Here is a 278,447-nt window from a genome sequence, read left to right on the forward strand (position 1 = left end):
ACTTGCTAGAAAGAAAAGGAAAGAGCAGACATTAAGGAGATTACACTGGAGCACAGCTGGATACCTCTCCTGGCAATTTCTGTCTATGTTCTTCATAGTACTGAAACAGGTGAGTGTCATCCAGTAGCAGCAGCAGCAGTCTTGTTGAAGCTGATGGCACTAATACTAATGGAAGCAGCAGTAATGCCAATGAAAAACAGCTGCGTCCTTTTCCCTGCAGAACATCTCCTTGGTTTAAAGCACATATTGTATGCATACGTCGCCGAGGCATATGGACTCGAGGACGTGCACCTACACAACAAATGTGAAACGCGCAAACATACACTGTGTACATCTGACTTTACTTAGGATCGGCTTGCCAAGATCTTTTGGCTTCAGCCGCATAATCTTATATGTTGGACCAACAGGCAACCAATCATGCCATACATCTGGACTGTAAAATCACCTAGATCATAAAGCACGTCCTACAAATCATCTTCTCCATCTTCTCTCAGATCAGCTCCTCCTTCTTTATATTACCTTCATAACCGGCATCATACCTCAATACCTCGCCTCCATCTCTCCAGGTGAAGCTTTAATTGTTCACTTAAAATCCTGAGAAGTGCCAGAGCCACACAAAGCCAGTCGCACTTGTTTTTTTTCAGCTGCAGGCATTTTCACCTCCTTCCTTTCTATTTATTACATTCTAAAAGCAGCCACAAGCGACCTTGTGCCAATGCATATGACAGGCCTCAGCAGAAAGGATTTCAGCTTATTAAAGAGTTCCAGGCCATGTGGAGCTAATTTGGAGGTGTCAGGAAGATATAAACGCGTCATCTTAGCAGAGTGAAATATGGCATTGCATATCTTTGATCTGATGTGGGTCATCTCCAGAGCCCAGGCAGTACCAGAAGAGCGCCTACCAGGGTCTGCAGGGGGAAATGTGTATGGTATTATACCTGCCGTCACAAGCTCATGTTCTAAAGGGGCCGCGCTGAGCTGCTATAGCCATATGGAGTCTATCTGAAGCAGTGCGGCTGATTGGAGAGAATGCAAAGAGGCCTCACGTTTTTTTTTTTCAAGGGTAAGAGAGGAGATGATGTTTAACTTCATCGGATATGTGATTCTGTGTTGAGGTTTCTCCAAACGAGGGGATTCATTCACTTATTCATAAATATATATATATATATATATATATATATATATGCATATATTGCTGCTGTCAGAACGAAATGTTGTATCTCCAAAATGATAACTTCACAGGAGAAAGTAAAAACCTACTTTACTTGTAATGTAGGTCAATGGAACCAGACTTTTTTCCAAATAATTTTGGGTCATTTCTTTTGGTCCTTTTATAAGGAATTTTATACACATTGTAAAGGGCAACAGGCATTTTTAAATTATGACAAAAACTGAAAAATGACAAAAATGGAGATACAGGGTTTTGTTCCGACAGCAGCGATATACAGAGAGAGAGAGGTTAAAGACAGCATTAAGATTAATTTTATGGGCACAATATAATAAATTGACCTACCGATGTCACAATATGACAATATTACGTTTATGTATATACAAATGAAACATGCCTGCTGGGGATAATCTGAGGACACAAATCAAGTTCTTGTCGAGTGATAACCATCATGCTATAACCAGATAACCATGAGCTAATGATGGTGGTATCTCAGTCTATGGATGATCTCTATAATGCTCCAAAGAGTCTAACCACAGTATAATCGCTGCTTATGGAGATCTGGCTATATAAAGCAGCGCTATATAGCACAGATGAAGGCTGACGTGGTTTCTCTTACCCAGATTAGAGCTAGCTTTGAACTTGTACTGCCAGTGGTGATTCTCTGAAAATATGTGTATTGTGTCCAATTGTAATTCCTGAAAAACTTGCATTTTAAAATGTTATTTTAAATCTGTAATATATATACAAATCCTGAAGCCTCAAAGCCAGGCTGTACTACTGAATATCAAGGTAAGAAAGCAGAGCAATTAAAACTGAGAGATAGCAGAGCATAGTAGAGCAATTACAACTAAGGATTAATGAAAGTAAAACTGGCATACACATAGCTTTAAAAGGACTTCTTAAAGAGAGTTCCCCCCAGAATGCTTGCTAAAGTAAAGGATCCCTCCCATTATTTTCTATAGAACACGGAAGACAACAGCAAAATCACTATTAAAACTAATGTAGTGTTAATACAGCAGTGCTATATGCTCCAGCAGGTGCTTATCTAATGATGAATCTTGATAAAGAGCAGAAATTGTGATACATTTTACATCATAGCTTTCCACTGCAGTTGAGCATAATGATGTCAGTCCTCTATGTCTCCAGTGGCATAACACATGTAACCAAACATAACACAATCAATGAGTATATTAAGGTATTCACTCGTAATTGACACAGCAAGCTGAGGAAGTGATGCCAGTTTTATGATTGCACTTTTTTATGGATCCAAACCTGGAAGCAGTTGTATACCCTGTCAAAGTCTGTAGGAGGTCATTCTTGCACTTTTGAACCAAATATTACTTTAGAAACACATACTTTACAAAATGAAACACCAACATTGTTTCAAACACTGTAAAACTAGTTTTTCTGGGGGGGTGCAGTGCTGTGCAAGAGTCAGAGACCCTTCATTTGTGTAATTTCCAGTCAAAACCACTGTTAAGCACAAATTATTTATGTTTCAGCACCAGAGAAAAAGCACAAAACGTATATTTTAAAAAAACCTCACGACTAAATATAATATCTTTTTTAGTATTTGGTGTGTCCACTCTTTGACTTTATTACAGCGTCCATTCTTTTCAGGAGACTTGCTTTCAGTTTTCAAAGAAATTTGCAGGATGTTTTTTTTCCACAGCTCCAAAGTTCAGTCTTAGAAGTTCTGTTTTCTGCAGTCCAAGTAATCCCAAAACAGTCAGTGGTGTTGAGGTCTGGATTCCACAGTGGTCAGTCCATTGTTCTGAGAACACCAGCAGGTTCTTTGTTTAAAGCCTTTCTGCTTTTTATCTTTTCCCTTTTCTCAGTGAGGCTCCTTCACAGCTACACATGCTTTCAGACTCATAGCGCTGAGTTCTCTTCTCACAGTGGAAAGATGGACAGAAACACCTGTGGATTTTTTCAGATCTGAAGCAGCTTGATTTTCTCCTCTCTCTCAAAGATAAAAGCTAAGTGCTGTTTATCTAATGGAGGTAGTTTTGGTGGTCTACCAGGTCTTCCAGGTGGTTGTTAGGAGTCACACTTTCTCAAACTCTTTTAATAATTTTTTAAGCTCCAGTTTTGGAAACTCCTTGTTTTTGTTTTGTTTTTTTTTCCTCCACTTATATCTAATCTCCTCTGAATTATCCTCCTGAATTATCCTCCTGAAAATAGTTTGTACCAACTGGCCAATTCGAGTGGAAATTAAATACATTTAAACGTGGGAAGTGGTGTCTGACTTTTTCACAGTCCTGTACGTTGCACTCTTCATTTAACACTCTTTGTTCTTTGAAGGCCACTCTTCTCTCCGGCTACCTTTGAAGGCCAGAACAGATTCTGAGATCATTATGGCTTCGTCTGTTCGCTGTGACTGTTTTAGGGTCCTGCTCCGTTCACATGTGTATTACATATGCATAATTGGGGGAAAAAAATCAAAAGAAGATATGTTTCATAATTTAAAACCTAACGAAACTGACCAAACTTCATCCATATATAAAACATCCAACAGCCTGTTCTGGAGCACTGGACGCTGGTAAAAGAAATCTGACATGCATCATTATTGTCTTTTTCAAAGAGACAGTGCAGGCTCGCCATTCAAATGGCCGTAAGCGGGGAGAGCTTCTGAGGCCTTGCCAAGAAGTTCCGCACTGCAGGCCCGCTCGGACATGTGTTCGAGGTATTGTGAAAGCCTGGACAGTTTTCTGGAAAACAACAGGCAGAAGACTTTCATCGTGGCTGAGACGATAGATTCGGAGAAACCTGCCGAGAAGCGCACCTGAGCTTCTTCACGAGAACAGAGACGAGAACCGCTCTGAACACAGTCCACTGCGGACTGAGAGCTCATCAGCACAGGCCTGACCCTCGGTTTAAACTGGGCACCACGGTTTCTGAACAGAGGAGCGGTGAGACTGAAACAGGCTGAATTTAGCCTTTAGTGACCGATTAACAGCACCGAGAGCCACAGTGGAATCAGGACTAATGCAAACAAAAAGATCCCATAAAGGCCTAATAACAAAAGATGGACCGTTAAGAATATCGCATTCCTTTTATAAAACACTTTAAATATACAGTATAAATAACTCTGCGCCATAACGCAGTGAAAAGCTCTCTCACTTTGTGGACCACAGTCCAGCTATAACAAGAGCCACGTGCGCCGCGCGGGAAACATGTAGGACGCATGACGTCATACGTCAACACAAAAGCAGCTCGCGGGGCTCAGAGGATGAACCAGGAGCGCAGCGGCACTGAATGAGTTAACTGTAAAACACAGAACGAACCTCAATGATAGAAAAACTATCTATACTGCTTTTATTAATGTACTCATCTGTTTATTCAGTCTGTAAAGGAGAACAGAGCGCAGTTAATCCGCACTGTAATTTATACGGATTACTGTTGGGAGTAAATTGTGACTATTTGACATCTCTAATGCCTGTTACTATTGCGGTTGTCGTCGTTGTTAATACTAATTATAACTAAGATAATAAATATTACAGTATTTATAGTAACCATTATTGCACCAGAATATTATTCTCAATTTGAGCATTATTCTTATTTTTAAACATTTTGTTACTAATTATGTTTTATTTAGCTTTACATTATATTATTACCGATGTTGTTGTTGTTATTAAAAACAACAATAATAAAAGTAAAAATAATAATAATAATAATAATAAATTAATAATACGTATAATAATAATAATAATAATAATAATAATACAAAATAATAAATCAATACTGTACTATAATAATACTCAACAATGACCAGAAGTGATAAATAAATAAATAAATAAATAAATGATCAGTAATGATTGATCAAATATTTATTTGATCAATAAATGATCAAATGTATTGATTGATTTATATATTGATAGTTTTATTTGATTTATTTTATCCATAAATGATCAAATACATGATCAGTAATAAATAAACGATCATACATGATCAGTCTAAATATTATTATTATTATTACTATTATTATTATTATTGTTGTTGTTGGTGTTGTTGTTATATGATAATAATATTTATAATAATAATAATAATAATAATAATAATAATATAAAAATCAGCAAATCACTATTATACTATTATACTATACTATTATAATGGTCAGTAATGTTTGTTCAGAAGTGTCATATTTCATATTTATAGCATCAATAATGCCCTCAAACATTAATAAACCATATCACATCGAATGTTCACAACAATACTACTAATAATAATATTAATAGTAATAATCATATTAATATTATTATTAATAGTAATAATAATAATAATAATACACTCACACTGATACACAATATCAGATCGAATATTAACAACAACAACAACAACAACAACAATAATAATAATAATAATAATAGTAATAATAATAATAATGGAGGTATGAAGCTCTCTGTATTAGAGTACAGAAGTCTTTTCCCTGGCGCCCCTGTATGATCTGAGTGTAACTCAACACTGGTCCCTCCTGTTTATTAGCAGCCAATCAGAGCTCTGCGCTGCCTCCCCCTTCAGCTATTTACACCCCACGCCGGGACAGAGTCCCCCAAAAAAACAGAAGAGCAATCAGGGAGAAACTTCCTGGGGACGGAGACGGTGCCGGGCTGCAGAGTGAGCGGAGTGGAGGATACCTGAGACCCAGAGAGGCGCATCACACACACTCACACACACGGACGCGCGCGCGCAAACACACACTCACACACACATACGCACAAGAGCTGAAACTCTTTCGTTTCCCGTCTCGCGCGGATCTAACCTTCCAGCCACGGATCCGAAGGTGGAGAGCGTGTTTTCCCCTCCGCCCCTGCACTTCCTCAAGAGAGAGATGGAGGAGAGCTCGAGCTCGCCCGTGTCTCCGGTGGACAGCGTGGTGACCAGCGAGGAGGAGCTGGACAGGCAGCACAAGCGCGTGGGCAGGAAGAGGAGACCCAGCAAGAAGTCGAGCGACGAGGGCAGTCCGGGCTCCGCCAAGCGGGGCAAGAAGGCCAGCCCGAGCCGCGCACACTCCTACGAGGAGCTGCAAAACCAGCGCGTGCTGGCCAACGTGCGCGAGCGCCAGCGGACTCAGTCTCTGAACGAGGCGTTCGCGTCGCTGCGCAAGATCATCCCCACGCTGCCCTCGGACAAGCTCAGCAAGATCCAGACGCTCAAGCTCGCCTCGCGCTACATCGACTTCCTCTACCAGGTGCTGCAGAGCGACGAGATGGACAGTAAGATGTCCAGCTGCAGCTACGTGGCGCACGAGAGACTCAGCTACGCCTTCTCCGTGTGGAGGATGGAAGGCGCGTGGTCCATGTCCGCCTCGCACTAGCGGAGAGCTGCTGCTGCTGCTGCAGGGGTGGGTACCGGACACACTGCTGCTCAGCCTGCTGCTGCAGGACCCTCTGTCAGCTCACACAGGCTGGACAGAGGAAGCACTGCACAATTAATAATAATAACAATAATAGTAATAATAGGTTCAAGCATGCCAAAATAGAGCTTTTCTAAGATAATATGTTTAATCGTGCTAAAATAGCCCAATAATAAGTATAATAGGAATAAATATAATAGTAGTAATAATGATAATAATAGCTTTCCAACCATAGTAATAATTCCAAAGTATGTATGTCTGTCTGTCTATCTGTCTATATATACACGCTCTTATTTGTAGTGGTATTAATAAGAATAGTAGAAACAATAACATTAATAAGAATTAGTCTAGCAATAATAATAACAACAACAACAACAACAACAACAACAATAATAATAATAATAATAATAATAATAATAATTTCACAGCAGTCAATTGTCATTGGAATTATTTATTTAGGAGTATTCTAAATAAATTTGATGGTCTTTAAAGCTCAAAGTTTTATCTCTCCGCCCACTTTGCTATTTATTTACTTATTTACTTACTTACTTACTCCCTTCCTCCCTCCTGTCTCTTACTTTCTCGTGAGAATGAAAATGGGGAAAGCGATTTATCTAATAGTTCATAAATTTTATGACGGTGACCGTTTGACCACTGGAGGCTCAGTTTCGTTTAAAAACAGTTGAGTCTGCTGGGAGAAAGAAACCACAGTCATGTTCATGTGGGATTTGTGTTCAGCTATAGATACAGAGTCAGAAACCAGCATGAGGATCAGATGTCCTCTTCCTCACTCTGACTGTCCTCTTAGGCTACTTTGCTGAACATTAGAGCCGAGCTGAGGATGTTAGAGCCGGCAGAACGGCCATTAGAGGAACACTACAAGCAGAGTGTTTGGGTTTAATCTCCTGTAAATCAGCCCTTTCTGTTGAAACAATGCGAAACCTCGCTATTCTGAAACACTGTGGAAACGCTTTGGGCATCATATTTTAATGACTATTTTAATGACTATTTTAATTACTGTAAGCTTTTCTGTGAAGGATATTCAGAGGTTTTATTTTGCTGGGCTTTTTATATGTTTTACTCTGATACATATTTAATAATTTTACTGAGTTTCAGGTGATTATGTTTCAGGTCAAGCTAAGTGGCTCTCTAATAATAATAATAATAATAATAATAATAATAGTATCACTAGTAGGCTAGAATTACAGTAATTGCATGAGATCAAACATAGACGTAGTTAGTCTAATTAAATGTTACAAAGAATAGATGCAAGACTCGTTTTATCTTAACGTGAACAAAATCAAAGCGTGTAACAATCTATGTTATTAGCAGTGAGAGACACCAGCAGTCTGTGGATACGCTCGTGAAAAGTGATTCTAGAGTAAAAATCCCTCTGTTTTAAACGCCTGTGTTTGTGCTATTTACATGCCTTTAGTTAATGTGAGGGCAGGTGTGTTGAAGGCTTGTCCTAAAGCTCAGTGTCATTTTCACTGACTGAACTGTTAACTGCATGTTAAAAACAATCTGCATTTATAGGTCGTTAAGATGTAAACAAAGTCATTCAGGGTGGTTTGGTGTGAAATGCTCTGTTCTAGAAAAACTCAAGAGTCAGATTTGTTCTCGGTGGTGGTGAGAGCAACTAGACGTCTGAAGAGTTTAATGCTTCTAAAAGCTCCCTCACAGACAGTTAGTACATGAATATGCTTGCTGATGCTGAGACATTGCTTCATGACCGTTTTGTGATAATGTTTTGTCCTAAAAGGTATTTTTAAGGCAAAATAGTCCCTAAAGAAAAAAAAAACTCAGGAGATACGTGTTGGTTATATTTCTGTTCCTGTCACCAACATTGTGAGTCGGCAACATTTCACATCAAACCACTCTGCATGACGTTTACATCTCGACGACCGAATTATGGAGAAATTTTGAGAAACCGGTGGAATCCCCCTTTGAGTTCAAACCCAATGCAGGCCCAAACCACTCAGGCGTTAATATGATGGGGTTTTATGACTGTATGCTCACTGTGTGCTAAAGAAAACACTGAGTTTTATGAATCCTCGCGTGCGCAGTGTGAGGGGATGTGACAGCCTGTAGTTTTAATCAGTGTATCTCAGTCTGTGGTGGAAAATCCACACTAACAGTCTGTTCTTGATGCTTACTTCTCGTTCTCATCTTCCCCCTTTAGACTGTTTACTTCCACTAATTCTGAAGACACCAAAGGATTTCTTGAAGAACCTATGAACCTCAGTGACATGGCCAAGACACGTTCTGTGATTCCCAACAGCGGGCTGGAGCACTTGAAGTGCCTTCATGTACCATCAGAGAACGACATGAACTAGACAAGAGGAACTCATTTCACACCCATTACTAGACAAGAGGAACATTTTATCCCCTTTACCTAAACAAGAGGAACTCCTAACGCCCCCCGCCTCCTCCAGAGGATTTTACTTTTACACCTAGACAAAGAAAAGAACAGTGCTGGCCACCTCAGTGGGGCCAATTACACATTTACTTCTCCCACAAGTTATTCTTCAGTGTGGTACAGGACAGCCGTCTGTTATCTGTAATGAAACTATATTTCCTTTTTGTCTTTAAATAGAAGAGTTTATATATATATATAAATATATGAAAATGAAAGTTTCGATAAAGTAATGTACATAATGCTACCTGTGAGTATCGTCAGCTTTTTTAAAGGTGACCAATGCAATTTAGAGCAATAGCTACTTTCTTAAAGTACGCTGCATGGATTACTGCCTTCGTGTGTTTTTTTTTTCAGATTCCGTCCATTACATTGTGCTTATTTATTAAAAACTATTTTTTGAACAATTACGTTGAACTGTGAGCTATGATTCATACACAGAGACTAGACTAGGCTTGATCCACAGGTCTAACTATTATGGTCACCATACAGCCTTCTTATGAAATGTCTTTTAACATATACCTAACTTATTACAGTTAGATGGTTGTGCCAAATTATTACAAAAAAAAACCCTTTTCCCTGCTGACTCATCAGCTTTCTCTGTCCACAGTGGAAAGCAGTGCGGGTTCATTAGCTGGGGAGAGTGGGGTTCTGGCCTTCACTGAGACCTTCATGCTTTAAGGCTCTAGAGCTGCGGGGAGACTCTTTAACAAGCACTAACAGACCTATTCACTCAGCGCCCACTCAGACTCTCATTATCATTATTATTTTTCTCTCTCAAATCTACAGCCACACTTGCAAAGCATGAAATTGTTTACTTGCAATTTTCCTCAGACACAGCTCGATAAAAATCAGCGCAATGTAAAGTTCCTGTTCCAGTCTATGGCTTTCGCTAATTGTGGATGATGAAAGTCTGCAGATAGTTTTGTTCAGTGGAGACCCGCTTTCAGCCACGAGGGGAAGAATTCGAAAAGGCTCAAGCTGCTCTGCAGGCTGAGCGCTGAGGGTGCGAGAGTGAAGGCTGGGCTTTTCTGTTCTGTTCACCGTTCAGCTCAGAGGGAGACATTGATCCTAAATGTTTGAAGGTTTTAGAGAAGATCACTCGCTTTGGTCAGATGTGTGAGCGGACCCTCAGAGGAGGGTCTAAAACAGCAGTAATGATGGAGAAGAGGCTACACATGCATGGTGAACTGCTTGTTCAGATTCATGGAGAATGTGTATGGTTCTGTACAGAACCTTTTTGACAATGGTTCTTGATAGCACCAAAAACGGTCACAAGCTTGACATGATAACGATAGCAGAACCCTTTCTGGTGCTATATAGAACCAATTACAACCCATTGTCTATCAGTCTGAAGAAGCATTTCACTGTGCAAAGAAGCATGCAAACGGTTCTATATAGAACTCATGGTTCTGTACAGAACCATTCCCTTTACTAAAGAACACTTGAAGAACTATCTTTTTAAAATGTGTAGCGTGTTACTCCCCACACCTGCTCCAGGTCTGCTTCCTCCAGGGGACAAAGAAAGCAAGAAAGACAGAAAGAAAGACAGATAAAAGAAAAGAAAGAAAGACAGAAAAAGGTAAGAAAGAAAGAAAGAAAGAAAGAAAGAAAGAAAACGTGCCCAAAGTTAATTTTTCAGGTCAAAATAGGACAATCTGTGGGGAAAACTGTGAAAATCTGTATCCGAGTGAGGTGCACATAAATACGCCTTGGTCATGTTGTAGGAGTGTGTGTGAGTGTGTGTGTGTGTTTGTGTGTGAGTGTGTGTGTGTGCGGTTGATAATGTCTCATTACCCCGGGCGGGCAGGCAGCGATCAGAGGCTCATTTCTCCACACTGCGATCGCCCAGATGTTTCCCGTAAAATCAAACGGAAAAAGCAACAAAATTTTAATTTGCAGTAAAAGGAAAAAAGTAAAGGTTTACGCCGTGGGCGCCTCCAATAGGATTTCAGCTTCGCTCATGGTACAGTGGGGGGCATGCAGGGGGTGCTTTGTCTTTTTCTTGATTATTGTTTCTGCTCTTTTTCTTTGATGTTGCTTATTTTTATTTTCCTTTTATAATAAAAGTAGTGAATGTTAGCCACGTTGATTTCTGAAGGCCCCAAAACGTGTTAGCCCCACATTTATTGCCAGAGGATAGTTTTGAATTAGTTCTATGCAGTAAAAAGCTAAATTAACTATACTCCGTACTCCCTCTATATTCAGATTACATTACATGTCCAGATGCACATGTAGCTGATTCCCACATAGCTTTGTTTTTTTACTGCACAGGACCAATTTTCAGGACATGGATTAATCCTAGTCTTGGACTAAATTGCAGTGCCAGAGGTGACTCACCATTAGAAATGCATGATTAATCTGGGTCTGGGAAACAAGCCCTTAAAGTCAGTAATAATGCTGGCAATATCTGTACAGGGAGAAGATCTTTATTCTGAAGAACTTGGTTATGTAATGATCTCACTCAGCTCTAAACGTGTCTCAGCGGCCATCTGCTTCAACACAGTCTCATTAGTGTGGCTTCTAATGTCATACAAAACAATGGCATCTATGTGTCACGTCTACTGGATCCCTAAGCGTTTTGAACAGGTGCAGAGCATTTCCTCCTGCCACAGTGCTACAAAAGCCAAAAAGCCTTTTAGTCATAGCCAGCACATCCCAAAGAATTCCTGCAATGCTACTCAAAAATTCAGATAGGATCCAAAACCCTGAGCTTAAGTTTCCAAGGATGAAACTGAGTTGGCTCGGAACTTTGGACGTATCTCCAGTCCCCTGATTCAGGATCGCTAATTCTTTGATCCGTTACAGAGAACGACTCCCTTCAGGGTCTGAAAGGGCTGTGCCGTCCACAGGGCCACTCCACGTGTGCCGTGCCTGGCGGCCTGGCGACCCTGCTGGAAAGTCTCTGAGAATGAGGGAAGCAACTAAGTGACGTGGCAAAAAGACACGATCGGCGATAGCACATCAATTGTTCATCCTGACCCAGCCCATAGATTACCTAAAGGGAGACAAACACTATTGCAAACGAGGCCTGTGGTCTGGACTTCATACAGCCTTTAATCCCATAAGTTTGTAGACACCTGCTCATCCAACGTTTCTTCTAAAATAAAGGGTTATTAGCAGGGAGTTTTTCCCTCTTTGCTGCAGTAACAGGGTCTAGGAAGGTTCTGGGAAGGCTTTATAGTAGATGTTGGAACATTGCTGTGAGGATTTGATTGCATTCAGTCACAAGAGCATTAGTGAGGTCAGATGCTGATGTTAGATGATTAGTTCTGGATCACAAATGCCACTTCAACTCATCCCAGAGGTATAAGATGGGGCTCCATCACTCCAGAGAACACAGTTCCATTGCTCCACTGCCCAGTGTAGGGGAGCTTAATAGCCCTGTAGGTGAGGCTTGGCACTGGGCATGGTAATGTTAGGCTAATGTGTGGCTGCTCCAGAGCTTCCCATTCTACTGGCAATGCTTTTCCATGAAAACTGCCCAACCAGCAATGGGGGCACCTGAATTCACAAATTAGAAGGAGTGTCTTGATACTTTTGGTCATGCTGTATATATTAAAAGCAAATTCAACATCACCTCTTTCTTTGAGAAGGGCTTTTTTTTGTCTCTTTCCTGTTTGCATCTGTTCTATCAGAAATATGCCAGCGATTTGTTTTTGCAGATGTTCTTTAGACCTACCATTGGGTCTTTCTGAACTACCAGTCGGCATTAGTGTGCTTAAGACAGAGCACAAATATTAGCCAATACAACTTTATAAGTACTCTTCAGCATATAGCAACTGCCAGTGTATGCCCCTCTGCATAAGACCCTGTTACTGGAGGATCTATTGTCAGGTGGAAGGCCTGTGCTGGCACAGTACTGATTTAGACTGTTTTGCTCAAGCCATCTAGAAACCAGGTGCACATAACAGAGCATGCTTACATTATTGGTAAACAGATCTAAACTCCAGCGGGGGTCTGTAATGGAAAGAAAAGAAAATCACCTGCAGGATCTCCAACCTCCACATCCGAGGCTGAGCAACGAGTAAATAATAAGACAGTGAGGTGTGTGTGGTCTGGAGACAGTCCATGGAGCAAGTAGACCAGAGGTTATATGTACAAAGCCTTCCAGAACAAGTGTGCAGATCCCTTGATCTGCACTCTTTAAGGTTTTATGCATGTGGGGATTCCAGTAGAGTTAATGGGTCTCTGCCATCCAAGCCGTCCTTTTCCCAGCTACAGTATGGACTTCCAGTAACCTCGAGGGAATAGCAGTCTAACCTGCCAGTGACATCACCTTTCCTCCTGTCCCAGGGCAAGCCAAGAATTTTCTTATCCGGCCCCCACCAACCGCAGCAGAGACTTCCCCCCAGCTCTCTAAGGTGGAATCAAACTGGACAAGAAAATGAGTTAAGAACACTAAAGTGGTTGTAAAGGTGGCTGTGAATGCGGCTGGAGGAATGCATGTGCAGGCCAGGCAGGGGAAATTACAACTGCACTGAAGTGGCTTTCCAAGGCTGCAACGTGTTTGCTTTTCGCTGTTTTTTTTTTCCTTTCTTCTTGAATAGTTTTGCAATATCCTTCAGCCACCTCTGTTCTCTTCATTTCATTCCCGCCCAAGGCTTAAAGAGCTCCTCAGACGACTGCCCAGAGAATAGCGAATCTTTAGCAAAGCGAGCTCAGCAGAACAGGGCTCATAAAACACAAGATCAAGTTAGCAAACATCGGAAATTGCTTTTGAACCATCATACACGGAATATCAATTTTTAAAAGAAAGCTGTTAATGTTGAATACTTTTTTCCAGCTAGTGGCACAGTCAGGCTGGAGAACCCCACATTCCTGAGCTAAAAAGAGACAGTCTACTTGCAGTGATTTGTAGCAGTTAAATAAAGTGTTGATCCCACTATTGCAGTGTGCAGAAACCTGATCCACACAAACTGCGAACTCACACTGTGACACACACGCACCACCACTTTCCATTCATTAGCACAGAGGTCACGCAGGGTCAGCGGGGTCACGCTACCAGGAGCCGCCTCACTCTCTCTCACACATGCAAACCCTAGGACCCAGTCCGGAACTACAGCTCAGTGTTTTGTCCCAGTAAACACAAAGTGACCAAAGTTGATATGAAGGGAGCTTCAATCATCAAAGAACACAGGGGAGCTCATCTCACTGAAGAGGAGCTTCAATATCTGTTTGTCCTCCATCACCTACTCATTGCGCCAAAAGCCCTCTGCTGGTAAACACAATTGTGTGCAAAAGTTTGAACACCTCTGGTCAAACTGCACATTCTCTACAGGAAACAAACTTGAATATTTTTTTTCAGCTAATTTCTATTTCTGTTTCTATTTATTTGAGTTTAACATGTCGAAAAAAATTAAACTTACAATATAAAGTGTGCCATAACTGTTGCAAAGGCCACATTTTGTGTTTCATTTTTACCAAAATGGTAAATTCAGCTAGTAAACAGTACTTATGAATTAAAATGTTTTAACATAGAACATCAATAAAGCGTTATTTTACTAAGTGCCCCAAACTTTTGTATTCAGCTGTGTCTGAGACATCTAACATATGGAGAGAACAACTTATTGTATATCTACTTATTTAAAACAGCAATGGCTGACATCATTGCAAAGCATCATTGCCTGGCTTTCTGGAAATAAAGAGAAATTCCACAGATTTTCCAAAAGTACTAAACAAGTAAATCATTACCATGTAAACAAACACATTCAGAGTGTTTTGATGTGAAATGCTCGATTCGAGAAAAACGTACAGAGCCAGAATTATTCACAGTGGTGGTGATATGAACCAGACAGCTGAAGAGTTTAATGCTTCTAAAAGCTTTAAAAGTTATTACATGAAATAGTTCTGGATTCACTGCCTGATGTCTGAGAATTTACATAGCTGAGAAAGTTTTGAGGTAAAGTTTTGGTCTAAAACATCCATTATATATATAGTTCTCAATGAAAATAAAGAACATGTATTTTTCAGATAAACCAGTATTTTAAGATTATCAGTGCATCTCATGTAAATACACATGTAGGTTCACTAGTCATTTTGGATAGTAAATAAAGTGATAGTAAGTAAAGTACTTGCATTGTACACACTGTGACTTCTGGTTCCTCTCACCACCACTATAAATCAAAATTGGCAAGTTTTGCTACAGTTCACATTTCACAAGCTCTCTGAATGACTTTGATTACATCTCAACCATTGAATTATGCAGAAATAAAAAGGAGGAATTGTTTTTCAACATTTAAATTTCAGATAAATGAAAGACGATACATTTATAATTTATCTATCTACAGTATAGTAGTATGTGTTGTAATCAGAAAACCAACAGTTTTATTAAATAATAGCCTAACTTAATAAATAAGCTAAAGAATAAATAAGGAAGCAAGCAAAATGTTGACCAGTTTAAATATTTCTTTTTCATTCTTTAATAGTTTTTTTTTTTTTTACCTCTGCTCACTATGTGAAAAAATATGCTTTCACTGCTTTCATTGAACAGATGGAATAAAGCTGTAGAAAGACATGAGCTCTTTAGATACAATTTGCAAAAGCATAAACAAACAACCAATTGCTAACAATGAAATAACCAGCAATTTCCACTCATGTCATCAACAATAACATGAGAGCTTTGTTCATGGCATTTCATCCCTTAAATGTGAAAATTACTGAATGGAAAAATGTAAATAAAACTAAAGCTCAATCAGACAATAGTGTAGAACTGCACTGGAGGGTGTGTGCGTTTGTTGCTGTGGACGGGGCAGTAGCCCAGAGCAGATTACTGCACTGAGATGCATGTGGTAATGCGTTCCTCATGTGGAGTCTTTAGGATAAAACTGAGTCTCTTTTACAAGGTTAGTCCAGCCTGGGGGGACTGCGGAGCCAGTGCTGCGGACAGGGCTGAAATGAAAATAGCTCTGAGGGGGTTGAGCTTTTCCCTCCTAGCCTCCCTCTCTTTTTCATCTCGTACAGCAGGAAGGTGGCAGGTCACCTGTATAATGTGGGCTAGCACAACAGGCAGAAATTGATGCAGCTTTAATTTGCGGGTGCTTTCAGAAAGGTGTATGAGCAGTTAATTTGAAAAATATGGCTCAGCTCCCCCAAGGCCTGCCTTCCTCGAAGTGTGTGTGAGAATGTGTATGTGGGCTTCTTTTCGTATACTTTTCAGGACAAAATGTCCCGGCTTTGTGGGGAAAAACACAGAAAAACAGGGCTAATCAACAATGTCAAAAGCAACAAAAGGGTCCTGACTTTGTAAAGAGCTTTAACAAAAGAAAACACACATATCTGTATACAGAGTACCGTGTGAAAATCAGAGACCCCTCTTTATTTATTTTACCTCCAGTCAAATTGGCCAGTAAGTACATGTTTATCATTTTTCATTGTCAGGAAAAAAACAGAAAACATACATTTAACGGAAAATTACACAGAAGCCTCAACAACTAAATATAATATCAAATTTTTTCAGTATTTACTGTGTCCGCTCTTTGCCTTCAATACAGCTTCCAGTCTTTTTAAGAGACTTGCTCATCTCCAAAGTTCAGTCTTAGAAGTTGGTTGCATTTTCTGCTTCTCACAATCCAAGTAATCCCAAAAACATTCTGTGATGTTGAGTTCTGGACTTTTCGGTGGTCAGTCCATTGTTCTGGAAACACCAACAGCTTCTTTGCTTGCTCTAAAAATGTCTTTTTTGCTGTTTCCTTTTCTCAGTAAGGGTTTTAGACAGCTACACATCCCTTCAGGCCTATAGCATTGAGTTGTCTTCTCACAGTGGAAGGATGGACAGAAACAGTTGTGGATTTTTCTACCAGGTCGTTTTCTTGTATGTCTTAATTTTTTTTTCTACCTGAGTTTTGGAAAAACCTGTTTTTTTTTCACTTATTTTTCATTGACTTTTCTCTTCCTTATGCAAGTGGATTATCTTATACATAATCTAATATTAAACCTCCTCAAAAATGAATCCCATAGAAAAATAAAGATGAATAACTTTTACCTAATGGCCTTTTTGACTGGAAATCAAATAAATAAAGGGTGGTCTCTTTGTGTCTCTCATTTCCTTACACTGTACAAAAACAAACCTCTGTGTATGAGACTTGCTGACCAGAACAAAGCCTAGTGGACTGTTCTTTATGTACAAAGTGAGATCATGCGCTGGACAGCATTGTACGAAAGCTGATTATTTACTCTTTGGTCTCTACTGATGTGAAGAGCAGTGATCGTGTTTTAGCTGTTGTAATTTTTCCTACAGCTTGAACTTCAGCTCTGCTCCAGATTCCATCAGCAGAGTCTCACCTGAGAGCACACAGCGATGGGTCAGTGGACAAATATGCTCTGCCCATGCCTCTTCAGGCTGGGTGCCGCTCTCTAGACTAAACACACAGCAAGACAAGCAAACGCAGCCCAGCTTTCCAAACATAGCACGCGCAAGGCCGAGGCCCACGCTAGGCCTGACGGTCAGTCTATAGGCGCAGACACACTGCAGCTCACTGATAAAAGACCCAAACAGCTGTCTGGAATATCTGAGTATCAAGTCAAACAATAGCACAAAGGCCTCGCCACCTTGAGGTAGGGCAAAAATCAGGACGTGGTGAAGAAAGATGGAGAATTCAAGTTGTGGAACATGAACTGAGAACTTGAAAAAGTTGAAAATATCTATTTGCGAGAGGCGCGTGCCCTCTCACTGACACATGTCTTGTTTCTTATGTCATATCAAAACAGAGCTGCAAGCCTGATCTGTAATTTGGCTTGGAGATGCAGCTGCCCTAAGTCACCGCCATTCAGCACCACAATTAAAAACTAGAGCTGAGTGCTGAACGATGCTCGGAAAGGAGGCCCTTTTCTAATATAGGGACAGTAATGACAGAGTGAGCGGCCTATGGAAGAGGATGAGCAGAAGAAGCAAAGAAAAGGAGCATAAGAGAGAGAGCGAGAGAGAGAGAAGTGTGACCGCAGACGGGAATGTCATTGTGGTGAAGAAAATAGCTGGGGATCTTCTATGCCAAGATCCATTTCTTTGGTTTTATTGTGGGAAGATGCTCAATGAAGGCCGTGATCAGGAAAGCACACTGCGTCTTAAATCAAGTGCAGAGTCTGCCCTGAGTTTATCTAACCCTGTGCTACAGGGCAGGGGTTATAGGGGTTAGCCGGCCTGGTCAGCCAGTCGACTACTGAAGAGCAGTGTCTGGCAGTTTCACTGGCCTCGGCTCCTGAATGTCCTGAAATGTGGCTACATTCTTGAGCTTCATATCACCTTTGTCCCCTGTGTGAGGTTTGGAGGTGCTTGTTTGACACCCGGTACGACAGTAATTATTGTCTCTCGCGTCTCCGTTTGCCTTGCTGTGCTCCCAGCGTGCCTGACTCTGTTTGCCTTCTCCATTACAGCAATGAAGCTGCCAGATTTATGAACATTCAAACGCCTCGGGTTGTGACACAGGCCTGTGCTGTTTGCATGTTCCCAGCTTTAAGGCTCACACAGCTTAGACTAGCGTAAGCTTGGCAAATAAAGCAGAATTAGTTGCGCTACCCTTTTGTTTATTTGAATACAGCTTAGCAGGTCGGCCGCTGTGTTTGTTTGCTGTTCTCTTATCGGCCCTTGCTCTGTCTAGTATCTGTTTATTTGGACAGATATCTGACCCATATCTCCACTAGAATTGCTGGTAATCCCTGGCGTGACCACAGTGAGGCCTGGTCCTCCTTGTTGCCCTCCACTGTCCAGAGAAGGCACTGCAGCCTTTTATAGACTTCACAGTCCATATGTTCATTAATACATGTATCCTGTTGGTTTCCTCCTATAAGTGGTCTATGGAAAAGGTTGTGAAAGCTAGAACTCTGTAGCCAAGGCCTTTGCGGTTAGTCTTTAAATGGAACAAAGGCTGGATAAACGATAAAAAAAAACTTAGAAATTCATGGAAAGACAGAAGCAAAAAAGTACTAATGTGAACTGGTGGATTTAAAGTAATATATGAATAAACTGAACTAGTGTTGTCTAGTATGGGGTCATTTTGCTATTGCTTTTAATTGTATCTTTATTATATTTGCCTGTTTTATTATTTCATTTTTTTAATTAATTTTTCTCTGTTGCTTTTAACACCACACTCTTTACCTCTTTGAGCTTATTTTAAATGTATGAAGAGAGCAACCCAACACTGGGTAAAATGGAACATGGCTTTTTTTGTAGTTAACCATGTTCAAGTAGAGGGTCCCACCATCTTCTTGTGTTTCCATAGCATCACCATCTGCAAGATTTCTGAAGATTCACTTAAGTTTTTGCACCATAAAAGTGTTTTTTTATTACACATATTTTCATTTACCAAGTTGTGTGTATAAGTAACAGAATTCACACCTAGATAAGTTGAATCTCCCCCTGGGGTCCTGTAACAGCACCACTCTGAAGCACACAGCTGTGCAAAAGTCTAGGCACCCCTGGTCAGTTTATGTTTTTTTGTTTGTGAAAAGTGAAAATAAGGACACATCCTCTACTTCTGCACATTTGAATACACAGTCACTGTTTGTTTGCTGAATTTAACATACTGGAAAAACACCTGTGCAAAAGTTATGGCACATTTTTCTTCCAGTATGTTAAACTCAGAAAATAAACAGAAATTGTGCTCTAATATTTGCAGAAAAATGCTACATTTAAGTTTGTTCCCTGTAGAGGACGTGTTAAATTATTCTCACTTTGAAAATAAACAAAACATTTGACTACGGGCATCTAAAGATTTTCATACAACTGCATAAATAACTACAGATATCTAGTTTTCACATAGCAGGGTTGGGTTTAAAGCAAGATCAACCAGCAGCTTGTTGGGTTTAAACAACATAGAGTTGTATTGAATTAACTGTGTTTGTATCAAATTTCCAGACTTATAAGTCACTGTGTATATTTTCATTTGTAGCAGAGATGTTTAAGTATCACATGTTTAAAACAGTATTAATCTTATCTTAATCTAAAATACTTTTAAAATGATTTAGCAAATAAAATGTGCTCATGCTCTGCTCTCCCTTACACAATATTAGGCCACATGTTGGCCTTTCTGTATGCTGAGGTTCATCCATCCCTGTTAGCGAAACGGTAGAGAGCAACCTGCTCAGTTTCTGGACACTCTGGGCAAACCGATGGGAACCAGCACCTATGAAAACAAACCACAGCTCTCAAACAGTAAATCGCTGGACAGCCCTCTTCTTTCCACACCGATCCCCCTCCTTTCTCTACATATCTTTCAGCAGACACTGGTGCACTCTCTGCAGGGCAATACGTTTTAAAATAAAAGACCCCCATAATGCACTACAACACAAAGTTTAAAAAGAGAATCTGCTCTCAGGGTTAACACCACACACAGTATTAAACTCCTACAGGAAAACACACAGATTTAGATTTAATCTGAGAACAGATAGAACCCTAATCACACCAGCATAATAAACATGGCCTTCAGCTTCACGGATGAACTCCAATGAAATAAGATATCTAACCAACAAAAGACCAGCGTTCTTTATAGTCAAGCATTTATTGTTAGTCAAAAATAACTACAAAGGCTTCTTTGGGGAGACGTTAATGTGATGGGATGTAATAATAATGTGAATAATGTGAAGGGGGGAGGGGGGGGGTTGGGATTATAACAGTGCTGTTTCTAAGAACCACATGTGCAGCACATTTATGCTTTCCATCTCTAACACACCTGACTCTGAAACGTCTGGTAACTAGACAGAGTTGAGCTGGGTGTCCTAGAGCAGGAAGAGAAAATAAAAACAGGACTGAACATCGCTGTGCCACTGCAATGAAAAATCTTACATTTACTCTAATAACCTTGGTGTTCATTTTACTCCAATAATGTCAGGGTTTTTGCACATTTTCAGTGTGTGATAGATCTTCAATCTCAATGTTACAAAATATGAAAATAAGGAGTTAATAGGAAGTCAGCATGTGTCTAGAAATGGCAGCAGACAGAGCACTTCAATAGCATTAACTTCTGATTTTCACGAATTTTGCATGAACATACAATTCAAATCTCAGCCCTACATTAAAGAAGCACAACTGCCTCTAGAAGGATGGACTACGCGGTTTATTTGAGGGACAAGCTAAACGAACACCAACTGCAGAATCACATGGCCCTGAGATGAAAGGAAAGGCCAAAAGCCGAGAGTTGTAAGAACAAGAACTTCCAGAGTAGAATACAATGATTTAAACTGCGGTTATGGTTTTCATAAAACACAAACCCAGGATTTAATCAACTCAATGTATTTGCATGTGCAGTTAAAGTTGTAGGGGGTAGGACTCCATTTAAAAAGCATTACAGATCAAAACAGACTGGTTGGAACTATTACAAGTCGCTTAGTGACATTCATTTCCAGAGCTATTGTTGTTCTGAATGCAGCCATGAAGAGGTTTCTCCTGTAGCCAGACTCTTTACAACTTTGAGCAAATCCTCAAACTGTGACTGTAATAACACATTGATTAGTATTCGACCCCCTACATCTCTACGAACATTTCTGTAAATATTAAAGATTTTTAATATTATTTTTTTCTTTAAACCAAACTTGGTTCCTGTGGTTGCTGAAATAAAAACAAGACATTGCTGTTTTCCAAAACAAGATACTTTATAGTTGATGTCGAAGACAAATGTTAAAGTAAAGGTCCCAAGAAAAGTTCTACTGTAACAATGGAAAACAAAAATAATAAAAAAACAGAGTGACAAAAATAATATGCATTTCTTACGTCTGTAAACCTAGACCTGCTCTCGAGCCACAGTGGTCATAGATATATTACTGGCTGTAAAGGGAAGGACAGGCTGAGGATGATATACCTGTCAAACATCTGGGAAAAAGCCCTTTGATGACTCCAGATGCTCTCCACTCAACCCAAAAATACATCCAAAGGAAGAAGAAAAAAAAAGATATATCACACAGGCAGTCTAATATGTAGTGTGTAGTTCACCTAAAACAATGTTCTACATAAATACAATAAAATCTGTTGTCTGTATGTCACAAGTGCTATAGTTTTTTTGTTTTGTTTTGTAAAATATTCAAATGTTTTGAAATCGTTTTCTCTTTTCTGTTTTCATTTCTTTTTTTCTTTACAAGTAAAAAGCACATCTGTCGGACGCGAGGAGCATCGTTCTTTCCGCTGCTTCCTGACCACAGAAGAGAAGAGAAAGCAGTCGCGTTCCCGAGCGCTCTACAATGCTGGAAAAGTCTCGTCCTCCAGTGCTCATCGGTTGTGCAAATATGTTACAAGGACAGACAGGCATGCCGACACACAAACATGCAGAAAAAACGACAGGGGTGGAGCGAAGAGAACGGTACAGAAAAAATCCACCCAGGCCTTCAAATAAACAGAGCTAGGCCCGGGCTTAATGGCAAATTAGCAGGAATGACAGATGTTCAAATAAATGGGAATAAAATAAATGGAATGTTTGCCGTTTTTTTGTTTCTTTTTTTCATTTTTTTTTAAAACATGAAAGTGGCTATCTGGATCCGGGGTGGATAAACCAGATAGAGAAGTCCCTTTGAGGAAGAAAGAAAGTGAGAAACAGGCTGCCATTGTTCAGACTGTTACTGCAAAGTGATCTGTGAGCTCTGGTTGGCAAGTCAGTCGCTGCTGCACTGTTACCACTATGGCCTCCTTCTCCATAACACTGAGTACACTGTGCAATGCTTCAGCAACACTTTACATCACTGAAATATGCTTGGATTTACCAAAATGTACATTTACTTGCGCCCACCATTCAGTAGCACAACGGAAATTTGATAACTACTGTATGTTTTTTGTAATAATAAATTTAATAATAATAAAAATAAAATAATCATAACAATAATAATAATGATAATGTTTCTTTGTATAGCACCTTCCACACTTACAAATGCAGCTCACGGTGCTTCAGTAATAGTATTAACATGCTACAGTATGACAAGGTTAAAAAAATCAAACGTTTTTAAAAGTGCCGACTTGGTCTACATTCGGCTCCGTAGAGGGGAAAGGCAGCAAACACCTGCAACTGGCACTCATGAGAATTTGGACGTCTCAAATCGACAATTAACCATGTCAATCCATTTATTTGGTCTCTTCTAACAAACTTGCCTGCCAGCACAGTCACTGAGCAAGCCGGTAAAGTCGTGTTTTCAGTAGGTTTGCCTGTTGATACGACTGTACGATGAAGCGCCCGGTGAGCGTGTGATTTCAGAACCAGTGTAGTGCTACGGTTTGCGGCTCTAAACCAATGGCAGCCATGAGGAGAGAACAGAGACTTCAGCGAGCCCTGCACTAGACACAGCCAGAGCGGATATATGAGCATTTCATCACCTTGCACTTCCAAAGTTTTTTCAAATGTGATTGTAATCTTTTATAATATATATCTATAGATTTTTTTTCTCATATATAAATCTACTATGAACAGAACATATAGTAAATACACAATTGTTGGAATCATTATACAAAGTAGAAACATCTCAATTTCACCCTCCCAAGAAAACCACAGAACCCCAGAGTGTGTGTAAAAGGCTGCTCTCTAAGAGAAGAACTATGGTCTTAAGAACTTTAAGCATGTAAAACAACATTGTCAACTGTACAGAGTGTAACAGGGAAACAACCAAAATCAAAAACAGAAAAGAATCAGTATAAAAAGTTCAAGACAAAAGGAGAAAATAAGGAAAGTACAGAGAGGAAAATAACTGGCAAATAACTCAGAATGGAGTAGTCATGTGAGGCATGGGTATACCAGAAAAGACAGTAAGAACAATCGCAACAGCAACTCATGCCTAATTCCTTAATATGCACTTCTCCCATCTCACTTATGGTAATATACAAGAAATAATCAAAAGTTCGTGTCAACAATGTCAAAGGTAGTTGCCAAGAGGCTGAACATGAGTTGGGGTTTTCAAACAAGTAAGACCATCTAAGATCAGTCCACATCAGATCAGTGGCAAGGTGAATGACGCCATCAGCGAGCATGCTTGTGTATATACAGGTTAACGGGTCATTAAGATGCATACATGTGCTGCTCCAAAACCTACGTGCTCAGCTAGAGAGACTCGTGCAGATCGGTGGAGTGTCACAGCCTTCTCGGGGAGGTTTTTGCCATTATTGTCTGGGTGCAGGCTGGTGGTCCGATTATTTCCTGGACTGACACGCACACATACACACACGCAGTCACTCAAAAACACACAAAAATGCACGCACACAGAGACAGTAGCACCTGCCAGTAGTGAAAAAACGGTCCACTGCAGTGCTGCTAGTGCAGGGACTCAATGGCAGGAAACATGAAGCTGAACACCAGCACTGAATCTCACCTGCTGGCACATCAGAAGGCTCAATGGTATATTTTAAAACTGATTTCCAGCCCTTGTCTTCATATTTCAAAGATGCCATTAAAAAAAAAAAAACTGACCATATGCTGAGAAGGATATTATTGGTGATTAACTAGTGCCCTTAATAGTCACTTAATCTGAGCACTGACATTCATAACTATAAAAAGTCTAACAAGTGAGGTGAGATATACATGAAAATACATAAATAGTTCAATTATTCAATCACAAAGTTCTGCAAGAAGAAAACATCTGAACGGTCCTACCTTATTTGCCTGTGGCTAGTGGCACCGAACTACTGGTTAAATCTCATGCTTTCAGTGTTTATTTTTCTTCTACTACTACAGCATTCAAACTGGTCCAAGGAAAGGTGTCGAGTAACAGTGCATGCTAGCTAACGGAGGCGATAATGGAGATTTGGTCATAGAGTTTGAACAAGTAGCTACATTGGGCTGCACTTGCTCTCAAAAGCACTGCAGAATTCAACTGAAAACTGCTCCAACAATGTTTGCCTGTGTACAGCTGGCAACTACCTTACAAGTTATTTATAAGCGAAAGATCCTGAAGTTATGCAAAGTCCAAAGCAAGTATTGAAAAACTGAAAAGGAAACAACAAAATTAAAAAAATGACAATAAAATGATGATAATGTGTGCAAGACACACAGAAGTCTGCAGGGCATTCCTGGTAAACATGCAAAGGGCTTTCTGTCCTTCGGGCCTTCAACCATTCCACTCCCGGAAAAAAAGAAGGAGGGGGGCCGAGGGACCCGATGGCCTTCCCCTTATGTAACAAGTTTAAGGCAATGTTCTTCTCAAGTCATCACTTATCCACCAGCTCTTAAAAAAAAAAGGCACAATCTCTCGGTGTCTCTCTCTTGTGTGTTAGAGGGGTTCCAGAAGGGCTGCTTCACCAGCCATCTTGCACACGTCCTCCAAAAATTCCCTCACTCACTCCCTCCCACCCACCCTGGCCATGCCTCCAGCCTCAACTACCTCGCAAGCACGTAGCAGTAACTTTCCAAAACGTCGCAATTCGGAATGAAACAGCATCAGTCACTTTTTCCTCCCCCTCAAGAAAAAGACGAAACAAACAAACAAACAAACAAACAAATGAAGAGACAAAAAATAAAAGCAGAAAAAAAGGACACAGCCATGACGAAGTCCACAGCTGGAACCATGCGGACATTAGTGGCCATGAAAAGAAGAGTTTTTCTTTTAAAGCACCAGCTCTCACATCTACCAGTGGGACGTGAGTCCATGTCCCGTTTGAAAGCAGGTGTCCATGAAGGACAGACAAGCGGGAGACCTGGACATACCCCAAGCTGGACAGAGACGGACTAAAAACGGCGGAGGTGTTCCAGACTGGTGCACTCTGAGTGTTTTGGAGATGTCTTCGGTCCGTTTCGCTTCCCAAGCTGAAAACGCGCTCAGAGCCCCGCGAGTGGAGCTGCGAGGCCGTGGAGCCAGGCGCAGCCAAAAATGAAACGGATGGAGAGGGCAGAGTGAGGTCACACACCAGTGAGAGGCTGTGAGCCAAGGAGGTCACCGAGGTCATCGGACGACTGCTTCTACAACGGTGGCTCCTCCTCCATCGGCTCCTCTTCAGACCTGCGAGTCATGCACAGACACATATTTCCTTTCACAAGGGGACACTATGAAGTTGGAACCATGCAAGTGGGAGTAGCCCACCGATCTTAATATACCATCAGTGATGTAGTCTACTTCAGATACATTTTAAACAGTGTTATTTTTATTCTATTATATATTTAGCATCTGGATTGTGAAGAGGAGTATGTTCCTACACCGCCAGTGGAAACTACGCCTATGCCACCGTATCAACAAACAAATGGGTTTCTGAACACAGATTAAACAAAAAACACCCACAACATATACACCTACCTCTTCCCCATGTGTTTGGCAGCTACAGACAGAGAGGCCATGGCAGTCACAGTCTCTGCCTCCTCTGTCTCACACTTCTGAGCTTCAACGAGTGAGTAGCCCAGCGTTGAGGCACTGCGCTGCAGACAGCGCCAGTACTTACCTACAACACACACAGGTCACAGGACATCAGTCAAGTTTTTTATATAAACTTGAGACACAAGTTTAAGTTGTCACCAGACAGATCTAGATCCATATCCCTAGAAATAACATTCAAAGACTATACACTGACACATAGTAAGCCATTTAAGGAGATATGCCATAAATGCACACTTACTATGGGCTTCAATAACCTTCTCTATGGAGCGCACAGCATTGAGATTGGGTCTCTGCTGAAGAACCTCATCAGCAAGGGGCTCCAGCTGTGGATGAAAATACAGAAACAAGGTCATATCTAATGGTTTTTTGTGACTGTTCAACTGGGACATTTTCTAGTGCAGAGCCATACAATAGCCACCACAATGTTGCTGATGTCATTTAAATCCTTATAAAAACAATGGTCCATGTCTCATGACTATTGAGAGACAGACTGAAAACCATCCAGACCTTTGTGACTGCAGGCCCTGCCGGTGTCTGTGTGACAGGTCAGCTGCAGGAGGGTATGTTTAGCTGCAATTTTAATGGTTAGATGGCAGAGTTAACGACAATACTGGTGTTTGTGAGGCACGATTAGCTGGTAGATTTCATCGCAGCATTGACTGTTAGCTTGCAGGGTTCGCCGCAGTTTTAGTGGTTGGCTGGCAGGGTTAGTTGCAGTATTGGTAGTCAGTTAAATGGGTTAATTGCTGTACTGGTGGTTAGCTGCCAGGATTGGTTGTAACGCTGGTGGTTAGATGGCAGGGTTAGTTGCATTGCTGGCCGTAAGCTGACTGGGTTAACTGCATTATTAGCAGTTGGCTGGCAACGTTAGTTGCAATACTGGTTATTGGTTGTCAGAGTTAGTTGCAATACTTGTGGATGGCTGGCAGGGTTAATCACAATATTGGTCATTGGCTTGCAGGGTTTGTCACAATACTGACAGTTAGCCGGCAGGGTTACCTGCAATACTGGCTGTTAGCTGGCAGAGTTAGTTGCAGAACTATTAATTAGCTGGCAGGGTTAGTTTCAATACTGTCAGGTCGGTAGGTTTAGATGCAGTATTGGTAGTTAGCTAACTGGGTTGGTTGTAGTTCTGGTGGTTGGCTGGCAGGATTAGTTGTTTTAGTATTAAGCTGACTGGGGTTTTGGTATAGTATTAATAGTTAGCTGACTGGGTTATAGTTGTAGTGTTGGGGGTTAGCTTGTAGGGTTAGCTGCAGTATAAGCAGGTGGCTGGCAGGGTCAGTTTCAATGCCATCAGTTACTTGCAATATTGGTGGTTGTCTGGCACAGATCTTGGTTGTGTGGCTGTGAGCTCAGCGAGGTGTTTATATCCTGATGAGGACTCACAGATGTTCTGAACATTTCACTCAGTACAATCCTGGTCCAGCTCTCACACAGACCATAATGCACTGCTTTGTGCCTCGTCAAACTCCACGGGCACAAAAGGCCTGAGCTCACGACAGCTCGGGGACCAACGGGGCCGAAAGGGCCAACAGGGCCGGAGCCCAGAGCAAACAGCAGGGATGCAATAATGCATTCCTAATGTGGAATGATTCCATTTCCCTTAGGCTGTGGGCTGTATTGTTTCAACACCATACAAAAAAAAGTTATGAAAAAAAGTAGAACTTTTCATGTGAAAACAAGAGAAAGAAGAAAGGCATGCATCCCTTCTCTGCCCTACACAAACCATCTGCAGAGAGGGAAAGAGAGGGAGAAAAAGAGAGACATAGAAACTAGGCCTTTCCCTCCAGAAGCTTTGATTTAATTAAAACAAACAGGAGAAAGGACAGGACGCGGCTGGAGCAGAGAAATGATCTGGAGAGAGGGATACTTTAATCCTGCAGTGGCACGCCTCATAGACCCCTCAGCTCTCTTCACATGCAAATACATACACAGAGTTCTGTTAAGACTCGGAACTTTCCTCCCTCAATATCTTGTGAGAAGACTTCTGTACCCTCACAGTCAAAGATTACCACAGCAACACAGAACACACTGACTCTTCACCATCCACCTAAGAGAATAGAGTAGAACTGAAAAATTAAAGAGAAGGATGTGTGTGCGTGTAATTTGCTGGATCCATGGAGAACTGCCATGTACTTTCAGCACCTTGTGAGTTGGAAGCAGGAACACCAGAGTTAAGTGTAAGGTTGAAGTGGAGCCTGAGGACCGTGGCTGGCAGAGTGAGCTCTCATGCTGGACAATAGAGCTTCTTGTTGAGTCACTGGCACTCAACACACTGGGGTTCCTGCGAGTTTTAATGGATGCACCATTCCCACTGCGGCTGATAACACTCATACAGCCTCTCTAGTCTACTTCCACTCCACACACTGTGGCTGTGGAGCTGAAGCATCATTCACTTATAGCTTGGCATGGCATTTGCTATAGACTTCTGCTTCCGAACCCAGGCCCAACAGGGTCTGATAAAATATCAGGTTTGGGCTGATTTTTCATATACAATATTGGGCTTGGGTCATGCTTGGATTTGTTTTCTGATGAGTGATTCTTTTATGTAGTAGATTTGGAAAAAATGGGCCAACGCAAATTTAGCACACTTTCACATATTCTTGTTGCAGTGTACACCATGTACACTCTCTCTAGCACAGTTTATAGGTACAGTACTGTGCAAAAGTCAGAGCCCAACCTACATTTTATACATATAAAAATCTAAATCTAAAATATATAAAAATATAAAAACAATGTTTTCAGCATTTTTTTTGTGTCCACAGCCTTTATTACAGCTTCCAATCCCTTCAGGAGATTTGCTTTAATTTTTTTAAATAATTCTGCAGAAATTCCACACCTCCAAAGTTCAGTCTTTGAAGCTAGTTGCATTTTCTGCTGCTCAAGATCCAAGTAATCCCAAACACATTCAAATCTAGACTCTGGGGTGGCCAGTCAAGCGATCTGAGGACATCAACAGCTTATTTATTTGATTTGCAAATTTTCTTCTTAAAATTCTTAAACTAAATTCCAAAATTTTTAATTTCTTCTTAAAGATACAAGCTTTAAGTACTGTTAATCTGATGGTGGTTTTGGTGGTCTATGGTCTAAGTTGTTATGGTCACAGTTGTTAGAAGTCCAATTTGTACAAGTTGATTATCTTATAACAAACCTCTTCAGAAATGTCTCCTGAACAATGAATTGCAATTAATGGCTGTTATGACTGGAAATTAAATAAATTAAGTATAATCTAACTGATCACCATGAACGAAAAAACAGAACGTTTGCTAAAGGAGAACTGTTTAAATTCCAGATGGGTCTGGGACGTCATCACTAAAGAAACATTATAACCTGGTTGTTACATCAGATAAAAAGCACACAGTGTAGAGCTTGCCATAGTATTTTGAGCTATGAGAGCAGGGGTCCTCTATTTAGCGACACACTTATGTGGAAGTCAATGCTGTCAATGGCAAAAGCTCAATTTTCAGATGAGTGTTTTTAGTTTTTTTTCCATATTCAACTGAATCACTTAGCAATAAAGCAGAGCACAGTAAAATGGTGTAAACCAGCAGTCCATCTCCGTTGATGCGTGCGAGCAGGTTCTGTCTGGGTTTCAAATTCAGCAGTCTCATCGTTGCAGGTACGGGTCAGGTTTGAGCTTCAATTTCATGCCCAGCAGACCTCTGTTAACGATCAGTTGTGTCTATGTGTTAGGGCTGCAACTAATAACTATTTGCATTATAGATTTGTTCCATATCTCTTCAGTGTCTTATAACTTAAGACGTCTCTTTTCTACATCTTACCTTGCCATTTACCATTTTTTGTATTTGTTGAATACTAATTACACATATGTACTTTTTCCTACGTTGATTACATTTTTATTGATCTACGCTACTATGCTGAAGTGACCTATGGTCTAAGAAAAACACTCCGCAATTCACCCTTACAATTATTGATATTATTCTATTGTTTACAATTCAATTAATCATCCTATTGAGCCATTACATCTTCTATAATTTCCTCACAGTTTGCCCCATCACAGTGCTGCCATCATTCACATTTTAAGCAATTACTTTTTTTCCACTGTGCTAGAAAACAACAGAAGCCATTTTGCCCTCTATGCTTCCTGCAGTGTATTGTAACTACAGCAGTTTTGTTTTAAATAAATGCCATATGGACTTTTCCATAATCAATGTCGTTGACGACTAATCGACTTTGTTACCGCCTTTGTGTGTGTGTGTGTGTGTGTGCGCAAAGCCAGGTGGTCATCCACTCAGAGTGCCCTGCTGTGAGGCTTCCCTGTGGCTCCCTTCCAGTCTCCAATCAGCCCAGACATCTCCTAAATTTCCGTCTGAAATCCTTTACCCCAACTCCAGCTCCCACACCCCAAACCCACTCCGAAACTCTGTAGTCCCCCTCACTGCCCCTACCCTCCCCCTCAACCCTGCTGCGAGTGTGACCCTCTCCTGCCCTGGCACCGGCTTAGGGGGGCTGACCTGTCCGTCAGCTTGACAGACGGCTGTGCCGCGAGCCTATAAACTTTAATGGGTCTTGTCAGCGCGCTCCGAGCGGCTTGGCAGGTATGAAACACAAGGCGGCCGCCCGCATCCGCCATGACACGGAGAGTTTATTTGAGTTCCTGCTCTTCGCTGGCCTGAGCACGAGGGTCTCAGAAAGAGAAATTAAGGATGAGCGTGGTTATTCAAACACACTGACATTCACAGTGAACTTATTATTCAGAGACTTAATTAGTTATTTGAATAGGACGTGTAGTTTGGAATACAAACAAAAACTGTGCATTCTTGTGTCATTTTTAAATAGGTTTTTGACTGTGCGACAGAGCTGGAGAGAAAGGTGAGACACAAGCAGCTATACTGCGTCTCGTGAAATTCCTCATGACATCTAAGCAACATCTGTGAGAGTTCTCATTCTGTAGGTCAATAGGTACGTTAAATATATATGAGGCACAGAAGAACTGCATTAGGTTCCCTAAAAACGTTTCAGTGGATAGGTCTTTAGGGAACCATTTTTGTTTATGATAGGCATTTTTGCTATTTGAATATCCACATTTTAAGCAGAATGTATTTGAATGTGCATCTACTCCCCTTTACAAAACACTCCTCTTGTCTCTTCCTCCCTCATTACCTCCTAACCCCGCCATTCTCTCTATGTGCTTAGACCCCAGACTGTTCAGTTGAGTTAAACCCAAAAACTCTCGGGTTATTCTTCAGCTTAACCCTTTAAAGCCGACACAAAAAAGTAATTATTTCTGCTGTTTTATCTGTATCTGTTTTATCTTTATCAGTATCTGTTTGTAAAGGAGTGGGGAAAAGCTTTAAGTTTAATGAACCTCCACATAATGTAACAGTGGTAAAGAATGTTGATGTGTGAAGGTTCTTTAAGGCTTTGAATGGTTCTTCTTTCAAACATGAATCTTTGGGGAAACATACATTTTGCATAAAATGTGGATTTTCGAATAGAAAAAATGCTTATGATAAACAATCCCACAAGAAATGTTTTTGCTGGGATGGTAACAAAACTGCTCCCGCCTCAAGGAATATAGAACTGCTCAGTCTGAGCCTGTGGCACGGTCTTCAAATGAATGAGAAAAAGGAAGACCCAACTGAGGATACCGTGCGAAATGGAGGCTCTGAAGGAATGTGCTTCATAGCCTGTTAGAGACTGCGGGATGTAAACATTCAAGAAATTTAACCTGTGCAGTTTGTTCCACAGAACTGACTGTTATTGTTTTAGATGAATGTGCCAGAGTCAGTCTGCAAAAGCTGATTACTGTATGTTATGCTCATTTCACACAGCGACCTTGTATGAAATTATTTGTGACCTTGGGAACGGCACACATATTTCCACCAGGCAGAACGCAGAGCTGGGCCCAGGGGCCCACAGGTGAAAGCATGCATGTTTACAGTAACCACTGGGTAAACACGGGCATAACCTCATCAGCGAATGGTAACAATTAGCCTATTAGGCCATTTATCAAATAATTACCAACAAACACTATTTGGAGAACAACATCTGTTTGCGCACGTTCGCCAATTAGCCGTGGGTTCAGAGTTGACTAACGTCAGAGCCGATGCATCATTCATGAGGTATTTAACTAGTATCAGGCACTGAAGGGCTGAGGGAAAAAACATGGCAGTTGGGGTAATAGCAGGGGAGTTTATCGCCGGCCTTTTCTCCTGATCTGAACGGCTTTGAGAGGAAACGCAATCCTCATTATAGCAAAGTCTCCTCGTCTTTACATTCCAATAAAAAACAGGGAATATTTCTCACACTGGAGTCGGCAGTAAAACGCTCGATATAATGACCGCAGTCATGCAGGAGGCAGCCATGCTGGAAACCATCTCTCTGTCTCCTCTTTGGAGAACAGCATGGGCACCGCCGCTGTAGCAAAAAGGTGATGTTTGGTACTGTGAAGCTGCAGATTTGACACAGTACAGGGCTGTATTTGTTCATTATGTTGGTACTGTTTTCCTTATTTAGTATTCAGAAGCTTCGTCATTTGTTATATTTCTAGAACAATGGTTTTCAGAGTTAGAGGCATATTTATCACTGTTTTTAAACAAAATATTCATGTCATATCAAACACAGTCATACTCCTCCTTATGTTTTCTCAGTGTTACTCCTTTTCTTTGAAAGAGTGAATCATGGTACGTTTTTGAAAGACTAAAATGGAAACAATGTTTAAACAAAGGGAAGCCAAGTACACGTAAATCTGTTTGGCTGATTGTTGAAGTCATGAACAGCTGTAAATCTTCAAGAATTTGGTATAAAACATTAAAATAACTCAATCCTGAATGAGATTTATATTCCCCTATCGATTGCTATGCCTTCAGTGAACTAGCTAAACTGATTATGAAAACAAACAGACTAAGGGTGCACTCACACTAGGTGATCTGTACCGTGCCCAGGCACATTTGACCCCCAAAGTCCACTTTGTTTGACTAATATGATTGCTTCGAACCCCACCTCTTTAAGCAGGCCTGGGCACGGATCAGTTAAACTTTGGCATGGTACGCATCTAGCATGAGGGCTAACCATGCCCAAGCACAGAATTCAAAAGTTAATTGTAGTCGATGAGCGAAGCTACAAATTCCTCCCTCAACGTCAGCTGATATTTTTCTGTACGCTGCTATATTTTGTGCAACCCCAGTGCTGTTGCCTCAAAACATAAGTATAAAGCCCTATATTATTTTCAGCAAACTTGAATGGACACTCAAACATCAAAACTAGTCAGAATACACATCCTCAGTGGTACTGAGAATGAGTAAACAAGTACTCATTCAGAAACACCAATGAGTATTCAAAGCCTGTAAAGTCAGTTTGGGGCAGCTCTAACAGAGTGATCAAAATGTGCGGGTGAAAAACTGCATGAGCAAAACAAGTCAGGTTAGAGCTCAGGCTCGCTGATGCAGCTGTGCTCCCATGAGAATATTCAACACACTGTAGCGTGCGCACGTGTGTGTGTGTACACACACAGACACACACTCCCTCTTGTTCTATCTGCCTCATCACGAATCACTGGCCTGCATTCCAACTCTATTACACTGTAGCTTTGTAAAGATCATGATAAAACACTTGCTTCCTGCAATTCTGATTACAGGCTTTACCCTCCTTTTATTTGATCTCTTATCAAGTTGGAGCTTTTGTTTTCAAGGCCTGAGTGACTTGTTGCTCAGGTCATCAAATGAACGTATGGCAGATACGCACTCATTCCGCCGCTGAAAAGGGCCTCTACCGGGATTTTTTGAACTCGTGCCACAAAAAACACCAGTGTTACTTTATCGATCGAGTGTGTCTGAATTTGGCACGTGATGCGTGTGGTTATTTTGCATGGCGGTGAAACAGTCGGACTGGGCTAATGAGCTGAGCTCTCAAACTATTTGCGTTTTAGTGCGGAGTGTGCGGCTCTGCGTTTCAGGGCACTGCAGTGTTATTTTAGAGTCGGGGGCATCTGAGTGTGCGTGAGAGAAGCACATTTGATCTTGTGGAGGTTCTACAGAGAAATCCAACTCTCTCTGCTTTATGACAATAGCTTCCTTTCGACTTCAAATGATTCCCAATTTCCTTTGATTACTTCATCTCTGTCTCTCTCGCTCTCCGTTACTGACCCCGTCTGCATGAAGTGTGAGCCTAACAGCTTTCATATGTGCCGCAGGGACTCTGTTCTACTGAAGAGAGAGAGAGAGAGAGAGAGAGAGAGAGAGAGAAAGAGAGAGAAAGAGAGAGAGACGGCTCTACTTAATAGTACACTGAACACACACCCCCCAGCTGAGTGGGTCTCTGTAGGCGTCTGAAACAGATCCATACAGCAGCGCCAATGCACATTTGGAGGTCAGTGGCAGCTCTCCTCTTTACAAAACACTCCTACTCCTCTCCTCTCCTCCTCCCTCATCACCTCCTCACCTCATGCTCTCTATGTGCTACGATACCAGACTGTTCAGTTGAGTTAAACCTGAAAACTCTAGGTTTATTCTAACAAAAGTTTTTTTTTATTTGGTTTGTCACAAACTACCATTTTGAACAAGAAAACAAACAGCTAAACACAGTCATATACAAAAGTTTGAACACCGCTTGTCAAATGACATGCTTTGTTGATTTTCTAAGTGAAAACACTCTACAGTGTTAGAAAGAGCACACTTAAACATGGCATTTTAATGCAAATTTTACAGCATGATTTCTATTTATTTACTGAGTTTAACTTTTTGGAAAACAAACAAAAAAAAATCAAATGTGCCTTAACTTTTGAACAGGCCACATTATGTTTTCCAATATATTAAATTCAGCAAATAAACAGTATTTGTGCATCAAAATGTGCAGAAGTGTGTCCTCTGTAGATGTTGCGTTAACTTCAGCTTTAAAAAATCAATAAAACGTCATTTCACCAGGGGCGCTCAAACTTTTGCCTACGACTGAAGTTACACATCAGTCAGGTAACTCTGATTAAATAAATCAATAATAGGCACTACCCAATCTGACTTCTGTTCTGAATGTGTTCAGGTGCTTACTTAGCAAACAAGAAAAGAAGCCATGTGCAGATCTGGGTCAACCTGCTGAAATTAATAAGATGATTTTACTGTTGCCAAAGAGCACATGCATGTGAAGTAGACCCCCTGGTTGCAGATTTAAATGAGCTGCTTTCTTGTTTTTTGGTTTCATGCAGTTAAAGGGGACCTATTATGCTTTTCCAGTTTTTCCCTTTTCTTTAGTGTGTTGTTTAGCTTTTTGTGCATGTAAACGGTCTGCAAGGTTACAAAGCTCAAGGTACACGTCAGAGGGAGTAACTCTCTCCCACAAAACCACTTTTCTCAGCTGCCTGGAAGGCCTCGTCAGAATTTCAGCCTTTTTCCTTTGTTACAATATGATGCAATCTCATAACACAATCCTTATTGGCTGCCTGTAGGGGCAGAACATGTATCAGGATGCTGCCTTTAACCGCTCTGGCAGGTGACCATTCAGAACAGAGTGGGCGAGCTGACCAATCAGAGCACACTGGGCTCATTGGGAGGGTGAGAAAAATATGAGGGTGAGAACAGTACGAGAAAAATGTGTTTTTGGAACACTGAGGAATGTAAATCTATTGTAGTAGACTCCAAACATAAAACTATGAACACTGAAAATGAGCATAATAGGTCCCCTTTAAGAATTACACTCACTGGCCACTTTATTAGAAAAGTCAACCTTGCAGGTCCACCTTGCTTGTGTACAGTTAGACTGTAGCACATCTGTTAATGCACAGTTTGTGTTAGCTAAATTCTAACCCTTCATCAGTGGTCAGTGTTTGACCACAAAGCTGCTCTTGGCTGGACATTTTTGGGTGGCAGACTACTCTGGACCTAGCATGTGTAAAAACCTAAGCAACACTGCTTTGCCTACTATTAGCAGTATCACTACTGTGCTGAGAATGCACCACCGTCCAAATAATATCTCATTAACAGTGGTAATGTGGACACTGACCAATGATGAATGGGTGACAAATTGTTCATGACAACAGAAGGGTCAATGCGTAACTGTACACTGTGATCTCAAAATAGCCAGTACAAGGTATGTGTTTCCACTCAGGTGAATTGTGAGTATGTTATTCTGTAATTACTATAAAAAAAAAAGGTGGTAAAAAAGTGAAGGTCCCTTAAAATTTAAGGGGTTAACAGAAAATGGCAGAGACGGGCAGAGATGCCATGGCCGAGGATGCGACCCCTGAGTCAAGCTCCACGCCTGCCGCAGGTAAACTGATTAAGGTTATTGCATTAAGGCTGGCGGTTTGTGTAGCTCCCCTCTAAAGCAAACGTTGTTCCAGTTCAGAGCTGTTAAGATCTATTTTCCCTGACAGGTTGGAAGCGGTGGCTTTTTTCTTCCTCACCGGAGGCATGGGGGCCCCAGGCTGGAGGCCCAACAGCATGACCACCCTCCAGTCACCCTGCTGCGCTCACACAGGGCAGCTTCTTTACGAGCTCCAGCGGCCAGTCTTATTGTCCTGTTTATTTTTTTTTTTTCTCATCCACTGGAGTGGAACTGGCTCACTTTTTTATGGCTCCAGGACCATATTTACAGCCTTGTCTCGAGAGCTAGGCTAAAACACCAGGAACAAGGGCTGTCTTCTTATTCAGCTGAGGAAAGTGGCGCTCTGATCCCCGCGGCCAGCTAAACCGGCCTCTGGGAGCCTATATAACGATAGCGTGAGTGTCAGAGTTGGGCTTGATTCGTGCAGCTCCGCTTTGGGGACAGGATGCTATTAGCTGTGCTTTAAGGCCTCTCAGGGCCTGTGTAGATGGCTTCAGCAGGTTTTCTCTTCAGCCAATTAAAGTAAACACCAAGAGGGTGTGCGCCTGTGGGTCAATTCATGTCCCTCTCTGAAAATACACAGCGCCTGCGATTTCACTTCGCTTAGCGCTCACCTCTGTCAAGCACACCATCTGACGTAGCATGAGTGACTATTGCAGTATTTTTAGAAAGCCTGTTAATGATATGCTATGTGAGAGCAATCTGAATTTCTTTCAACAGGAGGGGAAACTTACACAGGCTTCATTGCATGTAAAACTTAGATATGCACAATAAAATCCCAAGAATATACTTGGTATTGCAACAGTGCTTTCCTTTCTAACCACAGACCACCGCCGATCCTGAACAATGATGGCATAGAGACACAAATGCCCAGGGCAAAAGTCATCTCCACCGCAGCCAAACACATACTCGATTCGAGCCATTAGCTTCAGAGGAAAGAAGGGTCTGCGTTTTTGTTTTATGTAATCTACTGTGTGCCATGAATTACACAGAATAGTTTGTTCAGTTCAGGCTATGGAGAACAAACTCCCACAATTAACCTCTGATTTTTCAACTTGACTATTGTTACTTCCTCTCTCTCCCCCTCTCTGCACTTGGTGCAAGCTGCCTCCCACACCCGGTGGCCTAGAGAAGCAGGGAGGGGGGGATGAAGAATGAAGAGAGGAAAAATATGATTGAGAGAAAAAGAGCATAAATGGAAAACTGCAGCAGGACAGATGAGGGAGAAAGAAAAAGAGAAGGTTGATTGCTATACCAAAATGACTGGTGACAAAATCAGAGGGCTAAAAAGAAAATAAAAGGAAAAAAGAAACCAAGAGTAAACCATGAGACAAACAGATGGATTTTTGAAGGCATCTTTTACTGGAACGTGGGTGGAGGCGGTTGAATTATAGCTTTAAATATTTCTGATTTCTACTGTTTTAAAAAAGTTGCTGTGTATAAAAAGGTGAAACAGGCAGACGCCAATTAGTATGACATGATTAATTTGGGGTTAACAATTTCTTAGCTATACTGACCAAATCATTAATTTAAATCTATATTTTCCATAACTCCTTGAAGACAATCCTTTTTGGTTACCTTTGAGGCACATTTTCTTTGTTTTAGGTTATTTAAAGCAGTTATGTCAGTGAATTTGAGGGGAATAACATGTCTCCAAATATTTCATTCAGCATCTGTGGAAGTGACACTTTATTGCAGCTGTTTCGATAAAGTGTAATCTTTGGCAGGGAAAGGCGAGAGCAATGAACACAGGAGTGCAGCAAGCAGTAAGGAGTGGGAGTGAAAATTAGGAGCTTCTCTGACACTGTATGACATACTGATGCGTATACAATAGTCAAGGTAATGTTGCATAGCTAAAAATAGTAGTAGTGAATGTGTTAAATCATGATTTCTGTCCATACATTGTTTTTAGACATGCAGAATTTGTACTATGCCAGCTGGTGGGTTATAATCTTCTATTACTTGTTAGTTATATAAGCCTTGTAGCTTCAGTACAAAACTAATCAAATCAAAGCTGTCTTGGCAGAATACATTTGGGACAAGGGTAAAATATGTAAATTATTATTTTTTTTGCTAAACTACTCCTTTAAATTATTGCTTTTCCTTTGATGTGGTTTCTCTGATAAACTTGTATACGAGGGGTTAAAGAACGTTGCCATTCAGAGGGTCCATTCACACCTCTGTAAATCCCTTCCACCCCTCTACCGCCACTCTGTCTTACTCCCCAGTCCTTTCTTACCTCGTTTCCTAGCAAAGCAGAAACACATGCTTCAGACGCATCGCAAATGGCAGTGAGGTCGTGACCCCCCTCCAGGGCGAGCACCAGGCGGCCGCCGGCCAGACCCATCAGCTGCTTGGTCAGGTAGCCAAAACCTGCCGGGGGGGAGAGAGAAAGCAAATGTGGGTAGGGGTTAGAGCTGGCCCCAGAGGCTTCGCTGCCTGGCCTTCGATCAAAGAAGCCGGAGTCAGAGCGAAGCAGGGAAAGAGGGAGGAAGGAAAGAAAGAAAGGGGTATTACATCATATTTTCTCTTTCACAAGGAAGGCACCTAGGATTTAGTGGGCCTAAACGCATAATACAAGGCAGGTTTAATTTTAATAAATGTGGCTCAGGATTTCGGCTCCAGGCTGCTTTTGATCTTTGTTTGAATATATGCATCCTGCTATACCCCTTTCAGGCCAGTCTCAGGGTCTGAATGCTCTGATATATTCCTCTAAATCTCTTGGGGCCCTTCAGATCTTGGCAAGTGATTGGTCAGGACAGCACAGCTCAGTGCATTCTGACCAGTACACTCACACACTGACCAAAAGGTTCACAAAGAGAACACTGAACATGAGTCTCAGTGGATTTATATTTGAGGTCAATGATTGTATTTGAGGTCAATGATTGTACAAAAACTTCAGTATTGTTCAGTACAGTTTGTTTGTGTAGTGTGATAAGTGTGATTGTATGCATCTACTGTTGCATTCCAGTGTTAAGATCCAGATAAGAGCACAGTGTAGTGCACAAGTATGTTTACATGTTCACCACTGTAAATGCTCCATAAAGGTCTAGATAAGTTTTTGTGTCTGGAGGGAAGTGGGTCCTGTCACAGGTCATCAGGCAGCTACAAGACTGCAAATACAGCCAAATACTTTTAATTTCTTTCACCTTCAGCTTGAATGGTTGCACTAACATTAAACCGGTCTGAACTGTCTTATGTTATACACACAGTATATATTAGTTATTATACACAATATAAACCAGTCTGCATGTTCTCAGCGATACTGAACCATCCTGAATAGTCTCACTGATATTAAGCCAGTCTTAATGATCGCACTACCATTAAACTTGTCTGAATGATCTCACTAACATTAAACCAAGCTGAATGGTCTCACTGACATTAAGCTGGTCTTAATGATCTCAATAAAATTATACCTGCCTGAATGATCTCGACAACAATAAACCAGTTTTCATTTTCAAACTCCAGGACCTTTAATGACTTATCCAGTATCAAAAAACTACAAAAAACTAACAAAATGATACAAACTTAAAAAAACTGCAATACATCAATGGTTTTAATTAATAACACCTAGAAAAGACCAACTGAGAAAGTGGCATCACTATAAAGCTATTAGGGCTGCTAGAAGATCATGTACTAACGTGCATTAACGTCACTGATAGTAATGCTGAAACCCTAGCAGTACCCAAGAGAAATTATAAGCTCTTGACTCCCATAGCACTACTGCTGAACAGTAGTAAAGCTGAACAGCTCGCTGGTGTGGTTAAGAGCTGCAATGTTCACGCAAATGGCTAGAAAAAAACTCTTAAATGACCTGAGTTCTACTCTTTTCTTCAGTTTACACTGTTTCGTATCGTAATGTGACTGTGACCGATACTGAATTTAAGCAACAAACTAAAGACCATCCAGGCTAAAGCTAATGACATGACGTACATGCTACCTGATCTCACAAACAGAAAAACGCAAGGTTACATGAAATACAAGGGTGATGTTATAGCCACTACAAAAATTTGTATATTTACACAATGAAATTAATAATTACAGAATATATATATATATATATATATATATATATATATATATATATATATATATATATTTTGTGGGGGGGGGCATTAAACCTGTCTGAATGGTCTCACTGACATTAAGCTGGTCTGAATATTCTCACTCACTTTATCTCAGTCTGGATAGTCTTGCTAACTTTGAAGTCAAACTCTTCACATGTGCCTGGGCATCCCCCTCCCCTAAATACTACAACGTTTCTACTTTACACTGCATGCATTCAATACACACAAGTATGGTTTTGCTGTTAGATGTAATCTATAAAGGGGCCTTTAAGATACGAGAATACCTTTCTAATAGTATAAAAGTAACCTCTTGGTCCCCTACATGTTTTCTAATCTCTTAAACTTAGATTAGGAATGAGATTGGAATGCCTTATGGGATGAAAACACTTGGTAAAAAGTATGAAAAAGAGAGAGAGTGCCTCTCTGCTGGGTTGAGCCATGCTGAACACCCAGGGGAATAAGGACTCTTTGTTTTTGTGGCATTGGGACGTTACAAATTCAACTAGAATAACAGCTTTTAGACAGGAAAAATAAACCTCTGCCTTCTGTCGAGCCGAGCAGAGGAGCAGTGTGTGGTGTGTGTGTGTGATTTTCCTCTTTTCTCTCTGGCCACACAGACAGGCCACAAAAAAGTGATAGAGAGAGGTATGGAGAGAGTGAGAGAGAAGGAGGGAGAAACAGAAAGAGAAAAAAAAGACAAGAGTGAGAGATCTATGTTTATGTATTATTTTTATATAAATGTTCATCTGGACATTTACAGTCATATTAATACTCCATGTGCAATGTGTGTAAAATATTGCCATAGTGTAAATACTTTTTGCTTTTTTAATTTATAATTGTTTATATTGTTAATTTTTGTGAATAGAGTTTAAGTGAAGGATAGAGTTTATATTTTTTAGCTTATATTTTTATCTTTGGTATTATATATATTGTCTATAAAGAAACAAGTAACAAACTGTAACCCTGTTAAGTAATTAACAAGGTTAATAACTTTGTTTATTCTCTTCTTGTTACTTATTTTCTTGAGTGCCTTGCTATTCCTTTGCTGCTGTAGCACTGTAAATTTCCTCGTTGTGGGGCTAATAAAGGACTAATATAAAATCTTATATAGACACACACACACACACGCATACACACACACACACACATATATATATATATACACATATATATATATACGTGTGTGTATATATATATATATATATATATATATATATAAAAGAGCATGTAATCCTAATCCACAGGGATTCAAAAAGATTTTCAGAGAGAGAGAGAGAGACTAAGAAAGCCTTCCAGAATAATGACTAATAGTTTTGTCATGTTGTACTGAAGGCTCAAGCGTAGGAGGAGGAAAGGGAAGGCGGTGTATTGTGGGGAAAATGTGTCTGAGTGAAAAGATCACCACTCCTTGAACACTCACACTTGGCCGTGAGTTTGTATCCCCCCAGTGGCGACGGATGGCCCTCCACAGCGTCAAATCCCGACGAAACCAACACTACGTCTGGAGCAAACTCATTAGCGATGGGCATCACCACTGTCCTGCAGAAAAGACAAAGGCAAACACAGAATCCATGAGCTGTCCGTTAGAGTGCTTTCTAAAATATTCATGACAAACCCAGAGGAACAATCTAGAGACAGTGACTCTGGCTCAATTGCACAGTCCATGAGACCTAAGCATTTAACAGCCTGTACTACACAAACTCACAGTACATTTTTTTTTGGCTAACAACAGATGCAGTAAGAGACGGACATAGTGAATGTGCACAGCGCCCTCTGTCCAGTCACGTTATCCGATTATAAAGGGTCAAAGGAGATGCCTCCGAGGCTCATTGAAATGACAGGCGTAAACGGCTATACGTTTCACTGTCCACTAGTGATCGGATCACTCAAAATACCAGGTATGAACAGGACCTGTGAGAGTCGTGTATTTTTACACCTCAGGTTGAGTTCTTTCTTACTAAGATCACTTGGGTGAATAGACACCAGTATACTGTTACATACAGGGAAGCTTACACACAGTCATGTTCGGAAGAAGGGGAAAAAAAAAATGAGTGTAAGCAACATGCCCAGATTGAATGTGTGATTCATAGAAGGACTGTGGGTTTAACGGCCCATTTTGTGGTGAGGCTATGATTCTCAGCCCAGAGCCGCTGTAGAGCACACAGCTCCACAACTCTTCCAGACTGACGTGCAGTACTGACCCAATGACAGTGCGAGTGGTATGAGGGTATGGTGTTAAAACAGACTCCAATCTGCCCTCTCTCGCCCCACCACTTCAACAACAAGCAATAAAACGTATACTCCTCACACAACAGAAGACATGCAGACAAAAACAAACACACACCCAAATGCAGGGTCAGAAGCGCGGTCAGCCTCATCAAGCTGTGTAAGGGTTATCAGAGCACATGTCAGCATGAGACATGCACATCGCTCGGGTGGGAGGATACTATGGCTGAGCTTATGGCTGTAAACTCTGGCTGGCCAATTCCAGCGTCACTGAAGCACACCCAGCTGGGAGGCTATATTAAGCTCCATTAAGGCGCTGAGTTGGAGTCGGAGCTGCAGCTGGGGAGGAACTGGATCTGGCTGGGCTTGGTGGGACTGCTGGGGCTGAAGTTGGAGTTTCTCTCTGAGGATCTGGCTGGAGGACAGCAGCTCCCCACTGCACTGTAGGTGTAGGCAGATTATAGGCTGGCTTTGTGTTGCTTTCCTTAAGATGTGGGCAGGTCCTCCACAGCTGAGGCCTGTCCGCACACCACAGCTGAGGTCAGGCTGCAAATATCCGCCACAGCCTCAGCATATTCTTGAATCATGACGTATCCCACACCTACAACATCGCCTCATCCCAATAGTGCTTAATAACGACTTCAGATGCATCAAATCTTTTTCCATGCATCAGCACAGACTGCAAACAAGTTTCACAACAGTCAGAGCTGACTGATTAAAAACTGCAACTACACTTCAATTCCACACTCTCATAACTTACACATTAGCTTCAGAGTAGTTATAGAATAATTTACAGCAGCTGCGGAATGAAAAGGTTAATTGTTTCTTGCAGCTCACTGAAACAGAGAAATTCTACTGGGAATGTGGGTTATAAACTTTTAATCAATATCACATTTGTGTACGCAAGTAGAAGAGGAGATATTGTACTATGATTTGAATTTGATAAAACGTTATGCTTGTGCGTACAGTCTTGTTAATGTAAATGAAACATTTATGTTGGATTTTTGTAATCTCTTGGCATCAAAATAAAAAGAAAAAAAGCCAAAGTTCAGACTCATACTCATAAAGCTCATAACTTACTATATAAATAAATAAGAAATTGGAAAAGTAGAGCAAAACTAGAGTGATTACCCTGAACCTCTAAGGGTCAAGACTTCTCCTTAAGAAATTTTTAACTTTGTGCAGCTTAACGGGTACATACTATCAATGTCAAGATCATGGGTCTAGGTCCCAGGGAGCGCACATGACGATTTAAATAAATACTACCAAAAGACACAAATTTTTTTTTCCCAGGACTCAAAAATGTAACAGTAATAAATGTAAAATTAATATCAATGCTGTCTGGTGTCCAATCAGTACCTCTTCAGTTTATTTGCTTTGGTTCAGTAATTCAGCTGTCTGGCTGTGGTGTTCTAGTGTGGGTATGTATATGCCTTTCTCTCAGGCATAGCTGTCGGTGTAGTGTGTTAGTGGCGGTGGCCAACGCTCCACGTTCTTCGGCAGCTGTTGGGAGGTGTACTTTGCTGACCTCAGGAACATGGCACTGTACTGTGGGTGGGCTGGGGGCCCGGGCCCGGGCCCGGGGCCTGAGATGGCAGCGGCTCAAGCCAGCCTCATTCTTTCCGTCCTGTCCTCCACCACTCCACCACAATTACAGGCTTTCTAGGTGCCCACACATCCCAGTAATCACCCAACACCTGCACTGCCATACCCAGATTCAGCACCCCAGGCTCAACTTCGTAATCAACATATGATCAGCGCAATATAAAACGCTGTTTGGCTCTGTATGCTGTATGGATGCCTTACTTGGTTCAAATAATGACTTATTTTCTTGAGATGTTGACTTTGCTGAAAAAGTGATCTGAGAAATCGTGATTATTTCGATATAAAGGATTATTTTGAGAAAATAAGATCTCATTTCGGCATCAGCAACTTAAGAATAATTACTTATTCTGACTGTTTCCAAACTCGTTCTTTTTCAGATGAAGGATGAGCTGAACTTGAGTTCTGTACTTGTGTGCATTTGAACAGGGCAATAGTGTAAAGTCCCTATTAATCCCTGTTAAAATCCCAACTGCAGACATTCTGGTTGTTTCAGAGCTGCATGATAGATGAGTGTAGCCTCTTAGCTATGTGTAGTGCATCAAAAGGCTGTGACATTTCTGCAACAGAAGTCACAGCATGCACACAAAGTAATAAAGTAACATACAGCTTTAGCAATGCAAGGAATGCACAGCCAAAAGAGTTGTGCTTTTAACAACTAACTGGAAAAGAAAGAACTAAAAATATTATTTAGGCAAAACTGTAAGCCTTTAGATTAACACCATTTTTAAGAAATAATAAAATATAGATTCAATTAGGTCTGTCAAAAATGTGACTTGTACATTAGGTAAAGATGGGCAGAGGGTGAAAGAGTGAGAGAACAAGCGTCACTCTTACCAGCAGTTATGCCTCTGTGACATCGCCGAGTGCAGTGGTGAGCAGGGAGTAGTTGTTTTCAGAAGTGTGGGACAGAGCACCACAGTCATTTATGTTGGAAGCATCCAAAACAAGCTAAAAATGCTCAATAATATTTTGACAATCAACACTGACTCTTGTTATTACATGTTGTGGTCTGCTGAAATGTGGCTAAACATAAGAGAGAACAGGATGAAGGAAAGTCCCTCAGCTGCTGCTCAGAGGAAAAAAGCGATGACTGCTCTCACTTTGAGTGAGGTTTAAGGTCAAGATTTTAGATCGAGGGTTTAAATAATGAGGAATGCTTATTCATTAGCACGGAGAGAAAGGCTGAGTCCTGCTCTCCCTCAGAGTCAGACTTTCCGCTGCAGGTGACGCCTCCCGACCTGCCAGCAACAGCGGTGGCCCGACCACAGCAAAGTCCGCCCGCGTCTCTCCTGCGTCTGATCCGGGACACATGAAAGCTCCGGCGCTTCACACGCAGCCCACAGGCACGCCGACGGCTGCCGCACACTCGGAGCTGAGGACTGGTGTGCGGCAACAGCGGGATGGGCACTAGGCCAGAACCGCCCCCCGCATACCCTGCAATACCCCTCCATGCCCCCCCCGCCTAGCTTTGATGTTCTTAGTGAGACACGCCATCGCCACGCGCGTCAAAACTGCTCACATCATCACATTCCTCGGTGGGGACCCCCCACCGAACCACCAAAGCATTCGGTTATCGGTGCTGCATGCAGAAAAACTGCATTAAAGGGCCCATATTCTACTTTCTTCCCCCCACCCCCACGAAGTCCACATGGATAAAATTTGCATGAATTTATGCACCTAAACCAGTTACAGGCTGATACTGTTACAATTTATTCTTACATTACTGTTGCTCAATCTCTGTTCTGTTGTTTTTGTAACTGTGCCTTTAAAGTTAATATATGTAAATAACCTTTGTTCTAACTGGCTGCCATGTATTGTGCCTCATTCAAGAAGCAGTCCGGGATGAAATATACAGAACTAACTGTTCAGTTTGGACTGAAACCCTTGGGGACGTCAGAAAAATAAACTTTCTGGAAGGCTGCAACGATACATTTGCCAAAAACAGCACACAATTTTTCCCCCACATCTTCCGCTACAAATTACTTTTAAGAATGCCTGCAGTAACAACACTCCCTGTCTTCGCAACATGGGCAGTCTAAAGTGTACGTCAGCCACTGGTTGTGACATCACAACAACAATGATGCTCAAAACAGTTGCAATTTAGTTTACACATAAGGACTGGATGGATTGTGGACCAAATGCTATGTCTTGAAACTTTCTCAGTGTTCACATAGTACATCAAAATCTTACTTCACAAGAGCAAGAAATTGGTTTTCCATGATATGTCTCCTTTCAAGCGCATGAATCAAGCTACGTCTAGGTTGGGACCAAGAAAAAAAGCTTTGCTAATTAGGTTACGGATGCCGAAATTTACGACCCACCGAGTGGAAGCCATCCAAACTCACGTCTCCACAGACTGTTGGCTTACGTTTGCTGTTTTACTGCCTCCTGCCTGTTGATGTTCGCCATCATTCCTGATTTCTAAGCAAATCTGAGCAGAGAAGGGATGATTCAGTGTCTGGACCACACAGATATGCAATGAATACAAATAAAAGCAGACTGTGACCCCTCTGGAGCCTCACGTGCTCCTCACACCTCACAGACTCAAAGCACCAATGGCCCTCTCATAACCCCTCTTCTCCACGCTCATCTCTGCAGGTCTTAACCTGGGCTGAGGCCTGTGTGTGATCTTTTCCATGGGAGCGAAGAAACAGACTCCAGCGAGATCCTTGGAGAGGAGGCCTGCCAGGACGTTGGTGGAATAAGGAGGGAGAGACCTTTTATCGGAATACTTAGCCTTCTAAAAATCCCCTTGATTTCAACACTGAGTGCAAAAACGCAAACCCATGCACATTGTGTGGAGCTGGTATCTGTGTAGGTCCATCTGGCTTTTCCTCTAAGCTCAAATCTTGAAGAACAGGCTCATAAAAGAGAAAGCATGCCTCGTAAAGCCAAAGAGAGCAGCCCTTAATAATCACTAAGCGTTCACCCAGACCCCCTCATCAGCCTGGAACACAATCCTCTGTCCTGCCCACCACTCAGCCAGGACCCTCACATGATCTTAAAAGGCACCTGCACAAGGAGTAAGAGTTTCACACCAGAAACTAAGGTGTGGGGCTGCTGGTTTAAATCTGGTGCAGCACCAGTGAATGTTAATTAAGAACAGGAAATTACAAGGTTTCTAAATTGTCCATTTATTGTTAAGAGCTGTTGCATCTCTGAATGAATACTATTCTGCAATAATGCCCAAACTTTGCTAACTGAAGCATAAGCCAAGAGGAAAAGACTGGAAATCCTCTCCGGTCTTTATTCAGCTCGTTTCTGGGCCAGGATTAATGGCAACTGTTAGTATCCCACTGTGTGTTTAGTGGTTATTGCAGGCCAGTACCCCGACAGCACTGCTGAAAGTACACACTGTGCTTCTCTCAGTGGGTTTCTCAGTGCCAGAGGAACAGACCGCTACAGTGCATGGGCTTTCGTCTCTCTCCCAAGAGCTTCTCAGAAAACTTTGAGACACCTCAACAGCCCCAACCCCCAGGGCGTCACTTCCCCTCCTCTCAGGAAAACAGTCGCCCTCAATGTTTCCCCAACAGCTTCTCAGAAATCCATGAGAAATCTTCCTTCCGGCCCTTCCTCAACTGCCCTAACTGGGGTAAAATCACCTGCCCACATTGGAAGTCAATTATCACCGCTTAATTCTATTTCTTAAGAGATTCTCAGCAAACCATGAATCACTAAGCCTGGCAAAAACCAACGAGGTTCCTGGTTGTTTTTCCTCCATGCATTGAGTCTAGTATTACCTCAAATGGGAGTCAACTCTCCAGACCTTTTTCAAGCAAACTGATCAATTTATTATGTAAAAAAGAGATGCTCTTGACATCAATTGATTTTTTAATTCTATGCTTATATTCAGGTACAGTTCACCAGTGTAGAATGCAAAGCCAAACCCACCCAGAGCATGAATCTTCATTTGATTCAGATGGTCCAACAAAGCTATAAATCATGGCCCACTCCCTCAAATCACCTAGGTCCCAAAAACGTCCTATCCTAGGGATAAAACAGCAATCATTTTCTCTACCTCTTCTCCTCCATGGGCGGCGGCAGGGCAGTCAAGACTAAGTCAGAGGAAGGGCGTGGAGCTGGAACATGGTTTGGCAGAAGCCACTTGTTGGAAGACAACAGACGGATTTGTATCTAGAGGAGCGATGCTACACCAGACAGAGGCCAGGCCTATTTGTGAACACAACTGTACTCTTTCAAATACACACACACTGGAATCAGGCCCACCTGAGACTGATCCCATCCCCCATATGTGATTGATCCAAACACACCTACTTTGAAAAGAAAGTTCTTTTTCTGTACATGACAATAAACATGCAACACTTTCCTCTGATTACATTCACTCCACCCAAAAAACCTGCATTCTAAATCCTCATTTAATGATCATGACCAAAGGTCTTGTTAAGAAAATGCCTCATGGAGGACTCAACACTGGCCGCTCTGCTGAAGAAGACACCAGCATCATGGGAGACAGTTGCCCAGGATTTATGGTCGGTAATTAGCAAAAGCCTGTACAGATTCTCTTGCAACAGACTGAGACAAATTGCGAAGGCTGCAAGCAGGACAGGGGACCACAAGCTGTCCAAAAGAAGATCCATCCTTGCAATTCCACCTAATTCCCGAGATGAGGCATGCCAACAGTGGTCTGAGGCAACAACAGGCCCTGCTTGTAAAACGAAGGGACCCACGAAGGGTTAATGCTATCCAGGGCTATCTGTCAGGCTCAAAGGCTTTTCCAATCTCTCTCCCTGCACAAAAAAAGGGTAAGAAAGAACGAAAAGGAAAAGAAGGGAGAAAAACACTTCAAAGCCTTGTCATCTGGCATTGCGGAGAGCTGGTTTGAATTAACTTCAATTCTCCTCTCTGTTTCCAAGTTCATGGCGAGAATGCCTGGGCTTCTGGTTTTCATTAGAGCCAATTTTCTTATCTTTTTTCTCCCTCTTTCTTCATCTCAGGCTTGATCCCCTGCAAATGCAACGTGGCACTGGCTGTGGCTGAATAAAAAGGTGCTGCCCGCAAGGCACGCATTGTCTCACATGGCCCGCAAAACATGGCTGAGAGGGAAACAAGGGAAATGGAGGGAAAAGGAGCGGGAGGGAGACAGAAAGAAAGAAAGAGAGACTATGATTTTTGTTTACACCAGAGGAGCTTTCTATTTATCTGATCCTCTCCTCTGTTTGGTTGACTACAGATTTTCCCCATTCAGACTTTTATCATTACATCAATACTGCACTATTTGCCATGGAGAGAGAAGAGAGAGAAAAGAGAGAGAGAGAGAGAGAGTGAGAGAGAGAGAGAGAGAGATGGGTAGGTGATGGAAAGAGAGGGAAAGGAAGGAGTGTGCTAGAGAGCAGGAAGAGACAGACAAAGGAGAGATATATGAACTGTTGTGCGCTCCCTCCCCAGTCTTTGGGGAAAGATAAATCAAGGCTGTGAGAATGGTGCGGTGCTGTATGATTGATCAGAGGGGCCAGGGAGAGTGAGAGAGCGAGCGAGAGAGAGAGAGAGAACAAGGGGATGGACAACTAAATAAGAAAGTGTTTGGGAGGGTGTTCTCTCACTGAGTTGAAACCAAACAGTGATTTAATGCATCAGCTAATTGTCAAGCCCTTCATGTATTGAATCAGGTGTGCCAGTGAAAGGAGAACACCAGTGCTGAGCTGCTGCGACCGTGGAATTAGAGGTTCTACTGACTTTATTCCAGTGTATTCTGGACAGAGAGAGAGAACAGGGATTTGCGCTGTTTGAACCCCACCTTCTGAAACTTATTCTAGGTTTTAATTGGATTACACTAATGGCTCATATCAGGTTGCTGTTGCTGACTGGAGCAAAGTGTTACTCTTCAGTGGTTTGGGACATTCTGACTAACACATGCAATATGGCAGAAATCTCTGCTGGGTCCACTGATGTGTCAAAAACAGTTAATACAGAGCTGCATGAACACACAACACCATCTGTGCTGTCTAATGCAAAATCTCTCCTGTATATGTTTTCAGTTGACTTTTATTACTTAGTTTTTTATATTTACCTATACCTAATTTTTAAAATAAGAACATTTTTAAATGCTTGTAATTTACTTCTACACACTGCTGTCTGAGACAGACATTCTTGATCAGAAGGCCTAGGAGTGACAGGTGGGATGCAGCAGAAGCGAGGAAAAGAAGAAGAGAAGAAAAGTAGACAGCATGTATGAAAACATAAAAAGTGAAGTGGACAAATGGAGAGGAGAGGGGATGAAAAGAGAGGAAAGAAAGGAAAGTAGACGACAGTAGAACAGCAGAGAGGAGAGGAGAGAGGAGGAGAAAGAGAGAAGAGAAGAAGAGAGGAGAGGTGAGGTGAGGACAGAAGAAGAGAGGAAAAGAGAGGAGACAGAATCAGGGAGTAGGGCAGCAGGGCTGGCTGTAGTGCACAGTGATCAGTATGAATGGGCTGGCTGTATGGGGCTCTGTGCCAGGCTCAGAGCAGCGGCTGGCAGCAGGGAGTGTGAGAGACTCACTCAGCTCAGTGAACTGGGACTGTGAGTGTGTGAGAGCTCACACAATCTTACCACACACCGCTGCCCAGCACACTAAGGCTCTAAGACTAACCCTGACTCACCTACAAACACCTCAACCATACTTCAAACAGTGACATTCATGATCGCTCAGATTACACTGAGTAACGCTGCTAATTGCACAGATTAAGTATACATCCACATCAGTGCTTAACTTCAGCTCAGTGCTCACTGGTTCCACTGAAGAGCTGAAGTTAACCACTGATGTGGATGTATACTCAATCTACAAAACTATAGATCTAAGTTGAGAGTGGCTGGCTTGCTGCTAAGGCAGTGATATACACAGTATTTTTGACGGTAGACAGAATCTCAACCTTGCCCTTGCCTTTGTACATAAAGAAGTGATATATATATATATATATATATATATATATATATATATATATACACACACACACACAATAATCGAGAGAGTAATCGAGAGAGTACTGCAGTAGGATGGTCTGGGGTCAGTGGGTGATGCAGGTCTGAAGCAGCTGGCATCACTTAGGCCCTGCGTGCGGAGCCTGTGCCGGACTGGGGCTGTGTTGTTTATCAGAGACGTGGGCAGATTTACAGCAGCGGACAGACGAGGAAGGGCTGATTGGGGCATGAAGAAGGAGGAGTGGAAGGAGGTGAAGAAAGGGATGAGCACGGATCATCTGGGTTTATCACCGACCCGCCATGGGCCGTTTGTCATCCGTCTACCTGAGGGATCAGACTGAACGCATTGGGCGCAGATTCCCCTCTTCAAAGCGCCTGGCCAGGGGCGTCTCGAATGGGCCATGCGCCCGCGCCCTGGGGGGAGAGGGTTATTAATAGGCCCAGACACCAGAGCTAATGGGGCTCAGCCCCACTGGCACGTCCTCAAAGACTCCCATCAGCCTCTGCGCACAGATAAAAGAGGCTGTCCAACAGATGAGAAGCGCTTAAACAAATTGTTACAAGACAGTGTTTTGGAACCTTTCTTCCTCCCACTTATTTCTATTTGCTCCTAGATGCTTAAAATCCCTGTGAAAATCGTGGGGACTGTGCAGAAGCTTGCTTGCCACATTCTCTTCAGCTGTCAGGCTAGAGTCAGTGCAGTGATTATACGAAGTGTGGCTCTTTAAATTTGTGCACAGTAGCACAACGCGTCTTCCACTTTGCCTTCTTTGAAATTCAGATTTACGATGTGCTGTTAGCTACCTGGAGGCTTTAACAGGCTTACAAAGAGCGTTGCCATCGATATTCTCTGGGTGTTAGAGGAGCAGGCAGCTCGGGGGTCAGCAGGGCGAGTGGATGTCTGGTTGATATTCTGCCTTAGGCTTACACACAGTAAAATGGGAAACAAATCATCCAGAGACGTGAGGTAGAGGCTGCGTGTATCTTCCAAAGGTGCTCTCTAGCTGGGAGCCTGCGCTTGTTGTCAATTACCAAAGCAACACTATGCTTTAAAAAATAATGGTGGGCAATATGGCAAGAATATAACATGATATTTGAAGCCATTTTCATTATATGTGTCATAACATCCAGCTTTTCTGACATTTGTAACAAATTGTAATGGATAAAATGGCAACATTGTATCATATTTAAAGGGTCCCTATCATGAAGCTTGATGTTATATCTAACTTACATATTATATTTAAACGCTGATAAAGTTTTATATCACAGCCATGCTGTCCATATAAATTGGCACTGAGATGCAAAAACATTTTGAATGAACTGTTTTATGAGGTCATGAAAACCAACTCATTTACATATATCCATCTATTCAACCCACAGCAGTTTATCTCTGGCTTTTTACATCAAAGTTATAAGGAGCGTTTCATCCTGGACTTCTTTTTGAAAGTGATCAAATATAAGTCAGCCAATCAGAACAGAGTTCATTTACATATATTAGTCTTAAAGGCACAGTAACAAAAACAGCCTGTTTGTTTCTAAGAGTTAAAGAAAGGTTGGAAAATGTCAACGTTAAATAATAACTGTTTTTGGTTCATAAACCCATAAAAATGTCACGATGGGGGGGGGGGTCTTTTAAAAACAAAATACGAATACCATTTTTTTAAAAACAAGTTTGCAAAAATATTTTTTATATATCAAAATGTATATATATAATTTTTAAAGAACAGGAAGGAAAAAAATCAATTAGTAAAAATTACTGCCCCATCTAAATCTCTTTATGATACTGCCATGCCGTTGTGCTCTTCAAGTGCTGATGATGCAATATACGCAGAAAAGAGTATTTTTAGGTAATTTATCCTTATAATACACAATAACAAATCCCCAGACTGCCCACCACTTGTGAACGTGCTAAAATGCACCACACGCGGTTCAGATGAATGTTCCGAGTGCTCAGCAGGTAGCGGCAGGAGTGAGCTCAGAGGAGGAATAGCAGTGAAGAAATAACACACATCACACCTAGTTAGCCACAAACCACTGAGAGTGGGGCTGTTACCTGAAGGCTGCCAGATATTCTGCATCACCCATGGGAGGATCCAGGCCACCGGTGAAGGCCATGTTCACATTGAAGCCCAAGCCAGGTCCCGAGCCCACCTGGTTCAGAGGACACAGACACACGCAGTGTGAGAAAGGCTGGAATTTTATACATTTTCCTGTGTTCTTATGTAGATTTTAGCTGTGGTCAGTCATCATTATTGCAATGAACTGCACTGTGAAGACAATAAACAGGGTGAGATATGCTCTCTCTTAAGCAGAGGCTGCTGAACATGAAACTAATTTAACTAGAGTGGCGAACAAGGCTATAAGGTGCGGTCTGGGTTACAACAATGTCACCTCTTTGAAGTAGCTAAAGTCTCTCATGAAACCTGTATATGTGGCCATCTCTGCAGAGAAGCTAAATTAAGCTTGGTGCCACAACACAACAGACACAGCAACCACAGCATGGCACTCGTATTTAGTGGCAATAAGTATTTTAACCTTGCAGGGATTCTTTTCGTTAGACTGGTTCTAACACATAATCTGCATAAAGAACACAGTTAAAGCAGATATTGTTTAACATAAATTCATATTCGCACCCACCTGAACTTGATTTCTCTACAGATAATCAGGAATAGGTTAGAAACAGATGTTCACAAGTCGACTTATGTGAGTCAGATTTGAGTTTCAGGTCTCTGGGGTCCGAGTCAGAGTTGACACTTGAGTCTCTGGGGTGTGAGCAAGATTTAAGTCTTGAATCATAAGGTGCTTAAGAGTTAAAACAAATTGCCTCTTTCCTTTAAACACTACATTTACTGCATGAAGTGCTTTGTTCTGTCTAGTAGACTAAAGGTTTTTCTATAGTGAAAGGCTCATTATTTCAAGCCATACTTAACCTAATGCCACTGTGAGCTGCAGGACGATGACACTGCAGTAACAATTATGTTTGACTGCAGCAAAACAGTCAGGTCAAGTCACAAATGTAAGAATAGAACTCAAACGTTTTATTCATTCATTGCATTAAGGTTGGCGGTCCTTATTTAATCAGTTTTCCTCAAGTTTTTTTCTCAGGCTGAACTTTCACGAGTCTCTAATTTTGAGTCTGAGATGAGTTGTGTGTCATTTAATAGCAAGTCTGAGCCGAATCTTGAATTAGTTAACATGCAACTTAAGTGTGACTCAAGTCCCCATCTCTATTTAGGAATTCACCAGAAAATCAATGCAAGCTATAATAAGTGACCTAGAAAACTGATGTGTTCTAAAGAAAAGGTGAATGTTAAAGAACACTTGAGTCTCTGTGGTGCTGTGTGTGTATATAGATGTTCATAGTGGAGGAAAACTAAAACCGTCTGCAGTCTCATTGCCCCACTCAGCGTGAGACATGATGACTCTGTGTCTCGGCAGCGCCTGTGGCTTCTGACCTCATCAGGAGCTCCACTGCCAGGGAAGAAGTTGCCGTCGTCATAGCGATGAAGAGAAAGGTATAAGATGTTGGGGTCGCTGTAGAAAGCCTGTTGGGTCCCGTTGCCATGGTGAACATCCTAGAGGACAACAGTGGTTTCAGCAGTTAGCATTTATCAGCATTTATCCAGCTGTCTGACTGTCAGTACAAATACAAATAGATACATGCACTCTTAGCTCATAGTCCAACTGCTGATGGAAAAAAAGCACACTGAACCGCACATGTACTGCAGGTGACTCACAGAAAGAACAAGAAAAATATGCATTCGTTAAGACAATGTTGAAATCAGATGTAGTGCTGGAAAACACATTTTTACACAAGCGCATATTTTTACCAAAATTAAAATGTGTAAAGATTCTATTCTGAGCTCACTGTAATGGAAGAGGAAGACTTAATAGCTTTTTTGTCTCATCCCTTCTCGTTTGATGTGAGGCCCTGTGTGTCGTGGCCTGTGTGACAGACAGGAGGAAATGAAGGGCATTTCAAAGGCATCCTGAGGCCCTAATGATCCCAGTAGTCTCGCCATCACGCCAGCAGGCTTCCTGTGCGCCAGGGCCCGTTTCATGCCACCACAGGCCAGGCTGGACAGGGACACGCACTGACCTACATACAGCAGCCCCTGGCTTCCTGTCACTGTCTATATGGACGGCTCTCCAAAGACAAGCCTTTCAGATTCTTTGCAGTTTTCAGGTCAGTGTATGGTTCTGCATGATACAATGCAGTAATTGCATATCTATTTAATTTAGTTAGAAATTTACACATACAATACTCTCAATACTCTTAGGCACATCAGAAAATTCAATAATAATATTTGACAAGCTATTTAATTAATTTGCTGAGAAAAACACTAAAATTACAATAAACACAAATAAATTTAATATGAGTAGTAATGTTAAGTGTCAATGTGTTCACCTAACCATTTCCAAACCTCTCCTCGAGGACGCCCAGTACTACTTGCAGTCTATTATTATTCCTAGTCTTATTTCAAGTTAATTCTTCAGTAAATTCTCAGGTGTGTTGGTGATAGATTTGAACAAATCTATGCAATGCTGCTGTTGAGGTCAAGTTCAAAACCAAATGTGTTCCAACTCACAAGATATCAATTACTTTTTTGAAAACAAGAAATTGTTCTCTTTTCTATTTCTTTCTTTTTTTTACTGTATTTATGTTTATTTGAATGCATTCAAATGTTATGTAGTGCGTTTACAAGCAAAATGCACATATTACTGAGATGGTAAATTGATATCTTTTAATTGTAATGTTAAATAAATTTTAATTTATATTTCCCTTTGTCTTCAGGAACTGTTCATCCATGACCTCTTGTTTCACTGGGGTATAAATATGGTGCCACAGATTCTAAATTCCCTTATTCATCAACATGGGAAGGTTTAGAGAATACACGAATAACCAAGAGCACCAATGATTAAAGGGGTTGACTGTATTTGTTGGTAATAAAATGTTCCCATATTTAATATATCTAAATTATACATTTTCCACATATTTAATTGATGTAAACATTTTATTTCTACATAAAACTATTTAGGTGGCACTAAAATGTAATGTTTCACTAGTAGTATGTGCTGGTCCTTCAGCTTACCATAAAATGGCAATATGAAGTGACCATCACAGTCAGTGTACTAGTTTTCTTCCCCAGAGATCACAGAGTCTTCATTTTTCATTATAATGTAACATTTCATACTTGCTACTGTTCATTTTCCATGCTCATGTCATTAAGGATGAATAAAAACCTCTATACTGACCACACCACCTCTTTAATAAGGCACTCACCCAGTCCACTATGAGGATCTTGCTGACGTTCAGTCGCTGCTGGAGGAGCTTGGCTGCAATGGCCACAGAGTTGAAATAGCAGAAGCCCCTGTTATATCAATGAATGGAAAAGGCCAGAAAAAACAGAAGAGAGAGGCAGTGAGTGAGTGTCAGAAGAGAGAGCGTGTCAGCTGGTGTGCCATGTAGTGTGGCGTGTATGGTGGTGTGTTAAGTGGACCCCCTGGTCTAGTGGATTCTACCATTTCACTAATGACACCATTCACCCACAGAGCTCTGGCTTCACTTCAGAGTGGGAGAGCAGAGCTTTGGCCCGGACCCCAACCCAAACAAAGAGAGAAAGCGAAACACACACACAGCCTCAGCTGGGCCTGGCTTTCACTCACCGCAGCATCGCAACAGCCATCTTATTTAACCTTTTTCCACAGGATCTGTGGAACAATCATTCCATTTAACCTTTATGTAATGAGGCCAGCTCAGGGGAAGGTGTTTCTACAAGAGAGAGGGAAGTGGTAATACGGATCACTTACTGTGCAGGTATTCAAAGCTCAAATGTTGAGCATTTAGTGAAGCTTAGTGAAGCTTTTTCTATTTCTCAGATGAAATTCAACCCCTGAAGTTATTACATCCTAAGGAGTATTACTCTCTAATTACACAAAACAATGCTTACTGGCTGAGGTACTCATTGTTCTTAAGATAGAGAAGTGAGAAAGCCTAGTGTTATTTAAGGGGATAAAGACCATTCCCATTTTTAGCCCACTCCTGAACTCGTCCACTGCTGTCATGACTGAAAGCTGGTTAATATTTTGGCCAGGATGTCCACCTTTGAGCTGGGATTCATTCATAATACAAGGTGCTTTTATGTATGTGTGTGTAAAGGGAATGAAGGGCATTATGCTGGATAAGAACACATTTGAACAAACCAATTAATTACGTGACCACCTTTTCACCAAATTCAAATTAAAATAAAGTATTTCTTCTTCTTGTTCTAACTCAAATATGGCATTAAATGAAATCTGCACTAGAGTTACAGCTACACAACTCAATAATAATACGTTCAATAACAATAAATAATATGTACATGTAATGATTTATTCTCTTTTCCTGTTCAAACATTGGATTATTAAGGGCTATTAATTGGCCATTAGGCTACAGTAGAGTGAATTCCTCACTGTTTCTGCTGCAGCTTTCCAAAAGTGCTTTCCTTAAGCTTAAAATACAACAGAACACCCCAGTCAACAGCAAACAAGCGTTTAAAAGCTGGCTAAGACAGAGTAGTGTATAGGTATATGATGTAGTTTTCTGCATTCGAGAGGAACTGAATTGGGGGGACTCACATGGGGGTGCTCTCCTCAGCATGGTGTCCTGGAGGCCGCACCACAGCAAAGCCGTTCTGTAACCACATATCAACACACAGCTGCATTAGCTGTAACATCACAAACCGAACAGAGACCAGCCTATATATATCTATCTATCTATCTATCTATCTATCTATAATATATATATTTATATCATATTTAACACAGTACAGGTGTGCGAATGGAACTGGCCAATTTTTGCTCCAAACAAGCAATCAGCAAATGGCCCTTTTATTGTTTTTATTTTGGCTGATCTGTGTTGCAATTTTCTGGCATAAATAACATGTATCAGGTAAGTGCACTCGCACTGTATTTGAATCACCTGTACCAAAATGGCAAAGCAAAATTATGCAAAGCTCATTGTGTTAAACAGCCAGTTGCCTTTTTTATGTAGCACTTCATTTGATTCATGTTATTTAAATAGGCAACTGATTTTTCATTAATGACTTTAAACAGCAAATAACAGTTTAGGAGATGGAAAGTTTTGTTCTGACAGCAGCGATATTCAAGTCATTTTCTTACATTCCAAACACACTGAAATAGTCTAAATAATCTGTAAATCTTTTCAGGTGCAGAAGAGCAGATTTCTTCTTCCCCTGTGGCCCAGTCTCTTTTAGGAATTACATGGAATGTTTTTTTTTTTTACTAGAACAGTAGAAAGTATTTTAATTTATGTAATTTATGTCTGATATCACAGATTTTTTTATAATTCAGATCACAGCACCATCTCACAATCTCATATTTAAAAACAAACAAACAAACATATATTTACTATTATTGTTTCTCTCACCCTAGTATGACCCTTCTGACTGTAAAAGCCATATGCACAGCTCTGAGTTAATCATTTTTCCATTTAGGATGAATGGGTCAGTGCACTGTCATATTGTGAATGCCACTTTAGCATATGCAGCGGTCCCTGGGGTCCACTCGCAGTACTGAGGCCTCTGAGTCACTGCTCGCAGATCAGTCCCCTCAGGAATACTGAAAAATGCTGAAGAGTGTTAGCCACTGCTAATGCCCTGACCCCAGGCTTATACTCTCCACTGACTCCCCAGCCTAATGATGTTGAAGCAGCTGCACTGCACTGTTTTCCTACCTCACTCCAGAGGATATCACTTTAGTCAGAGACAAAAAGGGAGGGAGTGGGGAAGACCGAGAGAGTGAGAGAGGGACTTAGACTACACATCGTTCTCAGAGGTGTCTTTAGTGCGCAGGGCTGGGCTGGAGGGTTGTGCTAAAGCATGGTGCTATGGAGATCTATTTTTGAGTGTGATGATTGGCAGGAGGCAGGATGTTATGCTGAGTGAGCGCTGAGACTCATACATTCCCTCAAGGTTGGGTTACATTCAGGAGTGTTTGTGTTTGATTGAGATTATGTTGCTGCTGGGCCCAGGGATTAGTAGAGTCACATGGTCTCTCTCTCACACACACATACACACTCTGATAAGGCAAATAACTCCTCTGAGATAAGAACAGCAAATACTAACCCTACATTAAAGCCCCAGGGAACCTAAAAGTGCATTTTCTTTTTAAGTATGTTAATCTTGCTTTTGTGGGCACACAAAATACATGTATAAAGTATGCCCTAAGAACAACGTACCAGTGTACAACAAAATAACCAATGTATTTAATAAAATTTCTCCTCCTTTGATTTCCTAATCTTGGGTACAGCTTGTGTAAGCAGTATACTCACTGATCACAAGGGTGATGTGACTCGTCCCACCCACACAGCTTTGACATAACTACAAGTTCCCCCTTGGTCTCTCTCGGTACGAGTCAGACATTTTCAGAGCGAAAGCTAACAACAAAGTGAAAGCTATCCCAGCAAGCATAACAGATCTAGCAAGCTAGCTCATCTGTTTGTTACGCGTTTGTCCGTTCACCTGGTCATGCTAACACACAGTGTGTGTACATTCCCTGGATGTACATCCAGCTGTAAAGTGAATGAGAACTTTACCTTCCATAAGGTGTCGCCACATAAAAGCTGGATGATTTATTCAGTGAGCCGTGGACACAGTGGGACCCACAACACAACCTGCTATGTAGTATGTTTCACTCATTTCTCCCTCTGCATGTTGTGTTTATTGTGTTTACCTCTGTTTCAGTGCTCCAAATTTCAATCAGTCACACTCATTTGAATATTAAGACCAAGCCCAGACAGTTCTGATAGGTCTGATCAGCAGTGTTTTATTATATTTCTATTTTTTTCACTCAAAACTGGCTGGATGTTTAATATAACACTATTTTGTATCATATAGACCAATTTAGCATTTTACTCTGTGTTTCTTGGGGCAGCTTTTTGGACAGTCAAAGAGACTGATCTCTAAACACTAGTGTTTCATAAATTAGTACAAATTCCACAGTGTCAGAAGTTGTACATGTGTGAGATAGACAGCATAAAGACTGAGTATAAAAAAGTATAAAAAAAAATAGAGTTGTATGAATATTTCACTGTTGGAATGTAACAGTAGACATCAAATATAAATTATGTAAAACTGTAAAAAGCTCTTTGGATGTACAACGGAGGATGAGGACGATCTTACCTTTAACTCTCCAGACGCCACTTTAAACACCAATTCCACCACAGAGCCAACAGCCAGGCGAGCCGCACTGGACGAGTGGACCTCGTTCCAGATAGTGTCACTGTCCACCTGTTCAAACACACTCAGAGTTAAATACATATGTATGCACATGGAGCAGAGTGTTTGAATACAAACAAAGTGAGTGGTTTCTTCGGTTAAGGGAGGTGTGAGAGATGCAAATCAGTGTGTGACATCTCTGACATCACTGACACATAGAGGAAAATCAAAACAGCTCTGCTGCTACTGAGACGTTGTGCCATTCATCGAATGTTCTGTGCCATTTGTCTCATTCACTGAGTGGTAAATGACCACAGCACAGTGAGCAAAGGTGTGATATTTGCCTGGGTTGACACCACAGTAAACGGTACTGACTACAGTATTTACACAACAGAAGCAGGAAGGTATTTCTAGAGTCTCCACACAAGTCAGTAAACATTTTGTAAACAGGGCTTTGAGTGCTCAAGAAGCAAACTGAGAAAAATCTACAAACTCTAAAGCAGAAACTGTGATTGGATGAAGAGGAGAGATCACATTAAATCACACAGAGAAGCATTACAGAATGACTCCATCACTAAAGAGAACACAGTTCTACTGCTCCACAGACCAATGCCGGGGGGTTTATACCCCTCTAGCTGACCTTATGCTCATGTGTAGCTGCTCCAGTGTGTCCCATTCACTTGGCATGCTTTTCTATGAAAATTATGCCTGTAGCTGAATTCACTGATCAGAAAGTGTCTGGATACTTTTGGACACATTGCACACGATACAATAGTACAATATGGACACCACAAACAATAACACTAAACAATTTATGTTTTTTTATTTTAGAAAATCAAGAATTTTGGACGAATATATAACCATATCCTTTTTATTAAAGGCCCACTTAGCAGAAAACTGAATTTCTGAAAAAACTGAATTATAAAAGAGCCTGATGCAGTATAAAAAAATTTCAAAATGTACCATTCACTTGCCAGTCCATACAATTCATATATGGAAACTAGGCTTGCAAAAACAGCCTGTTTTGAAATCACTGTTTTTGTGATGTCACAAGAATCAACTCATTTACATATATCTACCTATTCAGCCTACAGCAGTTTAGGTCCACCCATTCATACTGAAATACTGAGGAGTGTTTCAGCTCTGAGTGATTTTTCAATAAGCCACAATACAGGGCAGCCAATCAGAATTAAGCTCATTTACATATCTGTTTTACAGGGATAAAGAGATGTTGGAAAAAGGGTGATGTAAAAATAAATTATGATCATTGTTTGGTACATTAAACTACACAAAGCTATAAGTGGAGAAAAATGAAATAAGAAAAATGTTTGATATGGTATTAGAATTGATCCTAACATTCCAAGACGGATGCAACTGAATCACCACCTTAAGACTGATTGATCATGATGCATTTTTACACCTCTAACACAACAGCCCACCCACCCACCCGCAGAACTAGGAGTGTTAAGTGTCATCTCACATTGAGGCATGTATTTATGTCTGTGCTGTGTCTGAGAGGCAGCAGAGCACAGGAGAACATGGGGGCATTTATTCAGTGACATGAAGGATAAACATTAGAGGGTTAAACCTGACCGGAGGAGTGTGTGTATGCGTGTGCGTTATCCAAGAGTGGACACAGACAGAGAACATTCATTCATCAGTCACTCCTCATTATTCCAACGCACGCCTGCCCTACACACTGCAATTACTCTGCCCTGGACCATGAACTCTCTCTCTCTCGCTTTCACACACACACACACACACACACACAAACACAAACACACACACACACACACTATATATATTACATGTCTACACACAGACACACACTTCACACCAGAACAAAGCTGAAACTCAGGCTGTAGTTCACGTGTGCAGTTCAACAGGTGCTCCAGCAAACAGTAAGAGCACAACCAACCATCATCAAATAACATAACTTCCCTATTACATCAGCATAAGCTTATAGAAATACCCCAGTATTTTTCAACTTTATCTCCATCTACGACATCTGTACCAAACGATCAATTACCATGCACAATAATTTCAATGTGCTTTTTTGCTCAATAGAAAAGATCAAAACGTCACTGAGTGAAAACATGCTTACAAAAGAAGTCAATGGGCAGTTGCCTCATCACCTACCCACTGACCTCTGCTATAAGCACGTTTTGAAGCACCAGCACTTCTGTTCCTTCCCTAAGTACTGGGAAACGTGTTGAAATGATCATCCATGGTAATACAGATGTGATCGAAAGTTCAACAGGTGCTCCAGCACAAATCAAGATACAACCACCATCAAATACATTTAACCTCCCAATTAGCAGGCCTTACTTAAAGGAGAACACTAGCATTTCGCAACCTGGTCATTACGTACAACAGGGGTATTCAACTAAAACTAAGGTCCAGTTACGTCAAATGTCTTGCTTACAAAGGTCCAGATAAACAAACTAACCTAAGTGAATGACAGTTCTTTACAATAACAGTTACTTTAAATGCTTAAACATAAGTGATTGTATGGCTATTGGCAATCGTTGGGGAGCCGCTGGACAACCACCATGTTGTATCTATCATGTTGAGCTTTGGCTTTATTTTATTCATCCTCAGAACTGAATGTTGTCAGTAGGTTAATTAAAGAAAAATGTAACTTATTTCACAGTGGCATTCAACGTATCCAATTTTGCCTAGCACAACAGACTCTGAACATAGTGGTTTTGAAATGGAGGGAACTGTGATTGATTTTAAACTGTTTTCATCAACTTTTCTTTTTCTAACAAGCCATGTTGTCACTTCACTACCAGAAATAGTAAATTAAAACTCTACGAAACCATGTTAAATTATTTCCTTTCTGACTTGATATCTAGCTCTGTAGCTAGCTGCCTTCGCCTTCATCGTAAATGCATGTGATTTGATAAACTGCAGCACAGAACTACTACAGAAGTCACGATGGTTCATGTTCAAGTACGCCACAGAAATAGGACGATGTTTTTATATAACGTTAATTGAATTTGCTACAGAATTTTTTTTCATGTGCTCGGTTCGGTCTGCTGAAATACTTTACTGGGACCGCATTCAGTCTGCAGTCTGCCAGCTGATGGTCCCTAATCTACAGTATATGTAGCATATGGTTGACTACCATGGACAAGAATGCCTACCTATTGGCTTCTATTATAACCATGTTTTGAGGCTACAGGATTTCTGTATCTATACTAAGTAGAGGTAACGTGTTGAAGTCATTGTTTATAGTAGCATTTGGGCACGACTAGTTTTACATGGATAGGTGGGGTAAGGCAATTTCACCACAGGACATCTGTAATGTTCATAACATGGGATAAGAAGTCTCAGTACACATTACAAAGAAGGAAAAGGCTACTCGTTTTATGGACAGCCTTCACTCCAAAGTGTAGAAATTATTAATTTCAGTTGTTATTTTGTTTATCTCGGTCATCTATATTGCTGTCTTCAGTGAATGCGATGTGTCACTAGAATTGTCTTAGCAAAGCTTGAGAATTTACAGCCAGCAGCCAACATCACTGCCTTAAATCAAACTTTTTTTTTTTTTTTTTACATGTTTTTTACATGACATTTTGCAAGTTTTAATGCTTAGAGATGTTCACTTTAAGTCAGGACAATTCATACTGGCTTTATTTGTAAGAACACAAGTGACAAGCTCTTCCATACTTAAGAAAACAAATTTTCCACAGAAAAGATTTTTACCAACATGTTGATTCATACAGGATTCATTTAACATGTCATATCACATTTTATACGGTAAAAGTTGCCCAAACCTGATGCAGGAGCACACACTTAACATAGTGGTCACCTTCCTGCAAGGTATGGTCCACCTTCCTGCAAAATTCAGCTCCAGACGAAATCGAACACATCTGATTCTACTAGTTACACGGACAAATGATCTGGCTCAGAGTTGGAAGTGAACCTTTAGGAAGGTAGATCTCCAGGAACAGGGTGGATGATCACATCTTTAATGCCCTCCAACAAACCAGAAACTGTGAATGAACTCACTTCACCATTGACAGTCTTGTTGTTTTAGTGTGTACAGAGTGCTTTAATGCTGTATGCAGGTCAGGGTGGTTGAAATCTCTCCGGCCGGCCGTGAACAGGCCAGAGTCCCACTGGGCCAAGCCTGGGGCTCCCTCTCTGCATACATATTCTCCAGCAATTTATGAATTTTGCTTTCAATGGCATGAGTGCTCAAGGGCAGCGTAAAAAAATATAATAATAAATGCAGCCTTTCAAGCTGGGCCAAGAATGACTCTGTCACGAATTACGAGCCTGTGGTGCATTTACAGTTTAAAAAAAATAAATAAATAAATAAAAAGAGAGCAGAGACAGAGTGCAAGGTTGTGAGACTGGAGAGAATGGAAGAGGCACACTGGCTGTCAAACGTTTGTGGACACCTTACTTGCTGCTGAAATATGAATTTTCTTGCAGTTCCTTTACAAAGTTATGAAAAATAGCTGATTTTCCAAATGGTGTGAACAGCATACTTTTGGCAGATTGGAGTAAGGTCTAATAAACTGATTAAGAAATCAGATGAAGAGAGCTGGATTGCAGCTCAGTAACCCTTACTCAGATTTCTTTTGGATTTCTCAGTCTGTGCAGGTGTGAAAATAGACTGTGTTACCGGTAATAAGCAAGCAGCGTTTAGCACAGCACCTGCAAGATGCCAACAAAACACTTTTGGAGCTACGCTGAAACCAACTACATGTTCGATTTGAATATTTTTAGAGATTTAAATATTCTTCGTCTTCTAGATGATGTATGTTCATATTTTCAGGTAAAGTGGCGCAATGTTTTAAGAGTTTTACCTTCACGTCACGTGAAGTTACGTCACATCGTCTTCTGTGAGTTCATTTGTTGGCTGCAAAGCAGGAATCTGATTACTTCCTGAATCATGTAGACCCTGAGTTTCCCCATTATCTGATGACTCAAGTGCATATAAGTGTGTTAAATTACTGACAAAATCTGATTTTCTGCAGTTATCAGATTATTAAGTGCATGTAAACACACGCAATGATCTGATAGTTTTCTTTTGTAAACTATTGTTAAAAGCACATATTTGAAACTCTCTTGGCCCAAAGGTGCCAAAAGAGCTTTGTTTATTACCAAAGTAGAGCTGCCCCTAACGTGCCACAAACATCTACATGTGTAATACTGTTTTCCTAAAAAGAGAAAGAGAGAGAAAGAACGAGAGAAAGTGAGAGCGAGAGAGACCCCCGATTAAATTATGCATTTTGTCGAAGTAAAAGTAAGTTAGCACATTCTCTACAGAGAACAGATTTCTGCACATTTTAATGCACAATTACTGTGTATTTGCTCAATTTAAAATACTGGAAAAACAAATAAATCCTGTTCAAAAGATATGGCACATTTAATGTTTGTTGTATTTTTTAAATATATGTTACATTCAATAAATAATGTGTGTGAGAGAGAGAGAGAAAGAGAAAAAAAGAGAGAGAGAGAGAGAGAGAAAGAGAAAAAGAGAAAAAGAGAAAAAGAGAGAGAGAGAGAGAGAGAGAGAGAGAGAGAGAGAGAGAGAGAGAGAGAGACTACCAGATCAAGCTTAGTTGCGCAAAGGGCTATGTATTGAGAATGTGTGTGTTTGAGCAAACGCAGGCAATAAAAAGTGTGTGATGTGTGTGAGAGAGAAAAATGCTCTTAACGGACAGAGATCGGGGGGAGGAGGGGGGTTTTGAGGGGGTGAGTGTAGAGCGTGTTGGAATGAAGAAAGGCAGTCTCTCCTGACTCTGACAGGCTAATTTTGGGAGCGGGGGCTCGCTGTGGAGACGCAGGAAGACAACAATTTTGTTCCATTTCCATAAAAGAGTCCAGAAACCTTCTGTTTCTCACCAAGCAGCACCAAACCTCCTGCAGCAGCCTGCCATTCATCAACCCGCAAACAACAGCGCTGACGGGGGTTACCCTGCACCCCTACCCCATATCTCACCCACACACACACTCAACCATTCACCTTCATACATCTAGCACCACCATGCCGCACTCACACAGACATGTTCTGACATCTAGATGTACTATTTCCAAAATATTCCACTGGTGTTACACAGGTAAACCTGGGCAGGTTTCGTTCCTAAAAGCAGGGCTTATATTATAGAACATTACTGCATTTTCTCTGCAATTGCAATATTGGTCTGAAAAATTGCAGTTAGATATTTTCCCTAAATTGTTCAGCTCTACTTTGCCTTACACTGACCAGGTCCTACTGATGTAACACGTTAGACACATTAACACATGATTTAGATCACTGAGCCTTCAGAAGTATCTGAATATGAGCAAAACAAATGAAGAATCAGTACAATAATACTGCAGACATGTAGTCAATCCCTGTTGTTCTATTGTCATAAACATATTACTATCAGTTACTTTTGAATACTATTCTCATATCTAATTGTTACAAAGTTAGAGCTTCCAGTCATTTGGTCTGTACTACATGTATTCAAAGGTTAAAATGAAGACAGAAACTTAATTCCTCAACTTTTAAGATGAATCAGCCATAAAACACATCACCAAGATTATGAATTACAGTCCAATACTAACACCGTCCACTCAGCACTGCAAAGCCATCCATCCATCCATCCATCCATCCATCCATCCATCCATCCATCCATCAATCCGTTCATCTATCAGTTCATTCCTCCATCCATCCATTTATTCTTTCCGTCCATTCATTCATCAAATCAATCCCATCATCAACTCATTCATCCGTTCATCCAGTCATAAATTTATCTATTTGTCCATCTGTCCACCCATCAATTCATTCATCCATCCACCAATTCATTCATCCCTCCATCAATTCAATCATCCATCTATCCATCCAGTCATTAATTCATTTGTCCATTCATACATTGGTGCATCCATTCATCCATCCCATCATTCATTCATCACACACATTCAAAATGCAGAGTCTAGACCAATCACAACACACCTTCTCTTAACACACACACTGCATTTCAGAATGCAAAGACCCCCCCTAACAGTGTTCTCCCTTTCTCTCTCTCCCTCGCTCTCTCTCTCTCTCTCTCTCTCTCTCTCTCTCTCACTCTCTCACACACACACACACACACACACACACACACACACACACACACACACAACCACCCCCATATTCACTGCACACAGCTTGTTTATAGAAAACATCTGGACACAATTACCCGCTCGGCGGAAAGCACAGCAACAGTTTTTGTTGCCGCTGGAGTTTTGGGGGAGGGGGGCTCGCAGGAGAACAAACAGCACCATTATTTACACACTAGAATAAAAGAGGGAGAAAAACTTACCCCAATACCACCACAGGGTAACCTCACAAACATGGGTGTCACAGAACCTAGAGAGAGAGGGAGGGAGAGAGAGAGAGAGAGAGAGAGAGGGAGAGAGAGAGAGGGGGGGAGAGAGAGAGAGAGAGAGAGAGAGAGAGAGAGAGAGAGAGAAATCTTTAAATGTTAAGACATCTGATTTTTCTTTCATTTTATCATGTTTGTGCTGTTAACGTGATTGTAGCACTCATAAAAAACAAAATTTCACAGCTTTTTTTTCCCCGCTTGAACCACTGTCATCACACTCTTCCTCTCCAGTCAAAAAAAGCCTAATGTAAAGTCCCAGTGCACACTTTCTGACCACTGTTAAGCATCTCTCTCTCTCTCAGCTGCTGTATGAAGCCTCTGGTGCACTCAGAGTAGCAGTATGGGCTGAAGAGAGTGGAATCGGCGAGCTCCAGTGAGTGAGTGTGCATATGCGTGCATGTGTGTGGGTCAACTGCAGTACAGGACCTGCTGTTAAACCATGCGTGGGGTGTGTTTAATCGCTGAATGAAAGCACAATGTTGAAACGCTGTTTAATCGCTGAATGAAAGCACGGCAGGCTGAAGTCATGGAAAACTGCGTGCCGGGCAGAAAGGTGGCGGTGGCCTTGATGGACAGCTCAGGGGCAGATTCAAATCATGGCCACTGCTGATGAAAGGCAAAAAGGTGGGACTGCTGCTTCTGTGGGGGTGGGGGAATTGGCCCATGCATTGTGAGTTGAAGGCAAGAGACACAGTGCCAAGACACACTAGAATCATTAAAGGATGAAAAAAAACAATGTGAGTGGTCACACACACTCACTGAGAGTGACATCATAAAACCTTTTATATTCACAGCTCTCAGGTCATACTAAAACTGAAAGACTAAATCATTGTGTGAACGCTTCATGATAAATGTACCACTAGAAAGTTCACAATTTCTTGGAATACAGTCTCAATATTATTAATTATTTTTATATTAAAACGTCTGTTACGTTAAAACATAAGAATTTTCTTTGCTTGTTCTGAAAAGATACCATTTATCAGGTTTTGTTCTGACAGATAAAAATGTAAAAACATCGATAGGTTGAGTTCAGGTAATTAGGCAAGTTTAAAGTCTCAAATTGTGTGTAAATTGTATGTATTTTATGATTTGATGTGTGCCATTCAAAGCTTGTGCTAACGTGCTGGGGTATAGTTCAGGGTTTGTGCAGGAAGTGGAATTGAATTGAACAAAACAAAACAAAACAAAACTCAAAATACTGGATTTATAACAGTTATTTAACAGTTAATTCCAACAATACAATCTGATTGGTTGAGAAGCATGGCACATCATTCTGCCGAACATCGAATGCTAAGTAACCACTCGCTTTACTCTGTAGCTGTTACTGTGTTTCTACTTTAGCACATCTGAAAGCAGAAAATGCATTAGACACATTAGATAAATTCTATAGGGTAATATTTGACCTGCAGCCTGTTTGGTCAGATTCTGAAGAAGAGTCAGCAGGACAACATTAGATTCCAAACCTGCTGTTTGACCTAAGCAACTAAACAAAATGGAATTAGCCTGAGCTGAACAGAAAGCAATTCAGCAAAAAAGACAGGGTAGAGTCAGCAACAGAACCACCAGAGGGGTTTAACAGCACGGTTGGGGTGACTGACTGTTCTCGCCTTCAGCTCTCGTCTGCGACAGAATCACAGCTATGATGTTACTCGTGATAAAACACTACACTCTCAGAAATAAAGGTACTAAACTATCCCTGGGCCAGTCCCCCTCTTGTCACTGGGGTGGAACCCTCACGGGTACATCTCAGTACCTTTAGTCAGGGAACATATCTGTACCATAATCCACTGAAATGATATTTTCTAAGCAGTGTTGACTCCACACACCCCGTCTCGTCTCCAGGCTTTTTATTTTATTGCTCTGTTTTAAAACATTAAGTTATGAAAAGATACAAATACATACTTTTCAACAAACTTATTTAGGGCAAACACTTGGGCCTTAAAACCACAGTTGCACCTTGGATGGTAAACTTACATTGTTTGTTCTTTGATGAATGAAAAATGTACCTGCACAGAACCTTTATTTCGAACAGTGTACCTCTTGTGCTCTATTACTTAAATGTAAGTGAACAATAGGTGCATCTTAAAGTAGCTGAATTCACTAACGAGAAGGGGTGTCTGGGTACTTTCGGACATATGATGAACATACACGATCCCACGTCGTGACAATATATTAAAAACACATGGTGTTCATGTGTCTTACTGTCTAGTTTCGGTCTCAGTGGGTTGGTTCCGTAGAGCAGTACATGGGCTTCAGAGTGGACCGTCTGCAGCTCCTCCAATGTGGCCTTCCTGCCCCGGATACACTGCAGAGACAACAGAAGCAGAGAAAATAGTCAGGAGATGTACACCCCTTTCCTCTCAAAACAAAAGAATGAAAAAACAAATTATAATATCTCTTTACCACAAATACAGTCGTCCAGACACTGCATGTCGGAAGCTTATAGTCTCCGGTTAACATTATGCCAACTGAGTGCTTGAATAATTACACATTTGCTTCAAACTGTGTCATGATATTGAGTAATTTTAAACAGACTTATGTCTAGTTATGTGGTTTGACACTGTGAGACATGCTGTTATGAAAAACAATTGGACAGAAGTACATTACATAGCTAAAAATAGCAGTAGCAGCAGCGCTTTTTCCCAAGATTTTGCCAATTTTATAGATAACAGCAAGGCAGAAACAATATAAAGTGTATTTGAGATTCTTTAACAAACTGACGTGGATTGAGGCAAGTGAATGATGAATTAGTTAAGCTGATGCTAAGTACTGGAGCAGAAGCTTCATCTCTTATTAGCTACATTAACCTTGCAGCTCCAGCAAAACTAAAAAGTAAACTTTAGACACATTTCTTTACTGATCCACTGTTTGGAGTAAGAGGAAAATTCTGTAAATTAGATCTTTTGCCAGACTACTCCTTTAAGGTCCATCCTAAGGGTTGCAGTAGGTGTTAGCACTGGGCATTGAGTTTCAGCATTTGGAGGATTACTAGCCTCCTGAGTATGCTACAGCTGCAGAGCAAGAAAGCCAGAGTTGGGAAGCTGCTGCCACTGCGGCTCTGCAATAACCTGAGCTTTCCCTGCTTCAACAGCAATGGGCCGCCATGGCAACCAGCCAGGCCACAGGGGTCCACTGAGGAAGGAGCCACTCACCTGTGTGAGTGTGAGTGTGTGTGTGTGTGTGTGTGGTGTATGGAAGTTAAGGTGACACCTGCAGCAGGGGAGGGTGTATTAACTCTCAGATTTAACAGGAGGGGCAGTTAAAGGGGGCCCTCAGGGGCCCAGGCTGAGGCTGGCGGCAGCTTGAAACGGCCCCACTCTCTTTAAGGGCCCCCCTGCTGTAGATTAGGGGGTATTAGAGTCATGACTGCCTTTAATTGAGCCCCAATTCTGTGTTCCCATCGCGCAGAACAATAAACAATCTCACAGAAGAGCTAACTACTCCCACTTCCCATACCACGCAGAGAGAGAGAGAGAGAGAGAGAGAGAGAGAGACACTCGCTGTTGTTGCGGTGCCTGTTTACTTGTTTGTTTGTAGGAAAACAGAGACGGCAGCTATGCGACTGGCTCTAAAAGCTCTGACGCAATGGAGCATAGAGCAGGAGAGGGCTGAGGTGGGAGAGATTAGATCCAGCTAGGGCCATTAGACATCATTCCAGACTTAGTCACAGTGATCTGCATGATGCCACAGCAGAAGAATGAACCACTGCAGGTGTCCAGGCTGATAACACCAGCATTGAGGGGTATTTCACATGAGTTTCTCCATTCGGTCAGATAACTTCAGATGGCACAGTACCACTTTTAATTTTCCAAAACTAATACTGATACTGAACCCTTGAATATATGCTGATACTGATCTGATTTTGTTTTCTTTCAAAGCTACAAATAAGCAATTTTGTAAGTGAAGCACTTCACATAAGATTGCCTTCTTAAATTATCATGCTCAGAGTGCTAAACAGCAGGAAAAAATACACTGTTAACAACTTACTAGCATAAACAAGTAACTTTTTTGGATAATTTTTTTTTCAGGAATAATAATAAAAAAAACATCAGTGTGCAAAATAAGACTATGTAAGTTTAAGTGTAAGTGTTTTTAGTGTAACACAGCTAACATAAGAGTAATGAATAGCTAATGTTAGGTTACCTGTGGCTACTGTTATTATGTGACCTTTTAAAATTCCCTTTATGTTGTGTTAAAAACAATTCTGTCATGCTTCAAGCTAGATTTATGGAATTTGATCAGATTTGTTCTTTTTTTCTCTCCAACACCCTATCCAGCAATTTCTTCAAGTATCGGCCCAATAGCGATAAGGCCAGAGCACACTGGACGTGCCGTGTAGCGTCTAAAAATTTGAAAGCATTGTTTTAATACAGCTGCACATACTACCACTGACATCTGGTGTCAGCGTTTGCTGGCACTTGACTCCTAACACTACTCAATTTCTGTGCCAGCGTGCACTACTCAGCATTTTCCTATTACTGTGTGAAGTTAAACCTGGAACGAGACCACAGAAATCACTGGTAGGTGACACGGTTTGTAATTTACATTAAGAGAGACAGACACTGAAATATTTACATCCAAAAAGTGTTTTTTTTTTTTTATTATTATTTTTACTGTGATGCATTCTAGGTGGTATAGCTGTGCTTTGTACAGCTTCTGTCCAGTGTGCTTAACCCAAAAGTCAGATCTGTTCAACAGGATTAGAGCTAGTGCATATTTCTATTTGGAGCAACTTCAACTTTTGGCTTAAATGATCTGGAAAGAAAAACTGCTTTGGGAAATCCCTGCTGAAGCGCTCATCTAGGGTCTGATTCAGACTTTCGAAACATACCGAATAGATTTCTGTGGAAGAAGGAGAGCTAAAACTGGAACATCTTCTGCTAATCTGAGTAGATGCGCAATCCATAAACAGTCAGTCTCTCTGTGTGTCTCTCTGATACACTAAGCACACTCAATCATCTCCTGGGTGTGCTCTTCATGTGAAGTGGCCGCAGCCCAAGTTTACTCAGAGCCTTAATAACAGAATGTGTTGCAATGTGGATGGTTTCACAGCGCCCTCTGGAGCTCAGAAACACTGCAGCCACTGCTGCCATCAGGAATTTGAAGTCAGTTAACTATTCTAGAACATACTTGGATTTCTCTCTGTATTCATCTGTGAACTGATTCATCTAATTTTAGCGTTTTACTTCGGGTGTGTTTGGTACCTCACACTTGCCGCGCAGTCCGGTCTCCTGCAGTCTGGACCAGATGCTCTGGATGCGGCCTGCGTGCTCCGGGTGGGTGTTGGTGTTACCACACATACACTGGTGCTTCTGCATTAGAGTGTCATACACCAGCCCTGTGAACAGAAACTCATATTTACTCATCATCAACATCATCAGTCTGGATAATGAAAGGATTTACTGAAAACTGATAATGTGTTCAATGTTTAACTAATTAATATGTGCCTCAAGATTAGTTACTTTGGCCACAGTAAAATGGATCGGCATGGAGAACTGAAGCTTTGTGTTCTATAGTTTACCTATCACTGTAATAAAGGAGCATTCACAATGAATTTACTGTACTGAATTAACTGCACTTGCATCTTTTTTTGTGACTGTTACAACCCTCAGTTGGTTCGATTCCTATATTACTATGTTTACATTTCCTTATTTAAAATGGCAATTTGTGTCACAAAAACAATCTACAAATTTTCAGCTTGAGAACATTTTTATTTATCAAAATAAATGTTATGACAGAACAGAGAATCAACATTATTACAGGAGAAAAATTGATTAAAAAGCAGAAGTAGCCACTTTTTAGTCACATTAAAAAGTTTAAGGCAGCCATCTAAAGAAATGTGAAACTTTTTTTTTTAAATGACATCTGTCTTTATGTCTTTCATACACACAAACAAATAGAAAGGTGGAGATGAAGGTTTCTTTGGAGCTCTTCACTCAGCTACGAGAGCCAGATGAGCGCGCACACACACACAGATATATATATATATATATATATATATATATATATATATATATATATATATATATATATATATATATATATAGTGGAGGTAATTCACATTGAAGTGAAGGCCACAGTGAGGTGTATTATATGTGTATATCTGAGCAAACACGAACAATGAAAAATAAAGCCAGTAAAAGCTTTCAGTTCAAATAACCAGAAGAGATCTACATAAATAACCCCCTAAAACACTGAAAAATGAAAGCTATGTTGTCGTAGGAGGCTCACTTTAGACGCAGTACATCACAGGTTTGTTTTACACCCACACCAGAACACTCTGCAACCTGGCTTTGTTTTTTAGTAACAACAAAGGCTTTCAACCATCACCACAACTTGGCACAATCCAGCAAGTGTAGATTAAGTGCTGAGGGCAACCAAAGTCCTTTATTACTGAGTATCTGCAGTTACTCAGCCCAATCTGATATTTATACTTGCAGTGCACATTTCTATTACAATAAAGCTGGCAGTATAATTTAAATAATAAAAGAACTAAACAAGATCAAACTACCATCAAGCACGCTGTCACAAGTATACTTAAATAAAACTCTGAGCATGACTTTTGGACTTTCAGCACTGCTAGAGGTTCATTCGGTGCAGTGATGTAGGCAACCATGTGACTTGGACCATTCGTAGTCAGGGGGGTGTTTCGGATAGCACCATATGAACTCAAAACACCACGTTGTTTTGGCCAAGCACACTTTTTTATTGCGATGCATTGTTTTTGTTTGAAGTATACCGTCGGCTTAAGTAAAATCCAGTCCAGATTAGGTAAAATATGCAAGGCTGCTGATTAAACAATTACAGTAAAATTCTTTCAGTTTTTGGTTTGCACATAATGTAACACACTGAACACTCATGTTTTATTTATTCTGGCCTAAATTTTTTTAAATTACCATTTTACAGTGTCTTGAATGCTCTATTTTCATATATCACACTGCTCTAACAAGCAAAATATTTAAATTCTTGATTGTTCGAATCTATTTTGCTCATATTTTACATGCAGCTAATACAACCATGTTTGACAACAGAACTGAAATCAGAAAAGGCTCAATACAGCCAACACTGCATTAAAATACGACTGGTTCTAGTTCTGATTTTTCAGATCGAATAATAACAAACACAGTAACGTGATAATATATGGTGAGAATAAAGCTGGACTCACCAGTGGTAAACCGTGGTTTAGCCGGCGGTTCCTGCACCACGATAGGGAAGGTGGCCGAGGCCGGGGACGACTGCGCTCTGGACAGGGGGCGATGTCCAGGGAATGTGACAGACAGGCCAGCAGCCTCCATCGACGCCTGATAGTTTCTCAGCTGATGGATCCTCTGTTGCTCCAACAGGAGAGCCTGCTGCTCAGGACACGCAGAAAACAAGAACATGAACACACGGAATACCATAACTCAAACAAAACTGTTGAAACTGTTTGAAAGAGAGAAGCTCAAGGCATCTAACGAGAAAGTCTAACTTCAGAACGAGGTGCAGCTCCTCAACAATACTCTGCAGTTACAGAAACCAGCCACAAGGTGGCAATGACTACACACTTGTAAAATGATCGGCCCAAAACAATTCTTACAGTTAGTGAGAGATAATAGGTTGAAACTGAAAGTCAAACGGATTTTCAAGAAGGAACTCCAAGATCTCTCTTTCATTATTCATAAGCAGTCATAATTTCCAGTTACTTATATCAGCTCTAAAAGACAACAGGTCAATCTATTGGATAAATTCATGCCTCAGAAGAGAATTTCCCTTCTAAATATACAGTTTCAAACGTTTGGGCATGCTTATTCATACAGGAGTTTTTCCCTTTACTCATTTACATACTGTCATATGCAAAAGTTTGAACAAAAGACATGTTTTTGTATATTTAACATATTGGAAAAAAATAAAATGTGCCAGAACTTTTGCACAGGTCATATATTGTTTTCGATGTTTTCCCTAATATGTTAGCTTCAGCAGTAACACGGCATGAAAAAGCACCAAGTAGAGAATGTGTATATATTTTCAGTAAGACAATCAGCAAAACATGTCATTTGACCAGGGATAGCCAAACTTTTGCATAGGACTGCACTTCTTTGGGCATAATTTAAAAGTCACCTCCTGACAAATTTAAAAGTTTTTTTTTTTTTTTTTAAATCAATAAATATAATTCTGCATGAAATCTCAAGCAGTTCAGCTGATCAAAAAGAAATAATGTATTTAATCAAGTGTATCCAAATTTTTGAGTGATACTATATCTACAAGGCTACACCTCCTAAAACTCTAATGAACGTCTTCTCCTCCCCCCCACCATTCACCCACGGCCAAATCTACTGCCCTCACTCGAGTGGGAGTGTGCTGAGACATGACACCGTGCGTGTATGCGTGTGTGCGTGTTTGTGTGTTCAAGCGTGACTGTGTGGGTGTCTGCATCGCTCTTAGCATAAGCCAACAAACTGTTTTTACAGTGTAGTCCACATGCAAATGGCAAAAAGCGCTTCAAACAAGACTGAGCTTCAAACAAATCAGGTTATCACCTACGCTTTAATACATGACTTTGATTGCCATATAAGAAGTAGTCATATTTATGACTTCTGTATCCTCTTTTGCTCTGACCTGTCTGAAGAGCAGTTCTTGCTCAGCCTGCCTCTCTCTCTGCTGTAGCTCCTCCTCCAGTTCGTCAGGTGGCTCTTGTTTGATGGTGACCCCTCGGGGCAGACCCTCGGCCGGGTCAATTATGGCCTGGTGCTCTCTCAGCTCCTCCTCCGTCTCTTCCGGGTGACTCTCGTGCTGCCGGCTTGGTTCACTGGGCTTAGCCATCATCTACCAAAGCAGAGACCAGCAGCTTAACACTTCAGTATACCACTCTTATACTCCCACTACAATCCTCTATACTATAACTCACTCAGAAGGGACTACAGTATGTACATTTATATGCTGTTACGGTATCTAATCTATAAATTGTTACATAACTTTTATACTTATTTTGATATTACAATTTCATTTCTATAAGAATAGTGACATAATGAGACTAATAAGTTTTGCTTACGCCCCCCTCAACCTCTCTTCCTCTGATGAAAGACATAAATCACTCTAGTCCAGACAGTGTATTACAGCTGTTCTTGTCTAAACGAATGTATAAACAAAGGGAAAATGACAAACAAGATTTACATTCACAGGGTTTGTTAGGACTTGGTCTTTGTCACTTTAAAACATAAGAGTGTTTATTTACAAAGGGATGTAAACATATTAACAGTGGTGATACAGCGAGCTGAAGAGTCAGGAGGCCATGAGAGCTGACCGCTCCCTCACTGAGCCTGGCCAGGATCTATTACTGAAGAGCCAAAAGGTGAAACTCACCACAGAGAGAGAACGATGAGAAAAAGTCTTACAGACACAGAGCAGCAATATGATCTCACAATAACATACACAGAGATCATGTGCTGAGAAACAAGCTGAAGCAACAGGCAAAGCACAGAGAGAAGAGAAGAGAACGGAAGAGAAGAGAAGAGAAGAGAAGAGAAGAGAAGAGAAGAGAAGAGAAGAGAAGAGAAGAGAAGAGAAGAGAAGAGAAGAGAAGAGAAGAAGAGAACTGAGGGGATGAGCACTGGAAAAATGAGGAGTATAAAAGCAAAAAGGAAAAGGGTGGATAAGGCAGGAGAGTAAGAGAAAAGAAGAGAATACAAAATGAAAAAGGAGAAGAGAAAGGGAAAAAAGGGAAGACTTCTATAGTCACTTCTCCATCAACTATGAAGACGTGAGCACTGGAAAAGAGAGGAGAGAAAAGGAAAACTGAGGATAAGGCAGGAGAAGAGAAGAGAAGAGAAGAGAAGAGAAGAAAAGAGAAGAGAAGAGAAGAGAAGACTTCCATAGTCACTTCACCTTCCACTCTCTGTCTGCTTTCTTGAGCAGCTGTGTTCGGCCCGTCGCCACAGCAATCTCTCTCTCTCTCTCTCTCTCTCTCTCTCTCTCTCTCTCGCTCTCTCACACACACAGCCACAGCCACAGACACACACACACACACACACACACACAGCCATAGCCAAAGCTGGCAACAACACGGCCCCCTGGCTCAGAGCCAGGGGAACATCATTGACGTCAGAGCGCTCAGCAATTGCCTCATCTCTGTCCTCTGTTTTCCAAACAAGCTTTGCTATTTTCATTTTTCTTTCTTTTCCCCTCTCTCCTGCTCTTTTTACTTTCTCTCTCTCTACCTTAAAGTAAAAATTCACCATGACTAAACAGCTGCACATCCAAAAAAGTAGAAAAACACAGAAAAACAAAACAGATTAAAGAGTCAGAGTCTCAAAGTGAGGAGATGCATGCAGGAGAGCAGATGAGATAATTATCTCTAATATAAAGTCTACAAATTGTTGTTACAACACCTGACATACACTTGACATGTAGCCTTTATATCAGCAATGTAACAATACTAGGACTGTACTACACAGTACTAATAAATCACTAGTAAATGTGCAAACAGGGTATGTGCGATCATCATCTGGAACATGGCAAAAACATTCATTTAAACATTTTTTCATCCTCTCAGTGAGGGCTCTTAAAAACGCAGAGCTGCAGTTTCTATCTCCGTACGTAAACAGTGGAAATACCAGGGAGGTATTACATTCCTCCAACATCTGCAGAGCGAGGAGGGAGCAAACAGGCCCACTTCCAGGAAGAGCGATGTTTAGTGCAGGGGCCTCCCCTCGTTCCCTCCCAGATCAGAATGCTGCTTCCAAGAACACCACTAATCTATATCATTTTTTTCTATAGCAATTGTGAGGGGGCGTCGTCCACGGACCTGGAGACTAAGCAGCGGCTAACAACACCAGCCACCATCACCAGAGACGCATGAAACACTGCGTCACAGAGAGACAGAGAGTGTGAGAGCAAGAGAGACACAGAGAGATAGATAAATAAATAGATAGATAGAAAAGCTTCACCCGAGGAAAAGACATTTTACGACGTACAGCACAATGAAAAATCATCCATGTTTTTTTGCTCAGGAGCCTCCACGAAGGCCGCAGACCCTCTGGGACAGAGAGATGGGCTTCTATTTGGAGTCACACCTCCCCTTCAGGTCATGGAATTTAAATGATTTAACACAAATTTGGTACAACACACTTATACTAGCACAGAGAGAGAGAGAGAGAGAGAGAGAGAGAGAGAGAGAGAGAGAGAGAGAGAGAGAACAGAACACCAAGAAAGGGAGAAAAATAAAGAAAGAGACAGAGCAAAAGTGAGAGAATGGAGGAGAAACGGAAAAAGAAAGGAAGAGAGGAGAGAGAGAAACACAAAATAAGAGAGAAACGAAAAAGAGAAATAAAGAGAGATGAGGGAGACATTTATTTATTTATTTATTTATTGATTGACTGATTGATTGATTGATTGATTGTCTTAGAGAGTTGTCACAGGTGTAATTCTCTACACCCACACTCATCTCATGACACTGCATCCTCAAAAGCGCAGCACATACACACAGAAACACACACACAGGCAGAGGGCTTCCGGTTTGACCATAACAGGAATGTGCATCCTACTGGTTACCATGGTGACAGAGGGAGCCAAAGGAAGAAAGCAGTTAGAGACCGTGACAATGAAGGAGGGAGGGTGATAGAGAGTGGATGGATGGATGGAGTGTGTGTAATCTACCTTGCTCATATGAAGCTGCTGCTGCTGGAACTGCTGTTTGTGTTTCTCCAGGAACTGCTGGTGCTGCTGCTGGACCACGAGCTGCTGCAGGGCCTGGGCATTCTGAGGCAGCGGCGCTGACTGCGTCCGGCCCAGCGGCCGGTGCTGACGCAGTTTATGGATGGAGGGGGACTGTAGGGGCAAAGCACTCAGACCTGCAGACACATGCATGGCAGAGGTTACATTAAATACAACAGACTTATCAGCATCTCCATATCAATGTGTTCAGAGCATTAGAGCCTTTTACTTTATAAAACAACTTCAACTTTAAAGGAATACTTCAACCAGCCAAGGCATGTTTAATGTTACAGTGAAGCTAATGCTGCTAACAGGGTTATACCAAATCAATTAGCATCATTTAAACTGCATACCTAACTCTCGCCAAACTTCCCTCAAACAGCACTGAGATGTTATGCAAACTCAAACATGCTTATTATTAGGAATGCAAGGTATGGGAATCGTGGGCCGATGCAGGTTCACAATATTTTTCATGTACCAATCTGTTGATGCTGAAACAAATATATTTATAAAATGTCAAAGTTGGAACTATATCCACCTGCATTAGCATTACAGAGAAATATAATATTTATTTCTATACATTCACAGTGCAGTATATTTCATAACATGCAGACATTTCAGTGCAGTAGTCCAGTATCACCTAAACATTCTGCTCTTTCAAAGAATAAAATATCAGCAATCAAATATCAGTTTGAAATATTGGTTAATGCTAGATGTCTGTTTGATGCAGATAGGGGAGGAGCCTATGTTTTTAAAAGAGGCCTTCAAGATGGCTGAAGTAAGAGAGGACGGATCAGTTGTGTTTTTTTTTGTGTGTTTTTAGAGAAAGTGCTTTTGTTTGGTATTTTACCTGCAAACTTTTAACATTTTACAAGAGATCGTTTGTACCACCTGGGGTTTCAAACAGGTAAGAGGGTCGTGCCTATACACCACGTAAATGTGTATTATATCTAGTTCCCTAGGGCAGAGGGTGGGCATCGCCACATATGCTTTTGGTTACTGGCCAGGAAAATGTACAGTAGTTAGCTTTTGCTTCCTTTTTCTAGATTAGCTAAGAACATTTTGTTTCAGCGTATGCAAGTATGGTTAGGTTTTGTTTTGTTCTTTTCTTTGGTGCCGTTCACAGTTTGATTATTCCAGTGTGGTACAAAGTATCATAGCACACCTGTTTTATTGTGGTTGGTTTTAATAAAATGGCTTCAAAAGCTCTACTGGCCTCTTCCTCAAGCTTTTAATCCATCACCACTAATTTAATATTTTAATGCCACATGTTATTGATTCCCCAGCACCCTAGACAAAACGTGGGGTCAGTAACGTGGCATTAAAAAACCGAACTGGTGGTGATGGATTACAAGCTTGAGGAACAGGCCAATAGAGCTTTGAAGCCATTCTATGTCTTACAGTCCTGAAAACTACTGAGGTTACCAATAGCAATGCTGTCTGAGGGATGTGCGTTATGATTTATGGCATGTAGTTCACGTGATGCTAACCTGGTGGCTATAGACTTTAAATGAGGGTCAGGGTTAGCCTAGTAGCTCTAGTGAGAAAAAGGGAAGGGGACAAACTTCAGACATCACAACATGTCTTGGGGGATAATCAACAAAGACCAAGGGCAAAACTGTAAATTAGATTTTTCACTGGACAATTCTTTTAGCATAATGATCATTCAGTACAGGTAAGAAGCAGGTAACCTTTGAACCCTAGCCTAGGTTTTTATGTATTAAACTTAGTAATGACTAGGAATTATTCATTAACTACTATGAAACTATCATGTCCTGGCTGATGATTGACAAAGGCCAAAGGCAAAACTGTAAATTACATTTTTCACTGGACTATTCCCTTAACTTTATTAGTACAATGATCATTCAGATCATTCAGTACAAATAAGAAGCAGTTAATCCTTGAACCCTAGCCTTGTTATACAGTTATTAAACTTAGTGATGACTAGAAATTATTCATTAACTACTATGAAACTAATCTGCATGTAATACAAATCCCTAACGGGTTAACAATGTGAGAATGGTTGCAGTCTGGAATAACCTAGACAGTGAGCCTAAACTGGATCCATAAACAGCAACTAGGCAGTTTAGGCAGATCCTAAGCTTGTTATGTATATTTTACATTCACTGATGAACAAGGTCAGTATCCACTGCCTGATATAGCTCTGAAACGGCCATTACTAGAACAAGTGCACTTCCTCTCGACCCTTCCTAAGTATCATTGTAACAGTGCTGATCTGTGGTAAAGCACAATCTACTCTGTTCTCTCTCTCCTTCTCTCTTTTTTCTCTCTCTCTCTGCTCTGCATTTGTCCTGCGCACTTGCAATATGCTCATTTTAATTATCTCTTGAACAGATGAGGGGGAAGAGAAGAGGTTCACCCCCTCGCTGGGACAGGCATGATACAGCAAAGCGTCAGTCAGAGCAGACAGCAAACTGCGTCAGGGAAGCCCCCCATCCCTTTTCTGCTTGCGAGAAGTATTGACCCTGACTACTGCTGTCAGCCCAAGCTCAGCGGGAGGCTAATTAACACTGTCTATGAGTAATTTCATTAGAATAGAAAAAAAGAGCTAATCTGATGCCAGTGTAGAGCTTAACGTTCATACGGCAGCGTTTAGACTGAAGGCGTGCACCCTGCTATGAGCGTATGGCTCTACATGAAGCGCTCACACTTCCTTTCATCCATTTTTGGTAACGGCATAAGTAAGTTTGAGATTACTTAACAACTCGATACGGTTAAAGCCAAGTGCGTTATGACTTGGGCAAGCAAATGGGTCAGCGTAAGCTAGCATTACTTGTTAGCTATATTAGTCTTTTAGCTCTGGTCCACAACCAAAAAAAGCAATTTCAATTATGTGGTTGACTGATTAACTATATTTGTGTTAGGAGGAAACTGTATAAATTTAATACTGCTGAAACATCGCTTTAAATGGAAATTCCATTTTATCAGAATGTTTGCATAATTAAGATGCTCTCATGAAAACAAAGTCATTTAGAGTGGTTTGATGTAAAATACTCTGTTCTAGAGAATCTTGCAGAGTCAGAATTGTTTGCAGTGGTGGTGATACGAACCAGACATCTGAAGGTGTTTAATGGCTCTAAAAGCTATGTAAGAAATGGTTACAGATACATTTGTCTGATGTCTGAGACATTTATGATAGTCTGGAGTGTTGGACTAAAATGTAATTTTATTAATACATTTAAGACATCAAGGTACATGTAAGGCAGGGGTGGGCAACATGCGGCTCTTTTACTGCCCTGTTGCGGCTCCACAACAGAATTAGATTTTTAGGTAAAAATAAAATAAAGTTCTGCTGGTTGTTCTAACAGTTTTAACAATAAATGGTCTTAAATTCTGTAGTTTTCTGTAGCCTATATCTGCCAATTCACCTTCAACCTTAAAGGTTGGTGCTCAGTCTCGCCTAGCTAAGATTTAGGACGGACAATCAATAATTTTGAGATGAATAAACTAATTTGCACTTATAATCACTCCAGCAGGTTTACTAATACATTTAATCTGCAACAAGAAACTGTCAAACACTAAAAACTTGAGAAGCTGAAGTCAGTTTCTCCACCTTCTTGCTCAAAATTTCCCGCTCCACCTTAAATGGTGCAGCAGTTACATTCTGGCACCTCAGGGACCATTTAAGGTGGAATGGGAAAATTTCAACAAGAAGCTGGAGAAGCTACTTCAGCTTTGTAAAAAGTTGAACGTTGAGAGACATTTTAAAGGAATGATTCCTCTTTTCCTGGTGAAGATGTGAGAAAAGCGGCTATAGCTGAGCTAAAGCTTAAAGCAAAGCAAAGTCTGCGTTATCGTTTATATTTTTAGCCTATACTAGAACATCAGCACATACTGAAACATATTTACAGCCAAGTAGGTAAAATGCATATAAAATGATTTTTGTTGAAAGACAAAACAGTGCCGCAAAGAAAATGCATTTGTTCAGATTTACCACTGTTTTACCACAATCAACATTACATATAAATATTCACAAGATGTGCAGGTTTACTGGTTGTTTTGGATGGTAAATAAATAAAAATAAAATGTCTATTTTGTGGATAACGTGACCACTAGTTACTATCACCACCACTGTAAAGAAACAGGCAATTAGTTTCTCTAGACTGCACCCTTTTACATCAAACCACCAACTGGTGGGATTCCTCTTTAAAAAGAGCAGCTTTCTCTTCACTCATTTGCTCTGAACTGGGCTGCATCTGCTTTAGTGTAATGTAGTGAGAACTGCACCTGACACCAGAGGATTCTGGGAGGCCGACTGCTCCAGCAGGGCCATGTGCTGCAGCAGCGGGTTGTGGGCGGAGCCTCCCTCCCGATCTAGTGCGGAGGTGGCCAGGTACGAAGGAAGGTGGGCTCCGGTGATGAAGGGAGTGGTTATGGGTAATCCAGGCTGCAGGCCTGCCATCGCCAGCCGCTCGCCTTCCTGCTGACCAGATGCCACCTGCTCAAAGAGAAGGAGAGGAGGAGTGAGAAGAGAGCATGAGGCAGGAGGAGGAGAAGTGATGGAAGAAGAGGGAGGCCAATGACCATGAGACAGAAAGAGCAGACAGAAAAGAGTTTGTTCAACAAAGTCATGAAAGAAGGAGTGCAGAAAAAAAAGGGAGAAAAAAAAGTTGAGCACGGCAGAAAAGATGGAAGAGGAGAGGAGGGGAAAAAAGGGAGGTCAATGACTAGCAGAAAGAAGGCATTGAGGGAAAAGATAGAGGGGGAAAGGGGAGGGGAAAAAAAAGGAAAGAGTATGAAAGAAGGAGAATATGAAGGGTAACAGAAGGTGAGAAACAGAGACTGTCTCTCTTAAAATCAACACGAGTGTTAGGCTTTTTTGTGAGGCTGCTGCTTGCGTCAGAGAGCAGCGGACACTCTTTGTCTTTCAATAGGCCTTTTCTGAAATGGCAGTGGGGCTGAAAAGCCACATATGGCACACTGACGGTCTAGACAGCGGCCCCTCTGTGTGGACTCTTCGGCTCTACGACCATGTGTACGCAAACAGGCCCTCCTAGTAGCAGATTTAAAGAGAGAGAGAGAGCGAGCAAGAGAGACAGAGTGGAGGGCCAGAGGCAACACTAAAAGACACAAAAAGAAAGAGTGCAAGATAAAATGAAAATGAGAGAATAATTAGGACACAGAAATAGTGAGAAAAACGTGAGAGTAGGTCTGGACAACAAGGTCAAAATTCAGTCGCTTAATATATTTTCCATGTGATTTTAAATCAGTACTTAATGGTAACTGTATGCATTTCATAATGTTTAACAGTTGTGAAATGGTTTTAAAAAGCTTTTTGTTTGGTCTAATAGACAATAATAGATGATGAAAGAAAAACAATAAAGTGTTTGCTGCTAATACTGGATTGGGAAACCAAAAAAGGTATAATAATGTTATAGAAAAAAAAATGATCATTATTGTTTTGTCACCCCGGCCTAAGACAGAGAGTCAGGGAGCAAGTGAGCAAGATACAGAGAGACAGATAGAAAGGAAGGGAGGGAGGGAGAGAGGCACTCACGCTGGAGGAGCCGGTTGCTGGCAGACCCAGAGTGATGTTGGGGAGGGAGGGTGATGTGTACAGAGACAGCTGGCTAATAGGACCCTCTCTGCCAGCTAGCCGGTGTGCCAGAGATGGCTGGAAAAGAGCAGCAGACACATACAGATAAATAAGCTTCTCGATCAAAACTAACAGTCCTGTCTGGTGGTGCACGGACCCCTGCAGTCACCCGTCTGCATTACACTGCTGTATGAAGAGCAGCATACACATGCAGCCAGAATCCACAGCACTGCCCAGTCAGCGTCAGCCCAGCACTGTGGAAACTCACTCTTTACAGTCAGCAGTCTAAAACCAATGCTGCGATTCCTCTTAGGTGATTACAACCAAGAATACACACACTTGACTCTTAGAAGTTACTGTTATCACCAGCGATAACAAATGAATGATGTAATTTTATATAATTGTTTTCCACTCTGGCCTGGCCTGACCAAAATTGGACGTGCTAAATTGCCCCTAGGTGTGAGTGTGTGTGTGACTGTGTATGTCTGTCTGTCTGCCCTGCGATGGACTGGCGACCTGTCCAGGGTGTATCCTGCCTTCCGCCCAATGACAGCTGGGATAGGCTCCAGCACCCCACCGCGACCCAGAAGGATAAGCGGTTTAGATGATGTATGTATGTATGTATGTATGTATGTATGTTTTCCACTCTGAGGTAATTAAAACAAGCAGAACCCTGTTGAAAATGCAGATTCTAAACTTTTCAACCAACACCACATCTGTATTTGCAAGTAGACAAGATGCTCCGAGACATCTTGTCTGCCTCGTGTTTTGAGGTGAGGGTGCTGAGTTTAAGCACCATATAAGTGATACATACGAACTGATATGACTTTCTTTAAAATATTTTGGACAACTGACATTAAACTGGTGATGTTCTCCCTTTAAGTTGTCTTTTCTCTCTCTGGATGAACTTTATGTTACTGAGCAAAGCAACAACCAATCATCTATGTTCACAGGTGGCACAGAAACTCACTGCATCACTCCCATAGTAAAACTACATGCCAAGCGGGAGAGTTAATTGTTAAAAAATAATGCATTCAAAAGTTGGACATTATTGCATTATTGTTTTTAAATTTAAAAATCAATACAAGGCACTTATGGGCACAGAATAGTGCTCACACTTGTATTTTAGTGACATGGCTCCACTATCAGTGGCTGGCAAGGTAAACATTTTGGATTGCTATAACAAAAATGCAGTGTTAAACAGCTCACGGCCACTGCACATTTTGAAAATATATAAGTAAAATGTAAATACAAACTCAAACACAAGCACACATAGCTCTTTACTATGCTCATACTGTAATTTTTTAATTACTGTTGGTTATATATTTTTTTTCAATCTTAAAATCGGGGGTGGCTGTAGCCCCCTCAGCATGCCCCTCCTCCCGTATCCCTGTATTATGAAATTATGGGGATACAAATTGTATGTATAGGTTTGTTTTACAAAGAGATTAAAAAAAAAAAAACATTCTTTACATGTTTTCCATGTGTCTGTAATTGTGTGAAACTAACAGGAAAAATGTACAATCAAATCTGTCGACACAGAATGTAAACTGAATGCAAATGTGACTCCTTTTGTCATTATGTAATTACATTCACATAGTATAAAACAACAACAGTTATCACAGACCTGAGAGTTGCAGTGGTCCGAAGTAACTGTTTATAGGACCATGTCTGAGGCTACAGTGTGATGTGAGCAGTACCTCCACTGAGCTGTTGGAGATGGAGCCAGTGATGCCGTTCTCGTTAGTGATGTTATTGGAGCTGTTGTTGGGCGAGCTCGGACCTGACCCAGGGGCACTGTTACAGGCCGATTCTACAAAGAGGTAAACAAAAGATGCCATTTGCACAGCATAATAAGATGACATATTTGTTTCTATTTTCTGTACTGGTCACACTCACCTGCCATGTCTAGTGAGCGTTTCTTGGCTGTGGCGATGGGGCCGTCCCTCCTCCGCAGCAGTGGGCTGCTCCGCCGCTCCGTCACCTTCTGCTTCAGTCTGGAGCGCAGCTTCAAGTTTGGCTCAGAAGCTGTGGGTAACCACATACACGTGAAGAGGTCACATTCACACTTACAAACGACATGTTCAAAGCCAGCTCACTGTACTTCATGTACAGAGGCTAACAGTCACCTGATTAAAAAAAACACATAAAAAGTATGTACATGACTATAGACTAGCATCTGAGTCTGACTCCATGATGCATGCGTTTCTCAAATCCCGACGGATAAAATCATGTCCCACCAATGATTATTTCTCGCCGGAAAATCCTGCTTCGCTTGGAAATACGTCATATTAAGGAATTGGTTCTGATTTTCATGTTGACTTTAAGCAAATCACCAAGCTAAAGTTAATCCCTGACAGAGTAATTCTGCTCACAAAATGTTTCAACTGCACACATATAATCTCCATAGAAAAGCACTACCAATTGAACAGGATGCTCTAGAGCAGCCTCCTATGAGTCTAAGGTCAACATTACAAATGCCAAGCATCAGCTACAGGGGTATAAACTCCCAAGTATTGGGATGTGGAGCAGTAGAACTGTATTTTCTGGAGTGGTGGAGCTCCATCCAATAGTTTTTGGATGAGCTGAAGTGGTGTTTGTGATCCAGAACTGATATTTTAACATCAGTACCTGACCTGTTAATGTTTTTATGAACATAGTCAAATCCACCCAGCAATGTTCTAACATTTACTGTAAAGCCTTTCCAAAAAGTAGAGGCCGTTACTGCAGCACAGGGGACAATTGAGTTAATTAATAGAGTTTAACAGCTCTGATTTCAGAAGAGACAACGGATGTTTGGACATTCTTTATATGGAGTATCTTTAAGTGCATGTTTCTCCCAAAAGAGGTAACCACATGGCACATTACAGATTAGAGCTAAAAAGACTGCTTAAACTGACAGGACCATACAAGAGTACAAGGCACAGTCCTATCAAAGGTGGTCTAGGCAGAAAATACCTGACCACGCTTGTTTCACCACCTGACATCCTACTGCACAGGACTACAGAATGGACTGCGTGAGCTGACAGAAACTGTGCTCAGAAGAGTGTTCCAAAGTAGTGGCCAATGCCTGAACCCATGTATTGCTTACAGTTTTCAAAGACCCACAAAGGGCAGTTTAAAAGTGTCATAAATTCGGTCAATTTAACTGTAAAGGCTGGTGATCTTCTGACCTCGGTCAGTTATTCATAATCCACTCTTATGGTACAAAAAAGGCTCTCTAGATTCGCTCATTAGGAAGTACTTACAAAGGTCCAAACTAGCATCTGAACTACTGCCAGTTTGGCACAGCTACCTGCCCCAAGTTCAGTGAAGTCCACTAACAGCACAGTCTGGAAATGAATGCTAGTGGTTTTGTGGACTCTTAACAAAGCAGTACTTTTCTCATCTTTAGTGTACAAACAGCATTGCCGTAATTCAGGGTGTGCACTGGACCGTTCAGGTCAACGCCACCACGGAGGTGGCTCGAACTCCTGGACCATAATTACCTACTAGCAAAAGATCAACACGAGCAGCATGTCTGTGTGAAGCACAAATCCTGCCACTAAGCATTCTCTCACCCAAAAAACAGCCTGCTTCATCAGAGCCACTACCGCTGCCCAATCTCTCTCTCTGCCCTCACTTCAATTAGTGAGGCATGCTCTAACGACCATTTGACCCTTGATTAGCTAAAGACCTTGTGTCAAATGCACTGGCCAGTCAGAAGTGCATGCTAAGTTCATTAGTGGACTGTCAGGCCTTCAGGGAGTTGGGTGATGTTAAGTGCGGTCAGTAGTCATTTGGAGCATGAGCCTGGAGCCTCCTGCCCTTGGTCACACCCATTTAGAAACACTACTTTAAACCATAGATAAACCTGTCATAATGCACTTATTGACACACATCTAAAACAGAAAGGTTCCACAACTTAAAGTACTTTTCTAAGAGCACTCTGTATTAAAAAGCTGGTCTTGTGGTTGTGCTTAGCGAGCTAGGTAAGTACAAGGGTGGCACTTCTTGTAAGAGGCAGGACCATTCCCAGACATCTTTGTTAAAGAATGTACTGCATCCTGCCATTAAGCTCATGCATTAGTTGAGGATGAGGAACACATCTGCCAAGCACTGGCTTAAGTTTTGCCCTTATTCCGCCTTTAAAACTCTGCAAACTCTTGCGCTTCTCTTAAGTGAACAGTTACTAGAAAAAGCCACAAGCCTGCTGTGAGCATTAAAGAAATTCTAACCACAGATGAACAAGCAGTCAAGGTTACAAACTAATCATCATATCAGTATTTCTGTACATGCATTTCTAAACAGAACTTTGGGTTGAGAAGTCTGGTTCTAAACAGAAACTCAAGGGAATGGCTGTTTCTGACAGTTGTCAGTTCATGAATGTTAAACTCAGGATGTGGAATCTGTATAATTCATGAACGGATACTTTGGAAGGGGGAAAAATATAATAAATAAAACACTAACCACTGCTTGGCACTGCTGTTAGGCATATAAAAATTAAGTAGCACCAAAATTTAGCAGAAAACGTTTGAAAACATACTTCAAATTCAAAAATACCCCAGGAAACCAATAAGCTTTGTGTAACGACGACTATTCCTCCAGATAAGCTAACTCTATGGCTAAAAGATAAAACAGGATGCTGATGAGGACTCATCATCTTCTACACAAGGTCTTTTCCCCTCAGTGGACCATGTGCCAATATGTTCATCTGTAGTACAGTCCTGTGCAATGTCCATTCACTCTTTCTGGACCTAGCTAACATCAGCTTGAGTAGTTAGCCTAGGTGGTGATACTCTTGAACACACGTCTCAGTCAAGACCTTATCAATACATCCTTGGCAAAATATCCACTGGCACCTGGATCAGTTAACCGAGTACTCGTGTACCCATGGACAACCTTAGTAACTACTACTGCAATTCTATCAGACAGAGGCCAACAGTAATCCTAAATGCTAACAGTCTATAGGATTGTGTATAATTACAGAATAGCAGAGGTCATGCAGTACCTGCAGTCAACCAAATAATCAGACAGTGATCAGACAGACCACATAGCTTATGAGCAGGAGCCTTAAGAAACACAACAAGAGACAGGTTAATATGACCGAAACCTGGATATTCTGCAAAAAAAGGAAATTTAAGAAGTGCTGTATGCAATGCATGCAATGTAATACTGGCATTACATTAGGCGGTTGGTAGCTAGATCATATACCTCAAATGAAGAGGTGTGGAAATGCTATCAGCATTTTATGCTGGATGACTTTAAAAGTAATTGAGTAGGCTAGCCTGCAGGCTTGGACGGCAGCCAGCGGGGGGCACTGGGATTCCTAATAGGAATGGATGGGGAGTGCAGCGGGGCCAGGGACACTTGAGAAAAGTGTTGAGGTGGCAGAAACGAGCCTTCGAGAGAGGGCCAGGGTCACTCAGGGACTCGCTGACTTTGAAGTGTGTTTTTACATGACCACTCGCACATCCACTGCAATGGTCTGTGACATCTGCTGATGCTAGACACTTAGACAAACATATCTTACACCTAGGCCCACTTTGCTTTATATCACAGAGGCAGTCTTCTGCTACTGAGAAGGTGTCGGGCAACAGAGACCTTCACAATAAAATCATGCTGCATGAGGCCAAACTCATTAGAGCTCCTCTGTAGAACTAGAAAATCCAATATATCTATGGAAACATACCTGCAGCAAAAACAAGCCTACAAAAGGTGCTCTGAAATACACACACTACACATGCACTGCACAAAATAGCACTTGGGGACACTCAGATAACGAGAATATTGTAGTCATGCAGTCAACATCAGATTCCAAAGAGTAACGATAAAAGATTTACAGCCCTCATCTTGCCTCCTACTGCCGTTCTACAGAGGGATGCTTTTGTTCCAAGCGTGTTTCTACACCGATTAGCCTTTAACATTTCCTCATGACAAACAAGTAACACACCACACAGGAATAAATCTCCTATCGAACAACCACACACCATCTGGGCTCTCTACATCCTGCTTCTTGTCATTACCCAGCATATGGAATGTGTGAGAAAGAGAGAAAGATTAAACATACTGGTGAATTTCAAGCCCTCATTTTGACCTCCCACAGCCACAAGCTTAAAAAAACAGCAGCGTTTGGCCCAGCATGGCCTCCTGTTACTGCGCTGATTGGAATACATAAAACGGACTATTAGCAAAGACTGAAGAGGTCCCACTCACATCAAAAATAGTTATGTATCTGCACCCTGGGTAGAAACTGAATTGTGAAAAGGCAAGTACAACAAAAAAAAAGGTCAGAGAACAGCTGTGTTAGCCATGCTGATGCCCTTCTCATCATTAGAGCCAGAATAAAGTCTCAAGTGTGCACAGCTGAAATGAGCTGGAGCGGCTGAGTGCAGGGCTCACTGGGTGGTGCTCTTCAGAGCGGCATTAAAACAAGAACATTAGGAACCCAACTGTTGATCTGTGCCTCTGCGTCTGGCCACAGATGCCAAAAACAAGCTGGCACTAAAATGGCGTTTATTATTAGTGTTCTTTGTATCCAGTCCAGCTGAAGTTGAAGTAGAACGACCCCCAAATTCCTGTTTACACAACATGCCAAAAAGGTCAAAGGTCTTTTTTTTTGAAATTTGGATTTTTTTAAGGAATCTGAGATGCCTATTTGGAAATTTGGGATCTTTTTAAGAATCTTATATGCATGTAATGAACAAGTGCACCTGATGATTCCGATGTACTGATGAAGTCTGAAATTCCCCAAAAAAAACAAAAAAAAAAACAAAACAAAAGCAACTGAAGGAGATTCATCTGATTACAAATTCTGCATTCAAAATTCCAAAAAAGCGTATGAAGGATCCATGTGAAACTCCATATATACTCCAGACCATTCCCTTTTCTCCCCTCCTTTGTGCAATTGTTTTAGCACTCTCATGTGCACTGAATAAATGTAATCTATAATTCTGATGCACTGCGTATATAATTTGGACTCCAAATTACAAAAAAGATTGTAAAAATCAATGTGATGATTCATAACACATTATTAATTCAAGATCTTTTTGTGCATTTTACAACAGTCTTTTTAGATATGCAGGCATTGAAAAGCTGGAAACTCCAGAGATCTGTTTCACACGGATGAATGATAACTTTGTTCACCATGGGAGGCGAAGTGCATGGAGGAGAATGCTTCTTCGGTCCAGGGAAGCTGCTCAGCTCAGGCTTTTTATATGAGTGGAAATGGAGGCTCAGTGTGCATCTGGACCTGACACTGCTGTGGGGAGCAATCGACGGAAGAGAAGAAAAGCGAGATGAGAAAAGACAGCAGAAGGGAGGAAAGCCATTCCCCCCTGCACTATAAAGCTTGATGAGGGCTGAGTAGAAAGCTCTGGAAGGGAGCTTAAGTGCCATCAAGGACGTGCAGTGACTGTGCCAACTGCGGCAAGTCACTAGCCGAACGCAGCAGAACGAGCGGGAAACGAGACACAAGTCATCTGCCGAGAAGCATTTAATAAGCTCTTTAGCGCTGTTAGAAAGGGTTCACATCAGGTGAATGAGCTCCGATAGCTGCTCACGGTCTAATAAAAGAGTGCCAGCGGCACGGGAGTGGGAGTACACAATGTACCGCGTAGGGAACAACTACTGTCCTCAGCAGCATCTCGGGCACCTTAACAGCTTGCTTTCAACAGGCCATACTGAGCTGCTCTGCATAAGAGTGCCTGCTAAATTAATACATCTAAATATGCCGAAATGAGCACCTGTTACTAACAACCCATGAAGAGAAGCCTCCAGGGAAAAAAGCTGTGCTCTCTTCAAAAAAATGTGCCACCAAGGGTTCGTAGAGTGATACAACACATGAACCACGTTTGGTTCCCTAAAAACCATGTTTGAAAAAGAGATTTGTGAGTAAATGTTAAAAGTTTAAAAGAACTTCCACACAATGCAAAGATTCTATACCAATTTGGGGATTATTTCAGAGACCTTACATTATATGGAGGTTCTTTAATCCTTTCATAAGCACATTTCACAGTAAACTTTATTTTCTGAAATCAAAGAATTCAATGTAATAATAAACATCTGTAAAGTTTCCAAACATACCATCAGTCCATATGGTGAAAACTAAGATGCAGAAACAGCCAATTTTGAAACCACCATTTTTCTAATGTTGCAAAAACTAATGCATTTACATATATCAGCATATTCAGCCTACAGCGGTTAAGCAGTTTCAGCGAGACTGCTTTCTTGAATGGGGCACAATACAAGGCAGTCAATCAAAACAGACATTATTTACATATATTTGTCTTATACGGCAAAATAACAAAAACAGTTTAATTTAATGGATAAAGAGAGGCTGGAAAATGGTAATGTAAAAATGAACGATTGTTTTTGGTACATGAATCCACAAAAATGTGGACACCCGAGGAAAAAAATAAATACAATAAAAATGTAGAACATTCACCATTTAAAATGTTCTTCATATTCATAATTCAGCAATCATGGTTCTTTAGAAAACCAAAAGTTGTATTGCTCAGGGAACCTTTTACACTCACAAATCTCTTTTACAAAAATGGTTCTTTAGAAGAACTGACTAATCAACAGCGTCTCTTCTATGACTGCACAAAAAAACTCTTTTTTGGCAACTTCTTTTTTATAGTGTAGAAGTGAACACAATTCTCTCAGTGACCCCAGATGAAGTGGAGCAGCCAAGACATGTTTGGTGTCTGAAGTTTGCGTCTTTAATTTCACACTGAAGATACAAGGTTAATAGCTAACAAGTAATGGAGGCCTAGGCTACACCAATTAGCACTGTGCCAACCTCATGCCTAAACCTTCACATGTTTTTCTCAAACTGCATTGAGAATGTCGTTGTTAGTTTTGTTAGCCTCATAACTCAGGACTCCAGCTCCAGGCTGAAAGACTACATTTGGTCTAAGGGTACAATTTTCATTTGTCCACTGTTCGCCAAACTATTTCTTAAACGTAGGACCCAAGACTGCTTTAATGCACTGGAAACATGCTGTGACCAAATGGAGGAAAATAGTAAAAGAACAGTAACTTTTAACAAAGTGTTTATAAAAGAACTACCTGTCAGAATTCGAACAGAACAACGGCTTTCTCGTCTGTCTCTGATGTAGGAGTAACATGTGGTGTGCACTATATCCCACTGAGCTGTTTTTTCTCCCAGGATCCTCATGTGAGGCTGTGCTACTGCTTCAGCTTGAACCATAGCAGGCATTACTGAGCATTTGTGCCCAAAATGCAGCCTTCAGGCTTTGGAAGCTAACAGCTTTAAAGCCTTAGCTTGATTCCTTCCAGATTTAAGCAGCTATTGCTTCCTGACTGTCTTAGTTCCAAATAACATCACACTGACAACATGAATGTGAATGTTAGGTAAGTATAAGGGTGTGTATCATCATAAAGAAGAATATAGAGGGCTACAGGAAGGCAGCCTTCAGGAGTTAGCTGTGCAGAATCATCATTTGTTCTTATCTTACATTTCTGTAGACATTTCACATACATATCACTACAAAAGACAAATGAGAAAACAAATATATAAAAATGCATAAAGAATTAAAAGTTACTTCTAGTTTATCTGTTCTAATATGTATGACTAACATATGAAAGAGGGCTGAATAAGTGCTATATTCCCTGCACCTCTACAAAAAAGAAGCTTGGAATAAGAGTTTAGAAGTTTATAATCAATGTTTTTAACAATATCAAACCAGTTTGATTGCAGATATATGTAAATGTGATTGTGTGACATCAACAGTGGATTCTAAACAGGCTGTTTTTGCAATGTATATGCATAAGGACTGTATGGAGAGGGGAGTGGATGGTAGGTTCTGAATGTTTATTTGCTACAATCAATCTCTTTCAGCTCAAAAAGTGTGAAAAATTCAGATTTCCATTATACGGGCCCTTTAATAAGCATTCAGATTGATGACCTGTGCCACAGATGATTCTAAAATGACTAAGAAAACTGTATAACATCAAGGATGAAGTTGAAATAAAATTGGGATAAATTTAATATAATTAATATAATACAATCAAATTAATAATAACTTTTTGCTTTCTCAAAATACCTTGTAGTGTCTAGATGATAATATAGACATCTGTAAAATTAATGTTAGATATCAAATAACAAAATGTAATATATTCATATAATATGTGATTCCAAACTTTTGAACGGTTGTGTACTCTGGCAACAAGCACTTGATCTCAAAAAGCTGAACAGTTGGAGGCAGCAGAAGGGTCCGCCTGATGAAAATATCATGGGTGACCTTAGTGTCAGCTGACACACAGAGGCACTGTTCTCCCCTCCTGATTCACAACGTCCTACAGAAAACTGCACACACACACAAGCATGAGTGAATGAATGAGCATAAGAGCACTCCAGCCGCTCAGTTCCATCCATAATCTGCACTCATGCGTCATTAGTGGAGAGAAGAGAGTCACGACAAAAAGGCGAATCACGACTCGGAACAGAAGAGGACACAGAAACTGTGTGTTATCCCCAAAATCAGAGATTATCCTCCTACATTACTAGCACCCCCTCCGTCCAGCCTGAGGGCTCTGAGCAAAAAGGGCTGAGAGAGATGGAAGTGGAAGAAAAGGAGGCCTGCAATTTATGATTATTTGTATGATCATTTGATCTAGCAACTACTTTTCAATTAATTGACTAATCAAGCCATCTGCCATTTCCTCTCACTTTGCCCCGCCACAACACCACCATCATTCAGATCGCCCCCCATGGTTCCTGTAGTGTATTGCATTCTGTCAAACTGAGAGCATGTAATGTAATAACATAGTACTTAAAGAGTACTTAAAGACCTGTCACCATTAATTTGAACAAAAATAGTCATCTGTCTATTTTTAAAGGCCTTACAATAAAATTAAATAAACAACTTTACAATTAAAATAAATCATGCATACCCTTTCAAAAATTCCAAAATATTTTGTTGGACAAAGACGAAACTAAACTAGGACGCCTATAAAAGTACTGCATTTCTTACTGTAAGAGGTTATTATTGTAAAAGAGACCAGTAAAGGAACTTAAATGGGCCATATTTTGTAAAACCTTGCTTTTTTGATAAACAGTTGATGTAGCAGTATGTAAATATTTCAAAAGGTATTAATCATTCCACAGTTCATACTGTCCATATACTGGAAATAAGCTGCAAGAACAGCCTAGTTTGAATTCATTATTTCTGCGAGGCCATGAAATTTAACACACTCACATATATCAGCCTATTCAGTCTGCATCACTGTACCTCCCCCAGTCAAAGCTAATTAAAGTTAAAGTCACGTTAAAGTCAGTCCACTCTGCTTTTTGAATAAATCAGGGAAGCCAGTCAAAACTGAGGTCAATTACATGAATTTGTCATAAAGGTATGGAAACAAAAACAGTCTAATTCTAAGGGAGAAACAGAGGCTGGAAAATAGTCATGTAAAAAATGAATTAGACTGTTTTGGTACATAAACCCATACAAACATCACAAGTGGACCACAGAGATACAAAAATAAATAACTAAATAAAAATGCAGCATAGAAAAAAGAAAAATTATGCAAACTGGCAACTAGTCAGGGAGTTTTTTGAGAAGATTAATTTGAACACATTTTTTTAAAACCGTGAAATCAAGTTTAATCAGGTAATTGTGCCAGCCATAAAGCGCTTTTGTTTTTTAAGTAAATAACATCAAATTTTTCCCATAATCACTGTCAGCTAATCGACTTTGTGGACTACTGGTTGCAGCCGTAAGCCCTGCTCTCCCCGTTCCCAGCGGAGGAATGTGCTGTGGCAGCCAGAGCAAACTGAGGTTTATCTACAGCGGGAGCGCTGGAATCAACACCCAGACAGGCCTGGCCACAAAGTGAAGAACTGCCACTATACAGAGGGAACACTTAAGTGAGGTTTAGATTCTTTCCCCCCTTAAAAAAATAAGCTTCCTGAATGTTGTAGACCTGTGTGCTTCCCCAGCTCATTAGTTTCTTTTTGTGCTGCAAAACGTGCCTTAATTGGCCAAAGACTCACAGACTGTGGAAAAAAGTATCTGACGTACAATCTTTGGATGCACTAAAGACCAAACAATTTTTACAAATGTACAGACCACTGTGAGCTTTTGCTTCTTAGCAACACACGACTTTCCATACCTACTACTGTAAGCTAACAACAGGCATAGAATAATAATTAGGTGGTTGCTATAACATAATGGAACGTTGCTGAACGCAATACTCCATTATGCTTTACTGCTAATTTGTACTTAAAGTACTACCAAATGCCAAGGAATGGCATTACAAAGCCAGCAGGCAGGCCCTGCAGTGTGCTGAACTTCTAGGCTATGGTGTTCTGCTGTTCTATGGAGTTATATACACCCACTCTCACTTGTCTCAGTGACAGGCATATTGTAGCTGTAATGTACCCCCTCCCACCCCTGCTGTAATTGCTGGGGTGTCTCAGGGGTATCTGAGTGTGTAGCTTGGGGCTGCACTGCAGTAACCTGACAGGTCCCTTTCCAGTGTGATTAATGAGAACAGTGGGCTAATCTCAGGCAGCCTAAGGTGAGTGCATGCAGGGAAGGCCCCTAAGTACAGCTCTGCTGCAGAGAGAAGCAGCTTTAGGTCCACAGTCCCAGCTCAGACCCACTCTACAACCGCATCATGCAGACTTCTTGGTCATCGCTCTTTTTAAAGGAACCCAACTTATACAGGGTATGCTGCAGTCCCTATCTACCATGACCTTTCCCTCTTCTAGAGCCGCCTCTTCCATGTCCACTTATCAGCTTCCATGTCGAAGCATTCTTGGTCAACTACAGCCAGGAGTAATACATGAGAAATGTTGTTCTTTGGTGACAGTTCACAAAAAAGTCTAAAACATCCAAAAGTCTAAAACATCTACGCTCAAACAGTGAGAAAATATTTGGTTTGATTGACCTTTTACAAGGCGGTGGTTGACATTGTACATGAAACATGATCTCTACAGACAATTCTGTCTTTTGACAATTAATATGCAACAAGGAAATTCAAAACTATGTTCTGGCAGTCAACTAATTGTATTTATATATTTACATATTTTTTTTATTTGAGAACTACAGTAGTGGACTGTAAATGGTAGATATTTCCCTTGGCTCTCAAAACATCCTTAATTCTTCTTTGCACGGATTCCACAAGACGTTGGAAACATTCCTTTGAGATTCTGGTACATGTTAACATGCCTGCATCATGCAGTTCCTGCAGATTTTTCAGATGCACTTTCGTGCTGTGAATCTTCCGTTCCACATCCCAGAGATGTTCTACTGGATTCAGATCCAGTGACTGGGAAGGCCACTGAAGAACACTGACCACATTGTCATGTTCATGAACCCAGCATGAGACAACTTTTGCTTTGTGACATGGCGCATTATCATGCTGGAAGCAGCCATTAAAAAATGGGTAAAGAGTGGCCATGAAAGGATGCACATGGTCAAGCAATTCACACATGACTGACTGGCATTAAAGGGCCCAAAGGGTGCCAAGAAAACATTTGTCACACTATTACCCCACCTCCACCAGCCTGTACGATTGGCACAAGGCAGGTTGGGGCGATGGATTCATGCCGTTAATGCCGTCTGTGTGTCTCTGCAGAAACCGACATTCATCAGACCACGCTACGTTTTTCTGATCTTCAATTGTCCAGGTTTGGGGAGTCCTGTGCGCACTGAAGCTTTCTGTTCTTGGCTGACAGAAGTGGAACCCGACACGGTCTTCTGCTGTTGTAGCCCATCCACCTCAAAGTTTGACGTGTTGTGCATTCTGAGATAATTTTCTGATCAACAAAACTGTACAGTGGTTATCTGAGTTTCCGTAGCCTTTCTGTCAGCTCGAACCAGTATGTTCATTCTCTGTTGACCTCTCTCAAGTGTTCTGAGTCGAATTACTGCCCCTCACTGAATGTTTTTTTCTTTATTTCACCATTCGGAGCAGACTCTAGGGAATGTTGTGCGTGAAAATCCCAGATCAGCAGTTATAGAAACACTCAATCCAGCCCCTGTCTGGCACCAACAAGCATGCCACGGTCAAAATGACTGAGATCACATGTTTTCCCCCTTCTCGTAGTTGATGAATTTGATGAATATGATTTTATGCACTGTACTGCTACCACATGATTTGCTGATTAGATAAATGCATGAATGAGTAGATGTACTGGTGTTCCTCATGAAAGTGCCAGGTGAGCACGTTTGAGAATTGTTTTATTTTTGCAGTGTAAAAAATTTCCACATTTCACCCCCGAATCAGTAGTCATCAGTGGTCTTGTGACTTTGTTTTCAAAATATGTTGGTATTTTAAAAGTCGCTTGAGGGAAAAAAAAACCAAAAAAAAAAAACTTAGCCAGGGACAGCTCTACCTTCAAACAATTTTTCAAGAATGTATTGTGGATGTAAGGGAGCGAGGAGCTAAGTAAAAGCCATCACCATCACACGCCTTCCTCTGCATGCCAAGACTTAACAATGCGGTGAGAAGCAGACCGACTCCATCAGTCATTCTCTGAACACAAAGCCTGGGCAGAGCAGCTCTGCTGGCAGCCTCGCAGAACCGCTCCAATGAGCACCAGTTAAAGTCCATACTTGTCTATTTTCTTTTTTTCTGCCTGCAAAATTTGGTGCTTTCATTTTCCCATCCGTACATGCATTCCTCTCAGCACACAGACTGTAAGTGATGTGTGAAGCTGTGGTGCGAATTCGTGAAAGAGATTTGAGCGGTTCATTTGTGCTGCCTACTGAGATGAGTGCAAGAGAAACTTCAGGTGAGTTAAAGGCTCATCTCTCCATTTTACTTCTTTCCCTCCTTCGTTCTTCTCTTCTGGTCTGGCAGGAGGAGATAGTGGGTGAAGTGCTCCTTGTGGGAGTTTGATGGGAGACTTAACAAAGACAGGCTGAGAAAAGGCAGACAGAAAAAGAGAGAGAGATAGAGAGTACATTCCTTTGATGCCCCTGGGCTCAACTGTTGGCCGCTTTCCTCGTTAATCCAAACTCACAGGGCCTGCTGACAGGCCTTTCATGTGCTGAAAAGGGCCGCTCAGCCTTTTGGGACCGAAGGCCGTCCTGTCTGCAGTAGCAAAGTAATCTGCTAACAGACGGCTGGGATAAAGACAAACGGCCAATCTAAATCTCTGGACTTGCAGACCCACGGACTACAGGCAAAGTCCACAGGGCCATAGTACTATCCGTCCGATTCTGCCATTCTTCAAGTCGACAAGGGGGATCGTGTGAACTTCCATAGAGTCTGCATGTATGCAGGCTTTGCTAGTGGAATGTCCCTAAATTCATAGCCAAACAGACAAACATAAACAACACTGGAGCAGTTGTCCCAATATTAGCAATTTACAACGCACATCATGATTGTGTACTTATTTTCAGACACTGATCAACTCCTACACGTGTAGACTAGACGTGATACTGAGCACTACAAAGTCCTTGAGACCGGAGATCTGGAGATTTTGGCTGAGCAATAAAACCTCAATACCACTCTCCTCCAGCCAGCGTTTCCATTGGCCGGCTCTAGTACCTGACCGCAAGCCTCCTCACACCGGCTCTGCACCATTACTCCAGTTTGTTTGTCTTTGAGCATGCATGAGGCCTGAAATGTTCACACTGTGCATTCTCTGAAGAACAGGCAGTTCTTCTCAGCCAACGCACCCAGAGATGCATTGCTAAATACGTTCCAGAGAACGTGGTTTAGTTGTGCTCCACTGCACAAAAATGCAACCTCTGTGACGGAATGCCTGCTCTTGCAGTACTACATGTACAAAAACTGAACGCTATCTGTGTGCAGGATCAACATGCAGGGGGTGAGACAGAGATCGAGTCATTTTTAAACGGCTGCTCTAAATGGGCCTGAACCAGGAAGCAGCTAAAGAGAGATAAGTGTGCTGTAGTTGCGTCAGAGGAAGCAGAGTTATCTGACTGGCGGAGCAGGAAGGCATTTTACCTGTCTTGCGGAGCGGGAAGTCGTTTTTGGAGTCGTAGAGGCCCAGCACCGGGTGGTTATAGGTGGAAATCCCTGTCTGAGGGGGAGAACTCTGGTCCAGTGAACTGTGCTGGGTTTTCCTGCAGAAAACACAAAATAACTCAGGGTTACTCAGGAGAAGGTGAAGCTGAGTCTGTGGCCCACATGATTTTATCTCGTTTTATTTTTTTTCTGGTGGCAGTGAGTGCACAAAAAAGACACTTTCTATTTAAACTGAAAGCAAAAGTAATGACAAACAAGTGAATTTAACTTTATGAATTACCTATATGAGCTACATTTACAAACACAAATGATTATAGTGGCTTAGTGAAATGTCCAAAGGAGAACGGTCCCTTTCTGACTGGAGCAGTGATCCAAACAGGAAGCCTAACCAAAACCCAAAGAGTCAACATCACCTAGTCCAGCCAGACAGCCTCAGACATCATAAACCACCTCAAAACAACATTCAAAATATTATTTCATCTCCAATTAAAAACCCCTCCCTGTCAAAAACTGACCTTCTCCATAAAGTGGCATTACAGGACTGGACTAAATAATGAACACTTATAAAAGAATACCAAAAAATCTAAAAAACTGCTCTTTGCATTTAATCTACTTTATAAAATCATGAAAACCAACTGATGGATGTGTATGAAGTTACATTACAATCAGTCCTACAGAAAAAGGCTGAAATAAATATCCTAATGGCTGTAACAGATTTCAATAGTCACGTGTTTATAGCCCATTGGTTTAAACAAAGGGCAGGCTTGCCTAGAGTATAACAGCAACAATGGGCCTCAGGTGTTGGAGGCTTTTTGTTTACTAACACAAACACAAAAACACTCTCTTTCTCACACGCACAACAGATACGACTGATCAAGAATCAGGAACAACAGAGCATCGTCATCGTCAAACAGCTCCACCTTCTACCACAGAGAACTTTTTCCTGATTAAGGCAACATCATGATGATAATCATGTTTTTTGTGCTTTTTATTTTTTACTTTTTGAGTGTCGACTTTTTGGACAAAAAAATATTAGTAGCATAGCACTGAAAATTCTAGCTCAAACAGAGACAAAAGGCTGATGTTTTCCTACATCTGCGCAATGTCAGAACACCTGGCACACATCCAAATCAGCCTGTTCACCTCACCTTGCTTCGTCGCCATCCAAAACATGCTGCTCGTTTAAGAGCCTGAGTGATGTGTTTGTGGAGTATGCTGCAATTAGCTGAAATGACTTGCATTTCAACCAAGTGAGAATAAATGCTGTGATTAATAAAACATACTGGCTCTGCTGCAGCTTCCTTTTGTTCACCTGTCACTGTTGATCTTACTGGAGAGGCGAAGCAGTAAACAATGTTTTATTGATGGACCACTATTTTTGAAGAAGACCAAAAGGTGGGCCTTCAGAGTGAATCTGAAAATAAAGAATGTGAGTAGGAAACTTTGAACTAGGGCTGTCATGATTCATTAATTCAACTAAATTACACATTTAAAACATCACAGATTAAAACGTACCTTCTTGATTAATCTGCAATGATAGGTTGGCTGCAATGATAAGTTCTCTTTCTGCTCTGTCGTACTCTAAGAAGCAGAGAGCGAAGGACACACCCACTTACTAGCTTTCAGGCCACATAAAGAGTTAACGAGATAAATTATTAAATGGTACTATTTCTGCAACGCTGTTAACGTATTTTCCTAGTTTGACCCTTCAAACTGTCCTTAGTTCCAGCCCGAAGCCTCTATATTATATGTATATATATACACACACACACACACACACACACACACGTATATATGAGCATATATAAATATATATCGAGATCTTGTGAAAATAACATTTGTTATGTCATGATAATGATATAAATAACTTCAGAGGTCAAGGAAAGAAATGAAAAAAAAAAAAACATGTTAACATGGAAAAAACCGAGTGATGATTAAAAAATCCACGGCCCTTAAAGATTTCCCGTAGCTACATTTATCACTGAACGATTCTTAAGTAAGCAAAATACACTGCTAATGCTGGCAATATCAACAATATCAGTTGTGTTAGCACTGGAGAACACCTTTGGGAGACTATGTTGGTCAATGCTCGCAGGAGAACTAAATAAATCAACAAGATGTAAAGGAGTGGTATGAGAGAGCTACAGTCATGGAGGAGCTGACTACTGACTGGGTATTTGACACGACATATACACTCACTGGTTGGATCATTCAACCACTGTTTGTCCCACTAAATGCCAGTGATGAAAATCACTGTGTTAACTCTATGGAAATCACATGATTTTCTTCAAGTTTATGTAAATCCTGCATACATACAACATGAAAACAGAGCTGCTGAATTACTTTAGAAGAACATTCTGATGAAGCTTTTTTTGTCCACTCATACAGCTATTACAAAATGTCCTGCCTCTAAAAGCTACACTATGTAGCTATGCTTGGGGATTTCAAGACCTCATGGTGAAGGACGTGTCTTCCGAGAATTATCAGAGAATTATCCACTAATGTTGTCATATCTTCATCAGACCTAAACATGAGCCATAACTTCTTTTTGAGCCTGTGCATGTGAGATTAAGATGCAAAGACATATGATATGGTCTGAAGAACCTCTGCAAAATCCGACCTGATGTCTCTGATTTTCAAATGATTGTTCCAGGTTTTACAGGGAGACTCAACAGTGCATGCACACTACATTTTAGCATTCATTCAATTTTAACCAAAAAGATAAAAAGGCTAAAATACTGCCAATAAAAAAATATAAATACAAAAATCCTTCTTTAGGTTACAGACTGATGGAATAAGAGAAATGCGAGCTTTTTTATATACATTATTAATAAAGTCTTGTTAAATATTTGCTTGTTTATCTTTTATCAAAAAAGAATGCTGTAATCTTTAAAAGGCTGTCCATGGTTTGTTATTGTTCAGTCCACTTTTACAGTTTGGCCATTTTGAAAAACTTTACAAAATAAATTGCCTAAATCAGCAGATTGCATGATTACTTTTTAATGGTGTACTCATAGATTACTTATAATTGATAGTGATGGTCCTACTTTGACCCATCACTATTGTCTGTAAAGTCCAGTACGTTTACAGAAACTTAGTGGACTGCCCATCTTTTTCTTTTCTCACTCTCATTCACACTATAAGCATTTATCTTGCTTCTTCCAGACATAAGTCCATGAAAAGGAGCAGTTGAGCGGCGAGGGAGGAGAAAAAAGAACCCCAAAATGCTAATATTCAGCCTGTACACTTGAAAGCGCAATCCTCCACTATCAGAGGCTCACAGCTAAGTGTGTGTGCGTGTGTGTGTGTGTGTGTGTGTGTGTGTGTGTGTGTGTGTGTGCATCCACATTTCCTTTAGAACCTGCTGCTATGTCTGTTATCTTTCACACGGGGAAACTTCTGGTCCTCAAAACCTCTTCAAATGTCTCAACAACCCAGAGGTGACAGACACCCCCTTTTTTACTGAAAACTTTGAGTAAAGGGAAAAAAATAACATGTCAGTCAAGAAAGTAATGAGGAACTCCAGACATGTCTAACTTTCTGGGCCAAATTCCTGAAAAGAGCTGTGACTGCTGTCTGGCTGCGTGACTGTCGCTCACCTTGCAAGTGCAGATACGCTTTGAAGTGTGGCGCCTGTGTGATGGGAGGATGTTTGATATTTCAGCTTCTCCTGAAGGAGTGCGTGTTTGAAGTTGTGTAAGGTGTCTGTTTCAGAAGCCGCTCCAGCTCCCCACCCTCCCACAAGGCCGGCGTATTACTCACCCGTACCAGTAGCGAGGGTCACTGGGCAGGCAGTGGTTGAGGCTCCTCTGGGCCAGCGCCTTCTTCTTATTCAGAACAAACTCCTGCAGACGCATCTTCACCTCCGTACTGGCCACTGCACCTGCCAATCACACAGCAGTACTGCTTTATATGTGTCTCCAGGACTTCTCAATACTCGTTGAAAGACTTCTTAGCAAAAAGCGTGAGCAGTCAGGAGAGATCAAGTGATGTATTCAGTTTAAAGCAATTGTTCGGCACAAAATTAATTACATTTTTCCCCCAAACTCCAAATGCATGCTGGTCTACCAAAACATTTTGGTGTCTGAACTTCACTTCCTGAACTTCACCTAACACCCACCAGAGTATGTGAGGGGTGCAGAGTTTGAGAGGAGCGGAAATCGGAGTGGCGCAATTTAGAAGAGCTGCTTTTTTTGGAAACTCAGAGCATCGATGTTCTCTCTCACTCTGTTACATTTCCCTTCCATGAGCCTTTTTTCCCACACATACTACCTCTGTGTGATATTAGTGATGGAAAAACATGACTGCCGTAGCGAGCACATGCTGGCCATCCATAATACACCATTAACAGAAAGACTACCAAGGGCCTATACTGGAAATAACACTGATCTCAACAAAATTGTGCAGATATTTAGACAAAGTCTCACGTCATGGATTTTTCTGAGTGACTGGTAACACGCTGTGTTAAAAGCATGTCGCTGCTGTCGGAAGAAAACCTTGTATCTCCATTTTTGTTTTTCAGTTTTTGTCATAATTTGAAAATGCCTGTTGCTCTTTACATTGTGTGTAAATTTCATGAAGAATGGACCAAAAGACACAGCCCGAAATGACTTGGAAAAAAGTCTGGTTGCATTGACTTACATTAAAAGTAAAGTAGGTTTTTTCCTTTTCCTGTAAAGTTACCATTTTGGATTTTTTTATCATATACATTTCTTTATCGTCTGCAGTTTTCTGGGTTGCGACCTTCTGGATTTAGATATTTCAAGTCTAAAAGAAAATCCTGTGTAGAATAAAATATTGAACGGGTTTTTCATTTAATAACAACTATAAATTACATAATTCATGAAGTGTGCAGTGCCTCGTCCATATATTCAAGATGTAATCACAATTAAGGCTACATCAGCTTATCGTTATCGCTAACACTAACAAATCGTTGGCAACTGATCTTGTTATCAATTAGCTGTCATGATGACGTTTGCTCTCCCTGCTTATATTACGTGAATGAAGGGGGGAAAACACAGACGGTGGAGACTACAGTATAAGGTTATGACTCAGAAAGTCAAAAATATGGGAACACCAGTTTAACATCGTCTAAAATGACAGTTTCCTGTAAGATGGGTAAAGCTGAGCTCACCTTTGACGGTCATGCGTGAGGATGCAGAGAAACCCATGCACAGCAGAAAATGACAAAAGCTCAGCATGCTGAGTAAATCATAGGAAAACTGGAGTCAAAAGTTAAAAACAGCGTGTCGTTGTCCGCTTTACAGTGAGTTCCGTTTTGGTTTTTACAAAATAAACATTGGCTGGTGGGATGAGCTGCATGTTAATGTAAACTGCATGGATAAATGATACTTATTCGCTGCTAGTGCGCTAATACTCACAGACCTGCTCACAGCGCACTCTCTCTGCGTTTTGGCCTCTCGCCAGCATGAAAACGATGGTTTAAGTCACTGAACATGGAGCTTTGGCAAAATGCTCTCCAGAGTGGAGGTTTTAAGAACTCTGGTTTCTATGCTTTCATGTGGACGGATGATTTAGAAAACGCTGACATCACGCGCACGTTTACTGCTCTTTGACGAGTGGTGAACATGCATTATGGGCCTGCAGATCTGACATGGCTGATAATCGGGCTGTTTCTGTGTGCTCAGTAATATCAATTTAGATCACATGATGTTGCGACCACACAACTGATTCATTTATCTTTGCTTTATCATTACAGGAGAATTAATTAGAATGGCAATGTGAAGTTCTTGCAGAATCTCTGTAATAGTACCTGGACTGCCATGTAAGATTTGCTCATCTGTTGCTCCTTTACTGTTCCTGCCTCTTTCACACTGAGTACATTAGCGTCTTTGAGGGCAATGTAGGGGGCATCTTGTGGCATTGTAGATCTTGATAAAGGTATGATGATGGCATTTTATGTTTGAATGAGTGCTGTGCAAAAGGAGGCATAATCTTTGTTTGAAATTTGTTGAAAGGAATATTGTGTAGGACGTGAAATATTTAGTTCTTGACAGACTACTGGCCACGACTTTTCATTTCCCAATTAATCGGTTTTGGAAATCATCATTAATTGCACCCTTAATCATAATAATGAATCATACCAAGCAGGCATAGAGTAGGTTTTCTCTGCTGTGTTAGCAGAAAGCAAGTGAGGTGTGGGAAATATAAAACAGAGTGCAGTAGAGTGATTATAGAACCGTGCTCCACCTCGCTCACATTCTCTGGCCCAAACCGCATGCCTGAATCATCACACACTTGCCTCAAACTGCAATGAATTGTTAAGGAATCTCAAATAAAATGCTGATCTGACACTATATGACATACAGTTTATCTATACAAGCCTTTGCTTAAAGATTCAGGAATATCAGACTGCAGGCAAATCGGATTTGTTTCTCAAATCAGATCTTTTGAGACGACTGTCTGCACTGTTGTCGAATTTGTGTGTCCAGATATCACCAACCTACCTGCAAAGGCTGCACAGGCGTCAGTAACTATGTAGCTATTCAGGTGATGCGGATTTCAAACGTGGATACAGGAGGGATGGAGGTGCATCATCTCGCCCTCCAACCTCTTCAAATTTCTCTCGCATAAGCACGAATCTTTGGCGCTCTGATTGAATCCCAGCACTACCATCACTCTGGGTTTGACATCGAATCAGATTTGAGTGGCCAGAACATCCAGACTGAGACACATCAGGAAAAATTCGATTGGAATCATATTTCAAACCACCTCAAAACCTGGTTTGGATCCGATTTTCAAAAATCTGATTTCATGTGATTTTTAGCTGTCCAGACTATTAAAAATCAGTCTGGAGAAGCCAAAAATTGGATTTAGGCTGTCAGTCTGAACATAGCCTTAGACCTCTCATCTGCTGAGGACGCTGCTTTCCCCTTGTTTGGTGAATTCAGAAAGCCTGATGAGAATGTTATTTTTCTCTTTCTCCCTGTTTAACTGAAACGGTAGAGACTCATGGTGTTCCACACTGATCAGTGTTAGAAACACCTTTACACTCCTGGGTTGCAGGAAAAAAAAACAAAACAAAACCTTAGGTCTCACTGAATACAATACACGCCCATCAGACACACCCACACGTCAGCGTGTTTAGGTTTTCTCTTTTCTTCCTCTCTAAAAGAGACAGAATTCCTAGAACGACACCACAGAGACTCTGACGGTTAAACACAGTTGTGTTTTTTTTCTCTCTTTAAAGGAGGAACTTCTGACGGAGTGTTTTCTAACAGCTCTCTCTTCAATTGCCACCTTTCCCATCGTCTGTAAACAAGCCCCCAGGGGCCGCTGCCAGCTTTCACACAGTCACACAGAGACGCACACATGCAAACTTCCGCCGCCAGGCAACAAACACTCCCAGCAGGCAACAGGTGACCACAGTGTCAGCGTCTCAGGTGGCGGATAAGAAAGCAACTGTCAGCAGCAACAGAACAGAATGAAGAAGCAGCAGTTTCTAATCTCAGCGGAGGCTGCAGGCTGCGCTCTCTCAGCACGGCTAACACACCGGGACACTTACCGAAACACGGCTGGAAAGATTCACGGGTTCACGATAGGGTCCGGGACACAGGAACACTGTGTCTAATATACTGATATCAGGTTTGGATCCACTGATAACAGCTGATACAACTATATATGTTCAAAAATGAAAACAGACTCCAATAGTTTAAACAGTGCTTTACTGATGGACATTCAGTTCTCATTTATTACTCATCACTTCCCAATCTTCAAATTCCTCAACTCAAATAAACAACAGAAACTTGCAAACGCTTAAAGGGGAAGCAAACCATTTTTTCAGAATTTCTTCATAATTAAATAGTTAAGACATAGCCAGTCTGATTTGATGCAAAATGCTGTTTTAGAACACTTACCACATCAGAATTGTTTATGGTGGTGGTGATAGGAATCAGACATGTGTTTAATGTTTCTAAAACCTACCTCACAAAAAGTTATTACATGAAATGGTTAAGAATACACAAAGAGTGAGGAATGCCTGGTGTTTGAGACATTGTTTTATGATCGTTTTACAAAAGCTATTGGCCTAAAACGCATTTTTTTTTTTAAATACATTTGTGATGGAAAGGTACCTGAAGGGCATTCTAAGGCAAAATAGTGCCTAAAAAACTTTTTTTCCCAGATTTACCAATATTTTAGTATTATCTGCATTATTGAGACGTGATTTTGCGCTGCCTTTTTTAGATGAAATAAACACTCAACAGACTCAGTAACATATCAATGACGTAACAGCAGTGAATTTAAAAATTAGTAGATTATCAAGAGACTTGACTAACTGCGCAAATAAAATTTGTTCATAATCTGCTGAACTCCGTTTTCACTTTATTTTGAGGGTCCAAGTTCATATCTGTAGATTTTAAGCTGAGAAGTCACTGAACATGTAACTGTTATAATACAGACCATCTTAACAACCTCAATAAGCCATTACAGACATGCTGCTGACACCGTTCAGTATATGGAGCTTAACTGGATTAGGTGGGTTAAGGTTAGGGTTAGGATTAGGGCTAGGTTTAAGTGTGGGTCAGGGCTAGGTTTTGGGTAAAGTTTGGTTTTGCGCAATGGAAGTAACATATAAAGTCAGTGTATTCAGATGCTGCACTACTGCTACTTCACTAATATGTTGTTGATGCATTACTGATACTCTGTTAAGAGTCATCTACAAATGACCACTCAAAATAAGGTATTACCTGCATTATTGATATTGAAACCCCTGGTGTCCATCACCACACTTGTACAGAAAATTCAGGTCCATAAGTTTCTCTACTAATGCATTGTTTCACATCACATCCTTATTTAAACTCAAATAGGCAGCTGGTCCATCTGGCCTGGCTGTCAGTAAGCCTGCTCACTGAATATCTAATGCAGCTCTGGGTTATTTCTGTGTTTTTGCCTAAGGCGCATACCATTGGCAACTCAAAGTGTCCATCTCTAGGATCTCTATATCATACTGACACAAACGGCTTGATGAGCCAAAAAAAAAAAAAAACTATTCAATCAGCCTAAGCACAGATGTCAACTTATGTGGACACAAGCTGTTTATGTTAAGACCATTTTTATTGGTCTTGGGTAGAGTCACTGCTTGAATTTATATTTTGTTGCATTAAAAAAGTCACAATCTGGGTCAAAATTTTGCTTTGAATTGACGTTGTTATCTACTGACATTACAGTGTGTTGAGCGCTGTGAGGTTTGGAAGAGCAGTGAGAAAAAGCATGCAGGTATTTTAAACACATGGAAGGAGAGCTCACATTATGTCAGCTCTACTTGCGCAATGAAGTCAGTGGCACATTCCTGTACCAAATAATAGAGGAAAAACATGAGTACTGTCGCTCTGCTAAACACAGCTGTGATAGAAGAAAGAGAGAAGAAATCACTCAGTCGTGCCAATAGTTACTAAGGAAAGGCTACTGTGAAAGAGAAGGATACTGTAATCTAATGCTATTTATTGAACATGCAAGATTGTAACAGCATAAAGTAAAACTACACTTACTTCACTGTACTGTGAACCAATAACTATTAATAACTAATAATGCAGTAAACAACAAACACTACAGATAACTATGATGTTAAATGAACATAGTTTTGGGCAATCTCTCATAGTATTTGCCTGTTGTTAATGGCCTTGGTGGAACAGAACAAGGAAATGATGTTTGAACAGTCTGCTACTAGTCATTAGTCGATCACCGAGTGTGTGTGTGTGGGGGTGTGTGTGTGTGTGTGTGTGTGTGTGTGTGTGTGTGTGTGTGTGTGTGTGTTACTCACTCTCCTGGCCGCGCTCCTTGTTCTTAAGTTGCTGTAGTTTCTGCTCACGCTGCTGCTTCTCCAGCTCCTGCTCACGACGGTGCCGCTCCAACTTCCTCTGGTGCTCCAGCAGCTCCTGCTGATGCTTCAGAGCCAGGAGCTCCTGCTGGTGCTGAGAGAGAGACACACACAGAGAGAGAGAGAGACACAGAGAGAGAGAGCGTTATTAATTTATAATGACATGAGATAATCTACTTGCATGAGGGACGTGGAAGTCAGTGGAAAATTTGTGCGATTTTGGAGTTTCCAAAATCTGTGGTCTACAAGGACTCTGTCTTTTCTGTGTCTTTTGATCATTTTTTTGAACTGTCCAAAAAAATTATCAAAAGACACAGAAAAGACAGAGATTCCTAACAACTGTGAAAGACCTGGTAGACCAATGAAACAATCACAATCAGATAAACAGTTTTTAAAGCTTTCATCCTTGAGAGAGAGGAGAAAACCAAGCTCCACTCTTGCTTCAGATCTGAAAAAACCCACCAGTGTTTCCGTCCATCCTTTCACTGAGAAGACAACTCAGCTAGGGGTCTGCACGCACGTGAAATGATATCAAGAAAAGGAAATGAACAAAAAAGACAATTTGTATACAAACAAAAGAGCTGCTTGTGTTCTCAGAACAATGGACTAACTACCCCAGACTTAGATCATAAGAAAAAGACAATGCAACCAACTTCTAAGACTGAACTTTGGAAGTGTGGAAAAATATTCCAAAACAAGTCTTCCAAAAAGAACGGAAGCTGGAATAAAAGCAAAGCGTGGACAGTTTAGTTGTTGGAGGCTTTTGTGTAATATGGGATTTCTGCATTTTTCACTGACACTGAAAAATAAATAATTTGTACTTAATGTCCATTTTGTCTGGAAATTAAATAAATGAAGCGCCATCTCTGACTTTAGCACAGTACTGTACACCCAATTATTTGAGTATGAATGTGCAACAGTGTAATTAAGCCATCGGGACTTACTACTAGAATACAAAGAGAAAAAAAAAAAATTTAAAAAAGGAAAAAAAATGGAAAGTGCATAGGGGTATGTAGCAGCAAAGCCATAAAAGTGATTGAATGTCCTCTCTCCAGCTCAGTGAGACAGAGCGGTGAAGTGGCATTGCCTTTTACAGGCAGCACTGGACTCTCTGCTGGCTGCCCTTCACAGAGATTTCTGCTCTGTTAGCACTATAAATAGCTGAAGAGGTGAGCTGAAGGAGAGCGTGTGGACGAGCACAATCTTGTGGCTGCTGACAGATGCTCCACAAAGTTCTACATGTCCTCCCACAGGCAAACACACCACTGTGTGTACACAGCATGACACGCAGCTGCCTAGAGAAAACATACAGACTGGTGAAGCCTTCAAAATACTGCTACAATGCATCTTATTCACTCACATACTCCTGTGAAAAGCACAGTCTTTCTGTTTTACCTCCCTCTCCTTCTCTGTGTCTCTGTAGATATAACCCATGGCCCACCTGACTGTTCAAAAGTCACTTGTCATATTAAATTCACTTCTAAATTAGTGAACTCAGCTGCTTTAAGGTGCACCTATTGCTGACACCACTTAAACTGTGCATACAAGCCTGTATAATCTCCAAAGAACAGTACTGCTAGTAGAATGGGAGCATGTTGGGGCAGTTGCACACGAGACTAAGATCACCACTTTCAGTGCCAAGCGACGGCTAGAGAGGTATAAAACCCCCATCACTGAGCTGTGGAGCAGTGTAACTGTGTTCTATGGAGTGACAGAACTCCATCCAGTACCTTTGGGATGAGTTGGAGTGGAGTTTGTGATCTAGAAGTAATCATCCAGCATCAGTACATCATGTAACTAATTCTCTTGTGGCTGAAGGCAATGAAATCCTCACAGCAACGTTCCTACAACTAGGGTAAAGTCTTCCCAGAAAAGCAGAGGCTATTATTGCAGCAAAGGGGGGACAAACTCAATGAAGTAGGAACTTTGGATGAGCAGATGTCTACAAAACTTTTGAACAGATTAGTCAATTACTGAAATAATGTACTGATGCAGCCTTAGCGAGACACACAAAATGAATCCTGATCATGAGCAGATCTGTAATGTCATTCTGGTTATGAGCTGAGGAGATCTCTATGGTAGAGACCAGCTGTTTCTTATCAGAAGCAGTGGCAGGATGACTCAACAGGCTGTTTCTCCTTGCAGTGAAGTGCAGAAAACCTGTTTATAAAATAAAATAAAATAAAAAAAAAACATATGTACACCGCTATACCACTGAAAACCACTGCACACTGATATATGGTTGAACAACAATTGCACACTGCTGAGTAACTACTGCATACAGGACACACTGAGTAAGCACTACTGCACAGCCACTGCACACTGACAAAATGCTGTTACACCACTGCACTCAGACTAGGGATAAGTATCGAGAACCAGTACTAAAGTGCCACCGGTTCCCGACTGGTCAGCACTGAAATATTGACAATCTCCTGGACAAAAGGTGCTGCTATCGGTATTTATGTAATTTTAATTCATTCTACACAGCAGGCACTTTCACATGGTGCTAGAGTGGATCATCAGGTGGGACCCTCTGCTTCGTGTGACAAGTGTTCGCGTGACTACTTTAACCATTTCAAATGCTGAGCATCATTCTATGCTCTTCGGTCATGGCTGAAAGGGTCAGACACTCAAAACTGTGAGCTTACTTTACTAAATTTAATGATAACGCAGCTAAATGCAACATATGTGAAGCAGTAGTAGCATGTAAACTGACACACTCCCTCCTCAAGCACTGAGAACTGGTTGATACCAGATCCTTGGAGACTATTTGTGCTTTCTTTAAATGATTTTCAATGAATTGCAAATCATTTAAACCCTGTATTTAATTGAAAACAACACAAAGACAACATATCAAATGATGAAACTGAGAAATTGTACTGTTTTTTGAAAAAAATATATGCCCATTTTGAATTTTATGTCAGCAGCACATGAGACAGGGGCATGTTTACCACTGTGTTGCATCACCTCTTCTTTTAACAACACTATGTAAGTGTTTGGGAACTGAGGAGACCAATAGCTGTAGTTTTGAAAGTGAAATGTTTTCCATTCTTGCTTGATATAAGATTACGGCTGCTGAACAGTCCGGAGTCTTCTTTGACATATGTTTCGTTTGCGGCAACTGTTTTCAATGTGTAACTGGACTAAATGGACTCTTTTAATACGGAGCAGCGCTGTTGTAATATGTGCAGAATGTGGTTTGACATTGTCTTGCTGAAATAAACAAGACCTTTCCCTAAAAAGACGACATCTGGATGGCAGCATATGTTGCTCCAAAACCTGTATATATCGTTCAGTATTAATGGTGCCTTCACAGATGTGCAAGTCACCCATGCCATGTGCACTAATGCACCCCTATACCATCATGGATGCTGGCTGTCAAACTGTGCACTGATAACAATGGGGGTGGTCCCTCTCCTCTTTAGCCCAGAGGACGCAGCATCCATGATTTCTAAAAAGAATTTCAAATTTCGATTAGTCGGACCACGTGACACCTTTCCACTTCTCCTCAGTCCACCTTAAATGAGCTTGGGCCCAGACAAGGTGGTGGTGTTTCTGGATTCTGTTTATATGTGGTTCCTTTTTTCCTTTTTTCTACTATTTTCAATTAAATATAGGGTTTAAATGATTTGCACATCGCAGCAGCTTTCAGCATTTTTTCCAGCTTGGTTGAAGCAACAGATCGTAAGACCCAGCTGCCGTGTAACTACGCATCGGCAGATGAGAGATTACCAAGAGAAGTCTGGCTCATCTGTTGAGCTAAGGGGCTACCATTAGCAATTTTACACTGCGTGTATATTGTTAACTGGTTTATTGGTGGGATACCAGTGATACTAGTACCTTAGGAATAATTCCTACCAGTATATCACCCACTACCACTGCCATGAGCATTTTTACTGCTGCTTGTCAACCCACACCGCCGGTGCGTTAAGTTCTGTCTCCTGGCGCGCATGCAGTGCTCATCACCACGGCGTCACCACAGAAAGAAAAGACATCGCATTAATCAACACCATCCCTCCTTCCACTCCTCCCAACATCCCTCCCTCCGTCCTGCCCAGACACTGCCTTCAGTCCTTCACACTGAGTTATTTATAGCTCAGCCAACACTGCTACTCTTCTATTGGTCAGATGGCTTGCTGTGGCAACACAGCAAAGCCAGTGGTGTGCCGTGCTCATTGCTTCAGAGTGTTTCCCAAGGACAGGTTTCCCATAGCAATGGAGACCTGACCACAGTGTATTCCTCTACACACGTCAACCCGCTGCTCTTCCCCTACACACAACTGAAATTCAGCTCAACATATTCCTCCAATACACACACACACACACACACACACACACACACACACACATCCCTCTTCCCACAGCATACTGGCATTCTGCTGAGCACATTCCACTCTGCAATCATAGGCTTTACGCTGAGGCCTCAGACAGGACACCACTGACAGCAGCACGGATTCAGGAAACCACAGCCACACACACACATGGCCGCACACAAACCTTAAAACACACGCAGACACATAGCATGCTGGCTGTGGAGATACACAAATCTCAAACGCATACACATGCGTACACATCCAGAACACTCAGACAGAGTACCATAACACAAAACTCACGTTCATTCACATTATAAATGATAGCTTAAAGCAAAAAATCTAATTTACACAATTTTCCCCCTCCCTCAAATGTAATCGATCACTCAAGACTTGTTGAGCGTCTGAAGTTTAGTTCTTTAGTTCAGAAATGGAGCTGTGTAGGTAACAAACAATGGATGCTTAAATGTCACCAATTACCATCACACAAACTGCATATTTAAAAATGGGCTGGGTCAGAATTTTCAATATTCAATTTGTCATGAAAGAATCAAACAGTAAATTATGATTTTTAACACACAAATTAGCTTCTCTTAAATGTTATTAATTCACATAGTTAAGAACCATGAGATATCCGAACTCTGTATTCCATTAGTGAAGAGTCAGCGTTGTACGTTTTGGTTATAGTCTCTTATCTGTTTAAACCAAAGAAGGAAATGTAGAAAGACTGCTGCAATAGTACATAGGAGGGGTCACAGAAAAGCACTGGTAAACATCAAGATCATTTTACACTCTATAGATTTGATGGAAAAGACGTTGATCTTGGTATCATTTAACGAACTCTTCATAAACTTGATGGCGGTGGTTATTTTAATATTTTTCATTTTCAGATATTTTTGTGTATCAAATTCAACTGAAATGCCCAAATAAACAAAAAAAACTGTCGTTTATTAGACCGTATACTGTGGTTATTTATAATATTTCATATGTAGTAGGTACAGTAGCAGCACCCACCTCGCAGTCCGCATTCTCTCTGTACTTATGATTTAATTTTATAACAACTTTCAGCTTTTTAATTTTATGACAAAATTTAGCAGCTCCAGCACAAAATTAAACAAACAAATTTACACCAAACATGACAGATCAAGAAAAAATAGGGAAAAATAAAAATTCTGCACATTTGGTCAGTAAACCAGGTTTAAGGAAAGCAAAGGGAAGCCTAGATAAGACTGAATGGACAAGTCCATTAAAACATCCAGCACTGACCAGTGCACAGCAGGGAAAGGAAAAGGAACAGAGAGGCTGTAGATCAGAAGAGGAGAAGTACAGGATAGAGAGGAGTGAGAGAAGGGGTTAGAGCCTTACCTTGATGTGCTCCTGCAGCTGGGCCTCATGCTGGCGCGAGAGCTGCTCGTGTTGTCTCTGGAACTCTGCGATCAGCAGCTGCCGCTGAACCTGCTGCTTCTGTTTGAGGGCCAGAAGCTCCTGCTGCAGCTGCTGCTCACACTGACCAGTATCCACTGACGCCCTCGACATGTGCTGCTGCTGCTGGTCCACACGCAGGTCCATCGGGATGGCAGCCGGAGGCACAGGAATGGGCAGAGCTGCACTCACATCAACTACAGGAAAACAGAGAGAGAGAGAGATTTATTATTTTAATAAATAATAATTATAATTGAAGAGTTTCTGTACAAAACACATTCAAGACCTCTTTCCAGAATTTTCTATCTTTTCAAGATATTCACTGTTTGAAGTCGGCTTTACACAAATAAGAAATATCAATGCTATTTTATGATTAATACTCCCATTATTAGAGAAATAAAATGTGTTTTCTGTTATACACCAGCAAAAAAGTACATCAAAAATTGCTACAAATGGAAAGACAGCATTGTTTTTTAAATGACACTCTCTTTACAATATAAGAATAAATATAATGAATAATTATTAGTGTTACAAAGAAACATAAAAACTAATTTATAATATCATCATCATAATCATCATCATCATCATCATCACAATAACAACCAAGGTCCAACCTGTATCAAAGGCTGTGTTCAGACTGCAGGCAAATCGGATTTGTTTCTCAAAACAGATCTTTTGAGACGACTGCCAGCACTATTGTTTGCAAGTGATCAGATCAGGTTTGTGTATCCAGACATCACCAACCTATCTGCATTGCTAGGCTAACAACGTAGGCATCAGTAACTACATAGCTACACTGGTGACATGGATTTCAAAGCAGATGCTGGAGAAATGGAGGTGCATCATCTCGGCCTTCAAACTCTTCAAAATTCTCTGGCATAAGCATGAATCTTCGGTGCGCTTCTTGAATCCCAGCACTTCCGTTTCTCTGGATTTGACATCGTTGTTGTTTGTAGTATTGCGAGTGATGAAAAAGGCACATTGAAATCTGAATGGCCAGAGCAGTAAACACATCAGGAAAAATCCAATTGGAATCGTATTTCTACCTCCAAATGTGGTTTGGATCAGATTTGCAAAAATCAGATTTTATGTGGTTTTTAGCTGTCCAGACTATCAATAATCAATCTGGATACGCTAAAAATTGGATTTGGGTTGTCAGCCTGAACATAGCCTAATGTGCTGTCGCCAACACTAATGCATCTTATCCAGCCAATCAAGGCCTTCGGCAGGACCAGGGCTGGTGAACACTTTTTCTAGGGATTTTTGAGGATTATTTTGTGCGAAGGCAGCACAGCAGGCGTTGAAAATTTCTATTTAAAAGTTTCTATTTATCTGAGCCAAGCCAATCTGTGTAGCGTATAATTAGAGCTTGAGTCTTAACCTCAGAATCAACACTTGTAGCGAATCTGAAAATATGTGCATCATTACATGTCTAAAGGACAGTGTGAATCATGGTCCACCTATTTGGCTAGCTGGCTTTTTTGTGAGGGCACAGTTGGGCCAAGGTGAATCACACAGACCCCCCATGAGCCGGAAACAGCCAGACATTGTAAAGTTTGGTAGTTACTTCCAGTCCTCTGCTTCTTTTCTAATGAACTGCAGAGGTAAAAAGAGGCTAGACTGAGCCGCTGCGTCTGTGCTGTTGGTAAGACGTCACATCGCTGGCTCACCCACAGGCTCCAGGATGCCCTTCTGACCCCACACTGACCAAGGGTCTGGTCACATGGATTTTTCATAGCACAGAGGAGAAAACCCTCCTTTCATCCCTTACCCATGACTTAATAAAATCATATCTGTGACGCAAAAGTGGCCGTACAAAGCCGGCATTAAGCCACAAGGCCTAGGAGCGACCTCTCAGCGGCAAACTCGCCCACACTCAGCTGGACAGGAAGCTGTCCACAACCAACAACTTCCTTCAGTGCAACTCTGAATAACTAAGCAGCGATAAGGCCATTATTTGTTTGTGCTTTTTCGCAGAAATAAGACAGGCAAATGTTTTCTTTCAGCTCACATATTCAACAGCCCAGCCACCAATCCAACACAAACAACTATTAGTGCTAATTAACGTGCCAGTTAACACCACAAGGCACAAGCACCCCACTGAAACCTCTAATTAAACGATTTTTTGAACATCAGAATAGTCTTTTTCTAAACAATAAGCGCAATAGAAAAAACAGGGCATTTCTTATTTATCCGTCAAAGGCTGTTGAAGGCAGTGAATAACAGAAGCAGGAGTCCATGAGCTGTATGGAAAATCTCTTGAATCATTTTATCCAAAGTGCACAGCGAAACTGTAAAGGATGGTTGCTCTTTCCGCAAAATGACTGCATGAAAGTAACTTTTCATCAAATGTAAATCATAATAAAATTTCTTGTCTTTAATTTTCAAGCACAAATGTGTCAACAAATGGAACGTTTCAAATACGTACTTTCAATATGATTTCTCTGCTGGTTTCAATGAACTAAGTAAGAAATGGTTACAAAATAGTCACAATATCTTCATCAAGGAAAGAGCTTCAAAAATCCTCTGGCTCCTCTTACCCACTACATCTCACACCCTCATATTTCAGCCCTTTCCTTCAGGCACGTGGTACAGACTCCTGAGTGCCAACAATGTGCCACTTTATTTTTTTTCCCTTTCCTCTTTTAACTACACTTTAGTGGCTGCTCCATTCTTTACATTTGCACTGCTAAAATGTTTCCACATGCTGTATCATCACTCTGGTACACTCGCTCTCCTTAACTCAGACAGGACAAGTTATTACAGTCGTTACTGTGGTGCAATTCTACAATTTTGTGCACACCTACTGTACAAAAACGCTTGGCCCAACTGATATGCTGTGATGCGGGTGCTCACACTGCACATGAAGCACAAATCCTACAGATAGCTCTGTCTTCAGACAGTTTCCAATAAAGCTGTTTCATACAAAACAACCCACTGTGCACCAGAGCGCTCAAAAGAAAAAATAGAAACCGTACAGCAGCTTTGCTAACTTGTGCCACATTGTGTGCTGAAACTAAAACCAGGAGATAATGTACATGTGTGGGACATCACAGTCTCTCTACAGCCTATTTTACAAAGACACTTTATTAATGTTGATACTTCAGAATTCCAACATTATTGACCATACAGCCAGGTCTGTAAGTATTTGGATAGTGGCAATTTTTCATTTTGGGTTTAACAAAAAACATTAACTGTTTAGGAATTACAGTCATTTTTGCACAGTCCCTTCATTTTCACAGGCTCAAAAGTAACTCAACAGTTGGCAGTTTCATGGCCAGGTGTGGTCTGTTCCCTCGTAATTTCATGACAAATTAAGGAGATAAAAGGTCTGGAGTTCTAAAGTGCTGAACATGCATTTGGTAGCTGTTCGTGGGAACTCTCAAAATGCATCCAAAGAGGTGTAAACATGTATAAAGGGGGCCATCATTAGGCTTGAAAAACAAAAACAGACCTTTCAGAAAGACAGCAGAAACTTTAGGAGTGGCCAAATCAATAATTTGGCACATTCTTATAAAGAAGGAATGCACTGGCGAGCTCAGCAACACTAGAAGACCTGGAAGACCAGGGAAGACAACTAAAGAGGATGATCACAGAATTCTTCCCATAGGGAAGAAAAACCCCATCACAACCTTTAGTCAAGTCAAGGACATTCTAGAGGAGGTTAGCAGATTATTGGCATCTACAATCAAGAAATGCCTTCATGAATGTGAATACAGAGGGTTTTTCTCAAGATGGAAACCACTCAAGAACAGAAAGGTCAGGTAAGACTTAAAACATCTAAAAAAGCCAGCATACTACTAGAACAGGATTTTTTGTACAGATAAAACGAAAATTAACCTGTACCACAATGATGGGAAGAGAAGAGCATGGAGAAGGAAAGTCTCTCATGATCCAAAGCATACCACAACAACTCTCAAGGCAGTGTTATGGCATGGGCATGTATGGAACTGGGTCATTAATGTTTATTGATGTGACTGCTGACAGAAGTATCAGGATGTATTCTGAAGTGTACAGAGACATGCTTTCTGCTCAGATTCAGTCAAATGCTGCAAAACCCATAGGAGAGATCGATAATGACCCAAAACACACCACAAAAGCAACCTACGAGCTTCTTAAGGCAAAGAAATTGAATGTTCTTAAATGCTTGCTTTCACTTACTGAAGATAAAAATGAAGGCAGAAAGTCCCACAAACATGTAGCAACTAAAGACAGCTGCAGTAAAGGCCTCACATCTTGACTGCTTCATTTAAAATCCATTTTTATGGTGTACAGAAGCAAAATTACAAAAATTGTCTACAACTAAATCAGGCTTTAATATGAGCGAAGAATGTACAGTGTATGTCTGACTTAAGAGTTAAGCAGATCCTCTCAGGCTCAGCAACAGCACACACCTCCCTCATTCAAAGAAACAGAGCTCACGGAGAGCAGAGCATATGAACCAGACAGCCAGATACAGCAGAGCTACGTTTGTTTACTTGTGTCACTATTAGATCAGGGGGCGAGTGGGGATTAGATAACATTAGAGCTCAGAGTTTCACACAAGCAGCGGAGGGTAATGAGATGCTCTGTCTACGCTGAGGAAAAACACGTGGTGTATACACACATAAGAAGGATAACCTCACAGTGCGATGATGTGCGATAGTGGAATCATAAAAGTACTGGAAGATAATTGTGGTAAAAAAAAAAAATCTTCAGAATGATGACCCAAACAGACTGAATTTCAGAACAGAGCTGTAGAAGACTGAAGGAGCTATAAAGCTTTGAGAATAAAGTGAGAATAAAAAAAAAAACTAGAATTCATCATATTTCAAAAGTCTCTGAAAGTTAATTAGACAAAAACAAAAAAAAAGTTCAGATTTTTTAAATACTGACAAACATCTGAAAATAATTTTTAACAAAGTCTGTAATACTTAAATCTACACTGTACAAGTTGTAATTGCATAGGAAATTGTCAATATGGCAAGTGATTCCAAACCTCCGTACAACAGTATATGTATAGTCATATGCAAAAGTTTAACCTCCGACACAAGTCAAATTACAGATTTTGTTGAGGTGAAAATAAGTCAACACATTCTCTGTTAATCTGGCTAAGTTAAAAATGCATTTTTCTGCCAATTTAGTGCAGTTTCTGTTTATTTGCAGAATTAAACATACAGCAAAAATAATACACAGAATATAAAATATGCCAAATTTCTGCACAGTCCACATTTTGTGCTTTATTTTTTCCCCAATATATAAATTTCACCAATTAAACATTATCTGTGCATTAAATGTGAATAAGTCTGTTCTCTGTAGAGGAGGTGTTAACTTATTTTCACTTCGAAAATCAACATCACACATCTGACCAGGAGTGTCCAAACTTTTACATACGACTCATGACCCCACATGAAAATTTCAGGTGCTGGCATCAGCCCAATTCCCATACTTTGTGGACAGAAATGTTTGCGGTTCTAGCAATTTTAACGATCCAACGTGGCCTTAAAACACCCACTACTCACACCCATAACCAAAGCTCAGCTAAAGAGGATTTGCTGACATGGACGACACTGGTCAGTATTTGTAAACCCTGCAAAACAGCAGCTTTTGTGCAGGCAAGCACACACAGCACTAGAGTGAACACTGATAAAGATTGATTCACTATCGCTGTGCATGTAGCAGCAACCATCACATCGTGTACCTCACCAGCATGATGCATCATGGGAGCATTGTCTTTGTGGGCCAAAGATTCATCACATTTAAGGCATTGTGGGTGCAGCTTTCTCTCCACAGATACAGGTTCAGTTACTGAAAAGCGCACGCACACGGCCCTAATCACAACCAAGAACAGTCGGTCATGTGATCAGACTTCAAAGGAAAAGATCAGACATGCACCAAATATGTGGAAAAATCTGATTTGACTCCCTGTCTCATAGAGGAGCCCCAGGGGTGTGCACGTCACATTAGTATCACGCCGCTTCTCTGTTTACAAAGAGCACACAAAAAATCTCTCAATCTATCAGAAAAACTAATAAAAATCAATGCTGTCATAAGAAATCCTTGAAATGCCATTTTGTTTTCTTTTACACCATGTAAAAATGCATTCACCCTGAGTGAACATGGAAAGGAAAATGAGAACATTTCATGAGAAATGGAGCGACTGAATTTCTCAAAAGGTAAACCTTTTGAGTTTTTTAAAGCTACACAATGTGAGTTTCGGGGATTTGGAGGAAATATTTAATTGCACGTCTGTTGTGCACCAGATCATTTGCTCACAAGTGGATGAATGTGTAGACTGCAAGTGCAATGAAAGACTACTGAAACTCAGTCAAAACTTGGTGAAGGACGTGTCCTTGGAGAATATCAGTGAATTATCTACTGTTGTCATCATATCTTCATCAGTATAATGCTGAGTTTGAATTTGAGACCTAAACATCAAGCCGGTGCAAGTGATGTTCATACGAAAAAGATGTATGGTCCAAAACGCTCTGGTGAAATCTGACTTGCTGCAGCAGTTTTTCTGCCTGACAGTAATGCTACCTCTTTCAATGTAAAACAACATTAACAGCAATTAAAAACTTGTTTCCCTTTCTTTACCATTTCAGAATTTGATTACTGTTTCAAAATTTCAGCAGCTTTTCGTACAAAAGTACAGGTGGTTACACACTAAATGCGATGCAAATAAACCTGACTACTCAGACAAGTTTTTTTCACATCAAAACTCTATAAACCAGACTAGGCCTGGGTGATATCTAAAAATAATTAGCACAATATTTTCTAGTTAGAAAATTGTGGTAATCGATAATATCGAACATCATTGCCCTATAGCCCAGGCCTATACCAGATATGATGCAAATTTTTTTGTGGAACACTGCTGTGTTGTTTGTGCTGTGACTAAAACAAATAGATAAAAAATAAGTACTTTACTCTTCACAAAATGGGCAATCTGTGGAAAAGGGAAAGAGTGGTGAGTTTTATGACCTCACTCAGCAGCACAAACTTCATAAGAGCTATTACATGTAACTTGAATTGGTAACTTACACCATCTGCGAGAAAACCTAATGCCAGAGACAACAGTGATTGAAGGTTTGCAAAAACTGAAAAGAGAGTGAATAAAATATCACATTTTTGTTATCACCAGTTACAAAAGTATTTGAAATTATTCAGTTGAAATTCAGGTAATCACTGGATTTCTCTTCATTGCCTGAATAATGCCTTGATGATGCTGGATGACCGGCAGCTTTCTTTCATTTCTTGCACATCTCAGGTAAAGCATCTTGGTAAAGTAGTGTGAGACCAGAGCTTCTACTAATCCCCACATATGATTATGTCTGGCCCAACTATCCCTATCCTCCATCCTGACCCTGACTGGGCAGAGAAAAAAAAAGTACTGGAATCATTGCATTGTGTTTATCATTTCCACATGAATAAAATATAGGACATACCTGTCTTTTAACTGCATAATAATTGTGTTTGTGAAAATGATGCATGCATTAAAATCAAGTAAATTCAGTACTGGTTTTCAGTGTAACTGTCCTGCGCAGGGGCAGATAAAGAAAAAGAGAGAAAGCGACAGAGAAAGAGTTTAAATGTTATAAAGGAGGTAAAAATATCTTAAGAGTCAACTGTCTGGTTCATAAGCATTGACTGCGAGTGGCATCAGTCACTTGTTCTCTCTTCCCCTCAAGGCCACACTGGATCCATACCAAATTGCTCATCAATACCAAGTTTGCTATACATGACAGACAGAGCCAGGAAGTCACATGACAGGACTAACAGTGGACAATAAAACACTTTACAGCAAGACAACATTATTTACCTTCAGGAAAGTTGTCTTAGTCAAAAACTAAACTGGACAATTGTACAGTCAGTGTACAGTGAAGATCTAATAAAGATCTAATTTACTGTACAAACATATCGTACATGTACACTACACTTTGTGATTTTCAAAAAAGCAAACTGTGAAAGATTTTTACGCTTATAAGCTAAAATATGATCCCAGAAAACATAATGAGACATGCTCAGCCAATTTAGTGCCTTTTTCTACCAACAACAGTCAACAAGTTTTGAAAGAGTCTGGAATTTTGGACAGCTAAAAACCACCAACAGCAGTACAGCACAGAATAACAACTCGAACTGACTACAAGTGAGATTAGCTAATGCTAAAAGGCCCAAGCAGAATGTGGTCATTTTCTTAAATCAGCTGATTGTCAGAGAACATTTATGACATAATCTGGCATGAAGCACAAGTAAACATTAATATCACATCAAACAGTCGGCCACAGAACTTGGCCAAAGTTGGCATCATCTCGTAAAGAGTGACAGGCAATAAGTTTGTAAGATCACAGTTATTGTATCGTACGGACTTGACGTGACTAACATCTTTCTGTAGTGTGAACCCAAATTTTCGTGCATGGTCATGTTTCATTACCAAAATATTTCGGTCATTAATATTAGTCCATTCATAATGAAACTTTAACACAAAGTAAAGAGTAACTGGTGTTTTCAAATTATGCCCAAGAGAGAAAATGCAAGTAGAAGAGAGTTACCAAGGGAGCGAGAGAGGGGGAGGGTTAGGGGTTGGCACTATGACAATACGTTATTGTTATTGTGATAAACTGTGTCACAATAACCTCTTCCCATTATATTGTGGGTATTAGTACTTTTACAGCTCCACACAACTGCATGTATCATAAAAACAGCGGAGAGGATGTACACAACAACCAGCATGAGGGTCATGCGGTTTACAGGGTCTTGGGAACAGGAGGGTGCACATTTCCCTCGGTATGCCAGACGTCTTCTCCAAACTCCTAAATAAACTCCCCGTTCACTGTACCCTTCAGAACTGTTAAATAAAGAGTGTCAGCACTGGCCAAGAGCTCCCTGATGAGGTCATGATGACCTCAGCAGGGTTGCCGTGGAGCGGCGGTGTGTGTAAACAGCTGGGTGGCCACTGGCACGGCTCTCCGTAACTACTGCAGGAGCGCACACAAATACACACAGCAGCCCTGCCATCCACAGCCAGAATGCCTGCCTGCCTGCTTACGTCAACCAAGTAACACCACTCAAAAGCCTGCTTTTAGCCCCAGCTGCACTGTGACAGCCAGAGCATGTGAACGTTAGAGTTACTCTATGGAGCTTTAGCCAGACTTGGCATCAGCACTCTGGTGCCTGTGCACACAGTACTCAAATGCGAAGAAAAGACGCTTCAGATTGAGTCAAGGAAGAACTTCAGTGGGGAAAACATTGACTTTCTGTGACCTGAAGTGTTGTACTAACATCAAGAAGCACAACAGCCTCAATATACACTGAAGTATGGGCCGCTACGACTCATGAACTTTGACAAGCAACAACACAAATAAAGAAATTAATCTTCTTGCTCTGGACACTGAAAACATTTTGGTAATGTGGTGGTTCCATCACTTGCAAAGTTGAGTCACACTTCTTGGCAATTACTGCGGCCACACAGTCTCATATCGCTCAGAATGGAGAAAACTGTTCTGTAGTTGTGGATGTGAGATTTACTGGGCAAATGTGCAATGAAGAAAAGTGTTTTTGCTTTTAAGACCAATAGTTCAGACTTACATAACATATGACATCAATCGATATTCACCTACATGTTCCAGAGCTCTTAACAGCAGCACACATTTCTTACTTAATAAATCAGCAGAAGTCTGTGAAAAAGGCTGCAGTGTCTGAGGGAAAAGACGAGAGTGCTAGTTAAAAAGAATGAGCAAAGAAATGAGCAAATTATGAAAGCATTCTTGAAAGGGTGGGCAATGATATTTATACAACGATATTTATCGGTATCGAGATCAATAATGTCACATTACCTCAGAATATGCTTTCCAGAACACACCTTGGATATCATCACTTAAAGAACAATGACCAACTGCATGCTTCATTAAAATGACAGCATAATCAGTCCTGTTTGGATTTATTGCAGTGTAGTATGTAAAACGCTGAACGAAAACCACTGTATTCTACGTTTTTAGCCCTTTTCAGATTGGATTAGTTTATCAGGGGGACATCTGTAAAAGTCTCCTCTAGTGATCAAACTCAAAGCATCTGGACGACAATAGAATTACCACAGGATAAGCAAATTTCCGGTGGGCTGTATTTTATTTGATCTGAATTTAACAATAGATCTTTAAGGAACAGACAGTGATATTAGTCATTATTTCTAGAAGAAATTCAAAGAAAATCTTTCTAAACAAGTTGAAATTGTGCATTTGTGAAGCAACACTTTATACCTGCAGCTGCCATTGTAGTCACCCCTTTTCTCACTTTCATTTTCTTCCTCCTCCTGGTAATGCTCTCCCAGGCAGTGCATGGACTCAAGGTTTTAGCACCCAGACCAAGTAAATGGTTGAGTGGTCCTTCCAAAGCATCTATTTTTCATTTTTCATAAAGTGTTTAATATCTGACAGAGACCAAATACAGCAAGCAGCAGCGGTCAAAAAAACGCCATGGCGACATCTGCTTGAAAAAATGCTTGCATTTGTGCCCAGATGGGACAGATCATCACTGAGTTACTGAAAAACTGACCATTTACTCTTTTCTCAGGTTAGAAGGGGAAAAACAGCCACATTTCTGATCTGGACAGAAATAAAATTCCAGAGGAGCATCTGCAAAAGAGGAAATCACTCCAGGAACCCTTATAAAGTTTATCTGGTCTGAAGAAGTCTTTCAATAGTATTGTTTTTTATCTCAAAAAAAAAGAAAAAAAAATATTGCGATACTAACCACCGTATATCACATCGTGAAAAAGTAACACATTTGACATGCTCTGCCAATGTAGCGTCTTTGTGGCCAAGCACAGTCTACAACATTGTCAGAAACACTGGACCAGAAGCCACAAATAGCAGTACAGCAAAGGATGGTGCTCAACCCGCGTGAACTATGAATGGGTGAACTTTCTTACACTGTAAGCTGATCACCAAAGAATCTTTATTGTATTGGCTGAGACTATAGGGGCAGCATCCTCTACACTGTGATATGCAATAAACTTAGCAATCAATATTCACTTACACTTTAATAAGCTTTCAATGGCAGCACACATCTCTTACTCAATAAAAATACTAGAGGACAGCTGTAAAGAAAAAAAAAAAACACACAAGTTTCTAAAGTGAAAAACTGAGTGCCAGTTAAAAGCCCCTCCATCTCCCTCTCTGGTCGCTCACCTGACTGCATGGAAGATTCTCACAGCCATCCAAATGTATTCTATTAATTCAAGAGCAGTGAAGTCCAGCGATCAATGGGTGCCAGGATTACTCGGAGGCTTGGAATGAATACACAATTACAGCCACTCATTCTGGGCTGCAGGGGCCTGCGAGGCCAGACTAATCGCTGCGGAAAGAGCCCAGCATTCCTGCTGCATCAGTGGCCTACACATGTATGGACCCAGCAGTCAAGCTAGACTGTCTACGCCTGCATGATATATTGTTTATTAACTATTACTAAAGACTGCAATAAGCACTCAAACCAATCACAATGCTTTTTTACTGCATGCATGCTAATCACAGCTCCAGATGAGTCTGTCTGTGGGTGTTTTGAGGAATCAAGGAAACCAATAAAAGTAAATTATTTCAGTTGAAACAATGCAGGCTAATCTTTAACTATTTTGTATTATTATTAAGGTTTAGAGATGAAACGATATGACAATTTAATATCACGATCACAGTGACCGTATTGTTGAAATGTGCTGAAAATGTTTAAAAACTACTGATACAAAAACTGAAATCATTTCAACAATTTTTATATTGAAAACTACAAACAAAATTGGCAGTGTTATGCACTATGCATAAAAATTAACATGGCCAATAACTTACGTAAACATAAGAAAACCATATCAAATGTGCAATAACATTAAAGGTGGCATCATGTGGCTGTTTAAATATTTTATTTTGTTTTTAATGTTAATTCAGTACAGATTCAACTTGATATAAGCTGACTTAGGCTTTCAAAATATCCAAATTATTCTTTTAATGCTTCTGATGAGGACAGTTAGACTATCAAACTATCCTACCTACAGTTTAAACACAAGGCTGAAGTTGGCTTCCTATTAACCACAAATAAAATTGAATGAAAGTTGTCAGGATTAAATCAACTGAGCTCAATTACTCAATTAAAAGTACAAAAAAAGAAGAGATTTACTTTCTCAATGAATCATCAATAATTAGATGCCAATTTACTTCACCTCTCAGCTTCACCTCTCCAGATCCAGCTGTGCTTAAGCATACGGCCACAATCGTGATCAGTCCTGAACTACTAAATCACGTGCTGCCAATCATGACTACACGAGCCACAGCAATCATTTCAGCCGTTAAACTAGCCCAAACAAACCAAACAAAGTGGCCTATATACAGATTTCTGTGGGCCAAAGCTCACAAAAGCTCGAATAATAATTAAGCATGGCATGTTTACAGTAAACAAAGGCTAATGTACAGCCAACTACACAAATACACAAGGTTATGTAAGGAATGGCCAGTTGAGCCAACAAGTGCTCTCCCTGCACGCTGCCCACACACTCGTTCAACAGTGTGACCGGCGAAAGACACCACTGTTTCCTGTGTCATTACCTCAGGACATCAATTATGCCAAGAGCACTACGATTTAAATGGAAAAGGCTATAACATGAACGGCTCCTGCAGTAGAACTACTGGACTAAAGCAAGTAAAAGTACTTATTCGATCAAACCAACTTAAAAGAAGAATGAGCACTACAGCAGTGTGTATGTGTACAAGTGTCCAAGCTACTGAAGACTGAAAATAGGGCAGCACATAGTGGGAAAGACTGCATTCAATGAGTTTGCACTTAAGAAAAAAATTATAAAAAGAATTATAAATAAGGTTTATATATCAATATCATGTTTTATTATTATTATTATTATTATTATTATTATATAAAACATATATAAAAAGCTGTCCATCAGGATCTACTTTTTACTGTGAGAAAGAGTGATATGCATTACAGTAATTCAAATTGCCAACTAATCAGTGACAATTTATCAAGAAGGGTACATTCCAGTCTTTGTTTTTATTGAATTTAATTGTGTAATTGTCACAGCTCCTGAATCCAAAGTGTGAAGCTAACAGATCCAATTCCTTTCTAAATGTAAGCCAGCAGACTGAAAAAGACGCTTTAGGGGAGTCTAGGCTGCACTCACCAGGCCCTCCTGGGCTTATATGGGCATCTTACATTCAGCACCCTCAGCTTTTCAACCCCATCCAAAAAACACTGGGAGCTGAGCATCACCTTATATGTAATACTGTGGAAAACTGGCATCAAGTGCAGAGTGCAGAGGTAAATAAGACATTTAAAAGAAATCATAATGCAGTCAAAGAACTGCTAACCAAATAATAAATATAGCAACAAAGACCAGGGACGGTCTTCACTTCACACACTCAATGCTATTCAAAGTGCTATTCAACCTAGTCCTGATTTGTATATAAACCAAAGACGATGAACAAATCTGGAAATTTTAATCTTAGGCCTATTAACAGATTTTGTTAATACTACATCAGAGCATTACATCCAAACCTTCTGCTGAGATTGCATTGCTTACTGAGATGCTACATATTGATCAGCTTTGACCACTATGAGGTGGTCGTAGTGTATGAGCCATGCTGACTGGCTAATCTATTTATAGCGCAGGTTTCCTCAGCGACTCAGCTGTGGATCCTGTATCACTGCAGCCCAGAGCAAGAGCAGGATTAGTTCACTCTGGCTTTACGGCACTGATATTACAGAGAGCCCAAGGCCAGAGGCTGAGAGGTAACCTGTGAAAAGGTTTGCGATTAGCCAGAGACCAGGGAGTGGTGCTGGACGATATACTGTCAACACCAGTTTACCGGTATCAATGACATATTATGACAGTTTTTCTGATTCAGTGGTGTTTAACATGTACTATATGCATGATGATGACTGAGCATCATTCAAGCATTTTCAATACTCATAAGCTGACTTTACCAGACACTTTATGATCCCTTCTTTTAAATGACAAAACAAAAGTAGGTGTGGCTTTAACCAGAAATGAGTGCGATTTGCAGGAAGCGGGTGTATCTGTGGGCCGCAACAGACTGCAGACTAATTAAGAAGCGCTGACATTATCATGGATGCAGGATGTAATTTAGCCAGCAGTCTATATTTAGGAACATGAATGCTTATTGGCTCACAGATGCTGACAAAACCGACTACTAGTGCGTTGAAATTTGGTAAATTCCACTTTAAGCACTGACCGTAAACTGCTATGTATGTCATTTACAGGATGCTTCAGATTGTTTTGAAAGAGCTGTTCAAAATGCATACGAACTAAACAAACAGAAAGTTTAATTTCTGGAAATCAGTCTGTTTAATATTTACAATTTTGTAGAAGTATACCTTTGGTGTAATTATAAGAGATGAAAACAGAACAGTTCAATCAAAACAAGCTCAACTCAGGGTTGTAGGGCATTCTTTTAGCCTCGAGTAGCAGCACTCAGGAAGTAGGAGTTCTACTTTAATAATAATATTAACCGTTATCATATATTTTAACACTGTCAGAAAAAAGGGCCCTGTCCATGTAACTTTTAGTCCCCCAAGGTACAATGTAAATGTATTTTCATGGTCCTTTAGGCCCAATTGCATATCTTGCACATCTATTCTGATTTGATAGATTTTTACTATCAAGTTTACTATTATGATTGTTATTATTTTTAGCATTTTTACAATCTAATTTTCCAACCCCTCATTTCTGTATTGGCTTGTCTACATTGTAAACGAGTGTCAACCTCAATGTACTCAGAGTTTAAATAAAGGTTGATTGAAATGAGTTTTGAAGGTACATTACATTACTTTCCCAGTGGAAAGGTGCATGTTTGGATCATTTCATTACATAACTATTAATAATTTAAATTAAAATAAAAAGCGTGGTTACAAGATGGGGTATTTGGAGTCAATACAATTTAAAAAAAAAAACAAAACATATCTGCAACGAAATATGATAAAATTATATTCCTTAACTAAAGATAACATTGTGAGGGTACCACCCCAGTGACAGCGTTTGTACTCTGAAAGGTACAGTGGTACCGGTTCAGGTACTCTGAAAGGTACTCTGAAAGGTACAGTGCTACACTCTAATAGGGAGTGCTTGGAAATCTTACCAATTAGCTTCAAGCTCCAAAGAGATTAGCCAGCTGAAAGCACAGATCTTTAATATCAAGTCAGAGAGAAAAATATTGCACGCTAATAAAACAGAATTTACACCCACCTCCGACCACAGCTGTATGAAGCTTACCAGACTGCACTTCATCCAGCCATCAACAAACACACACGCTGCAGCTTGCACAGACACGGACATAGACACTTTCTTCCCCCCACTGTCACAGTCCTGCTCCCTCCCTCCGTCCCTCCCTCTCACATTCAGTTGTGCGTGTGTCACTGGAGCAGTGGAAGAGAGCAGATGGCGCAGACGAACACTTCACTCACTAAAAATGAAGGGAACTTAATATTTTCCATAGGAGAGAAGTGTGTGTGTGTGTGTGTGTGTGTGTGAGTGAGAGAGAGAGAGAGAGAGAGAGAGAGAGAGAGAGAGAAAGAGAAAGAGAGAGAGAGAGAGAGAGAGAGAGTGAAAGCAGGCTCTTCTGAATCCGACTTTTGATTTTGCCGAGTGTCGGCCAATGGCCATACCTGCTGCTGCTGGACGAGGCTGAGGAACAGGCTGAGGAAAGACTGAACAATGTGCAGTGAGATGTGAATGGCACTGAGCTACAGCACTGCAGGCTCCTGGCCTCTGTGTGTGCTTGTGATCAAGACTGTGTCGCGCCAATGAGCCGAGCTCAGCCCTGCCTTCCATGAACCCAGCAACATGTTTACAACATTTGTGTGCCTTGTTCATTTTTACATGACCATTTTCTATCCTCTATTTATCCCTGAGAATTAAACAGGCTATGTTTGTTAATCCACCTATAAGACTGACATAAGATAAATGGCTCATTCAAAAAGCACTCATAGCTGAAACACTCAGTAGAACTTCAACGTGAATGGGTGGGACTAAACCGCTGTAGGCTGAATAGGTGGATATATAAATGAGTTGGTTCTCGGGACATCACAGAAAAAGTGAACAAGTTACAGTTACCCACCCCCCCCCCAGACCTCCACTGCTTGTTAGCTACACTGGCCTTAGGCTCCATAGCAAACTAAGGAAGCATCTCAGACACCACAAATGTATTAGTATCTCTGTATTTCTACAGCTGGGATGAAGTGGAAACCAGAATTAAACATGGTGAGGCGGTCTTCAGCCATTACGCTGCTGTCCGCTGGAATAAACTCCCAGAAGCTGTTAGATGTGCATAGACTCGAGTCATTTTCAAAAGCAGACTGAAAACTTCTGCTCGTCTGTGAGTCCTTAAACTATTGTACTTTGCATCTCTAACACTTCACTGTTTATTCTCCGCTCCATTTACTCAGTATGAATTACTTGATTACTACTACTGCTGAACAATACGGACAAATTACTGCTTTATGATCATATTACCACAAATTTCAAAAGCAATCGTTCTTGCAAAACACATGCAGCAATCCCTTTATGTGGTGCGGTTAAAGATTGGACTGCATTATGTTGAGCAAAATGATTTACTGTTCAATCCCTGAGCGACATAAACACCCAACGAACATCTAGGATTGGTCAGAATGCTCACAGCACAGAATAACACGCTGACTGTCTAAATAATGGGCTTGTTTCACATTGTAATCTTCAGTATTGTGAAGGCTGATTTTACAACGATGATTAGCAAACTATATAATGTGAATTGGTTCTTTAAAACTATATATGTGATATATGGCTCTAAAAGTGAGAAACTGAGGTATAGATCCACTGATAGTGAGCTGATGGGGTTTAAAAACACACATGCTTTGATAGCCACGGACAAACACATGGCTCACAGCATCATCCTGTCTATCAGCAAGCTTCCATACAACCTCAGTGTACAGAGACCACAGAACACAAACATGTACAGAAAGCTACTCTCACACTCAACTCCAAGGCTGCTCATCATCCACAGAAAGTCCTGCTGCTCAAATAACACTGCCTGGAAACTGATAGCACCTTCTCTCCATCACTCTCCATATCATATCTGCTCATCTCCTCATTATACTTCACTCCTTTTTTGCTTTGTACTAGTGCTCCACTCCCCCCCCCCTTCTTATTTGTCTCCCTTTCCCTCTGAACACCACGTGCTGAAAGGAACTACTGTTGTGATCAGCTTTTTAACAGTACATCATTAGATTTAAAACCTACTAATAAATCAAACTGCATCAAATTTAAATAATGTGATAACCATGTGTGACTAGCGACTTTTTACACAGAGACAGTGGAAGGAAATAGCCAGTGACTACAGCCCCTCTGCAAAGCACATGCACGTTTATATAGTCTGAACCTGAAAGGTAATCAGTAGCAGTGATGGGGATTATTTTATACTTATTTAAACTGTAGTTAGATGTAACTACATGTTCTGTTGATTGTCTAAGTGACAGTAAGACAAGAGAACAAACCAAAATTTTTTTAATATCAAGATTATTTTAGCACAGAATTTCACAAAACATTTTAAATGTTTTGTTGATTTCACCAATACGTTAAATTCAGCAAATAAACAGAAATGAATCTACTGTGACACCCAAACGTTTGCATACGACTGTGAATGTGGTGATATAGTTTCAATGTATATTAGTGCTTTCAAAATTTTCAGTGTTAGACAAGGCACTGGGTATCTGTGTCACGCCGATATCAACAAAAAATGATCTCAATGGAAAAAAATAATGAATCTGGTCACAGATCTAGCCTGAAATAGCTCAAACTATTCCACACTGCTGATGTGATGATGTTAGCTGGATGTTTCTTCCTGTGGAGTATAGTGTCTGAGAGGTTTGAGAATGACTGCCAACCTTTAGCTTACTGCGTAGATCTTAAGTGAAGTACTTCAATTTAAAGCTCATTTTAAAGCTTAGCAGTTTTTAAAGAATAAATAACAGATTAGAATCGTCCAACACTCAAGCTTTCAATAACTGTGTCGGTAGTATAGCACCTCTCCATTCAGTACAATTTAACAAAACAGTGAGAAATACTGAAAACGAATCATCTTGGTCACTCATTTAATGATACTCATACTGCCCTATCCCTAGATGGACCATGGGTCAAGCTAACCACATTGGCGTCTTCACACTCTATGCAGTGAACTGCCTACCTGCCTCTCTCTCTCACCCACACAGCACAATACAAACGATATGACAAATAAAACAGCTTTCAACACTGTCTCCTGCAGTGTATATACAACTTATTCAAGGATGCAGCATGCGCACACACGCTATGCCAGTTAGCGTACATCAGCACCATTCAATAAAGACAGCGTCTCCACACACTGTCCACCCACTCACTCAACCATACACAGTACAGTACAGTATAGACAAGAGCTCTTACCCATCAGCTCTTCGTTCCGGAGCGAGGGAGAGGGCGTTTAGGAGCCGAACAAAACCCTGTATCACTCCCGGGACACACGCACACAGCCAGTCGTCAGTAACCAAAACACAGACCCTCTTGCTCGCTCGCTCACTCCTCTCCGTCTCTCTCAATGACTGCGTACTGCTCTGCCTCAGGCTGTGTCTCTAGCTGCCTTCGTTCCCTCCCCTTCCCTCCCCTCCCTCTCTCTCTCGCTCTCAGCTGGTGACATCAGAGAGCAGTCGCAGGCATGCCGAGTGTTTATGCGCACCGCTGCTCCGTTTCCTGGAACACGCGCCAGATTCACAGAAGGTCCGGCCATCTCTCTCGCTCATCCTCATTACCGCTACACTCTGATGGCCGAACACACGCTGCAACAGGGGCCTTTGAGCTGCACTCAAAATAGAAAGTGCTTTATGAAAGATTTAAAAGATTATCAAGTCAGTGGAGCAACAAGGCACTGTGAGCCGCTGCAATTAAACAGCCTCTACTTCTTTCTCAAACATCTTCCTCTTAGTTCACTGTCTGCACATTGCTTTCACGTCTCCCTCCAGCAATTACGCTCAGCAACTTCTCTCTGTGCCTACTATGGCTTTGGCTTTTCAGGTAGGACTCACTGGCATTGTTTCCTTCAACAGCATCAGCATTTGTATACATGTTCACTTCCAGAACAAAATCACTGAGGGTCTGTGTGAAATAAATGAAGGAACACTAAGAAAGTGTGTGCTTATCCAACAACACAAAGTACAGCTGACGATTGAGTTTGTTGAGGATTATAAGGAATGAAAATTAAAGTGAATTTGTGGAGATTACAACAAGCAAAAAGAGGAGAGAAGAGCAGAGTTTCCTATGAATAACACTCTAATGCTGGAATCAGACTACACAATATTTTTGTCTTTCGTGATGGTCACTATGTCAGATTAGTAGTGTTGTAGTGTTGCAAGTCTCTCAACCAAGACATGGCATGAATTTATGGTACTGTGATTACAGTGCCATAAATTCATGCCATGTCTTGGTTGGGAGACTTGCAACACTACAAGTTTGATGCCAACCAATTGGGTAACGAATCTGTTAACATATCAAGAACATTATGTAATCATAGCTAGCTACCAGGCATGTAAACAGATGTTATAAAAGGATAAACACATGCTATAAAAGCATTATAGCATGTAGACAGATACTATAAAAGCTATTTCTCACCAGCATTTTTTTTTTTGGGACATCGTAACGTTACTCTCTTGAGAAAACATCAGAAAGGCAAGGGTATCGTTGCCACAGTTTAACGAACCTTTCCGCTGTTTCGTCGTTTCACCGGACATTTGCAACAGCCACATGCCTTTTCTCTTCACTGCGTTTACATATGTGCACCAGAGGGCGCTCTGTCATTCTTTTGGTTAACGTCAAGGAATGCAATGTAGGAGACGTCAACAGAAAAATACAAACAATTCCAACATGGTAGATTTTTCATCGCGGTGTTGTAGGACGTCCCAGATGCCACATCGCTGTTCTTCGATTATGTCATACTACAGGATTTGTTCATTGTTCCTGACGCTCATATTCAGGTCTGACTCTGGAAATTTGTCAAATGCAACAAAATCATGTTAAAATTGGGCTGAATCTGTGTAGTCTGATCCCGGCATAAGTACATCGGCTGATGCCTCTGGACGTATCAGTGAGGTTCCTGGAATCCTTGGCATTTCAGGTCTTTTTAACAAAATAAAACAATAATGTAATAGTATGCTTTCTCTTTGAGATATTCAAATATTTTAGTTTTTAAAAACAGTGCATCTCTATTATACTAAGCCAAACTGCTAGCCGTGTTAGATTAACTTCCCTGAAAACATCCACACTGCAAGCAACAGATGATGCTAACTGCTGCACACTACACTGTTTGCAGTAATCAGAGGAATGTTTCATGATCCATCAGACGTATAAATGCTATTTAGGTTCATTCGTCTTCATACTATACTACCACAGCCATTCTGCATGCCTAATAATTCACAGACGGGTCTTATTCAAGAGTTCGGCAGGCTGTCTGGATGCACTTTCCAAAGCCTAACTGAGGCTGGAACAATTCAAACTCTGGGTGCTTTTGCATCGCTGTAGAACCAGGCCTGTTTAAATCATCTGATTTTACATTATGTGAAAAGTTAATGATGAAAAAAAATAGAATCTTGTTCCATAAACCTGTAAAGTACTTTCAGAGATATGAGATTTTGTTGAGACAGGGACAACGTTCCTCTAACTCAAGCATGTTCTGGGACATTGTAATTAATAGCTTTCTCATGTGGCTGTCAGTAAGGATGAACTGATGTCAATGCAGTATTCAAAAACACTATCCCTTCTGAATGACTCATTTGCAGTATCTCACTGAAACCATGGTCAATGACCAAAACTATGCATCTTGGTGCATCCTATCAGAGTAAAGGGGGCAGAGAGAGGGGAGAGGCTTAAGCTATGCACATATTTGGCCTAGCTTCTAACTGACAAAAGAAACAGCTCAACTTTAAAAAAACATTATTCACTGCTGCCATCTAAAGGTGTTTTAGCACCAGTCACAATTTTCTGTTTTCTTAAGATCGATGACGTTTCAAGAAACAAGTTTTCTTCTTTCTTCATTTTTTGCACATGTATTTGCCTCACAACTGATGAAAACGCATCCTTTTAGCATTCTGTTCGTCACAAGCTGCAACAGCTATGACAACCATGGAATGTAACTGCAGTCAGCTCAAATAACTGAGATCAAGCAATTACATAATAATTGTGACAGGCGTAGCACACATTTTCTACTACAAATTCTAATTTGTTAGACATTTTGGGGCTTTTTTTTTTTTTAGAAGGCTGGAACGGCCAAACCAATCTGGGCAGTATATAATTAGAGCTCTGTAGAATCAAGACATTAACAGGTATAATAGCAAAAATCAAGTCAAATCTTGACCTCAGAACCAAAAAGCATACTGAAACTGAAAACGTGCGAAACACCCCACATTGCCAGACCCATCTCTTTTTAAAAAGACAACTCAGACAGAGCTGCAGCCAGAAGTGCTCTCCTCAGAAGAGTTTTTCTCTCTGATTGATCCATCGACTTGTTAGCCAGCTAGAGTGAGGCCATCAAGAATGAACATCCTCAGAGAATTCAGCCATATTGACATTCGAAACATACTGTTCGGTTAACTTACAAATAGCATTAATTCTAAGAAATAAGGAACGTCATCCACAATAAGCTCCAGATGTCAATTTTAAGAGCTACAATAAAGAGCATGAGCACGAGCACGGTCATTCCCACAAACTCTCATACACACGTGCAGGCAGACACACAACACTGTCTGCAATGAATGATAAATAGGACAATAATGAGAGATCATGCTTTATAAGTTATTTCGGCCCTGACCCTCCTCATTCGGCAGCTAATAAATCTAGGCGCCTTTAAATGTCCATCTTTGGAAGAAAAACAGTGATTAAAACTGTTCCTTTGAATAATGAGTGTGATGAAATGAGCTTGGTTTGGGGGAGACATTTTAACAGAATCAGAAATGAGGCGATTAGGCTCGAGATGGATGAAGCCATCAAGGGCCACAGAGAACAGGAGAAGCACTATTTTCTGTCTATTCTAAGCACATACACACCATCAGAACATTAACATTATATACATATATATATATATGGTCATGATGAAATGCTCACACATTGTAAAAGTTCACAAAGTTTTGATATTACAGCAAGAATAAGCCTTAATAATAAGACTTAATGTCAGCACCCAAACATAATGAAACACAGAGCTTTGTAAAGCACAAAGCCAAGATGTTGTTGGTCTTGTTAGCTTTGTTGTTCTCTGAATTTCCAACAAAATCAGGACATTTTGCTCCTGAAACTTTAATAGCGAAGCCATATTTTCAACATTTCAGCAACCTCATGAGAAAGAGGTGAGAAAAAGCCTCAAACCTCTTTATGGCTAATTCATTAGGATGGTTGCACAGTCTTATCAGTTACAGATCGCACTGCTTTCTGGATGTATGGGTGGGACCAGCTGGAGCTGCGGGGGTGAAGGGGTGTGTCAGAGAGAGAGAGAGAGAGAGAGAGAGAGAGAGAGAGAGAGAGAGAGAGAGAGAGAGAGAGAGGGACACAGCGCCATGGACAGTGCGATCCAAGCGGCCGATCAATGGCACATTTACTCCAGCACAATGTTAATCAATAGCCAGCGTGTTTGGCTACGAGCGAGCAGGGAGAAAGCAATACTGCACTGAAATAAATATCCCACAGATCACTTTCACACAGAGATGCCCAGCAAACAATAACAGAAAGTCAGAAAGTCAACACCCAAACTCAGAACCAAACACTTGCCCTGATAAGCCTGAGGCTCCAGGGCTCTGCAAAGCAAGAACTAAACACCAGCACACTGACCCAAACACAGTGTTACTGCATGGCTTGTGTCATATCCTAGTGCTGCCCAAAGAGCTGGGCCAAGAGGACATTTACTTTGGTCCAGCAGCAAGTTACACCACCTCACCAGAACAAATGCTTTTTATATCAAACTTAAATTTGTATTTTCCTTTTGCAGTAAAATTCTATTTTTTGTGTGTTTAAGTAACAAAATATAGGTTATTATTATAAATATTTGGTGCCCAGATTTTTACACAGATCTATATTTTGTATCATATATTGTTTTTTTTTCTTGCCCCCAAGACAAAGTTTGGGCACCCCTGACATAATGTGTACGCCCATGTCACCCTCTCTCTCTCACTCACACACACACAGCAAAAAATCAAATATATACAACTTTCCCTTTAGCCCAAATTTTATAACAGTCAAGAAATGATGCTGTCAGAAAGTTAGCTTGCTTAGTTTTTTGGTGGAACGACGAAGCTAATGTAGATAACAAGTAATACAGGTTTATACCCTACCAGTTAGCACAGCGCAAACTGCATACCTAAATCAGCACATAAACAGTGTTGAGCTGTTAAGTAATCTCATATCCAGCATGTGCTTTCGACACTGTCTATATCTACAGAAGTATGGACAAAATTCAGGCTTCATGCCAACAAGCACACAACATACTTTGTGTAACTTTAATTTTTTCACTATTTCTATCTGTACACTTCAAACTATTGTATTCATGATACTATCAAAGCAATACTTGTGAGGTCAGTGGTTCTAAATCTCATTGACACACAGATATTTTCATTCTGTCTGCACTGGAATGAACTGTGCTACATTCTGAGACTCATTGTACTCTTGCTGCAGACACATAGCTACCTACACCTGACAGTTAAAAAAAAACAAACAAAACAAAAGCTCTTATCTACTTCTGACGCCATATACACACACCGATCCCACTGATAACGTCCAGATGCATGCACACACCCACTGATCATACTGATTACCCACGCATACACATATATTTGCACACATGCGCACACACACTCATCAGGAGCTCGGCCTTAAAAATAATAAATAAATAAATAAATACATAAAACTTGTGCTGGAAACCAGCTTTTTTATCCTCCTGCTGTGGTGCCAAAAATGGAGCACATGTAAATCCAGCGCTGTAAATAGAATTCCCGTTCCATGAGGCTCCAGTCGGAAAACTCCATGGATTCTCACTCCTATTCCTGCTGGGTTATTTTTGGCACAAACACACCAGGAACACTCACATATACTTGTACAAACAGAGTCTATGCAAAGCCATGTAAAGTTGCTGCAGGAAAGGAACCTCCTAGCACCGTTACGCAGTGTGTATGCTGTCTGAGGCCTGAAGGAAACACTGAAGCTGTATTTAAAGCAATATGTGGACCAAAAAACTAATTTACAGTTTTCACATTACCAGAAGTGTACTCGATCAGCCAAGACATGCTTGGTGTCCAAAGCCTGCTTCTTTAGTTTTTTCTCTAGTTTTTGTTAGTTAAGCGATAAAGCTAATGTTGGAAACAATAGAAGCATACAGCCAACCAAAGTATTGTGTAACTTACATGCTAAATAATCACACTTGCCTTAAGTTTGATTTCTATAGAGCATCTGACAAGACTGCTTTACAATGAGGAAGTCTAGATCACAGTAAACAAGGTCTCATAAAGGGAAGAGAAAAACAGAAAAAGAAAAAACTAAGACACCATAAGGGAGGAGGTTAACATAGTATATATCATCACTGGACCTGAAGAAAATTAGCAAATCAAACAAAGAAGCTGCTGGTGTTCTCAGAACATGGACTGTCCACTCCAGAGTCCAGACATCACTTAACGTGGGTCATGAGAAGCAGAAAATGCAACCAACTTCTAAGACTGAACTTTGGAGGTGGAAAAACAGCCCTTCAGATTTCTTTGAAAAACTGAAAATGACTCTTCTGAAAAGAATATAAGCTCTCATAAAGGCAAAGTGTGGACACACCAACCACCGAATAATGTGAGGTGATACTGCATTTAGTTGAGGCTTCTGTGTAATTTTCTGTTGAATATATATTTCTGCCTTTCTGCAGATGCTAAAATTGATATTCATATGTACTTAACAGCAGTTTTGAATGGGAATTAAATAAAGCAAAGGTGGTCTTTTAAGATGACTATTTACTGTTTTGAGCTTTTCCACTACGTTGCTGGGAGAGGACCATAGACTTCTCCTCAAGCCTCAGCTCTGTTTCCAGCACTCCTATGGGCTTAGAGAAGGACCAGCATACAACAGCAGTCACTCTGTCTTTCTCATGCTGTCTCTTCATCATTCTCTCTCTCTCTCTCTGCTCAGTAAATAATGCAGCACTGCTGTAATGATAAAGTCTGAATGGACAAATCCGCAGCCAACCAAACAGATGAGAGGAATAAATAAATAAAGGCCCCTCTGCTGTAAACAAGAAGCAGCATAAAGAGAGATAGTGAGAGAGACAGAGAGCGAGCGAGAGAGTGAGAGAGCGAGAGAGCGAGACTGAGAGAGAGAGAGAGAGCGAGAGAGCGAGAGAGAGAGCGAGAGAGAGAGCGAGAGAGCGAGAGAGCGAGCGAGAGAGAGAGCGAGCGAGAGAGAGAGAGAGAGAGAGAGAGAGAGAGATACACACTCTCTACTACCATTTTTTTCCTTTTTCCCCTCAGGACACAGAGGCCTAACTCAAATATGTGAAATACTGAATCATTCATTATTGATTCATGTTCTTGATTGATTCAGCCTCTCTCTCTCTCTCTCTCTCTCTCTCTCTCTCTCTATGTAGTGGCAGGCACTGGAGCTGCATGTTTCACACAGCTGTAGCAGCGTTCCACTGTAATGGGCTCGGACTGGTGATCAGGGCACAAGCAGCGAACCACACTGCCGTGTGCGTGTGATTAATACTGCAACGGTAATAATACATCCTCACTATGAAACACAAGCAGTAATAAGACGACAGCAGTCATTTGCCTTAGCCTACAAGCTTAAAACAATGAGACTTAAAGGGTGAATATCTGGACATGGAATGATGTGTGACTAGCACAATGAGCCAACGTACATAACCTGGTTCATCTTCCTGTTTTTCAGGGCAGGTCCGAGACATGAAATGTATGTGTTTTTTGGTTACTCTATGTAACTAAAGTGGCCAAACTGGCTGATAAGCTAACTTGCTTTATATAGGTCAATACTTAGTAGCTCCCAACTGATGATGGAAACAGAAAAAAAAAACAAAACAAAACAAAAAAAAACATAACTCACCGCTGACCTCTAAACATGTTACAGAACAACTTAGAAATGAAAATGCTTCTCTTTTTTCTAAGCTGTGCCTCATGAAATGCATTTTCTGCTTTCTTTTATTTGCATAAATTTGTCTTAATCAAACGGATAAACAGTTAGCTGGTAAATACTTGATTGTTCATTTGTTTCAAATTTATTCAATTTAGGTGGTGAATCTGAATACGTTATAGAAAAAAAGGGAAAGAAAATAACCTCACAATTACTTGCTTCTAATGTTACACTGCAAAGTTGGTCTGTAATACAATAATTTATTTTAGGCTAAACATTACTTATTGCTGTATTTTACAAAATACATTATAAATATAGAAAGTTACTTATTAATATATATCATGCATAATGAAGAATAATGGACAATGAACTAACAACAAATTTCACTTTATTTTATTCTTTTCATGTTTATATTAAAAAAAAAAATCTTAATCTGGTCTCAGTCTTGTCTTTGTCTCAGCCACTCCTGCTTACAGTCTAGTCTCAGACTCTGCTGCTACAAATTCTTGATCTTGACAGGCCCAGCAGGCCCTTGTTTTGGAATATACATCAGTGGAATAATAAACAAATTTACAAATTTCCCCTCTTTTCTCAAATGTACTAAATCAGTCAATGCTTTTGTTTGGTGTGTAAATTTTGCAAGCTGCAAGAAAGCACACATTCCACCAATTAGTACTTTGCAGACTGCATGCCTAAATCACACATCTGACTCAAATCACATTGAATTTTTAAGTAATTCAAAGTAGACTTGCTTATGTGGTAACAAACTATTATATATTAAAAAAAACAGAGAAAAGTATGTCACATAGCTAAAAGCATAGTGATAACAGTTATCTGAAATCCTGAATTTTGCACATACTTTTGTCCATTTTTATAACAAACAACTCAATGTGATATAGTTTGCATGATGCTACATGGTGGAGATTTGCCTCCAGTGTAAAACTACAGAAGCAAAGCTGAACTTAGGACACCAGACATATCTTGGCTGATTGACTACATTTCTGGTAAGACGAAAATTGTGAAAATCTGATTTGCCAAACTATTCCTTTAAAACGCTGCCTAGTTACACACAATCCAAAAGCTGATTAACTGATGTTGCACGGCGCTCCTCATTTTTTTAAGACGGTGGTTTTGGACCGAACATACGGAGCGAGTGAGAGCAGTAGAACTAAGCTGGATATGAGTCATCAGCTGAGCGAGTATGTAAACGAGTCTAGCACTGCTCAGAACCAAACTCTGGGTCCTGGGCCGACTCCAGCCTCCACACTCCCTCAAGAGCTGCAATTATCACATTTGTGGAAAAACAAAGTTTGAAGCAGTTTTTCCTCTGTCTGCTCATTTAACAGGCTACTCTGCTAACTGCATCTCACAGAAGTGCAGCCGTCTCCTCCTCAATCACTGCCACTGGATTTTTTCAGGAGCACGACAGACCACACACACATCCCAAGAGGGTCTCAGAGGTCGTCACACACTGATACAACACCTTTCACCTGATGCACCAAGTTTCCACATAGCCACAGGAAAGTTCACATTTCTAAAAGCAGCCTCAAAAAAACATGCATATCCATTGCTTTTTCAAATTTTTCAACATCATTTGAACACAGCAGCCACCCTTTACATTGTGCGAAACTTTCATGATGAATGAATGGACCAATAGAAATGCTCTAAAATTACTTGGAATAAAATCCCTTTACTTTAACTTCTTACTGAAAAGCTACCTCTTTTTTTTTTTTGACAGTGACAATGTGTGTTCATTAATATTCATGAGCCCTTACACTATTCTTCTAGTCCATAACGTTACAGGATTTACTTTGTTCTCTTAGTATGAAAGCAACCACTCAGCCAAAAATCAGTATAAGACTTCAGTAACAGGAGTTTAAGTGTAACAATGTCAATGTTGCATCAAAAAAATTAAAAAAAATGTTTTAAAGTGTATCAATTTAATTAGAGCTTAGAATCAATGTTAACACATAAAATATCAAAAATCGAATAGAAAATCATAATGAACTTGCAAATGTATGTATCGCAAAATCCCTATATAAGAGTGTGTCATATAGTGTCAGTAGCCATATTTTTTCCCTAATTTCTCCACAACTTGTCATGTTCAATCCCCACCTGCCAGTTAGGTTTATCCACCTCACACAATGCTACCAAGCAGGAAGTGTGAAGGCTGAAACGTTCTTTCCTCTTTTCAAACTGCCGTTAACACAATGTAATTAGCAGGATTATTTCAGTTTTGAAATGTTCATTTTTTTTTTTTTATGTAGTTTTGAATTTAATTTAGTTTTAGTTAGTCTTAAGGGTGCATAAATAGTTTTAGCTTTGTTTTTATTTTCTGAAAAGTTTTAGTTTAGTTTTTATTTAGTTTTTAGTACTACGATGAACTTTTTGCTCAGTAATTCGGTTTTGTTCTGCATTTGACTGTAGTTTTTGTGTTCTGTTTTTCACAGCTAGTAATTTTTTACACTGCTGGTTTTCGCTTTAGTAATAATTTTAGTTAACTATAATAACCCTGGTAACTGAACAGCTGAACATGCTTGGAGGAGAAGTTTTTTTTTGTTTTGTTTTTGATTTTTTTTTTTTAATATCAGATTCCCACGTTGGCAAGCATCGCGACGAGTGTCTAGGGAGAGGGACGGCCATTCTACCTACCAGAAAGGAGTGATGTCAATAATGCTCTCGGACTCCCAGCCACGGGTGGCTGTGCGATCTACTAATGACACCGTCAACGCTTTTGCGGTTGCGCTACTGGGGACCTTCTTCTGTTTGTTAGCTCCAGTGCAAAACTAAAGAAGGAAACTACAGACATCAAACATGTCTTGGTTGACTGGTTACATTTGGAGTGAGGGGGAAATTGTGTACATCTGATGTTTAGACCTAACATTACATGAAGTAGCTCTTGTCCATTAGCCTAGTGGATCTAGCATAGAGTGCTATCCAGGCACGGCCCCACTGACCACTCCCTATGGCCACCCTGGCCATGTGGCTTCAGTGGTTTGGCCAGAGGCGGAAGAGCTGCTCATCATAAAGCTCTCTAAACCACCATGAGAGCCCTGCTGCTGGCCAGTTAGTCTGGCCTACCAGCTTCTACTCAATGTACACATAGGTCTGTCCCTATAGAAGCTATCAATAATGCATGTGGTAAGTACATCAGAGGTTGTTGAATGGCTTTTAAAAGTTTTAAGAGACAGCTAAAATAAGCCTTTCACATTAAGAGGCAAAAAATGACAGTGATGGAAAGAGAGAAAGAGCCAAAGGAACAGTGAGCGAGAGAGAAAGAAAAGCCACTTACAGGAAAGCTATGTCAGCGGCTGCGACCTCTGCTACTCTTCCACTCCTGTGAGTGATAGTAAGCAAAGGAGAGCAAATGAGAGCGATCTTTCATCTATTCTTAGTGCGGCCCAGTCAAAGACTGACACTTTGTGTTCTAAGAAATGTAACCCTAGGAGGCACTGCAAATGAAATTAAGAAACAGGGATCCAAATTTGACTCCACTCCCACTCCAGACAGCGTCGGGAAGATAAAAGGGGTCATAACCTCTTCCCCCACTCCCCTTCTGCCTCATACAGACTTCTCCCATACAAAATTCAGAAAGCCATAAAAAGAGGGCTGCCTGTTCACGGAGAGAGCAGATATTGCTTGCCGGCGAGACAGCTGAAGTAGGTTAAAACATTGCCCACCCTACCGGAATACAAAAACATGACTGAATCTCAGTATCTGTCAGCTGAACGAGTTTAACCGCTTGAGAAAAATCATGAACGAAACCAGACGTCAGCCTGTGGTGGGCCATATGACCTACATGTGTGTCTGTGCACTGATAACCATGCCAAAATATGGGAGCAGATGTATAGCTATACTGTTTTCTGTTAACGTCTAAGCCTTCTCTCTGTCCTCCTCCTGCCTTTCGTCTTGATGCAGGGTCATTTAGAGCCTATTATCTGCTCTGATGCAAGCATACGAGAGGTGTGGTCACAGCTGGCTGTTCAGGCCAAGTCGCAAGTATCTTTATATCAGACCACATTATTTACAGTGAAGAGACAGCAAACAGGAGTAGACCACAGAACATACAACATACAATCTCAGGTCTGAGATGAGACACTGATAGTTCAGCAAAATAAAATCTTCCACACCTTCAAACACTCTCCAAATTTTACTACAGTATATGTTGTTATTGGGGAGGTGAGGGGTAAAAGTGTCATAAGCATCGATTCAAAATAAAAAATAAGACTAGTTTGCTCACACTGTCACCAATTAAATTAACACAGTACAAGATTTTCAAGTTATCCAATAAATGTCGAGCCATCAAACTAACAATAGCTAAATGTTAAACAGTGCTGCTAACTAGGAGACAGGTGCTAGTATGCATTAGCTTAGCTAGCATGTCAACAGTTCTGCTCACCACAAAACATGTTCGATTCTGGCAAACCAAAACACAGACAAGCTCAGATGATAGTGATTCAGATCTGAGCAAATTGAGCAACTGCCGTTAGAGGGACAGGAAGGTGAAATTAAACCTGTTCTGTGTTGTCTGGACCTGCAGCCTGATCAGTTAAGTTAACGCTCGCATAGCGAGCAGGCTACAGACCCAAACAATGCCACACACCACAGCACAGGCTTGATTCTGACTAACTAGTGCTCTGTTGACACAAGTTTAGATAACAAAAACTAATGTTTGAGAGAGCAGACATTAGTCAGACTGCTGTTTGTGTGACAAAGACAAAACTGAACCTGTTCTGTGTTTGGGACTGTAGTGTTTTGGCTAAGCTAACGACAGTGTAGTTAGCAGGTCAAACATGTCACGCACCACAGGCTTAGTTCCAGCTAACTGATGATAAAATCACACCTGTTTAGAGGATATCCACAAGCGCAAAGTCGAGCGAGTGGTGGCAGAGTGAAAGCCAAAACTGAACATGTTCTGTCGCATGTGTGGCCCCTAGCTGTCACTGAGTTATGATCATGCTTCTTTTTTTTTTTATTGAGGTTTTTGCTGGCTCTGATTTTTCCCCTATTTCAATTAGCGTCACCTATTGTTGAGCTCCCACACTACCAATCAGTAAGACCCTCTAAAATAAAAAATTGAAAGTGAAATTGGCTTATTCAGATGTGAAATGGACGTCTGACGTCATAACTTTGAAATATCATTATTTTTAAAGTCATCATTTCTATTATACCTTTATCATTTTTACATACTGCAATATACCTTATTATTGTTATACCACCAACCAATTTAGTTTCCCTTTTACCCCAAACGTAAATCAGCCAAGACACATTTAGCCTAAAGCTTACTTCTTTAGTTTACACTGGAGCTACAAAGCTAACAAATAGTCAAATGTTAAGTGCACCAATTAGCATCATGCAATCTGCATGCCAAAATCAGACAAGTACCTCAAAAAGGCATCTGAATATAACTGCTACATCACCTCTGATCTCTATCAACTGTACAAGACTCAGTTACAATCAGCAAGCCAGGGCTGTACCACTTGAGGTGGGGGCCACTGGTTTAACCTCCAAATTACTACAGATATACACAAAGAACATTAACAGCTTGTCTGAGCATTCTTGTGCTTATTTGCATTAGTTCATATGTTAGCTCACATCAACCGACCCAAAATGCTACCGGCCCATCAGTAATTCTCCTAACTCTCCTGAATACCCGCTCTAGCAAAGTAGGCCAAAAACTTTGAGAGTAGCTGTCTTAAAGCCTAACTTTGGTATATAACCTTGTTTGTGACTTCAGAACACAACTGAACAAAGTCTGAGGCATGTGTGCAGTAATTTAGGCATACAGTTTTGCACAATACTAATTAGTAAAGTATAAGCTTCCACACATATTACACGCTTACTCGGTTCAGACACCCTGTGTTTCCATACTGGACACCACAATCCTAAGATCAGACAGAAAGCCTTACATCTCTCAAACACAATGACAGACCTGACACCATACACAAAATCAAAAGAAGCAACTGTTGAGTGCACTGGACAGTTTGTGGGTGTGGTACTGTAGCACAGCACTGAGGCTGTACGGTCCTTATTGATCAGTCAGGCTCAGGGCTCTTGCCCAGTCGGCTCCCAGCACCATTACAGCACATAGGCTCTGTCTTCAGTGATTAGACTCAATCACATAACAAAATACATTTGGAGTGCATTATGCAGTGCTGGCCTCAAAGCTTTTACAGCCGGAGACCCAGCCAAACATCTGACTTGCAATAGTGCTCATAAGCTGCCCTATAAAATGACCAATGAGCCAAACAACCATTCAATCAACCCATCAATCCACCCATCTATCAAACCATAAAGTTGAGATCAGACAGATGGCAGCTTTCATTGCACAATACAGATATTACACAAATGTTTACCACATGCTTCACACAAGCTACAAAACACAGAAGGCAACCAAAGAGTGAGAGATCAAGAAAAGGTCCACTGACTCTCTCATCTTAAAACTATGCTAGTTTTGCCTTTACTTCCTGCGAGGCTTGCAGTTCACTAAGCTTGAGCTGGCAGTTCCTGGGACAGGCAGCAATTACCAGATAAGAGCCTAGACTGTGGAATAATGCAGCTAATACACGCAGCACAACCAAACATTCAAAATGGTACTTTGATCAAGGTTAAGTCTAGCACACATACGAAACTTAAATATTTGTTTCAAATTTCAATTTTGAACAAAAATAGGCCAAACATCACTTTGCATTGGGAATTAATTAACTCTGGCTAGTGTACAGCACTCTGTATTATTACTGACACACACTGTAGAACATAAAACACCACAAACTAAGCAAGGTTGTTTTCTGTCAGGACAGAAGCAGCATGGTCGGCAAACCAAAACATTTCCTAGAGGCATTTGTTTGTTTACACCAGTGACAAGCGAAAAACGCTGAGGAGGGTATTTTGTACATGCTACTACAAGTGTGTTGCTCACAACAAGTGACAAAAAAACAGACTCGCAGCATAAAACAGCATTTTGTGTGCACATACACTGTTAGAATTAAAGGCTACACTGACTAACACGGGAGCAAACTGCAAGTCTCAACATGTATTGGCTGCATTATAGGTATATAATGTATGTTATAGGAAGACAAATTGGTAGACTTGGCCTATGGTGATCTGCATGTGCGGTTGTATGCAAAAGTTTGAACACCCCTGGTCAAACTACATGCTTTCTTGATTAAACTGAAAATACATTAACACATTCTCTACAGGGAACAAATTAAAATGACATTTTTCTGCAAATTTTACTGCCCTATTGTGTATTTCTTTGCTGAATTTAACATATTGGGGGGGAAAAAAAAAAGTTGCCACAAATTTGCACATGGCATGTTTTAGGTTTTATGTTAAATTCAGTAAATAAACAACTGCATGTTAACTGTACTAACCAGGGGTGCCCAAACTTTGCAAGTCAGAATCACAGAGAGAGAGAGAGAGAGAGAGAGAGAGAGAGAGAGAGAGAGAGAGAGAGAGAGACACGTCTTGCTAACTGCCCCCCACACTCCCGCAGTGGTCTGACAGAAGCGAGGCAGCTGTCTCACGGCTCCTGCCCGCGTCGTTTGGCAGCGCCTGGCCCAGTTCGGGTGCCAAGGCGGGGGGACAGGGCGCCACTCTCAGTGGCCCATACAGGATGCTCGGGGGCCATCTGTGAGCGCTGGCAACAGAGCCAGCCAGGAGCCCTCTTCCAAAAACACATGTACAGTATGCGGGTGACTTCTCATTAGGAGAAAACGCAGCCATTCACCTCTCGTAGATCAAGGAAAGACCAAACAGCTCTTATCAGGATTAACCTTCTGAATCGACCACGTTAAAATCCTCCTGACATTCATTAAAATATCACTGTTAGACTTTATTCTGGTGTAAACCAAAAAGGACCCCTACTGTATTGGCAAAATAAGAGACTGCGACGATTTTACATATAGAAGTAAAATGCGGGGGTGATGGGGTGGTGGGAGTACAGTTGAACTGTGCTGTTTTAGCCATGAGGAATAGCCTGCAACCCTACACTGGCCCTCATCCAGCTCCACAGTCCAGTCAGCCAGAGAAATGGAGATAGCAACAGAGAGAAAAGAGGGTGGGGGGGGCGATTGTCAGCCAAAAGGTGCAGTGTCGGCACAGTGACTGAGTGTTAGATACCCCCCAACACACACTTCCATCCCCTATTGAGTAGGCAAGGTGACCCTTGACAACTCTCTCTCAGTAAGGCAGAGAACAGCAAGCAACCTAACACTAAATATGATGCACAGTCCAGAAACTCAGCATGGAGGTACCACAATACTGATATATTGTAGGGGCTGACCGAAATGAAAATCGTTACCAACACCAATTTCAAGGAGGCAGAAACCTGATAATCAATAATTCTGAATCACATAATTTAACATGGTCAAAAAATGTAACAATGCTGAGAAATGAACCAGTTTCCTCATATCAGAGACATCAGTTTGTTCCAATAGAAACCAAGCTATTACCTGTCAGTGTATTATCAGTAGGATTTATGCCAAAACCGATAAATTTGCGAGACATCAATATCGCTTGATGTTACTGGCCAACCCATAGCTATATCAGTCAGAGAGAGAGAAACAAAACATATAATTTCCTACACAGTAAAACCCCTACAATACAGTAAGTCCAGGAAAAAGTGAGCACAAGACCAAAAACACATGATTTCACTAGCTGAAGAACTTATAGAGCTTATTTCATATTGGCGCCACATGGCAGGAATCATTAATCAAGTCCCGGCCTGAACAATCCAAGCAGTGTACTCCCCACTTCCCGGATATGGATCAACTAAAGAGTTCTTTCCTGTAGAGCAGGGGTTACTGCTCTACTGACATCATGGTGGAGTAAGGAATGTTTATTCCCCTAAGAGACGCGTGATTTGTGGGTCAGGACCTTTACCAATTTTACATGGACAACTGTACAGGCCCAAGACCTCTGAGTGCATGTGCGTGTGTAAAGTGAGAACTAAGTAGTTTCTGTGCTTGTCAATATTCGGCTGTTTCCAGAGGGAGCTCTCAATGCTGCTTCAGAATCAATGACCACTGCTTCATGCCCCTTCCCCAAGACACTCTCTCACACATGGCAATTCTTTACAGTCACCACTGTTTGTCAGATGAAACGTTTTATGGAGGCAGGTATGGTATTGTATTCTATGACTGCTTTGTAGTAGTTTGGATTAAACTTGTTTTACTCTGTTCTATCAGGCATGTACAGGAGCAGTCAAAATTTTGGACACACCTAGTTGACTAGAGTTTTACCATTCTGGGTTAAACCATGGGGTAATTAATATGGTACAATATTACTGGCCAATTGATATATTAGTTGTGCTCTATTTTTTTTTTTTTTTACATATACACCGGTTTGTTTGCCAAGTTGATTCATTTAATGTATTGGCCATATCACTGGGAGATGGCAAGTTCGATCCCCGGCGATGCCACAGCCATCTGTAAGTATAACAGAGTGTAACAGGCCTCAACCCCTTTCATGTATATATAAAAACTTAAAATATAATCTAAAACATTTTATACTTATGCAGCTTTGCATGCTCTTGGCAGTTTCTCAATCAGCTTTTTTTCCAAGAGCCAACTAGGAAATAAAATTCATGCATATTTTGAGAACAATTTCACACATAGGCATCAACTTAAGACATTTATCATGATTTTTCATGTTAGAAATTTGTAAGCATTTGTTTTTTACCTTTTTGTCTGGTACGGTTCAATTCTACAACATAATGGAAAAAATAAATGCAGCAGTCACATCACATGCATCCTACCTGTGAAAGCTGACAATGAGAACGTGATTCCAAGTCTACAACTGCTAAAGTCCAACCCAGCCACTGATGCAGACACTCCACCTCACACTGATGGGCAGGAGTGTTGAGGAAAGGCATCAGTCTGGGCGTGGGTTATAAATCCCAGGCTGCACTCAATAAGAACCTTCCTGGGAAGCATGCATAAAAGATGAGTGGCGTGTCTGTGCATGCCCAATGAAAGAGGACTGCACAAAAAAAGCCTAGGGTTCAGAAATAAACATGAGATTTTAAGAATAGTAAAGTCTGCCTCAGGCTTCAGTCACTTTACAGAACTACATTTTGGAGCTCTGTCAGTCCTTCATCCATCTCTTCAGCTTTCACTCTCTCTTCACACAGCAGGTAAAAGTGTCCCAAATCTAATCTTATTATTCATACGTGACACTGTTAAAGTCAATGAATGAACTCAAAAAGGCTGTTTTTGTATTCCGTACAAGGGCTGGATGTATACAGGCTCCTAAAAAGAAAACTTGTCTTGAGCTTTTTGTATTCTTATAGAATATTCCAGTGGACAAATAATATTCAACAGAATATTAAAAAAGAAAGAAAAGTATTTGATAGCTGGAGCCCTACGCTTGACATTCTAATTCTATTTTTTTACATTTGAAAATGCCCAAAAAGAAATGAGTGCAAATTTTAATGATTATTATTACCATTTATTTCTAACATTCCAAAACCAACACAGTTGAATTGCCACCTTTAGGCCAATGCATGCACACACGCACACAGGCATGCACACACACACAGTAAGACTCAGCCCGTTTAAGTGGAGTGATGGTGCGCCTGTGTGTATTTGTGCGTAGGCACGGACACATTTTTGGAGAGCTGCGTTCTGGCAGACACTAAAGGAGAGGCAGTGTTAGAGTGAGATGTATCTGGTATATTGCACCCGCCCACATGCACACCCCGGTGTAAGCGTGCCACTCTCTGCAGTGCTGGCAGTTTGAATGGCGCGCAGGCTGCTGTGCTTCTGAATGAATGAGCCAGGCTCGCACTCAGCCTCGTTAATATGCAGGGAAATCTGTCTTTATCAACTTCATCAGTGCGCTCTGGTCATCAGGGGCGTCAGAACCTCCTCTTCAAACAGCAAACACTCCAAATGTTTCACACACACATACACACATGCACACACACACACACACACACACACACACACACACTGAGCTATTTCGATACAACCTCCCATTTCTTACGCCTATGTTAACAATTTGCCATCAAAGGCAATTGTACTTGGCAATAAAGAGCGCATCTGGGAACAGGTGCAAACACATTTCCATGTTTATACAGAGTGGGCCGGGTTTCCAGCGGCTAGAGGTGGGTGTTTAACAAGCAGTCAAAAGCCCATCTCCATATCCACTTCATTTTCATTTCCCCGTTCATAGCAGGAAGCAAACAGACAGCGCTGACGATGTTAAACCCAACCCGATGCTCTCACACAACTTGGGGAAGAGCAGGCAGCCAATCAGTGCAGAGGAGGATGGCATGCATCAGTCATCAACTGTTGGTCAAGCAGTGCTTATGGAAATTAGCTGAGTGGAAATGCAAACACTGGTGACCTCTGCCAATCACCTGGACCTCAGTGGGGAGGAATTAGGATTAGGTCACTATATAATGTACTATGTATTCTACATATGTGAACGTAGAGTGTTCAAAATTCAGGATTAAAGGCAGCTTCCACAACTGATTTTAGACGGGATATATATATATATATAAAACACTTTCCACAATTTTGAATATAAGACAAGACCACTGGTGACAGATGCCAAAATCCAACAACAGATTATTATATACAGTGATTCCTCATTTCCAGGCTTACATTTAAAGTGCATCACCGCATTAGAATCTAGCTGAATCTAACGAATCTGTTTTTTCCCTGCCCCTCCCCCAATCCTCAAACAAACCCATCACCCGGCCTTACCTTTTATCAGAAATCCCACCTGTTAAAATGTCTCCACTGTTTAGTGAGCTGTGTTTGTTTTGGTAACGGTACAGTGTCTCACCCCATTCAGCATTATGCCAAGTGATCCTGTGAATATTTAATGTCACACCCACACAAAAAGAGAATAAAAAGTGCCGTCACACCCGTCCTTTAGCTGGCCGTTTACATGCATGACATGTATTGTGCGTTATTCCAGTAATAGGCCGACATCGGTTATTAGGTGATTTACTGTGTTAAAGTGACAGATAATCAGCACCAGCACACTGAACACACATCATAAGAGCAATACAACCAAACACACACACCCACACAGATATACTGCAAGCCTGTACTCACACACTAAACACACACACACACAGAGCAGCCGGACAAACCGGCAGTCTGCATGAATAAGACATAAGGCACACCAAGTATAGCCCAGTGACATCAGCTCTCAGCAGGCACTGGACCCTATGGTGATATGAGAGAGAGAGAGAGAGAGAGAGAGAGAGAGAGAGAGAGAGAGAGAGGGGTACACTTCAGATATCTTCTCTAATGTGTATGAGATATGATATCTAAATGCTACATGTTTCACACAGAGCAAATAACAGATAAATGAGTCTGATATTGCACAGTGGCATGCAGAGTGTGGGACGTATGTGGGACACTAGCTGGGTGAGTGGGGGTCCAGCAGAAGAACAGTGGAGGCAGACAGACAGGCAAACAGACAAAGAGAGGAAAGATGGAGGGAGAGGTAGAGAGGCTGCTGGTAGTGGGTCTGTCTACAGGGAAGGAGACCACATGGCCAAAAAACAGCCGTCGGCACCATCTGCTTCCTATCTGTGTCTGTCTCAGCCTAAACCTAGACGGTACTGAACCTTAACCCAGCCTAAACCTAGACTGTACTGAACCTTAACTAGGCCTAAACCCAACCTAACCCAAACCCAACACAAACCTAGCCTTTATTCAACAGAAGTCAAACCCAGCCTAAGCCTAACTCATTTTAAACTAAACCCAACGCGGGTCAAACTCGGCCTGAATCAAACTCTGTTCAAACTCAGCTTAAACCCAACTGAGCCTAAACCCAACTCTGCTCAAATTCAGCTTAAACCCAACCTAAACCCAAGTCGGCTCAAACCCAGTCTAAACTCAACCTAAATCCAACTCGGCTCAAACCCAGTCCAAACTTGACACAGCTCAAATCCAGCATAAACTCAGCCTAAACCCAAACACTGCTCAGCTCAAATCCAGCCTAAACTCATTAAGGCTCAGATAACTCAGATAAATCCCAATCTAAACTCAACTCAGTTCAAACACAGCCTAAACCCAAATCAGCTGAAATTCAGCCTAAACCCAGCTTGGCTCAAACCCAGCCTAAACCCAAGATCTATACATAACACAAACAAACTCGGTTCTGAGATGTCGTTCTAGCTAAAACTTAGCTGAGCCACGCAGTTACCGTCACCAATGTGTGCTACTGGTACCATCTAAAAATCTAAACGTACAGTCCTATAAGATCCCATTCAAAGCTAGCTTAAATCCAACTCGAACTAGCCAAAATCCTGCTAAAAATCAGCCCAAACCCAATTTAAATGCAAACCTAAAACATCTTAGTTATGACTTACGAAAGAGTAACAAATCTCTCTATTAATGCCCTGCAGTCACTGGAACTAACTCACTAACATTTGATTACAGATCCTGTTAACATCAATCATCGCAATCTGATCTCCAGTGTCTTTAAAGCGCACATCTCATACTGACATGAAAAATCCAGCCAAAGGCAGCTGTCATAAGAGATTATGGACTGGGCTATAAGCATTATAACACATTAATGGATTTTAACTATTACATTTTTAATAACATTATAAGCACACATTCTCCGCTTCTCACAGTGTAGCATGTCAGTTCATCACAGTGCAGGCTGTCAGTGGTACTCCACACAGTTAACCATGTGTATTTGTGTGTGAGAGCACGTATATACACTCTCCTGAAGCTGGATAGAGAGAAACCACTAAATCAAGGGAAATCAAAGCTAAGCACTGTGTCTGTGGCCAACCACTGCTACCCACTCTAGCACTGAGATAAATACACAGAAAGACAGACAGATAGACAGACACACACACACTAACACACAAATAGCTCCTCTGCCTTCTCATTGCCAGGCTCTGCTGGCAGAAAACACTAATTATCATGCTTCAGACCAAATATGTAAAAATGTACAGTCCTTATTCTTGCTGTTGTAGAGTGTTCGACATGTATACTGTCGTTTTTTTCTGTTATCAGTGTTCAGCAGCACTAACATGTTAATGCTTTAGCATCACAGTACGATGACAGAGCTTCAGCAGTGTGATGAGAACATTTTGCCCGACTCGACCCACAGCACTAAGTTTTGAATTCAAATCCACCTGTAGCTCAGCAAAATTCTGTCCCAACCCAACTACAGCCAGACAAAATCCTGTCCCAACTGTAGCCTAATACAATTCTGGCCCAACTCTGAAGACGACCGTAACCCAACAAAATTCTGTCTGAACAAGAATGTATCAGAATTGTGGCTTGGGAAAATTCTGTCCTTAACCAAGTATATACCGACAAATTCTGTCTGACAGCTTTGACTTTGCAGTAGTCTGGGTCAAGGCCGAGACCAGCAGCAGCAAGACTCAGGCGAGAACAGGACAAGAGTAAGACACACACACACACACACACACACACACACACACACACATATATATATATATATATATATATATATATATATAATTATTATCATTATTATTATTATTCTGTATGAAGGTGTTTTTGATGTTCAATAATCCTAGAAAAGAGTTTAGTTTCCAGTTACCTCAGACAGAGGCATCGCACTCAGTTTGTCCTGAGAACAATTTTCAAGCCCACCTTAGCCAAAGACTAAGATAAGAGAGAGTGCAAATGGTGTTGAGACAGCCAAGAATATTAATTCGTTCTTGGTTTTGACACAGAGAACGGACGCTGGTACTACAACATCACTGAAGACCACTGTACAAAACAAACAAAACTCAGAAAAAAACTCTGTCCCAGCCTGACCACAGCCCAAAAAACTCTGTCCCAAACTGACTGTAGTCTCATAAAATTCTGTTACATTCTGTTCTATTCAACCTTGGATAAAATGCCACAACACAATTAAGTAAGAATAAAGGTAAGGAGAAAAATTAAAGCAGGGTAAATGCAGGATAAAATTCATCAAAAATGGGAGACAAGTGGTGAGAACATTTAAATGAAATCTAACCAGAGAGCAAAAAATATTATGTGTTATTCTGTCTTTATGTGGGTAAGAACAGTTTAACAGGCAATTAATGAAGCAACGCTTCATTAGTATGCTCTAGTGCCTGGCTGCTCTTGGAGGGACACACCAGTCTGAGGTAAGCCCACAGGGATGCTACATGTGCATAAACACACACATACACAGAGGACAAAAAGTCCTACCGGTGGGAATATGGTTGAGTCCAGATGGCTTCAGAAGTTCCAGCGGCTGCTCTTTGCTTGGAAGGCCATCTGTGGAAAGGAAAAATCATTGAGTATCATCAGAAATTTGCAGTCCTTACAGTACAGCAGTCCTTTAAAAGCAGGTAAATGTGTAATCCCAGGCTAGCAGTGGGACTTCAGCACATCCACCGTACAGAAGCGCACAAGCAGTATTCACTGTGTACAAGATGTACTCAGTGTGCAGAGTATTCAGTGTGCATAAGGAGTATTCGCTGTATAGAGTATTCAATGTGCACAAGGAGTATTAACCGTGCACAGGTGTATTCGCTGTGCATGAGGAGTATTCATTACACACGTGGAGCATTCACTGTGCACAGAGTGTATTCACTGTGCTTCATATCATCTCTGGGCAGAGAAATACAGATTCTAGGACACTACAATGACAGTATACATCTAATTTCATGAGATGCTTTTCAAAAGAGAGGTGAGAACCTCACACACTGATCTGACTGCTCCCCACACGCACAAAAAGATTAGCCCTAAACCACCAGCCTCACAAACTCAGGCAGGCGTTTGACTTCAGCGGAAAGCCTGAAAGAGCTCCAATTATAGTGGAGAAAGGCAGGAGGGAAGGATCGGGAGAGAGTTAGAAACACAGAGAGAGAGAGCGAGAGAGAGAGAGAGAGAGAGAGAGAGAGAGAGAGAGAGAGAGCGAGAGAGTGAGAGAAAGAGAGAGAGAAAGAAAGAAAGAATTGGATAGGGAGCAAGATAGAGAAGTACTAAATTCCCTGGTCTCCAGATATCAGCCATTCCAGGCACAAGCCCAGTCACTAAAAGTGACTGCTGTGATGCAGGAGGTGCCGGAGCTGACACATCAGCCATGCAGTCAGATCTGCTCTGAGAGGGAGAACAGGCAGTCTACCCTGAGAAACATGAAATATCCATCCTGATCTAGGAATGGGCGATATGACTAAAAAAAATGATCACAATATATTCTTCAGTATCATTTGATATCGCTAATTATTAGATGCATATTGCTGGTGATGCCAATAACATCTTGCGGAGAAAAAGAAATAAAGTCCACACTGCAGTGGATATACAGCCGTACTCAACTAGTTGTTTTCTGCAAATTAACGGTCCTTTTTTTTTGTTTACATAACTTCATAACTGATAGTGAGCTGCCTGGCACCGCTGTCATGCTAGTTTGTGCTGTTCTAAGAGAATAGCTAGACTTCTCCGTCTTGGTGTAACAAGTAAAAAGTGCATCTAGTGGATTTAGGGACAGAACAGCATAAACGTTTTATTTAAAATGTACATTACTAATAAAGAAAAAAATCGCCACATTTTATCGTTGTCATTATCACTGATGTTTTCTGCTCTAACACTATTGATCCAACTAATCAGTTAATTAACAAGGCCTTCCTGAGGTGAAGTGGTGATAGAAGACACGTCCCCCCAGGTCTCTGTGTCTCTATTCCTCTCTCCCATCTCTCCCTGCATTTGTTACAGCACTGTTATCATGCCCAAATAATCCCGATTTGTCTTGCTCCCACTTTTTTGAATCTCGACTGTCTCACCATGAAAGGCAATTTCTGCGGGGGAAATCGGTGACGAGCCCCTGACAGCTGGAGTGTTATGAATGGTGCTGGTGTATGAAAGGAAGTCGGCGAGCGCTTTTACACCCAGAAAGGGACAGACTGCGTCAACACAGCCGCCTGCCCTGCCAGCAAAAACAAAATGTCCTCCCTCTATTAACTCTCCGGCCAGCCTGCTCTACAGCCGAAGAGACTCAAAACCTTCATGCTCACTCCTGTTCTCCAGCTGAGAGCTGGTGTGTGTCTGTGGCCTGGCAGGAGCAGCAGCGCTGCAGCTACAGCACACACTCTCCCTCACTCAAAGGCAGGGCACAGCCTCACATGCCCTCCGTCTGTTATTCAGGATATGGAAAGCAGGTGTCAAGCTGGGTTCGGCAGCTCAGAGGACTGACTTGACTTGTACATGAAGCTTGCATGAAAGAGACAGAAGCATCAAACTAGCATTATTTATTTAGTGAGAAAGAATGAAAAGAGTATGACAGAGAGGGTGAGGCAGAGAGCGAGAGCGCTAAACTTAGACCCAGCAGTGGGACAGCCTCAGGGTCTGAATGTGCACACTCGCACATCCAGGCTGGGCATGCTCACATAGGTATTTTGGAGGGAGCTTTTTAAAAAATGGATTTGCGAGTATATGCAAATACAACCGTACGTCCACTATGACAGCCTTGCAGTGGTGGTGCACTTTCATAAAGGCCTCCATTGTAAAAATGAGTGAGGTTTATAGAAGCAACGTGACATGATTATGAAACAAAAGGTGACAGTTGATAAGATGAAAATATGAACATTCTGAAACTGGAATAACATATGGCTTAGGATGCATTACATGAATTGGCAACAACATGAAGTGGTTACACATATACTGTCTGATGTCTGGGACATTCTTTTACAACAGTTATGAAGTAAGGTTTTGGCCTAAAACGTATTTTAATCTCCATTCATGGTGGAGAGGTACATCCAGGGCACTGTGAAGCAAAATAGTTCCTAGGAAAGGAACTTAACTTTTCAGATTTAACACGATTTTCTAAGTATCACGATTTGGTAGTTAGTGTGTTTCTCTCTAATTTCGACTCTCAAAAAGATTGAATTATGCAGAGTTGTTTTAAATTAGTGGAATGGTCAGCTACTAATAACTATTCTGTTATTTTGTTTCTACATTGCATCTGCCTTACTCTTCAGCACCCAGTGCTAATGCGCATAGACAACACGTCGAGAATAACAGAACACTTGTGTGTGTGTTATGATTCTGCTATCGCATCTACTGGCTGGAAGGCTTCTTGGGCCAGTCGCTCGAGCAACCATGCACCGCAGTTACAAGACTGCCTCTACTGGCTGCTCCAGCGACCCCGCACTGCAGCTATGTGGTTGCCTTGACCGGCCACTGCAGCGACCCTACACTTCAGCTATGAAGCTGCCTAGACCGGCCACTTGGGCAATGCTACACCACAGCTACAAAGCTGCTTGGTGCGTTGCTTTATTATGTACTTTGTGACTTTTGTAAAGCGTCCTGGGGTTTGAGAACAGTAATATATGTAAACATCAATATAAACATATTAAAGAAATAGACAGACACGATTAGTCGACTGACAGAATCTTAGTCGACAAGAAGGCCACGACTGATAAGCTGTTATAGACAGAACAGCCCTGAGGAACAGTGAATAAGGTATTCTCAACAAACAAAGGAAGTCAGGTGTAGAGACAGAAACAGTTACTAATACAGCTGCCTGTCTGTGGACGCAGATGCAATGGTGCTACAATGCATGCAGAGGTACTGATGACCAGTCCGTAGCAGGCAGTGCAATCAGCAGCCGCTCATGCTGAAGCTGCGCTCCATGTGCGGCAGCCACACGTGACTGCCAGAGCAGCCACTTTTGTTTTTCTGTTTCTGCCTCACCGTTATTTCCAGCCAGCCAGACTGAGGGCATGATTAATACATGACGGAACGCAAGAGGAATGAAAGATTCAACAGAGAGCGAACCCCCCACCCCCACTGGAGTGGCTGCTAAAGGAGGATGCTTCCACGCTTCACAGCAAGCCCTAGTTTCTGTCTCGAAGAGGGAAGAATAAAGAGAAGAATGAATAGGAAAGAAGGCCAGAGAGACAGAGGGGAAGAACTAGAGCTGTTTGGGGTTTTGGGCTTTTTTTTGTTTTGTATGTGGGTGAGGGACGCCTTCACAGGCTCGTCTCACTCTCTGATCTATTTTTGGAAGTGTCCTCAGACTAAGCACCCACACCAGCCTGCACCGTAAAGGCAATTTAATTAGCCTGCTGAGCTGCAGAATAGAGCATGTAACACTAAAATAACCCAGAAAAGCAGCACTCAACCGGAAGCGTTATACCACTGTTGCACCACATGGACACATTGTGACTAATACATCCTGGCCTGTGTCAGATGGCAGCTTCAGAAAGACTTATTTCTGAGCACACCTAAATAACAGTGTCAAATGTCAACATACACAAATAAGCTTAACTTACCGAATTCCCCAGTTTACTACACTTGGAAACAGACTCAGAGCAAGTACGCAAACGCAGATGACGACAGTCAGCCAAGACATGGCAAACACACAATCCTGCTGTGCAAATTCAATACATGTTCCTAAGTTATTATGAAGGTTAAAGTTCCAGTACTTTCTAATAGCCAAAGTAACTATATTACTAATATTATTTTGTCATTAATGGATTAAAATTTTTGAACTGAAATTTCCAAAAACTGAAACCACACACTGAAAAAAAAATGTTCATTCGTACATTATTGCTGTCCAAAAAAAAAAAACAAAACAAAAAAAAACTCTCTCTCCAAAATGGTAACTTTACAGGAGAAGGCAAAAAGGTTCTTAACTTTTAATGTAAGTTACCATAAAGATATTTCTTCCAAGATCTTTTAGAGCATTTCTACTGGTCCATTCATCATGAAACTGTGAAGCTGTGTAAAGGACAACTGTAGTGTTCAAACTGGGCAGAAAAATGAAAGTTGAAGAATAAATGAAATACACGTTTTGACAGTGACAATATGATTTGACATTTTATTTCCGTTTTTGAATGAATGTAAGAATGCTGACATGCTGGTGATGGTGATAATCGCCATGTCAGGAAAGAGAACTAAAAGAAATAGTGGTCTATTTTAATTTTAAACTGCTTGCTAAAAAAGATAAAATATTAGAAGTTATGAAAACAATCCTTCATGGTTATCTAAAGGCATCTAAAGCTGAATTCCAGAAAGTCTCCACTACAACGTCAGAGAACACCAATATTTTCAATATGTAAAGCATTTGGATGTGGCTTTGGAACTCCTGCCTAGCAGTCTGAAGTTTCTCAAACATTAGCACACACGTTGCTTTAGTGTTAGTCATTCAGAGAAGAACCTCAGCAGGATCCAAAGAACACGTTACACATGCAAGAAAGCAGAGGTAAAGTTTATCATCAAAAGATACACAGAATTATTTGTGATTTCCATTTAAAAATTTAATTAAAGTGTTTTGTTAAAGAGCCCGTAGGCTAAAGCTGTATGCTCGAGGGGGCAGTAGAGGGCAAATCAGAAGGTCTGAAAACTATAGCTATAGCACGTCTGCAGAGTTCAGAATGCAGCATGTGCTTGTGTTGTGTTATGAATTGTGTTGTGACAGGTTTAGAACACAGTGGCACGCATTACTGTGTCTGCATAGCTTAAAGCATACTTACATGACGCATTTAGCGCAAGAATTATCATTCAGTAACAATAGAGAAAGCAGTGCAAACTGAGCTCATTCTGGTAAACAAAACTGCAAAGTCATAATAAAAGCACCATATCTTTAAGGTTTACTGCATTATGATATCACACTGTACCACATCATATAGCAGATTACAGGAAAAGACTGGCAGACAGGGCTTCATGGTGCATCTCATATGCATATGTCTGCATTGTCCTGTCACTAACGTGCCCTCAGGCAAAGCTGGACACGATGGGTGAGACAAAACATATACATACATGCACACACATTTGTATTCACACAAAAGCAAACATGCCGACACAAAGCACTAAACCACATTTGAGCTCTCAGTTCTGAGGGTTTCACTCACTAGACAGAAATATACTCGTAACACACAACACGAGTAACACACAGGAACAACTCAAACTCGTGTACAGACATGGCTTGCGGCTACTGAGCGAATATTTTACAAATTCTTTTTCAGTTATTCAGCACTATAGACATGGTGAAGAAGGGGGCAGGGACAACCTCAAAGGCCAAATGTCCTTCAGAAAATGATGGAGTAGAGTGTCTCTCCAGATCTCACACACACTAACTAGGCCCCAACCTGTCAGTCCTTCTGTCTCGACCCATAAACTACATTGGACCAGATGCCATTTCCCAGAAACTTGATAAAACGCCATCTTGTTCGATCTGCTCAGCCTGAAGATGGCCATTCAATAGTCTGATCATGCATTAGAAAAAAATCACAATGTAGTTTGCTGCATTACAGTAAAGTTACACTTAATCTCTCAATTCCGGGACATCAGAATCATATTGGAATCAACAGACAACTGCATTAAAAATGAAATAAATAAAGAATAAAATAAATTACACACACACACAAACACACACACACACACACACACACATATATATATATATACACACACACAAATATATAATGTGTGTGTGTGTGTGTAGACAGAGAAACAAAGAGAGACAGAGCGGGAGAGAGAAAGAGAAAGACAGGCAGACAGACATCAGACAGATGTTTAGATTTGATCAATACTACAAACCAATATTTGATAATTTTTTTTAGAATCTGGAAGCAAAGACCATTTACATAAAGGCTGACTACTGTGTTAAAATATCTGCATTAAATAAATGAATGCATTTCTTCATAATGCTAAATTAGGTAGGTACAGCTGCAATTTCTACATTTTATAAACGTTTATGACATGCTTATTGGCATGTACATATCGGACATAGCCATCTGCCCACAATTTCACACCAGTGCACTCCTACTATTAGGTCGTGTTCTAAATTGCTCCTTGTATGAGTGATCCCGAACACCAACAATTAACAAATAGTACAAATCAAACATGCATGTTCAAGATCATTTACAATGGTGATGAATTGATGACAGTGAGCAACTTATATGTGTGTGTATGTGTGTGTGTGGTATTGAGATATGTGTAGTATTGAGATGTGAGCCAGGCAGACGGGCAGGCAGTGGCAGATGGCAGAAAGATGACACCAGAGCCTGATGGGCTGGATGAGGAGAAGTCCGTCTGTCTGTGTGGCATTAGACCCAGGGTTACAAACACACACAAACAAATTCACATATGAACACATTCGCACAAAATCACAAACATGAAGCATATACATGGGTAGGTTTAGAACTAAATAGATGATCAGGGATCTTAATTGAAAATACATACAAATACATGAATGAAAACTAGTTAAAAAAAAGCACACTGTGGTCATTGTTAGAGTTAAGAACAAAGTTAAGAATAGGCTAAGGTCTCAAGTTTACATGGAGGTAGGCAGTTTAGTCATCGGTTAAGTTTTAGGGGCGGGCAACATGATTTGTATAATGATTTATTGACAGTACTAAAAGAACGATTGCATGTTCCAGTACAAACAGAGTACAATTAGTCCTGTTTAATTTGATTTAGTGCAGTGCAGTAAATGAATATGTATAATAAAAATCACTGCATTCACAGTTTCTGATAGTATTTCAGGTTTTCGTGTGTCTGTTACAACTTATCAAACATCATTAAAAAAAAATATATATATATATATATATCAAGATGCATATTGTGTAAAATGTCTGGAGGTATTGTGATGGTATATTTTGCCATATTGCCCACCCCCAGTAAAGGTGACTAGTAAACCAGCGATTAGTGGCTGATTATCTATTAATCTAGGGCTTAAACTGACAATTATTTCAATAGTCGATTACCCTGATGTTCTGCTCAACCATTTGGTAGAGCACACTTTGAGCCATTATATATGCCACAAAGTGCCATCTCGACTGTTTGGTAGACGTGAATACTTGAAAAACGATACTTAAAACACCAATTATTTTTATTATTGCCCCTAACAAATGAAAAATACAAAAAAAATTCCATTGCTTTTTTCTTGGTGAGGACATTAAAGGGTTAAAGCATCACCTGATTAACTGACTAACTATTATGCTTTCCATGGTTACTTTCCCATTGCTGTTATCAGCATTCAAACTTCCATATGTGAAACAAGCAATTTGCTCTATTATGGTGCAGTGAAACAATAAAAGCCATATCATCCCCATCACTACCTGTGGTGCATTGCAATCCATCAGAATGAACACATACATGATATGAACATTACAGAGCGTTACAGGGTTTATTTTTTTTAGGCCCAACAAGAAAAACAAACTATTTTTCCTCCTAATCAACATTAACTAAGAACCAACTTTTTCGAATAGTCTACAAATTACTACAGCCTTATATTAAACATTTACAAAGAAGTCTGCTAAAGGCCAAGGCCTTACTGGGATAAAGCAAGCTTCTTAGGCTCAAGGGAAAGACACAAAAGATGGGCACAGATGCTATTTCAATGAAAGGCTTGGAGGCATTTCAGAATAATAAAATCAAATGAGCAGGGCTCAGGGCTACTGGGGCAGCGCTCTGCTGCTCGCCCTTAAGCTAATCTTTCATTCCTCAACCTGACCGGAGAGCCTGGCCAAAGGAGACGCAGCAAACATGAAGAAAAATACAGAAAAGTTTAGTTTATTCACGACAAACTAGAACCCCAGTGAAATGCCACTCTGCCCTACAGCCACCTCTCACCATGCCCACGCAGCCCGCCTCCATACACACATGCACAGCACAGGAGTGGGCACGCTTCTCTGCTCGTAGTGTAGTGGTAAAAATATCCCCTTTAGCTTCAGGACGCAACCCAGTGAACCGCAGCAAAGCTCATCAAACATGTTTACAGCGCTCTGCAGGCTTTGAAGACAGAGGCCTTATCATCTGCCCGAACCGCCATCTCTGGACCCAAACAGGATAACATTCTTCCACCCATTACTGCTCCATCTCAGTACAGGGGATCAATGAAACTGTCTGCAACTAACAATGATTTCTATAATCGATTAGTCTATTGACTATTATTTGATTCATTGACTAACCTAACAGCAAAACACCAACACAACAACATCACTGTTTATTATGCTTCCTCTCTTTATGTGCTTATTCACAGCAATGAACAAGCATGATAAGAGTCAAACTTAGACACTTCTAACAGCAGAACGTCCTCCGTTTTGGATCTTCACGGCTACTACGGCTAGGAGTCAGTGAGGGAAAAGAACTGATTCCTTGAGTCCAGCCTTCCAGGAATAGAGAGTTGACTCCAAAGCTTTGGACATTGGACCTGATTTAGAATTAGGGATGTATCGATACCATTTTTTTTGAGACCGAGTATATGTTTTTAGTACGTGTGGATACCGATTCTGATACCACTCTGAGTAACTAAGAATGAAGTAGCTGTAAGTGTAAATGAGAGCAGTTTAACAGTTAAACCATTAAAATATAGATACAGCAGCACTGCAGTAGAGAAAAGTGGGCTGCACATCAGAAAAGGAGTTCTGTACAGCTGTAAACAAAGTATGTCTTTTTCAGCAACAGTCCCTGTAGCACAGTGACAGCTGGAATCACATCCAAGGCTAATGCATGCAAAGAGCTCACTATTCGTGTTGTTGAGTCTTTTTGGCTGATTGTCTGGTTGAGCTGTAGCTGGATGTCCTCTAAAGCCAATTTTTTTGTTCTTTGTTGACTCACACTCTACACCTATAAACAGACCATCATACAAAAAAAGGTCACCATTAATATACTCACACTGTACAAAAAGGCTTGGTCCGATTAATATGCTATGTGAAACGCAGTCTCTACGTACAGCTCTGTCTGTGGACAACTATCAATAAAGCTTTTTCATTCAAAATAACAAACTGCTCACTCAAGTACTGAGCAAACACGCCAAGAAACTGCTACAGCAGTTTTGCTGCCACTGTGCAGTGAGTGACTAAAACCAAGCAGTAAGTAGGACAGTGCGGCCTCTCTCTACTCTTTACAAAGACAATTTCAAAAATCAACATATTAATGTTGATACCTTCCAACTCTACCCAGTCAAACAGAGTAAAGTCAGCATACTGATGTTTTTTTGCCTCTGTTTTGCTAGCCTACGTGTCTCCACTCATATTGGAGAAGTGGTTGTGATTGTCTTTATGAGTGTTTAAAGGCTAAAATCACACAGAGGCAGAATGCTTAAAGTGATCTGCGACTTGGCATCCGACGGCCACAACGTCAAGAACACCACGCTGACCCCTAATCACTGTCAGCTTGAGTCATTTGTTCATTAGCAAAGCAGTGAATACTGGGCTTATGTTACATGGTATCACGTGGTATCAGATGATGGCATCAGTATTTTACGAGTATGAATTTGAGTAAATGAGCACAGTATCAGCCAGATACCCAGTACAAGAATTAGTATCGATGCACCCCTACTTACAATAAAACAACCAGTGCCAAAACATCTACCCACCAGAAGGAACACTTAGACAGCCCAAGCTGGTCAGCTAAGTTAATTTAGCTAGCATTAACTCTACAAATCCCCTTGCTAGGGTCAATTATAATTAAGACTGTATTCTTCATATTTGCCAGAGGTCCTTCCCTATGTCTAGGTTTTTGGAATCAAGACTGTGTGGAATCATATCTAGGAATCGACTCTATCGATTTCGATCACTTTGAATCAGAATCGACTCCTCTCACAAAATGTATTTGCTCCAGAAGTGTCTGACGCAGAGCTGTTCATGTCAGTGAATTCCACTGAAATGAATGTAATTTCCCCTCACAGAATTTCACTAACAAAAGCTAGAGTGACTGGGCCATAACACTGGAAGAGCGGGGCTGACTGCCACACCCTGCAGCTTCTGCTGGCTATGACCCTGACAGAGGAGAACGAGGGTATTGCCAAAAACGGACAAGCTGGCAGCCTCTCTCTAACACACACACACACACACACACACACACACACACACTTACTCTAGGGCTAATTATGTTCTCCTCATCTACAAATATCTCTGCTCAGACAGTTAGTAATAAATACTCAGTGCTGCATGCTGCTGACATGAGGCAGCGAAGCCTAAGGGTTGAGGACACTTGGGATGGCCCACAGCGACAGGGACTCAGACAGGGTGAACAAAGGTCCACTCCAGGGAGAAGGGGACTAAGACAGCCTGCTAAATATAGAGCATGCTGGCTGGTGATGACAGGTCTGTGTGAGGTCACCTTGCCCTGACTCACTGGGAGGCTGTGGGGGGAAGAGCGGAGCAGCCAGAACAGCATGGAGGAGGGATGCAGGGAAGAGGGACAAAATGAAGTAGAGTGAGACTGAAAAAGCCGGTCCATCAGCTCCCTGCATTAACAGCCCAGTACAGGCTGACCATGCTGAGCTCCCATCATTCATCCACATGACAACAGCCAGTATACAAACATATAGCACATCCATTAAGATTCATTACAGCTCTCCATATACTGATCGTAATGACACTCTATGAGTATCAACTGTCTATTCTACTAATGCTCTTCAGAGGTAAACAGTATATTCTCATAACGCAAGAGAGCATTACAGAAAATAATGATGAATTAAGTGTACCACACTCAGCAGCATTCAAAGCGATTTATGTCTTTTGAGCGCTTGACTACTGACTTGCACAGAGGCCCATGATCAGGGCAGTGTTCAAAAATAAGCCTGTGCCAGTCCTCTTATTTAACCATATGGTTGTAGTATACCACAACCTTTAATATGGCCATGAAACTGCAATTCATTTAGCAATAAAAGACGGAAACGTGAATGTCATGCATACTTTACCATCTGAGACTGCTTAGCTGAGCCTGATACTGTCTCTGAAAACGGGATGTTTCGTGCTGTAGTGCAATGCATCACTAGAGCCAATTCACTGGGGCCCATGCCTTGGTAAAATATCAATATACAAGTTATGAAGTAAGCAGTCACAGACCACTGCTGCCCATACTTTTGTAACTAAAAATAGATTGTTCTCCCTTCTGCCTGTCTGTGCTCTCATCAGCACCTCAGAATGAACCACACCTATAAAAAGTTCTCAGAAGCCCCCCTAACCCCCCACATTATTTATATATTGTTATATACTAAGGTAAATATTACTTAGTAACATCACCTTGCATTTTTATTTATTTGACAACCTTATTAGCCTTTATTTATTTACTCATTACCATAGTTTTGAATACACTTATGTAAATTTAAGATAAAATTTAAGATTTTAAAAAGTCTGTAACATCATTCTCCTCAATCTCATTTACTTTTTCTTTATTATTGTAGTTTCGTCATGCTTGTATCGTCAAACGTGTTGTATCATCCATGTGCTTAGCACCTTCCTGGTTCTGCCAGGGCTTGTGCACCAAACGTTCAGTGCTAGGGGGAGGAATGGCTTTGGCAGAAACTGGGTCAGTAGGATGGGGTAGCGAGGGTCACCTGCCTGGTACAAACTCAGTATACACACACACAGACAGCCCAGGCTCACACTGACACACTCATTCTCTTGGATACACACTCTCCTAACGCCACTCTTCAGCATTCACACCACCTGCCACCTGCTCTGGTTTCCACCTGAGACATAACAGACAACAATAAAGACAATTCCCTACAAAATCCAGACATCACATTCATCTTTCTTTTTTATTACCTCCTTAAGAGGCAAAATGTAATAAAAATAAAGAATAAAACTATAAATCCTGTACACAGCAGACAATGTCTACACTGTAACAAGGGTGCTTTCAAACCAACAGACCGGAGCAGCTGGAGCAATCCAGCTCACAGTGGATATAATTGTAATCATTATAATTACCACATTTAGCCTAACTTCACATCATAATTGGTTTTCCCAAAGCTACCAACATACAAATTCTGGATTTCTGAAGTATTATCTTCAAAACACTTTATGCAATAAAGACACAACTTGGAAATATGCAGGACTATCTGTATCTAAACCAAAAAGCATTACAGTGCCCTCTAGTCTTTCCCCATTCTCCTTTGAGCCCTTATTTTGGGACAAAACAATGCAGAGAGAAGCATCTGCTACATCATACACAGCAAACACTGATCTACAACAGTCAAGAGCCAGCTCTGTAATCAGAGCCTTATTCCAAGAAGCTGATTAACTCTGATAATCCTACCTCATGAACATGCTGTGTCAAAATTTCCAGTCCACCAGCTATATGTATTCTGTTTACACTTCAACTTCAGCTTAGCTACTTTTTACACTTAGCATCTTAATGTAAAGCATATCATAATTTAGCTATCAAGCTAAATGAGTTAGCCAGCTACCGTGGCCACTCGTGGCCCTTCATCACCTCCTCATTGCCGTTGAGGACCTTTCAACAGGCCACCTCTACAGCAGCTTGTCCACGTTCCTCACATGTTTACAGTCTACTTAGCAGCCACTCCACAGATACCACAGCAAGTGGAGAAGTATTGCCAGCACTATGCTCTGGCTATAGCCCTCTCCTACCCCTTTTCCACAGTCATGGTGCCAGTGTTTATTTGTTTACAATTTGCTCTGCAGTTACGGTTAGCCCAGTTTTAAGTATATCTACATACACCTTCTCTACTGGGACATTTCCACTCATTTTTCTCAAAGTTTCCTCTTTATGCTTTCTTTTTCCTTTCGAAAAATGCTGGATTAGCTCTTTTCTCTGTGACCCACAACTCACTGTTTGGTTCTTGGTTCAAGATCATAAGGTTTATGAGCAGAAGGGATTTAGTCGGCTGAGAATCTGTTTGTTGCACTGGAAACACATGGGGAATGATATTAGGCACCAGCTCTGGCATGGCAGCACTGACACCTAGTCAGTAGATTCGAGGTATCTTACAGCTTCAGGACCATCCAGCCTATCTGCTAAGCATCTGAGAAGCAAGAGAATCATTCTCCACAAGCATTATCATACACAAGGCCTCACCTGCACAGTCCTTCTGCTAACGGTAGAGGGAGATAGGTAGGGGGGGGCTTTTTTTAAGGTGGTTTAAGGATCTCTAGAGCACCAGAGGAGCCACCAAGCACACGGAACGACTAAATGTGCCATCAGAGGCAGAGGACCTTCTGCTCCCCACAGTGGATGTCTCTCACTCAAGCATCTATCAGCAACTGAAGAGCCATTGAAGCATGTAGCGCATGCAACTTCAGAGCAAGAGGTTCCACTCCAGCCTCCCCCATACTCCCAGAGGCCCAGAGTCTATGAGAAACCCAAAGCACACGGGCAAAGGAGGGGTGAAAGAGTGATGGATATGATTGAAGAGCAAAAAGGCTGTTGTTACTGAAAGAAAGAGAGTGAGAGAGAGAGAGAGAAAGAGAGAGTGAAAGAGTGGGAAGGGGTAGGGGGGAGTGCATGGATAGGATATGGAAGGATATGTTAATAGGGATCTCGAATGGCAGCCATTAGCGGCACAGTGGAAAGCATTAACAGCATCCACTTTTCTCTCTCTGATGAGAAACGATTGCTCCTGAAATCATGCACTTTTCGTTACACAACAGCTGAGAGACTGGGAGCCAGGCCATGATAAGGGCCCATCTTCACTTGGCATGGTTCTGGTCATTATCCCCTAACACGGTGTACGGCGGTTGATCTCTCCATCTCTCCCTCTTCTGAGAAGAGCTCCACACTTAACTGGAGCTATTGTGAAAAACAGTGCCAGGTTTGTAGAACTGGTGAGTGCAACAGAGCTGAAACATGTTGATTTTCAAACGCGCCCTTCTGTGCCTGCAGGGGGCGATGAGAATCAGCAGGGCAGCACATTGCTCCTCTAATAAAAAACGTGCCAATGGATTGATCTACTCGTGTAAGGGCTATTAAACATAAACGTGCTTGGACTAGTGTGAAGGCTGCAGTCTGCGCTTTAGCTTCTTTTTCTTCCCGTTTCGCCACTTTTCGAGGTCTCCGTGGTGGGGTCAGGGGAAGGATAGACACAGCTGGAGAAACCCAGGGTTAAGTACCTTGCTTACGGGCATAGCAGCAGCAGTCTGACTAAGCATACTGAGACATTAGAACCGGAGGGGTTCAAGTTCTAACACAACATCCCTGGTGCTTCTGCAGTCCCAGTTGTGGAGGCTTAACCAGCTGAGCCAATGGGGAGCAGAGGCAAGTTGTCAAACAGGGCTGCCCTACAGGCAACTCCGCTGAATGGCCTCCACAAGAGAAGCCACCAGCGGGGGCCGTTGGAGTCTCTTAGTGTAAAGGTACGAAGTGAGAGCACTTTGCTGCATGGTATCAAACTGCACTCATAGTAAATGGAAGGTTGCCAGTCAGAAAACCAATCCACAAATAAAGTTGTGATCTAAACACCAGGAAATACAGATTATAGTCCTGGGCAAAAAATGTGCTAATGTGCCATGGTTCCATGGTTTCCTGAGTTGCCCAAATCCCACTTCAAAAATTCCACACACTCATTGTTCTTTGAGACAACCCATGTTCTAGATCAGGGGTGCTTAATCTTAGTCCTGGAAATCTACCACCGCAGAAGGTTCAGATCCAACACACCTGGCTCTAATATTCAGAAACCCCTGAAGCCCTATATTACACGGATCAGGTCTGTTAAAATAGGGCTGGAGCTGAACTCTGCATGGTTGGAGATCACCTAGGCTAGGACTGGGCACCAGTGTCCTTTCAGTGGTTCAAAATCCTTGTTTCAGTCTTGCACATCTGAATGTTCTCTCTCCTCTAGCACATCTGCTTCAACTCAAAGAGCTTGTTAATTATGTTATGTCGATTAGTTATCAGGTATGTCACTGCAGGGGTACTCCAGGATCAGGGCTGAGAAACACTTCACCAGAGTGACAGATTAGACTGGCCGTTAAGATTCACACAGTTTGCAAACATACTGAAAAACGCACCTGTGCGCACAGCACTATGAGTGCTGATCAGGCTGTGAGAAACGGCTGCTAAAAGCTGGGTCGAGTTTCACTGTTTTTGCAGCATAGCAGAGTCTCCCCTAGTGACAGCATGTAACGAGGCCATGTCCTGTTTATCATCGCCGGCACATGAAGACGTAAACACTGCGTCAGTACCTCCAAAACCACGAGTGCTGCGGCTGACTGGGTATCATTCTAATCAGTCTGCATGAAGAGGCGGGCTTGAAGCCGAAAGTCCAGTGGGACCGGCTTGTTTTTGCTCGAGACGCCCCCAGAGGGGAAAGTGATGACACAGCCTTCCTGCATTACAAAAGCGCAAAGAGAACATCAGCATGCTTTCACCACACCACTGCTGCTTTCCACTGCACATGTGCTTAGTCACCTCCAGAGGACCTAAAGGTAGAAGGCATGTGCGCATCATTGGTTCATGGGGGGAGTAGCTACATTAAATCAGTTACAGCCATCCTAAGCCAGCTGGGGGAACAGGATCAAACCAACAAAGAGGCCCTTTGTCTGGATAAGTCTGCAATAATCACAGGCTCACCATCAATGACCATTTACAGTCAGTCATCTAAGTGCAAATCTGAGCCATTACTGGGGAAAGCAACAACTTCATGTGTGGTCAACCACTTCAAGTCATGATAAGTCACACAAATATGTGCTTTAAATAACTCGAGCCTCAACTTCCGGAGAGGCCTGAGTCGAGTCAGAGTTGAAGTAAGACGTTTTTCTTTCAGCTGGTACTGAATCAAGACAGAAATGTATTGGATTTTATGGGGATTTTGTGATGAAGGAGCAGATTTTGTACACAAAAGAAGCGACTTGTCGTGAAAGCAGAATCAAGCAGTGAACTCTATACTCCACTAGACGCCACTGATCAAGATTATCAGTCTAGTTCAAAGAAGAAAGCATGGACAACTAATACAGCGGCCTAAAGGTTCCTGAACCCCGGGGGAGAAGGACTAAGCAGTAGACAGTACAAAGCACAGCTACAGCACATAGGAAGCGTCAAAGAAAAGCAGCGATAAACAACAAGCTCTAGCTCATTTTACTGTACTCAAATAGATTTAATGGAATAAAACTTTCAACTTCATTTATTTATCACGGTTGGTATCATCACACTCTTCACAAACTCAATGTTTTCAAGTGAAAAGATACAAAATAAATGTGAGTAGGCTTGTATCATTAGCAGAGGTAAACAACTGTTGAACGCAAAGTAGTTTTATAATATATATATTATCAATCAAAGTCATTCAGAATGGTTTGATGTGAAATGCACCACTGTAGAGAAACTGCTCTCAGAGGTGGTGACAGGAACCAGACATCCGAAACATTCAATTCCTCCAAAAGCTCCCTTACAAAAAGTGAAATGAAATGTTTACAAACACACTGCAGGAGATAATGTTCGGCAAACATTTTAAACAATGAAGAAAATGCATTTCTTAAAATCCCATCACTCTACTCACTATTTTTTTTTTATCAACACTGCCTATAAAAACTCCTTGGATAGTAAATTAAATCCCCACATTTGCATTGAAGACACTGAACTGATTCCCATCATCATTATTGTTATTCAAAAAAATTCAAGCCAACGTTTCTCTACAAGGCCCCATTTCATGTATAAATGTTCTGAATGATTCTAACCCTAGACATTTTGAAAATTCACTGGAAATCCTATTTAAGGACTTTGAATTGGCTTCCTTTCTCAGGGTAACATCAAATTAAATGAAATGCCCATCTCTAGCATGTTCATGTGCTCGCTAAGCTAAAAAAAAAATCTCTTTGCGAAAGTGAGGAAATACAGAGGAATTTGGAGGAACATGCCCCGAGAGTGCCCTGTCAGTCTCCCACTAAGCACAGGAAAGGGGTTTTAAAACGGGGTGACAAGAAATAGAGCAAAATAAGCTGGAGACAAGGAGCAGAATGAGACACAGGCACACAGACGTGTGGGCAACAAAGCGAAAGACGAGGAACTTCCTCTACATGTACTAGCTGCAGGATTGCGTGTATGTCAGGGGAGCACACAATGACACAGTGTCGCCTGCAGGCTCCGCTCCCATGACTGCCCCACCTGTGATCAAAAATGTCAAAGCTAGCGAGCCTCACTCACTCGCTGCTTGTCTGTCTCTTCCATCTCTCAAACAGGAAGCTGGAGGCCTGTCTCTGATGTTTCTCAGAATCAGTAAAACGCATACAGATAAAAACAGCATCAGCAGCAGCAGCAGCAGCAGAAGAATAATACTATCTGGACTTAAACACACACATCAACAGTCAAATCGATCCTTTAACGACTATCAGGAGCATATTACATATATACATTTCAATGTCCACATATAGACACAGAAAAATGCAAACAGCGCAGCATCAAGCAGGTGTTTCTGTTACAACAAACACTTGTTTGGAGTTGGTATGGAGTTGCCCTTAGCACAGAGTGAGGCAGGAATCCAGATGAGGCACCATCATGCTCCTCTGGGCCTTGCACTAAACTGGCAGCACTACTCACTCAGCATATTACACAGTACACACAGGCACAGAGCTGAGAGTCAGCCTTCAGATCCAAACAACCTCGCACAGTGATTGGCAGTTTCACTTTCCTTCAGTAAAGTAAACTTCTATGCATTGGACAGAACATTTTAGATACTTCTCATCAATCACAGGCAAATACTGTGTTAGACACCAAACTGCCGGAAGAAAATTCTTGAAATCATGTACTGTTTGTTACCATATATGTGTCCAAAATCACCATATTAAAAGCGGATGCAGACAATTTATGTGCTGCTGTGATTATTTAAATGCTATTTTTAACCATTTTAAGTATACAGTCCTTCACTTTTCACAAAAATAAAAAACAACAGTCACTTTATTGCTTTTGAAAAAGGTAATGGGACATAAACTCTATTCATGGGAAGTGCCAACAGTAGCCTGGAGGCTAATGGCACAGTAAGTTGTAGCCTTTATTATTTGAACAAAAAGCAATTAAAGGCTGTAAATGTGAGATTTATAAAACCTACAGCAAGAACAACGAAACCACACCAAGAACGAAGTTAGCTTAAAATTTTCTCACCAGAAACAAAAGCAGTCTCTGTGCCATTACCCCATTATCTGTCATACAGGAGAAAAATGCTGCAAATATCTATAGCGATGCTTCTCGGGTAGACCTGGGAGCCTCTCAGTCAATATTCGAGACTCCTTTCTCCTATGCATGCTGAAAACATGCCCAGACAGTGTGCTGGCGGTGCATATAGCCACATTTTCTTTGCAATACTGACCATTACGGGAAAGCGGCTCTCACTTGCCTGCCATCATATACACCCCGCCGCCCGGCCATCGTTGATGTATGGGGGCACGACAGCACATAACTTCACAAGCAAAAATTGTGGTTTTGGGGGAAAAAAATACAGAAGCAGATACAACTTTTCAGTTTGTATCATCCGCTTACACTGTAGACAACCTTTCATTATGCATCATCCGTTCCTGTTTCACACCAGCATTTAACATCAGCACTCTGGACCAATGAAGCTTTTTGATCTTCTGATTCTCAGTGGAAGTGAGGAGGTGTGTGCAGGTGTGTGAGGAGTGTCGTGATTTCAGTGGGCAGGTATAATGATTGAAATGTGTGTAATGTTGTGTTTTTGCGTGCATGTGTGTGAGAATGAGAGGGCGAGGAACGTCATGATTTCAGTGGGCAGGTACATCTGTGCAAGTGTGTGTGTGTGTGTCTGTGTGTGTGTGACAAACAGGATGGATGAGTCAGAAGGTTTGAGCACTCACTTGCACCCTCACTTCCTCTCACACAAATTTCAGCTCTCAGAAAAACAGCCGTCACCTGTGAAGCCCTCATACTGAGCACACACGCACATACTCAGCACCTCAGCTCTGATTCATGGTGGTTTCATTGAGAAGATTTCTGAATGGAGAGGCAGCTGTTTACTGAGTAATATTTCAGTCCAGAACATTGAGGGAGCCAAGGCTTTTAGTCATCGCCACATTAAACTTTCAAGAAAAAACATAGTGGCCACAGAAAGGTACACGGTTTATTGCTCATTACCTTTTGATGGAAGGTTTCTTCCAGTTCCTTAAGGTCCAAAATGCCATATGGACAGCAAACACTCTTTAGCAGGAATAGAATAAGGGAAGAGATGCCTTCTCTCAATCTGCACTGACTGACTGGGATAAGCCTGTATGAGGATCTGCAGCCAACAGGAATGGGGACTTTGCTTTGAATTCAACTGGTTGGGAAGGCCTTTCTAATCTACAGGCTTCTCTAAGAACCCAATCTGCCATCTGCTCCCTAATCAAAACACTGATTAAAAGACATGTAGCACTCACCCCGTGTCATCCAGACAATTAACCCTACCATACTCTGTAAGAGGCAAGTTTTAATTAAAGGAATATAGACAAAGAGCTCATAATTATAAATACAAATACAAACAAACAATGAAGGGCCTTGTTTCAATACTTTAAGTATTGTAAAAGGATTAGGGTTAGTATAAGGGTGGTTCCCAACCCTGGTTGTCGAGTATTCCTGACATGCATAATTGGTGTTCATAATGATTTGCTTTGATATCAAGTAATTAGCAAATTACTTACTATTTATATTGCATGAGATATAATAAAACATTAAATAAGTAAGTCTACAACGAGGGCAGAACTTCCCTCCCCTGAAAAAAACTGCTTCCAAAAGCAAATACAAGGGGTGGAAGGGTGCACACTGATCATAAGCATATATTAGCTTGTGGCTAGCGCATTAGCTCCAGTCTGCACTCATCTGCACTCACCCTTATCTGTTTCCCTGTTCTCTGTTTTTCTTAAGATCAGAGGATTTTTCCATCACCTCACACCACACCATTATTTTTAAGGTTATAAAGCACAGCTTTAGTGTTCCCAAGTTCATATAGGAGTCTGGCAGAGCTTGGGGTTTCAGAGACTGGCAATGCCAAAGCATTTGTTTGGCCCCAGCCTGGTCACACAGTCTGCTCCTCTGAGGACTCAAAGCCCCAGGTGCTCTGGCAAATTCACGCCCCAGATCGTCTAAGAATAGCTCATGTGCCCATTCAAGCAGCAGCGCACAAACAAGCTGGCCTGGACACATCAGGGCCGACTCGGCGAGGACTATGCACAGCCCTGAGCAAGCACACTCACCAGCAAGAGGAGGGGATATGGCCAGTGGCCTCGATACGCAGAGGACAAGGCAAAGACACAGTAAACAACCACAAACACACAAATAGCCGAGCAGCGTAAGCAATGTCTCTACTGAGAAAGTTGATCTGAGTACTTGATAAGCCAGAACCATGCAGAGGCCTTATTAAATTGTAGAGTAAATAAGGTTTTTGTCACAAAAACAAATAAAAAATAAATAGTCATGCACATATCTTGGGATGTTCCTGCTCTTCCCTTGCCACATCTGTGGAGTGATACAGCAAGGAGTGGGCAACACATCACACTGAACACCTAACCCATAAAACATGCTAGACCATCTCCGGAAACCTTGAAGAATGCCCAGCAGGTCATCCCAAAGCCTTGCACTTGTAAGCCACAAAACAGCCTCTACAATCCGATGAAAGAGGCACATTCCTGTCACAAATTGGGTTGGTAAAACAAACAACTTGTCGTGTGAACCAAAGACTTGGAGACAAGAGACCGATAAGATGAAATACCCCAAGGTTCTCCTTACAGGAAAATAATTAAGTTGCATATTTAACTAACCAGCAACGACCTACAAGGTCTCACTTCCCACTCATTAGTCTTTGGAAATAATGTGAGGGGTGACAATATCCAATGCTGAAACATTTGCATCAACAGCGAAGCCAGAGGTACCTGAGATGCCTGACAGTCAACAGTTGGAGGTACTTCCAAAAACACCCCAAGGCTATGTATACCTCTCTTGTTACACCATTACATCCAGAGCTAGGATGACTTCCTCTTCCTCTCTGCTACAGGCCATGGGAACAGCTTTTGCTAAAAGTTGACTGGCATGGAGTTCAGGTAGTAGCTGTTCAGGAGGAGAACTCCCCAAAGAGACTGTTGGAATGGTATGGCAGGTTCGTGAGTGCTCAAGCTTATGAGTGCTCAAGCCTTGGCAGAACAGACTGCAAAGCCTCCATCTACTTCTTTTTCAACTCAAACTTGTCAAGTGATTGGCCAAGCAACCCTGCGGGGAGAGTGGCTTGTCTATGTATGTCACCCAGTCATGGCTGCTGTTGACCACCACTGTTGCCCTGGCTAGAGAGAGTGGCGAGAAGTGTGACATGCAGCATGCAATCCACTTGTGGGAGTGGGCGTATAAAGATTTATTCCAAGACAATGTCAGCTCAGTAATTAAATCCAGGTGGAACGAGAAACACGTAGAACCTTAGTGTCTTTTAAGCTGAAGACTGAGCACGTTACTCCACAAATTCGGTCATGTATGGCACCATATGAAAATGCAGATATCTGCCTCATCTTGTTTCCCCACAGCAATGGTGAAGGTTGACTGATCAACCTGAAGCTCTTTCTGCTTGTCATCTGACAGACAATGCTTATCCACACCAAGGTGGAAAGGTCTGCTAAAGGGTATTGAGCCTGTAGCTTAATTAGGTCTTACAAAATTCTCCCAAACACTCCAGTTCAGCCCAGTTAAGACCAAGCTCCCCTTCAGAGTTTGCTTTCCCTGCTAAGCATATCAGAAAGTCTTCTCAAAATGCTGTAACCGTCTAAGCGTTGGCTTTATTATCAGGAGATCACGAGTTCGATCCCTGGTGATGCTACAGCCATCCATGGCCAGAAATCCAAGAAAGCACAATTGGCCTCACTCTCTGGGTGGGTAGGATGGCCCACTGGATGACTAAATTTGGGGAAAAAAATGCTTGCCCACTTGCACCCGGTTCAAGAGTTGACCTTTTAAGATGGTGAGAAAACGCACAAGCACCAGCCTGTCAAAACTGTCCTAGTGCAGATGATTCGCAAGGCAAAATGGGCATGCATGATGTTGAGCCTTCTGATTTCTAGATCCTTCATAGCAAAGCTAAACTACCCAGCTACCCAGTCTCAGTAAAAGCTCGCAAATAGCTCTCTGTGGACAGATGATTCACTAATAAGTTGACAGCTGAATACTGAAAATGCAAGATGAGTTGAAGTTAGAGATTTCTTCCATGTCTTTTTCAGTGCCTTCACACAAGCAACACATACCCATGTGGGTCAGGCGAAGGAAAGCTCAAACTGCTGGAGTGACTTTCCTGCCTGCTTTCTGCTCAGAGTCCACCCATGTCTTGCTAATGAAACACATTCAGGAGAACTTCAAAGGTCTTCCTCATATACACTCATACTGAAGCGGCCCCAAATCCCATCAGCCCTCAGTCCCTCCTGGGGAAGAGCACAGCTCCTAAAAATACATCACTAGTAAAGCTGCATTCCAGTTTTAGACTGAGTTTATGGGGCCTTCTTTACGGCTGCTGAACCGAGGAGTAATCCTGAGGGAGTGTGCAGGTTTCCTCATCCCTCACAGTGGCACACATTCAAAGTGCCTTGCTTTAACTTTTACTAAGAGCGAGTTTCAAACAGCCATGGGAGGATGTTGAGGCTCTGAGGGTTTTGACTCGCATTCCCGTACATAGAGGGGCTGAGAGATAATAAAATTAATGCCGTGTGCCATTAGTCTGTCTGCCATCACTGAAAAGGAAGGCAATGATTATTACTGAATGAGGGAGCATATGAACAGTCGGACAGAAAGCACATATATTATTTACGCCAAGGCGCTTTATAACAGGACTACCTGGAAATGTCTTGACAAAAGCTTTAATGGACTCTGAAAGAGTGATTGGGGGGGGGCTTGTGCCATGTTTATCGAAGCCATGCTTTTAAAGCTATATTGAACTGCCAGCAAAAAATGAATAGTTCTTTAAATACTGCTATGGGGGAAGCTCCATTAATGCTGAGCTATTAATGGTGGAGCAAAAACAAGAGAGTGTAACAAAAGGCCCCATATCATTTCCTTTAACCCCTCCCTCACCTCCACAGCCCCCCCAACACAAAAACAAAAAAAAACAATCATCAATTCACCTTTCCTGAAAGAAGAGCAACAGGCTTACCGATAGCAGGCACATTTGGAAAGCCATCAGCGCTCAATTATTTTTACAATAAGCCAACACATTCTCTCCAATTACCCAAGAATCTCTCACACTCACACACTGACGTCAATACTGTACCTTCCCGGACTCTCTTTTCCTCTTGGTCTTTTGCATAACCCTGATTTTTGGCAGCCTCTCTACAGGTCGTGGGATTACAGGGAGGGTGGAACCTCCCCTCACACGCTCTAGCTTTCGCTCACCCCCCTCTCCCTCATCTGATACAGTCCGTTTGGAGAAGGTTCAGAGAAAAGAGTGGTCTCAATCGACAGGCATATAAAGCATGCATTCCAGTTAGCTGAGAAAGACCTGGAACCCAGGCATGTCTTCCATAGCAGGCCCAGAGTTAGGGCTTTCACCTCAAACAGTTAAGCACACAGATTTTATGTGGCACATTAAAACTTATTTGAAAAGCTTTGACTTACTGCACCAGGATGAGTTCTATAGTCAGACTTCTCTCGCTAGTTAAGCCTTACAGACAATTCGTAGTAAAAAACTAAAAGCAATTATTTTCCACTGGCCCTGCTCCTGTAGAAAACTGATTAACTGAATAGATTCACTGCACAATAAATTTCACAATCTGACATTAGTCAGCCTAAATATATCCATATTGTTTCATCTTAGTTACACAGGATTCCTTTTACTTGCGAAGACTTGCAAATATAGTGATTTCCTGCCTTTTGCTGACAATGAAACAGACCAAGCAGGATTTCTCCAAGAAGCCCAGCTTTAAGCAGTTTGTTTTGCATTTTCATATTCATACAGAATGAGGATCTAAAAGGGGTTTTAGCTGAGCTCATTATGGGTTTGTGAGTCTTAGTTCCCATCTGATGTCAACAGCCCCTCCAGTAGCAGCTAATCCACACACTAGCTAGATTTAATCAGTCACAGCTACCGACCCCCATTAAGACAAAGTCATCGAGACACCGAGAGAAGCTGCTCTCTTAAAAACGGCCATCCGTCCTCTTACCTGGCACAGAATCCAAACCACTTTAACCTGTCAGTTCACAGCCAAGATTTCACTTATATCCAACTAGTGAATCTATCTGCAACCTGATCAGGACTCTCTAATTACAGGAACATGGCTGTTGTGAGTCAGCAGGAGACCCTATGTCCAGCAGAGTTTACCTAAGCTATCTCCCCCAGCAGCAGGAAGGATGACCCTGACTCACAACACCAACATGTTTGGCTTGTTTAACAGCCTGGTCGTTTCCTTTCCCAGCTCCACAAGCGAGTATTAACGAAGATTAGCCAGTGAAACAACAGAAGCAATTCAGGACAGAGGGCGTAATGTCCAGCCTGCTTCTTTCCTGAGGCACTTCCTGAGGGCTCCACTCAGCCCCACGGCACCCTGTAACAGGACCACTCTGTCGCACAGTACAGGGCTCTCGCTTCCTGTCATAAAAGGCTCAGCATTCTTTTTTTGGTGCTCTTCTCTGAAACAATAACAGGCCCGTTTTATTTTCCACTTTTCACACTAGCTCGCAGCCACGTCTCATCTCAAACAGCCATAGTGATGAAAGACAGGCAGGAAAGTGGAAAGATGGCAACTTTTAGCATAGAAAAAGAGAGCGAAGACTTCAAGCCTTCTATGTACTTTACATAACAGAACGAGCATATAGAGTTTGTGTCTTCAGTTGTGTTGCTTAGAATTCACCTGTTGTGTTGGGAATACTCTTCAGCAAGCTGTAGGTCCAAATGAAGGCTGACCCTCAGAGCTAAGACCAAACCCAGGGCTCTGTCACTGACTCAGCCATGCTTACATCGAATTGCAAGACAGACACCTCATAAACTGTGGCTCAGTGGGAAAAGGTAAATAAGAGTTGCTTGAAGTCTACCAAAAGTAGCGCATGTTCAAAGACAATGACTGACAATCAGTAATTTTACATTTATACAAAGCAAAATTTCCAACTTAGTTATACTGACAACTAAGTTCAGTTCCAGGTGGATTAGTTTTACATGGAAAGGTGCTGCAATTTCAGGGATTATCAACAATATTTGTTATTTTAATCCGATGTCTGATATGTTTTAATTACAAAGCCAATGACCTCCTATAAGCTCCCTCAGTAACAGTAGTCGTCTTCAAATCAACCTCACAGCAACATAGTAACAAAACTCAGTAACAGACAACAACATCTGTTTCTTGTCGACCAGGAGACAAGGCTAACTGGAGCTTGACTGAGCACAGTTCCTTTATTCTCAAGTTCAAAAAAAAGAAAAAAGTATATGAAGTTCATAACAGGACTACCGTAATCTACAATATTTTTGGTGATGATCTAGGAGAAGGAAAACGAACAGGGCAATAAGATTTGTAATTTTTCACTAAGAAAACAACGTTAACTAGAAGTTTGTTTCTGCTGTTTGTTTTTTGGGATCCATTTAATTTTAGTCTTAACACTGATACAAGCATCTGGGCTATGATGTTTCCTTTAAGGATGTGCATGGGCACTCGAGTACTTGGTTAACCCTTGATGGTGCCAGTACTCAAATACTGAAATCAGTATTCAGGCATTCATTATGTTTAATCACAGGAAAGAGAGAAAATAAACAGGTAAGAAATTCAGTGAAATGCGATGGGTGTGCTCATTTTTGCGAGCAAGTATGTTACGGTTCGCTACTCTGAAACATGAGTGCCTGAATGTGAGTGTGTTGCCAAGAAAGCAGTGCTATGGATGTGACTAAGAAGGCACAGACAGTGAGGCTGGGTGTGGTGTGGCTGTATCTCTAACTAGCCTATGTACTCCAGTTGATGTTGGCTTGTTCCAGAAACAATGAAAATACATTGCTCTGACAAGTAACACTGGCAGATCGTCCTCCGAGGAGAATACACCTTGTGTAAAAGACAACGAGCCTGCATCAGCATCCAACGTGACACTGGTTTAGATGTGTTAGCTTACCTGAAGGGACAGCTTCCGTTACTCATCTAACACGAAAACATAACTGATGCTCCTGAATAATAAATAATAAAACATATTCCTCTGCATGCTGATATACTGCAACTCCAGTGCTGTCGCCTAGAAAATAATCATTTTCAGTTTAAGTTTATTTTTGGTCATTGTTTTTCTTTCCCTTTGGTTAAACTGGATATTCATTCATTAATTCTTACAGATACTCAAATATTAAAAGTAGGGATTACACTGATCCTTTGTCATGTACAAACTGGCCAAATCAAAGCACTAACAAACTACATTACAGGGCCTCCTTTGGTCTTAGGCAGATTTGTAAAGACTTTAAGCAAGTTAAGACAAAAAAAAAAATCACAATAAAATGTAGAAATCAAAGCATGAAGTGACCATTTCATTCTTCTCAAGCACTTTTGTGATCTTGTTTCCAGATATGAATGCAGTAATAACAGTACAGTCACAGCAGCCTTTATGATAAGTATACCCATTACTTTCATTGGAGAGATGTTTTAATTATTAGTGAAGTTACTGAAATGGAGTCTCACCATGCGAGCAGAGAGCTCAAACCAGTAATTAAGAAGCCAACGGCTGACAGGTACTAGTGTTCTGGATCCAGGGGGTAACTGGTATGAAAGGCCTCGCACATGTAATTACAGGATCACAGTTCCTATTTTAAACCATGATTGATTTAAAGCATTGAAACAAAACTTCACTCTTGCTTCTTCCATTCATAGATGCTTTACATTAAGGTGCACAAAATCGCTCCAGGAAAAAAAAAAAGAAAAGAAAAAAAAATCTCTAAGAAAGTTGATTTGACAACAACTGAAAAGTAAAACTGTTTGTAAACACTAGGGAAGCACAAATCAGCCAAGATTGGAATCAGCAGATTTTTTTTGCTCCAAACATGCAAGTGGCTAACTTACTGTTTTAATTTTAAACAATCTGTGCTGTGAAGCAATGATACAGTGGGACTACGGTTCTGTATGTATCATGGTCTGGGCCACGGTAACCGTACAGTTTCAGTGTCTTTATATTTAAGGAAAAAAAAAAACCTCACCCTTTAAACAATGAACTATTAATTCTGCCTACAAATTTACCATTCAGAAAAATGGCAGCAGGCCTGGTTTCTGTCTATACTATATGAAATCAAGAGCAGAAAACCATTAAAATTAAAAGCGTTTCTTAGCTTCGACAACCTGTGGATGCTTTGCCTTCTCTATTGTAAGTAATTAAAGAGAGCTAGATAGGGCATCTGTGTTCATTTGTTTTCAGTATTTTGCTTTTTCTATTTGCTTTTGTACTTTGCTGCTGAAATGTATGTGGGAGGGGACACTGTAAATGCCACTGCAAAGGCCACTGCACACCAGACGCGTAGTATAGCGTCACACAGCAGAGTGCAGCTATAGAATGCCAGCAGGAAGAGCCGATAAAGGCCAGGTTCAAGTTCACTTTAAGATTCCACTCGTATAAATCGAATGAAACTCTTGGCATCACTTTTCACACATAGCTACCTCTTCACAAACTGGCTGTTTTCAGGCTAAACGATATGAGATGAAAAACCTAAGCTAGCAGCATTAGCTGGGGTAACTTACCATTATCCATTTACCTAAAAGACTGGCTGCCAAAATCGCAAGCACCAGAGTGCTGGTGCAAGTGTGTGTACCTTTGTTAAAAGCAAGGGTTTGAATTTTTAACTTCTTTTTTGTCTCGCTAGCACTTGCTATGGTCACGCTGAAGCTGTTTTCAGTTCCCCCTCTTTTCTCCAGCAGGTGTTTCCATACAGAGCGCTTAGAAGAAAGACGAAATTCTGATAGGCCCCAGAGATGTTCTGTGGATCTGAATGCATACTGTGTGAAGTCTGCAATGCAAGAAGCAAGTTTTGGAAATTAGAGGAAAGTATACAGTGCACTGTTGCATCCCTGTGCTGTAATTTTATGACATAAATAATGTAAGCAAAGTAAATACACTACTAAAAATCAGCGGACTAATACAAAAGGCCATCAGCCAAATATGGCTGGATAGAAATGGGAACTGGCCACAAAAATTCTTGATGGGAGCATCCCTAGAAGATGTGCTCGTGAACTTGTTTAAAACTGAAGTTAACATCCATTTTTTCTTGCCGTCCTCAAGTCTAAGAGGACATGTGTATCCTAATGGCGTCATATACAGCAGTGACATCCACCACCTAAATTCATCTTCTTGATGCAGAGGATCTAATCCATACAAGAGGCAGCTTTGTACTCCAATAACACGTCTTTCACAGAAACAGTTCGAGGGCATCAAACTAGGAGATTGTGACGTGTGTTGGGAGTCTTTTGAGCTGTCAAAGTTGTTCTGCCGGCAGCGCAGACTTTGGCCGGTGAACAAAAGATTCAGCTGAATGTGAACTCCGGTTCATTGTCCTGGCACGGCTCCTACACCATGGTCCTCACATTAATTAATATCAGCACGCTTCCTTGCGTGCTGGTTCACCCGAAATCTGTGTTTGCTGAAGACAAAGCCTCACAAAAGCAGCAGAATCAGCAGTGGCCCGCTACCACGCAGGGCAGAAAGAAGGCTAACAGTGCAGCATAGTAAAGAGCACAGAGGACAGATAAACCCAGCACACTCTACAGACACTCCGAAAGACATTCCAAAAAGCAGGCACAAGTTAAACACCTTGTGGCACGATCCTTGAACACTTTAAGCCATGTGATCATGGGGCATGAATGATAGAAAGTGAACATATAAAAGAATGAAAAATAAAGTGGATGCGGCAAGGATATAAAGTGCCAAGTGACCCCAACCACAATGGAAAGAAACCCTCTGGTGTATTTACAATTCAAAACAGCAATGGTAGTATAATTAGTGTCAGTGCTTGATGTGAAAGCTCTCTGAATAGAGTAAAATGGGTACAGAATATTTAAGAGCATAGGGTTTGAATGGAGGGGTCAATGTAGGCACCTCAGCTCAGAGGGAACAGAGAGAATACTGGGAAAATGCCCATCAATGCACATGCAGAATGACAGGGTGACAGCCATGTTTCTCTTGTGAGTGCATAACCCTGTAGCCTGGGTCACTACATTTTGTACCCCAGATGTTGATCTTTGAACACCTTTTCTTCATCCTGTGTCAGTCACAGCAGTCACATGGACCAGGTTAAACAGCCTAATAATGACTCACCAATGGGAACCATCTCAGGAGCGCTCTATACAGCTCAGCTCAGAGAACGCACAATGTGACTCATCAGAACAGAGAACTTCTGGTGTTTTCTCTTTTCGTGTCGCACTTCAGTTATACAAACATATTCACATACACTCAAATTACAAACATCGCACTATACCTTATGCTAGTAAGTGATTGCTAAGTTGTTATTATTTACAATTTCCAGCAAAAGCAAAGCGTGCTCACTAACTGCACTGGCAGGGAAGTTCAGTAATGTCACTACAGCACTATAACAACAAAATGCCTTTGTACTGCCCACCCCTACTGTATCCTAAATCACACGGTCAGACTGTGCAACCTTAATGAAGACCTGGGTGTGGTTTGAGGGGGCTGAAAGAAGTTCAGGGGAAAAGTATGGTCCCATGTGTCAAACAGAAGGCCCGCAACAATTCTATCCAGCCCGCAAGTGTTTTAATTTCCTATTAATATTAGCCCATTTCACAATGCGGTGCACTACATTGCAGTGCATGCTGGGGACTGTAATGTGTGCTCTGACTTCCCTACCCCTACATCAATCTAGGGGACAGCAGTTACACTTAGGTAGGTAAAAGACATTCAAATTTTGAATTTTTCAAGTACTCATGTACTTTGAATATTTCAACAATTTACTACAAGAGCCTTTTTTACTGCTAAAGTTTTTGTGTATTTTAAATAAACCGTGGCCGGTTGAGTTTGACACCTCTTTATTTAAGTGATCACTGACTTCTCACGTTTGTTAGCAATCTTAGCCTCATAGCTCCAGCACTTAACTTAAGAAGCAAAATTTGGACACCAGACATGTCTCGGCTAATCGACTTCCTCTGGGGTCTCCAAAAATTTGCTCTAAAGAACACTAAGTTTTCTCTTTAAAAACGGTGGAAACCTTTTCCTTAAGCTCACTGTTTAGGTTGCTAATTATCAGACTAATCTCTGTGAACAGTGAAGTTTCTGAACCTCATCAACAGCAAGAGCAGAAAAGCGGTCATCTCCACCAGAGCAGAAATCACAGCATCTCCGACCCCCTCCAGCCTCCTGTCCTCAATCCTCATGCCTGGCCTGGATTTCTGCTGACCACCCTCTACAATGATGTCAGAGAGGATAAGTGGACAGGGCGATTACACTGCAAACAACATAATCTGGGAAGATATCGTACAATGGCTCTGCTGTCATCAGTTTGTTATTACGCCATTATTTCATTAGAGTAATGTAACAGGGGCTGCAAATCCTCTGGGAAAGTAATACTGTACATTGCTGATGACGAATGGGGAAAAAATAGGACATTTTCCCCTGTTCCAATCCACTGATTTTATATCAAAGCATGGGGAATTTAGGACATGATCAGAAAACAACATAGTGCAAAAGGACCAAGGTAGATCTATGATGATGACACCGAACAATATTACATCTATTAAAAAACAATGACTGAGTTTGGTTGACAGCTGCTTGTGTGAGGCTGGGAATTCACTAATCAGCATTGGACCTTGATTCCTCTACAGCTCATTTATCACAGGCTACAGCACCAGAGTAAAATGCGAGACACATGTTACCTTGAGGTTAATATGGCTGCTGAACAGCTGACACATTAATGCCTAGATGTATAAACAGCACTTGTGCAAGTGGACTGATCTCCATGCAATCTTTCTGCACTAACTCACCAATACACATATGCATGCACACAGAGATCTGGTGGGAAAGAGAGCTCGGTGGGTGTTACGAAAAGCAAAGCACTTTGTATTTGGTCAATGGGACGTGGAGAAGAGAATCTTGAAACACAGTGTCACGAGGGAACTGTAAAAGCCCCGGCTGTTGAGTTAGCACTCGAGGCAGTTAGCGCTCCTGCTCCTTAGGCAGTCCAGCCATCAGCAGCTTTAATGAGACCTGTTGGGCCGAAACGCGACAGCAAAGCGCGCTCACTAACTGCGCTGGCAGGGAAGTTCATTAATGTCATCACGTCTGAGGCAGCGTGGGTGAAGTTCTGGATATGACGGGCACTAATTAAAGCTGCTCTGTGAATCACTGGTGCCCTGAGATCACAGTCGCACTAGCCGGCTCAGACTTACTCTCACTCACACTGAGCCCAACATGAATGTTAAGATGTTTTTGCAAGATTTTAGTGTCTAATTCTAATACAGTCTGCTTTGAGAAATGTTAATGATACAGGTTCTTGCCAGATTCATGAAATGGTCTGATATGCATTCCGGTATTCCCAAAAGGTTCTAATGTCAGAGGGGTGGAATCAAACACAAAAGTCTGATGTGCATCTTACCAGCATGCAGTAGTGGTCTTATCTTTGGCCACATCCACACGTAGCCCACTATTTTTGAAAGCAAATCTTATTTCCTCTGTGTTCTGGCTTCCTGTTCACACAAATCCAGTGTTTTCGGTCACTTAAAATGCTCTCCATGGTAGAAATTTTTTGAAAACTCTGATTTACCAGACCACGTAAACAGTGTGAACACAGCTTTCTGAAAATTCTAAAAACACGCTGTTAACTTGTGCATGGTTGTTGCAATTTTGAGTTTATGGATTCAAATTTTGTGAAAACCTAGAAAAACTCAATCAGGCACCATGGCAATGTAATCAGCCCCACGACAGCAAATGATAAGCTTTCTTTCACTTTAAGCTTTTATTTTCTGGCAGAAATCTGACATTGACTTATACTGTTGGTGTGGACAAAGATTTTTTTTTCTTTTAAATATGTTTTTAAAAATATCCAGATATGGATGATGAGATCACATGCAGTGCTCTTGCCCACATGCCATCCTGCCCAGTTAACTCATCAACTCCCTGTCTCCGACAGCTAAACCACTCCACATCACAGTATAAATGCAAATGTTTTCCCAGCTGTAAGAGCCATTTCCTATTGCTGTGAGGTGTCCAGTGCTAGCAGCCTGCACTGGTGTCAGTTTGGGGAAAAAGGGTGTGGGAGGATGACAAATCGCTCTGCAGATGGCCATTCACTCAAAAAAAAAAAATGAAGCTTTTTTCTCTCCATCCATGTAAAACGACAGTTCTCAAGAATATTAAAATAAAAGTAGCCTTCAAATGAACAACGTGTTATCCGTGTGCAATATGCTGTGGCCGAACAACATGGTGTGGGCAGTGAATAGTGTAAATATTTGAGCTCAAATCAGATACTACATTTGTAGACTATTCTGCAGAGAGGGCAAAATCCTCTTTTTTACATATTTATAATAACAAAGTCTTATTATAACATCTGATTTTATATTTGACTTACAAAAGTGGTTTACCACAACTCTGCTTTGAGGTCAGTGTGCCACCATCACTGTTCTCAACAGCATCCTCTCACATGCAGAAGGCAGCTGCAGAATCTATTGTGGTGGTTTGGCTGGTTGGGACTGAAGAGGCCACAGTCCTCAGTGCATGGCCAGGGTGCTTCCCCTTTGCGGTGACCAAAAATTAAAGGTTGCTTGGAAAGCATGAGACCCAGAAACACAATAAGCTTGCGGCCTGTGACGCTGCAGTACAGCCAAGGTAAACGATGTTCGAGAAAAATCCACATTATGTTTAAACATTCTTCACTGACCAGGCTCCCAAATCCAGACGCTCTCCTGCGATGCAGGTTAGGTAAGAAACCGTGCTGCTATGTACATCAGCAAGCAGCTTTACTAATAAAACGATTTGTCAAACATGTTTCGGGAAGTAGAAAACCATCATTATCACTGTGTGCTGGTGGTTGACCTGAATTAATAACTTCAGGACAGGCCAGGTTTCCTTACAACAAGCAGACCTTGCCTTTCACAAAGAGTCCACCTCAATCCATAGGTATGAATAGGGTTATGACACTTAGCAGCCCTCCACACCTGGGTTGGAAAGCCCATGCATTGCTGTGCAATTAGTCAGCCACCCTTTACTTCTTCCATCAATGGAAAGGGAACACCACAGTACCACCACTGACCAGGACGTGCACCGATACTCGAGTACTCAGTTAACTGTTAGAGATTTCAGTATTTGAATTCTAAAACCAAAATCACTATTTGGGTCCTCATTTCTCTCATGCACTGAAGAGAAAACTGCGAGTCCCCTGCGGCATCCACTGTTGTGCCAGTGAGCTGCAGTTTTAGCTCACATCTAAAGAGGTAGCCAGTATTTCATCCAGCTTATTTTCCCCCCCAACAGCTTTTTTTGATAATAAAATGTTTTCTAATGTACTCCGCTGCTTGCTGCTGAATTTTTGTACTACTGATTTTTCTAGCCTCTTAACAGAAGTGCTATCATCTAAAAAAGTGAGCCTCCGGCTCCAGCTCTTTTTTTTTTTTTGTTTTTTTACCAGTTGCCCCTTACATTGTGTGAAAATTTCATGATGGATGTACCAAGATAAAAGGTCCACATTTACATGTTTACATTAACATCCACTATAAGTGAGGAATATTCTTCTCCTGAAAATGACCACTTCGGAGATCTGAGGTTAAACTCTGACAACAATGATATAAGCTGTCGTCTCCAACTACACTTAGACCAACCAGGCAGATGTGTCTAATAAAGTAACCAGAAAGAGTTCTAAGATACCCAGGGCCGTACTTTAGTCAATCTGAGGGCAGGTGATGTCGTTCTTGCTGGTGTCATGTACCTCTCCAGGAAGATGAAGGGCTTAGCAGCTTTACCCTTGTTAACAGTGTCGCGCTCTGACATATGGCACTTGCCAGACACGGCTCATCTCACTAATGATAGAGGGGACCTTTTTAACTCCAATGCTGCGTAATCCAAGCGGGTAAGGGACAGTACATGGATCTCTCACCTCAACCCAGCAACAAAATGACTCACAGGTTACATATCTGACGTCACTACTAACATCCAGCTTCATTATCTTCTGAAGAAATCACCTGTTTTTTCCAGTCAGAAAGCACTTACCAGGAAATGTGAAGACAGTTCAACTGAGTGTGCTAACCGAGGGCATTGTCTATTTAATAGAACAAGATCTCAAACACTGCTGTACTGTACACAAATTATACACAGCGCTGGTGCCATCTTTACAGTGCTTAGCTCATAGCACGCATGTTCTCAGTGGGCCCCAATGAAGACTACAACAGAAAGCCTCTATTGTTGCAGTACCAAAGAAGCAGGGAGGCGAATGCTGCTTTTGCCCTCATCTCAGCCTGTCCATCAGAGAGCTTTTAAACTGCCGAAATTGCAGAAAGCCATTAACCTCGGATTGTAACCCCGCACAGCCTAGCGACTCTGGCTGTAGCCCTGATCCAGCAGTGAGAATCCGTGTGATAGAGGCACATCCTCGCTGAGGCTGCAAGAAGATACTTTCACCCCTCTTTAGCTACTTTCCTTCAAATAATTTTAAAAACAGCAGTGACTGCTCAGTGGCCCTCCTCAGTGGCCCTCCTAAGCATAAAAACCATATTTCAAACAATTTTGCAGAGGCCATTGTGTTGATCCTCCAAAGAAAACTCTGGGTTTGTTCCTGCATTTTCATTACTAACTCACTGAGTTAATTTTGCATATGATTGTACTCTTTTTGTCTTTATGATATTTATCATTCATCAGCTCATAATTTAGAGGAACACAAACACAAATCAAAGTTGAGTGATTAATTTCCATCTGAACTGAATGTGCTCATGTTTACGTGGTGCAAGCTAGTATTAAAAAAACAAAATTAAGGGTGTGTTCACACTCCGTAGATTTGGTTTGATTAAAACAAGTGCCATTCGAACTCCAGTGCACACCAAATATGCAGACCGAGACCCCCAGTTCAGTTCAGTTGAAATATGAATGCAAGGCTGTTGTCAAGAAGACTAAGGCTATGTTTACACAGCAGGTAAAAGTGGCCCAAATCCGATCTTTTTCTCCATATGTGACACAGATGTGTGTCTGTGTGGCAGTGTGAACAGCAAAAAACACACTGAATCTGACATTTTCTATTCTGATTTGAGACGCTTTCATATGAGGTACTTAAAATCCCACACATATCCGATCTGCGGCAATGCGACTCAGTCTGAACAGCCAGACCGGAATTCATGCAACTTTTACATCAGTCCAACTCGACATTCGTCAGAATTTCGCGCTGCTGAGACTCAAATATTTAGGCTGATGTTTCTGTACAATAAAACATTAGAAGAGACTCATCGCAACCGCTCCATGTTTGAAGAGGTTTTGAACAAAACGGCCAAACCCGGCCGTAGGGGAGTGAGGCATGCAGCGTCAGAGAACAGTTTAAAGAAACACGAACCAAAGTGGCCGTGGCAGAATAACGTGCCCTTTTTACGGCGAACTCGAACACATTGTGGGTGATGAGTCCAGCTGTCAAACATAATCGCTCATGTGATGCTGGCGAAGACGAAACTGAAAGCTCCAGGAGCGACTGCCGTTCGCTGGCCGCCATGACCGTTTACCTCTGGACGAGCCACATGAAGCACTGTTCTTTTGCGCTTGCAGGTCAGTTTAGGAGCTGATCTGTTCAGACTAATGTCACATACAGGTCACATTTAAAAGATAATGTGAACAGCCAAACAAAAAAATCGGATTTGGGCCACTTTTACCTGCTGTGTAAACATAGCCTATATGTCTTCTGAATTGGTACTTATACAGCTGAATTATAGAACTTGGGAAACATGGAAACATGATTGAGACATGTTCAAAAGTATTGATATACACACCCATCACTGCATCCAATTACATTTTATACAACAGTTAGTTCCAAAGACACAGTTCGATTGGTTGAGCAACGTGTTATTGGCCAACTAAACAAACAGGAAATAGCCAGAAAATGACAAAACAATTCAGCAAATGAGACGGGCTATGTAATGCTTTACAGACTGACTGGAACAAACAACACTCAGGATGATCTAGCAAACACAGAAAAGCTGTGCTGAACTGGATACTGCAACAGTTTTATGGCTCGATCCATATATCTGCCCAATCAGTCGTGATTTTACATCTTTTGGTTCGATGTCAAATACATCAGTCTTGCAAGTCCGGTAAGCGAATCAGAGCTAAAATAAAAGAATGTCTCATTTCCTGCTTTAGTGCAGACCAAAGAGGACTATAAATGGAAACGCAGGGGGAAAGACAAGCGGGAAAAAGTTCTCAACTTCAGACACTGGAAATGCAATGAAGGTCACGTTAGCAGACAGGCCGTAGCGTAGCTGATGGGCTCACGAAAACAGTCGGCTTTGGAGCAGCGAGAGGCAAGAATTTTGCAGAAAGGCCAGCGCTGCCACGGAGACAGAGCGCTCCCTGGGTAAAGACAACAGCGGCTCTCCACCCAGGGGCCTCCCGGGGACAAAGCAGGCCAATGAAGCTGTCAGAGTCGAATGAAAACACGCTTAGAGGGGGAGGAACGCGGGGGTGTCGCACTACCATACGGCCCACAGCTGTTCTCCAAAACACAGAGAGAGCGAGAGAGAGTGAGTGCGAGCGAGAGAGAGCGAGAGCAAGCGAGAGAGAGCGAATGCCTCAGGGCTTATGAAGCATGGAGGAGGATAAGATCCAGTCATGATACACAGTCATTTCAGTTCATCTGCGCGCACACGCGCACGCACAAAAGGCCAAGCTGTATTCAACCACCCACACATACTCACAGACCTAGTTACACCATTACACACTGACACCTCATGAACTCTAATATTTAACCAGGCTGGATATTTTCAGCTACTACTAGGTTCTGAATTGCTATCTACTAGAAAGCAGATAAATACATGGAGTGGCACGTTTTCAAACCAAGCCATGCGGTCTAATCACACAGTTCCTAGTATGGCTCAATAACTGATATGCGGTTACTTTAAACACGAATGTTTTTATCGCAGCCGTCACACTCCGACAGACCTCCAAATAACACTGCGCAGACACGCTTTCTTGCAAAATGCTTCCCATAAACACGTGTCTAAATGTTACTCACAAATTACACACTGAACTAGAACCAAATAGATATGAGACAAAACATTTACACTTACAAACTTACGTCAATGGATCCAGTCCACTCAGGTTAGAGTCAGAAACCTCCACTACGGGTGATAGTATTGTCTAGACATGTTGCACCACTGAACTGGGACCAGCCCTCCCTTTACAGAAGAAGGGGGGGATCTTTCAACGACAAGTCAGTCATTTCCTTGTAGCAAATGAAACAACCACAGATCAACAATGAGGAGGAATTTGACTGCTATCAGACAAAGCCATGTCCAGCACCCACTCAGCTCCATTGCACTGTGAAACTTCTAGCCATCTCAGCTGAATTCAACACATCTGGAATCGAGACACATAACCAAACACACCCAGGTCACCTGGAAATGAATAAAATGAGCTAAAGAGCTGAAAACTAATACATATGAGGGCAGAGGGAGAGAGGGGAAGAGAGAAATAGACGAGAGAGAGACTTGTGGAGTTAGCACAGACTTGCAGCAGTAATGAAGTCTGCTTTGTGCCAGCTGTGCTGTCATCCAAGCGGCAGCAGGAAATGGCTCTATCTCAGCAGGACAATGGCAAAGCCCTCTCACTATTCCTCCATTTCCCTTCACTCCGCTTAGCTTTTTCCCCCTTAAACAGTTAAAGTGCAGCAGGAGAGAGATGCATGAAACTGATGCTCCCACCAGAGAGACAGAGAGAGAGAGAGAGAGAGAGAGAGAGAGAGAGAGAGAGAGAGAGCGCAAAAAAGAAAGAAAGAAAGAAAGTAAAAAGAAAGAAAGAAAAAGAAAGGGAAGAGAGAGAAAGTGAGAGAGAGACAAATAGAGATAGAGAAAGAATGAAAGTGAAAGATAGAGAGAGACAAAAGGAAAGGGAGGGAGAGAGAGAGAGAGAGAGAGAGAGAAAGGAAGGAAAAGAAAGGGAAGAGAGAGAAAGTGAGAGACAGACAAAAAGAAAAAAAAGAAAAGAAAGGGAAGAGAGAGACAGAGAGACAAAGTGAAAGAAAGAAAGAAAGAAAGAAAGAAAGAAAGAAAGAAAGAAAGAAAGAGAAAAGGAAGAGAGAGAAAGTGAGAGACAGAGAGAGCCAAAAAGAGAGAAAAAAAGAAAGAGAGAGAGAGAGACAGGGGGAGACAAAAAGAGAGAAAAAGAGAGCAAAACAAAAGAAAAAACTGTGAGAGAAGCAGAAAGAGACAGAATAAGAAAGTGAGAGACAGAGGGACAAAAAAAAGAGAGAGAAAAACAAAAGAAAAAAACAGACAGCGAGAGAAACAGAAAGAGACAAAGAAAGAAAGAAAAAGAAAAAAAGAAAGAAAGAGCTACAGAGAGTGAGAGAGCACCAGTTGAGCAGTATCCAGTGAGTTATGTACTAAAGCAGTGGATGGTTCACTGCTACCTGTCAGGACTGATTCCTAAATCGTAGTTGTTGTAATAACAAACAACAGCCAGAGAACATGTCTGTTATTACTGTCAGGCAGATGAATGTACCTTGTGAAATCACTGGTGTTCCTGTATATGGAGCTATTTTAGTCCTGGGCCGGCAGGCTGATTGATGTCAGACTGCAGGGGAGACACAGGCCTCTGCCCAGCATCACACAGCTTTAAACAGATAAGAGTGAGATTGTGTGGGCCTCCACTTTTATCTGGAGTGGGGAGATGAACACTGAGGGGGCCTGCTGCTCTATTAGACCACAGATAAGCACCCTCAGCCCCCGCAACCGAAGCAAAAACCCACAGATTTTCCCTTGAAAACAGGGACTTACTCAAAACCCAAACACTACTGATACCCGCTCAAAGTGAGTCTACATCAGTCAGGTGCGATCTTTGACAAGAGCCAGCTAAACAACTAGTGACGAAGAATTTGAGCTAGGAGAAGGAATAAGTTTTGATTTCGAAAACATTTTACATATTGTCAAACATTTGTTACATGTAAACATCTCCACTCTAATTTCTGAGCCTTATCTGCCTCCCACACGAGGCATTCTGCTTTTCAACAGAAACAAAGGAGCCTCCCTTAATGCTCTCTTTTTGATGTTCAAAAGCAACAAGAGCCTAATTTATGAAATTAAAGAGATCTCATGGGAGCTTTCAATTTGAATGGCTCAGCGAAGGTCAAGAGCACTTTCATCTTGCTGATTTGTGGCTGGGCTGATGATTTGGAAAGGTCACGCGCATCACGACTCAACGGAGGAACCCACCGTTTGCTCAAATGCACATGAGGAATCAGAGAATAAGAAAAGGGCTGAGAAGATATCTCACCTACTTCAGACAGCAACAGCTTACAGGGGCCTTCTACACAATTACAGTTGATTTCTCTTCACAGGGAAATGTCACCTATTGTTTCCACACTCTGTTACAGCCTGAGTTAATGTGTTGAGGTCAGTGACACTACTGATGTGATCTTGTCCTTCTGACTAAATGAACGCCCCTTTGATGTGGTCTTGTCCTTCCGACTGTATGAATGCCACTGTTTGCTTTAGTGTTGACATTTTGAGAGTTGCAACAGGGAGAAAAATTGGCTTCTTGTTATCGCATATCAGACATTAAGAAGGTGAATAACACACAGTGCCATTCAGCATCTTGCTATGCTGTCCATGCATTGAAATCAGATCACAAATTCACACTGTGTGACACATGGCTTAAAATGTACAGCAAGAAAAACATCAGCATGAAACCTACGCTCACTTTACAAACCTCATGTTCGCTCCTGATTTTTTGCATAGATCCGATCTTCCTACCTCAATGAGTCACATTCGTACAATGACTCAAATCTGTCATTAGCTTGAACGAACCTATGTCCTGACACAAACTACATCCTAATCAACAATGTCACATGAATGAATCATGTGTGTCATGAACAACAAACAAACCATTGTTGCCACCGTTACACAAATTGGATACATATTTGATCTACGACCACACAGAGTGCCTCAGATCTGATTTGAAAAGATGAGATTTGCAACTTGACAGCTCTAAAAACATTATATTAAGGTAAAAAACTGGATTTCTACCTCATCAGCTTGGTAATGTCAACATAGCCTAAGACAAAAAGACAAACTTGTTTCACCTTTTAGCTGAGTCTGTGTACTTTGTATGTCAGTTCTCACTTACTTAATTCCAATTTAAAATAAATAAATCAAATAAAAAAAAAAAGTTTTATTTCATAAAATCTAAACAAGCATAAAATGAGTTTGATGTTCGGCAGCCTAAAGACGGCTGCAGAACTCTTTCAATATTTCCGTCTTTGGACAAAAGACGCAAGGTCTACACTGTCCTCTGGTGGAGTAGAGTTCAGACAACTCAAGGTTCTTAAATATGAGAACGTATAACAGAGATGCTGAATTGCTTTTGAAAGAAAAATCTGAATTTACTGTTCAATTTTTTTTTATACTTCCATGACTGTACAAAGATGTAAAAATTCTGACTCGTATTTAAACATATTCATCTTCACATTTTATTGTAGTAAATTCTAGTTGAAGCTATATATATGCTTTATGCCAACAGTTTGTACCTATTAAAAAAGCAGCTAAATTAACACACTTGGTTTCCTTCTTAATAAATTGTGTACTATGTTGTTCATTTGATCTTTATCTAATTAATACATTTTAAACAATATAACATAGAATAGCTTACTTTTTTGTCAAAAACCATCCAAGAAAATCTTTAGTAGGGCAAAGCTCTATACCGAAGTCTGGATCTTTCTGTCACAGTAAGACTGTAAGATCCTTTATTCATTGAGCAACTGACCATCATGTCTATTATGATCGAGTCTTCTTGACTATGTTCACTACAGAACTCAAATAAGCAAGGTGCTGCACATGACCAGCACTGCTCACCCACCAAGTGGGAGAAAACATGCCTGAGAGGTTGTGTGAGATGTAGCACAATGTTGCGAGCCAGCGTGCCACCCAGCAGAAAGACACTGCATACTGTCACAAGGTGTTTGCTAACAGGCGTCTATATGGTTGCATAGAACTGTTCAGAAATGAATGCACTCTTTTGCTTTCCTGTGGTGCAGGTCTTCTTATTAGGTCTATAAAAATATCCAAAATATTCAGAAAAAAGTAAAACTTTGTTAATATAATATACAGCCATCTCTATAATTATTGGCACCCTTAGTGAAGACTGGTTAAAAAAAAATGATTTGTGGATATTTAGCTTAGGTTTTCTGTTTTTGTTTTCTCACTAAAAGTTAATTTGAGCTAATTAAGCCAAGCTAATTAACTGAGATTGTTACCCATCTCTACGATGGGTGCCAAAAATGGAGACGACTGAAAAAAAGTTAACTACTGTACTTTAAAGAACTTAGCAGCTATTATAATACATCAGATGATAAGCTAGCTAGCAAGGCCCACACTGAAATCCACACTCCAACACTAGACACAGATGCTGTGGTAGATGAAACGGTGAGAAGGGGAAGAAGAATATCTCACTGGCTGCCTTCTGAAGCTTTCTGCTCTGTGGTTAATCCATGGATTAGTGCCTGGAAAAGTCCATTCCAACCCAAAATGCCAGGGGTGCCTTCAGCTCTTTGTTTGGTTGTATAAGCACAATGTTTTACCCCAAAATGTGGGGGATTATGTCCATGGACCCACCTCACAAACACTGTGCCTCCTCCTCACTCAGCCCTGGACTTGGGTTACTCCTTTATTTGGATCTACACAAATAATCTCTTCAGACTTCAAAGCGGCTCTTGAAACATGACAAAGCTGTGTGTTTGTGTAGGTAGAATTCCAGGCACAAGCCAACTGGAAGAAAGTGAACCACAAGAGAGATACTGAGCTGCCTTCATTTGTGCAGGAGCGGAAAATGGCATCGTCAGCATTGGCACCTCTGGTAAAGTGTTGTTCATGCCAATCACAAAGCACGCACACGCACACACACACACACGCACAGAGTGGGAAAAATAACCGATTCTTAGACACATTGCAATTCTCCTGAAAGCAATAATCTAACTTTTACAACTTTTACATTGGCTTATATACTGATTTGTGTTTTTTTTTTTTAATGGAAAATGTCAACAGCTTTAAACATTAATGATGAAAAACACCACATACTGTATACATTATATAGTGTACAATAGGGTTGGGTGGTAATATGGTATACTGCAGTATGTAAATTTGATGACAATACATAAAAATGATGGTATTTCACACACATATATATATATATATATATATATATATATATATATATATATATATATATATATATATATATATATATATATATATATCTTTACATATACACATACACATACATATATATATATATATATATATATATATACACATACATACACACACACACACACACACACACATCTGTATACCATTTTTTTGTACATTTATTTATTTTTTAATGCCCGGGCCTGTAATGCTTGGCTTCACCACCCTACCCATCCACCCCTTATGGGGATTCTCTTATTCGTTTCATTATTAACGCCAAACAATTCACCGTTTATCCAGTGTGAGGAAGTGAGGTGATGTGAGTGGTATGAGTTGAAATATTAAGTGACTATGCTCGTAACATTAGCTCAGATGAAACCAGACAACTTGCATTTGACCATTTACCTTAATGACTTTAGACTGACATCTTTTGCGGTGTAAATTTTAAGCCGCATGTCTCATACTATGAACATGTGGTCTGAGTTTAACAGCAATGGTAAGGTGGCATCACTGTCTGTCGCCTCCAGTGTACGGTAGCCTACGTCCTTAAGAGTCCTATATTGTTTTGTTTTTGAATAATGTCTTACAAATTCAAATTGACAGTAGAATTAGAAAATATCGTAATTTTGCTAACCCTATTCCTTAAAGTGGGAATTCCATTCATTATTCAAAATGTCTGCATAATTCAATTGTTGCAATGTAAAAAGTCATTCAGAGTGATTTGATGTGAAGTGGTTAATGTACAGAGATTTACCAACTTCTTTACATTTACATTACAGTGCAAATATAGCCATTTTATTTACTATGCAAAACAACCAGTGAACCTATATGTGACAAGTTTTTATGTTCCATGTTGACGGTGGTAAATCAGAAAAAAAAGGTTTTCTTTGAGTATTATGTTGCCTTACAATGTCCTGAATGTACCTCTCTGCCACAAATGGATAAAAAGTACATTTCAGCCCAAAAGCTTACCACAATACTTAGAATGATGTCTGAAGCATCAGGCAGCGTATTCACAACCATTTTTTGTAATAACTTTGTGAGGTAGCTTTTAGAGGCACTAAATGCTTCAGACGTCTGATCTTCATCACCACCAAGTGAACAGTTCTAACAATTCTGCGTTTCTCTAAAATGGAACATGATCTTAAGTATTTAATAACGCAGAAATTTTGAAAAATTAATGGAATTCCCCTGTAACTGAATGCAATGACTCATTAGCTTGGGAATTTACAGCTAATGGTCAACACTGCTGCATACGATCAAACGTTTTTTCTGTCATTTTACATGTTTCAATATTCGGAGTTGTGTAAATATATATATTATATAAATATTGGCTTGATTTAGGCCACAAAAATGTAGACTATAATTCAAAAATCAAGATGCATAAAGAATAGTTTTATAATTGCATCTCAGCACCTCAAACGTAATTCAAATTGTCAGATGCCTTAAGTTTCCCATTACTAAAATACACACAGATATTCACAGAGAGACAAACACACACACACACACACACACACACACACACACACACGAGACAGACTGACAGAAATGCATAACAAATCCAAAATAAAAATCTGAAAGGTTCCTTTTTCTGGAAACAAACCACATAAACATCAACACTCAACTGAATAAGTTAAAGGAAACTGGAACAAACGCTGGTGGTCTGTGCTACTTTTTCTTTCATAAAGAGAGTGAGAGAGAGAGAGAGAGAGAGAGAGAGAGAGAGAGAAGGACGTGTCGAGGGTTATTAAAAAGCACCATGTTGCATGTGGCTTCGGGGCTTTGAAGCCTGTGTTTTTTCCTGCGTGCTGGTTAAGTGTGCGGCCCCTCCGGAGGCTGCCTGGCCTGGTCTGCCGTCTGTTCCCATAATGCAGCAGCAGGCCTCATCAGGACCAGCCTTAATGCTCTGCTTCAGCACCACTGAGAACCTCACACACACAGAGGGCCCTTGATGTGTGCTAGCCGCAGCTATAAAACACACTCTTTACAGCCGTGCGCACACCGAGCGCGAGACAAAGTCAAAACGTGTTAACTTTGTAATTAGCTGCTTTTTCCGCCGTGCTAGGACATGTGTCCCCTGGATACGTTTCAGCTCCACGTGCTGCACATGCTGCCATCTTCCTAAGCAAAAAGAAGAGCGTCTATATTCATGAACGACAAGAATACAAACTCATCTGCAAACAGTTGGATTAGCATTTAAATGTCTGTTGATAACAATGTCGTACAGCATTTGGAAAATACTACTAAACTGAACTGGGAACTTCCCTTTTGGCGAACTGAGCCAGAAGCACTCTGTAAACCCATTACAAAGACAACACAGACAAACCCATTTCATCCTCCGATGAGATTAGTCAAATTAGATATTATGGAAACTGTAAGAAAGAAGCAACGACGGCATACAAATCTCATTACCTCGTCGGAATTTCCATTGTGCTCTAGAGGCTTTGTTTAGGCTATTCCCCTTCGCGTTCTGCCTACAGATCTGGGTTTCCATTGAGAAGAATTTTCCAGAGCAGCCGACCAATAACAAAAGTGACATATTTTTTCGACCTAACAGCACTGATAACTCTGAACATCACAGCATGCAGACTCAGAAAAACATAATAACTGATGTTTCCCCTCAAGCAGTTTGGCTCTCAAGCACAGTTATCGTAGCAGCTAGAAGGAGAAGGAGAACGCTTCCAAGTCTCTGCTCTCTCCCTGCAGACTGTGTGCAAACAAAAAAGTGCACTCTCCCTCCCTCTGAAGCAGCTAGAAATGTCAAAAATAAGTCTAAACTGAGTAATTATTTTATCAAAACCTTAGCATATTAATTAACCTTTATTAACCTTTCTCTAGGCCCTCCCTTCACACTGAATAAAGCGCTCCAAAAAGAGACTAGCGGAGGTTAAGCTCATCTTCTGAAGATCACGATTCTCTTTACGATCTCCAGTGACTGAGACTAGTCAGCGTATATAATCCCCTGCTGCCGGCTTTTGATAACTCCCAGAGCACGTCATTACACAGCTGGTCATTACAGTTAGAGGGCAGAGGCTGCTGAGATGGGAGGGACTGCTCCTTATCCATTTGTATCAGCCATGGCCTACTACTACAGATGGCACGATACCACTTGAGTATCGGCCGATACTGATGGCAATCCAATATTTTTGATTTTTAAAAGCAACTAAGCTTTAAAATGACCTATTTTTTAAGTGAAGCACTTCATCTAAGATGGGCATCTAAAAGTATCAGGCTCAAACTATTCAAATACTATAAAACAGGAAGAAATACATAGATATAACTCATACAAACACAGAAAGAGATTACTTACAGTACAAATGTGCACAAAAACTAAAATATAAAGTTGTAACTCTTGCAGAAACCTTAGCTAACAACTACTTGCTGTTTTTATATCAACATTAGGCTACATGTGGTTACTAATGATTTCACATGACCTAATTTTCTTCTCTATATTTTAGGCACTTCATTACATTCAAGAATGCACCGATATGGGCCAAAGCCGATCTGATGTTTTTCATGTTTGTGACAAAGGCAACACTGATGCCGATACATAAACATTTATAAAATGTTGAAACTGGGACTACATCCATGAGGATTAACATTATGGAGAAATTTCTATTTTTCTAAATCTTTCAATAAGGTTGTAAAATAATAAAATGCAGATATTTTAGCACAGTAAACCAGCATCACCTACAAATTCTGCTCTTCCAGAGTACACAGAGTATGCCACCAAATATCGGTGTGAAATATCAGTCAAATATCAGAATTATCAGTATCAGAGGATATCATTGTGCATCCTCAGTTATACCGCACTAGAAGCAATTCTATGATATTTCAGACAAGATCTGTTCCAAAATCACTTGTATTTCTCCCGATATTTGACCCAGCAATTCAGCCAGCTATAGGCCTAATAGCGATACTGAAAAAAATAGGGATCAGGCATCGGAAAAAAATGCTAAAACAAATATTTTAAAAAATGAATAAAATGAAAAAATCTGATGCAATTCTGTCACAAATCTAACATGAAATATTCACATTCTCATGTGTGATGTGATGTTGTGAGCTGTGTATTTGTCCCACTGGGATAGAAGAGTGTTTGAGTAGTTTGCGAACATTAGTCTACTTTTAGATGATCATCTTAAGTGAAGTGGTTCCATTACAAATAGCTCCAAAGCTGTAGTAATAGCTACAAAGAAATACCAAATCAGTTTCAGCTGATACTCAAGGTTTTTAAAAAAAATAAATAAATAAAAAATTGTGCAATTTCAAATATCTACCCAAAACATCACTGAACAACAGAGACCGGCAGTGTGGCACAGAAGAGCCAGAGCTGAGGGGGAAAAAAGAGCTCGTCTTAATATATTTCTTTCAGACACTTGTAAACTAATGCCATGTGTAACGATGGTCATTTGTGGAGAATGAAATGTCACTCCAACCCAAGAGACATGAAAAGTAGCTCACGCAACGCATAAAGGGATATGAGTTCGTACACCCATGATACTATTACTCAATGTCAGGAGAAGGTTTAATAATCTGTAATGATAGAACGCTGTGTGGCAGCAATAAAATGAAGTCACATATCAACGTCAGATTGAACTCGTACACAGCATTAGTGCAGCTCATAGACCGTAAAGGCAAACAAATGAAGAAAACATGGCTCAGCTTTCACATAACACCCTTCAGACAAATGTATGCACCTTCCACTTGTACGTACGCACATCTTACTTCCTGCGTTTTAGCGGTCTGTCTTATTAGCCATGATTAAATGTAATTAGAATAACAAACAACCGTATCAATGAGCTAAACTGCTTAATCAATGCATGAAATCTGATTTCTCGCTGCTGCAGTGCAAATTACATGCAGCACTTAAAAATATCAAATCCGAAGAAAATCTTCAGAGAGTCCTCGCTGAACATTTCAGATCAGTTTCTTGTTCTGAAATCTAATAGTCTCCGGGATAAATGTGATGCCGAACACTACCCACAAACTTGTCATGAATTATTCAAAACCATCTGCTACCAAACTGGAGCTGAAAAAGGATTTAGGGATATTTCGAGTCTTTGTGCTCTCATTCATCCAGTGGGCTCAATTCCCTCTGGTCCAGAATCTCTTTCACTCTGAATGTATTACAGAGAGCAACACCCCTCCAGCAAACACAATGCCTCTCAAACGGAGAGAGCAGGTAGGAGTGAGTCAAGAAATGCTCCAATCCACCAAAGAGAAACTCAGGCAGCACTATCTACGCTGCACATAGCTGGGATTCACCTAAACAGCATCGCGAAGACTGTAAGGTTAATCAAATTAGAGGGGAATTCACACCCAATTTACAAAATATCTACATAATTCAACTGTTGAGATGTAAAAGTTATCCAGAGCGGCTTGATGTGAAATGGTTCACTGCAGGGAAACTTCCAGCAATTTGGAGATTTTATGCAAACACACCTATTTAGTTTATCATCAAAAACTACCAGTGAACCTACATCCTTATATGGTACTGGTAAACCTTAGTTAGGACTATTTTGCCTCACAACTTTCTGCATGTTCCTCTCTGCCATAAATTGATTTTAAAAATATGTTTTAGGCCAAAACCATCTCTCAAAACTATTATGAAAAAGTCTCAGACATCAGAAAATATATTTGCAACCTTACTGTGTAATAACTTTGTGAGGGAGCTTTGACCTGCATTAAACAGTTGAGACTCCTGGTTCCTATCACCACCACTGTGAACATTTGACTTTCTCTAGAATGGAGCATTTCAAATCAAACCACTCTGAATGACTTTGTTTACATCTTTACCATTTAATTATGCAGGAAGTTTGAAAAAATGGTAGACTTCCCCTTTAAGTGTGTACATAACATAGTTAAGCCCATAGAAAAAGTCCCAGTTTGATGTGCCCATTGCACGCAGCCTACACAATCACATTTACTCATTCAATGTTTTTTTCACTAAAGATGTAGTGACCTCATTCATAAAGATGTAGAATGCACTTAAAACTGTCTTCTTTATTCATGCAGAACTTCCACATATCCTGCATTGATAAGCACTGCTACCCAGCTTAGCAAAAAGAGGGCCTTGACCACTGTGTGAACAATAAGTTTATACTATAGGCTAGTTGACAAAACAAATGCTTATAACAGAAAAAGAAAAAAACTTCTTCTGTAGTTAAACATGAGAACAGTAAAATACACATGCAAGTTATTTTGCTGCTTTATAGAAGAGTTAGCTAGCAGTTCCTGAGGACTCGCTGTTCCAAGCTAAGCAGCTCTGACCCTGCACCGTAAATCATCTGACATGAGCAGGATGTTTAGGATGTTTTACATTTCAAAACACGGCTAAATAACAGGACCTCCATCCAGACTCATTACTTTGTGTGCTCGGGCAACCACAGTCAGTGTTATGTTCTCATGTTGTGAAATTCCTGCTGTTCAACAAGTTGTTCAGCCCTTCAAGTAATACTTAATTTATTTAACCTCAGCACTTTAACTTTTTTTTTTATTCAAGGGCCTGTATCCTGAACTTATTATGTACTGTTTTCCCCTCTGAGGTCCACTTTTTTACACAAATTTGTGTAATTTTATGTACCAAAAAATGTTAATTAAAGTGTGTAATTAATTTTTATACAACCATTTTCCAACTTCTCTTCATCCTTTTATCCCTGAGCTTAAACAAGCTGTTTTCGTTACTGTGCCTTTAAGACTGATATGAGATAAATGATCTGTGTTCTGATTGGCTGCCCTGTATTGTGCCTCATTCAAAAAGCAGTCCAGGCTGAAACACTCCTTATAACCTCAATGTTAATGAGCGGAGTTAAACTGCTGTAGGCTGAATAGGCAGATGGTAATAGGTTAATGAATAGGCTGAACTGGTAAATGAGCTGGCTGTAATGACATCACAAAAACAATGAATTCAAAACAGGCTGTTTTTGTAGCTTAGTTTCTATATATGGACTGTATGGACTAAGGAGTGAACGCTATGTTTAGAAACTTAAACAGTGTTTACACACTATAAAGCTCTTATTTCAGAAATGTGACCAAAAACTGATTTTCCACAGGCCCTTTAAGTAACAACTACATTTTTTCATGAATATGTTAAAGTTACATTATTAGACAAATCAATGGAAAAAAAAAAACAGTGTTTCAATAAGGTGTCGGGTGACCATGAGCCACCAGGACAGCTTCTTTGATCTTTGACACATTCTACAGGTCTCTGAAAATGTACTGGAGAAATGTAGCACCATTCTTTCAACAGATATTCCCTCAACTGGTGTTCTGATGAAGGCATAGAGCTTTCTAATACATTCGGTCCAAAATTTCCAATATCTGTTTAACTAGGTTGAGGTCTGGTGGTTGTGAAGCCAAAGCCGATGATTTATGCTATGATCATTCTCATACTCAAACCATCCAGTGACCTCTTGTTCCCAATGGACGGGGGCACTTTATGTTGGTTTGTCCTTTAATTTGTTACCAGTCTGTATATTTTACACACACAAAATATCCTTTGGGCTGAGAAACCAAGGCATCATGAACAACCAAGCACAAAAGTTTTTATAAATACATAAGTGAATAAAATCTGCATCTCCTAACACTAGTTTGGTCAGACACCCAATAGTTTTCTAATAGGCTGGTTGGATATTCAGGACTATTTTGAATCACAACATCCTGCATGTTCCTCTCTGCCATGAACTGATTTTAAAATGACATTTTAGTCCAAAACCTTCTTCCAAAACCATCATAAAATAATGTCACAGGCATCAAACAACATATTCATACCCATATTAGGTAATAACTGTCGGTGAGGGAACCTTTTCACCAAATTTATTTCTGAAGGAGCTGACCAACCAGCTGAAGGTTTTGTTTATAAGCGCAGCGATGGGGGAGAATTTAACCAAATACTGGTTTGAAATCTCCGCCAAATCTGAGCATCAGTTCATTGCCTATGATATTAAAAAATGCAATCATCAGCCGATACCAATACATTATCCAATATCACATTGTGCATCCCTTAATTACATTCAAGTACAAACCCTTTCAACCTCTCCTCTCCCCACCCAAAAAACAATCAAATGAAACACTGGAGCTGGACAGAATTAATTTGCATTCATTTACGTTTGATACAAGGACAAATATGCATCCAGATCCGGGCCTTGGCTCACGGCAGATTAAACAGGCCAGAGAGAACTGTGGCCAGAACTCCTCTAATAAAATTTGGGTGTTAAATAAACGGCGCTGTGGATCTCGGAGGGCCTGTGGAGCTCTAACTAGCTCTGGCCTGGCTTCAGTCGCAGCACAGCCTGTCTCTGTGTTTATGTTCGAAGCAGGGGAGTTGCCTTCATGACGATTTATTGACGCAAGATCCCCTCGGCTCGGCCTGCCAGCAATTAATCACGGCGGGAGAGGGGCTTGTTCAGGCACAGGCCTGGGAGAGAGGGAGAGAGAGCAAGAGCAAGAGAGGGAGCGGGAGTGAGAGACAGTGAGAGAGCAAGAGAGAAAGAAAGAAAGGCAGAGAGAGATAGAGCCTAAGCCAGGCATGTAACCTACTTGTGGAGTCACTGCAACATATGGTCCCTCGAGCCGGGATCACCACCCAAGAACCGGACCGACAAAAGGGCTCTTACTTTCCCCCAGTGCTCTACTTCTCCACAGAGGAAAAGACTCTCTTCAAACATGGCAGTGAATTTCCTGAAAGTGAATTATCCACACCCATTTTAGTAGCTCCTTACAGGAATACTCCAGAGGTTTTCAACCTAATCTTGATCTGCGGCATCAACGCCGCATGGTCGATTACCACGGACAACAACTGGCAAATCTCATTTACTCAAAACAGACTTAGAATAGAAGGCAACAGACAATTGCTTCAATTGCTACAGATCAGACGACGCGTTCTTTTAAAATGTCGTGCTTCTTAAAATAAAGGTTTAAAGAAATTATTAATATTGGTATTATAGAACACATCGGTTCAGCAAGGAGTTCAACCCAGACGAGCCAATCTAAAAAAAATGAATCCATCTTTCGAGTCGCTGTGAAACTGTGGGACACTAATGGATTCAGAAACTGTACTTCCTGCTGTACTGTTCACTGCTCACAGTTTCCTCTGGAGATCAACTATTATGTTTTGATTTGAGGTTGTTAACTCGCTTTAACATAAAAAAACCTGCACAATTGTTATTGTGAACCTTGCTCAGCAGCCATTTCTGACTGATGGATGAACAAGCTGACCACTTAAGTCAAAGCAACCAAGAGCTTTAGAATGAATAAAAATTCCCTGCAATGACTTTCAGCAATGAAACCATATCATAATTCAATTTCACACAGCAGAGCTACCAGTGTGCGAGGGTAAAGGCCCTTATGCCTCAGTCGACATGTATGACGCATGTTATTGCATTTCTAGGTCTACAGCAGGACAATAAAACAAATGCTCAGTCTAAGAACATCAGCAGTGTTAAGACTTACATTTGAGGCGATGGAACAACAGCCTGCAAAGCCAATGAATCTGTCAGAGCAACACTCCAGGTTTCTAAAGGAATTGTTAAAGGAATGATTCAATGAAAAATATTTACACAAAAAAAAAAAACACGTCCCATAGTTTATTAGCCAAGATATAGTTGGTGTCAAATGTTGTCTCTTTATAGGTGGTGGGCCGAGTCTTGCTATCAGTTTTAGCTTTTGAGCTTCATTGTTTTCATAAACTTTATACTAAATCATAAAGCTAACCAGGCAAACGCAGTTAACTGCTAAACAAAAAGGCCAAAGAAATGTCTCACATCGCCTTTTTTGCCGTCAGTCAGCGAATCACTAATAGCGCAGTAAACCACGGTGGTAAACATCGAGAGCTGTGCCGAGGGGTAATCTGGTTAGACACACTAGGTATGTGTATAACTGTAATAATTATTATTTAATAAAATATGTATAATACAAATGAATTGTTCTTGTAATTTTTTATCAGTCCATCATACCACAGGGCCTGAAACCAGGACACTGAATAGAGGCTAACTGACCGACAGTTTAGCTGCATGTTTACTTCATAGTTTTCTTACTGCACTATAAAGCAGTTATATTTAACAGGTAGTGTGTGAGCAGATATACTGTCAGCCTAAATACAAACCTGTTTCTCCAAATGTCTTCTCTTTCCTACTCTGTGCTCGTTTGTCTTATTTATCACTTAAAATTCATTCCCATCTGAGCTGAAGTGTTATCCAGGTGTTGACCATCTATAAAAGGGGTCACTTCTGGAGGTGTGATGTGGTGTGATGTGAATGAGAACATGTCGTCAAATAACACACACCAAGTAACCAAGCATGTACAGTGCCTGTGACTTTGCTTTGCTGGATAATATAGAGTATTGATTTGATTGTTTTTTTTTCATTTCACTGTTAAAATGGTGTCAAAAATGGTTTAACCTAAAATATTCAATGCGGTAACAAGCAATTTAGGTGGTTTAATTCAACTCAAGAAAATACAGAGAAACAATGCAAAGCAGAATTTTAGTTTAGATAAACAGATGTTTACAAGATCAGCCAAGAATAATAAACGAATTACAACACAAAACACTATGTGTGAACTGGGGATTCTCAAGAACATGGATAGACATCTCTTTTCACAGGGATACAAATCAATACAAAAATATATGAACAGAATGAAGCCGTTTATAAGGAAATTCTATAGGCAGCCATTATCTGTGACTGACAAGGTGACTAGCATGAAGAAAGCAGGTCACAGACGCATTTAGAACACGTTAAAAATATAATGACAGACATATTGACGTTTCATATCAATCCCTCGTAGCCTACCTTTTGCAATTCTTGAAAATCAGAAAGATAAATTTTATTTAGCAGTGAAATGTGTTTTGCCATATTTTCCTGTGTTGCTCTGGTCTCGTCTCCGCCCGAAAACGAATTTGATTGGCGTGCTTCCCATAGACATGTCACAGCTGAGCTCTGATTGGCGCTCTGTGTATAGCTGTCCTGTACAGACTATCATCCGAACTTTACATTTTTAGAAAAATGTCACGGAAATCTTATCTTATTTTTTTTGTCAACATTTTTTCCCCATGTTAACAAAATGTTTCAGATGTAAATACAAGAGAGAACATAGTTCCTCACCAAAGATAGTTTGAGGCTCGGCCCACAGCATATTAGTTTTGGCACTGGAGTAACAAGGGTAGTATAGCTAAAGAGAAACAGAAGTCTGTCACACAAAATCTTTTTGAGAGACAAAATTTATTACTTAGTTTTTTCTGTTACTAAAGAAGCAAACGTCCAACAATCACATGTCTTGGCTGGTCGACAAATTAGACTGTTTGCTGAAACATTTCTTTAACATCAGTAGGCCTGTCACAATATTACATAATGCCTTTTGAATTGCGTGGGTTAAGACAGTTGTTAAGACAGTTGAAGTTGCATATAATGAACCTAAATAAATAAACAAATAAATAAACCACAATTATTTATGTCACTTAAATTTCATGATTGTGACAGAACTAAATATCATAAAATGTCATACAATGACGTTATAAAACAAAAAAAAAAAATACATAAACATAACAAATCCTTCCAATTTAAGACTGTACTAACCTAAAGACCAATTGCATGACCATTGTGAACACCCACAAATCCATCCCAGCATAATCCAAAAGGATTCAATGTGCAGAATTTATTAAACACTCGCTCACTCTGCCAACAAATCTGGTTCTGAAGAGGAGCTCCTCATATCCAAACTGACGCACAAATTCTTGGCTTAAAACTCCTGCCCTCTCACAAACCCTCCCAAATCAATCAGAAAGCACTGGGCCGAGTCAGTGTATTGGCATTTCTGCTGGGTCATGTAACGGATAGACAACAAAAGGATGGACGTCTTTCTGTACAGCTGTGACACAAGGCCTTGATCACAAGACCTTCGAGTTAACGGTTACAGTCCTTTTTCTTTGTAATTTGCATTCTACAATGCCAGGGATCTGACAACATGTAATGAGAAACAAAAATAATGATTAAAAATGAAGCTGGTTTAAAAAGTGCTCTAGAACAAAGTGGTCTGCTGGCTCAGAATATGGCAAACCGCCCTATATCCTTTACTGCATGATTATACAAGTGGAGCCACCCTAAAACTTCAGGTCTAAACAATTGCAAGCACAACTTCTACCATGGAAACCAAAACACACACCTCTCAAGCCAAAGCAGCATGATTCAAATTCCCAAGGATACACAGGGCATGTATCCAATCCACACAACGGACTTCAAAATATCCAAAACATTAGATAACCTATTACTAATGCCTTGCTAAGGTTGAAAGGAAACATTCATATGCTAGATTAAAGCACTACGTCATGTCATTCTGGGGGACACTGAATACGATCCATGCTGCAGCTACTCAAACCTGTCCACCCTGCGCAGAGCTTTTTCTTTCTTCGTTGTTTTCCACTGAGTACCATAATCATATATTACGGTTCTCTATGTTTTTACAGCTCCAACCAAAATATTTCAAGCGTGAGAGGTTGCTTAATTAGTTCATTAATCTATTAAGAATAAACAAAAGCCAAACCAAAGATTTTCCAAAAAACAGAAAAGAGGAAAGACAGAAAATGGAAAAATTTTAGATGGCCTACTTAACCGAGACCGTCACTAATTGTGTAGGAGAAAACAAGACAAAATGTGTCGAGTCTCAAACTTTGATGAGCCTCATCTAAGAGTACAACAAGAAGCTTATAGTATAAACCACCACCAACAGCAGATTGTCCAGGTTTACATTTCACATTGTACTCCTATGTATATGAGCACCTTTGCTCAACCAACAAAAGCCACTTCAGTTATTTTTACAGTCTACCTCTATCATTCAAACTTTACAGCCTGCAGAGGTTCTAAGGAAACGACTCTCTCGGAGTGGTGACTGTGAGGCTGCGATTACGTGCCTGATGCCGAGTAGCCGGGGCACTGGCTCCGTCCTGCTACCAGAACACTGGCGTCTACAGCTGGATTGAATTGCGTCCTCCACCCGCGTGCCCCAGGGCCAAGACATCATTAGTGCCAGCCGTTTGGGGCAGTAAAGCCTGCAGATTAGCGGCGCTGACGTCAGCAGAGCTGCCCAGACCAGGCAGCCCCCGCAGACGGGGACGCAAAAAAGACAGACAGACAATGAGCTACGTCACACAGCAAAGCGGTCTCTGGAGGCTGGGGGGGTAAATGCAGAGCTGGGCAGGGGCTACAAAGGGATGGGGGAGGGTGGGTAAATCCTGTCTCTAGTGGGCTTTAACCACTATGAATTTTAGGCAAAACTGAAAAAGGCAAAGAAAGAACCAGAAGAACTGCAAACTCATACTCAGGCCTTGAGCGTGTGAACTAGCAACACCTTGTAACCAAAATAATAATAAAATTAATAAATAAAACTGTTCCTTATAGCACCGCCCTGTGCCAGAGTGTGAATGTTTGCAGACTGGGTGGTGCAGTTGCTATAGCACTGTCTTGCAGAGATTACAAGGTTGAATGTGTGATGAAACAGCACGGCTGTTTCCTTGAACTAGGCACCAAAACATGCTAACAACTGGATGGCATTCAGGTACATGGGAATCTCCAAGCAGCCAGCATGACGGTGGTGATTACAGTGTCCATCCAGAGAAGTGCAGAATCAGGAAAAAAAAAAAGGAGTGAAAATATTAAAAACTTTAGAACAGACAGTCATCGACTCGTGAGCAAACATTTTACAGTGTTATAAAACACAACACAGTTATAACGGGGCCATCAAATATTGCAGTTGTAAAGAGTGATAATATTCCAATTTCTTGGAAATCCACGATGCTTAGGTGGATGAGTGATGTTTAATGTTTAACTTAAACAAGGCAGCTTTCCAAAAAAAGGCAAACAAAAAAAAAAATGAATAAAGCAAGATATCTGTGTTTGCCTGTGAATACAAAGCACTTTTCTGTGCTGTTTGTTCCTTTCAGGATGTTAAAGCATTTTCCCTGCAGCTTATTTGAGTATATCCAAAGAAAGCATTTTCAGAGAAAGACCTGTTCAACCAGAAAGTAACAGCAAATGCAGCGAAAGCCATCTGCAGTGTCACAAGTGGCTTTAAAAAGGCAGACACAGGGGAATTTTCAACCTTTCACATTCCACTGAATACTGATCACATCATCTCCGTTCATTCTAGTGGGGCTAGTTTACTGAACGGCACTGTTGTTGTGGTTTTCTGCCCTGTTTACTTTTCCCAGTACAAAGAGCTGTGCATTGCTTTTGCACTGTATATACACTCAACAAGCCCATTATTGGGAACACATAGTTATTCATGCAATTATCTAATCAGCCAATCGTGTGGCTGCAGTGCAGTTCATAAAATCATGCAGATACAAGCCAGGTAACGAGCACATTATGGGTCTATGATAAATCATATTTTTACTGTTATCAGGATGTAAATTTCCATGATAAACACATCGTTAGAGCAGAACTGATCAAATTACCTCACACAGCGCCAGAGAGACGTCATCACATTGCCAGCACAAACCGTTAGAAGCCTAATGAATGTTTCTCTACACTGAGATTACGCTCATACTGTCACTGTGATATCGGACAGCTTCATCAAACATGCATTCTGTGTCAAAACTGTACAGCCCTAGCTCACATCAATCATCCGAATATGGGGAAAAAGTCATCAGTGATTTTGACCATGGCACTGTCTCTACAGTTTACTCAGAATGGTGCAATAAACCGTGAGTGGCAGTTCTGCAGACGGAAATGCCTTGTTGAGAGAGGTCAATGGAGAAAGGCCAGGAAAGTTTGAGCTGACAGAAAGACCTCCATTCACACAGATAACCACTCTGCACAGCTGTGGTAAGTCGACGCACAACATGTCAAACCTTGAGGTGGATGGGCTACAACAGCAGAAGACCATGCCGAGTTCTGCTTCTGTCTCAGAAAGCTAAGGATGCAATGGGCACAGGCTAAACTTTTGATTTACATTCAATATTGATAGCATTAAGTCTGTATCTGAGAATATCTTCTACCTTAATTGAGAGCTTCTGCAGAGTTTCAGCAGAGTTAAGACATAGTTGTCTCCACTCCAATCAGCCACGAATAAGAAATAATTACTATATAACCACACCACACTTTTGTTCTTGCTCAAGGTCTTCTTTTTGAAGAGGATAAACAGAAGCACCAGTGCCCATGATCACTACATACAAGCATGCTGGATTACATAATTCTGTTATCATTAGGACAGAGAGTGATAAAACAGACCTCATAATAGTACATCTTGCTCTGACTACTCTAAGAAGATGTTAGATGAAGGAAGCGTGACCAGCACACCAACATGACGTGCGGGACAAACAACTGGAGCTTTCTGGAACATTCAGCAAAACCCTGCAGCCTAACAGGACATGGAGTTGGACTTGGACAACACAAAGCCATCTGAAAAATAAACCAGGTCACTGTTTATAAACACACACAATTGATGCCACTTCGGACCAGAAACGAAGCCACATGCAAAGCCCCTTGCAGTAAGCAAACAAGGGTAGGACAGTTTATTTGAATTCCATGGCAGTCATCTTCTGCATGCTTTTTATCCTTTCCAGGGACAAGGGTCCCTGCCCACAGAGCCTATTCACTGCGAGACACAAAAGAACACATGCGGAGAGACAGAGAGGGCTGCTGGAAAAATCCACTCAAGTGAAGAATTCAAATCAGTTTCCTGAGAACATGGAAGGCGGTGAAGTATCCACAATGTCATCCATTAGCAGGACGTTGCTGCTTGATGTGTATCCAGACATCAATTGTCAGGGCAAGTTTATCTAAGCCTTTAGGTCATCTTCATGGCAGGTTAATGTGTTTAATGGGTCCAGTGGCGGAAGGCGGCAAAGAGGAGGGCTGTGACACGCTAAGGAAACTAAGGAGCATAGCAGCAAATCACTTAAAGCAGCATTACGCTGCTCCCCCAACAGCTGCAGAGTGTATTGCACCACTGTCGTAAATGCAAATTGCACTGTGAGCCCCTTCATGTACATGTGCATTTGTCGATGAGCTGAATGACTTTGTATGTCACACAGGCATATGGATGTTACAGATTACACTCATGATTTCAGTTGTTTCTATGTGTAAATAACAAAAATCGCAAGTGTAATCTGTAGCGTACAGATGCCTGCATGACAAACATGCAGTCAAAGTGAAGCCAGATTTAAGGGTACAGCCTACGTCGCAATCTTTCATTAATAACATTGGCAGGGATGCAATTTACACTCTGATATCGGATTTTCGTTGTTTTTCCATTAGCCAAGGACAATGTCTTCTTCGGTCTCTTCGCAGCCTCTGCCTTGATGTCCATGCTGGCAATACCTAGCTACATCTTATAGCGAACTGAAGAGCCCGAGTTGTTTGTGCCGTAAAGCGTTACGTGGTAGGCAGAGGTTTTGTGCCCACTCCTCTAAAGTTACGTAGCGCTATAGCAGGCATTACGGGCCCAGAGTGGCAAAGGCAGAGATGTCATTCTCCCTATTATAAGTCAGCGTACCATCAAAATGATTTTGAAGCTGTTATTTTAAGGTAAAATTGTTAGATACTAAAACTAGCCTTTAATCTATTATTTGTTATGTGATATACTGTAGTGTAGTGTAGCACTGCAGTCCTTTGTATTGTTTTCGTCCATCAGTGTTCTATCATATGGTGCATTACACGAAAACATCATACAACCTTTGGGAACCCTTACAGTGCTCAACAAAGCTCTGACTGCAGATGATGGTCAAATTTGTGTTTGTTATAGGAATAATGCAGCAAAAAAATTGCACATCCCAGTTCAATTCACTCCACAGCACTTACAATGTTTTAAACTTCCACCTTCAAGATACATCATCAGCAAGGGGTTTCCTAGTCTTTAAACCAGCAAATCCTGCTTTAGCAATTACTGAGGCATCGCTGTAAGAGGCATCTTCACAAGTAAATATGTTTGTAACAGATGTAGCCATACTTAAACTTTTCATTTTGGCTGGAGTGTAAATAATATTAGAAATGTCTCTCTGCACACCATAAGACTTCAATATATCTTTCATACAGACGGTTTGACTAAAATATTTTTTTTCCGAGCCGATAAACCACCAGAACAGTATGAACCTTTCTGTCCTACGTGAATATGTTAAATTTGAGACCTGTTGCTCTCACTTGCCTCAGTGAGTTTGTGTTCATGCGGAGAGACTCCATAGCAAAGATCTGGCTTCAAATGCCTATTTTTCCTTTGAGTTATAGTTCCCCATGGTGAACAGCTGTGACCAACTGGTTTCCACATCTTTGTGGCATAATTCTTGGATACAACAAAGTGACTAAATCTAGACCTGTGTAAAGGCTTATAGAGATGCCATTACCTAATTAGACTAGGCTGCGTCTATCCATATATATCTGACAAGACACCACAACAAAGAGACCTTGAAGGAAATGTGAATAATCTAAGACGATGTCAGTGATCCGTAGTAGAAGCTGCTCTTTTCAGATGCCTCCTTAAGCAGCTTAGTGGGCAATAAGTGTTTGAGGTGATATCAGGCACAGGTTTCAAATCAGCTCATGGAGAGAAAACCCATTACATCATTAGATCAACCCTGGATTAGAGGGACTGGTCATCAAGGCCTGGGCGACTCTCAAACTCAGCGGGCGGGGAAGGAAATGATCCGCTAACGAGCTTCATGTCTCCCGTCTGGCCTCTGTACTTAGTACAGAGTGCGTTTACAGCCAGGCAGCAAAAGTAAGTGCTGATGAATGCTGGTTTCCCACCAACAGTTTTCAAGATGAGCTTTCAACAATTGGTTTCCCAGATTAAAATTACTGTCGATGGGATTCTCTTCTGAAAAATGATTACATCTAAACGCTTACTCAATGTCCTGAAAACTAATGGCCCAAACATTACCCTGTCTAAAAGCTTCCAGTGATTTGTACAAGTAGACGAAAGATGTAACACAACCCTGTGAAGATGGAGACCTGTAAATCATTCATGCTTAGGTACAGTGAGGCTACAGACTAAGCAAGGGAAGAAAAACCCAACCCATTGTGCTTCAAGCATGAAAAACAAATGGGTAAGTGATATCTCCTCCATTCTTATCCTTTCTTATTGTCCACATTCCAACATGCTCCAACTACTGCTCCTGGTACAGTTCCTGTATTTCTCATGCTAGCCATTATCCGAGTGTAAGCACCAGACTTGGAAATCAGAACGGCCGTGTTTGCAGTGGCTCTGAAGGTAACAGGGGAAACAAACGTCAAAGACAATACCATCATCTCAGCAGTGGCAGGGGAACAGCAGGCCTCCTGGAGACGACCCAGGCGGTTTCGGGACAGACTAAACCTTCGGCCTTTACCGTAAAAGCTGACAAAACACTGGAACTGAACTCAGGGGGGCTGTAAAGCATCCCTGAGCAGCGTTTAAAGACAGCATGGGCAGAAAACCTGCACATAGCTGAACAAAGCAGAGGAATGACTCAATCCAGCAAGGCCTTGGAGAAATAGCCACAGGCAAGAAAATAAGTGTGGCCTAACAATGTCCACACAGTGGGTAATGAGAATAAAAACTTGGAAGAAATCATGCCTTCAACAACTAGGAAAAGGAAGAGGAAATGTATATAATACACATGTATAAAGATGGGGAGGACAAGCAGGAAAAGATGGCATTACTTACAACCACCTTCTAAAACAGCCTTCCATTTTCTCAAGACAGCTGGCTAAGGCAGCCCTGGCAGTGTTGCAGGGACAGATCAGGGACAGATGAGTGAAAATCAAAAGGGCTTTCTGGCACCTCAAGGCTCTCTCTCTCAGCCCTTCAGGCCCATCATGTGCTATTCCTGAAGAGGAGAAAGGCAAGCCTCCTCTGCCAAAAGAAACTAGTTTGTAATGACAGAATTGTGGATCGCACAAGTTTTATTTACAGACAGCCATAATTGAAACCGGAGCTTGTCTCCTGCTTTGAGTTCAGTAGCTTTAATGTTCAGGACGATATATGAGGGGAGGCGAAAGGATGTCTAAAACATCTCTCATTCACCTCATCACTCACTTAACAGTACAAAACATGACCTAAAACTGATGTATGGCAGCTGCCATTCAACTATTTTCTGTCTGTTTGAGTTTGGGCTGGGTAATACAGCAAAAATAAAATAAAAATCCCAGAAAACATTTTAATCAATGTTTATTCAGTGTTTCATATACTGTATCTCACTACATGTAATTAGGCAGGGTTAATTATCTTCTTTTTGAGTCCTAGCTTCATCAGGATTCAAACGCACATCTTGACAACAGGGCAAAATAGTCAAATTTTGGAAGCCTCTTCAAAACTTCTTTAATGCCCATCATTGTCTCAGCTTTAAAACGTCAATCTACAGAAGTACATGGACAGCCTAAAGAGAGTACACCAAGATGACCACAGGTATCGTATTTTGTAAACTGCACTCTGACTGGCCATCAACAATGACATATGCAATTCCACGCACTCAAGTGTTTTTGGAAGCAAACTTTTTCAAGCAGTTTCCTGAACTGCATTACCATGTGACGTTAAAAGCATCCTGCCTTTAGTCTTTGTATACAGGGGAGCCCAATCCTGGTCCTGGAGATCTACCACACCCCATGGAGTTCAGATCCAACACACCAGGTTGTAATATTCAGATTGCCCTGAAGGCCTTCGTTACCTGAATATGGTGCGTTAGATTAGGGTTGGCACTAAACTCTAAAGGGTAGTAGATCTCCAGGACCAGGAATGGGCATCCCTGTTTGTATATTTGCTGCCATATCCCACTTTGTTTTCCACTTTCTGTTTTTGTTGTAGAACCATCTTGACCACTCCCTGCCCCAACATGTCACAGAAAAACAATGGCCCTTTCCTATACTCGGCCACGCTGAGCAACAAAACTCACCAGACTCTCTGACGACAGGCAAACGTCTGGCTTGCAAGACTATGCTTGACATAAGATATCAATATCAGTCTTGTACTGTCCAGTCTTAGATCAAGTGAAACTCCAACCAGATTTCTTAACGAAATGAGAGCCAGTAGCTCCCATTCATCACTACAGAAGTGATGGCAGTTGTAACCAAAGCTATGAAAGGAGTACCCTGAGAGGAGCTGGCCGCTCTTACCTGGGTGACTGTGGGAACTCATTTCTGCTGCTTTTCTCTCTCTCAGGCCACTGTGTGAGAAAAGAGGAGAGGTAGAGGAGGGGTCTGGAGGGGAAGTGCTTGTGTCCAGGCAGATGAGGGCGTGGAGGGAACCTCACTGCTCCCTGAACGGGAAGAACACCATCCACTGGTCACTGGTCCCACTGGACGAGTGAGGGAAAGGGGTGGAGATACAGATGTCTCAAATGTCCATAGCTTGAGGTTGAGGGCTAATCCAGTCTTGCAGATCTGTCTGGTTGTCTTCACTCTCTAGGAAACTGGGACACACAAGATGTACAGAAACACACAGCAAAGTCAATAATAAGAATGTCAATCAGCAGCTATTGTTTTCTTCCATCTAGTGTCAGTACTGCCTATTTTTGTAATGCCTTACTACACAGACATGTTTAAACATGTAGTTGGCATTACTAAATTTGAAAGAGTTTCTATTGACCTAAGGAACATTCCAGCCTAAGACTACCCTTTAACATGTTATTTGTCATGTTATGTAATACTCTGTAGTGCATCACTGCATCCCTCAGTCTTAATGGTTTAACATAATGTATCCTTTTGTGTTTTCATCTGTTACTGCTCTCTCACTACAATATCCAGGATGCACTATGCAAATCCGTCATACAACCACTGGTAATCTGCTCTATGGTGATAAAGAAATGACTTATAGCATAGCAGTTGTAAAGGCTAACAGATGTGATATTCAGCTTCCTAGCAGAACCGGTTTCCTTCTGCATTAGCAAGCTAGCAGAAAAAAAAAAAACAAAACAAAAACAAACAGTCCATTCTCATGTATCTATTCTAAAGCACTTCTAGTTTTTCCCACCTTCAGAACGCATCATCAGAGGCGGGATTTTCCTAGTCTTTAATCTGGAAAATATTGCTCTAGGTGCTATCATGGCACCACTATAGTAGGTGAGTAGGCAGGTTTACAAAAGATGTAGCAATTGCTAAATCTTCGATTCTGACCAGAGTGTCCCTTTAAATTCATTAACTAAAGTTTGGTTTTGTGTTCAAAAAAGCTAGATTTGTGGTGAAAAGAGTATGTAGGAGTGTTGAAATGTCCTCATTTCTATAAAACTCATGCTTTATATCAGCATGAGGACATATGGTCCTCATAAAGGGCTGAACGCAAACGCAATGGTAGAAACAGCTAAAAACAATCGTCATCCATATAGCGATTACACTGCTCCATGTTCTAACTGCAATGCTGAGCAATAAATGAAAAACATATTGGTCAACCATCGATGTGACATTTTTAAATACTGGTCTGCATTAATATGAGCGCAGCTGTTGGTTGCATCATGTGAACGCTTTCATTAAAACAGCCAGAAAACCATTGAGAAACTCACTGGTTGGGATGCTCACATGACATCATAAAGTGGTTATTTGCATGTTTTAGCCTCATGATACAAGTATACAATTAACAAACAATACACTGTGCAGCCCACATGTGCACTTGAGCCGAACAAGGCCAGAAGGATGCGTGACACATTTTGAAAACAGAACATGACAGAGTAAGAATCAGCCACCCTCAGAAATCTGACGCTGTTGCCGTTCTCCCTACCCCACACTGTTTCTCTGACAGGATAAGCCAAACCCATAGGAAAGGTACATGACAGACAGATGTCAAATGTATGTCCCCCCCCCTGTGTGCCTTTGCTCAAGCATGCATTCTGCCGGAGTGTACTAGGCACAATGGAGCCTGTTGGACAGCATAACAACCATCTTTTTACCCAGAGCAGCACACACAGCAGCACACAGCAGCCAGGCAGGGCTTAGCCATGTTACATAACACCAAATATCTCCTGCCTGGGGAAAGGGAGGGGTCTGTTGTAAGGCAGCACTCACAGGGATATTCCCCCACGCTTAAAAGCTTAGCCTTACTTCTGATAAAGCAACGGAAAAGGGGAGTGCCTCTAACAACAGTCCAACGTGAGTGAATAAAGCTGCGTAGCAACACGAGGCTAAACAGTCAGACTGATGACTCCTCAGCTGACACTTTAGGCCTCAGCAGTGAGAGTCAAGACCACTGTGTAACCAAATTACACGCTTTAGCAACCGCATGTGTCCAAGTAACAGGTACCGCAGGTAAGCAAATGACGTACCAGCAGTACATCACTGCTTCTGTGAGATGATAAGACATCATCCATTTGGTCATCACCTCCATCAGTGCATAGGTTACTCTAAATACACATACTTGTTATACTCACTGCTGCAGGCCTACAGGCTGTCCGACAGCCAGACTTTCGGAAAGATTCCAAATAATAAGACCACTGTCAGGAGATGGAGTCTGACTCTGGTAATGGAAAAGGCTTTAACATAATGAAAGACTGGACTAAATGTGATCAAGTACAGCAGTGTGCAAAGGTCAGAGGCCACCAATTCATTTATTAATTTCCAGACAAATCTGAGATAGCCAGGATATTCAGGAGAGATTCTGAGGAGACCAGATAAAAAATAAACCACTTGCGCATGGAAAAGTCAAAGGAAGAAAAGTGAAAAGGATTTTCCAAAAATGGAGCTGAAATATTATTTAAAGATATAGAGAAAATGGGACCCCTAACAACCATGCAAGACCTGGGGGGTTTTCCACAAAGCAGGATTTCTCAGTTTAGCTAGATAACTTGAGCCCAAAGTCAAGCCCGTCCAATTGGAAAAGAGCTGAGGGACATTCCCAATTGGACAGTCCTCATCTTTGGGCTTAAGTTATCCTGCTAACTGAGAAACCCTGCTTTGTGAAACACAGTCACCATCAGATAAACAGTACCTAAAGCTTTCATCTTTCAGAGAGAGGAGAAATTCAATTTCCACTCTTGTTTCAGATCTGAAAAAAATCCTCAAGTGTTTAAAAAGATATTATATTATAAATATTAATAAATTATATCCTCTCAGTGAAGATTAAGGATTAATCTTAAGGTAGGGGAAGGTGATGCAATATTGTTGGTTAATATTATCTTTCCCGCTTGCTGAATCATGAGGTAATCAAATACATGATGCATCAAGCTTAATTTGACTAGGGACACGAACTAACAAGCTAAAACAGGCCGGTTTTGATTTCAGGTCAACTTTAAATTCTCTTACAGCTCTCTTTTAATAGTAAAAAACAGACTGATTGACACACCCCACATTTACATGTATTGTTTTGTGTTAAGTCTTTTTGAAGGCTTTCTAGTTCACATGTTTCCACATTAGGTTCTCTAAAAGGCTGTTTAATTTAGTCTTTTTTGTTATTCAGTCTTTTTTTCTGATTAGTATAGTATTGAATCAGTATAGTACTCAATTACTAATGCAATTTACAGTGAGAGCCCTAATTATTCCAGCTAAAATATATGAAACATCCTACATTTGTCATAAAAACACCTTATATTCATTAAAGTAACCTTAACTTTAATCACAGTCTAAAAATGTCTTCATACTTCATATACATTGTCCAGACCTCAGCAGTGAGAATTTAATTGTATTACAGGTTACAAGGTCCTTGAGAGAATGAATTCAACCTTGTATAGCGCGTATAGCTTGTCTTACTTCATCAAACACTTATTAAAGACTCATTCAACACTGAAGCCTCTCCATGTGTGTACACTGGGAGGAAGCAATCATCCACTCTAATGAAAGAAAACATCCCTCCTCCTCTTCCTCCACATCCCACCAACACGGAACACACAAACTCAGACAGACACACACACAAACACACACTGCTATTTGTGTGAGCTGGTCACATTTATCACACTGACAAAACATTTGAAGTGATTTGCTGCTGAATGTAAAAATATAAGTGATTATCCCCTTCAGCTATTTCTGTGCAAGTTCAAGTGAAGTTAGTCAGAGAAGTTGGTGTGAGTTTAATCAACCCGAAAGGTGCTGAGGAGCACTCCGAACGCTCAAGGGACAGCGAGTTGCATCATCAGACTGAGCGAGAAGACAGCAGTAATGCAGGATTAAGCTGCTGGGTTTGGAGAGAAGCGTCTCTGGCAGACTGCGAAGCGAATGAACAGCCTTTAAGAGACGACTCCGTTTCCAGCTCCGTCTCGGAGTGCGTCTGGCTCTCGGCTGGGGCCAGGTGGCGTGGATTAGATGTGCTGGAGTCAGCTTAGCCCCGCAGCATTCGCACTTGCCATCAACACAACAAACCACCGATGGTGATGTCTCCACCATCCCATCTCAAAGAAGACCACTCCAAAACTCCTCCAAATGAAGGTGATCTGCCAAGATATGCTTGGTGTCCAAATACAGACGTGTGCAAAAGTTTGAACATCCCCGATCAAATTACAAGTTTCGTTAATTTTATAAATGAAATCAGGGAAACACATCCTCCACAAACAGCAACCTTCAACGTGGCATTCTACAAGTTTTAGTGCACAGCTTCAATTTATTTAATGCAGCTGAAATGCTGGGGGGAAAAAACATGCAACATATAAAATGTGCCAGAACTTTTGCACAGGCCACATTTTATGTTTTATTTCTTTCCACTATCTTAAATTCAGAAAATAAACAGTAATTGTGCATTAAACTGTGCACAAGTGTGTTTCTCTGTAGAGGATGTATCAACTTATTTCCACCAAACATGTTATTTGACAGAGGGTGCACAAAGTTTTACATACAACTGTACATGACATACTGCTGTTTTTCTGTACTTCTGCTTGAATTTTGTCTGGGAATTGTGGAACGATGCCAATATGACGCTGAAGAAGATACATAAATATTTCTAAAAAAAATGCAGAAAATGGGACTACATCCACCTGGACTAGCATTACAGACAAATATAATATTTATTTCTAAAGGGCTGCAAATGCAGCAACGAATAAAAATGTCATTATTTTTGCACTGTAGTTCAGCACCACCTAAACATTCTGCTCTACCAAAGTACAATACATCCACCATCAATTGTCAGCTGGAAGTATCAGTCAAAAAACACTCAATTATACCAAAAAAGACACAAAAAAGGAAAAATTAAAATTGATTTGCCTTAGTCTTCTACAAAACTTGTTTTTGACTTTTTGTGTTGATTATGATTGCACCAGTCATTTAGTCTTTGAACACCAAAAAAATATGGATATTAAAAATTAATGTTGGCATTTCTCTTTTTTTCTGTATTGAAAATCTACCGGACAATATGCAAAAACTACAATACATATTACCTCAAGAAATTAGGGCCTCATTACAGCCCTAAATGTCAAACAGGGTCAGAAATCACATAAGCAAGTCTAATTGAGATTACATGGTCGAGGAAAGCCATTGATGATTTAGGCTATGAACTCTGCACAGTGCCAAGCCTACATTACTTGTTCGCTACATTAGCTTCATAGCTACAGTGCAATATTTCCAACACCAAACACTTTGGCTGAACTGGGTGAATCTAATTTTGAGGTCAACTACTGCTTTAACAGGGAATCTGAAGAGCTGGAAAATGCCATAAATGTCACTGTTCATTATTTCTTTTGGATATAACTCATGTCTGAGGACAGAACACAGACCTGTCAGCTCTGCTGCTGGAGCATGCCTGCAAAATCTTCATCAAAGGCCAATCTGCCACGTTTTTTTTTTCTTAAAAAACAATCTAAAAAAAATCAGTTCAAGGCTGTAACACTGTTTCTCCTCAGTATTTCCTGTGGTTAATGGAGAGTGATGGAGAGAGTCTTCCAGATCTAAAGCATTTTCCTCAGGTTGGTGGGCTGGTTAGCAGGCCTTTCTTACACTGAGCAGGCGCTGAACACTGCCCCTGCTGCTAGAAGCCCAGCCAGACAAGGCTGTGTGCATGTGTGTGAGACAGAACAGCAGCAGTGCAAATCGGACCTGATCATACCTTTTCACACGGCACCCTAGAACGAGCTAGAAGCCAAAGGGAGGACAGGTTCATTCAGGAGAGGCGTCACCTACAGTTTACAGTTCCTGCATTCATCTCAGTCCCATTTTCACTGAGAGTTCTGAGGGCTTTATGTCACACTCACTGTCCCAACCAGAGCAACATAGTGTCGGATTTGTGGAGGAAATAAAAGGGAAAGAAAAATGTGGCGGAAATTTTAAAGTGTGCAAATGTCAGAGACCACTTATTTGATTCATTAATTGTATTGTTAATTATTAATTGTATCCAAGTTAGACATAAAACATAATTAACAGAAACCTACATAGAAGCTACAGCAACTAAAAATAATACCATGTTTTTCAGTATTTATAGGGTCCATTAGTTTCAGGAGACTTCCTTGTTTTCAGTTTCAGTTTTTCAATGTAAACTGAAGAGATATTTTTCCAAAGTTCACTCAAGTTCATAAATTCAGTCTTTATTTTCAACTTCTAATAAAAAATGGATAACTTCTACTTAATGGTCTTTCTGACTGGAAATTAAAGAAATGGAAGGTGGTTTCTGACTTTTGCACTGTACTGTACAGTTGGTTTGCATTCTATACCAATAGGTTCAAGTGTGCACATTCAACTACGTTACATTTTCATCCAGTAAAAATCACAATAAAACATCTCTTCTACTTAAAAACCATGAACATGTTATAGAATAAAAGTTCAGAACCTGCATGTTTAATTGAACTAACTGTTTCGATGCACTATTACTGTGAAAAAATGAAATAAAATGTAAGAGGTGTTCCAAGGCACATACACTATAGTGGACCTAGGAGGGTTAAGTGAGCTGCTGTCTGATCTGCTGATAGTGTGGAGCTGACAACAGCAGTAGAAGGGTATGTTTTGAAGGGGTCACATGAAAGAGCTCCTGTACGTGCAACTCTCTGACACACTCCGTTTCGGCTTCAGAATTCCAGCTATTTCTGCCATGCTGCTCTGCCCTCACACAGCTAAACGCTGTCATTCCTCCCTTTCAAGTGTCAAATAAACACACAGGACACGGTCTGGGCTTATGAAAATAAATGTTATTGCAGAGCAAAAATAATGTTGACTCACTTGAGTTCATTTCTATTCATATTAACAGTATAAAAACACTGAATCTTAAACAGCAGTAAAAGTCTGTGAGCACTAATTTGGCGAGTAGGCAAAGCAACGTCGCTAAGATCACGAAAGCATGAGCGAGAACATGACTATGAACACTAAATAACAATTAACTGCACCACCTACTGAACTAATCCTCAAAATGCAACTCTCGTTACACAGTCGCGTCTCTCACTGCTAATTGACTATAAATAATTCAATCTGCTGACTGCAACAACCAAAACAAACTGCAAGAAATAACTGGTAAAAAGCACAATAGGAGGAAAAACAGAAGGGAAAAAAACTGTGTCAAAAAAGGGGGGACATAATGTCAAGATCATGAAGCTGCAAGACAGAAATCCCTGAAAATCGGTCAAGCGTCCATTGGCGTAGAGCCTTCGTGTTGGGGGGTGTTCGTGTTGAGACCTGAGGGAAGGGGGAAGACATTCCATCCCCCCAACACACTCCCACCTCAGTCTATCCCAGCCTGCCTGAGCACAGACAGCATGCCTGTCTGGCCTGATCGTGGCTGTGGGGCACATTTGAGATCGCCTCGATGGCCACAGGAGGACGGGCATTGTCGAGTCAAGCTGCTCCTTTTAGCAGGAATGCAGCATCCACTACAACAGGATGGGACACTGATCCATCCAGAGCTGCACAATAGATCATTTGCTGACTATGATTGCAATACTGACACTGCAAATGGCTGCAATATGAAAAGAAACCCTCTAATTAATCACTATGCTTTTTACTGTGTGCCGTGAGCACCTCGACCAATCACAGTTACAGATCAGCATCTCTGTGGGTGTTGATGATCAATCAAGGTATTCATGGAATCCAAAGAATGGTAATTATTGGGGGTGCACATAGGGGTGGGCAAACAAATAATACCACAAAACTTCAAGACATTTTCATTAAATTCTGTTTAATGTGTAAATTCTGTGCTTACCTAAAAAACAATCTCAAATAAGAAAACATGAATGTCAGAATCTTCATGAAAACTGTAAGTGGTTTGTACGAAAAAATTCTTCTTGAGAACAGTTAGGTTAGGTACTGCCATTATTCACGATATGCTCAAAAAGGCTTATTGTTATGAAATTTAATCATAATACTGATATCGTCATATTGCCCACGCATAGGTGCACTACATGTCAGCCGCCGATGTATTATTTGATTCTTCTCAATTCACTCAGACAGTGGACTCACAGTGGATAACACCACCGCCCCAGGAGCGCTACTACGATATCAACCAGCAGGGACGCACGATGATACTGGAATCATACCAGCTTCTGCAGACAATTCCTTTAAGAAAAAGACACTGGATAGATGGATTTGGATTCAGGTTTAGATTTGACATATTTATCATCAACGTCTGATGTGTATTGTACTCTGACAGAGCAGAATGTTCAGTATATCGCTGGGCTACTGTACTACGATGTCTGCCTTTTATTCACTTTACTGCATTTGTACCTCTATAGAAATTAATGTTACATTCCTCAATAATAATAATAATAATAATAATAATAATAATAATAATAATCCAGGCAGACAGTTTTCTACATTTTATAAATGCTGATGTTTCAGCATCGGCTAGTATGTAAATGAAAAATCAGATATTGTGACTGTCCCACAATTTCCATATCGGTGCATCCCTACCAATAAGACTCCTTGGGAAAAACTCCTAATGCTACACTGATCTGCCACTGAATGTGGCTCTGGAAGTCTGTTAAACAATGTAAAATGTTTATCTAAAGTAATGTAGATATCATGTCTGATTTATCGGTCATGGTTATGTAAAATTAATCAGTGATAAATCTAGAACCTGTCTTGCAATGTATGTATTTTTTGTTGTGAACTTGTTCAAAAATGTTTTTTAAAAATGTAATTATTGATTACTGACTTCAGTATTGGCCTCAACAAGGTGTTAATTATTGGTTGTCACATCGTCCCAGAAAATCAACCCTGGTTTGTTACGGTAAAGAAATTTTAACCATAATATAATTTCCATAAAAGCCTAAAGTGGTCAAACAGACTTACTGGCTTTCTTGTTTTCTAGCTGATGACAATTAGTACCTCCCAACAGACAACGGAAACAGCTCGAGCTCAAATAAACAAACATTACTCATCACTGCCCTCAAAGTGTTGGAGCACCATATACAAAAATATTATAGATCCAGTCAAAAGTTAAAACTTTAGCTGTTTTCATAAGACACGTGTCTCAATAAATGTGTTTTTTCTGCTTTCTGTAATTAATGTGCATTTGCATCAACCTAACAGATAAAAATGCATTAAGTTCTATTTGTTGCAACATAAAACGTGACTGAAAGCTAACAACTGTGAAAAAAATATCTAGTCAATTTAAATAACTGCAATTGGGCAATTAAACAGGAATTGTGAAAGAACTGTGTCAGGCCTGGCTGCATCCCTATAAAATATGCTGGTCAGAATGATGCCAGCTAATCACCAACCATGTCACACTGTCTCACTAATGCGTTTTAATACACTGAAAGGTATGGCGCAAACACGATATGCAGCAACAGAAGTTCAGCACAAGGACCAACTCTCAAAGCTGCCCACTCCAATTCTCTAGACCAGGGGTGTCCAATCTTATCCGCAAAGGGTCAGTGTGGCTGCAGGTTTTCATTCCAACAAAGCAGGAGGTCACCTGATGAAATGTTTGAAGACTAAGACCCACTGATTAAACAAGTAGAATCAGGTGTGCTTCAGCTTGCTTGTAGTGAAAACCTGCAGCCACATCGGCCGTTTGCGCATAAGAACGGACACCCCGGTCTAGACGGACTCAACATCTGCGATAACATCTAAAGATAGAAACACTTCTCTTTTCCTCACAAGCCTTTCAAATGAGAGAGGTTATCAGGGTATTTATCATTAACAACATCTGCTTTCAGACTTCACTTTAAATCTACTACAATCTACTCGCTTTAATGAGACATCAGGTCAGTACGCTTCTTTGATAGAGACCAACGATTGTGTGCAATGAAGAAAAATGACTACATGAACTCAAATCATCCTCTGACCTTTCAGACTGTTCCTTCACCCGAGCTGGAGGCCAGCTAAAGCTCTTTGTGTTGCATTCCATCAAAAAAAGTACAAAGTTACACAATGTTTGTGAGAACTTTGCTGAGCTGCTTCCAGCGATTTCAAACAGTGTCTACATCCAGAACGAACGTGGCTGCTATATGCGCCGTTTTCAGAAATGTTTCCATTTGCACGCTGGATTCCATCTGAACCGCAGCCAAACCTTTCATCATGGAATGTCAATGCACTGGTAGCCCGACACTTAAGATACCAATTTGTGGTTACTGTTAGTTTCACCAAGTAGAGACATTCATCTTCTCACTGTAGGGGGGGGCATTTTCCAGCACAATTAAAGAACATGCAGCTACTACTGCTGTGTTGACAAAGAAGGATGATGGGCTAAGAAACTTTTTTAAAGCGATAAACAGCATATGAGCACGACGACTCGCCCATGGCAAAGTGGCGCTCCATTAAGGACCTGCTGGGTACCTCAGCGCGGACTGGGCCCACACGGCTCCTTCTCCACAAAAGCAACGCTATTGTCTGACAGACACAGAGCAGGAAATGAGGTGTGTGCCCGCCATCCACTGCGAGCCTGGCTGACAGATACGTGTGGCACCACAATCATCATCTGTTTTTGTGTGTGTGTGTTTGTGTGTGTATATGTTTCTCACTCTGAAATGTACAAATAATCTTTCACACTCTTATTTGGAGCTCAAAAGTAAGTGTTTGTCTAATTAAATTTGTTTAATATTTAAATGCATACGCAAGGGTGTTAGTAATAAAAAAGCTTTGCTTTAGTCACTACATTTCTAAAGTCCTTTCACAAAACTTTTACTATTTTTTCCACAATTAATGGTCCACTTACTTTAAACCTCAAGTGCAGTTTCAAGCTGTTAACACCTCTACACCATGCTTGAAGACTACCAAACTTTGCAGCAGTTTTCAAGTAGGGATGTGCTGACTAATGTTGGTATGCGAGTATCTGTAAGAGTTTACAAACTGATGTTGGGTTAACTACAGGGAAAGGAAAAAAACTGCTTTTCTTCTGATATTAAAGCTTCATAATACACAAACATGGAAAATTGATGAGCTGATGATAGGAGGCTAAAAAAGTCAGCACCATGAAAGCACCATGAAGGTACTTCCAAGTACTCCATTTAAAAAATATTGCTGTTGTTGGAACAAAACCTTGTATCTTCAATGTGGTAACTTTACAGGAAAAGGAAAAACCTAATTTAAATTTAATGTAAGTCAATGGAACCAGACCCTCCCAAGTCATTTTGAGTTATTTCCTTTGGTTCGTTCATCACGAAACCTACAGACAGAACAGGCATTTTCGAATTATGTCAAAACCTGAAAAATGACAAAAATTGAGATATGAAGTTTTGTTCCAACAGCAAGAATATACAGTAGTGCATTAACAATCATGCTAAAGCCCAGCCGCTCCTTCAGTGTGTGCTGCTGAGATAGAATCCGTTTAGTTTTAGGTGTTTTTGGTCTTGGTGGTTTCAGCGCCAACCTCATCAGAGCTTAGCAATACTCAGATATTATTCTTATTGTCTGATAACAAAAGCATGAAAAAAGACAAAGCTTCCAAACACTAAACAGAGAACTAAATACTAACAAATACTTGAGTATTAAAATTATTCATGCCAGCCCTAACAAAAAAAAAGTTTTATTATTCCAAACCAGCCAAGGGAAGTCTTTTTGTTATGGCATTTAAATGTGCTAACACTAAAACTAGAACCAGTGCAGAGGAACTGCTGGCCTTTATTTTTCTCCCTCACTTTCCATAACACAGTTTAATGAATACCTGAATGGTGATTTCAGTATTTGAAAACCAGCACCTGGAACAGTTAACCAAGCACTCGAATCTCCATGCACACCCTACTTGCAAGGATATGTAGTGAAATAATTCTGGAGTCTAGAAAAACATTCTTCAGAACTAATAAGGAAAAATGAACAATACATAAATGATACCTTTTTTTGTAGAGCTAAAAGTTAACCTAACAGAACAAGACTGTATTTTAACTCACGCTTTACATCATCCCAGAATATGGAACAGTGAATTCTCTACCAATTCATCTTCTCAATGAATGAGCCATGAGAAGCTCCTGTCAGCAGCCACTACAAGTCATCACAGTAGGTGATGTGGCTTTCTGACAGGCAGGACTATTATCACCGCAGAACCTGTAATCAGTCAGACAGAGGAATTCATATCATTTATTAACAATGATAATTTAGCTAGCTGGCATTTGGTGGAAGTCTCATGTTACACCAACAGGGTTGGTCAACATGTCATTTAGCAAGACTTCAAAATACTACCAGTAGGTATTTCAGAGGGCAGATAAGAGAAGTTGGGAACCTTTCATAAAGGGGTGAAAAAACACTGCTTTTATATTTTGGTGTTGAGGTCATGAAGGGATAGAAACTACTCGAGCACCTTCAAAGGAAAAAGGAACATACTACTGAAATATGAGCACAATTCAGCTCAGTTATTTTTAACAGATCAGTACAATTCAGATTAAGCCAGCACAAACCCTGGGCCTCATTCTCCAATATGAGTTTTTTTCTTAAATTTGTTCTTAAGAAATGTCCTAAGAAAAAGTCATGACGTGTTCTTAAAGCGCAGAACTGTTCTCACCTTTGTGCTCTTGAGTGAGCATAGATTCTGTTCTTACCTAAGAACAAATCCCAAATTGGAGAACACTGGTAAATGCCAGAATCTTCATGAAAACTGCACAAGTGGGTTTTGAGAAGAAATTTCTTCTTAAGAATGGTTGGTGAATGAGGCCTGTTATTTTTTTCTTCTGACTTACTGCAAATCTATAAATTCCATTTTTTAAACTCTAATGTAGTCATTTCTAACTTTGTCATTCCAAGTCCTAAAGGAAGCAGCATCATGGATCCTTACTTTCCTACCCTGAGCGGCTAGGAAAAGCGAGTGAGAGCTTAATTAAATGCAATCGAGCAACTGCAGAGCATCTGGCGTGACAAACCCCAGTGTAAACACAGCCCAGTGGTAGCCTCTGGTTCTTTTAGCTAGAGAGCATGCAGGGTCACATCACCTAGATGGCAGGCCAGATGATGGCCACAGCACATTAGACACTGACAGTCAGCTTTCATTAGACAAACAATCTAAACAAACAAGCGCTTCATAATTGCAGTCTTGGGGAAGTTTTTGGCTGCTGCGCATTGCCAAATGAATGTAAGCTTGGCCAAGTTCTGAGAGAGCACAAGGGAAGAGTAAAGGCACACTTTCCAACAGCACACAGTGCGGCTGGTACTGATCAAGTCCAAACGTCTAAAGGGACTGTATGTAGCCTAGCAGGTTCACTAGATGAATCTGTCCGATTTCACACCGTAATTTATTACCAACGCAGCCAAGCAGCATAGTCGGCCACACAAAAGCTCAAGGGTCCTTAATAATTATTTTCTAACCAACACTGCCAAAACGAGTTTTAAATAATCCTCATATTTAGCCTTGTCATTAGACGTGTGCCACTGCACCCCATCCAGCCACCTTTATCACGTTAAATTCCACTATGCAAGCCTTTATCAGGCTTCTCCCACCACACAGCATAAACGAACGTCTCTCCAGTCCAGCTATCTCTCCCTCTCTCAACCACAGATACAACACGGAGTGCAATCTGGCAACCTCCATGAATCAGCCAGCACTGTTAATTATGCACCCTGAGGAACAGAATTGATTAGCGAGGCCCTCAAACTGATGTAAATTGTTATTCAGGCCTATAAAAAGCGTGGGCCTACACACCGCCGCACAGTCACATTCACAAGGCAGGGTCGTTATTCAGGACTCACGCTTACTCTCTGTGCCAAGTTCTTGGAAGGCTGCTTTGACCTTCTTCCTGTGAGGCCTGGAATTTACAAGGACTGAGCGCCGGACCTTGGGAAGTGGAATGTGAACGGGCTCGCTTCCGACAGGCTCTGATTACAGGGTGGGTTAATACAGCTACGCATGAACCTGCATGTTGAAAGTGCCGCCCCTGTACCTGTTTTCATCAACAATTTTACAGCACAAGTGCTGATATGGGATCAGATTCCATCCATGCTTACATTCACAAAAAAACACCTCAGGCAAGCACACAGTGTATACCAGCACGGCACCGATGTACTAGATTACACCAGAGCGCCTTTGTAATGCCTTATAATAACCATGAGCTTTTATTATCAGTGCTATGGCCCAGTGAAAAGTAACACTCCCGTCACAAACCCCTTTCAAATTTAACAATCGGCATACCTCAGCATAAATGGTTTTACATTAAAGGAAAAGAAAGTCGAATGTACAGCTAAAACATTTTCACCACAGTCACTGCATATTAGCTAAAGTTAATCCAGCAGGAGCGTATGCTGTTATTACTTCAGTGTGTTTGTGTGTGCATATGTCCTCTTAGGAGCGCAGGGAACTATAACCAGGTCACGACCCTGGAGTATCTAACTAAGTTATAAAACCTTAACAGAAAGCCCCTTCCAGGTATCAGTTTAAATATTACTCTGAAATCCCCTCACGCCCTGAAAAACATGTATATCTTCTGACTGTAACCATAAAATCCATGTTCCCATTCCATTCACAAAAACAAGTGCAGCTACAGTTGAGCCAACACAAAGTAGTGAGTAACACGCTGTAGACCAGAGCTTTTCATTTGATTTGGCACAAAAGAAAGTTGTCTTAACCCCACATCCTCAGAAAAAACATTCTTATACTATATCTAACGTAATAAATTCATATTTTAACTTAAAAAATGTAGTAGCGCTGAAATGCAGCTGCAGCATAGACGTATTTTAGCAACAAATGCAGTGTATGGCTATATATATGTATGTGTGTGTGTGTGTGTGTGTGTGTGTGTGTGTATAATCACTGTCCAAAGAAAAACATGCATGTTCATTTTTGTTGCTTTCTAAATCATTTGAACACAGTAGCTGTCCTTTACATTATGTAAACATTTCATGATGAATGACCAATAGAAATGCCCCAGAATCACTTGGAATAAAATGTTTTTGGATTAATTTACATTGAAAGTTAAGACAGTTTTGCCCTCTTCTGTAAACTTACCATTTTGGAGATGCATGTTTTTCTTTGGACAGCGACGATATATGAGAGAGAGAGATACATAATATATAAATACACATACATACATTTAGAGAGAGAGAGAGAGAGAGAGAGAAAGAGAAAGAGAGAGAGAGAGAGAGAGCGAGCAAGAGACAGGGAGAGAGAAAGACCGAGAGAATAAGAAAGGATTCATGCAAAGTGTCATAAATGCACTCAAATGTCTCTTTGAGTGGTCATAGTTCTTTATCTATTGTACACAAGCATTTGCTTTACTACTGTATATTTCAAACAGTGCACTTTGCCCCCCCAAAGACAAAAGTTTGGGCACCCCCGCTTTAGCTTCTTTAGACAGTGTAGCTGTTTGACTTTAGACCGATTAAACAGCATCAGGTCTATTAGAGCTCTTCTTCTCTCCTCTGCGAAAAACTGTTCGAACTGGAGAGGCCAGATGGGCGGCCACAGCGCTGCTGGACATGAATGACAATGTAGGCAATCGGAGCATTTGGCGAAAATTTCATGCGGGTCAGTTTATTTTGTTTGTTCACGGAGGCTGAAGAGAGAAACACGGACAGACTCCTCCGTCAAGTTTGGCGGAGTCGAGTGAGAAAACGAAACGTGAGCCAACTTAACCGCTGGGGAAGCCGCGCGAGCGCGCGCGAGAGACAGACGGGAGGAGAGAGAGAGAGAGAGAGAGAGAGAGAGAGAGAGAGAGAGAGAGAGAGAGAGAAAGAGAGAGAGACACACACACACACACACACACACACACACACACACACACACACACACACGCTGTTGTGATTGTTTCGTCTCGCGCTGGCCCTTCATTAAGTTTTCTCTCCGTCGCACGCGCACAGTGCTCGTGTAGAAATCCTCAGCGCAGTGTGTGTGTGTGAGTGTGTGTGCTCACCTCAGTGCAGTGCAGGGCAGGGCGGCCGCTCCGCTCTTCCTCGCCGCGCTGTGTGTGTTTAATCCCGCTCCGAGAGCGCCAGCGAGAAGCGCCGCTCACGCACACACTCCGCCATACTGGATTCAGGCGGACAGATCACGTGCCCATCTCCACATTTCCTAAAGAGGCGGGGTCACGGAGAGGCCACGCCCCCTCTCTCACACTACGCTTTAAAGGTGCAGTCTGTGATTCCCGTGAACCCCTGACACCCACGCAGCGCTGTACTGTGTCTATCAGCCAAAGGGGGCTGATACAGTCGGGGGAGTTTGTAGTTCTTTTATTTTAGGTTACAGCTGCTCTGTGATCTTCACTCAGAGGAAGGCAGAAGGGATTAATCTTCAAAAGTAAATACGCATAGAACGCATATACCATCTGCAACTCCCCAGCGTTAACACGGTCACAAACCACACGGTTTTACATAGATTACATTTAAATTTGCATATATTAAAATAATTTTTCACACTAAAGGCGTACACATTTATTTAAAACATGCATTTGAAGGCTGTGTCTTTCAGCTTGGCAGGAGAAAGCTGTACAATTTGCATGTTATATAAATTATATTTAAAAATATTATACAACACATATATAACACTGAAAATGCTTGTATTTTGCATTTTTAAATTTAATACAAAGTTTTTCGAAGAATCGTAGAATCTTTGAATTTCAGAATGTTTTAGAATTTGGTGCGTCCTTTTTTTCCTTTTCATGAAAGTGTGCGCTCAAGCTGGCATGGACTACTGATTAATAGATAAAATACACCAGAGGGTCATCTAAACTTGTGTTTAATGGAAGGAATAAGACTAAAAAAGCACTGACTTTTTGTACAAAGGCCTTAACATGGTAAATTTCACAAATTTGCTTCAATTTGTACACACACACACACACACATATCTTCTAAGCCGCTTATCCTTCTGGGTCGCGGGGGGAGCTCGAGCCTATCCCAGCAGTTATTGGGTGGAAGGCAGGATACACCCTAGACAGGTCACCAGTCCATCGCAGTTTAATTTGTTTAGCTACCTTGAAATAGGGCAGAATTAGAATAGTTCTTCTTCATTTTAATTGTCAGAACTTTTCAAGACTGTTTTCAAGACAATTTTTCAAGACTGTTTGTTGTTTGTTTCCAGGTTTAAATGAAAAAAATATATATATATTTGGTCTGTGATTTTGGACTCCACTGTGTGTGTGAGATTTGTGTCTGAGAATGATCCACCACCCAAAATTATGCCTGCTCAGTGGTGGTTTTGTGGGGGTCCTGACTATTGATGAATGGGGTAAAGGAGGGCTACAAAGTATGCAGAGAAACAGATGGACTACAGTCTGCAACTGAAAAACCAAAGTGCACCTATATGGTAAGTGAAGCTGATAAAATAGACAAAGAGTGTAGATACAAGTTAGATGTACCTAATAAAGTGGCCAGTGAGTGAATCAGGCCCAGCGTTGAAGGATCATTTAGTGGAGCAATGCAACCAGATTTCATGCCCCACTAAATCCAATATGTTTTATACAAGCTTTCACAGCGTCACGCTGCAGAAAAAAAAGTGAAACTAAACTTTGTGCATGCTGCAGCTCCTAGCAAAGCACGTCTGGTATAAAAGACATCGATCAACACAAGAGGGTTTGCATGTATTACTTTGTATTGGCTGCATTTTAGGGACTGTTTATTGTGGGAGGATGAATAAGCAGTGAGATTTCTTAAATAGGCATAGCTTTGGTGGTTTGCTGTAAATGTTCAAATGTGGCTCTCATGATGATTTTCTCATCATGATCATTTGTAACTCAAGCATATTCATCAAGAGAGATGCTTATGCATGTATGGTCATACAAGGATTAGCCCCCCACATATACATTTACACTTTAGACACTTTGCCTTAGCTGAATGGGACTCTGGGAGGTTTACAAAGCTTGTGTGTGACTCAGTGATTTAGTGACTTATGGCTTCACATAGGGTTTAGGAACATGGATGAGCCAGAGCGCTCCTGTTTCGATCACACTGAGGGTACCAGGGCTGTTGATCTTGTGCTGGAGGGCTTCAGGTTCAAGTGTCCATCTTGCTGAGCTTTTGAACATGGCACTTAATCGTAACCTGGCCCAAGGGAACGGCAACATCCCTCTGAAAGAGAGCAAGGCCCGAACATAAATAAAGGATTTATATAAAACCTGTTTCTCAGGTTGCTCAGCCTGGTAGTCCAAGGATTATAAGGTTTCATTCAGTGATTTATGACGTCCAGTTCAATAGGATATGTAGTAGACAAGGCTTGTCTTCTCAGGCTACATGCACTTAGTGAAGAGTAAATCCTGAATAATATTGGAGCCCATGAAAGGTGTTTTATGAGATTTCTTAGTTAGCCAGATGCCTGAGGCAGAATGTCAAATCTGCACTTGAGTCTTGATTTTTTGTCTTTAAACTGTTTTGAGTTATGTTTTATTGATGAACTTACAAGGTGAATAGGTAATTTTACTGCCTATTGTTGGCAGGTCTTAAAGCACAGTATCACCAGAAGAGCACTCAGCCAGTACTGGGATTTGAACTCATGACCTGGTTGCTGAGCTATAGCTCTTACCACAGACCATTTCACAAGCAAAGGCCATCTGCTGGGTAATTAAACCCCCATGAGGAAGATGAAGTTAGTCTCAGACCAAAATCAGTTTTTCACCTCTTTACAGTTATTAAAGTCACAGGATGTGTTATTAATATTGGCCCCAGGTGACATTTTTTCATTTCTGAAAGTTCTTCATGTTAATTTTAGTTGTGCAAAATTAGTTTTTAGTTGTGCAAAATTAGTACTGCTCCGTTCCTCATGAATCAATTTGTGAGAGCAGATAGGAAATCTTCCATAATTAGAAAATCAGTTGTGCGTGATGATATTTCACAGTCTTGTTGCTAAATTGTCTCCAAGGACGTTAAAATGTCAAATGAATGGCAAATGCCAAGCATGTGCATAAATTTAATACCTCTCAAAAATATGGACAAACACTTCACATTTGTTCATTCATTCATCCATTCATTAATTAACTATTCCATTCATTCATCCATTAATTCATGAACGAATGAATTTGTTTATTCATTGATTCATTTATTTGTAATGCAATAGTAATAGTGCCATTCAATATTAATTATTATTTATAGTAATGATGCATGTGTTTGAGTTGCTATGTGGACACTCCAGAGTTTTCTGTTTAGCAGCCATTCCAATGGCTGAGTGACAATAATGACTATATTGTAGCCAATTTAATTACCTTAATTATTCTCCAAAAAGCTCTAACACATCATAAATGGACCACTCAAGTTAACACTGCCAAGTTTCAGATCGACGAAATAACAGCATATTATTCCTGAAAACAAAAGCCACCAACAAGTTCAATTAAAAAGAGCGAAAACAAGACAATGCCCTGTTTTTGTGATACCTTTTCTGTTGACTTGTTTTTAGGAGAATTCCAATCACTGTTATCTGCAGAAAGAAAACACTCTGCCGTGCACTGATAAAAGGAATGAAGACTCCTGTTGATAAAGTCTGACTCTTCAGTGGTGAAAGCCGGCCTGCACTGGCCAGGCAGAGTTGACTGATGCTGTGTGACTTTCTAACACAAACACGAGCTGACAGAGGCGGCTGACACTTCACATTCATACATCCATACAGACACCTACTGTCCTATCAGTCACCACACAAATGCACACACATACACACTTACACATACATGCACAGATAGTCCAGTTCGTTTTAGGCTGACATGGCAAACCTCGTCTGCACATTGCAATTCATAAAGCATGAAACAGCAGTTTCAGTGGAAATGGAAAAGATTCTACAATCATAACTCTCAGGTTTATATGTACAGACTTGTTAATGATGTTTGATATTACCCAATGTTTTGAATAAATCAGTTTTACACAATTTTACACACTCCAATTATAGCCAGTCAGCTAAGACAGGTGTCTGACTTTTGCTTCTTTAGTGTCACATTGGAGCTACGACGCTAATGTAGACAACAAGTAATGGGCGTTTTTACTTGACCTATTAGCATCTCCATTTCTAACTTTTTTATCTATACTTGTGTGCATTTTTATAGATAACAGTATGCCATACAGTGTCAGAAACCACATAAACAATCCCAGAGTGGGTAATCATGAGAGTTGTCAGAATTCCCAGTGGGCCAGTAATGTTTTGGGCAGGTTACTGTGATCCTGCATATAGAAATCCATGCATATTAGCACAACAATGCACAGACAAACTGTGAACATTACAAAAAATGTATAATTACAGTGATTTAGGAGTGCCCCTCTCCTCAAATGGTACAGCCTGGGTTTGTAGATTGGGCAGCAAATAGCTTGTTCAAAGTTGGCTTGGTGGTATGATTCTGGGCAGGTTGACATAACAGCATAGCTGTCAGGTTTCAAGCTTTTACTGTGGTCTCACAGCTGTGAATGTAAATCTCACAGGTTTTCACAGTCTCAATATAAAATAAAATTCTGGTGCCCTATGCAGCATCATTACAGCACCAAGCCAGACTCATATATGTATTTGGATTACACACCCAGCGTTATTATACTTCACGTTAGAGAGAGTGCTGATTTTGCATGCAGACATTTAAAAAGCCAACCAAAACAGATGTTAAGCAAAATCATCAAAGCATCAAAGTGGTGTTCATATGCAATAGAAAATCCCCCTGAATGCAGCTTTAAGTTTGATAGATCTTGAACTCAACTCTAGACAAACAATGCACATTTTGTAAAGCACTGGCATTTCACAGCTGTTCGACATTACAAAATGGTTTAACGCAAGCTGTGTGCTCGTACAACACAGTTCAGCATTCAGGACAAATTAATATAAATGCACAGATTTGTGACTGAGTTCAATGAACAATATATGTATCAGCTGCCTGAGCAAATAAATAAATAAATACAATACTGGCAGACATATTTATAAGCAATGACAATATTAATTAGAAAAAAAGCTCAAATTGTATTTACATAGGGCCTAAATAATGAAAGCCAAGGCCACAGGGTTGGGTGGGACTGAGGTAGAGGGCAGGTTGGCTTACAGATTTTAGCGTATTGTACAGGTTTTCTTTCACCCACCCCCAAATTTGTATTATAATTAAATTGATGCAGCAAACAGAGCAGCTCTACAGAGTGCATACTTGTTGCACTGCTTGCTAATGTAGTATTTTTTATACACAAATCATATGAATATGACACCATAAATGTAAGCAAGCAAGCAAAGTTTATTTATATAGCGCTTTTTATAACAGGTGTTGTCACAAAGCAGCTTTACAGAAAAATCTGGGTCCAAGCCCCCATGAGCAAGCCAGTGGCAACAGTGGCAAGGAAAAACTCCCTAAGAGCAAGAGGAAGAAACCTTGAGAGGAACCAAGACTCAAAAGGGGAACTCATCCCTTTCTGGTCGACACCGGATAACAAACAGTGTTAGTATAAAGTATTATAGTACAAAATGCGGAAAAACAGGTGAAGCGATGGTTAATTAGATTAGTTTTAGTTTATGCAGCAGCAGCATCGGGAGGGTCAGTTCATGAGGGTGAGGTTTGCGCAGCGTTGTACAGCATGAAGCTCAATGGTGGTCAAGCCGGTCCAGAAGGCTGGTGAGCAGTGGACGCCTTATCAAGGCAGAAGAAGCAACAGCATCAGACACACAGGATGGGCAGCTGTTTAACTCGGCAAAGAAGGGAAACACACAGAGAGTTAGTTCTGTAAAGAGTGACTGATCACAGATTACAGTATTAACAGAGCAGCAGAGACTCTGGCAGGTCTAGTTATTGCAGCCCTTTACTAAAAGGGAGAAACCAGAAGTTGACAGAGACATGAGGGCTCCCTGAGATGTCGGTCCCCCTCTGCTCCATCGTCAGCAAACTTGAGTGAACGTGTGAGAGCAGTGGGACGACAGCACCAACACTCCCAGTTTACCATAATACTCTATGACCAAGAACCCCCAGATCTGCACCTTTTATATGACAGGGAAAACTAATTACCAAAGGCTTGACTAAACAAGTAAGTTTTTAGCCTAGACTTAAAGACTGAGGCTGTGTCTGAGTCCCGAAGGCAAAATAAATAAATAAATAAAAAGCATCTGAGAAGGATACCATGGAATTCATTACATATATATATTGGCTATGTTCAAGCAGGTGGACAGTAAGAAATGGTAACAGGAACTTAAAGTCATTGACTTGGTTAGTATTAGTCAATAGCACATTTATGTCCCAGGTAAGACAAGATCTTTCTTCAGCTTTCATGTTATTACTAGTTGACCAGCTTGGTTGTCTTATTATAGCAAATAAATAAAAGAAGGCAATGAAGAAGATGAAGAGGAAAATGCCTAGATTTTAGATAAAGTGGTAAGCAAACCTAATTTGGATTCAGTAACTGGCCTTGCTCTGCTAAGTTAACTGTTCAGTACTAAAAAGCTATTAGTAACTTTTAGAAATGAAGGGATCTATTTGAGCTTACTTAAACGGAAATTTCACTATTTTCTAAAAAGTCTCTACATATTAACGTGGTTAAGATGTAAACAACATTTATACAAAGTGGTTTGATGTGAAATGCTCCATGGTAGAAAAACTTAGAGTCAGAATTGTTCACAGTGGAGGTGACAGGATTTTAGATTTAACACTATTTTACTATTATCAACATTACATTTAAACCCTCAGAAGACACGAGTAAATTCACCGGTCATTTTGGATAACAAATAAAATTGCAATATTTGCATGATGTCTGGTTTCTATCACCACCATTGTAAAGAAATCCAAGTCAGTTTTCCTACAATGAGCCATTTCACATCAGGCCACTCTGATTGACTTTGTTTCAACCATTTAATTATGCAGAAATCAGTGGAATTCCCCTTTAACAGTGTAATGATTTAGGCCTGCAGTTTGCATGCTGCTAATTACAGGTGTATAAACATTCTTCCCTTACTTGAAAGTAGCTCCAGTGCAATACTAAAGCCTCAAACTTCAGACACCAAACATGTTTTGGCTGGGGTAAGTTGACATAAATTGTGTAAATTTGACCTTTCAACAAACAATTCCTTTAATCTTGGTCATCCATCACCTTCACACAGAAAGATAATCCCTTCCGTCTGTAAGAATCCCTTTTTAGCTGTGTGTTTATCTGTTTAAATGGTGATAAACACACAGTGTGATGAGGGAATAGGAGTGAATATACAGCAATGCGAAGGCAGAGCGCTGCCTCCACACTCTGCTCCAGGTGCTAATTAGATTACAGTAAATGTAGGATTTGTTTACATTCCAAAAATGAGCCTGTCACTTTTCCGACTGCACCGAGGGCTTTGAGGACCCGGCTGGCATTTGTCACTGTAATTAAGCCGAGCGCTCTCTCCTCTCTCAGCTCCAGCGAGAGCACGCACACACATAGCTCCCTCATGGCCCAGACGCCTCGCGCCTAATGACGGCCGGATGCGGGCAGCCCAGACGGATGAATCTCTGATCCAGTAAATGTCAGCACACGCACACAGTCACATCAGATTGCAAAATGACTTTCAACATTTAAACACGTATAGGTCAAAAGGGACGGTGGTGAGGAAAAAAAAAGTCACGTGGACATTGTGGAATGACCAGATAAGCAGATAAAGCACTGTCTATGCTTCTCCACTTATCTCTGTTCAACAGGGGCCTTTCAGATACTGTTAGGTTCTGAGGAAAAGGTTATTGTGGGATAATTTATGCTGTGCCAGACCATAGATTCAAACTCAACAGTTCAACACACTGAATTTCCCTATAAAAGTTATAAATATCAGTTTATGGCAAGTGAGAACAATTCAGCTCTCTTTGTGAGAATTTTATCTTCACAATTATTCCACAATAATTTGTTTGTTTTCAATCTTTATTTCAATAAATTGTTCATGTGGTGCATTTTCCCTGTTTATGTGGTGCTGTATTGTCTCCACTGTTGTTCAATGTGTAAATGCTGACTATCTAGTCTTGTACAGCTTCCTGTTAAAAGTGTTGTATGTTATTAGGTCTCTGTTATTTGGTAAAGCTTTCCGCTTACTTGGAAAAGGTGCTATATACAAACATCAATTCCAAAAATGTTTGGACAGCATGTGCAATGCTAATAAAACTGAACTAGTGATTATTAGCGATTATATAGTGATACATTCTGTTTGACCTGTATTAAATTGAAATCGGTACAAAAACTTAATATTTGATTCTTTATTTTGATGCCTTATGAACTTTATTGTTTTTTAACTAAATATACAACTGATCCATTTTTGAAAGCAGATTTTTTGCCATTCACTCTCCAGCTGTGCGACCGTATGGGGCCTTCGTTGTCATGTTTTAGGAATGTTATTTCTAAACTGATGGATTACTCGCTGACACGGTTTTTGCCAAAGTTGCGAGCTTCGACCCAACCTCACTCATAAAGAACTAGGCTTTTTCTAGATGTTCCTTTTATACCCAAGCATTACTACGTCACCTGTTTAAGATGTTTTTGAACAATTCACAGTGTTCCTAGTCTTACATTGTCTCTGTCCCATTTTTTGTAACATGTTGTAGGCATTGATTTCAGAATGAGCATATACTTACAAACACCAAGGAGGTTAATAAGGTAAAATATTTTTTGATTACATTTCCCAAGTCAAGTTTCTTGGAAGTGACATTTGTATAAGAATGATAATAATACTGATTAATTTATATTAATGCATCAAGAATGTAGGAATCATGAACAAGGGTGATTTTGCTGGATTCATGCCAACCCGTCCCCAGTCAGAAAAGATGCAATTGCACAATTGCTGAATCTTTATTGCTAACGCTAACCATTCATAACATTTCTACCAAGTATCTAGGAATCTGTGGTTATAACAAGGTCATACTTTTGCGAAATGTCGCATATTGTTGTGAAACAAAGACCGAATACAGATCAGACAGGCTTTCTTTCCCATCATCCAAACGGGAAGGAACTTGCATGTTGGTGAGTCAGGCATGCTGGGTATTTCCTCTTCTGATGTCATGACAATCATGTGACTCTCAAGGAGCCAGTAATATGAAACTGGCGACAAAATATGCAAATATCTGCTCTTTATTGTCAAGAAGTTTTTTGTACACAACCGCCCCCCCTCCTCGGTTTTGACTTGCACCATTAGTGCCAGAAGCAGAAATGGTTGAACTAGTAAGAAGGGAAACTAATCTGGAACAAAATCAGAAGCCCATTCAGCTGCCCACTTTGCATAGTTTGAACTGCCATATTGTCTCACCATTTGATTCAATTAACAGTTTACTTGAGTTGTATATTTAAAGTAGAGTCTTTGTATTATTAGTGTCAGATCAAAACCTCATATCTCTTTTTCTGTAGTTTATTAATTAATATCTTTTTACATCATTTGAAAACTGCAACTGCTCTTTACACTGTGAGAAAATTTCATGACAAAGTGACAAATAAAAGCTGTCCAAAGCTTACATTAACATAAACTAAAAGTACAAGAGAAGGAAACATTCTTAAAAGTTATCATTATAGATTTTGTTCCAGCTGTGATTATACACTCTATGTCCAAAAGTTTGTGGAAACCCCTTTTTATTAGTGAAATAAGCTGCATTAAGGTTCACTCACTGCTTACACAAGAGCTCAAATGCACACACAGCTTGTAGAGTCTCCTACTGCAGCAGAGGGGGACAAACCTTTTTAATACTCTTGATTTTGGAAAAACCATTGGATTGATACATGTCCACAAACTTTTGGCTATATAATGTATGTTCCATATGTATTGTAGCCTATACATGCAAATGTCTATATGTAATAAAAATGTTTAGTAATACTGTGTTTGAAGGCTATCTTCAATGGGTTGTCATAACACGTGTCTAAGCATTACATGATGTGTTCATATGCAATACTTATGAACAGCTTGCGCCATTAACTGTAAGATGACGTAAGATGTTTTGTGATGCAAATTACATTGCATTGACATTAGGGGCCTCAGACTGAAGTGATGGACATTTGTTCCATTTCTAACATTTATATGAGGAATCATTCCTAAGTAGTGGAACTTATCTGGCAGAGGCCTAGTCAAGAACACCATATAATCAGCTCTATTTATTTCTACAGAAGCACAGTATCTATTAAGAAGACCTGTATGTCTGCAGACATGAACAACTAACTCTGTTTTTTACTGTGTTTTTGCTCCAACCACACAGTGTCTCCTTAATACAACTTATTTAGTAAAACAATGCAACTGTAGTAAATTTGTACTTTTGTACACAAGTAGAACTACAGACATGCAAACTACTACTTCTGCATAAGTTATATACTACCAAAAGTATTTCACTTTTACTCAAGTACAGAATTTCTATTTTAGTATTTGTAAGTGTTTATTCATATATGGGCAAAATATGTAGGAACATTATCAAGTAAGTTCAAGATCATCAAAGTGTAGAACTGATATATAGTGTTCTTAACTACATCTCTGCCTTATAAGTTCCATGACTTGGAAATGATGCTTCATAACAATGTTACAGGTGTAATAAATGTCTGTCACTTTAGTTTTAGACCCTCAATACAATGTGATTTACTTCAAAAAACATTTTATGTCATCTTGCAATAACTGTCATTAGCTGTATTCAAGTGTTGCTTTATAAATACATTATGTAATGCATATCGCTGCTGTCGGAACAAAACCTCGTATCTCCATTTTTGACGTTTTTCAGTTGTTGAAATAGTTTGAAAACGCCTGTCGCCCTTATACTGTCCACCATGAATGGACCAAAAGAAACGGTCCAAAATGACTTGGAAAAAAGTCTGGTTCCACTGACTTACATTAAAATTAAAGAATGTTTTTCCCTTCTCCTGTAAAGTTATCATTTTGGAGATAACACTGTTATGAAGCCCCTATGTAGTTGACCTTCAAATAAATGTTATCAACCTAACCCTAAAAGATGAGACTGTATCTTTAATAAAAGCACATTACAAACTCTGGACCATTTAGCTGGTCCTATAGGTTGGCCTTGTTTTCCTCTGAGTTTCCTACAAAGTAAGAACATTTTTTGTCCTCAAAATGTACAACAACAAACGCTCACACACCCTTACACCCTCCCCATGGACTGTTTCAGTCAGTCAGTGCTTTTTGTAATTCAGCATTTTCTGTTTGATGGAGCTTTATGGGTTTTCATCTGGTCTCTGCTGTCCCTCCAGTGCTTGTGGCTGCCCAGCTGATGGCTCCTGCGGGAGCTTCCTGCACCAGCTATTTCTGTGCATCGCCCGCGGCCAGCTCCTCTGTTTGCATTTGCTCCACATGTCTGACAACATCAGTCCTGTCTCCCACAGGTTTCTCTTATGTAAGGCAGCCAATTAACGAAGACACTCCTAACAGGATACAAACAAGCTGGCCCCTGCATCGGGCTACAGCGTGCAGGAGCCAACACAGTCTGACAGTGGAAAGAAGCTCAGCTTTTTCATTCATTCTGAATGTTGATTTGTTCCAGCCATTTTATAATGCACTTCACAGTCCATCTTGTTTGTATTGTATTATATTCTGTTCCTTTCTGGCTAATCTCTGTTTGTTTAGTTGTTCCGTCATCACAGCCATTGACCAAAAAAGCTTGCTTTGGGGCAACAACAGGTTCAAAATTTTACATTTGCTTGCTGGCACACTTTTCTTCAGATCTGACCAACCTGGCTGAAGGTCAAATATTATCTTAAAGAAGCTGTCTATTGTATCTATTCTATGTTTTTTTACATACACTGAAGTAAAAACTTACTACTGTTTTGTTGCTGCTTAAATCAAGTCATTGCACAATAAAAATAACTGATTCATTCCGGCGAGCAACAATGCTCAACAGAATGATTCAGTTATTGTGAAAAAAAGTGCTGTTATTTGTCACATCACACAACGCTTCTCAACCAATCAGACTCAGCACAGGTAAAACGCTTCTCAACCAATCAGACTCAGCACAGGTAAAACGCTTCTCAACCAATCAGACTCAGCACAGGTAGAACACTTCTCAACCAATCTGTTGAGTGTGATTGTGCTATCAGAACTAACTGCTCTTTAAAGATACTTAATAGATACTAAAATTTACTCTATGTTAGCTTAGAGTTGTCGGTACAAAGCAGTTATCATTTACATTATAATTTTTAATAGTCACTAATTTCTATTTTTAATAATTACTCATTTCTACAACTTACATCATGCGTGTACACATGATTAAAGACCATTTGACATGGCATGAAGCAAGGAATTATTCTGCTGTTTTTCTGTTACATTGTCTAATGTTATTGCATAAATATAGCACGTCCATGTACATATATCCAAAAGTATCCAGTAACTTCTTCTAATTAGTGAATTCAGCTACTTTACATGGCACCCACTGCTGACACACGTGCACACAGATTGTATAATTTAAAAAAAACGCTGTGAAATAACAGAATGGAATCGAAAGTCACTATGCCAGGTGTTGACTACAGGGATATAAAGCCCCTCAGCAATAGCTGTGGAGCCGTGGAACTGTGCTTTGGGGAGTGACTGAGCTCCATCTAATAACTTTGGGATAAACTAGATCCAGAACTGGTTATCAAACATCAGTACCTGACCTTGATAGTGCTTTCTGGGCTGAATCACAAAAAAGCATGTATCTCCACTTTGTCCATTTTCATTTTTCTATATCATTCAAGCACAGCAGCTGCCATTTAAATTGTGCGAAAATCTCACGATAAACGGTCCAACAGAAATGCTCCAAAATTGCTTGGAATGAAATCTTTTTGTTTTTATTATCTTACATTAGAAGCAAAGAATGTTTTTGCCCTCTCCTATGAAGTTACTGTTTTGGAGATACTTGTTTTTCTTTGGACAGTGATGACATGCAAAATAAATAATCGTGCATTTGCAAAAGCAAGATAAAACGTACAGACCGCAATATTGCTTTGCCAGCAGATGTGCACCTTCCTGTCTCATTATGACAACAATATCAGTTTCTCTAAAGCTAGAAAGTGTGCTCTCCCCTGAGAGAGAGGGAGATACTATCAGGAAATACGTTAATAATGGCACAATTTTACACTGAGACTAATGCAATCAAAACAGGGGGGAAATGGAGGACTCCAAAACAAGTGCTGTACATGTGTTGCTGTGTGTGCATTGAGCGACTGACACTTCTTTTCTTCTGATACCACAATCTAATAACACCCTTTCTCCATTATCTTATCTCATTACATCTTATTTAATTTTGGCCACACAAAAGCAAACGGGGAGAAAAACAAGAAAAGTTCCTGTGCATTTCCTTAATCTTATTACGGCTGAGGTGTCAGAAAAAAAGATCCTAATTGGGCTCTGTCACTCTCACACTGCTGTTATGTCCAGAAGGAGAAGACACAGAGGCATCACCAGCTCACCACAAGTCTTGTCTAATTTCTGCTTTGGCCCAAAGCATGGAAAAGTTTGATGTAACATTAACTGTTTCGAAATGTGCTGTTCACTCCTTTGTGCATACAGTCTGTTTATTGAAACTACCCACGGGTTGTGATTTTATTGTTTTTACAATCTCATAAAATTCAACACATGTACATACAGCCGCCCATTCAGCCTACAGTAGTTTAGCCCTGCCTATTCACATTGAAGTTATAAGGAGTGTTTCAGTTCAAATTGCTTTGGCAGCCAATCAGAACAGAGGTCATTTACATATATAAATGTCAGTCTTAAAAGCAGTGAGTGATAAAGAGAGGTTGGAAAACAGCCATATAAAAATAAATTCTGTCTGTTTTGATACATAAAGAAACACAAACAGGGTTTCCAGTTTACAAATATTAATAGGTGCACGTGCAGCCAGGAGGCAAAACCACTTTGGTAAGTTAACCAGTCACAACACTGTAACATTAGTCAACTGCTGTGATCAGCAGATTTTGCATTGTTTTTAAATTCTTGTTGACTCAATAATAAAATGCCATTTCAGAGTTGAATCTGTTTGTTTGTCTTTCATTTGCACGCTAATATAGCATCGTGTAAAACATTAACTAACAGTGGTTGAGCATCAGTATTGGCTAGTCATCATGTCTCTATGAACACACTGATGCTCATTCTTTAGAGTTTATTAAATTTATTTGTTTATTATATTATATTTGAAGAGCTCAATTCCGAAGTGCTGTGTTTCTGAATTTTTTGTTTTATCAGATTTTTTTAGATATTATTTTGAATAGAATAATATCTGATAATGGAAAGCACATTTTTATTACTCTAATAAAGGTGGTATTAATCATAAAATAGCATTGATATTTATTGTATGAATAAAGCCCACTCAAAACAACATCTATCAAGAAAAAAAGAAATTTCTTGAAAGAGGTTTATAATGCACTTTGGAATGAACCCCTTCATTTACAGTCAGTAAAGCAGTAGGTTGTTATGGGCATTGCTATAGTTCTATAGTAGAGTGTATCTGTGATCTGGGCTCATGAAATAAGTGCATTGGTTGCACTGTGGTGGTTCCACCAGTAGTTGTGTACAGTAAAGTACTGGCTACTGAACTGATCTCCACTGTATACATTGTTGATTCACAGTGTGTGCTCACAAGCTTTACAGAATGTAGACCAAAATCCCATTCCACCTAGCGAGAAACTTGATTACTTAACTACTAAACCTGATGTTACCTTTAGATTCTAAATTTAGGTATTTTGACAAAACTACATTGTACTCTATGGTTTTTGTTAGATTGAATGGTTTTTTGCCAATGTTCTGGAAAACTTGTCCAACCTCACCACAGTAATTACACTCAAAAAGTGCCACAAAGGGTTCTTTTAATGATGCCATAGAGCATCGGGACTCAGTCCAGGTCCTGGAGATCTACTACCCTGCAGAGTTCAGATCCAGCCCACCTGGCGCTAATATGTAGATGTTCCTGAAGGCCATCACTATGTGTATCAGGTGTATTAGATTAGGGTTGAAGCTAAACTCTGAAAACCACTTTAGGTTCCTCAAAGAACTAATGTTAAAAAAAGAGATTTGAGAGTGTTAAATGGTTCACATAATGATTCCAAGACAAGTTAAGGATTCCTAGAACCGTCACATTATTTGGAGTTTGTCAATATGTAAAAAGGTTCTTCACATTCACACATTACAAATCTCAATTATAAAAATCTAAAGACCCAGCTGTACCTTTTTGACATGTTTTTTTTAAAGACTGAGTGAAATCATTACATGGACATTCAGTAAACTCAAAAAGTCAGTAGCGCAGATGTCATCTCTTTAACTCTAAATCCTCTGTGTGCTGGGATTGTAGGACACAAAAATAGTTTCCCCAGATGTCCAGCTCTACTCACTGGCTGCTGTAATTGGATAAGAAGAGGGAGTGAAAATGACTAGCTCTGTCCCCAAATCAGCAGCCAGGCCCATTAAACACAGCATGGCACTGAACATAGAACATAGCACAGCTTCCTCTGTCACACTGTGAGAGAGAGATTTCTGCCACTCTGACATGCCAGTGCCTTTGCAAAGGCTTGCAAAAAACGTCTCTACTAGCCTTTTTTCTCTCTCTCTCCCTCTCAGCCCACCTCTCCTCTCCTCATCCTCCTGTAATCATCTCAATCTTTTGGATTTCTCATTTCCAGCCCATGCTGCTTTGCAAGTGTGAGCCAGCCCGAGCCTGATAGCTCACCAGCCAGCAGTGCAATGAAAGAAAGGGAGTAGAAATAAAGAAGAATTGACATCACGAGCATGTCAATCAGTACAACTGTAAAAATATAATGCAAAACTGTACAAGTACTGGCTAACGTTCGTAATCATGTAATCAAAACTACATCATTATGAACAAAGTATACAGCCTATACAGGGCACATCAACAATCACCCATATCAAAATGAAAGTTTCTGGTTTTGTTCTGAAATAAAGCTACAGAACATGATAAAATATATGAAACATGCATATTAAGAGTTAACATTTCACTTGCTCACTATTTGAAATGAAAATTTAGGACAACGTTTGTCATCAAATCCATACATCCAGCACCCTCACTTACTGGTCTACCTTTAGCCTCAATCTCAGTAACAGTTGTCCAAAAATATTTTCACTGGATTCTCTTTTTCCTATTTTTTGGTGCAAACAATGAAAGTAAGTTTTTGCTAAATTGCTGGTGATGTCCAAAAATGTATTTAAGCCAGTGGTTCTCCAACCGATCCTCATGGACCTCCAGACGGGCCACAAAATGCATAGGGATAAAGCAAAAGTAAGGACTATCTGGGGGTTTCTGAGGACCGATTTGAGGCACTGTTTTTCAAAAGGATCACAAAACAAAAGGTCATATAAAATGCCAGAGAAAAGCACCAGGAAACCTAAATCATTGTTTTTTCAAAGTAGGTTGCTCTTGCTTTTGTGAGCACACAATGTACTTATAAAATGTATGTCCTGTCTAATTCATCTCCTTTGGTGTAAACTGAGCAGTTCTAATCGTGAGTAGTGCTCATGTAAACAGTCCCAATACCAGTCACAAAGCTGATGTGGGTTGCCCATCCTCACAGTAGAGGGCTGCACTCCCAAAACCTTTTGGTTGCAGGTGGGAGTGGGACAAATGATTATGATTTTCTGCAGGGCTGGTCACCACATAAAAACTGGATGTTTTTCATGTGTTTCACAGTGATATACAACACTACCTGTATATGTAAGTCCAGGCTTTTGTTTAGCTCTGCCTGTTGGACTGAAGGATGTCAGTCAAGCCTGCTCATTAGAATATTAGGACCTCACCCAGACACTTCACAGAGAGGTCTGATCGGCAGTTTTTTGGCAATGTTTTATCATATTTCTACCTTGTTTTTTTTCATTCAAACATTACTAGGTAAAATTAGGTGACACCTAATTTTAGTATCACACATTTTTAATATTTCACACTGTGTTCCCTGGGACTTAAATGAGCTTTTTCTAGAAAGTTTTGGAAACAGGTCTTCAGCCTGTCCCAGTAGGGCAGTGGTAACCTTTACATACAGTTTTACCTTCTATCACACAAGCCTTATGAATGTTTTGATAATGGTCTAATAAGTTCAACTGCTCGATTTTCATTTAGAAAAATTCTAAATTGTATTGGATCTAAGAAACACTGCTAGAGTACATGCTGTAAAGGTTGAGGTGTGAAATGTGTTGAAGTGAAATGTTCGCTTCTTCAGTGTGATTATTTTTCCTACTGGACTTTGAAAAAAGCCCAAACAGTGAGTCAGCAACAGCACCCACAACCCTCAGTCTGGCCTGTGCTTTCATTTCAGACCAGGCAGACACGTATTATAATTCACACACAGGGGCACTCATTAGCGTGCTGGCCTGCTCTGGAGGCCAGCTAAAGGACCCGTACCTGTCAACCTTTCACCAAGGCTCTGTATGTGCGCTGCCCCCTCAGACCTCATAAAACTATGCCACTGTTTCTCTCACAATCCACCAGCTCATCACTTTTGTCACCCTGAACAATAATGAAACACCCTCTTGCCGCCAACGCAACACGCCAAGAGATTTATTATGCTGCTTCTGTGTGCTCACTGCTCACAGCCAGGCGAGCGCTTTCAGCCACGATGAAAGGAAATCGCTGCGCTGTCGATGTGTTTGTCAAACATGTGGAGCTTTCCATTAAGTCGGGCTTAACAGCTTCACTCCCTCTCAGAAGGGAAAATGTACAGCGCACGGTTATGCAAAGATGTTACACTGCTCACATCTGCCTTTGTAAATGGACTTTAAGCCACCAAGAAAAATCCCCACCATCTCAATTCCCTACTCCTACAAGGAATCTTGAAAGATCAACAGGGTACTGACTCTGTACCATTGACATGGAAACTGCATCTTCTCACCATTTGTATTCACAAGCAGACTCCTTCCCCACTCCGTACACGATTCTTAAGGATCCTTATCACTTTTTAATGAATATAGTGACTGTATAGAGACTAGTTAGTCTATCGTTGCTCTTATGGTATAGAGATGACGCCAATCACACAATACCCACAACAGCCTGTTAATCCAGTCACAACAGGAACATTCTGTGGCACAAGGGAGATGAGCTTTTGTGAGAGTAACAGCTTAAATTGCGTACCTTTCTGGCAGCACAACTGAAGCCATTTGGGGATATGGTAGCCATAGTAACAGTGGATTATCATGTCTTATATAACTACGCTTGTGTGTTTAAACCCCCTGGATAAACCACACAGCAATGATTTTATGAAGAGGATACGTTTCAAAGAAATGCTTTAGACGAGGAATTGTGTGACCACAAACGTACAACATGCGCAAGTCTAGCCGTGTTACCTTCTAAACTGAGTTAACCAAAGCAACTTAATCCTTAATACAGTAGGCCGGACAGAAGCTAAAAGAAAACTTATCATAGATTGACCTTGTATCACTCTTTCTTCTTTTGAGGGAAATGTACTCATCAGCCTTTCATGCTGCGTATCAAAACAAATAGTCAGCATTTGTATCATCACAGTGACATTCCTACTATACAAGTTAACAAGAGTAAACTTGAATAAGTGTCGACCTTTTCTACATGTATTTAACTACTGAAAAGTAATAGAAGTACCAGTTATTTTAGCTGCACCATGAGAAGCAAAAATATTGGGACAATGAAGTGAAATGGGTTATTTTTGTTGTATGTTTATTATATGCATATTTCAGATCTGAGACTAAAGTACAGGCTGTCACCTTTTATTTCTAATGTTCCATGCAAACTAATCTATACAGGAAATTTGTTGTGTTTACTCCTCCAATTTCAGCTGACCATACAGTACTGTGCAAAAGTCAAAGACCACATTGAAAATGGCCATCGAGTTGTTTATTTTGCAGCAACAGGGAAAAGGAGGAAACATATTTAAAAGAAAATTACACGAAAGCCTCAACAGCTAAATAGAAATCTAATTCCAAAAATGTTGGGGAACGTCAATCAAAACAGATTGCAATGATTAGTAAATTCTGTTAGTTAATAATTAAAACAGTGCAGATATACCTTTTACCTTATGAACTTCATTGTCTTTTTGTAAATATATGCTTATTTCAAAAATGATGCCTGCAACACATTCCATAAAAGTTAGGACAGGAGCATGTTTACTGCATGTTTAACAACACTTAATGAACATTTGGGAACTGAAGTCACAAATAGATCCAGTTCTGAAAGCAGAGTTTTTTGACATTCTTCAGTTATCAGTTATACAAATCTTTAGCTGCATAACCGTATGGGACCTTGTCATATTTTGCACTCCATAATGCACCAAGCACTTTGCTGTTGTCACATTGAAATAAGCAATGTCATCCCTGAAACAAAACAGCATCTAAAAGGCAGCTTATGTTGCTCCAAAATGTATGTATATATCTTTCAGCATTAATGATGTTTTCCCAGATGTGCAAGCTACCTACTAATACCACCTCATACCATGACAGACTTTGTGTTGGTAACAGTCTGTCTGGTCTTTTTCTTCTCTGGGGAACTCAACGTCCCCAGGCCAAAAGGTGGACTCGTCAGACCACACAGCACACATTTCCACTTTGCATCAGAACATCTCAGATGAACTTTAGCCCAGAGAAGTTGGTAGCATTTCTGGATGTTGTTAACATACGGCTTCCACTTTGCATAATAGAGTTTTAATGTACATTTGTAGATGCAGTGATGGACTGACATGGGTTTTCCAAAGGATTCCTGAACCCATGTGGTTGTATTCTTTACAGAAGCATGTCATTTTAATACAGTGCCATCTGAGGGATCAAAAGTCACCAGCATTCAGTATTGGTTTTTGGCCTTGTCCTTTACGCACGGAGATTTCTCTAGGTTCCCTGAATCTTTTGGTAATATTACACACCATAGAGGTTTTTATGCAAACGCCTGTTGGGGTACATTCTTAGATAGTTGGACTATTTGCTGATGTGTTTTTGGCAAAGTGCCAAGCCTCAACCCATCATAAAGAACACTGCTTTATTCGTATTTTACCTACTGACCCAACTTTTTTGTAACAGAGTTTGTATAATATATATTTTTTTTCCGTAGTGTCTCCAGCTTCCATTCTTTTCATAAGACTTGCTTATAGAAATCTGCAGGGATATTTTTCCCAAGTTCAGTCTGAGAAGTTGGTTGCATTTTTTGCTTTTCATGATCCGTTTAAACCCAATTACAGTTTTAGACTCTAATCTGTACACAACACCATGCCCAAACTATTTTCAGATTTTTTTTTTCAGCATAAGTAGAGTTTGATTTTCTTCTTTGTCGCAAAGATGAAAACTTTGAGTACTGTTTATCTCGTAGTGACAGTTTTGGTGGTCTTCCAAGTCTTGCACAGTTTTTAGGAGTCATGTTTTTTAAAACAGTGTCAAAACATGTTAATTTGGTCCAAAACCCTTTGCGTGCAATACCTGCGACCCACTGAAATGACTCGACTCGTGGTAACTTGATTTGGATCGCTGTGTCAGCCGCATTATGGCAGCCTCTTTCAGGTGTTCCTTGTTTTGTGGGTACATATTTTTCTAGATTTCATGAACAAATGTGATTTGACATGAAATGAAAAAGAAGAAAAAAATGAAGTAAGAGGACGTTTAGTGAAGTCAGATGTTCAAAACATCAGAGTGAGCGATGCACTGAAAAAAGCTTCTTCAAATGTTATGTAATTCACTGAACGGATGATTCAGTGTCTGGCAGTGTTCGGCGACTTGGGTAAGTTAATGCTGACGGCAAGACACACATGACAGACACTGACATCAGGGCATGGCCACAGAACTGAATTGCAACTGACTGTCGTCTCTAAGCTCTGCTGGAAATTCGGTGGAAATTACTGAGAACAAAAGGCTATTAATGTGACTGCTGGCCTGAACCAGTTCCTTGCTCTGCCTTTTTTAGACTCATATCTGGGCTCCTTCCAGGCTTTGCCATCTGCTGGTCTTTCTTAATGACACAGTTCTGAACGGCATGTATTGTTACTCAGTTCTGCATTATCGCTAGCACCATGATGGAATGTGTAATTTTCTGCCGCTGATAAGCAGGTTGCTTTTAAGTGCTTTCAGAGGTCCGTGTTGCTCACTGGCGACAGTGGGAACCCACACAGAGGCTGGGAATGGAGGGATAGGAGCAGGAGGGTTAGGGATAACCCTGAGTGATTGATGGAATCTGTGTAGGCTGTGCAGCTCCACCTGGAAATACAAAGCCTGGCTTTCTCCTCAGAGTCAGATTGTTGAGCCATGAGTCATATCCCACTCTGGCTGTGTCATACACGTGCGAGGTACTGCTCAGAAAGCAAACTTCCACCACCTACACATTTTACACAAGCTTAACCTTGAAAAGACAGACGTACTTTATCTCCTATCCAAAGACTCTCCAAGGCAGGACCTCACATTACCTTGGACAACACTAAAAATCGCTGCTTCACCATCAGCAAGGAATGTTGGGGTTTTCTTGGGCATCAGAGATCATTGATGGAAAAATAAATGTAGTTGCAGATACTTTTCACCACAGAGAAAAACTGTCTGTACCTCACAATTTATTGAACGTTTGGATTATTGTTGCCCAAGACATTTCTTGAGTCGATTACTTCTCTGCCCTTCTATAACTGATCCTCTAGCACAGGGGTCATCAACTGGTGGACCGCAGACTGGAGGTGGATCCAGCAAAGCATTTCAGTGGACTGAACTGGGCACTTGAAGAAAATGTCTGTAACAAAGGCGAATATTGTACAGTTGTATGCAGAAGTTTGAACGCTCCCAGTCATATTACATATTTTGTTGATTTTCGAAGTGAAATTAAGTCGACACATCCTGTACAGTGGACAAACTTACATTCACGATCAGTCACACTTTCAGCTAATGCAGGTTGCTCACACATGTCAACGTACATACACATACAAGATCATATACACAGAGGAACTGGATTATTTAAATATATTGCAAGTAACATATTTTGTTCTCTTTAATACATATGAGTAAAGAAAGTAAAGAAACTTACCAGCTCTGATTTCTTTACAGTGGTTCTGGTAGGAACCAGGAGCCACAATGTCTAATAAAGCCATAACACAAATATAGTATTTTTGTTTTTGTCCAAAATTTTGTCCAAAGTGAAAGTATGTCTTCTGAGTTTTGTATGTAATAGAGAACATGGTAAAACAGTGGGAAATCAGTTTTCATTGGGTCCTATTTGCCCTTAAGGCCCTGTATGCACCCCTGCTCCATAAATAGATCAAACAAAATATGTTATAAGCCAGAACGTTATCTCAAAACTCAGGCATTAGGCAACACATTTTGTGTAATAACTTTCTGTAAGGGAGCTTTTAGAGACACACACTTCAAATGTCTGGTTCCTATCACTGCCACTATGAACAATTCTGACTCAGTAGCTTTCTTACAGCAGTGCATTTCACATCAAACCACTCTGAATGACTTTGTTTACATTTCAGTAATTTGATTATATGGAAATTTTGAAAAAGTGCTAGAATTCTCCTTTAAGCATGCGATTAGTCATGAGCTCTCCTATGAAGACTTTATTGATGATGTTGCCTCAAGAAACTATTGAAAAGCAAAATTCTGAAGGTAAGACCCATTTATGTAAATATAAAGAGAGCTACTGGGTTAATATGATGATCGTAAGGGGAATTAAGAAATTTGCGCAAGTATTTAAATTGCTTTGGTCGAGGATGTAGATATGCGGTTTAGGTGGCAGGGGGGCGGGGGGCAAAACAAGTTTTGTTTAGGGCACCGAGAAAGGACTGGCACTGGCCTCAATTATGTGATCTCTGTGTGACTTTGAACACATAAGCATGTTATAACTCCTCATACAGCATAAACACATATGCACACGTTTAGGTCCCAGCCTCCTACTGCTGAGTTACTCTTTATTAATATTCTTCTTACATAAGATCTAAACTCAACACAATTATCATATACACAAGTGGATGGTTGAGAAGTTGATGTCCTCTTTTCCCATCTCACAGTGACACTGGTCAACAGTTTGGATTTCTGTCATAACTTTGCCTCTGTTTGACCAGTAGCTGCTACATTTATGTTAGCTTCACAGAGCTATGGCTGGTCTTCTATAGCTCCTGCACCCTAACACATCAACTCAGTGCGATGAAACTCCCTCTCCATGTGGTGCTGATGCCTTTTCTCTAGACACCAGAGGATTTGCTTATAGACCACTCCACAGACTTATGAACACTCCTTGGGCGTCACTCAGTAGAATATGCTCCCTTAAAATACACCTTCTACTGTGTTGGGTCAAGTGACTATCTTGCTGGGCACTATTTAGCTGGCCTTGGCTCATTTCAGCCTGTCTAATACTATCTCTTGAATATTTGAGTTACTGGGACAATATAAATCGCTTTGCATACCCATTGGAAGCAGAAGTAGGTGATGGACGGTGTGCCTCGGGTAAAAATCATCACTGATGATTTGTCTATTGTGAGAATGAGACAGTGATGAAACTACCATTCCAGACCATGACAGAAAAATTAGGGCCTTTTTTGAATTATGTACTGAGTGCAATATAAAAATAAATGCAGATAGAGTGAGGTTTGTTATAGCTCCATAGCTCTTATGTAGCATGCAGCAAGATATGAATATGAATATATGCAACATGACTGTATATCCAGATACTGTATGTAACTGACCAAAACTGTAATGGTTGTATCTTCTGAAGAGCTTTGCACTGAAGCAAAACATACTAATTTATGAAAAGTCACATAAATTTCACTTGTGAAAAAACACACGTGGTTTTGCTCACTTCACATGTTAAAAATGTGCTATCATGTAAAAAAGTGTGTTTGTATGTGAAAAAAATCAGATCTGTCTAATTTTTGAGAGGTAGAATACCAAAGGAAATTCAGCACCCAAATGGAAAAAAAGACATGGGCATGTCTTTTTATATGTGAGAGACATTTCAAATCAAGTGTTAATAATAATAATAATAATAATAATTATTATTATTATTATTATTATTATTATTATTATTATTATTATTAGTGTTGGTTGTCATTTTGGGTGAAGAATTGCTAATAAACACGGACTGAGATGCACTTAAATGAGTGTGTATGTTATGTAGTTGGAAAAATATATAGGACACGTTTTCCCAACTTATAATTTATATATAGTTAAAATTCATACTTGGAAAAAAGGACCCTTTTGTTCCCTGCACTTTTTTAGCTGGCCCCCTTTGGAGAAGACCACTTGGCCTGCAGCTCATTTGAGAGTCCCCTGTAGTAAAGCAAAATGAAAGTTGACATCACACTCTGCCAGCTACGGAATTCCAAGCCGCTGTGTATTTGCACCATGGAATGCAGTGTGAACTCCTTCAAATGAGTTCAAGGAGTTCAGCAGTGCCCGGGAAAGTCTTCTCCAGAACACCCACATTACAGTTTCAAAGAGATGGCAACAGCGAAGCAGGTTTTCATACTTACTCATGCGAGATCACAGAAACACACCCTCACATGCCATAGACAGCAGGACAACCATGGCCTTAACAGGCAGAAGCACAAGAAAACATCCTGTTACACATCTTGTTTAAACAATAAATGATCTTCCAGAACAGCATCACTCGTTCACCCATTCATCAGAAACACATGCGCGAGGTGAGCAACACTTAATGGGAAACTCCACTGACTTTTCAAAGTTTCTCAGGATTTAGTCATTATCATTATCAGGATTTAGTCATTATCATTATCAGGATTTAGTCATTATCATTATCAGGATTTAGTCATTATCATTATCAAGTCATTCAGAGCGGTTTGATGTCAAATGCATAATTCTAGAGAAACTCGCTGAGTCAGAATTGTTTGCTACGGTAGTGATAGGAACCAGACATCCAAAGTGTTTAAAGACTCTAAAAGCTCCCTCACTGAAAGTTATTACATGAAATGGTTAGAAATACATTCCCAGCTGCCTGAGACATTGTTTTATGAGATAAGGTTTTGGTGTAAAACATATTTTTTAACATTCATTACAGAGAGCTAGAATCTCGTTTCCAAAAAAGTTGCATGTTGGATACTGTGCAAAATGTAAATGAAAAAACAGAATGTAATGATGTGCAAATCATTTAAATAAACCCTATATTTAATTGTAAATAGTACAAAGACAACATATCAAATGTTGAAACTGAGAAATGGTATTGTTTTTTTTTTTTTTGATGCCAGCAATGTGTTTCAAAAAAGTTGGGACAGGGGCAACAAATGACTGGTAAAAATGTGTAATGCTAAAAAACACCTGATGGTTAACTGGCAACAGGTCAGTAACATAATTGTGTATAAAAAGAGCATCCCAGAGAGGTGGAGTCTTTCAGAAGTAAAGATGGGGAGGGGTTCACCACTCTGTGAAAGACTGAGTGGACAAACAGTGCAACAAGAATAACATTTCTCAACATAAAATAACAAAGAATTTGGAGATTTCATCATTTACAGTACATAAAACCATTAAAGGATTCAGAGAGTCAAGAGAAATCTCTGTATGCAAGGGATAAAGTCATAAAACAGTAGTGGCTGGCCATGATCTTTGGGCCCCCAGGCGGCACTGCATTGAAAACAAACATGATTCTGTAGTTGAAATGACAGCATGGGCTCAGGAACACTTCCGAAAACCATTGTCTGTGAACAAGTTAAAGAAGAAACAATATATAAATAGGATCCAGAAATGCTACCGCCTTCTCTGGGCCCAAGCTCACTTAAGATGGACTAAGGAGAAGTGGAAAAAAAAAGTGTCCTGTGGTCCGACGAATCAAAATTTTAAATTCTTTTTGGAAATCATGGACACTACATCCTCTGGGCTAAAGACCACCCGGCTTGTTATCAGCGCACAGTTTAAAACCCAGCCTCCGTGATGGTATGATTAAGTCATTAGTAACAAGGGGGTGTGTTTCACAGTGTGCACCTTGCTAAAATTTACCAAACAATGGATTAAGTAGATTACTTTTTCATGTAATCTTATGTGCGTACTGAGTCAGAATGTCTTTAAGTTCTTAAAATACACCATAGCACTTAGAGAAGCCTTTCCTGTCTCCTGTAATGATGGACAAATGTGTTGAGTAAATATCAAGGCTGTCCCAAATCTTTTGTTGCCAAATCACTCCTTAATTCTTTCAATAAGGGTGACACTTGTAACAAAGGTGGTGTGGTGAGGGAAGAGTCAGAGAGAGGGCTGTGCTGTGGCAGCCACGTCATTCTTAGGGAGTCTCCTTCTTAGAAGTCTCCACAACATTCCAGAGTGCTGTACAGATTCTGTTTGGTCCACACCTGTTCCAGCTCCACCCTCACCTGCACCTTGTTTGTGGACACATTAGTTCTGCTATACTTATTTCTCTCACATTTTCGCAGCATCTTCCTAAAGTATTTGAACTGTGTTCTTAGTCTTTGTGATGTCTAATTCCTGAAGACTCTTCTCTTCGTCTTTTTGTTCTGACCATGTTTCTCCAGTGTGTTTTTGTGTGCTCCTGTCTTGAACTTGTCTGTTTGTAATGACTATGCCTTGAGAAAAAGCCTGAATAAAGCATGCTTGCACTTGCAGCCTACCGCCTCTGGCTCAGCAGACGCGTATTACAGGAATTGGAAGACAGGATTTTATGACCACATGAAGAAAGGAAGTGCCGACTTGGCTTCAAAGCTGGATGAGCTTTTGGTCATTCACAAAACAGCGGCTTAATATAATGGTCTAGTGCCGTTTCCTCAAAAAACATTTTTTGGAGGGGCTGAATGGCTCCATAGACTTACACAAGGCAAAGCACAAAGCAGCCAAAGTGCATTTAGAAGTTCTATGATGTACTATTGTACAATATACTATATGTAATGTAATAACTGTTGATCAACATTTGTGCTATTATTTATTTTTATTTTTATTATTTGTTTGAACGTTGTATATTTCTATATGACCTGTGTTTCCCACTGCAGCCGACTGTGTGAACTTCAGCCTTCAGGTAACACAGAAAACGTAGGCTGGTATGACCACAATACTGTCAATTTAAATCCCCTTAACATTCATGGACCTGCCAACAGGTCCATCCTCACTCCTACAACTTAAAAATAACTCAGTTATTATTATTTGCATTGTTTTCCATGTAGTTACTGAATAGTGTAGCTAGGATGTTGATGTCTGTGAACTTTAGGGGTGTTTACAGGCAATAATGTTTCAGTGCTTGTAACCGTTTTAATGGTTTTATCTGTACAACCGCATTTGGAACCCAGAAATGGACACAATTTAATGCACAATTGGAAGCCTATGGGAGGTAAAGCATGCATTTGAAAATGATAAACACCATAAAGAGCTAAAAACATTCGAGAAAAAAAGGTTAAATATATTCTGATTAAAATTGCCCTTTAAGACTGTCAGTTCCAACATCACAGACTAAGGTAATACAACTGGAAGGTCAGGGGTGTCAAATCTTATTTGTAAAGGGTCATCATGGCTGCACGTTTTCATTCTAATAAAGCATGAGCTCACATGATCAGCTGTTTGAAGACTGACCAATTGATCAAACTTAAAAAGTGGAATCAGGTGAGCTCCTGCTCATTTGTAATGAGAGTCTGCAGCCACATCGGCCCTTTGTGGATAAGCTGCAGGTGAATAACATTATAAAGCATGCCTATGACATATAATGTCACGTTCCAGACAGGTATTAGACATCCCGCACTAAAATGAAAGCAATCAGTGAGTAAGAAATCGGTTTGTTCTTTTTCTCTTCTATATTGCCCCCCGAGAAACGTCATCCGCTCTAGAGTGCAGTGATCGTCCTCACTGAGCTCTAATAGCTGGCTCCAGTGGAAGGAAGTAGCTTGTTAGATTTAATTACCCAACATCCGCCACCACTGCATCTGTGCATGCTCTGTTCTGTAAGCAGAAGCATTAGTGAGCTTTGGGTAGGCGGAAGGTGATATTTACTCTCTGAGTGCGCTGCAGGTAGGATCAAAGTCGGAGGGGGGGTGGCTTTAGGCCTGGTGTGCAGCCTAGATGACTCATCATGCCACACAGGGGAGGGCAGTGGGAGCAGAGCATGAGGTCCCGGCTGGAGTCCGGACCAAAACAGCCACTGATCAATAACGTCAATAACACCTCGGAAAGTAAAGTATACCCCCCCTCTCCAACACACGCCAGAGCTTGATTGTCTAATATTTAGACTAAAAAAAATAAATCCATGGTTTCGTAAATCCTTCACTTGCGCTCAGAATAACACTATCAGGGCTTTCATCAACTGTTTTAACAGAACTTTCTTTTCTGCACCGAACTGCATCTGCAAAGTCAGACAGGCAGCGGCATAATAAGCAGAAGCATATTTAATTGTGAGGACACTTGTTTTGTCAACAGCTGATTAACTTTTGTTTACCACAATATTATGTGCCTCGGCTAAAATCCATAGAAGGTTATTGCTCACACCTGGGAAATAATCACCTCCGATTAGACCAATTTCCCTTTTAGAATTCAGCCATCAGGAAGCAGCTGTGCAAACTGCCAGTTACCATGAGAGGAAGAGACAGCCAGCAAAGTTCGATTGTTCTTTCAAGTTTTTTTAACCTCCTCATTCCAAAGGTCCAGTATATTGGACATTTTTTCCCAGGTATTGTAGCTCTATAGAAGGTATGTCACCACACTCACTTTTATGTGTTTCTACAGAACTCTTTATTAGAGTGTTTTCTTTTTTATCTTGTCATAAATGAAAACAAACATGACAGTTGGCGTGTCACCGCCTTCAATATCAAATGGAGCACTGCTTCTAAAATGTGCTGTATTTATTTCAGAAATATTTTTGTTTGTATGTCCTTCTAGATGGTCCCTCTTGTGAAAGGTAAAAAAGAAAATAGTAGATATTTATATCCTCACACACAAATTTTGAGATAAATTTTAATGTGCAGTAATCTGGACATTTGGACTGGTGTAGTAAATTATGTATTGATCAGTATAATAGACATATACATTACAAAATGCAACCATTCAGGATTTTTATTTGGTAAAAAGTAGAATCTTTTGTTTATCTGCGAGTGACAGTAGATAATGTTCTATAAATTTGGGGTTAATGTTGTTTATTAGTGATTTAAATGGACTTCACTGTCCAGTATCTTGGAAATTGGAATTTGGCACATGAAATCTGCAAGATTTTGAAAAACGATCATATTTATTATCATCAGAACAACAAAAACCAGCATAACAAAAAATTCAAAATTTCCTGGGTTTCATAAATGTTATTTCTGAAACACAGAAACCTTATTTTTTTCACTGGGCTACTGTATAAAATGTTTGTAATATATGCAATATTACATATAATCTGTGTAATATGTAATGTAACTTGTGTAATGTTTTCTGACTTTTTTCATCTATGACCTTGATTGTTTCAACCATTGCCCATGTTAGCCATAGTAAGGTAAATCCACATACACTGATTTGTACATTGTACATTTCTATTTTGCTTTGTTGCTCAAAACAGCAGAATGCCTTCGAGTGACGAAGATATTGTTGCTTCTGTTCATTATATATATATGGATTTGAGGAAATGATACACAAAATGTGGGATGCTTGCACAGAACGTGGTTGAAGATACTGCATGTCAGCTGATTACATGTTCCACTTCATTTACTAAGGTTTGAGCAACTTGCAGTGGTCAGTTTCGGGTCGATTTTCCTCCGTCATAAATCTAGCCATAAATCTGTATTAAGGTCTCCAAAATTGTGTTGTTGAGAGGCTTCCTTTAACACTCGCCTGTGAAAGTTCGCAAAAACTGAATAGTGATGAGGTGAAAATAATAATGTTGATCCATACGAAGATTAGTTTAATAATTCACTTAAAGTCATCTTTAGAGGAGTATCTGAAGTATTAAATATTCTTATTATTTTTTAAGTTCATCGAAAGTCAATACAAAGACTTATATGAGAGAAAAGAACAGGACATTTGAGAGTCATACAAAAGTCAGTGGCAGTTTACTACTTAACAGCGGACTGTTCTGACAGTATATTGTCATCACTCAACCTTGTCAGCCACTTCAAATAGCTGAAAGGGTTTCGCTCTAAACTGACTTTGACACGACACGAGCGTGATTCATTTGGATGGTGACAATCATGGAAGAGGGCTGACATTTCCTCTGACAGCTAAATTACAGCATGGCAAATTGGGCTGAATGTGCCTCGTATGACATTCATCTTAGCCCAGAAATAACAAGCAACAGCCTCCCTTGTTAAGAAGAGCGAACAGGGTGCTAGTTGCTGTGGAGGAGCTGTGAAACGAGTGGCTCTGGGAGAACAGATGAGAACAGAAGCAGAAAACAGAAAGGCAGAGCAAATACAGCAGCAGGATGTAAAGGTGTAATGTCATTTTTAGTACAACAGCCGCTAATTGCGATCAGAATGGCAGCTGAGAGAAAGGTGAAACACAGAAACACAATGCGCTGTCACATTGCATACTGAAAAGGCCTCCTGTTCATGTCAAAGTTCAACATCAGAGACAAACAAGTTCTTTTAAAACCTCTCCTGATTTTTTTCCCATTGTGTCCGTCACTGAATCTGGTTTAAATTATTAAAGGCACCGTAACGAGTGGGTTTAGGTTCCATGGGTGGAATTGGGGGCTGAAGAAATTTGGTCCTTGCACACACTTGAGTGTCAAGTTGCAGAGAGATCACTGTGCTGTAACTGGAGAGCTGCTGGAGAAGCAGGGGGCCTGGAACCATATTTCTCAACTGCCTCACAATACTGACTTGAAATCAAGTCTACTGAGTAGAGTTTATTAGGTAGATATACCTTGAATCTGTACACATTTGCATGGTACACGCATTGCACAATTGATGAACACCCTCTACTCCATCTGGACTGGGACCATTGTAGGTCCAACTGTGACCAGATATTCTTTGGGTGGTGTACGATTCTCAGCACGGTGACATCAACATGTTAGTGGATGCATAAAGACCTCTGTGCTGAAGAAGAGAGACTTAATTTCCTCTAAACAGGCCAGACTAGATTTTCTCTCAAAGACAGATTTCTAAAGTTTGTATTTTATTCATAAAGATTTTACTTGGACACAGATGTTTTTAACTGTTCCTATTGGCTAGTTTTTTGATTTTCAAACAGCATCAGCCATTCATAATTTTAATCAAGCATAACTGGCTATGTCTTGTTCAAAAGTATGTATTGACAAGCCTTTTGAATGACATTTACTGTGATCAGCTATTTCTTTATAAATAAAGTACTGAAAGGGCTATTGGGTTCTCCCTTGTATGTTCCAGTTGGTACAGATTTGTATGGGTTTTACAAAGTAACGTAGAAGTAGAATAGAGTAGAGCTACAGTGAGCATTTATACCTGCAAAGTGCCTCTCTCTGGCAAAACATGACTATTAGAGCTAACAGCCCAATTTGGACCGTACATGTCAAAACTCGGTCAAAACATGAGGAAAACACTCACCTTTACGATAATGTTCATTTCTGCTAGCTATGGAATTCTTGTAGTTTGTTAGTGCTCAACTAATGGCAACTCAGATGAACATTTTTGACCATCCCAGATTAAACACAGACATTTGAAGCTTGTAAAAGACATTCCATGTTTTGCTTGAAGCTCGTTACAGACATGATGGCATATAGTTTACCTTGTAGCATTTTCTCAATGACTCTTTCAGTAGAGAGGCCTGGTACAGAGCTGCCACCACTGTTTTCCATTTCTAATAAGCCATTGATTAGGCTGCCATTGGTATTCACAGTCATTGGCGCATCTAGGGCTTTCAGAAAGCCTAGAGTGATGTTTTTCTCATGAAATCGGTCCCACTCACTGAAAATCAAAATGTAATTGGTCATTCATAATTATGCTTGTCTTTCTAGTTTCTGGTTTTCACTCAGAACTTGACAATGAAACAAGGGTAGAACTGTAATACTTGTAGAGTTCAAATACAAGCATGATTCTATTGGATAAAAATGGGCTAAAGATTACAGACATGTACTTTTAATTCCCAGAAATCATTATGTCTTCTCTGAAGGCCCAGAGGGTCTCCCTGCTGGTTGGGGTTCAAGATAAGATGGCCAAGAATGTAAGTATAAGGTAGATGTGCCTAATAAACTGACAACTGTATATAACAGCATGTATGTCAGCATTCATACTGATGCAAAAAGTGGTCCTAAATCTGTACTTGAACTTTGATAAATATTGGCCCAAAGGTCAAAGAGAGAATCTTCCCCAAGAGCCAGACTTCTTTCCACCCTGATTCCCATAGACACTTCTACCTGTGATATCACAGATTGCAATTTCTCTCCATAATGGCTTGTTCCCAGACCCAATTTACTGGCAGATACAAGATAATAAGATGATGTTCCTTTCCAATAGTGAACTGTATAGTTCTCTTCAATTTGCAGAGAAATGCAATCATTATGGATGAGGCTGCTCTGCAGCAAAACACCTCAAACACCATGAAGATGCAGATGATCTGAATCACGACACTGGAATATATATATATGAGAATACATGTGTAATCACAGCACAATCAAAGAGCACCTACTTTTTCAACATTTTTCATTTGAATAGGACATAATCGCTAAGTGTCGTCTCAGACAGTGGGCACATAGGCTTTCTTCCTGAAGCACTACACAGAATCCTGAAAGGACTGAAGAGGTAATTTAAAGTGCCCACAGTGAGTCACCATTAAGAATGTTTTACATAAGAGCCTATATATATATATAGACAGTAAGGTCCAAAAGATATTTTATAGGTGCGATGGTAAAGTGCCCACATTCTTTTGGACACACACACACACACACATACACATATATATTTATATATATCCACAAATATTGGCTCCGATGGTAATCATGAGCAAAATGAGCTTAAATCAATCAAATCTGACTAAATCAAGTCAGGAAGTAAATATTGTTCTAAAATCTATGTGTGCCACAATTGTTGAAAATTGTTCAAATTATTCAAAATTCTTAAGAATGGAATCTAACTGAAGTTTATTACCACCTGAACGTTTACAAATGAGAAAGGCCAGAGAAAACAGCAAAGATGTGCGACAAAAGGTTGATGAGCTGCACAAATCAGGAAATGGCTACAAGTAAATTGCTACACAGTTGAAAATGCCCATTTCCACTATTAGGTCAATAATTAAGAAGTTTTACCCTTGAAATCCCAGGCTTATTATTCATTAACTACAGGGACTTCAATGCAGACTGGCTGAGCTATTCTTAGGTGACAGAAGAGTGTAATAAAACTATAGGCATGCTGGCGGGCCCTGGCCATTAATGGGGTTAAAACAACTGGAGATGTTAAGAATCTGCCGGGAAGAGAACATACGTCTATACTGACCTCACGCACTGTGAGGAGGATGGTTCAAGTGGACAAAGAATCTCCAAGGTTCACAGCTGGGGCACTGCAGATATTAGTTAGGTCTTGGGATCACAATCCAAACCACAATCAAACACCACCTATATAACCACTAGTTGGTGGAGGGGAGGGGGGTTGTCAGAAGAAAGGATCAATAAAATCAAGCTCCTACAGTTTATCAAACATCACTGGAACTTTCAGTGGGACCGTGTTCTATGGTCAGATCAGGCCGAAATAGAGCTTTTTGGCAACAAACAGCAGAGGTGAATTTGGTGTGAACACAAAGAGAGCCATGCAGAAAATTATTCCATTCCCAGTGTGAAGTATGGTAGTGGATCTGTAATACTGGTCATACTGTGGAGCTGTTTTTCTTCTAAAGGCCCTGGGCAATTTATTCAGATACATAGTATCACAGACTCCATCAAGTACCCAGCTTAAACTGGGCCATCATCTGGGTCTTCCAGCAGGACAATGATCCAAAGCATGCCTCAAAATCAACACAAAAATGGTTCACTCACCACAGAATTATTTTGCCATGGCCACCCCAGTCCCCTGACCTAAGCCCATAGAAAACCTATGGGATGAGCTGAAGAGAAGAGTCCACAGCATGAACTTCAGAATCTGAAGGATCTGGAGAGATTCTGTATGGAGGAATGGTCTCAGATCCCTTGCCATGTGTTCTCCGGTCTCAATAAGCATTATAGGAGACTCAGACATGTATAAGTGTGCGTATATGGATACATATACACATCTATATGTCCATATTTTAGATTAAAAAATCTTTTTGAATATGTATCTAGCAAAGAGAGATGAATATTTGTCTCAGGTATTTAAAGTTTCATGTGGTATTAAAATTCAAGCAGGAGCAAATGTTAATCTATTTGAATCATTCAATTCCAAATTTTTATACTTACCACAGAATGATCCTATTCACATATTTAGTGACAGCTCGTGAAATCATCTTGGTTCTAAGTCCTGCAAGTGATTAAACTGGGGGGATTTCTTTTGCATTAATTTCATCTCTTTGTCATGAAGGGTCATTCAGATGAAACTGAGAAGGAAATGGTTTATAGCCAAATAAATGTATCTTCCTCACTTCTTTTTAAGAGAGATTATTTCTTTTTCTATAATATTTCTGTCTAAAAGGGCAGAGTAGAGCCAGGGCATACAGTCACTGTTTTGTAAAGTTTTATAGGTGAATCCTAATGCTACATGTACTAAGCACTTATTTCAGAATTTCAGCATTTTCAAAATGATTTTCGAAATGATCTTTACCTCAGACTGCCTCTAGCCTGCAGGTCACAAAAATCAGAACCAGCATTCTGCTTTAGTAGCTTTTCACTTGGGGGCCATTTCACAAAGCAGGACTTGTCCATAAAGTGAGGATACTAAAAGTGAGGATACTCCTAATGGACAGGCTTCGCACTGAGCTTAAGTTATCTGGCAACCTCAAATATCCTGCTTTGTGGAATACCGCCTTGATCTGGAAAGGCCCATTTCAAGTCCTTTGATGTAAACCTGCAGAATCAGGATAACACAGCAGGATCTGCAGATAGAACAGGAGCCTGGCTGTCACTTCATCAGGAGATAACAGGGCAATGTATCTGCGGCCGTGCCTGACAATCAGAGCATCGCAGGTGGCAAATCAAGTGTGGCTCAGCTAGGGGACGAAAGACAGCTTCTGTCAGAACAGCTCAAAGAGGATCCAGAAATAAATCTGTTCAGTGTGGCTTCTCTTCAGTGGGTCCAACAAAAGAGAGTGACCCTTTAGGTCAAATAAACCTGATGTGGAACACTAAGCACAAAGGGTGTCAATTATTAGTAAGACTGGAAAGCCCAAGTTTTGCACGGTTAATTAAGAAAGGTTACTTCATGCAATGCAATGTCACAAAGAAGAATAATACAGGTGGACAGTTTCAAACTGAGTGAAGGCCACAGTCCAAGCAAATGAATGACATTCAGAACATTCCTTTCTCTCTTCTCCTTCCTAAAGTGCACATTGCTTCATTAATAGCTGCAGTCGTTTGTGTGCATCAAGGCAGACATGCTCAGGCTGTAACATAAACCCAAAGTGTGTATAAATAGCTCTTTATCGCACGTTTGTGTCCGTTACTAAAGTGCAATCAAAGCAGCAAAATTGAACAGCAGCTTAGCTGCAAAAATTTGATACTCTTCCATTTCCCCACATTGGTAAGATCAATTCGCTCTAAATCAAATCATCTCAGTCAGAAAAGAAAAGCCTAATGTTTAACCACTGCAGTTTCAGCAAAATTGGAAGATAAATAAATAAATAAATAAATAAATGTGTCCATTTCGAACACTGTAAACATATAACAATAACTCAGGAATGAAGATTTGGAGTAGAGAATAGGACAAAGAAATATGGCACACAAACCATGTCTCTGTTAAACGGCTTTTGTGCAGGGAACAAATATATCTGAGCTCAAGTTGGGAGAGTATGTGAAATGCTAATGAAAGCAGAAAGCAGTGATCAGTAAATTCTGTTTGTATTAAATTGAAAATAATTCAAAAACAAAATATTTGATGTTTCACCTTGTTTTATCTTATGATTTTTTGTAAAAAAAACAAAACAAAAAAAACACCCTCATTCCAAATTTGATGCTTGCAACATGTTCCAAAAAAGTTGGGACAGGAGTATGTTTACCACTGTTGTTTAACACTTATTAATTGTTTGGAGCCTGAAGTCGCCAAATGACCATTTTGAAAGTGGAATTTTTTCTCTTCAACTGCACAACCAGGTCCATTAGTGTCTTATATTGTGCTTCATAATATGGCACATTTTTTCAACAGGAAACAGGTCTGGACTCTAAGCAGGCTAGACTAGATCCTGTGCTCTATGATTAGCCATGCAGAATCTGGTTTGGCATTTTCATGTTGAAATAAGCATGGATGTCCCCAGGGGTGTCACTAGAGATCAATGGATGGGGGAGCTTAACTTGTACTAGGGGCATCTTTTATGGCGCCAAAATGTCTGTTCAATGTGACTTTAGACTAGAAATTTGTTGATCAAAAAATATGACTGTTTGGTCACACTGAAAAGACAAGGTCTGTCTCTTCATTGTTTGTTGTATTAGGCACAGATCTATATGTCCACTTACAGTTACTGAACTGCAGGTCCTAAACATACTATTCAAATACACAGGCTATAGATTAGTACCTGATCAGACCTGCTCCTTCAACCCCGTCATTCTCCTTCAGCTTCCTTCTCCCCCTCTCCTTGTCTGTGTTTAGTACCACAATATTTTTATGAAAATCAGATTTATAAGAACTCAAGGCTTAATGAGACATCAATCCATTAGATTTTTTTTATTGTAACTGAAAAAAATCTTCTCACCTGAATGGACTTAAGCAGAGCTTTCACCTCTCTTAAAGAAATCCCACCTGTCCAGCTGCAGGTTGAAGAACTGAGAGATATAAAACAGTGTTGTTATCAACACTGTGTGACCTTTTCACTGACATAATCTCACTGTAAACAACAGTCTCTGACTACTACTGATGAAACACTGTTATATACTGAAGAGAAATTTGAAAACAAAGAATATAATAAGTTGCAACAAAAAATCATGCTTGCACTAAAATAGCTAATGCTAGTGTTAGTTTTGAATAGTCTGTCCAACCATAATTTGTCAGAAATCTGTATTGTAGGCAGGTATTTCACTCTGTAACTACTTACTGTTTCACTCTTTATATGATGTATTTTGAATAAAGCCTAATGTTCATTTCAATAGGCTTCTAGCCAAAATGCTGTCACACCTTCAGGAGTTGCCGACGGATGTTAGTTTTCAGAGAAATAACTACCAGAGCCCCGCCCCAGGTCTCATATGATTGGCTTATAACTTATGAGGTCTGATATGATTGGCCAAGCCAGGGTTACACTTTTCCACAGCACTAAACAGCAGAGGATTTTCTTCTCTTCAGGCTCAGTTGAATCAGCAGCAACATCACCTCCCGGCTATCTCAGTACATTGTGAATGCAGACACAAGATCACACAGAAGAATAATGAAAAAACAACTACTGATAATTTGAATTAATGATGTACATTTATTTGAAAACCCCCCTACACTGGCCTAGAGATGCCCCTGAACACCCCCCCGTTGTCTAGAACAGTGGTTCTCAAAACATGACTTTGTTCTTAAACTGGTGAATTTTCCACTGACACTTTTTTGTTGTTTTGGCAAAATGGCAAGCCTTGACCCATCCTTACTTATAAAGGATGAGGCCTTTTCTAGACGCTCCTTTTATTCCCAAGCATGATTGCAACACCAGTTTTTTTTACATTTCATAATGGGCCTCATTCATCAATTTCTTTGTAAGTTTTTTCTTACCTAAGAACAAATCCCAAACAAGAAAACACTGGTGAATATCAGAATCATGGTAAAAACAGCAAAAGTGGGTTTTAAGAACAGATTTCTTCTTAAGAATGGTTGGTGAATGAGGCCTGTTGGATACTGCATTTCATTCAGTTCTTGCTCAAGTAACCAGCTAAATCAGAGAGACAAACTCAACTTTCTCAATTTTGCTAAAGATGGAGACAGCAGGGCCCTTGAGTTTTGCTTCCTAAAGCTTAAACTTATTACTCAGGCTGCTGACTTTTTCTCTTTACATAATAACATCTTATAAATGTCAATAAATGTCAGTGTTAAAAGTGTTAGCACCTATTTTTCAGTGTAAGGCAGACTCTTTTCATGTGCTCTGAACTTACCCCAGTAAAGTGCACAATTTGTACATTTACATAGTCTTGCTGGAAATTATTTGGTGTTCCCACCACCCTGAGAAATGCTCACATCTCAGTATCTCTCACTGTACTGCCTTTATCAGAACATTCTGTATAAGTATCAACCAGAAATACTAATGGTGCAACTAATCTAATGACCCAACAGTCCTAGCATTATTTTGTCAGTTGCTCATTGCTGTATTAAAGTGATTAGTCTGGCTGAAAGAGTATCTCTTCTACAACCCAGGTTTTTTTGTGATTCTGTGAGTTTCTACAGACATATCTGGAAATGGTGGGCGTATTAACTGTATTCTTGGATGACAGTTGTAAACAAAGTTTTTTTCTTAATCTCTGGAGTGGCTGAAGTCAAGATAAATGGAATTATGCAACAACAGAGGCTTGGGAGAGAGACCACACCTAAATCTCCACCCCTCCAGCAAATATCCAACCACACAATAAACATGCCTGATGCTACTTGTTTCTAACAGCTCGCTTTGACGTTAATTCACAAAACCAAAAACTAGCAATACAAAGACAATGCAGCACATCCTGTTAAGCCTAAACACTGCTCTGGAGTACATTATGCTGCCCCAGTATTGAAATAATTATTTCCTCAGAAAGTCCTGTCTATTTGTTGTCAGCATTTAAAGGTTACAGCTATTTTTTCTTTTAAAATGTGGAATCAATCAGGATGGTTATCCCAGGAAAGCAATCAGTCAAATCTGTAAATTAACCTTTTCAAAGGAAGAATGTATACAGAATGTCAAAGACTCAAGTAATGATTTTGGCCTGCAGTTATAGAGTTGGGTTTCTTTCTTGAATACAACAAAACTCTGGGAGAAAGATCATGCCTGAAGCTCCTCCTTCCTCCAATCTAACTTGCTAAAAATTTCCACCTCTACCTTCCATGTGGTCTGACTTTCTAGCCTAAAGCCACCCAAAACTCCAGCCCAAGTTCTCAGAGTTCTAACTCAGAACTCCAGTGCAAGTTCTCATAGTTCTTGGCCAGAACACCAGCCCAAGTTGTTGAGCTCTCTCTCCTCCATACAGTTTCTTCTTACATTGAACAGTATGTTGTAGGCATGGCCCAATTTCACAAGTCTTAGTAACACTTTATTTGAATAGTCCACTGAAGATGCTTACATTGCTATTAAATTGCTTTTAACTAAATATCTGTTAAATTAAAGAATGCACATTTTGAAAAATCCAATTTTCCTTGATTTTTTTAGATAGCAAGAAAGGCCTGGGTTCGATTCCCCGGCCGGGCGACCAGGGTCCTTTCTGTGTGGAGTTTGCATGTTCTCCCTGTGTCTGCATGAGTTTCCTCCGGGTACTCCGGTTTCCTGCTACGGTCCAAAGACTTGCAGTCAGGCCAATTGGATACGTTAAATTGCCCCTAGCTGTGAATGTGTATGTGATTGCATATGTCTGTCTGTCTACGCTGCAAAGGGCTGGCGACCTGTCCAGGGTGGCATTCCGGCCAGTGACTGCTGAGATAGGCTTCAGCACCCCCCACGACCAAGAAGGATAAGGAGCTTAGATAATGTGTATGTGTATGTTTGATGTAGTATATAAATGCTGTTAAGCTTCAAAATGTACTATTTATTTCCCAATTTATACAATCCATATATGATACTAAACTGCAAAAGCAGCCTATTTTGAATGAACTGTTCTTGCAATATCACAAAAACCAACACAGTTACATTTGTCTGCCTATAAAGTCTACAATAGTTTAACCGCTCATCCTTGCTGAAGTTATAAGGAGTGTTTTAGCCTGGACTGCTTTTTGAAAGATACATAAAGAAAGGCTAAAAATGGTCACATGAAAATGAATTGTGGCTGTTTTCTGTACATTAAACCACACAGATGTCAATAAAATGTAATAAGAGAAAAGTTTCCTCATGCAGCTTCTTAATCATTTGAACATCTGTAGTACCTCTATTGGGGGCTGTCCAAAAAAAGGAGGAACCCAAATCGCAGTATTCCCTCACAATTAAGAATGAAAGAGATTAGGAGCAAGTAAAGAAAATATATCTATACATACATATTAACTTTCAAATTGAACCTAAATGTTCTACATACTTCCAGAAGACCTAGTCAAAGTCAACATTTTTACAAGTGGAGCCCAGCAATTTTGCAAAGCACACACCTTCTAGGTCTTCTGCCAAAGATTCTTGCCAATGCCAACTGGCAAAAGGACTCTAAAATATCCCCGAAAAGAGGTTTAGCACTCTGCAGCAGTGAGTTCTACTAGAGTTTCCTTTAAAGCTCATGCAGTCTGCTCCTATAGCCTGCATACAAATTGAGAATGAAAGCACAATCTTTGATATCTCCAAACTGCCAAAAGTGATAAAGAATAAAACATCATTAACATAATCATTCATCTCTGGTCAGTGCATTTAGTGGCAAGTGTGGTTGACCCTTTCTGTTCTCCCCCACTGGGCTGCACACCTTGCTAATGAGTCTGTAAAACTTTACACAGCACCATGCTCACCAATCTGGATTCTTCCATCCAAGGTTGCTACGGGCACCAGACACAACAACTCCCTAACTAACATTTACAAGCCCGGATCTTCCAAGCTGCTTTGGACAAAAACAAATATTTAATGTAATGACAGCTATTTTCCTAGATTGAATGCGCTTCTATCTCCTGTTTGAAAAGTGATAGGACAAACGTGAAGGAGGACCTAAGAATGCGAGCTGCCTTGCAGTGATTAGCTCTGCGCTTGATCAATGGAGAGTTTTGGTGGCCAAGGACAAGCATTTGCAATCTCACAGCCACAAAAATGATGTGTAGGATCTAAAAAAATCCACACGAGAGAGCCTCTGAAGACCTTTCCTGCGGGATTCTTAATCAGTGTAAGTAATGCTATGGCGGTAGTGGTAATCAGAGATCATGTATAATTCATACAGTGATCTGGGGCCTTGGTATGTAAGGCAAGCACAGCAAGAGCTTGGGTGTTGATGGACTGTTTTTTGAGAAAATAAAGAAGAAAAAAGTCAAGGAAGGAAAGACAACTTTGCTTTTCTGTTGTTTAAGTTATAAACTAATACAGATACATCAAGGAAGGTTCAGACATCAAGAAAACAATCACATATCATACAATAACAATTCCAAACATGACACGGCTGTTTCTCCAGGACAGCATTTTTGCACTGATAACGCACCGAGGGCCTATCGTCGAATATGTTGCCATCCGTTCCATACAAATGAAATCATTTAAGCTTCTGACCCTCTACCGAGATCCTCAGAAAATATCTGATTGTTTTTAGAAGACTCTCCTCGCACGTCTCTGCGCTGGCTGCTCTTTCAGCCAGGCCAGCCTCCAGCTGGCAGCATTCTTCCTGTATCATGTTCAGATTATTGAAGTGAAAATATTCCCCCTCCAGTTTGGAGCTCCGATTCCACGTCCCACCCCACGCCATTCTTTTACAATAATGTTTTCATGCTCTTGCGTTTCAAGTGGGAAGAGCTGAGGCTCTTTCCTGGAAAGGGATTGTGTCAGATATCCAGCGCTGTAGAGATGGGGAAAACATGCCACAAGCAGAGCATCCTAGCATTGGTTGATACAGATACCAGAGCTATAAGTGCTGCAAGTGGCTGTGAGAAGCGTGTGCTATCAGGAGAGTTAACTGGGAGGAGGAACTCTAATGAAACACTTACCTCAAAAGTCATTGTAAAACAATGCTCAGGATTCCAAAACCAAACACATACGCAATCCATTA

General features: G+C 40.7%; 2 protein-coding genes across 4 annotated transcripts; one reads left to right on the forward strand and one right to left on the reverse strand.

Annotated features, from left to right (window-relative positions):
- Nucleotides 1-5,733: 5,733 nt before the first annotated feature.
- On the forward strand, nucleotides 5,734-8,931 carry twist2 (twist-related protein 2). Its single transcript, XM_036569436.1, has 2 exons — nucleotides 5,734-6,515; nucleotides 8,710-8,931. The coding sequence occupies exon 1, from the start codon at nucleotides 6,003-6,005 to the stop codon at nucleotides 6,486-6,488; it is 486 nt and encodes a 161-aa protein (XP_036425329.1). The 5' UTR covers nucleotides 5,734-6,002; the 3' UTR covers nucleotides 6,489-6,515; nucleotides 8,710-8,931.
- Nucleotides 8,932-21,503: 12,572 nt separating this feature from the next.
- Nucleotides 21,504-236,872, reverse strand: hdac4 (histone deacetylase 4). 3 transcript variants are annotated; one of them, XM_036569446.1, is made up of 27 exons: nucleotides 236,760-236,872; nucleotides 220,777-221,072; nucleotides 157,962-158,030; nucleotides 116,601-116,854; nucleotides 110,869-111,019; nucleotides 104,850-104,970; nucleotides 101,067-101,185; nucleotides 87,036-87,164; nucleotides 86,837-86,949; nucleotides 85,098-85,214; nucleotides 83,828-84,038; nucleotides 79,523-79,716; nucleotides 76,487-76,693; nucleotides 75,057-75,243; nucleotides 73,096-73,229; nucleotides 70,094-70,196; nucleotides 67,829-67,875; nucleotides 60,486-60,593; nucleotides 57,922-57,977; nucleotides 56,588-56,675; nucleotides 54,759-54,878; nucleotides 53,357-53,454; nucleotides 41,977-42,095; nucleotides 38,729-38,862; nucleotides 26,447-26,531; nucleotides 26,131-26,272; nucleotides 21,504-25,839 (listed from the first exon to the last, which is right to left on the reverse strand). In XM_036569446.1, the coding sequence occupies exons 2-27, from the start codon at nucleotides 220,796-220,798 to the stop codon at nucleotides 25,800-25,802; spliced, it is 3,168 nt and encodes a 1,055-aa protein (XP_036425339.1). In that variant the 5' UTR covers nucleotides 220,799-221,072; nucleotides 236,760-236,872; the 3' UTR covers nucleotides 21,504-25,799. The 3 variants fall into 3 exon arrangements, with proteins under 3 accessions (XP_036425339.1, XP_036425346.1, XP_036425351.1); XM_036569453.1 differs by lacking the exon at nucleotides 157,962-158,030; XM_036569458.1 differs by lacking the exons at nucleotides 157,962-158,030; nucleotides 220,777-221,072; nucleotides 236,760-236,872 and adding an exon at nucleotides 135,091-135,284.
- Between the last annotated feature and the right edge of the window lie 41,575 nt (nucleotides 236,873-278,447).

Source organism: Colossoma macropomum, unplaced genomic scaffold (assembly GCF_904425465.1).
Source record: "Colossoma macropomum unplaced genomic scaffold, Colossoma_macropomum, whole genome shotgun sequence".
Taxonomy (NCBI): Eukaryota; Metazoa; Chordata; class Actinopteri; order Characiformes; family Serrasalmidae; genus Colossoma; species Colossoma macropomum.

Excerpts from the sequence above, each read along its gene's own strand:
- hdac4 (XM_036569446.1), bottom strand. The coding sequence starts at position 220,798 with ATGAGTTCCCACAGTCACCCAG. Across the intron at positions 86,950-87,035 it reads ACGCTCACTAGACATGGCAG|AATCGGCCTGTAACAGTGCC; the intron begins GTGAGTGTGACC and ends ACCTCTTTGTAG. Across the intron at positions 56,676-57,921 it reads GCTGAGGAGAGCACCCCCAT|GGGCTTCTGCTATTTCAACT; the intron begins GTGAGTCCCCCC and ends TTGATATAACAG.
- twist2 (XM_036569436.1), top strand. The coding sequence starts at position 6,003 with ATGGAGGAGAGCTCGAGCTCGCCCGTGTCTCCGGTGGACAGCGTGGTG.